At 44.2% G+C, this 264,887-nt stretch overlaps 26 protein-coding genes, 2 long non-coding RNA genes and 2 other non-coding genes across 41 annotated transcripts; 13 read left to right on the forward strand and 17 right to left on the reverse strand.

The window, feature by feature from the left end:
• Positions 1 to 1,103: 1,103 nt before the first annotated feature.
• Positions 1,104 to 25,356, reverse strand: zfyve26 (zinc finger, FYVE domain containing 26). 5 transcript variants are annotated; one of them, XM_069711541.1, is made up of 42 exons: positions 25,270 to 25,356; positions 23,851 to 24,138; positions 23,702 to 23,777; positions 23,450 to 23,536; positions 23,225 to 23,374; positions 22,336 to 22,699; positions 21,860 to 21,984; positions 21,578 to 21,742; positions 21,131 to 21,219; positions 20,851 to 21,002; positions 20,516 to 20,749; positions 19,575 to 20,141; positions 19,343 to 19,492; positions 18,396 to 18,794; positions 17,204 to 17,473; positions 16,944 to 17,063; positions 16,576 to 16,746; positions 15,603 to 15,836; positions 15,342 to 15,447; positions 14,055 to 14,887; positions 13,075 to 13,274; positions 12,722 to 12,826; positions 12,475 to 12,597; positions 10,444 to 10,620; positions 9,019 to 9,268; positions 8,644 to 8,742; positions 8,360 to 8,547; positions 8,135 to 8,271; positions 7,429 to 7,457; positions 7,201 to 7,340; positions 6,718 to 6,938; positions 5,086 to 5,233; positions 4,787 to 4,990; positions 4,480 to 4,695; positions 3,928 to 4,125; positions 3,729 to 3,809; positions 3,521 to 3,648; positions 3,248 to 3,416; positions 2,947 to 3,006; positions 2,569 to 2,751; positions 2,430 to 2,480; positions 1,104 to 2,341 (listed from the first exon to the last, which is right to left on the reverse strand). In XM_069711541.1, the coding sequence occupies exons 2-42, from the start codon at positions 24,129 to 24,131 to the stop codon at positions 2,129 to 2,131; spliced, it is 7,893 nt and encodes a 2,630-aa protein (XP_069567642.1). In that variant the 5' UTR covers positions 24,132 to 24,138; positions 25,270 to 25,356; the 3' UTR covers positions 1,104 to 2,128. The 5 variants fall into 5 exon arrangements, with proteins under 5 accessions (XP_069567642.1, XP_069567641.1, XP_069567640.1 ...); XM_069711540.1 differs by having other exon boundaries at positions 4,480 to 4,698; XM_069711539.1 differs by having other exon boundaries at positions 4,480 to 4,698; positions 16,576 to 16,743; positions 22,336 to 22,729.
• A 760-nt stretch (positions 25,357 to 26,116) lies between these two features.
• Positions 26,117 to 30,197, forward strand: LOC138628592 (galectin-related protein B). Its single transcript, XM_069711718.1, has 4 exons — positions 26,117 to 26,238; positions 26,549 to 26,634; positions 28,244 to 28,424; positions 29,437 to 30,197. Exons 1-4 carry the CDS (start codon positions 26,212 to 26,214, stop codon positions 29,578 to 29,580), a joined length of 438 nt encoding a protein of 145 aa, XP_069567819.1. The 5' UTR covers positions 26,117 to 26,211; the 3' UTR covers positions 29,581 to 30,197.
• Positions 30,198 to 30,717: 520 nt separating this feature from the next.
• On the reverse strand, positions 30,718 to 35,585 carry plek2 (pleckstrin 2). Its single transcript, XM_069711717.1, has 9 exons — positions 35,449 to 35,585; positions 35,140 to 35,304; positions 33,937 to 34,124; positions 33,762 to 33,853; positions 32,876 to 33,063; positions 32,694 to 32,795; positions 31,514 to 31,597; positions 31,353 to 31,431; positions 30,718 to 31,184 (listed from the first exon to the last, which is right to left on the reverse strand). Exons 1-9 carry the CDS (start codon positions 35,542 to 35,544, stop codon positions 31,057 to 31,059), a joined length of 1,122 nt encoding a protein of 373 aa, XP_069567818.1. The 5' UTR covers positions 35,545 to 35,585; the 3' UTR covers positions 30,718 to 31,056.
• Positions 35,586 to 37,800: 2,215 nt separating this feature from the next.
• LOC138628603 (tandem C2 domains nuclear protein) lies at positions 37,801 to 47,668 on the reverse strand. The gene is made up of 12 exons (XM_069711733.1): positions 47,443 to 47,668; positions 46,398 to 46,466; positions 46,123 to 46,311; positions 45,845 to 46,015; positions 45,456 to 45,535; positions 43,741 to 43,810; positions 42,286 to 42,383; positions 41,685 to 41,801; positions 41,298 to 41,489; positions 39,464 to 39,578; positions 39,178 to 39,377; positions 37,801 to 38,983 (listed from the first exon to the last, which is right to left on the reverse strand). Exons 1-12 carry the CDS (start codon positions 47,474 to 47,476, stop codon positions 38,873 to 38,875), a joined length of 1,446 nt encoding a protein of 481 aa, XP_069567834.1. The 5' UTR covers positions 47,477 to 47,668; the 3' UTR covers positions 37,801 to 38,872.
• A 965-nt stretch (positions 47,669 to 48,633) lies between these two features.
• On the reverse strand, positions 48,634 to 58,542 carry fbln5 (fibulin 5). The gene is made up of 11 exons (XM_069711731.1): positions 58,308 to 58,542; positions 58,125 to 58,179; positions 57,834 to 57,882; positions 57,393 to 57,674; positions 53,202 to 53,324; positions 52,591 to 52,707; positions 52,199 to 52,315; positions 51,159 to 51,281; positions 50,777 to 50,903; positions 50,497 to 50,692; positions 48,634 to 49,205 (listed from the first exon to the last, which is right to left on the reverse strand). The coding sequence occupies exons 1-11, from the start codon at positions 58,349 to 58,351 to the stop codon at positions 49,044 to 49,046; spliced, it is 1,395 nt and encodes a 464-aa protein (XP_069567832.1). The 5' UTR covers positions 58,352 to 58,542; the 3' UTR covers positions 48,634 to 49,043.
• A 317-nt stretch (positions 58,543 to 58,859) lies between these two features.
• Positions 58,860 to 75,043, reverse strand: trip11 (thyroid hormone receptor interactor 11). Its single transcript, XM_069711606.1, has 21 exons — positions 74,471 to 75,043; positions 72,826 to 72,902; positions 72,289 to 72,399; positions 71,859 to 72,167; positions 71,383 to 71,451; positions 71,119 to 71,284; positions 70,702 to 71,013; positions 70,556 to 70,591; positions 70,350 to 70,453; positions 70,037 to 70,240; positions 66,453 to 69,467; positions 66,195 to 66,335; positions 65,880 to 66,073; positions 65,061 to 65,224; positions 64,852 to 64,955; positions 64,620 to 64,719; positions 62,982 to 63,063; positions 62,419 to 62,533; positions 61,229 to 61,351; positions 60,171 to 60,315; positions 58,860 to 60,088 (listed from the first exon to the last, which is right to left on the reverse strand). Exons 1-21 carry the CDS (start codon positions 74,607 to 74,609, stop codon positions 59,874 to 59,876), a joined length of 5,925 nt encoding a protein of 1,974 aa, XP_069567707.1. The 5' UTR covers positions 74,610 to 75,043; the 3' UTR covers positions 58,860 to 59,873.
• Positions 75,044 to 76,391: 1,348 nt separating this feature from the next.
• On the reverse strand, positions 76,392 to 81,505 carry golga5 (golgin A5). Its single transcript, XM_069711615.1, has 13 exons — positions 81,339 to 81,505; positions 79,837 to 80,478; positions 79,010 to 79,210; positions 78,702 to 78,921; positions 78,498 to 78,621; positions 78,201 to 78,404; positions 77,933 to 78,103; positions 77,698 to 77,826; positions 77,515 to 77,613; positions 77,199 to 77,421; positions 77,020 to 77,119; positions 76,867 to 76,930; positions 76,392 to 76,789 (listed from the first exon to the last, which is right to left on the reverse strand). Exons 2-13 carry the CDS (start codon positions 80,468 to 80,470, stop codon positions 76,712 to 76,714), a joined length of 2,247 nt encoding a protein of 748 aa, XP_069567716.1. The 5' UTR covers positions 80,471 to 80,478; positions 81,339 to 81,505; the 3' UTR covers positions 76,392 to 76,711.
• A 681-nt stretch (positions 81,506 to 82,186) lies between these two features.
• Positions 82,187 to 90,456, reverse strand: rtf1 (RTF1 homolog, Paf1/RNA polymerase II complex component). The gene is made up of 18 exons (XM_069711557.1): positions 90,299 to 90,456; positions 88,945 to 89,055; positions 88,703 to 88,853; positions 87,158 to 87,359; positions 86,914 to 87,031; positions 86,622 to 86,733; positions 86,399 to 86,537; positions 86,136 to 86,313; positions 85,278 to 85,360; positions 85,086 to 85,173; positions 84,898 to 85,005; positions 84,729 to 84,806; positions 84,326 to 84,447; positions 84,129 to 84,186; positions 83,966 to 84,043; positions 83,769 to 83,870; positions 83,570 to 83,684; positions 82,187 to 83,286 (listed from the first exon to the last, which is right to left on the reverse strand). The coding sequence occupies exons 1-18, from the start codon at positions 90,380 to 90,382 to the stop codon at positions 83,180 to 83,182; spliced, it is 2,034 nt and encodes a 677-aa protein (XP_069567658.1). The 5' UTR covers positions 90,383 to 90,456; the 3' UTR covers positions 82,187 to 83,179.
• Positions 90,457 to 90,742: 286 nt separating this feature from the next.
• Positions 90,743 to 95,481, forward strand: ndufaf1 (NADH:ubiquinone oxidoreductase complex assembly factor 1). The gene is given in 6 exon segments (XM_069711559.1): positions 90,743 to 91,010; positions 93,387 to 93,479; positions 93,482 to 93,928; positions 94,581 to 94,766; positions 94,962 to 95,036; positions 95,128 to 95,481. Coding segments are annotated over 5 exon segments (915 nt in total). The 5' UTR covers positions 90,743 to 91,010; positions 93,387 to 93,413; the 3' UTR covers positions 95,269 to 95,481.
• A 92-nt stretch (positions 95,482 to 95,573) lies between these two features.
• Positions 95,574 to 98,929, reverse strand: nusap1 (nucleolar and spindle associated protein 1). The gene is made up of 11 exons (XM_069711558.1): positions 98,753 to 98,929; positions 98,535 to 98,621; positions 98,266 to 98,442; positions 97,911 to 98,082; positions 97,687 to 97,776; positions 97,482 to 97,594; positions 97,207 to 97,382; positions 96,461 to 96,582; positions 96,249 to 96,365; positions 96,027 to 96,144; positions 95,574 to 95,941 (listed from the first exon to the last, which is right to left on the reverse strand). Exons 1-11 carry the CDS (start codon positions 98,825 to 98,827, stop codon positions 95,854 to 95,856), a joined length of 1,335 nt encoding a protein of 444 aa, XP_069567659.1. The 5' UTR covers positions 98,828 to 98,929; the 3' UTR covers positions 95,574 to 95,853.
• Positions 98,930 to 99,810: 881 nt separating this feature from the next.
• On the forward strand, positions 99,811 to 101,745 carry oip5 (opa interacting protein 5). The gene is made up of 5 exons (XM_069711561.1): positions 99,811 to 100,039; positions 100,385 to 100,451; positions 100,615 to 100,737; positions 100,862 to 100,943; positions 101,113 to 101,745. The coding sequence occupies exons 1-5, from the start codon at positions 99,874 to 99,876 to the stop codon at positions 101,203 to 101,205; spliced, it is 531 nt and encodes a 176-aa protein (XP_069567662.1). The 5' UTR covers positions 99,811 to 99,873; the 3' UTR covers positions 101,206 to 101,745.
• A 298-nt stretch (positions 101,746 to 102,043) lies between these two features.
• LOC138628492 (uncharacterized) lies at positions 102,044 to 105,797 on the reverse strand. The gene is made up of 2 exons (XR_011311468.1): positions 105,472 to 105,797; positions 102,044 to 105,042 (listed from the first exon to the last, which is right to left on the reverse strand). It is a non-coding gene; the product is annotated as an uncharacterized lncRNA (long non-coding RNA).
• A 396-nt stretch (positions 105,798 to 106,193) lies between these two features.
• chp1 (calcineurin-like EF-hand protein 1) lies at positions 106,194 to 112,360 on the reverse strand. Its single transcript, XM_069711665.1, has 7 exons — positions 111,943 to 112,360; positions 111,460 to 111,532; positions 110,214 to 110,294; positions 109,649 to 109,776; positions 109,490 to 109,551; positions 108,751 to 108,873; positions 106,194 to 107,993 (listed from the first exon to the last, which is right to left on the reverse strand). The coding sequence occupies exons 1-7, from the start codon at positions 112,007 to 112,009 to the stop codon at positions 107,940 to 107,942; spliced, it is 588 nt and encodes a 195-aa protein (XP_069567766.1). The 5' UTR covers positions 112,010 to 112,360; the 3' UTR covers positions 106,194 to 107,939.
• A 1,329-nt stretch (positions 112,361 to 113,689) lies between these two features.
• Positions 113,690 to 121,536, reverse strand: lgmn (legumain). The gene is given in 15 exon segments (XM_069711666.1): positions 113,690 to 113,979; positions 114,831 to 114,898; positions 115,113 to 115,283; positions 115,361 to 115,492; positions 115,495 to 115,566; positions 115,714 to 115,803; positions 116,485 to 116,603; positions 117,149 to 117,215; positions 117,308 to 117,370; positions 117,878 to 117,953; positions 118,039 to 118,121; positions 118,219 to 118,300; positions 120,709 to 120,806; positions 120,988 to 121,150; positions 121,430 to 121,536. Coding segments are annotated over 14 exon segments (1,308 nt in total). The 5' UTR covers positions 121,132 to 121,150; positions 121,430 to 121,536; the 3' UTR covers positions 113,690 to 113,936.
• On the forward strand, positions 117,202 to 120,714 carry LOC138628557 (uncharacterized). 2 transcript variants are annotated; one of them, XR_011311475.1, is made up of 4 exons: positions 117,202 to 117,285; positions 117,858 to 118,147; positions 119,811 to 120,023; positions 120,596 to 120,714. It is a non-coding gene; the product is annotated as an uncharacterized lncRNA (long non-coding RNA). The 2 variants fall into 2 exon arrangements; XR_011311474.1 differs by lacking the exon at positions 120,596 to 120,714 and having other exon boundaries at positions 119,811 to 120,339.
• A 922-nt stretch (positions 121,537 to 122,458) lies between the features above and the next one.
• pcnx1 (pecanex 1) lies at positions 122,459 to 150,875 on the reverse strand. Of its 3 annotated transcripts, none has more exons than XM_069711552.1 (36): positions 150,526 to 150,874; positions 149,202 to 149,416; positions 146,919 to 147,024; positions 145,694 to 145,730; positions 144,879 to 144,944; positions 143,054 to 144,775; positions 141,421 to 141,550; positions 139,655 to 139,848; positions 137,965 to 138,058; positions 137,538 to 137,595; positions 136,747 to 136,958; positions 135,180 to 135,333; positions 134,972 to 135,004; positions 133,929 to 134,100; positions 133,248 to 133,358; positions 132,962 to 133,053; positions 132,633 to 132,742; positions 132,304 to 132,409; positions 132,078 to 132,170; positions 131,817 to 131,967; positions 131,552 to 131,693; positions 131,259 to 131,436; positions 130,994 to 131,102; positions 130,756 to 130,885; positions 129,943 to 130,001; positions 129,555 to 129,770; positions 127,710 to 127,963; positions 127,380 to 127,610; positions 126,200 to 126,300; positions 125,956 to 126,106; positions 125,645 to 125,875; positions 125,294 to 125,568; positions 125,011 to 125,189; positions 124,455 to 124,900; positions 124,111 to 124,251; positions 122,459 to 123,558 (listed from the first exon to the last, which is right to left on the reverse strand). In XM_069711552.1, the coding sequence occupies exons 1-36, from the start codon at positions 150,676 to 150,678 to the stop codon at positions 123,418 to 123,420; spliced, it is 6,993 nt and encodes a 2,330-aa protein (XP_069567653.1). In that variant the 5' UTR covers positions 150,679 to 150,874; the 3' UTR covers positions 122,459 to 123,417. The 3 variants fall into 3 exon arrangements, with proteins under 3 accessions (XP_069567653.1, XP_069567651.1, XP_069567654.1); XM_069711550.1 differs by having other exon boundaries at positions 136,747 to 136,973; XM_069711553.1 differs by lacking the exons at positions 122,459 to 123,558; positions 124,111 to 124,251; positions 124,455 to 124,900 and having other exon boundaries at positions 125,063 to 125,189; positions 125,311 to 125,568; positions 136,747 to 136,973; positions 150,526 to 150,875.
• An 892-nt stretch (positions 150,876 to 151,767) lies between these two features.
• Positions 151,768 to 155,221, reverse strand: med6 (mediator complex subunit 6). 2 transcript variants are annotated; one of them, XM_069711716.1, is made up of 8 exons: positions 155,058 to 155,221; positions 153,654 to 153,813; positions 153,452 to 153,543; positions 153,201 to 153,283; positions 153,017 to 153,125; positions 152,608 to 152,726; positions 152,472 to 152,499; positions 151,768 to 152,245 (listed from the first exon to the last, which is right to left on the reverse strand). In XM_069711716.1, the coding sequence occupies exons 1-8, from the start codon at positions 155,062 to 155,064 to the stop codon at positions 152,115 to 152,117; spliced, it is 729 nt and encodes a 242-aa protein (XP_069567817.1). In that variant the 5' UTR covers positions 155,065 to 155,221; the 3' UTR covers positions 151,768 to 152,114. The 2 variants fall into 2 exon arrangements, with proteins under 2 accessions (XP_069567817.1, XP_069567816.1); XM_069711715.1 differs by lacking the exon at positions 155,058 to 155,221 and adding an exon at positions 154,592 to 155,050.
• Positions 155,222 to 155,333: 112 nt separating this feature from the next.
• On the forward strand, positions 155,334 to 159,255 carry LOC138628562 (tetratricopeptide repeat protein 9A). Its single transcript, XM_069711670.1, has 4 exons — positions 155,334 to 155,413; positions 155,686 to 156,399; positions 156,771 to 156,953; positions 158,252 to 159,255. Exons 2-4 carry the CDS (start codon positions 155,922 to 155,924, stop codon positions 158,332 to 158,334), a joined length of 744 nt encoding a protein of 247 aa, XP_069567771.1. The 5' UTR covers positions 155,334 to 155,413; positions 155,686 to 155,921; the 3' UTR covers positions 158,335 to 159,255.
• Positions 159,256 to 161,500: 2,245 nt separating this feature from the next.
• dkc1 (dyskeratosis congenita 1, dyskerin) lies at positions 161,501 to 166,715 on the forward strand. 2 transcript variants are annotated; one of them, XM_069711645.1, is made up of 15 exons: positions 161,501 to 161,568; positions 162,617 to 162,672; positions 162,776 to 162,862; positions 163,310 to 163,401; positions 163,488 to 163,672; positions 163,862 to 163,926; positions 164,198 to 164,324; positions 164,433 to 164,563; positions 164,792 to 164,935; positions 165,048 to 165,168; positions 165,352 to 165,470; positions 165,559 to 165,662; positions 165,959 to 166,001; positions 166,183 to 166,341; positions 166,426 to 166,715. In XM_069711645.1, exons 1-15 carry the CDS (start codon positions 161,553 to 161,555, stop codon positions 166,489 to 166,491), a joined length of 1,515 nt encoding a protein of 504 aa, XP_069567746.1. In that variant the 5' UTR covers positions 161,501 to 161,552; the 3' UTR covers positions 166,492 to 166,715. The 2 variants fall into 2 exon arrangements, with proteins under 2 accessions (XP_069567746.1, XP_069567747.1); XM_069711646.1 differs by having other exon boundaries at positions 161,531 to 161,568; positions 162,620 to 162,672.
• LOC138628619 (small nucleolar RNA SNORD17) lies at positions 162,927 to 163,122 on the forward strand. The gene has a single exon (XR_011311478.1). It is a non-coding gene; the product is annotated as a small nucleolar RNA SNORD17 (small nucleolar RNA).
• LOC138628618 (small nucleolar RNA SNORD83) lies at positions 165,204 to 165,279 on the forward strand. The gene has a single exon (XR_011311477.1). It is a non-coding gene; the product is annotated as a small nucleolar RNA SNORD83 (small nucleolar RNA).
• A 578-nt stretch (positions 166,716 to 167,293) lies between the features above and the next one.
• On the reverse strand, positions 167,294 to 169,027 carry LOC138628546 (uncharacterized). Its single transcript, XM_069711649.1, has 4 exons — positions 168,256 to 169,027; positions 167,932 to 168,123; positions 167,643 to 167,853; positions 167,294 to 167,528 (listed from the first exon to the last, which is right to left on the reverse strand). Exons 1-4 carry the CDS (start codon positions 168,908 to 168,910, stop codon positions 167,294 to 167,296), a joined length of 1,293 nt encoding a protein of 430 aa, XP_069567750.1. The 5' UTR covers positions 168,911 to 169,027.
• A 1,287-nt stretch (positions 169,028 to 170,314) lies between these two features.
• On the forward strand, positions 170,315 to 172,578 carry cinp (cyclin dependent kinase 2 interacting protein). 2 transcript variants are annotated; one of them, XM_069711582.1, is made up of 5 exons: positions 170,315 to 170,414; positions 170,924 to 171,095; positions 171,303 to 171,438; positions 171,543 to 171,672; positions 171,907 to 172,578. In XM_069711582.1, exons 1-5 carry the CDS (start codon positions 170,408 to 170,410, stop codon positions 172,107 to 172,109), a joined length of 648 nt encoding a protein of 215 aa, XP_069567683.1. In that variant the 5' UTR covers positions 170,315 to 170,407; the 3' UTR covers positions 172,110 to 172,578. The 2 variants fall into 2 exon arrangements, with proteins under 2 accessions (XP_069567683.1, XP_069567684.1); XM_069711583.1 differs by having other exon boundaries at positions 170,408 to 170,487.
• A 481-nt stretch (positions 172,579 to 173,059) lies between these two features.
• znf839 (zinc finger protein 839) lies at positions 173,060 to 178,373 on the reverse strand. Its single transcript, XM_069711573.1, has 10 exons — positions 177,366 to 178,373; positions 175,946 to 177,010; positions 175,592 to 175,723; positions 175,398 to 175,511; positions 175,182 to 175,274; positions 174,871 to 175,017; positions 174,666 to 174,770; positions 174,426 to 174,519; positions 174,247 to 174,266; positions 173,060 to 173,721 (listed from the first exon to the last, which is right to left on the reverse strand). Exons 1-10 carry the CDS (start codon positions 178,128 to 178,130, stop codon positions 173,401 to 173,403), a joined length of 2,856 nt encoding a protein of 951 aa, XP_069567674.1. The 5' UTR covers positions 178,131 to 178,373; the 3' UTR covers positions 173,060 to 173,400.
• A 962-nt stretch (positions 178,374 to 179,335) lies between these two features.
• Positions 179,336 to 192,111, forward strand: tecpr2 (tectonin beta-propeller repeat containing 2). The gene is made up of 27 exons (XM_069711756.1): positions 179,336 to 179,720; positions 180,648 to 180,756; positions 181,064 to 181,204; positions 181,317 to 181,445; positions 181,523 to 181,654; positions 181,803 to 181,960; positions 183,049 to 183,202; positions 183,338 to 183,490; positions 183,600 to 183,732; positions 183,827 to 184,068; positions 184,227 to 184,446; positions 184,534 to 184,738; positions 184,827 to 185,076; positions 185,169 to 185,402; positions 185,499 to 185,566; positions 185,647 to 185,762; positions 185,857 to 186,030; positions 186,536 to 186,716; positions 186,967 to 187,108; positions 187,284 to 187,509; positions 187,595 to 187,684; positions 187,787 to 187,884; positions 187,976 to 188,111; positions 189,807 to 189,955; positions 190,146 to 190,287; positions 190,382 to 190,531; positions 190,657 to 192,111. The coding sequence occupies exons 2-27, from the start codon at positions 180,676 to 180,678 to the stop codon at positions 190,806 to 190,808; spliced, it is 4,056 nt and encodes a 1,351-aa protein (XP_069567857.1). The 5' UTR covers positions 179,336 to 179,720; positions 180,648 to 180,675; the 3' UTR covers positions 190,809 to 192,111.
• Positions 192,112 to 192,874: 763 nt separating this feature from the next.
• ankrd9 (ankyrin repeat domain 9) lies at positions 192,875 to 194,372 on the reverse strand. The gene has a single exon (XM_069711755.1). It carries the CDS (start codon positions 194,148 to 194,150, stop codon positions 193,320 to 193,322), a length of 831 nt encoding a protein of 276 aa, XP_069567856.1. The 5' UTR covers positions 194,151 to 194,372; the 3' UTR covers positions 192,875 to 193,319.
• A 2,741-nt stretch (positions 194,373 to 197,113) lies between these two features.
• On the forward strand, positions 197,114 to 204,189 carry rcor1 (REST corepressor 1). 2 transcript variants are annotated; one of them, XM_069711622.1, is made up of 13 exons: positions 197,114 to 197,737; positions 197,829 to 197,888; positions 200,002 to 200,082; positions 200,177 to 200,229; positions 200,993 to 201,154; positions 201,309 to 201,427; positions 201,521 to 201,599; positions 201,893 to 201,943; positions 202,376 to 202,522; positions 202,617 to 202,694; positions 202,815 to 202,872; positions 203,006 to 203,253; positions 203,406 to 204,189. In XM_069711622.1, exons 1-13 carry the CDS (start codon positions 197,545 to 197,547, stop codon positions 203,448 to 203,450), a joined length of 1,374 nt encoding a protein of 457 aa, XP_069567723.1. In that variant the 5' UTR covers positions 197,114 to 197,544; the 3' UTR covers positions 203,451 to 204,189. The 2 variants fall into 2 exon arrangements, with proteins under 2 accessions (XP_069567723.1, XP_069567722.1); XM_069711621.1 differs by lacking the exons at positions 197,114 to 197,737; positions 197,829 to 197,888; positions 200,002 to 200,082; positions 200,177 to 200,229 and having other exon boundaries at positions 200,396 to 201,154; positions 203,406 to 204,187.
• Positions 204,190 to 204,536: 347 nt separating this feature from the next.
• traf3 (TNF receptor-associated factor 3) lies at positions 204,537 to 211,975 on the forward strand. The gene is made up of 14 exons (XM_069711620.1): positions 204,537 to 204,854; positions 207,679 to 207,841; positions 207,928 to 208,093; positions 208,180 to 208,231; positions 208,312 to 208,416; positions 208,509 to 208,673; positions 209,121 to 209,201; positions 209,286 to 209,360; positions 209,468 to 209,560; positions 209,652 to 209,792; positions 209,894 to 210,071; positions 210,221 to 210,564; positions 210,694 to 210,885; positions 210,978 to 211,975. The coding sequence occupies exons 2-14, from the start codon at positions 207,682 to 207,684 to the stop codon at positions 211,011 to 211,013; spliced, it is 1,788 nt and encodes a 595-aa protein (XP_069567721.1). The 5' UTR covers positions 204,537 to 204,854; positions 207,679 to 207,681; the 3' UTR covers positions 211,014 to 211,975.
• A 324-nt stretch (positions 211,976 to 212,299) lies between these two features.
• mipol1 (mirror-image polydactyly 1) lies at positions 212,300 to 247,659 on the forward strand. The gene is made up of 14 exons (XM_069711625.1): positions 212,300 to 212,475; positions 217,212 to 217,303; positions 222,238 to 222,313; positions 222,557 to 222,600; positions 222,797 to 223,184; positions 224,469 to 224,574; positions 225,972 to 226,077; positions 227,473 to 227,599; positions 230,670 to 230,703; positions 230,790 to 230,960; positions 237,091 to 237,138; positions 241,550 to 241,644; positions 244,685 to 244,927; positions 247,176 to 247,659. Exons 2-14 carry the CDS (start codon positions 217,294 to 217,296, stop codon positions 247,240 to 247,242), a joined length of 1,515 nt encoding a protein of 504 aa, XP_069567726.1. The 5' UTR covers positions 212,300 to 212,475; positions 217,212 to 217,293; the 3' UTR covers positions 247,243 to 247,659.
• Positions 247,660 to 256,127: 8,468 nt separating this feature from the next.
• foxa1 (forkhead box A1) lies at positions 256,128 to 263,492 on the reverse strand. Its single transcript, XM_069711633.1, has 2 exons — positions 263,367 to 263,492; positions 256,128 to 260,954 (listed from the first exon to the last, which is right to left on the reverse strand). Exons 1-2 carry the CDS (start codon positions 263,430 to 263,432, stop codon positions 259,794 to 259,796), a joined length of 1,227 nt encoding a protein of 408 aa, XP_069567734.1. The 5' UTR covers positions 263,433 to 263,492; the 3' UTR covers positions 256,128 to 259,793.
• Positions 263,493 to 264,887: the final 1,395 nt, after the last annotated feature.

Below are 264,887 nucleotides of genomic sequence, written 5' to 3' on the forward strand. Positions count from 1 at the left end.
TCCCTTTTTAAAACATAATTTGACTCATTTTGACAAGTCAGTCATGATGGATTTATAAACTTCAGACAAACATCAGTCCCTCCAGGAATTCTGAGTTTTTTTTTTTTTTTTTACTGTTCCGATCAAAAATGTTCAATTTTGTGCAAAAATCGCAAATCGAGGAAAAAAGTTTCACTTTTAAAAATGTACTCCACGATAAACAGTCCATGTAATCACTTCCTGTGATGAAGCACACGCTGCTGTCATAACACAAGTGCAGTCTGTTACAGCTGAAAGTCTGTAGAAAACAAACTGAACTATGATGAGACCAAATTTCCCACAAATCCCGTCACTTCCTGTTGCTCCACTTAGCTAACAGCAGTTTGTTTTGATGGTGAGAGGAGAAGGAGGGCGGAGCCTTACTGGTTGTACAAGAAGTTATATTTGTCGATAAAGTCAGTTTTATTTTGAAATGTTTACTTTATGCCCTAACTTTCTTTCTGGAAAAATTGTGTGAATTTTGCCGTAAATATTGCAGATGTCATGATTTCCTGGAGGGACGAAAATGTGAGCCGGATTTTGAATTCTCACGAGACAAAAACATGAACTAGAGAGCTGAATTTCTGAGGAAAGAATTAAACATGGAGATGGTCCCTTTCTGTATCCGACCTTTAACTTTTATGTTTCCAGGAAAATTTCTCATCAACATCTTAAATGCCCCCAAAAATACTTGTTTGATATTTCCTTAATAAAAAGGGAATATTCAGGGACAGCTGGCCACTAAATGTGCTGGTAGACTACAAAAGCAGTCTGTTCTGTACCGGAGGACACTTCATTACAAGTACAAACACATTCCACACACACACAGACACACACAGTAAGGACATTAAAGGGGGAAACTACGTCAGTCTTTGAGGCCTTCCAGCCAGTGAGAGATATTTTCCCTTTAGGCTGAGGTTGGAAACAAATCTTCCACGGCGAGTAAAGGTAACGTTTCTATTGTGTAAGTCTGACTGCTGACTCTGCAGTTATGTAATCTCATCGCTCCGGTGCGTTTACATTGTTCCCTCTCAGAGACCGTGAGGGTGGGAAGAGGCAATTTCCTCGTTGGAAATAAAGGTGATTCGAAGGCAGGAAGAACGCTCGAACAAAAGAAAAAAGGGGACGAGCTCGTCGGCGTTTCAGCACATTTTTCAGACCTTTCCTGGTTTTCAAATGTCATCAGATTTCCTCCCAAAATCGCTCGTGTTGACTCCAGTGTCCTCACGTTAACTCTTTAGCACACACTGCTGAGAGACAATGCTTTATCTCGGACTAACTGGTGCTTTTGAGTGAAATATTTGTGAATTTTACAAGAAATATGATGAAAAAAAGTGGTAAAACGTATCACCTATACTGAAGTCAGAATAATTCTCTGTAGTCCAAATTATATAAAAATTGTACAACTGTTTTACTGAGAGCTTCCTCCACCTATATTAGACATGAAAGTCCCGTAAAGTAACACTGCAAATGGTAGAAACATATTTTACAGCTCTGGAGGGAGCTGAGTGAAGTCGGATACTCTCATTCCCACGGTGACAAACGCTTAAAGCCCTCCGGCTCAGAGATCAGGTGTCTTTTGGTGTCGGTATCATGACTACCTCATCAAAAGAAGACAGCCAAGAGAGCCCCCGGGGAGGGGGGGTGATAAATCACTTTAAGTGACGTCACTTCAGTTGGAGGTTAAACGATTCAAGTTTTAGCCTGCTTAAGCATCTGTAACTGCAACTTCTCATCTCTGCAGCTCAGCGCTAAATCAACTGCAGCACACTGGAATCTCGAAGCAGATCGCCGGCAGTCGGGTCGCATTGTGGGAAATGTAGGCGCCAAGGAATAAAAAAGACGCTCCGTTTCTTCTGCAGTGTAATACATCGATGGAGAATTTGTTTTTAATGCAGGACTATTCATGCTAGTTAAAAGGTGTATGCTAAAGTGTTAGCAGGACACACCGAGAGCCACAGATCTGACCGGAGGACGACGTATCTGTAATGATTTACCCGAACAGCCGACCTCTTGCTGTCAGGTCTGGAAGGTCTTACTGAAGAGTGTTGGATTGGGAGGTCGTGCGCACTTGAAGTCCAGACTCCCGTGTGCTCCGTTGTGGCGTCTTTTACCTGACGTTGGCTCGGCCCTGACGCTGCTGAGACGACCTGCCGCTGTGCTCCGTCAGCCACTGCCGGCAGATGTTCTGCATCACCGAGTCCTGCGCTGCCTCGGCGGCCTGCAGGACGTCCTGCACCAGCGGGCCGGCCCGGCTCGAGTCCAGCTTCACCGCCAGCAGGTACGCCGGCCGCAGCTTGCTGCACACCAGGTAGGCTCTGATCTGCAGAGGGGGAACGGAGGCGAGACGTTGACGGTGATGACATGCAGCTCAAACAGGTAAACAAACAAGAGGAGGAATGAAAGTCTACCTTGCTCTCCGTGCTCTTCATCTCCAGGATGAGACCTTCCAGCTCTTTGGCCTGCGTCAGATCGGAGACAACAACAGACCTCATCACCAACCAGACAGAGAGTCATCACAGTACACTCGGCGTCTCCTCCTCCACTCACCTCAGCCGGTCCTTTATCTGCGTCGGAGACGTAGGTGAGGATGAGGGCGTCGCAGTCGTTTCTGGTGGCCGTTCCCGATTCGCAGACGCACTTCAGAAGCTGCCGCACGGCTCCGTACTGCTTCAGTCGGACGAGACGGTGGCCGGCGCGCACGTAGACAGACTGGGCCTCCAGCTGGAAGTCCTGGAGGAGATCATTGACATCAAATATATTTGTTTTGTCCACTTACATTGCTTCTCATGTTTTTGCCCATCTAACAGAGCATTTTCTTTATTTTCAAAAGTTGACAAAAACTTTCTTTAATAAAGTGTTTGTTTAATAAAATAAAATTTAAAAAAAAACAAAAAAACGTATTTTCAGCCCTTTAAGGGTCCTCACCTGTATGACTCTGTAAGCGATGCCAAACCCTTCTTCGATGTTTTTCCCTCCGAGCATCACCTAAACAATTTTTTTTTTTAAATTAAAAAAAATAAAGGACGTATTATTGATTTTATAATAAAACCTTTTTTTTACTCCTTATTTAAACCATGTGACTTTAAGGCTTCAAAATAAATATAAATACGCGTTCCCTCCCACATCTCTTATCATGTTGATAAACTCAATCTGTCTGAGGTGGATTATATTTTCCAAGTTAAAGAATGTAAACTGTTGGGATGATAATAAAGAAGTGGCGCGTCACCTTGCAGGCGACCTCCACCTTCATTGGGCTCCCTCCGAACAGCGTGGGCGGAGCGCTGGCCGACTTGGAGGACGGCTCACTGGTCTGTGGGGCCTTGGAGGACGTCGCAGTCTCACAGCGGTGCAGGAAGCGGGTCACCTCCAGCTGCAGCTCGATGGTGTTCATGTGCCTAAAGGACACAAAGAAAGGACATGTCCATCCTTTTAAACAACGAGCACAAAGATAAAAGGAGCCAGGAATATACTACACTATATTACACATGTACTTAACAACCTGGACACGTCACTGGATGACATCATCTTCCTGAACGAGTTGACCTGTGACCTCCTCCTCCCGCTGCCGCGGCCCTGCTGCTCCTGCAGGTACGTCCTCAGGTGCTCTTTGGCTCGGACCAGCCAGCGCTGCGCAGAGTCAAGTTTCAGCTCAACTTGGTCACATGAGAGACAAACGAACTGTTAAACTGTGAGGGAAACCTAAATACCTGCTGCTCTCCCAGCTGCAGGTAGGAACCTGCTCCGTGTGTGAAGAAGCGGATGCATGTCATGGCAGCGCGCACGTGGTCCTGTCCGGGTGAACAACAGTCATTTAGAAAATGCAAATAAAACCTGTTCTGACCACAAAAACCACCAGGAAGAAGCTCAGGAACATTCATAAAAGGAAATAGAAAACAGGAGTCGGACCATCATGAACTTCTGCAGCTGGTAGAGAGAGTGAAAGTATCTGCGCCGCTGCAGGAACTGGCAGGAGGCGATGAGGTAGCGGCTGCAGGCCTCCAGGCCCGGGTCCAGTTTCTCCAGTATTCCCTGCAGCATGCAGAGACGGCCCCGTTCCAGACTGGGCTGCAGGACGCCCTCCAAGAACACGTCCTCCGGGCAGTCCTGAGCAACGACAGAGTACAAAAACACACACGTCAAAGATTAAAGCTGAAACCAGGGAACATGCGGTTTGTGTCTTCGGTACAAACAGGTCCAAAAATAATGACCTGGAGCTCACAAACCAAAGGATGGACAGAGTTTGACATCCTGTCTGTTTTGAGATCTTGGCAGCAGCAGAGCATCAAACCTCTGTGAATCCGGGTCAGATGATCCCCTGACTCCACACGAGAGCTTTCTATTTTCAGACTTATGAAACTAGCCGATTAAAATTCACTGAATAAATGAACAGCTTTAAATATGTTTCAAACTTCCCAGAAATCTTCCAGGAAGTAATAAATCCACCGCTCTGAGCCTCACCTTGTTGAGGACGTACGCCAGGGCGTCGGTCACGCAGTCCCGCCGCATGTAGAAGCTGATGAGCGCCAGGTGAGTGCCGTACGTGTTCAGGTAGTAGAGACACTCCTGGTGGAGGTTGCTGCTCAGCGTCCTTCCCTCCGGTCGATCCGCCGGACCGAGCTCGCACAGGGCGTCCTCCAGCTCCCGCAGGGACGCCAGGATGTCCTCACCGAGCGACTGCTGCACACAAACGGTCACACAGAAGTTAAAAGGTACACATAAAGAAGTAAATAACGAGTGCATCCGATGAGGCTCTGTGTCCTCCCACCGTGGACAGCTGGATGGTCGTCTCCAGGTGCTGGACCACCTGCTGCAGCAGCAGGGGTCCCAGGTTGAGCTGGTTCCGGTCCGACGGAGCCTTCAGGCAGCGGGAGAACTTCTCCCTCGCTCCCGAGAGGTTTCCCGCCTTCAGAGACGCCATTCCCCACGCCTGCCACACACCGACGGGGTCCAGGCCGCTCTTAGTGGACACCTGGCGGAGCAGCCAATCAGCCGATCAGAAGAGCAGAGTTTAAAAACCAAATCTGATGCATAAATAAATATAAATAAATAAACAAACAATCAAACCTCCACAGCTAGCCGGTAGTGTTCGGCCTCCAGCAGCTGGTTTCGGAGACGTGTGACAGCAGACGTCTCCAGGATGTCGTCCAGAGACGGAACATATTTGTAGTTGGCTGTCACCAGAATCTTCAGCACATCCACTTTACTGATGTAACTGAGGACAAAGACAATAAATAAGAGACTGAAATCTGTGTGTGAATCAAACAGACGGTCAGATAGCTACTTTCATAACAGCTGTAGTGAGTAAAGTTAGTGAATCAACTCAATGACAAGATATCAACAAAACAACAATTAAGTAAAAAAAAATACAGATTAAAGAAAATGCAAGATGAACAATTAAATAAACAAAACCGTGTTAAAAATCAAGAAATAAAACTCAAAAAATAAAAAATTAAAGACCTGGAATAAAATAACAAAAAAATTTAAACCAAGACAATAAACATTATTTCAAATTTAAAGCCAGATTAAAGAGACAGATCTTTACTTTCCTTTTAAAACTCAGAGACTGGTGACATCCAGTATCAGGTTTAGATCTATTGCAGGGTTTTATCTACCATTATAAAACTTATAGGTGCAGCACCAAAGCTGTTTTTGACACCACCTAATCCGATTAAATACAAAATAATCATCACTTTTACACAGATATTGTAATAATAATGGTCGGAAATGAAGTGAAGTTGTACACTTTTAATTGAAAAACATAATATTGTCTTGGGGGAGGACTCGTCTCTCCTAAATCTTCCACTAACATAATGAAAAGTAATCTGGGGAGACCTCGAGAGTCCTATTTGACCACTCTGAGTCACCTGGTGAGTAACAGCCTGCACTAGTCAGTGTTGTTTGGAAATACTGTAAGTAAGTTATATAACTTGCAGTATCTGTGTTTTAGGCAACCAACAGGAAAAGATCTACCTGTGCACCTCTGTAGTAAAGAGGATTTTTTTTCAGAGGATTTGTTGGCGACCAAACAAACATAAATATGTCACTCAGATTATGAAGACTGTTGTGTGATAATGACCCTTTTTATGGTGCTGCTCTGCGTCAGTGAAATAAAGCTGTAATAACTTTATCATCAGATTACTTTCGCATTAATGTGCCTCTGCTTCATGTGCTGTTATTCTGCCCCTTAGTGGCAACTAAACTGATGCTGATAAACACTTCCTGCAGCAGCTTGTCCACTTCAGAGCTCTTGAAGTTTTTCTTCCTCCACCGTCTATAGTTTTTTGTTTTTGTCTTATTTATTGTTTCTCTCCCAGTTTCTGTGACTCTGTGTGCACACGGCCCTGCAGTCTCAGGCCCTTATATGGACATCGGCAGGAAGGTTATGCTAATTAGGAATGACCTGCACACGTTTTTAATTTACGAGGACAATTTGATTCATCAGTATATAAATACGGGTGAGAAAAAACAACAACTGTGGTTTAAGAACACGTCATGAATTTGATACAGAATTCTCTTAAGAACAAATTTAAGAATAAACTTCAGAAGAAATCAGTGAATGAAGCTCAATTATCTTAGAAAATAGTCAATAATTGAACTTTCTTTTCTTCTTCCACATCCAAATATCTCACCATCCCAATACTCGCCCAGTGGCTCTGACGTCACAAACAGCCGTCCACATCACGACAAACGTCTCACCTGTCACACAGGGCGAGGTCCTGGCTGCGGCCCACTTTGACGAACATCAGCTTGGCGCTGAACAGCAGCTGCCTCATGATGTCAGTGAGGAGGCAGGCGTCCACCTCCGGGTTGGTCAGCTTCCAGGACAGAGAGCGGCAGTGTCGGATCAGCTGGTGGCCGCAGGCGGTTTGGTCGCTGTGCAGAGACAAGACGGCCACGCAGAGGTACACGCTGGGAGCCTGAGGGGTTCAGGGAAAGAGTGTCGGCCTCAATACGCTGCAGATAACTGAAGGTGTTACAAGATGAAAATACAAAACACTCGCCGGTAATTATTTTACGGGAAAACGACGACAAAAGCTCAGAAAAATCAGCTACATACAACAAATACAACATTTTAGCCACATCAAATTCATGGGAAGGAAAAAAAACAACACCGGTGTGTAAAGATCTCGACAGGCGTCACATGGGTCCAGATGTGACGCTACGTGTGCGTATCCCGACCTGTTCGTAGTAGAACTCGCTCCGCCGCGTATGGTTCTCTGCAGGACTTGTGCTGAGGTGGAACTGCCGCTGGACGACTTCAGGCAGGTGAAGCATCCCGTCGAGAGCTTCCTGTGTGACCACGGGGGTCCTGGGTACCGCTGACGGAGGAGAGGACCGACGTGTTATGACGTGACGACAGTCAGGATTGTAAGATTCAGTCAAATTTGTGACATCATTTTTATTTACCTTCAGTCGGTTCCAGCTCGTCATCAGAACTGCAAAAGAAAAAACACTGAAATTTCAAATAATTGCAAAAGCTTTTAATGTTTATCTACATCCTTCCTCTCTCAGGTTGACAATCCTTCTTTTTCTTCTTCTCCGATTTGTTCCAGTTTTCAATCATTCAGTATTTTCTGTTTATCTTGTAATAATTTAGGAATTCATATGTATAATACAATGTTTGGTATGAAAATCAGCCGGATGAAACCAACAGAAACGTTTCCATCTTTTTCGAGAGCGACAAAACGGAGCTCAAGAGGGATGAAGACGAGTGAGTGATTATCTGATTAAAGAATAAATAAACAAGACCTGTGTCCACTTGTTGTTTATTTATCTGCATTCAAAAGTTTAGATAATTTCACTCAGATTTTGTAAATTAAAAAAAAAAAAAAAAACATGAGAAGCTGCATATTTTTCATTAAAAAACAAAAGATTTTGGCGGTGGACTCTCAAAACTTCCACCACAGACGTGCACCTAAATCTTCCACAAACTCACAAAAAACTCTGCTAATAGTAGAAGGTCGGGTGGGTATTATAGTTGGATTTATTCTGGTGAAAATGTTTAAGACAAGTCATCAAATAAAACCTGCTGCATTACTTCAAATTCTTTCTGCTAGATTTGAACCAATCCAAACCCGATGATATTAGATAATCTGACTGCAGAGGTTCTTACTCTGGGTGAAAGAAGGTGTAACACTGGTCACAGACTCTGACTTCCTCTTCAGGACACCCGTCAACCGTCATCTTCCTCTCGGAACACGCGTGACAAACCAGACGGCCGCACCTCCGACAGTGGTGACGCCTGTTGAACTGCAAGAGGAATAAATAAATAAACATGTTTTACGTAAAACCTCATTTCTTTTTAATCTGTGTCATCCCCACTGTTATAACCGCTCACCATAGTGAACCTCTCCCTCTGGCAGACCATGCAGACGTGCTGCTGGGTGTCAGGGACCCAGTCTTTACGGGCCGGCGGTTGATCCGGAGGCTGGAACTCAGCGGGCGAGCGCTGCTTCCTCCCCGACGAGCCGCGATCCTTCTCCCTGTCGGCGCTATTCGTGGGGGAGGCGTGTGTCAGGGTGCTGCCTGGAAACAAAGTACAGTTAAGTAAGAACATCAATAATAAAGACAAGAAAGAAAAAAAAAGAAAAAATCTGTGATAACCACGTGCAGACGTCTCACTTGAGGAAGGTGTTGGAGATTCGATCCGGCTGGTGGACAGGGAGCTGCTGTCCTGAGCGGGACACTGGATCAGAGCATCCTGCAGGCTGATGATGGAGTCTGGAACAGAAAGAGTTCAAATATGTAAATATAACAGGTCAGAGCAACTAAACCGATGAAGACGGGCGACAAAACCAAGCTCGAGGGGGATGAAGACGGGCGACCGAGCTCGAATGGGTGACCGATTATCATTATCATATTAAGGAATAAATAAATAAGACTAAGAATCAGAGGGTATCCAGTGGCAGTTGAACCATCACTAAAACATTTGTCCAGGTGTCTACACCTGTCCACATCTGTCCTCATGTGTCCACAAGTGTGCTGCGTGCCACTGACCTGATCGAGACCTCTCTCGGGGGGCGCAGGAGAAGTCCAGGGCCTTGCAGGCGTAGTCCACCAGGAGCTTGTCGATGTCGTCGCTGCTGAATCCAGCCTCCTGACCCACCAGTAGGCTCCGCAGGGTTCTGACCGCCACGTCGGCCCAGTCCACCTTCAGGTTCATCAGCAGCTGCTCCAGCATCAGCAGAGGGTCCGATAGCAGCGGGAAGTAGTCGTGGCGGGCAGCCGGGGGCAGAGTCAGCAGCATCTGGAGAACACGCACACATTTACTCACCCTGAAGATGTGAAGCATGAATATGAATATGAATATGAATAATACTCCTTGATGGTGAAAATGGCATCCGTGTTACACAAGAACTGCTGAAACAGAAGTACTTTAAACAGCAATCAGGTGGAAGCATCATGTTGACCTTTACTGGAAGAATCCAGGTTTGAACTTCACTTTAGGTTTGTCTTTGTGTCAGAACAATACTCTCCACATTTTTTACATATTTTCCTGCAGATTAATTCACTGTTTTCCAATATTTTAGGATACAAAAAGTTGCAAAACTGTTTTCCACAAGCCAGAATTTCTAGAAGTGTGTAATGAGTGATGTCACTGAGTTGCAAGAAGGAAACTTTACTGACAACTGAAGGGAAATTACATCAAATGTTGCTGCAATTCTAGAAAACACAAGTTTGACCATTACATTACATTTCATTTAGCTGACGCTTTTATCCAAAGCGACTTACAATAAGTGCATTTCAACCATGAAGGTACAAAACCCAGAACAACAGGAATCAAGAAAATACAATTTCTTCAAGAAAGCCAAACTACAAAGTGCTATCAGTAAATGCCATTTTAAGCGCTACTAAAGTGCTACCTATAGGTAAAGTCAGAAGAGGTGTGTTTTTAGTTTGCAGCGGAAGATGTACAGAGTTTCTGCTGTCCTGATGTCATTGGGGAGCTCATTCCACCATTTAGGAGCCAGGACAGCAAACAGTCGTGATTTTGTAGAGTGTTTAGCTCGCAGTGAGGGAGCGACCAGCCGATTTGTAGCTGCAGAGCAGAGTGAACGGGGTGGGATGTAGGGTTTGACCATGTCCTGGATGTAGACTGGACCCGATCTGTTCGCAGCACGGTACGCAAGTACCAATGTTTTGAAACGGATGCGGGCGGCTACTGGTAACCAGTGAAGGGAGCGGAGGAGCGGAGTAGTGCGAGTGAATTTAGGGAGGTTAAAGACTAGTCGAGCTGCGGCATTCTGGATGAGCTGCAGAGGACGAATGGCGCTAACAGGTAGACCTGCCAGGAGGGAGTTACAATAGTCTAGGCGTGAGATTACCAGAGCCTGGATGAAATAAATCTCTAAAGAAAATATGGTGGATAGAGTACTCCTTAAAAACATCATATATATTGAAACCGTCTCCACACTCACAGACCTTGGAGCCCAGGTGAAGGGCGTGGATGTGCCGCTGACGTGCCGGAGACACCTGCCTCTGGAAGTGCAGGGTCAGATAGTCAGTCAGGAAGTGACACGTGGCCAATCCGGGGCGGCGGTCCAGAGCACGCTCACAAACATCCAGACCCACCGAGAAATCAGAGAGACCCTCGAGTAACTGAACAGACCAAGAGACGGATGGAGGAAATTAACAAGAGGAGGTGAAACAGCGACGCACGGAGCAAGAATTGATCAAAATCACAGTTAAACTCCTCTGACTTTTCTGGAACACATACAGTGGGTACGGAAAGTATTCAGACCCCTTTAAATTTTTCACTCTTTGTTTCATTGCAGCCATTTGCTAAAATCTAAAAAGTTCATTTTATTTCTCATTAATGTACACTCAGCACCCCATCTTGACAGAAAAAAACAGAAATGTAGAAATTTGTGCAAATTTAAAAAAGAAAAACTGAAATATCACATGGTCATAAGTATTCAGACCCTTTGCTGTGACACTCATATTTAAGTCACATGCTGTCCATTTCTTCTGATCCTCCTTGAGATGGTTCTACTCCTTCATTGGAGTCCAGCTGTGTTTAATTAAACTGATTGGACTTGGTTAGGAAAGGCACACACCTTACAGCTCACAGTGCATGTCAGAGCAAATGAGAATCATGAGGTCGAAGGAACTGTCCAAGGAGCTCAGAGACAGAATTGTGGCAAGGCACAGATCTGGCCAAGGTTACAAAATAATTTCTGCAGCACTCAAGGTTCCTAAGAGCACAGTGGCCTCCATAATCCTTAAATGGAAGAAGTTTGGGACGACCAGAACTCTTCCTAGACCTGGCCGTCCAGCCAAACTGAGCAATCGTGGGAGAAGAGCCTTGGTGAGAGAGGTAAAGAAGAACCCAAAGATCACTGTGGCTGAGCTCCAGAGATGCAGTAGGGAGATGGGAGAAAGTTCCACAAAGTCAACTATCACTGCAGCCCTCCACCAGTCGGGGCTTTATGGCAGAGTGGCCCGACGGAAGCCTCTCCTCAGTGCAAGACATATGAAAGCCCGCATAGAGTTTGCCAAAAAACACATGAAGGACTCCCAGACTATGAGAAATAAGATTCTCTGGTCTGATGAGACCAAGATTGAACTTTTTGGCGTTAATTCTAAGCGGTATGTGTGGAGAAAACCAGGCACTGCTCATCACCTGCCCAATACAATCCCAACAGTGAAACATGGTGGTGACAGCATCATGCTATGGTTTTTTTTTTCAGCTGCAGGGACAGGACGACTGGTTGCAATTGAAGGAAAGATGAATGCGGCCAAGTACAGAGATATCCTGGAAGAAAACCTCTTCCAGAGTGCTCTGGACCTCAGACTGGGCCGAAGGTTCACCTTCCAACAAGACAATGACCCTAAGCACACAGCTAAAATAACAAAGGAGTGGCTTCGGAACAACTCTGTGACCATTCTTGACTGGCCCAGCCAGAGCCCTGACCTAAACCCAATTGAGCATCTCTGGAGAGACCTGAAAATGGCTGTCCATCAACGTTCACCATCCAACCTGACGGAACTGGAGAGGATCTGCAAGGAAGAATGGCAGAGGATCCCCAAATCCAGGTGTGAAAAGTGTGTTGCATCATTCCCAAGAAGACTCATGGCTGTACTAGCTCAAAAGGGTGCTTCTACTCAATACTGAGCAAAGGGTCTGAATACTTATGACCATGTGATATTTCAGTTTTTCTTTTTTAATAAATTTGCACAAATTTCTACATTTCTGTTTTTTTTCTGTCAAGATGGGGTGCTGAGTGTACATTAATGAGAAATAAAATTAACTTTTTTGATTTTTAGCAAATGGCTGCAATGAAACAAAGAGTGAAAAATTTAAAGGGGTCTGAATACTTTCCGTACCCACTGTACATAAAAGAAAATTGAGTATTTTTGCACAAAAATGATGTCAGTTCTTTTGGTTACTGCTCGATATGTTAAACATCCTGAAATAGATTCAAATCTGAAGTCGGAGAAGTCGGTGCGGACCTGAAACGCCTCGTCCGACTGTCCTTTCTCCAGCAGATGCAGCAGATGTTCGGTCTGCAGCCGCAATCTCAGCTGCTCAGACACAGGATACAGCTCCACCCACTGCTCACACACTGCAAACTCCTGTTAAAAAAAGATACATTATATTATTTAGGATACATAAACAGCCATGTAGTCATGAGACCAGGGTGTGGCGTTGATTTTGTAAAAGACATGTATGTTTCTTTTAAACTGGTGCTGAACCTACTTTTGCCTCGAGGATCGTTGATAACACAGACTCGGAGTTCGTCTTGGACTCGGTCTTCAGCTCCTGCCAGGTTGCCCACGGCAACAGGGGCTGTAAGTTCAACATCTGTGACGAGGGGAAGAAAGCACAGAGACTTTTTCACAAAGGACATGGAGAGTCTGTTATACAAGACTCGGAGAACGTGTTCGGCATGCTGAACTCGAGACGTAAATTCTCTCAGCTGCAACACAAGAACTGAAAACATCCACTGAGCAGCCAGATAAAGATCCTGACATGTAAAGTTACACAAGCTTCATGTGATTTCATGGGTCATATCTGCTGCAGTGTGATATAGTAACTGAGCTCAGTGTTACCCTGCAGTAGATGTCCAGCTCTTTCTTTTTCAGCTCCAGCTCGGTTTTCAGCGTCGCCTCCGTGCCGACATCGTTCAAGCAGAACTCCAGCAGCTCCAGGCACGAAGAGAGAGGCCACTGCTCCAGAGCCTGGAGGCCGACACGGGCTCGCAGGTCAGAGTCCTGCACCCGGAACAGCTGACCGATACCTGCGTCTCCGTCTGAAAAACAACGGACGTCTCACTTACAGTTCAAACACCTGAGATGGTGAGGTGATGTCACTAATCACGCAAAACAGAGATGAAAAGAAATTCAAAGAAACTATTTGACTAAACTATTAAGAAATCTGTTTAATATGCAGCTTCTTTCAAAGTGACATCTTAAAATGTTTCATTTTGTCTGACAAACAGTTGGAAACTCAAAGATTTTCTCTTTGCAAAGATATTCAACAAAGAAAAGCAGCAAATTCTCATATTTGAGAAGCTGAAACTTGCAAATATTTTTGTATTTTTTCTTCCTAAATTACTACGAGTCTACAGAGGAGAGAGGAAATCTGCTCGAACCAGGCCATCCCCACACTCAAGGATTAATGTCAAACAAGCACAAACCAACATGCTGAAAAAAAAGCATTTTTCGCTGGGAGCTGTGAACAAACTGCTGAACCCAGAAATCTCTACACTCTGTGCCCTCAGGGAAAAATACAAATGACTACAGTGCTGCTGTAACTGTGCAACAATATTGACAATGTTATCTCTAGATTTCTATGTAAAAACATGCATTTAAAAAAAAATTATAATTATATATTTGACCTGGTATTTTATTCTATTTTATAAATGCTGAGACGACTGTTTTGTTGTGTTTATATAAGCAATAACAATAAAGTATCTTTCCATGTTTGTACAAAAGGTCATATCAGTATTTCTTAGAAGCCTCTACATGATCAAAAAAAAAAAAAAAGAAGTCATTACATAACAACTTTAATGAGAGTAGTTATTACTCACCTTCTAAAGCAGCACAGGCCAGGAGACGGTCTCTTAGCTCCCCCTCCTGGCTGCAGCCCTGTCCGTACAGCTCCAGCAGCCCGAGGGCTCTGTTCAGATCTCTGGTAGAGAGAGCCTTCTGGAAGGCCTCGGCGGCTGCAGCCTGAGCGGCTTCCTCCTGAGGTCCGCACAGCATCAGACTAATGAGAGGTTTCCCACAGACAGCGGAGCTCTCCCTGCTGTCGCTCAGCGGGGCGCCCAGCACCGGCTCAGCCATGGTGTGCAGGTACGCCCGCAGGATGGGGAACTCCTTCAGGAGGTTGTCCACCTCTCTGGAGATCTGCTCTCCGTCGAGGACGACTTCTTTACGGCCACTGCGGAAATATCCCGACCAACCAGAGGGCTGCGTCCGGGCAGCTTCTCCTCTACAGGCGCTCAGACACGCCAGTGTGGCCAGCAGAGGGGAGCGGGACTTCAGGAAGGCCAGGGCGGAGGGGGTGAGGAGGAAAGAAGAAGAGGAGGAGGAGGAGGAGGAGGAAGAGGACTGAGAGGGGGGAGACGTGGACAGGTTGGTGGGGGTGGTGGAGCGGTCGTCCACTGAGGACTCGGACTCGGAGCTCACATCCGACTGAGAGTCTGCGATTCCCAGAGAGGTCATGTGATCCGAAGCGAACTGCTGGAGCAGGTTGGACAAGGCGGTGACACCGAACGCTCCTTCGTCTCTCCTGTCCTGACCGGAGTCTTTGTCGTCACCGGGACAGGAGACCCACACGGGAAGAGCCTCGCAGCACCGCTGGACGATCACCTGCTGGACGCTGAGATGGAGACCTTCCTGCTGCAGCAGAGACAGCACTCTGGACACGAAACAGGACATGAGACACACAGTTTTATACTTTCTTTAAACAAAGTATTAAAACTGAAACTTTCTGAATTTCCCCAGCAACAAATACTCATCTCATTCCTGTCATAAACTAAACAAACACATCGATCAGAAACTTATTTCTTCTTTTACTGTCGACCCAATCAGCATTTCTGAGAATTCTAAAGTGTCTCTTACAATTTTAAACCATTTTTATGAATTATAATAAATATTTTCAATTTTAATTTCAGTTAATATAAAGTATATCGGTCAGATTTGACTCCGGTTTTCCATCATCCCTGTTAGAGGAGATTAAAATGAGCTGCTTTTCACTGGAACAAAACAACCTTTTGAATTTGAATAGTGGATTCTCTCATGAACAGAGTAGTTCCACCAACCACAGGCGTGTTGTGTGAATACTTGTTGGCACTGATGTGGCGTCGGCGTACCTGTCGGGAGACACCTGTCGGTCGAACAGCAGGTGGGTGAGGAGCTGAAACGGAGCCTGAAGCAGAACCAGCAGAGGATTCCCGAGCTTCACTTCACCACTTTGATCTGAGAGAAACAACGAGGGAGAAATCAGAAGAAAAACAAGGATGAGGAAGACAAAAGAAACTCCAGAGACACCTGGAAGAGCCCAAGATGAAAGGACCGAATGAATCTACAAACTGAAGCCTTTCGTTTCCAACCGAGTAAATAAATCCGTTTACCTTCTGAACTCAGGCTGCGCACCAACACGGATGCCAGCGTGTTGACGTAGTCGAGGAAACTTCGCACGTAATCCGGCCGGCTGACATCTCCGTCGGGCTCGAAGGGGCAGAGCTCGTCCAGGGAGCGCAGGAGCTGCTTCATGCTGGAGCGGACGGGATGAATGTCGAGCTCCGCCTGCTTCAGGCTGGCCTGATCGACCAGCAGAGACAGGAGAGAGCTGCCCGCACTGCCCTCTGATAGGAGACAGAATGTTGAAAACACTCTTTAACATACCAGAAAAAAAAGAGTGTCATGATGACTAAAGTTACTGTGTACAAATATGACATGCAGCGTCAAACTCTCTGACTTTCACTGATAAAAAGTTGAATTTAATGAGCATTTTTACATTATTTTATTTCCAGTCTTATCTCCTCGTTCACAGCGTTTTCAGGCATTTTTTTTTTAAGGTATTTTAAACAACAAAGTGATTTAAATATTTCTTGTTAAATGGACCAAAATGCCTGAATGTCCTAAAGCTCCTCCTCCATTGGGCTGCAGCAGAGCAGTGATGTTACTGTTGGCATGGTAACGAAGGTTAGCCTTCATTAGCAGCTGTAGGAAAAAGCTCATGTTGCCTGAAGTGATTGTTGATGAGCTGAAGGAGATAAAACTACTCGGGAAACAAGTTCAGTCACAGCAAATAGAAAAATACTGCAGGGAGAATATTACAGATCAAATTTAAAATAAACTCCAGGATGTTCCAGGAAAAAAAAGATCCAATCCTCTGACTTTAATGTCTGGAGGAGACTTTTATAACTCCAGGACCAACTTATTTAGTGAAAATTATCCTTTTAATTCTACTAAAATTGTCATATACTGCAGAGTTTTGAACACGATGGACTTTTAGCTCTAGGTTTACATACATTATCAGTATTTTTCTTTGTTTTGACACTTTCTGACATCTCTAACGCGTTGCATGTTAACCGTGCCGACCTGTGCCGTCCGTCGCCGTGCTCAGGTTGTGCAGCGTGTTCTCCAGACGCTGAGTCAGACTGAGCCGGGCGGAGATGCTCTCCTCGCTCAGAGTCGGGTAGCAGCAGAGCAAAACTTCCTGGATGCAGCAACCAAATGGGCTGGAAAACACCTGGTCGTCCCCGACAGCTTCTACGGAGAAGAGAGGATCCGGGACAAAGTAAACTTTCTCTACATTTTTGAGGATGAGTCACTGGCCAGCAGGTTTGAATTATAAAAAAAAGAAAAGAACATTTTGAATCAAACTTTGACGCTTCAGACTGAATATTTAAATGTAAAAAGTCTAGTTTTTATTCCCCAGATGAAAATGTTTGAGTGTTTGCGTTCACCTGTTTTGACGGAGCCTTTATGAGTCGCTGAATGATTCAGGATCTTATTGATCTGCTGTAAAACCATCGGAAACCCACAGATCCCCTCAGCATGAGGCACTTTAGGGTCGACTCCTACTCCTGGATAAACATAGAGGGATTGAAGATGATAAAAAATGTTTTTTTTAAAAACAGCACATATCACAAACAGTCGTATTTGGTCGTTTCCTTTATCTCAAAATAAATCCGTTTTTTTAGTCCCTTAAATCCAGGCTTCGTACCTCTCGCCTCCAGGCTGCTGCTGAGTCGGCGCTCCGCCGTGTCCAGCAGCTGCCGGGACGTCTTCCAGAGCTGACAGTGGCAGCAGGCCAGGTCGAAGGCGGCCATGGCTGCCGGGCTAAGCTCCTCCAGCAGCGTGGCGAGGAGGCCGGAGGAGTCGGCGGCGGCACAGTAGCGGCTCAGCCAGTAGCCCTCCTCCAGGGAGGGCAGCGGGTGGGCGGCGGTGCTGAGGAGACGGTCGGCGATGTCGGAGATGGAGTAGAAGGCCACTCCTGCAGGGAAACACACACATGTGGTTATTTAATTTTTTTTAATCCATAAAAGCCTTTCAAATGTAAAAATAAATAGTTTATCATAAATACAAGAATAAAATGATCTTAAACTGTGGGCACACAAACTTTAGCAACAGATTAAAGCAGTAAAGAACAAGTGAGCTGTAACAGGAGAAATCCCTGATAAAAAACCTGAACTCTGAATTTATGGACATATTTTGTTCATATTTTCTTTAAATAACTAGAACATTTTAACATTTAGTGCTCAGTGATATGGCCAAATTCAAACATCATTTTTGATATGATATTTTAGGGATGACTACTGATACTTTAAAAATATATTTACATAATGAGATTTTTGATAAATAATCATCAGTAATGTGGATTTAATGACAAAGTGGGTAAATATTAGAACAGTTTGGTAAATTGAGAAAATGAAAATGATGTCATATCAACATATTACGACATTAGAAAAAAAAAAATCGACAAAATGAAGTGTCATATTGCGATACGATAAAATATCGATATATTTCCAGCTCAGACACCTTTATTTTTGGTTAAACTTTTCTGCTGTTAAAACATAGTAAACTGCAGTTTTTAGAGGGAAGGAGGACAATCACTGTTGATGCATCACTTCGAACAAATGTAAAACAAATAGGAGGAAAATTGAAGGAAGGAAACATACTGAGATATTTAACATCTCTTCCACTGCAGCCTGAAGCAGCTTCATGTTTTTTCTCCGAGTATTTTTTAAAAATAAATTCTGCTATAAATACAATAAAACCACATTAAACGTGTGACGCAACGTGGAACGGAGATCACACTGAAAAGGCCAGAGTTAAAACAAATTTAAACAGGTGGGTTAATACGCAACTAAACCCGAGAGCAACAGGAGGCAGAACAAAGGAAGAACCTGTCGAACCTGCAGCAGCAGCACTCCCGATGGCCTGCAGCGTGGAGCGTCCGCTGCTGCCCAACCGACTCCTCCCAGATCCCGCTGCCGCTGGAGCCGCCGACCCCAGGCCCTCTGAGGAGGAAGACGAAGACATGGGCTGACTCTCCATCTTCTGCTCCACCCGGCCCAGCTCCACCAGGACCTCTCTGTAGCGCTCCATGAAGACCAGCTCGCCAGAGGAGGCGGACGCCTCCAGGTCGAACACCACCAACACCTGACGGGCCTCCATGAAGTTCCCCCGGCGGATGCAGGACATCAGCAGGGACTCCGGAGGGGACAGCATGGCGGGGACCAGCCAGCTGTGGGGCCCTCCACACGGGCAGAACTCAAGCTCTGCACCGCCTGCTGCCGGGCCTCCTCCACCGTCTGACAAATGATCAATAAATATCAACACAAATAATTAATGATTTATAAAATATGTTGAATTCTCCTGAAAGAAAAAAGCCCGGCATGGAGCCAAAAAATAAATAAATCAACATATTTTCTAGAGGAAGATAAGAGCACAAAAAAAAAAAAGGCTCAACATCGGCAGCCTCGGGGGAATGTTTGGCCTCTTGTTTCACTCAGTAATTCTGACACTAAGAATTTCTTGTTTCTCTCTTTTCAGACAGACATATTTGTGGCCACACACGAGCTGCATGCCCTGCAGGAACAGAGCAGGAACTGAAGGCTTCTCTGTGTGCAGCCATGAAGCTTTAGGGGACATCTGTAAATCATAGTTACAGAAAATAACCACACAATCCTAAAAATCCAACGTTTGAGAAACACCGAGTATACAAGGGTGGAACAAAAAGTTCAGAGACTGCTTCTGTTGCACGTGAACGCAGCAAGAGGAAGCGACAACCTTCATGAGGAAGTATTGAAAGTTGCGTCTCTCGATCATCATCAGCACCCGAGTTTCACACGTTTCTGACCTTGAGCGCTCGTGCTAACTTCTCCGTTCCGTTTCTCCACGGACGTTTGTCTCCCTGGTTTCCGCCTCCTCCTCAGGCTCGAGCTCCTGCTGCCTCCCAGGGACGTGACCGCACAGCTGGCTGCCAACATCTGGAAGGGACTCTCTGAACCTGCAGGTCAAATTGAAAAGTATTTAGTTTTCGTGCAGAGAGATGAATCCAGAAATCTGCAGAACCCCTCTGAGCTCGTCACCTGCGCTGCCCTGGTTGCTGGTGATGATCTGCAGCCTCCACTGAGCCTCTGCCGTGCGCTTGGACAGCCTCTGCAGGCGCGTCCCGAATGTGTCGGCAGTCACCGAGCAGCCCAGGCTGGCCACGGCCTCAGCCTCTCCGTGCAGCGCCCGCCCCGCCTCCTGCCCGTCCTGCTGACCCACCACACACATGCCCTCCAGCCCCTCCTTCAGCAGCTTCAGGAAACCCTCCATGCCCGCCACGTCCACCAGAAACCCCCTGCAGCCCCGGATGAAGTGACCCAGGTCCAGGTGACTGTGGTGGAGCGCCGCTGAACCTGAATGCAGCTTTTCCGCCTCCTCCGTCTGACCTCTGGGTTCTGCTTCTACAGGTCCGGTTCTGCCGTTTGGTTTTGACTGACAGTCGCTCCCCGTGTTCAGATTTGAGAGAACCTGCTGGGAGAAGTCAGCCGTAGACAGGAAGAGGAGGGAGAAGATGTTTTCCAGCAGCTCCAGGCGGAACATGGCGGGGACGGTCTCCAGGTAGAGCTGACACTCTGACAGGTAGTGATGGAATGCCAGATGGCAACCTGGGAAACAGGAAGTCAGAATATCATTCAGAACGACATAAAAAGACAAAAAGGTCGGTAAAGAGGGATGAACTTGTTGGCTTTACAACAATCAGAAGATTCTTGTTGTAGTATTAAAACAGTATTACAGAAGTAGAGGGAGTTTAAAAGATAAGAAACTGTGGAAATGTCATTAAAACTTCAAAATAAAAGCTCTCAGCTATCAAAAAAAGATTTTAATTGAATCCTAACAACACAATCTGGCTTTTTCAAGATATTTTACTTCTTTTTTAAGTCATGATATTACTGTCTAATTTTTTGCGAATGACCTAAAATTAGCAGAGAGGAAGCTTTTCTCTCATCCGTCATCCACCCAGAACTTCCCACTTTCGTACCTTGTGAGGAAGTCGAGCTTCTGTTTTTGTCCGTTTCTGCCTCTGAGGGCTGCTGCTGCTGCTGCTGCTGCTGCTGCGGCTGCGGCTGCGTGGACTCGCACTCGCTGCAGTTTGAGTATCTATGTGCGTTCACACAGAGAGCGTAGACGGCATACTTCATGGCACAGAAGCCCTGGAAGAGAACGACGTTCCTCTGCACGCCGGGGTTCAGAGAACTGACCGACTCAGCGTCATCTGCAGGAAGTCAAATAAAAGAACCACCGGCACCATCAGAGTCATTGTTCTTTCAGCAATATAAAAAGGACTAAAATAAGAAGACAGTGGATGATGTGAACCTGTTTCTGGTAAATTTGGCAGTTGCTGCAGGAGGTCTAATATCCTGCGCTCTTCAAACTGAGGCAGCGGAGTCAGAGAGTGGAGGATGTAGAGAGCTGAGTGATTGTCCAGAGTGTGCAGCTGAGCCAGCAGAGCCTCCGTGGAGATCCCTCTGCACACAGAGACACAAGAGGGACAAATTACAACTAAAAGATGATTAAACTGGAATTAAACCACAGTTAAATATTAAATATATATATATATATATATATATTAAAAAAAAGAAAACGAAAAGCTTACAAGTTGTTGTTTTTACACCACTCAAGTATTCCCAGCTGAGATGACAGAAGATCAGCGAACTCCTGCAGGACCGAGTCGTTGGCTGCAGCCTGGAGAGACGGAGGAAGAGCAGGTCAGCAACAAAGGTCAAAGGTCAGGTCTCTTGGTGCTGATTAGACCTCTGAACACTCAACTCTGTTCATTCTGAAACATATTAGGAAGGTTTTTACAAGAAACAAAGAGGCTTGGATTTTAACTCTGCTTCAGTACATGCAGATGTATGTATTCCTTCGCCGCTCGCATGCAGCTCAGTGATATGGAAAGCTGTTCGTTCCTTAGGTTTGCAACATATGAAACCCCGACTGTCTGAATACGTATTAATGCTTATTTCACTCCTGAAATGTTTTCTTGCAGTTTTAAAACAAAAAAAAACAAAAAACACCACATGGACGTTATTTCGGTTCTGACCTGCTCCTTGTGCAGCACGGTGAGCAGCGTCTGAGCCGAGCTCAGGCTGCAGCACTGCGTCCACCCGAGCAGCAGCAGCAGACGAGACAGCGGCTGGAACTCCACCTGCAGGATGTCCTTCAGCAGAGTGAACTCCTCCTGTTTGATCAGGTCCAGTGATGTCACCTGCAGGAAGCAGCCCGTCCCGTTACATCACTTCCTGACCATCAGCATCCAGCACCGAATCATAAAAACAAAAGATGCTGAAAGGAGACTGTCCTCTCTGTTACCATGGTTACTCACCAGGACCTGCTCCAGGAAGTGCTTCCCACTGCTAAGGCACTCAAAGTAGATGGTCCTCCAGACAGAAGGACGATCTTTGTGGCAACATAAACTGAGGACGAGCTTCTCTGCTTCAGGAAGGTCGGCTGAGGAGGAGACGTAAAAACAAACGGACAAGATGGATACAAGATGTGTTTTACAGATAATTAACACCTGTCATCCTGACAGGTTTTTCTAAATGTTCTCGTCTCTTCTTATATTCATTGACATCAGACACACTAACAGCACATGAGCAGCAGACGGACAGAAATAGGAAGAATGATTCTTTAGAGATGAGATGGAGGTCAATGGAGTTTAACAGGGAGGATTACCAGCACTGTGCTGTAAAACTTATATTTTGAACTTTTTAGCTGCACAAAATTAACAGATCATCCACATTGCTGTTTGGATTTTGACACCATAAACAGATGTAAACCCTCCTCAGTGGACCCGACTACCTTGTGTGTGCGGTGAGCTCCTCAGCAGCTGATCTCTCTGCAGCCTCAGAGTGGTGCGGCAGTAGGCGGAGACGAGCGCGTGGCCCCGCGGGCGGAGCAGGCAGCCGAGGACCCGCTCCTCCCTGAGAGGTCCGTCTCTGGCCGCCCACAGAGCTTCACACAGCGCCTCCAGTTGGCCACCACCGCCACCGCCGCCGCCTCCACCTTCTCCTCCTCCTCCTCTCCGAGAGCTCCACGGCATCACAGCCAGCACGGCATAGATTTCATCCACCCACTCGTCCACCTCCTCCGGCTTCCCCAGCTTCTTCAGCAGGTGTTGGATGAAGCTGTGCTGAAGAGGGAGGTCCTCGGAGCAGGACTCATCCTGGAGGAGGAAATCAAGGAAGTAGTGTTTCTAAAGCGAAATGAAATTTAAATACGCCACAGTCACACAATTTGTTGAGAAAAGATGAACCTTTTAGAAACACCAAAGGTCTTCAATATTTACAGATGTTATGGCATATGAAATTAACATAAGATATGATCTGATTTAAACATAAATGTATACTTAATTTTGAAGTTTTGTAAATCAATTTATTAGCTATACAAAAAGAAGAGATATAAGAGGGTGGATAAAAAAGTTCAGAGACTGTTCGAGCAGGAGGACGTTATAACTTTCGGGAGTTTGTTTATTCAAGTTTTCAACGCACTGTGAGTGGCATGTTCTCATAACTGTTGCCATGACGCCACAACTCAGGTGCTATTTTAAGTGATGAAACTTACTCGTGAAGGTCATAGCTTCTTCCTGCTCCGTGCACATCACAGTGCGACTGTTTGTCGCATGCAATCTGTGAAATTTTTGATCCAGCTTCATGTAGCTAAATTACATAAGTACATATTTGTAAAATACCTCTAAAAAATGTGCTAAAGTCTGAGCGAGTCTCGGCTTCTTCTTCTCCAACAGGGTTCTCAGGCAGGACTCTGCAGCAGCTGCTGCTGTTCTTGAACTTTCTGGTGTCTTTCGCTCCGACTGTGAGTCCATGAAAGTCTGCTGCAACTCCTGTTGAAAGATCATTTACAGATGAATATGCAATAACAAAGTGAAGTTATCAGATGTAGTCTCAACTCCATTAACCTTGAGGAGAGTGTCTGGTATTCCCTCGGAGCCCAGTTCCTCCAGGAGGAGCAGAAACTCCAGCTCTCTTCTGACGTGTGGAGGAACCTGAAGTGAAGGGCAGAACGAGTAAATGGGTGGTTTTTAAACAGCTTTTCACCTTATTAAACAGCACAATACAGTCCGCTGTTTGACTGATTTAAATAATGTTGCATAAAGATATTTTTTTTCATGTTTTCATCCATCGAAAAGAGAGACATTTTCCAGAATCACCTGCTCTTTTGTCCATTTCTCCAACACCTGCAGCCAAAACCAGGCCAGTCTGTGTGGACTGCCGACAGACTCCCATCTGTAAAACAATTCATTAAAGTCACAGAGGAAAAATAAACTGATATTCTTATGATAATTGATATCAGACTCACGCTAAACTGTACGGATGGCAGACAATCGCTTTGATTATGTCGTGCACGTTCTCTGAAAGTCCTCCCGCTGAGTTCACCAGCTGTGGCACGCAAGCGCTCGCCAGCTGCCACTCTCCGTGCTGCAGGCACCTCTTGAAATACTCGAACAGGTCCTGAAGGGAGGTCTCGGCTTCACGGCCGAAAGGATGCATGGTCGCTCTCACCGTGACGCTCCTCAGCTGAGCGGTCACGCGTGAACCGGCATCTTCACCACCGCGTAGCCGAGGAGCACGCGGGAGCATTCCTCACCTGAAACAAAATGTTTACAGCTGCAATGACGTGCATTTGTATCTTTTATTCTACAACTGAAAACACAAGAAATAATAATTACTTAACAGAATTATTTTTGGCACAATTAATGATGGGAAAATAACGAACTCATCATACTTGTCAAATGTTGGTCTATCTGTTGCACAACATGGTTCTATAGTCTTAGTTACAACGTCTCTGTACCTTTATCTTGTGACCTACGACCTCACTCAGTAGTATCTACAAAATCAGATATACAGAGGGAATGGGAGTCAACTGTTTGTCACACTGTATATAAGCTGAACTACAGAGGAGAGACTTTGAGCAATGCTGGACACCTTTCTTTGAGTGTACATGTATTTGCTCCTTCTTGCAAGAATAAATGTCCGATGTGTTTGATTTTGAATCCAGCCTCTGAGTAATTTTTCTAACAATTAGGTAGTAAATAGTTTTTGATTTTATACATGATTTGTGATATTTAAAAAAAACTTGAATAAAGAAAAAGTGCTCATTCTTCCACACAGTGAGTTATGTATAGCAGTATACAGTCAATTCATGCGATAAAGTGTATAATAAGGCTGGATTTGAGACTTTTATTCAGTATTGCAATCGATTATTTAGCATATTTTGATTCATTGTTTGCATTTTCTTCCAGGAAATTGATTTGTACGGACTATTTTAATGTAAATATCACTTATTACATGTTTGCTTTGTAAATCTGTTTCCCTTCACGCCCTTTTATCCACGGTTTATTCTTTACTGACATGAGAAGCACAATCCGCACCACCCATGCGAAACATTACGCATTTTAACGTCATCTGTGCCTTTAAATGTCTGTGCAAACAAACCCCGATGTTTGGGAAAGAGAGTGGCTGTCTGTGGTGCTGCTGTGTGCAAGTCCGAAACGTTACAGATCATTAATTACGCTTTTAAAACGCCTTTGTTTATAGTTTACATCCTCGTCTCTGGTTAGAATTGACAGTTATCTCTTCTGGTTAGCATTAGCTAACATGTTTCTGACAGGCTGCGGCTAAAACAAGTTAGCTAACTTTCGTAACAGCGAGCAAACGCACGTTCTCACACGCACAAAAAGCGTTTAGAGGTTTGTTAGTATAAAATAAAGTCACTTACTCATTTCTTTGTGCTGTTTGCCCCCCAAAACTGGGGATCAATTTCGCTCCGGCCACGGTTCTCTTGCAACCTGTTATGTTAGGTGTGTGACGGAGGTCATGTGACAAAATCAGCTGATTCCCGGATGCTGGTTGGCCAAAGGTTGGCACGTGGTGGGCGTTCGAGGGAGCCGGGTTCTGGTTTGTACTGCTGCTTTCAGGTGCAGTTGGAAATACATTAATTTGGAGAAAGGCTCCATAAATGAATATTTAAACGAATTACTGGGGCAATTATTGGATTGTTAATATATTTTTAGACCAACAATCATCTTTAACGTTTTTAAGTAGCATTCCACAATTTATTGATGACTTTTTCACCTTTAATGTGCTGATTAATCTGCTGATAGGGCGATATGACATTGTCATATTATCATGTAATATTTTTGCAGGGAAATTCTAAGTGGAAAATTTTATGTCGTCATTGTTCCCAGGTCCAGTCTTGTAGCGGGGTCAAATGAAGGGCGTGTCTGAATTGAATCCAGCCTTGTTGTCCAGTAACAATTAATTTTTTTACGTCACAATTATTACTTAAATTGCTTAAATATAGTTATGTGCACAAGAAGCAATAAAATAAGGTGTACAACCAGGTTAGTAATCCTGAGGAAAACCATGGCCAGTGAAGGCACCCTGTAGATAGAAACACACGGTGCACTTTAGTACTGAAAATGCTGCTAATGATATGCAGGGAAGCAGCAAGGGATCATCCCATTCATTAGTAGTGAGTCCTTTCAGTCTGCAGACCCCTCCTCTCCTCCCTCCCTCCCTCCATCATCACTGCCAAACTGGGAGCCAGTCTCTATGACAACGTGGTACAGGCGGGGTTTGCCAACAAGAGGCAGAGTCAATCAGTCCTCTGTTGGCATCACTGCCTAAATCCTCCACACCGCATCACGCCCTGAGTGGAATGGAAGAAAACGACAAGAAAGACAATGTATGTATCATCCTCTTTGTTTGTTTATCGCAACATGTGTTGTAACGTTTCTGCAGCATCATCCTGCACGCTGACCTGAAAAAAAAAAAAAGAAGTACAGTTTGTCTGTGCAGCTGATTGTTTAAAATCCCGATCAATGGAGCTATTGTTCCCCTGACCGGCGCTGCAGACCGCACCGCGCCGCAGGTGAACGCATCAGCAAGCTGCGTGATGAAGCACCTGCAGCTGCAGTCACATCCTCATCTTAAAATGTGTGCTGTCCCGTGCAGCGGTGCAGGCCTCATCCTCATCTGCACCCATTGTCTCACAGGGGGACTACACCGGAGAGATAAAAGGCGGGATGCGGCCTTCAATGAAGCTGGTGGTGATGGGAATTGTTAACCAAAAACCCAAGAGGTGAGTGCACACACCTGTTCCAATTTAAAGAGAGAAAAAAAAATGAGAATTGTTCAAGTGACAGCCAATAAAAGCTGGTGCTAAAGATGCTAAAGATGATCTAAAAGCTGCTGTTGTTTTGTGTTTGAGTGCACACTGACTGCCAACCAGCTGGTCCCTGTTTTTTGGGGAAAATATCTTTATAATGAGGGTGCGTTTCCCTAATTACTGGTCAGTCCGTGAACGCGTGGGAGAGTTGCAAATCCCATGAAATCTAATGGGTCACTGCATGAGTAGAAATCCATCGGTTGATAACATCAGCTGCATATTTAAGTTTACAAACGATCTGTGCAGAAATAAACAGTTTTTTTTTTTTTGTGTCAGAAAACTTATTTTTGGCTGCTGACACTTCAGCAGAGTTTTTAAGGACAAACCTCAAGAGACCTCCTCCACTGAATGTTTTGGTGATTTTATTTCTCAGTAGATTCTAAATTATCCTGATTGATGAAGATTTAGATTTACTTGTTAATTTAGATCCTCTTATTACTTATTACTTACCTCTACTTATTAAATGTAGAAAAATCACCAATACCAACACGAGGTCTATTTTATTGTATTTTTTTTAAGCACTGATGTTTTATATTTGTGATTCTACAACTAAAGCAAAACTAAAATGGTATTTCTCTTTCATTATAACTTGAGAATTATAAATAAACATGAAGAAAATAACGTTCTTTAAGTGTGAAACTCCACAGTAACCTCATTTAACCAGAGTAACACAACTATAGGCTGCAGTACGGTGAGAAAGAAGCAATGAAATGTGCATAATAATCCTAATAACAACTACAGATTTATGTTATCTGTAAAAAAAAAGAACCCTGGTTTGGTTCTCACAAATTGCTCAACTGAATTGAAAAAAGAAACTAATAATTTAAGACCAATACGTTACAAAATAATGCTTTAAAATTTAAATTTCTACTGATTTATATGCGGATTTAGATTTACTCCCATTTTGATTTAGGTCGTCTGAGTGCTAAATCTCCTCTTCAGTGATGCCCAACTGGGTAAATCTATTGTTTAAGTCTCAGAGGCTGTTTAAATGAATTTAAAAGGAGATTGTAATAATTCCAGGCCAACACCAGATTACAAAAACAACCCTGTAAAATGGAGGATTAGTTTATTTACCAAAAGATTAAATCAAATGACTGAGACGCTGGCAGCAATGGAGGAAACATTTCGATTATTTTATTAAGCAAAATCTCAATAAAAATAATTTGTGGCACCAAAAGTCTCCCAGAGGTTCAGAAATAAAAGTGTTTTTTTGCTGAATGACTCCTGTCAGCGCTCTATTATTTTATTAATGATCCTTTAACATGTAGCTCTTAAACGTAGCATCTGGTCGAAGTGGAGAAAGTTGTATATGATTCCAGATAGTTTAATGTGTAAAATGGTATTACGTTTCATTAGTTTTTTCTGTTAAATGATAAGAATATTACACATTCTCCTGCTTTCACACGTTTATTTCCACCTCAGTCTTTTTTAAATGCCTCCTGATTACATTATGATGAGCTGCAGAAGAGGTCACTGTTTAATAAAAGACAGAAAATCTCTCTCGTGTTGGTGTCTGCAGCCTCGAGGTGATTCTGTCCAGCTGTCCTCAGGAGGAGGACGCAGAGGGAGACGTGGGTCTGCAGCTGAAAGTCAGCTTCAAGGAAAAGGCGGTCCAACGGAACGCCCGCCTGGCCGGGAAGTGGGGTCCTTCTGAAAACACGCTGTCCTTCTTTCCTTTTGCAGCCGGAGAAGCCTTTAAGGTACTTTTACAATCTCTGACTTTCTGCATGGAGGCGACACACGAAGAAGAGTCATCAGTAAGGTTGAACTAAATGTTGGTAATGTGGGAGAATCCTCATGTCGTCCAGGTTCTTCAGTTTGGGTTACAGACATTTGTGCTGCACCTTAAAGGAGAATTACAAAAGTTTGTCCTTTGCGTGCTGCTTGTTGTTTTGTCATAGTTTCTCCAGTGCTAGAGAGGATATAACTGGTTGAGATTGTCTCTTATTCTTCTGTTCATCTTCTACCTCAGGACAGAGCGCTATCAAGCTGCTCGTCAGAAGATTATATACATTTTAAAAGCACCCAATGAAGTTTTCTTGTAAATAAAGCAAGTACTTTGTGCCTAACAGACACTTTGAAAGCATTTCCTGCCTCTTAAAAAGAAGGATATTTGCTAAAAAAAAAAAAAAAAAATGCTAAGACCTGTACTGTTTACGTTAAGAATGTATTAATTACTGAGAACTGGGTCTTGGACTCAAAAATGGTGTCGGGTTAACTTGAATAGAAACTTTAAAAAGTTTTGGAGCTGCTGGGTTTGCTGTTAAAGGGGATGTTTTGTTTTTTTAAATACCACCAGTGTCCACGGGAAAAACTGGCAAACATGGCACTGAATATCATGACTGTATTAATTCATGAGACCTGCGTATTGAACTCCAAGATGGCAGCCACTAACTTGAATAAAAATTGCTTAACGGGAGCCTGAAAAATGTTTTCTTGCTTTGAGGTATATTTGGGGGCGTGTCTGTTTGATTGACAGGCCCCTGGTGCAGTCAGGTTTCTGTTAGTTAGTGCAACAGCATATAGCATCAAAATGGAGAAAACTTCGCTCCACAGCACTACTAGTGGCCAATAACTCTTTAGGATGTCTTTAAGTTACTTGTAACCACTGTTGATATTGTTTTAATAGTAAATAAGGAACTTTTTGTTTTGCATTTTGTTTTGTCACACAGTTCTAAATACAAATCTTTTCCTTTTCCCTTTGACCCTCAGATGGAGATCGTTTGTGAGCACCAGCAGTTTCGTATCCTGGTGGACGGACAGCCTCTGTGCGGCTTCACCCACCGCCTCTCCCCGCTCGCCTCCCTCACTGCCTTACGAGTCTTCGGCGACCTGCAGCTCACCAAGGTGGCCTAACAGCAGCGTCTCCCCCCGCAGACTCCTAAACCTGAGGACGCCCTGGGACAGTGTAGGATTAGAGTAGAGTGAGTAAATTAACCCACGATGGGGATGTTGTGTTTCCACGTTCAAACAAAGTCACGCCTGCCTCGTAACCACGTGTTAAGACAAAGTGCCTCCACTAAGGTTACCTGTCCGGGGACTTGAAGACGATCGACTGAATGTCTTAAACCCAATGAGGAATGTGATTTGAACTACGAAGTGATCTGAGCTGTAATATTTTCCCGTCGGTCTTTAAGACGTTTGTCTTTGATTTCTTTGTATTTAACCTTTGAAAACACTTTTGTTTACGAGCGCCTGCATGAAGATGAATGTTCCTCAAATTGACTACATAACAAAGATTGTGACTCTGTGCCCGACTGAGGGCTGCAACAGGTGTAATCATGTAAAAACATTCGTGCATGCCAGTAAACACGCGCGGTACGTTTAGTTTCTCACACAGCTGGAAGGTTTAGAGGTAGTGTTGCACTTTCTGTTATTAACTTCACCAGTTTGTGTACTTTTTATTTTCCAACAGCACTTTTTCTGTGAATGTTTCGATTTTACTTCACCGCAATAAATCACTTTTATTGTTATTTTTGTTGTTGTTTTGTGGTGGAATAACTTTGATTTTCTCCGGCAGCGTCTGATCTCTGAGCGCCTACATCACTCCTGATTTGACTGGAAGCAATAAAACACCACCAGCTCACAGTGAGTCATTGTGATAAAGGCCTGACTCAGCTTGTTGGTGGGAGTGTTGGCCTGAACTGAGGTCTGATGATTGAGATAAATTCCTCCTGAAACTCTTCCAGTCTCTACATGTGCTGAACTTCATCACTGTGTCAGATGTTTTTACTTCATGAAAAGTACCTTCATATAAATACAAAACTTTTTTGAGCTCATGAAGTTGAATTTAAGATGTTTTAAGAGGTTTTTATCAGCAACTTGAATGTAATTTAATGCCAGTTTTATATTATTATGGGCCAAAGTAAGATGGAAATCCAGCAATCCAAAGTCCAAACAATTCAATTTATAGTTTAAAAGTGTGTAACGTCTCTCAACACCAAGCAACAGGATAAATAAACACTTTATAGTTCATCAAATTTAAGACTTTTTAATGCTTTTTATTGAATAAATTCAATGCATGTTAAAAATGGCTTCGAACTGATTATATTCTTATATAAACATTAATAGTATATTGTTACTGGTGCATCGGTGGGTGAGTTAGTTATATTTCTCTTTTGTATGATTGTGAACTACAATAATTAAGTAGCAGAAAATGGAAATTACAAACAAGCACTTTAAAAAAATGCCTTTTAAAACTCCAAATTACAATCAAACCTAAAGTAGCGGCGTCTGACAGGAAGTGGATCCAAACGTTCTGTAACCTCTGATGCTTTCCGTCACTTACATTCACAGAATGTGTAAATCCATTTGAAATAAAACCCAGCAGCTCTACGTCTGTAGCCTGATGGCGTCGATCCAGTCCATCTTCTCCTGCTGAGTCGGCGCCTGGATGAAGTAATGAGTGTCCAGCTGAGTGATGATTTTAAACAGATTGCCCTGAATGTTTCCCTTCACACCTGCATGGGAGGAGAAATCAGAGTCAGTGAAGTTTACCTGCATCAGGACGGAATAATCAAACGTGTTCAGGTGGACAGAAGGGGGACGGATTGGAAACCTGGTCCTTTTTTCTGATTATTTGGTTTAAAAATGTAAAGTTTGTGAGGAGTTGTTGGAGTTCGACTCACCTGAAGGAACTCCGTTATCATTCAGAGAAGACACCAGACAGCCTCGAAGGGAGAAGCCGCCAGCCGGGCTGATGTCATCCTGACATAAGACAGACAGGAAGTGAGTCAGACGTGAGTCAGAGCTGTTGATCAAACCTTTATTGCCTCGCCTGTTCACTCACCGTGGTGGGGTCATAATAGTGGAGGAACGCCGGCTCTGAACGCAGCACGAACAGGCGCACCTTCCAGTTTTTCCTTCTGTGTCCCTGTGTTCAAAGATGAGTTAGTTTGATTGAAGCCAGAACCTTTAACATGCAGTGAACAACTTTATCAATAAAATATTTAATAATACGTCACACAGCATTAATAGGGACAACTTTAGGGTTCCCAGGTTGTGGAAAACCTCTGAAAGATGCTGTTTATTGTTTATTCTTTGTGATATTAATGCAATGAAAGAGTTTTTTGTGATTGTTGTGATCAAAAATTCTTAATTTTGCAGCAACTTAGTCCAAAAATTGCGACATAATTTGCAGCTTTAAATGATTTTATTACAAGAATTAGTAAAAATTGCAAACTGAGTAACTCCTACCTGCTAAAGAGTAACATGTGCTGACTTTCTGTGATAATAATCCTGCTGCACATCACAGAAATGTCTGACCTGTACTCTGTTTTTCTTTCTGTTTTGGGGCTCAAAGTGATAAAAAGTGTCTAAAAATATCTTTCCACAACAGACAGTCTTTGACTAATATAGAACACAAAGGCTTCATCTGCTGTCAAAATAAGAGCTTTAACCCACATCCATTCAACACTAAATCCACGTTCAGTCTCTTATAGCTGGAAGTGTGAGAAAACTAATTTAACATATTCCTCATTCCCATCATAAGACCACAATTTCCCACAAACCCCGTCACTTCCTGTTGTTGCGGTGAGCTAGCAGCAGTTTGTTTTGATGGTGAGGAGAGGGGGCGGAACCTTGATGGTTGGAAATTAACGCTTACTTTTGGACTTCTATTTTGAAAGTCTGACTTTATGCTGTAATACTTCCACTGATTACTTTTTTTGTGAAAAAAAAATCACGTGAATGTTCCAAAATTTCAAGCTGCTACGAATAGTGCAGAGATTTCCTGAATTTACGTTAATTATTGCGATTGTTTAAGGGATTACTATACATTAATAATCCATTCAGCAACAGGTTGCTTTCATTGTTAGGTCATCAGATTGGATGTAAATACTTATCTGTTATAAACATTAATACATTATTTTCGCTCTGTCTGTTCTGCAAGTTCTTTCCAGAAAGTTCAACAAATGTTTTCAAAACCTGGCGATCGCAAAGTGTCTCATTTGAAATGGAATATTATTTACCTGTTTCATCAGAAATCCTCTCTTTATTACTTTCCCACTGAGCTCCACTGCGGACAGCGACGTCTCGGCCTTCACACTGCCTCTCTTCTTCAGACTGTCAGACTGTCAATCAGCAGAAACCCGTCAGAACCGGAGCAGAACTCCAAACCTGCCCCCAACCGGTCAGTCTGAGCAGTACTTACGAAGCTGTAGAGGGCGGTGGAGTCGTCCATGAGGTGCTCGCCGAAGCCGGCCGTGCGCAGCGCCTCCACGCTCCTCAGGCCGACGGTCTGCAGGAAGCCCTCCTCCAGCAGCGCCGAGGCCAGCGTCACGGCCTCCACCCGGGTCAGAACCAGCTGCATGAACACCAGCCAGTCTACCACCGCCGAGCCTGCAGGGACCGCCACACATAGACGGGTAGAAACATATTTAAAAAGATGAAAAAATACACAAAAAACCAAGAATCATTTCAACTTCACTATGAATTCAGAGACACTTATTTTAAATAATTGTGTTATGATATTATTAAGATTATTGTTTATATTATAATTATTATTGTTCTATATATATATATTTTTTTACATTTAATTTCTTATATTTGTCTCTTCATTCCCTTCATAAACATTGTTTTAATGCATTTTCTTGTTACTACATAAGCTGAAAAAAATTATACTTGGGACCAACTTAAAAAAAATTACTCTAATTTGTTACACTAAAAATTATTAGTTTTTCCTCAAATTGTATTTATGATTTGATTTGATATCAACCAAAAATATTTATTTTACCAAAGATAAAAATGTACTTTCATACAAAGTAAAAATATTATTTTGTATGACGACAGTAAACCATTTTTTCATTTTGTTACAACTAAACTAATATTTACTATTACATCTAAGTAAATTTAAGTTTTTACTTTAGAATAAACTAATTAGAAAACTCTAAATTCATGACCTGTACATTTATCTTTTAGAAGTTATTTTAATCCCAACCGGCTGTATGAGCATCAGCCGTGCAGGAAAGTAAACAGGAAGTAAACAGCAAGTAAAGAGACCTCAGATAACATGTTGTTGATGTTTTTTCGAGGCTGACCTGAGAAACAGTTGCTGTAGGTGTTGCCCTGCTCCACATGGTTGCTCATCTTGATGCCACTGTGGACGTCGTACATGGAGTCCAATACTTTGCTTTGACAGAGAGAAACAGACAGAAATATAAGTACCGCCTCCTCCTCTTCCTCTCCTCCTCATCTCCTTCTCCTCAGGTGTACCTCAGGTTGATGTTGTGTAACTGGGATCCATCTGGTTCTTCCTGGTCCGTGACCTTCGACCCTCCGTCGCCCTTCTGCAGCTTGTTGGCGGCGGCGGTGATGTCAGCGGCCCACTCGTCTCTCTCCTCTCTGGAACAGGCCTCCAGGAAGTGAGACGCGCCGTGTTTCGTCTGGAGTTTAAACACCAGCTGTTTAAAGGAACATTAATCTTCCTTTAGTGTCAGAAAATGTGTCAAATTCAACTTAGAACAAAACACAAAAGGTTCTTTGAAGTCGGGAGATGATGATGGTGGTGGAGATCAGGTCCGGACAGAACAGACAAACCTGAGGCGATGTTTTATTTAATGCAGTGAGGAGCGGCGCCTCAGCTGGTGGAGACACACCTTCTGTGGTTTCCACCAATAAAATCATAAACAAAGGAAAACACTGACTAGTGAATAAATTCACTTTGTATCAGACATATGATCACATGTGGAAAATATGTGGAAACTCGTGTGTTTTCATGTCTCCGTCCAGGTGATAGTCACCGCCGGAGGCATCATGTTTTTTAGGTTGTGAGTCTGTCCGTCCCGTCCTCGTGAAGAAGATATCTCAAGAACACCTGGAGGGAATTTCTTCAAACTTGGCAAAAACATTCACTTGATACCAAAGATGACCTGAATATATTTTAGGGGGGTAAAGGTCAAAGGTCACTGTGACCCCAATTCGACACATTCACGTGAACATGATATCTCAGGAACGACTCGATGGAATTTCCTTAAATGTCACACAATCATTCACTTTGACTCAGATTAACTGATTCAATTTTGGTGATCAAATGTCAAAGTACAAAATGAGAATGAAGACAATGAAAGGCATTAAAGAGATAAAAGCTAAGAAAGTAAGGAAACTAGGATAAAAGATTAGATTATAAAAATATGTTAAAGTAATTAGAAGAAAGATAGATTTAGATATCAAAATGTGAATAGAATAAATAAAAGGAAAATATGTCTGAGGCAATTAGAGGCAGGTTTTTCAGTTTAAACCAACATTTCTAGTAGTAAATTGTTATTTTCTCCTATTAAACAGGAACGTTTTATAATTTAGCCTGAGCTGTGATTTGTATTGTAACAATGAAAAACTTCAGTTCAGCTGTGACTACACGGATCATTTTTACTGTTTTTAAAAGAAAGGACGTCTCAGAAAGTTTCTGAAGTGACTCACCGGGCGGTTCTCGTACTCCAGGAACGGACATGTTATCACACAGTCCTTCAGTAGGATCTTTCCTCTCTGATTCGAGTCTCTTCTGCCTCCTTCGTATTTATAATACAGCAGCTTGTCTGGTGTCATTACGAACCAGCGCGCCTTCCAGTTGTGCACGACGTGACCCTGTTGTGATCAAAAATTTGTTTTAGAGAAAAAAGTTATCGGTAACGTCACCGTCGCACGTGGAAAGCGACGCAAAAAGTAGCGAACGATGGGAGAACAGATGAAAGAAAAATACACTCCCTATTTTACAGAAATGAAACTCACCCGTTTGACCAGGAATCCCTCTCTGATAGTGGAGCTTCTCTTCCCTGCCTCCATGTTACTCTCTCTGATCCTGACAACTGAGCTCTGTCTGTTCATTCCTGCTCAGGTCTTCAAAGAAGAATGCGTCACACACACACACCTTTGCTCAACACGGGAGGATAATAAAACACTGCAGTTTTCAACCAACACCACACGAGGGCGCCTCGACTCCTGCAGAAACCTGAGAGGATGTTTTCTGGCTCTCCTCCACAGATTCATCAGTTTTAGTATGTGAAGAATTCAGATTCTGAAAACGAAACCCGGGGGGGGGGGGGGGCGCGGGGGGGGGGGCGTGGGGGCTGGAGGTTCTTATCCCATTTTGATGAGAAGCAGCTCATCCAGTCTGCAGCAGCTGCAGCCAATCAGAGGACAGCTGGACTGGAGCCTCCTGCAGAGGTTTACTCCTGCAAAGTGCACAAATTAATGAGACCACTGGAAACAGGCATTGTTAGAGACCCCTGCATGCGCAGCCATCTGTGGCCCCGCTGAAGACCGTCCTCCTCGTGCTTCATCTCCATTTCCTGATTTTCAGAAGTAAAAAAGAAAAGGGTGGTTCTTATACTCCTGCTTCCTCTCAGAAATTAAAAATTCCAGAAATATTTTTCTGCAGGACTTGAGAGTTTTGTTCATATTTTTTCTCCAACCGTTTTTTTTTTTTTTTCATGTTATAATACATTTAAACAGCAGCATTTCATATAAAGTCATACACCTGTCATATAGCTGGTTTGACTTCATGGCAGATTTATTTTGAATACTTTATTTACATTTTTATTTTATTTTATTTAGATATATAGTTGTCTAATTTTACAATTCAGTTGGTTTTACCTCTTCATATATCCTTATACTCTGTTTTAGCATTTTATTTGACCATTAATTTATTTTAATTGATCACTTTGTCTTTTATTTATACATTTTATTTGGTTTTAGCAGTTGTTCAGTATTTTATTTAACTTTTAATTGAATTTCAATGTTTTATTCAACTATTTATATATTTTATTTCGTTTTCTAGTTTTTTGGTATTTTATTTAAATTTTAATTGAATTTCATTGATTTATTTGTCTATTTATTTATATATACATTTTATTTGATTTTACTAGTTTTTTGGTATTTTGACTTTTGATTGAATTTCATTGATTTATTTGTCTTTTTATACATACATTTATTTGGTTTTACTAGTTTTCATTGAATGTTATTGATTTATTTGAATATTTATTTAAACATTTTAGTTGGTTTTACTAGTTAACATAACCTTATACTTTATTTCAATATTTTATTTAACTCAATACAGATCTGTGTGAGTTTTTCTGCTCCTGTTTCTGAGTGTGTTATCTATCATCTTTTTTATTGGGAAGTACTTTTTGTTAGATGCCGTTTGTATGAAAAATTTAAATACCAATAAAGTCCAACTGATTGATTTATGAGGTTCGTTTAGATGAAAAACACCATGATGGTTTTTTTAAGAGCATCTTCCTGTAAATTCTCCACTGCGTCTCCCAGGTGAGGAAATCTGCTCACACAAGCATGCAGTCAGGAGACGACTGGACTGACCTCAGATCTGTTGATCACACAGAGGAAACAAAAATTCAAAGTCCTGCTTCTTCACAGCACATCTCCTGAGCGTTAATCACATCCACAGGTGGAGGTGTGTCTGGAATGTCTCCTGTGTAGCATTAACCAGAAATCAAACAGTAATTACAACAAAACAAAAATAGGGTGATGGTGCTTTGGAGCGCCACGATGTGAAGGGCTCTGACGCAGGTTGTCCTGGTCACACACACTTCAAACGCAAACACTGGCCACATTGTGTTTTCTCAGTCCACAGACTGATTGTTAGTTGGGTGTGTGTATGTGTGTCCCAATCCACAGCTAGTTACACACACAGGCATGTCGCTGCTCGACCTCAAGTGGAGACGGGATTCCTCTTTGGGACAATAAATCCGGATGTTTTCTTCGCAAATGCCCTAAATTCACATTTCAAAAACATTCAGAACTAATTATTTTCAGAGGAAAGATCATTTAAAAATACATTTTAAGTTCATTTTTTTTCTTTGAAAGTAATGATTTCTTGTGATCACTCCTATGTTTTGTTCCTTTTTGGAAACATTTAATCAAAGATAATAGACCACTGCGGTTCACAGGAACTCGTTCTGATTTTTCAAAGATCAAAACAACAACTTTTCAGCTGCTGAAGATGAGATTGAGTGTAAACAGAAAGAGAAGCGACATGAAATTGTCTCATAATAAACATTGAAATGGGATCAAATAAACACAATGTTCAAGGGTCAGGAGGAGAAACAGATGCAGACTCTCCAATAAAATGTGACAGTGACACGCTGCTTTATGGTTGTTGATCTGTTCTACAGGAGCTGTGTGTAACGTACATTCTGCAGGACCTTGGCCTGTTTTCTTTCCATGCAGCAAAAAGTCAGAAGCATCTGTTTTTAAATCTAAATTCTTGAGCTATCAGAGATCCTCTCATTGTTTTTAGATTGTACTGAAAACCAAAAAGTATCTACAGAGTCAACTATTATATCACTTTGCATTCGTTCCATAAACACCCGTCATATTTCCAAACGACGGCTACTTTTAATCACACTAAATTTTCAACATTAAATACATAAAAAAACAAACATAAAGTGCAATTTGATACATGAGCTGCTGTGTGGTCCAGTAACATGACATCCTGTGGATTTTTCTACATTATAAAGAACATAAAACATAAAAAAATGTGTTGAAATCCTCCTCTAAAAAATATATTTACTCCAGTTTCAGCCCAGTATCACGGCAAAGTGTGTAATACAGACGCCTGCCCACTACAGGGAAACTTTATTTTTAGACAGGATAAGGAAATTAATCTTAACAGAAGCAGGTCATGTGATAGAAGTTGAACGGGAGTCTATTACACGCTTTGCCTTGATGCCCCATCGCCTGTTTATGTCACGTTTGCTAAAAAACTACAATGCCCAGCTGTTTTTGTTGACAAAGATACAGAACATCACCACCTTAATCCTTAAAGATGAATCTTACTTACAGACTAAAAACAAACAAAGTTTCCATTGCATCAAATGTCTGGAAAAGGTTTTCACGAAAAAGCAGTGATAAAGGACGTAACTTACAGAATACAGCTTCATAATACAACAAATTAGTTAAAGAGACACTATTGTTTTTTAAGAAAAATGTTCCATTTAGTCTAAAAGCAAAAAGCCATTCCATCACCTACACTTTGTTCGAAACCCTCATTTACAACCGATCACTGACTGCCTGAACCGTCGGCTCTCTGGACCTTCAGAGCACGTTCAGCAGACCACAGTCCGGTCCATCTGAGCGGACAGCGTGCAGGAATGCAGCTGGACCTGCAGAGCATCACGTCCGACCGTGAAGAGGTTCAGGAAGAAGTCAGGCTGTGCCACGCCGGCACCACTTTTTCCGGGTGAGCCATGGTGTCCTTCCACTGCTCCACGACGTCGAGGACGGGGCTGTCGAATCCCAGATGGACCTGATGCACACACAGAAGAAGGTCATTCCTCAGTATACTGTAATCAAAACACCGTAAGAGACAACAAGCCTCTTGGGAAAGGATGAGTTCATCATTCAATACAAGTAAACTGTCATATCAGCAGTAATGAACATCTGCTAACAAAAGTACATACAAATAATAGAAGTAAGTAAAAGAAAAAGACCTGGACTCACCTGTCCGAGACACTGCTTCCTCCGGACTGAGCTACGACTGTAGAGTTTGACTGACAGTGAGCAGGCGTGGTCAAAGGCGGAGAGCAGGAAGTGAAAGGTCTCCGCCCACTGACACTGCCCCCCTGAAGCCTTCAGCACTCGAGTCTTCTTCTTCATCACCACCTGCCCCGACTGGTGCATCTCCACTTTGACAAAAAAGGCTTCAACGGAGAGACGGAGGAGACGTAAACAATGATGGCTGACAACACTAACAGTTTGTCGTTTAAACGTTTTAAAACACACCTACCTGGTGTGAGCGGTGACGAGGATGCTGGGAGGTTTTGGGCGGCGAGGACCTGCAGCTGGATTCGCCCGTTGACTGGCTGAAAGCAGGTGGTGAGATGCAGCTCAGAGTGGCACACCTGGAGGAGGATACGGAGTTATTTTTTATCGTAAATATAATCCCGTCATTAACTAGAAAAGAAGAATCAAAAAGCTGTGTTTTGGGGGGGGCGTGTCTGTTTGATTGACATGCCTGTGGTGCAGTCAGGTTTCCACTACTGGTGGGCAGGAACTAATTTTCGCAGGTTCTGAGTCAAATCGACCCAAGCGGCAACTAGCAGTGACATCACCCGTTGGTTTGAGAACTTTATGGAGCCTCGTATTCGGATTTTGTCCGTCACCATCTTTGGTAGTTCGGAGCGGTTTGGTGCAGGAAGTGACCATATTTGTACAAGCTGGGGGAGGAGCGAGCGGTGGATCTGACTGATCTGATTGGAAACCTGACGATACTACGTCACGCCCACCGATAGCTGTAACCTGACCGCACCACAGACCTGTCAATCAAACAGACACACCCCAAAAACTCGTCTTTTTGAAGCTTATTTTCTAATTAATGACGGATTATTTTCAAATGGCCCTCCAGAAAACTAATAAGAAGGAGTGACTTTAGCTATCAACACTGAGATAACTGGTGCAAAACATTTACTGACTTTGTATTTCATGTATGGATTTTTGGAGCCAACCTCTAGTGGCACTCGGTGGTATTGCAGCTTCAGGCACTTCTCCATCGGCCTCATTTTTCAAACCCGCAAGTTTGTTTTACTCACTCTTCAGCTGTCAAGACCAAGATGAAAACCTCTCTGTGAGAATATCTTGGACTTTTACTACTTATTCTCCACCACTTCCTCTGCTGGCTGCTATCTTTTATCAGCCTTTTGTATGAGTGCAGTAAATACAGACAAAGCCCTGAGTACACCTCATAAAACTGTCCCCATGATGTATTGTAACTCACTGGAATGTCCGGTACTAATATTGACGCTGTTGTTGCATAACCACATGAAAAAGTGAAATAGGTTTAATTTTTTTAAACAGAAGAAACCAGAGTGCTCATTCTGGAAATGGAAGACGTGGAAAATAGGTCAAACCTCAAACCATGTCACCAGCAGAGAGTGGTTGTGTTGATAAATGGATGGATGTCTGGCCACTGACAATAAAACGCTAACTGTTTCTGTACTTTGGTTGTTCAGTCTGTGTTTTTATCCATCTGCTGCACACAAAAGACCAAAATTGTACAAATCACTGCCACTCAGCCGAGGCTCTTAAAAGCAAAAGCAGCTGAGCTCAGAGAAACCTCGACAAGGAAAATATCAGCAGCTTCTTTGGAGAGAAAAAGGACAGAAAACAAAACAGAAAAGGGATCTACAGCAATGCTCACAGCTCGGTACGGAGTTCCACATCTTAGTTTAGCCCGATTGCTAATTAGCATTTAACATAAAAGTACAGCTGAGGCTGATGGGATGTCAGTTAGTTGTTTTGCTGGTATTTGGTAATAAGAACAGACTGTATATAAGACTGGATGTAGCTTCTGGGTCTGGAAAATGTTGAAGAAGTATAGCAAACAGTGACGTCACCCGTTGGTTTGTGAACGTTATGAAGCCTCCAGTTCAGAATTTGTCCGTCACCATCTTGCTAGTTCGGAGTGGTTTGAGTAGGAAGTAACCATAAGTTCACAAACCAACAGGTTTGCTGCTGGTTGGTATTTAGATACCGAGATGATAACCCTTTAATTCCTGGAAACCAGAACCACTCTAGCGCCACAGGTCTGATTCATGAGATTTAAACTGATCTTGAACTCTTACTGAGGATTTGGATGGAGGGTTGAGGTCGAGCCAGTGCTCCGTCTCCTGAGGGCCGAGCTGTCGCAGGGAGAGGACGCACTCTGCCACCGTACGTTTCCTGGGGTTGTGCATCTGCAGCCGCAGCACCAAGGCGCTGCAACGCAACTGCTGCAGACGCAGCGCGAACACGAAGGTCTCCATGAAGGATACATCCTGGAAGCAGAGGAGGAATCGAGTAAAAGTAACGTAGCTTTTCCAAGTTAACTTCATAGTATTTGTGTACAAAAGTCCAACTGTGATAATTCAAATAGTCAGATTTATGTAATTTTATCCTTCACACCACAATGTGGTAAAACCGTACCCTTATGTAAGATAGCATATGGAGGATGATTACAGCTTGTCAAATACCTGACAGTACTCTCTGATGGAGCTCTTGAAGTGGACGGGTTTGGGGAGGGTGATGATCGCTTTAAAACCGATCTTTTGTTGTTCCACTGCGTCCGGAGGAAGATTGAGGTCTGAACACTGGTTATAAAAAGAGGAAATAGGATTGAGTGCTGTTACGGTAAGCACATGTTTTTTTTTGACAAAGTGGTCTATTTAGAAAAAATAGCATAATCACAGAAATATCTTCAATTCATGGTCTACAAAATGACATAAAGTCTGACAGCAAGGGCATTTGTGCCACCGCACAACAACAACAAACAGAGCCAACACCACAACCCGATGAAGGTGGGAAACAAGTGCCCCCTTTTTCATTTTTGGCCCCCGAATTAATACTCATCTCTGCATAAAAGGCGAGCAGCTCCTCACATACACTGATCACTATTCCATCATCAATCAGGACACTTCGTTCCTTAGAAAACAACCTTTTCCCTCCAGAGCGTCCGAGCCAAACTTAATAGAGCTTTGAGCGCAGCGAACAGAGACCTGTGTTCTGGATACACAGAGGCTCCTTTCATTAAGCACAATGCTGCTTCTTGTCCCTCCACTCTGTAAGTAACCTTACCTGAACCAGGGTGATCCACACCTGCTCCAAAGCCTCCTGGTAGCTCAGCCGGACACAAACCTTCCCCGGCTCGCGCTCGTCCCTGGACGTGACGGAGTCTGTAAGAACGAGAGGCCAGAAGCATGAAGTCCTCTCAGCATGACGAGAAAGTATCACATGATGCTAATCAGGGATTAAAGAGGAGAAAGAGGAAAGTTTAAAAGTGCAAAATTGAACCTATAATCCAGGATTTAATTCCCTTTAATTTAAGTGTTTATCTAACGAACCTGAACGATGAAAAAGATCTTCTGTCTGAAAACAATCTCAATCAAGATTTATTTCCTGCTCTGTCCAATGAAAAGGTTTGTAGTCCCTAAATTAAAATGATTACATCTAATTCTGCAGATTATAGTTATATCATTCTGTAAATAATAGAGCCTGTTTGTCGTGTCATGACCTCCTAAAAGACAGATGAATTACAATCAATCAATCAATAAATCTCTTATAATAAAAATATGTTTTGAATAATAACACAATCTTTACAGTTTATCCCAGAAAGATTTTGGAGTTAATTTGTGTTTCTGTTGTTACACTATTTCACAATGCAAAGTGATCTTGATCAGACAATGCATTGTTTTTGTCATAAGCAGCGCAACGGTATGCTTTGTACTCAGTGCATGCCAGAATCAGACAAAACAATATGTTTGTTTGTAACTCTGTCAGATTAAATCAGAGTGCCTTAAATGATTTCCGTGTCTTTGTCAGAGAGAGAAAGTACGACCCGGAACAATCTGCGTACACGTTTGTGCGTGACTTTCTGTGTCGTCCGGTCAAGAAGCTGTCAATCATGGCTACAGAGGCACTTTGTGTGTGTGATGCACTCTGTCATCCTATAGGTCAAGGAACACGTCGGAAAATATGTCAAACTCGAAAGATAATAAAAAAAATTCAGACATGCTAGACTTTTTGTTGGAGTGGCGTGCGGTGTCCCAGTCACCTGTTTTTCAGTGATGTCCAGTACAAAGCTCATTTGTCGTTCCTGACACTCTGTATATTTGTTGATGACAACTAAACTGGGTCAAAATTGTGTTCAATTCGTGTGGTCCAAGTCATTTAAGTCATATTCATTTTGCTGCTTTTCTCCCGCACGGTAACGTCAATTACACTCGACTTGAATCGCTTTTAGTACCAGGTGCTTTTATTGATTTTGTTTCCACGGCAGATGGTCACCTGTTTCACTTCACCTTTAAGTATCAGCTCAGCTAAACTGGGACTTCAACCGAAGGGATACCAATCGCAGTATCAGCTACTTTCTACAAGTTTTGACCGATGGAAAATCAAAGTGGCGCAGAGTTGAATTGAGCCATGCCGTGAATCAGCTGCTTTGTTATTAATGTGTGAGCAGTGTAGGATTTTTCCTCATTACAACAGGAAGCTTGTAGACTTAAAAGAAGGTTTGATGTGTTTGATAGTTACCCAGACTGCTTTCCATGGAGTCCATCATGGAGGACGCGCTGCTGAAGGCGCTGGACGAAGAGTCTAAATGCTGCATGCGAAAACAAACACAGTCAGATCGGCATGAAACTTCAAACCTTCTTCATCTACAAAGACTGCAGCCATGACAGCAACTCTGTGAAGCTGCACGGTGGTACAGAGACGCTATGTGCTAAATGCTAACATGATGTTCAACATGTTAGTTTAGCGTGTTAGCATGCTAAACTGTGCTAACTGGTAAACACATGGGGAAAAAGTGTTCAATAGATTAACATTTTTACCTGATAACAGCGCTGAATAATAAAAAATTTAAAAAAAATCATCACCTGGGAGCCATTAATGGGTGCACCAAATTTCACACCAATACACTGAATATTCATCGATTTATAACAATAAAAAGCATCTACTAGTTGTTGAAATATTTCAGCCTATAACAAAGTGGTGAAACAACCAGATGACTGGTATTCCTCTGCACCTTTCCACTCTGGTTTATTTGTTTACCATCAATCTATTGTCAAAGTGCCATGACTTTCCTGCTTTCATTATTTACTACTGTTTGCTCTCGATGTTGCCAAACTAAACATTTTAACTAATTTAACCGAGATACGAGAAGGCGAACAGAAACGTACTTGTGTTAGTTCACACCAGTGTGTCTTTAAAACTGCTCATGTTTGGGCTCTGCATGAATGACACACGTCATGTTTAATATAGACTTTTGATTGATTTATTGTAAGACAGCCTCAAACAATAAGGAGCTGGTGACAGGCACAGTACACCACATCCTTTATTTAACCAAGAATAACACAGTGACCTAGGTTTACGTCACATGTGTGATTAGATGTCGCTTCGTCCAAGACAATCAGCAGGAATATCCAATCAGAAAAGCCGCAGCTGAATTACATGCGGCAAACAGATAGATTCACAGATAAACTGGAAGAAAACAAGCTGATCTGTGGGAAAATTTCATACAATAGTCAATAATGTATGTTAATTTATATCACTTTAATTTAATAAAGTCATCAATGCAATTATGCTATTTTCATCAGTTGTTTTGGAGTTAACGCTAACGGAAGCAGATCAAAGCGAGGCTTTGAGGTGCCATCGTGAATCAATCAACTCACTTTAAATGTCAATATAAAAACTTGGACCGCTCCCTGTGTTTTTAATTAACTCTCTGTGAACATTTTATTTCCACTCTCGGAGAAGCGGCAGAGAATCTCTCCGATTGTTGATAAAACATTTTATTTATTTAACATGAAAGCTTTGACACCCTTCTCACATCTGTATGGTAAATATGAAGTTACAGGTAGCAACCGTTCAGTTTACTTTAGCACAAAGACTGAAAAAAGAGGGAAAACACCTAGCTTGGCTCTGTGTGACTGTCACAAAACTAAATCTTTGCAATGTTTTAAATATTTTTTTCTTTTCTTTTTGGCACACTTGGGCTTCATTACATTTATGTTACTTTTATTTTTTTTTAAATGGCGCAAAGATAAGTAAAGTTACTTGTAAAATGTTTCAGCTCTTCCAGATGAAATGTCACTCAAATCTTCTTCTTTAAATCAAAATACCAGCTTTGTGAGGTTTGTTTGCACTCTGCTGCTGAGGACAGTGGAAACTGTAAAACTATATTTAGTCTTGGTTGACACAGAAAAAAGCCGCTGTGTGAACACAGATTAGATAGAGAGCGGTCTCACCTGCTTGCGGCTCTGAGGGCTGGACAGATCGAACATGGAGCTGCTGAGTCGCTCCTGACTGCCCAGCTTCAGAGTCCAAACTGCAGGAAAAACGTCAGTGTTTATCAAAACGTTTTTTCATCTAGTTTAGAGAGTCCAGATTATGGATTTATGTTCAGAAATCTGATATAAATTCACAAAATATTTAAAACAAATCCAACATTGTGAGATATTTAATGCATCTATAAACCCATTAGGCCAAAATACAAAAACTGTACCATTATTTTAGTCTAGTTTTTCACAAATATCTTTAATTCCGATTCCCCAAAATTAATTTCCAAGTCATTCCTGACCATGTATTGGTTTTGATTGTCCTTGTTTTGTTGCGATAATTTGGATCTCTGTGGTACCTGGGCTCTGAGGGCCGGAGGTTCTGCTCTTTAGGGTGTCTCGGCAGGTCGACCCGGGCGTGATGTGCTCTACCATCTCACCCCGATGGAAGCTGGACTCTGGGCTGTAGACGAGGTGACTGGTGCCCAGCAGCTCCGCCTTCCTCTCTGTGTACGTGCAGCGAGCTGAACCTGCAGACCGACAGCAGAGCCAAAAGTCGCCTCACATCCCACAGGTAATTATGATGCTTCAACCGAGTGACTCAGATGAACACCTCCTGACTGCTACAGGTACGTACTCTGCAGCCCGGGCTGGAGGTTGGGGTAACTGGGACCTCTGGGTTGGATGTAGGACGCCTTGAAGGTCGGCAGGACGAACGGCACCTCTCTGCCGTCCGGCGGAAGCTTGGACAGGAGGTAATCCTCGGTGACCCCCCTCTTCTGTCCTGAGGCTACTGCCTCGCTGGGAGGCATCTTCAGAGCGATCACTTTAAATCAGAAGAAATCTCTCAGTGAGGAAGACAGCAGAAGGTAAAAGCTGGCTGATACACAGGTGTGAAGGACGTCCGGTCACCTCGGGTCTCCTGCTCCTTCTCCTTCTTCTTCATCAGGTTCTTACAGCAGTTTTTTAAGAACTCCATGTCTGCAACGGCAAATATGTACTTAGTGAAATAGGACATGTTCACACAGATTACACCAAAAGAGCCAGAACAAACCTTTGGTACTTAATCAGGAGACGATAACACTCTAAAGCCTCCAGATTTGTTATACCAGTCTTAAAATTATAATTTTTTTAATGATTTTTTTATGGTACCCAATTTGGTGCGGTAACCTTAAATGTTGTAGCAAACACAATTTTTTTGTAAACTGCTGTACACTTTGTCGAGATTTGCTATATTCTCCAAAATGTTCTAGTTGCTGGTCTAATCTCAAAATTTAGCACAGGCTGTTTATTATAGTTAAAAATTTGCCAAATTTTTCATTTAACATCTCACATTTTTCTACCACGCCCTTAAATAAAATCTGCTCCTATCCCCAGAATTTATTACAATATGCACATACAGCACCACCAACATCTGTTTGTTGTTCCTTAGAGGTTTGGCAGAAAAATGACCCCAAATTGATTTAACTAATTCCCAAAACTTTTAGAAATAGCGCTTCAAAAAACGATTTTAAATCAAAAAATTTGGTTGAACACCTACAAAATTTGCACTAGATGAGCACCAAATTTGTTTTAGCTCCATTCAGATCCCCCAAAGTCGATGTATAGAGCCTGCAAACTGTGTTCACCGTTAGGCATAGATACCAAATTTTGCTTGCGTCTCCGAAAAAAGGCAAAACTTAGTTGACAAATTGTTTTTATAAAAATGTATAGACCTCTACCCCATAGTATGTCCGTAGTAGCCCTCATAACACATTTTCATAAAATCACTGTATTCTAAAATCCATGTTTAAAAAGCCACGTGGAGCTCAATACATATTAATGGAATTAATACAAGTTTAACAAACAGCCTCTGATCAGCGACTCTTAGCGCTGCAGGCACATTAATGAATTTGCATAATCGTAACATAACAAACCTCTAATTGAACTTCTAAAACCTTTTTAAGTGTAAACTCACCGCTCGATGATTCACTGAAGGTCCAACTGAACATCCAGCGGTGTGGTTCACTGACCGGGCCGACAGGAGGGGAATACCAACAAGCTCCGGTTTACGATTAGTTACAGGTCTCTTTCTCGCTCTCTTCTTCACTCCTCCTCCTTCTCCCTCCTCCCTCCCTCTCTCTCTGATTCCCGGACTGACACGGACTCTCACGCTTCCTTCCCCGAAGAGTTGTGAGTGCACCGCTCTCTGTTTGGGTTTTTGCGTTTGTCATTTTCTTTTCCTCCTGCGGTCGATCCTCAAACACCTCATTGGATCATCCAGGCAGAAACTCACACGACCTGTTTACGTTTACTGGGTGCTGATATAATCATAAAATGTTCCACTAATCCCAAACACTTACACTTTGCAAAACCAAAATGTGCCCCATCGGCGTAGTAGGTATTCAAAAAATAATCTTAATGATCCTAAAATGTGTGGTCAAGTGGCCAAATCCCTCAAATTTGGTGCATTACCCCAAAAAGTATGAATTATTTTGGTCCCTAAATGGTTCAGATTTTGGACATCTCCCAATTTTTGGGTTGCGGCCCTCAAATTTAATTGACTAATGTTGATATAATCCCCTAAATTTGTTACAGTGCACCCAAATATCGCACGTGTTATCGTGTCCATGCAATTTGTTACAGATATCATTATAATCCCAGAAATGTTGCTTTTAGAGTTCAGCAGCCTGCTTATACTGGGGACAGTTATTGTTGTTATTGCGCAGCCAAATCCTAAAAATGTAATGTTTTCCTTCTACATATTTTTTTTTTTTTTTTTTAATACATTTTGACACAAAGCCCCAAAAATGTGCTGGTATAATCCCACACTCATCCCAAATCCCCATGATTGTAAATAAATGTAATCCCGCATTTTTAGGGTTTCATAAACTGTTTCCAAAATTAGTTATTTGATATAATTAATTTGTCATTGTCCCTGAAATGTGTTCCTTTTATGTAATCCCAGATTTTCTTATAGTGCTCTCCATTGGACCAAATTATATACAGTTATTATAATGTGCTCATATAATCCCAACATGTGTTCAGTAAAGTTTTTATATGTGCACCCAGATTCCTCCACAGTGTCCCCAGACTTTGGGGATGTAAAATGCGATTATGATACTGTGACAATGTGTTACTGTTTCGGGAGTCCAGGAGCCGTCTCACGCCAGGGACAGTTGTGTGGGGAAGACATTTATTGGTCGAAAAAGAAAACTGTGATCAATAATTCAGTTAACGACTGGCTGTTATATCATCTCAAACATCGCGCAGTTACACTTCAGGATGAAGCCCACGTTCACATGTTACGTATGTGAAGGGATGAAGAAGATTCATGAGGAAGACAACTTTCTGAATAGAGGACGTCAGACCATAAATGTCCCTCTGTGTGTCCAAAGTCCACTTTACAGCCGTAAAAGCTGAGAGTCCATTAAAGCAGGGCGGGGGATCCGAGCACAGGAATCCTTCCCATCAGCTGATCTGAGTCCTGATCGGACGTGTCTCTACTGACGATGACATCATGATTTTTTTTTTTTTTTTTAAACAAACCAGCTGCGTGATGGAGTCTGAGTGGGACGCTCAGAACTGATGCTCCGACACGAATATCGTCAGGCGGATGATGGAGCTGCCTCGGAAGTTGATGACGTTGTTGACCGTGACCATCTCCAGGTCCAGCACCACCTCTTTTGGCCCTTTGATGGGTCGAGACAGGACCAGGGTGGCGCTCACGTTACTGGTTTGCTGTGAGATGAAGGAGACAGAGGAGGAATGTGAGGAATGACGAGCAGGAAACAGAGGAGTGATTCAGTGACTCTGTTTTCTTCTAAGCGAGGTCAGATCAGAGATAAATCTCAGGTTTTCACTCCACTGAGTCACAGAAAATCTTTACATTTAAATATCAATCTGATTTATTAGGATTTATAAAGTCAGAGGAACAAAATGAGCCTCTCAGCCTCATTACACACACCGACAGCTCCCTCTACTGGCTGAATGCAGCACTGAATGTTCAGCTGCTTCCTGGTTTCCATCCTCTTTGCGCTCATAAATATCTATTGTGTCATAGCAGGGAAATCACAGGTGTCACTAGAAGCCTGAGAGTATGTAAACAACTGAAACTGGAGCAGAATAATTTAAGTTTCTTTGGCATATTTTAAGAATCTGTCCAGAATCACATTTTCTGTCTCCATCCAGGTGAAAGTCACAGCCGGAGGTAGCATATTCCCGTTACCATGATTTCTCAAAAACACCTTGAGGGAATTTGGTCAAACTTGGCAAAAACATTCACTTGATAGTAAGGATGAACTGATTAGAGTTTATGGGGCAAAGGTCAAAGGTTAAGGTCACTATAACCCCAATTCAACTCATTGACGTGAACATGATATCTCAGGAACGCCAGGATGGAATTTCTTTAAATGAGGCACAATCGTTCACTCAGTCTCAAGCATGAACTGATGATAGTTTGGAGGTCAGAGATCAAAGGTCAAAGTTCAAAGTCACTGCGACCTCTCATCTGTCCGTCCTGTTCTTGTGAATGCGATATATCAAAAACGCTTTCAGGGAATTTGGTCAATTTGGCAAAAACATTCACTCAGTACCAATGATGACCTGATATGATTTTGGTGTTAAAAGGTCAAAGGTCAAGATCCCTATCACCTCACATTAACCCATGCCTGTGTACGCAATTTTTTTCTTAAGAACGCCTTAAGGGAATTTCTTCAGATTGGTCACAAATGTTCACTTTGGCTCAGCAATGAAATGTTAGGATTTTGGAGGTCAAAGGTTACTGTGAGCTCAGTATCTATATGGGTTTGGACAGATATACATGTAAACTCCAACTTGAGTGGTTAGCGGAGGCAGACAAATGCTCGGTGGTGATTCTAGTTGTCAGAAACATAAAACCCATCAGATTCAGGTTTTGTACGGCAGAAGACTTCCATTAAAAATCCACTTTACAGCACATAAAGTTTAGATAAAACACTCTTCTGCATCCTGTCCATCATGACTGCAGTTCATGGATCTATTCTTGACTCACCCTCATGTAAAACTCTCGGCCGTCGTTGCCCGACTTGATCTGGAAGATGTAGAAGGCGCCGGGGTAACGCGTGGTGGCCTGCATCTGGAAGATATCTGCAGGCACACTGCGCCCCGACGACAGGTCCATGTGTCGGTACAGAACGGTGAAGGGTTTTTCCCTGCATGCAGGGTTCTCGGCTGAGCACATGCACTGACTGCAAGAAATAAAACAAGTCATCAAACAGGTAAATACATGAAGAGGCACAAACAGCTGAGGAAGAGGAAGGAGGGGAACTCACTTGTCACTAACTTCAACATAAGGCAGGATACACTGTAACGGATCCAGGCATGTATAGCCTCCCTGGAAATTGAAACACACTTGTGCTGTTGTACACGTGTTGTTACCAGTGTCACATTCATTGACATCTTTAAAATCAAACACACAACAGTCAGAGTCAGTTAATGCATCCTCATCATCATCATCATCATCATCATCATCATCATCAGGTAAACAACAAGACAGCATCAACAACATTTCCCTTAAACACAAACATGATGCAGAAAGAAAGAAGTTCATCGAGAAACACATCGTCTGTCCTGATTTAACATCCAAGAAGTGAAATACAGACATTAAACTGAAAGATTCGAGACGAGGCATTCATCTCCTGTTGTGGACTTTACCTTCACAGCTCCGTCCGTCCTCGTAGACGTAATAACCCGGCGGACAGATGCAGGAGAACGAACCCGGCGTGTTCACACATCTGTGCTGACACAGAAACTCAGAGAAACTGCACTCATCCAAGTCTACACAAAAAAATAATAAAACATGATTAGTGCTCATCAGAGTGAGACATCCACACCAGCAGGACTCACCCAAGTCGGCTTTGGGCCGTCTCTGAGGACGTGTTTCCTCTCAGTTTAAAACATGCAGGTGAGATGAAGTAGAAGCTCTGAATAGTTTGTTAGTTCATTAGTAAAATTGTTATTTTTAAAATCACTATCAAACAGATCAAAGAGGAATGTTTGAATTACTCTGAAATTTGATTTTTCTAAAGACTGAGAATGTTATTTTCCAGTAAAATTATTAACAGCCGACCAGAACGCTGAACTCTCAGACTGCAGAACCAGAACCGTTCTCTCTCCTGCCCTGCAGCCATCGGTTACTTTTCCATGTTGTTTCAGCATTTCCTCTTATAAGTCTCTTTACTGTTCACTATTACATAGGATATTTTAATGAGGTTGTTTGCATCTTCATTTTAAAGTTTCCTTTATTTTATTGTCGTTATTTTTTGTTCATAAAGTGATTTTACTCAATAAATAAAACTGAGTTAAATTAAAATATAATGCACTTTTGATTAAATGTAATTTCACATCACATAAACATTTATTTCTGGACCTGGAGCCTGAATAATTTTTGGTACTTCATAGGAAAGTATTTGGGCCCCTTCTGGTTTATATTGTAACAATCACCTCTGCGATAAACAAGAATCTGCTGTTTGTCACACATTGTGATGCTGCAAACGATAAACAACTGTAACATAAAAAGTCTATGCAGTTATTACATGCTGGTTTTGAGAGCTTTTTTTTTTTTTTACTTGAGATGAGAAGTAATACAGAATATACGCTCTGAAACATCAAACTTTATTCCTACCTACTTCAAACAGAGTAAATTTTACTATTTAAAGCATTCAAATGTCAAATTCTTTCAGTGAGTTCCTCACCGATGCAGTTGGTGCCGTCGGCCGCCAGCTCGAAACCCTCGTCACAGTTGCACATGAAGGAGCCGTAGGTGTTGAAGCAGCCGTGACTGCAGGGTTCCTCTTCACACTCGTCCACATCTGGAGCAACGACGGAAGCGGGACGTCAACACAACGTGGGAGTGTGTGTTTACTCTGCCCTGTGTGTGTGTGTGTGTGTGTGTGTGTGTGTGTGTGTGTGTGTGTGTGTGTGTGTTTACTCTGCCCCTGTGTGTGTGTGTGTGTGTGTGTGTGTGTGTGTGTGTGTGTGTGTGTGTGTGTGTGTGTGTGTGTGTGTGTGTGTGTGTGTGTGTGTGTGTGTGTGTGTGTGTGTGTGTGTGTGTGTGTGTGTGTGTGTGTGTGTGTGTGTGTGTTACCCTGACAGGTCCTGCTGTCTGGGTTCAGGATGAAGCCGGGGTTGCATGAGCATGAGTACGAGCCGGGCACGTTGGCGCACAGCTGCTGGCAGTAACCATAGCGACATTCATCGATATCTGGTCCAAAAAAGATAAAAAGAAAGACAAGTGATGGACCGGCACATGCTGTGTTTTATTAATTAAATCTACAGTCAGTGGCTGCTTTACTGCACAGAACAGGAAGAGGGTGCTGTTCTTATAGAGGAGAGATGAAGCTTTCAGGGGTCCTGATGGCATTTTCAAAATATAAAAACAAGAATCAATGTCTTCTTTTCTGTATCATCAAACAGAGACAACAAGAAATGTGGTTTTTATTTTTTGGAAATATGAGCATTAATACCCTCATCTTCTTAATTAAGAATAAAAACACCACTTTTCATCACTAAATGTATAGGATCCATCTCACAATGTTTGCTCAACACTTGGATTTTCCACACAAAACACAAGCTTGAGTTTAAACTGTCTGGGCTTCCTTAAACGCACCACAAATCACAAGGTTTTCTTTAAATAAGCTAATTAGAACATAATTTCTGCCTGGTTTCATATCTACCATCTAAGAACATGCGACTCACCCTGACACTGTCCTCCGATGAGCCAGTAGCCCTCGTTGCAGGAGCAGGTGTAGCCCCCTGACGTGTTGATGCACACCTGGGTGGGGTTGCAGTGATGAGAGTTTCTCTCGCATTCATCGATGTCTGCAAGAGAGAGGAGGAGAAAACGGTCATGTTAGAGAGAAGAATGTTATCAGATGGACAAACAGACAAATAAATAAAAAAGACGAGCTAATAAAATGAAAAGGGAAACTCTGGAGGAAGAGATCAGCAATAAAAGCATGAAAACATAAATTCTTGCTGTTCTAGAAACTGAAGTCTAGAAACCAGGAACATACTCTAAATATAGACAGATTTTTTGATCAAAAATGTTTGATATTGCTGTGTTTTTCCTAAAAATTGTGACACAATTTAGGGATTTTTAAGTGATTTGTTTGCTGTTTAATTGCAGGAATTAACAAAAATTGCAAGTCCAGGAGAAGAAATTTGCGATTTACCTGCTAAAGAGTGAAATGTGCTGACTTCCTGTGATAATAATCGTGCTACACTTCACATAAATATTTGACTTGGGATCTTTTTTCTTTTTTACTCCTATTGTGAATTTAAAATAATTAAAAAACTATCTACAAGTGACGTAACTTTATAGAACAAACTGTTCTCACTCTATATTTTAGTTTAATCCTCCATCTCTGTTACTAACAGGAACACCGCTGCAGTAATCCAGGCTTCCTGCTCAAAACGTTCACTACACTCGAAATGTTTTCCTTCTGCAGTGACACCCTCCCATTCAACAGTTTCTGCTTTTCACCACCCTGAGTTAAAAAAACAGCAACATTTCAACACAGAACAATTGTTTTTCCATGAGATTAGAGATTTCTCAGATTACAGTCATGAACTCGCCATCATTTCCTTATGAGGATGTGACAGATCAGTATTTCCAGCCTCTGTTCGTGGTTCTCAGACCGTGAAGTCTCCAGCCTCTAGAAACCTGGCGGGGGAAATGGGTGGGAGGTGGGGTGTTTCTTTTTTTGTTGTTGTTTGGACAGACAGCTGTGATAAGGTCTGTCTGCGCTGCCCTGGGTGCCAGCTCGGACCCCTGGCCCTTCACGGGGGCCCCCGGAGTGCTCGGCCTCCAGCCAACAGCTACATGGCACCTGCTCGCAGTGAAAACGTCTCTGCAGCTCATGTGGAGCTGCGCTGCAGGAGCTTGTCCTTATATAGGCTGTTTCAGGAGCTGCTGACAATCAGCTGCATGGAGACATGAGAGACGAGCTGCAAGACCTGAAAAGACCTGAAACTTTGATGAAAACCTCAGCAGGAGGAAGATTTTCACACCAGATTTGAACACAAGTGGCTTTAAATGACATTAATCCATCTTTTCCTGCATACTGATGTTTGCTGTGCTCATTTATCTACAATCAAAACACAAGGTTTTGTGTTCTAATCCTGTATTTCTGAGTGTGTCCATTGGTTTCAAAAGCCCAAGCGGTTGGAAAGTTTTCCCAGGCCGCAAGAAGCATGTAATCCCCGGACTCAAGTAAAAATACGAAAATCCCCCCCAAGAACCGGAGATAGGAGAGGAAATGAGCGTTAGTGTCCCGAGAGGAATAAAAAACAACACGGTGCACTGCAGAAACTGGATCGAACTATACGTAAAGTATTCTTCTATTCAGATTTAGTGTCTAATTTTAGTTCAAATGGATCATTTAGTGCGTTTAGTGCTCAATCAAGTACATATTAATTCCCTTTGTTGTCTGTTTCAACATTTTATTTACATTTGAAAGCGCTTCACAACCTTTTTTTTTTTAATCAGGGTTGCGCGTCTTTTCTGTAATTTGGGTGAAGAGGTGCAGAGATGGCTCATACTGCGACTGTGACTGCATGAACACGGATAAACAAGCCCACAACTGCATGCAGGCATACCATAGACCGAATTAACCCAGTTGTTCTCCCAGACTGGTGCCGCTGGTGCCACTGATGGAGCATTTCACCGTTACTTTAAAAACAAAGCCGTGTTTGTTCCACGCTCAGACAGGAACTCCCAGTCTGTGTAGTTTCAGCATCAATCAGCGGCCCATTACATCACCGCACACACGCCAGCCTTCGGGGGCACTCGTTAGGAGAGGCCCCCACAGAGACTGGCCTGTTCCTCAGGACACAGATTTGGCAACACATGACCTCACTTTTGGCACCGGGACAGTGTAGTTTACCCAAACAAGGTTGTGAGCCGATTCTCCCCTCCGAGGAGAGACAGCCCATATTTGTGCATGAGCTTAGCTCTCTTTGGAGGCAGAGAACTGTACTGTATGTGTACATTTTCCCCTCATTACAGGGTCCCAGCTGATTTATCCAAAGTGACAGAAAAACACCCCAGATGGACTTGAGGGAGAACGCTCGGACACACTGGGGGGACTCTGTGTTTATCTGACAGCTGGGATTTCTCCAGGTTGTGAAATCCAACAGACTCAATTAAAGATGAGATGTATTTGGTGCGAGGCGTTCGGAGGTCCCTCCGCTCTGGCCGGGTGACAGCAGGCCGGTCAGCCGCCCAAAACACATCTGATCCTGTGATCTGATGGATTAATGATTTTCTCCCCGGAGTTCAAACACAATCTTTAACGACTGACACCACGTTTCTGTCCTTTATCTGATCTCCCCGTTGTCACCGCGTCATCTGATAAACAGCAGGAGGCGACAGATGTCTCGAAACATCCAACCCGAGTCGCTGCAGACTACAAACAGCTGCAGCAGACAACAGCACGGCTTCTACTACGGAGCAGAATGTGGTTTGGCATAGCTGAAAAAGATGTCTGGATGGCAGCATTTGTTGCTCCAAAACCAACAATGATTTTCGGAAGCGTTCCTGAGCCCATGCAATGATTTTCACTTCAGAATTGCGTCTGTTTTCAGCCTTGTGTACAGAGATTTCTCCACATTTTGTGAATCCAGACATCAGAAGATCGCTCACCCTTGCAAACGATGATTATTATAATTAATACATTACATTTAGCTGATGCTTTTATCTAAAGTAACTTACAACGGTGTGATGGTACACCATCAGGAGCTTTTTTTAGGGTTCAGTGTCTTGTTCAAGGACACTTAGGCATGTGGACAGGAGGAGCTGGGATCAAACCACCAACCTTGCGATTAGTGTGCAACACACTCTACCAACTGAGCTACAGCCTCCCTGATGCAGCAATAAGTTCCGAGAAGGTGATATGAAGGCTTGCTGCACCGACAGAGCAACAAGAAAGGAGGATCCAATGAAAACAACAACAGGAAAAGCACTCTGAACTTTAGAGGTCACAGTCTGAGGGGTCACAGGATGATACACACAGAGGGAAAGCAGAAAAATTTATTTCTGTTTCATGTTTTCCAATCTTTTAAATAATGCATAATTATAGATCTTCACTCCTCTGAAATGCAAAGTTAAACAATCTGTTAACAAACCTTCCCTCTGCTGAAAACAACTAAATGACGTCAGGCTCATTGTTTACATTCTCTAGCTGTGATGGAAGGGAGGAAACATCACGACCAACCGAAGACTTTCAAGGAATAAGACCAGAAAACATGGCTCAAAAACTTTCAACAGCAGTTTATGCATCTTCTTGTGTGACTGATAATTTATATGACAATGTGGAGCTAAATGAGCTGTCCTGAAGCAGTAACCCAGGTCCTGGGGGTTAAAGTTAGTGTTTCTATTTCTACATTTCAGTGAGAAATAATGTCATGAATTAATATAACAAAATATGATAAGCTTAAAAAATACAATATATTATTTTAAAAATAATAACTGACAACTGGGGTTAAAGATTTGACTAGAAAACACAGATTTTAAGTCATAAAATGTGATAAATTATTTAAAAAATAATCCAGTTTGTGAGCTTTTACAAAAAGTCCTTCATAATGATTCAGGGGTATCTGAGTTCTTTGCAGTTTCACAATAAGAGACGTTTTGCCTGACAATAGCTCAGATAATTTCACTTAAATAACTTAAAAAAAAAAAAAACTTTAAAAAAAAAACACCTCACAAAAGGCAAAGATTAGTGAAGAGCACAAAAACTTGTGAGATGTCTTAGAACGCGTCAGATTCATGTTGATACCCTTCGGAGGTGCCTCACCTCTCAGGTTGAGAACCATTGAACTAAACTTTTACTTGAGGAGATTCTTTAAATTAATGACTTGTTAGTTTCGGTGCGTTCACTGACTCACCATTACAGGTGCCATCCTCTGCGACAGTATATCCCAGCAGGCACTGCGCGGCGCCCCTCACTCTGGGGTAGCTGGGCTCCACGGACCGGGGAGGACCCGGGAGGAAGGTGTCCGGAAATCCCACAGAGGTGTCCGGGTAAGCCGGCTCCGGCGGGTTCGGCGACTGCGGTGCGTACGGCTGGTTGTAGAGAGTCCTCGGGATGCATAGGTAACCTCCGTTCTGGTTCACACAGCGCATGTCTCCGCGGCACGCATCTGGCAGTGTGCGGCATTCATCCACATCTGGAACACAGAGCCGCGCGCTGATAAGAACATTCCTGCGCCCAGAACATCTGGGAGGCCCCCAGCTGCGTCAGAGACTTCACGAGCTGCTTTTTTTTTTACTCCAGAATAAAACTTAACCTTTCGTAATAAAAGACTAAACGAGGTAATTTCACTTACCGATACACTGCCGGGCCCTGCGGTCATATGCAAACCCTTCTGTGCAGGTCTGAGGAGAGATCAGAGACGGTTTCCCCATGAATTATATTAATCTGGATTTATCATGAGACTTCTAATGCAAAAATAATATTTTAATCGATTACATTCTTTCAAATATGCATTTCCACCTTTCTAACCATTTAATCTCTGATTTCGGGTGTATATAAACCACTTTCAAATAAAATGGCACCAGAACATCTGCAGCCCGTGATGACCTCACTCTGAATGAATGAAGTAAATGTGTTGTGTTACCTGTCCGTGTCCCGGCTGGATGCACAGCAGAATAAATACCAGAGCTGCCAGCATCCTGCGAACACATTTGAGATTATTAAACTGCTGTAGGTGAAACAATAGGATGATGAGACGAACTCATTCAAATAGGAAACAAAACAAAACCGACAGAGTCCGGAATGCGATGAAGAAAACGGTACCGACCTGACAGAGGAGCAGAACCTGAAGCCACGTACTTCCAGCAGCATGGTTTCTGGTGAGCTCTCACAGGGAAGATCGAGACGACCCGTAAACTCAGATCCCCTCCAGTAGGGCTCTCGCCGCCCCCCCAACTATGCGCCGTTACGCGGAAGCCGACACCCGGTTTTCATGAAGCGCCGTCTGCTCGAGCTGGAGCTTCAGAACATGGACCGAGAGGGGCAGGAATTCAAAATGGACTGCTCCGTTTCTGCCCCGCTGTCGGCTGTACGGATTATTTAGCAATGCAAATTGACTGCCCCCCCCCCCAAAACCCCCTCCGAACTCCCTCACAACAGCTGGATTCAATCAGGAGAGCCAGCCCCCTCCAGGCGGCGCGCGCACAGACGCCGGCACTCAGTCCAGCTGCTGTTGGAGGTTCAGAGGCAGAAAATTTACACAGTGGGTGTCTGTTTTCCACAGATACAAACCTGGATGACACTGCACATCTGGCGCTGCAGTAGCCACATCTGGTTCACATGAATGCGCAAAAAAGACAACAACCACGCAGCAGTCAGGGGGGCGGCAGTGGTACCTTTATTTGATTTTCAAATTCCAGTTGATTTCCGGGTTCTAACATCAATTAAAGATCATCCGGGTTCCTCTGTAACGCCTCAGATCTACAAAAAGTCTCTTACAGGGAGGATTTACAGTTTATACATGTGATCAATACACCTGGAGAGACATTCCTGTTGCAGGCAGACTGACATCTGTACAAAAATGTAGAGCAGCTCAGTCACAGCTGCCTGCTCAGGTCAGGTTTTTACATTTTGTAAATATATATATATATGTATATATATATATATTTATATTAACCATTTACAATCCTGATTACTAATTATTAAAAAGGCAGGCACTTCACTTCCACAACCTCCTCAGTGCCCATAAATAGGAAAACACCACCCATTTACATATATATAATGATATAGTACTGTTATAGGAGCAGTCAGCAGCCATAATTACAACGCTTATTGCATATCACAGTCTGGCCATCTGGAAGAGACAAAAAAAAAAGAAAAAAAAAAGAGAAGTCTTTATGGTTTTAACAGATGTAGTGAGCCACATAAATCTGGAAGCTGCTGCCAGCAAGGTCTCAGGATCCCAAACAGCTCACTGCAACAAAAAAATACTGAAGAGACCAGAAAGTCAGAGGATGTTCAACACAATAGATAAAAAAAGTAAAGTTTCCTCCTGCAAACGGAGGCGCTGATCCGACCCACATGTACGGAGCTGCACACAGTGAATTCATAAAGGTCACTTGTGTTCAGGACTGCTGCGAAGAATGAAAATGTAAACTGATGGTGAGAATGAAACCGTTTCCTCCTGCATTCCCTCTGCACGTAGCGTCACTTTCTGTCTGAGCGGGAAACACTTAAAGGGAAAGTCTGCTGCATAGAACAGTTGTCAATAAAACTGAACCTACCCTAAAAAAAAACAACTTTGGTTTCATCCCCTCTCAGAGATGAACCCTCTTGATGGTTAATTTTTGCAGGAAATAAAAAAAAAAGAGCAGCGAGTGTTTTAGACATGTCATCACTGCTTCAGCAGGTCTTTGAGCACCGCTCCGCCGCTGTCCTCGGCTAACACCGGCACCGGCGTGAAGGTGGGCAGGGCGTTGGAGATGGGCTTCATCAGCAGGTGACCTCCGGAGCTGCCGGAGCCCGACCCGGCCAGCAGCGGCACAGCGGCTGAGCGAGGGGCCAGAAAGGGGTTGGACTCGCCGAGACGCTTGCCGGCTGCTGGAAGTCCTGAGAGTAGAAGTTAAAGTTTAAATGAAGCCTGATGTGTTAGAGGAAGTAAAGAACACCTCCGGTCTGACGGGTCGTTTACCTGCTGCGGAGCTGGAAGCTACCCCGCTGGTTCTTCTGGGAGGCGGGGCGCTCAGAGGCTTGATGTCGTGGACAGGAAGCCTCGGGGCGGGCAGCGAAGGGGTCGACTCCATCTCCAGGAACTTTACAAACATTTCTGAGAAGGACTGAGACAACAGGACAGGACAGAATATTTGATTTATAATGGAAACCCTGCGTAAACTCTGACTTCTACTGATAAAAAGTTGAATTTCAACAACCTATAATGAAGGAAACACAAAGTGCTTCACAGAGACAGAAAAACATTAAAAATAAAATATTTTGAAGAAATTAAAATTGCACTTAGAGGCAGAGAAGTACAGGACGATAAAATTGTCGCTACATATTTAATTTACTAGAAAGAATCTACAAACATTAACTTTAAAACACTGTGCTAGTCACTGTCACTTTTTACCCAGCTGTCCAATCACAGTGAAGGAGGGGCTGGAAGAACGCACTTAGCTACTAACACTGGTCGCTGATTGGTCCGCCCTTTGGAGTGGCTGAGCTAACACTAATCCAGACTATAATCTGTGAGTAATAGTCTGGTGGAGTAAATCTATGCCCCACCCACCTATATCAGAAACTTGGCTGCACCACAGACCTGTCAATCAAACAACCACGCCCCTTCAAACATATCTGTGTTTGATGACCAATATATAATGAATGCTGGAATGCTTTCAGGAGAGAAATTGATGCTTTTTGAATGGAAGTCTATTGAAGACAGCCCTTAGTGGCCCTCAGTGGTATTACACTCATCAGACCCGGAAACTACGTCCATTATCATATACAGTCTGTGAGGTGTGAGGTTTATTTATGCCATTTATTTGGTAAATGTGAATATTTTGCCCTCTTCTTCTCACACTGAACTTTTTCTAGAGACCTCGTCAGGGTTATTGACACTGATGTCACACCTGGTGTCGGACAGTTGTAGGAGGTGTGGAGGAGTCAGACCACCACATGCATCGTCCTCCTCTGTGTTGTTACCTTTCAGACTGCAGTCTATCCAACATGAGCCGTGAGTCTCTGTGTGTTTCTTACCGAGTTAAGTCCCTGACCGCTGGTGGGTCTCTGCGGGGTGTTCGGGACGCTCTGCGCTCCTCTGCTTCCCAACCAGGTCGACACCCAGCCAGTGACGCCGTGACGACCATCGTCCTCCAGCATCTACAGGTGGGAGGTAGGGAGGGAGGGAAGGAAGAGTAGATAAATACACTCAATACTGTCTGAACACACACGCGCACATAGGAGCCGTCGGTTTAACTGGTCCAGTTAGAGGAGACCTCCTCCTGTTCTTTAATTGCTCCTGGTTTCCTCTTAGACGGCCGGCGCTCTCTGGAAAACTCCTCCGGGGAGTTAAACGGATACACAGTCACACTGCCTGATCATTAGCATCACTTCGCTGGCAAGGACTCAAGCTGCACAAACCCTGTATAAAGAGGCCGGTTCTGAAGACCCGGCGGGTTTTGTGGGACGCTTGGCTGCCGTAAACACGAGTTGAGTGGAAAATTTAAATGGCATTAACAGGCGATGAGGGAGGGATGAAAAAAAAAAAAAAAAAGAAGAAGCAGAATGACCTCCAAACACAGTAAAACCGGCTCTTCAGAGGAGTTGTAAATGCATTTGTCCCTCAGCCTGGATCTGGTTCCCTTTAAGAGTGTTGGGTAACAGAGTTTGGACGGCGTCCTGCAGAACTCCTGCCAGAAGATCTGGATCAGGACCTGCTTTCTGTTTCAGATGGACTCAAACAAAACCTCAGCGAGCAGCCTGACCCTGCAGTTCAGGATGTAGGTCACAACTTCCTCTTCAAACTGTCACCGCAGCAATTATTAAAGTATTTTAAAGTCTGATTATACATTTTCTGTTCTCCATGAGGATTTATCGTGGACTCAGGACTTCATCTAATCTAATAAATAAGATATAAAGTGATATTTATTCAGTCAGATTTAGAGGTCCTGGTTTTGTTATAATTAGAAGAAGTCAGGTTTAAGTCTGGGAGGTAAAATCCTTGTTTTCTTTTCCTGGTTTTAAAGCTGCATCACAGTAAAGTGACGTAATGTTCAGAACTTATCAGACCGTTGTGGTATTTGTCTTCACCCACTGAGTTATTATGTTCATATTGCTGATTATTCTTTACGTCGAACAGTCATTCATGCAGTATTGACAGTTGTATTTAGTCTGAAATATTCCGATTTTTATCACTCAGCCTGAAAACACAAATCAAATTGTGTCACCTTGTCGACGTCCTCTCGGCTCAGTCCCAGGACACTTCCCATGAGCCTCAGCACGTCGCCGCGCTTGGTTTTATGAGTGTGGAAGTAGCCGAGGAACAGGTTTCTCATCAGGACCCTGCACACATGAACCATGATGGGAGAAAAGGTTTAAACGACCCGTTTTTATGCAGCTGCATGAATCAAAACTAGATGAACTGTGCTATTTGTTTACTTTTACAGATACACAAACTCTAATTAAAACAATTCCAACAGTGTACGAGATGGAAGGGTGCATTTCTCTTCCATAACTTCAAAACATGTGATGTTCTGGTCATTTAGTAGATTTAAAAAGCTAAAGATGGAGGGACATTTTCACAACACGAATAATCTCTTAATACTTTAGTTTATCTAAAATTGAAGACTTTCAAGCTTTAAAAAAAAAAAGACCTCATCCCGTAGTTATACTGAAGTATGAGTTCCTTAAGAAACTGTGGAGGTTTAAATGAGAAAAAAACCCATGAGAGGACTGAATTATGATCTAATTAAACAGAATTAAAATAAAACGCAGACAGAGCTGAACTCACTTGTCTATCTTCCCCTCTGTGCTGTTCAGGAGGGTCATCAGTTTCCTCTGAGCCTCCTCCAACATCTCCTGCCTCAACTCCACTGCAACAAACAAACAAACAGTAATGAGAACATCTTCCATCTTGTTCAACACGGTCCCAGTTTCTTCCTCTCCTCTTTTAATATCAGTGAACACTTTTCACCCTCCACATGCTCCCCTCAGGACAATTGTCGGGAAACACTGCAGGGACTTTAACTTCTATGCTGATGACACTCACTTATATTATATATTATTATATATATCTGTCTGTTTGACAAAGCAGACACAGGCTCAAAGGATGTTGTTCCTCTTTTACCTGTTTTGATTGCACTTTTCTACAAGAAATGTTCTTCACACTGATATTTCAATGTGCTTGTTTTTTTTGTGCTAGTACAGTGAATCAGGACCTGCACTGTGATTTTACACTCAAATTTAAACTAAATTAAATTAAACATTTAAAACACAGCGCTAAAAAAGCACTTTTACCAAAAGTAATGACGCAGAGATCCTTTGAAAAATGCAGAAGGTTGTTTAGCAGCACGTACTGACTCCTTTAACCATGTAGAGGAAATAAAAACAAGATTCTTTTAAATCAGTTTCTCTGGTTTCGATTCTTGTTTTCTTAAAAAGATGGAAGCCAGAAATGTCTGAGCTGTTTTTATAAAACATAGATAAAATATCACCATGTTATGTGTTGTGAACAAAAACTTCACATTGTGCAAATTAAGCAAAAAGATGGAATTTCTGGCTTTTTTTTTTTTTTCAACCCCATCCACCATTTTTTTATTTTTTTTATTTCACATAATGCATCAAAATCTTTCTACGGTATCACAAAAATAAACATTTCTGGGATCTGGAACCGAGTCGCAGCTCGGGTAAACAGACAGAATCATTTTTCATCTGCAGTGAGTGTTATGAAACTGAATATTTACTCTGATCCGGAGCTATGGCCGCTCGGCCTCTCACTGCTGTAACTCTGCTTCAGCACATTCCCACAGATGACCTGCTATTTATAAACATTATACACATTCGCCATATCTGAGCGGTTCATAGAGCAGATATGAAGCCTTGTATCAGGGCTGAAAAAACATCGAGTATGAGAGTCAGAGAGCGAGGAGAGAAGAAACAGTGCGAGACTCTGCCGTGACGTGATGTCGGGTCTGATAAGAGGGAAACCTGCTGAGTGTGACAAAGAAACAGGACAGGAGGCATTACAGGTCACAGGGTGAGTATATCAATGTAGAGGTATTATATTACAACCTTTATTGTGCTGGAAAGCCGGAAAGTTTTAAACAGTCCAACATTTATAGTGGGAAAAAAAAAAAAACTTCAGAGGATGTGTGACCAATATATATTCAGGGACTCGGAGTTTAGCGGTGAGGGGGGGGGGTCAATGACCTCATTTGTTTCCAGCTCAGTGTGAGCGTCTCTGCTGTGTTTCTGTCCTCTGATCTCTGTGTGTTTGATGGAGGGCGGAGCTTAAATCTCATCATTACCCGGACACGGTGTGGAGAAGACACAGGAGAAGAACAACGGTCTCAAACAGATTGAAAAATAGCGAAGTAAAAAATGCTGAAATGCGTCAGCCCACCCGGCAGCTTAACGTGTGACACCTCACCTTGTCTCTTCAGCTCCTCCAGCTGCTCCTCCTTCAGATCGAGCTGATCGGTGAGACGAGACGCTGAGTCCAGAGCAGCGGTGGCCTCGTCCAGGTTCAACTGATCGAGGGGAGGGGGAAAAAAAAAAAAAAAATCAACGTTCATTTGTCTGGTTTATATTCAAACGCAGGAAAAACTTCACTGTTGAGTATACATAAAGTGAAGCTAGTTTTGGATATTTGGATATATCACCTGCAGAGCAGATGCCTGGTCCTCCAGCTTCACGGCTTTCCTCCGCCACTCCTCCTTCTCCTTCTTGTGCCTCTCAAGTTCTGCTGAGTACGTGGCTTTCTCCTCTGACGGGGAGAGACGCAACAAGAAAACATTTGACTACAAGAAAACAGACGCAAACTTCAAACACAGCTGCTGGAGTCTCCACTGAAGGTTTCCTGCCGACTTGCCTTGCTGGAACTGCTCTAGCACCATCTGCAGGTTGGACAGCGACACCGCATACTGGTTGACCTGCTCCTGAGAGGTTCGGAGCTGGATGAGAGCGTCGTCCCTCTGTTTCACCACCCCGCTCAGCTGCTCCTGCAGAGACTCCACCTGCAGGCTGGCCTGTTGGCTGCACAGGAAAAGACAGGTGAACACGCAATGAAAGGTGACCCAGAATAATACCGCCTGCAGGTGGGAGGGAAAGGTAGATAGATAGCTAGATAGATAGTTGCTTTATTAATCCCACAAGGGATTTTTTTTCCCCCGCTACAGCAGCATTATAGGTACAGGAAAGCAATGAAACAACAGTAAAATGTTAAATATAAAAATGCACAGTATATACAATAAATAAAATAAAATAAAAAAATAATTAAATAATTAAATTAAAACTAACTAAACAATAGTGCAAAGATTTAAACAAACAAGAAAACAGACAACCAACGGTGTTATTGTTGTGTGATGGATTTTGCCAGAGGTGAGTTATTGTACAGTCTTATTGCAGTAGGTAGACAATTAGGAAATCATTTGTAGTAATTTAAAAGGGAAAAGAGGTTTGAAACGTGGTGAAAACAGAAGAGAAGATTGACTTTTTACGTCTGAAATCTTCAAACGAGGCACCCATCACCTTCAGGGTACATAATATATCTGTGCATTTCTAGAAGGAGGATATGATGTCACAGTCAGCTTTGGAAACTGGCAGGAAAATCTTAAAATCAACTCCAAAATTACAACAATGACAGTAAAGTGTCTTTGTTCAACACACGCCAGTTTTAGCATTTTCTAACCTGGCGTTCTCCACCGCACTCGAGGATGTGGCCAGCCTCTCGTCCAGCAGCTTCACCCTCCGCCGCAGGTCGGTCTCGCGGTCCTCGGCGGCGAGCGCTTCTCTCGTGTACGAATCCTCGATCTCCAGCAGATGATTACGCAACCTCTCCAGCTCCAAGTTGAGGCGCTGCTCTTTGTCTCTCACGTGCTGCAGCTGTGAACAAATGTAGAATAAAACTTCATTCTTGGCAATAACTTCATACTTTCTGCAGATTTAAACTGGGTTGACTGTACGGTTCAGATGTGTTGTAGGTCAGTGAACGTTCCCTTCTCACCTCCGCCTGCACCGCTGTGGTCTCCATCTGTTTCTGCTTCAGCGCCATCATCACCTGATCCCTCTCCTGCTGGAACACCACCGCCTTATCTTGCATGGACTTCAGCTCGTTCAGCAGCTGCTTCAGCTCTCCTGATTTACCCTGCAGCACAACAGCAGCAGCAGCAACAACAACAACAACAAAGTAAACAAACCTAAACAGACGAGGAATATGTTTCCAGTCGGAGATGACCACGTTGATGGATGCGTTTAAACCGACCTGCTCCGTGTCGGTAAGCATCTTCTCCACGGTCGCAGCCTTCTCGCTCATGGCGCTCAGCTGGAACTCCTTCTCCCGGAGCAGAAGAGAAACCTGCATGTTGGTCTCCTGCAGCGCTCTGAACTCGGACTCCTTCTCTCGGGAGCGAGCGGCAACCAGCTCGTTCTCCTCCTTCAGCTTCCTCCCATCCAGCTCCAGGATCAGAGCGCGCTCCTTCAGGTTGGTCACGGCCTGCTTCAGCACCTCGTTGTCGTTCTCGCGGTTCCGCAGAGCCTCGCTGACATGGATCAGCTGGTCTCCTTTGGTTTTGATGAGTAAGTCCTTCTCCCTCACCGCCCTCTGCAGGGCCTCCAGCCGCTCCCGGACCTGCCGCGCCTCCTCCACCTGACTCCTCTGCTCGCTCTCGGAGGCGGAGGCGGAGTTGGAGAGTCGGTGGTTGTTCTCCTGAAGGGTCCTGATCGCGTTTTCCCTCTCAGCTAACCGAGCCTGCAGCCGTGTGAACTCTTCCTGCAGCTGGTCACCGTCTCCAGCTGAAGCTGTCAGGTGAGTCGGAGTGTCAGCTGTGAGAGAGGAACCGCCGGACGAAGCGGCTTCAGGAGTCGGAGCCACGCTGTCCAGTTTCCCCAGCAGGACGTCCTTGGTGCTGCTGAGCTGGGTGATGGTCTGCTGCACCTGAGCCAGCTCCACACTCAGACTCCCCAGCCTCCTCTCCTTCTGCTCATAGCTCTGGATGAGGCGGGCATAGTCCACGAACAGCTTGGAGCTGCAGTCGCTGTCGGCGGAGACCTGCCCCTGCAGCTTGAGCAGTTCCTCCTGCAGCTGTGCCGACTCGTGCTGCATGTTCTTCACCGTGGTGATCACCTGCTGCTTCCACTCCTCCATCTTCTTCACCTGCTGCTTCAGCGTGTCCCTCTCCTGCAGCAGCTCCTCGAACTGGTTGCTGCTGACGCCCCCGGAGCCGGGGCCGGACTCTCCTCCGGAGGACTGCAGCACCGTCACCAGAGTCTGGCACTTCTGGGTCAGCGCGTCGATCTCGATGTCCTTCTCCCGGATGATCCGCGACAGGTTCTGGATGGTCTCCTTGAACATCTCCTGGCTCCCTGAGGGGTCGCTCATGTTGGAGAGCCGCTGGTTCTCCTGCTGCAGCTTCAGCAGGGCGGCTTCCTTCCCTGCCATGATGTCCATGAGCCGGTGGTAGTCGGAGCGCAGCTGGCTGTTCTCTCGGGTCTTCTCGTTGAGCACGGCGAGCACCTGCTCTCTCTCCACGGCGTACGCCTGCAGCTGCTGCTGGAGGAACAGGACGTCCTGGTTGTGTCCACCGCCCATCGACACTCTGGCATGCAGCGCCTGGATCTCCAGGTCCTTCTGCAGGATCATCTGGGACAGTTTGCCCACCTCGTCCCGGGAGACCACCAGCTGGTCCAGCTGCTTGGTGAGCGACAGGTTTTTCTCGTTGAGCTGGCTGATCTCCGTCTCCTTCTCCTTGATGCCCCGAACCAGCTTCTCTATTTCCACCTTGGACAGGTCGTGCTTCTCGTTGCCATTCTCCTGGTTCAGAGTCTGGGTCTTGTCCTCCTGCAGGATGACGTCTCCCTGCGTGGGCGGAGAGACGGCGCGGCTCTCGCTGATCCGATCCGACGTCTGCTGCAGACGGGAGATCTCCTCGTCTCTGGCGTGGATGAGTCGGTCGTAGTTGAGCGCCGTTTGCTGGTGGCGGGCGTGGGCCTGCTCCAGCTCGCCCTGCTTCGCCTGCAGAGACTGCTGAGTCAGCAGGAGGGACGCCTGCTGCTCCTCCACGCTCCTCCTCAGAGCCTGCACCTCCTCCTCCAGGCTGCTCCTGGAGGACTTGAGCTGCGTGATCTCCGTCTCCAGCTCGGTGATGATGTCCAGAGTCCTCGGCTCGGCCAGCGGCGCCGGTCTGCTCTGCTGGTCCCTGAGCCGGTCGATCTCCTCCTTCAGGTGGCTGTTGTCCTCCTTCATGCCTCCCAGCTGTCTCTCCTTCTCCTCCAGCGCCTGTTTCAGACTTTCGGCCTCCTTGGTGACGGCTGCGATGCTGTTCTCCATCTCCGTCTGTAAATCTGCAGCGTTTTGCTTCACGGTCTCCATGAACACGTCTTTCTCCTGCAGCAGATCCGTCAGCTGCTTCTGTCCTGCGACGGTGATGGACAGCATCTCGTTGGTGTCTCTGTGGTCGGACGCCAGCTGCTCCACGTCCCTCCTCAGCTTGCCGATCTCCAGGTCCTTGTCCTGGTTCAGCCTGATGGCCTTTTCGTGCTCGGTCTGCAGAGCGGAGGCGTCCATGGAACGGGCTCGGCTCAGCTCCTCGATGGTGTGCTGGTACTGCTTCACCTGCTGCGTCAGCGTCCTCTCCGCCTGCGTCAGCTCCCCCTCCAGCTGACTCTTCTCCAGCTTTAAGGCCTCGATGCGAGTGTCCTTCTCCCTCACAGCTCTGCTCAGAGCAGCCTGGCTGTCCTTCAGCTGCTTCGTCAGTTCCTCCACTCTAACCTGCGTGTGCTCACCGTCCGTCTTCAACCTGCTGTTCTCCACCTTCAGCTCGAAGTCCTCGGACATCACCTTGTCTTTAGAGCTCCTCACCTCCTCAAACGCCTTCCTGAGGTCCGACAGCTCCCTCTCCATCTCTGCTGCGTCTCCCTCCGCTCCTCTCTGCTCTCCCTGTTGCAGCTCCGCCTCGGCAGCAGACAGCCGCTCGTCCTCCCTGTGCTGCAGGCTCTTCTTCAGCTCCGCCACCTCCCTGCGAGCGTCCCGGCTCTGCTCCTGCGCGAGTCCCAGCTTCTCCTTCATCTCCTTCACGGCGCGCTCCAGCTGCTGCTTGCCCATGTGCAGTTCGTTGAGGGTGAAGGCGCTCTGGCTCGTCTTCTCCTTCTGTGTCTGCAGCTCGAGTTCCAGTGTCCTTCTCTCCTCCTGGTTGGTGTCGAGCTCCTCGGTGACTTTCCTCAGCTCGGCCTCGGCCTCCTTCAGCTGCCCGGAGAGCTGCTCCTTCACTGAGATCAGATGCTGGAGAGAAGAAACACAAGTCAGATAATAGTTCACATTTCCCCCCCTGCTGCACTGTGCAGCATTTACATTTTTTTTTTTTTTTCAAAACCTGAAATCTTGCTGTAAATAGCTGTTGCCCATTTAAATATGTCAATAAATAATACAACAATGCGAGAGATCACGTTACGTACACAGCAGGATATTTCCCTCTCCTTCAAGGTTTTACACATCAGAGGAGTGGAGAATAAACAACGCAAAAAAAAAGGTTAAAATAGATTCAAAATGTCAAAAATCTCTTTTTAAAAATCACCACAGCTGGTGCTAAAGTATTCAGATATTCCACGAACATTCACAACTTTTTCTTTAAACGGACTCAGAGATGCTTTCACAAAGAAAAACGTGTTGCAAACATAACTCCAGATGTTCCAGATGTCAGTCTCCGAGAGAAGTTTTGTGTTTTCAATTTTAAAGCTGGAAAAATGTGACCAGCTATCTGGAGACGAGACGATCTGTCACTCCGGAACATGAAACTGAACTGAAATCATACAGCATTATAATCATAAAGGAAGCAGTGTGGTTGCTCAGACCTGCGTGGCTTCCTGGTTCTGCCGGTCCAGTTCCTCCAGCTCTGACATCAGCGTGTCCCGCTCCTCCTCCGTCGCTCTCAGCACCGTCTCTCTCCTCTGCAGCTCCATCTGCAGCTCCTCCAGAATCTCCGCCTCCTCTGACTCAGGCGTGTTTCTGACCACCAGCTGCTCCTCTGCAGCGGCCAGTCTCTGCTGCAGCTCAGACTGAACAGAAAACACACATAAATGTTGTTAGAGAACCTATACAGATGAATAAAACTGTATTTACAGACACTGAGGTTCAAATAATCTTAAATCTGCATTCTAAACAAACCTTTTCTTGTTCTACGACCTCCTTCTCTTGTCTCAACGTCCCGATAATGGTATTCAGCTCCAAGATGTCTGCGTGCTCCACTTCTTCCTTCGGTTCAGCCTGAAGTTAAACAGTTAAACACTCATTAACTAGAATTAAAAAGGTAATAAATACGCATACATGTGACGGGATGCACGGCTTGTTGTTGATGTCCATACTTGCCTCAGACGGACTCTTCAGTCGTTCTATTTCCTCTTCTGAAGCTGGAAAATAGAAATTTGGATTAAGATTTAAGATACATCTCTATAATGTGAGATTATTCCAATAATACAGGATATATAGAGCTTTAACGGCTTCAAGGAACAGCCCCTACCCGTGAGGCTGTTTGTCAACATCTGGATCTCGTGCTCCAGCTGGGCCTTCTGCAGAGCTTTCCCCTCCTGCTCCTGCACTCGCGTCTGCAGCTCGGTGACGGAGGCCTGCAGCCGCGTGTAGTTCTGCAGCAGCCCGGCGTTCTCCTCCTGGGCCTCGTCCCGCTCCAGCTGCAGCTCGGCCTGCCTCCTCTGCGCCTCCTGCAGGCTGGACGACAGCTCGGACAGCTGCTCGTCCCGTTGCTCGGCCACTTCCTGCAGGGAGCGGACGGTCCGCTGCAGCTCGGGCAGTGTGGAGGCATCTGGAGCGGCACCTGGAGGAAGAAGGCTGAATCTGATGAGACTATCCCTCTCATTCTTTTGATATCTAAATTCCTGTCACATGTTTTGATGTCTGAGGTGTCCAAAGTTAAGCTGACCACTCTGCATCTGATCCTCCAGCTCCTCTATCCTCTCCTCATACTCCGCCAGCTCCTCTCGGTGCCGCCGGGTAACGTCAGCCATCTTCTGCCTCTGAGCGTCCTGCAGAGCCGTCAGTTCGTGTTGATGTTCGTCCACCTCGCGGCTCATCTCGTCCCGGAGCTCCTGTTTATAAAACGTCGAGGTATCAGTGTTATTACAGTTGGCGTATTTAACCTATATTCTAGTTTATACTCGTCACAATAAGAAGCGCTGTCAGTTACCTTGATAGTCCTCTGCAGTTTGAGAAGCTCTCCCTGGTCTCCGTTAGTAGCTGCGGATGCTGTCGATGCCTGGAATAAAAAAAAATTTAAAACAAGGAGATAAACTTAAGCTCCTCCTCCAGTGGGCTGCAGCAGAGCAGTGATGGAGGCAGCATGCTGCTACCTGTTGGCATGGTAACGAAGGGCTTTGGACTGGTTTTGGGACTGATTTTTAGGACTTATAAGAGACTGGTTTCAGACTGGTTTTAGGAGTTGTTTTACACTGGTTTTGGATTGAATGTAGGACTTGTTTTGCACCGGTTTAAGACTACAATTTTAACTAAACTCCATGATGTTTCAGGACTCGGCCCAGAAAATGATCCAATCCCCTGATTTTAATGACTGGAAGAGACTTCTTATAATTCCAGGATTTTCCAGGACCAGTGTGAACCCCTGATTATATACTCTGCTGCATCACTACAGCCTCCCTCTGTCACCTGAGACATTCTCCTCCAGTGCGACACCTCCCCCTCCAGTCGCATCACTTCGGTCGACAGCCGGTTAATCTCCTGCTGCGACCAGATGACATCGCTGAGATCGACCTCATCGCCGTGGAAACCCTGGTGAGACCCTGAGGGGCGGGACAGGTAGGAGGAGGCGGATGAGGAAGTGGTGGTGGAGGAAGAGGCGGTGGTGACGGGCAGCACGGCGGCACCGACGACGGACGACGACTGGGCCGACTGCTGCAGCTTGTGGACATCTTCTTGGAGTCCGCTCTGCCGGGCTTTCAGGTGGCTGATCTCCACCTGGAGGAGACGAATACACCCGACGTTAACAGGAGCTTCATGTTTGATCTGCTGCATGCGAACACAACTGGACTTCTTGCGCTCATAGTTTGAAGTTACAGCCGTCTAAATGTTTCCGTACGTCTTTCTGCTGCAGGAGGTTTCTGTACTCTGCAGACTGACGTTTGATCTGGATCTCGGAGGCCTCCAGCTTCTCCTCCAGCTCCGCGTGCAGCTTCCTTAGTCGGTCATGCTACAACAAACAGAGAGGAGGAGATGAGAGGTTAATACGACGGAAACATGCAGGAAATGAGCGTTTTATAGTGACCTTCACAGGAAGGACAGAGTTCACGGTGAAGTAAAAACACAGTGGAGCTCAGAGAGACACTGGAGGGACCTCAGCTGGAAGGATGCTTATCAACACAACGATCAAAACCAAATCCTCAGGACTGCAGCTTTCATGCATAAAATTCAAACTAAACTTCATGATCTTCCCTAAAAATGATCAAATCCCCTGACTTTCCATAATTGCAGGACCAGTAGGAAACATGTGTTAAATTATATTAATACCAGCAGCTGCAGTTTATTCATTTTTAGGGCCTCACTACTGCAACAGAAGAAATCCAGAGCTGTCTGTCTCTTGCTGAGTTTCCTCTCTGACAAACAGTTTAACTCTCACCTCCGATTTCTGAGAAGTAAATGCCGTCTCCACTTCAGCAAGCTTCGAATTAGACACCTGCAGTTCTGTGGCAGCATCTGGAGTCACAAGCAGAAAAATAACATGAAACGGTTTTATTGTGATTGAAATGCTGTGATTTAATTTGCGGAGTTTTTTTGTGGTTAAGTTGCAGAAAGTTTATGGAGATCGCTTGAATTTGCATTAATCATTGCGGCTTCCCTGGACGGAATTTATCAACACAAATGTGGATATTTTTTCACGTGAGAATTATTCTCAAGTAAAAACCTCCAAGGGGCAGGAAATTAAAGACGTCTGTTTTTCTGAGCCATAAACAAAGTACATTTCTACTCAGATTTATGTCAGCAATACATTTTTAAAATGTGAAACTTGCCACATAGAAGTTCTTCCCTATCAGTGACACACAGACCTGTTGAACCCGACTCGCATCATAAACAAACCCATCCGACCGAGCAGGTCGACATATCTGCTCATGTTGTTACGGCGATGCGATCTAACAGCTGGACGCGGCCTCAGCCAACACATAACACCATCAGCTGCACACACTGCACAGACTACAGCTCATGTCTTCAAAGTCTCCACATTGATCGGAGGTCTGATTGAGTCGCGAGTTGGAGATCTGCGACCAAAGTTCTCTCTGCGTCGATGTTTTATCTCTCGCTGTCTGTTTGTTTCAGACCGACGACACTTTCAGGTTTAATTTGGGCAGACGTGGGGGAGCTCTCCTTCTGTGAGCTCTGCGATCGCTGCATGTTGACTTCGTAACAAACTCATGAACTCAAACTACAGTTTAGACAACAACAATCGAAGAGTTTAATTGCACAACTTTTAAAGACATCAAGATTAGAAAATTCTGGGAAAAATATCTGGCAAAACAAACAAACAAAGCCTCTAAACTGAGCTGCTGTCATGCTGTTTCCTAAAACGCTGACTGCACTGGAAATCTAAATTTACAATCTTTTGGAGTGTTATCAACACAATATTTAATTTAAAAGAACACATTCAGAAATCAATAAACGTAGGTCAAACATGGGTGCTTGTGAAAAGATTTCAACTTCAATTTTCTCATCCTCCCACAGTCAGCACTCAAATTCTGTTCATTTGTCTGAGGTGCTGTGAAAATACACTAAATAAATGTTAAATAATGGTGAAAAATGTGCTTCCCGAAGCCCAAATTGTAGCTTTAAATGTCTTGTTTTTTGGGGGGATTTTATACACTTTATTAATCCCCGAGGGGAAATTTCTTCACTACAGCAGGGGGGGCTCTCAACATAAAATATATTCAGCTTATCATCATGGAGGACTGAAGGAAGCAGAAAATAACAGAAAATGTAGGCATCCTTTTATGAAATAAACTGTTTCAAAACCATTAGTTAATGATCAAACTAGTTGTGTTTTAATTTTCTGATTAATCGACTAATCGTTGTAGGTCTGCAGCTCAGTGTCTCTCAGTCTTCCTACAGATAAACATTGTTTGCAAGTTGAATTTGGGTGATTTTTAGGGCTTTTATTAAGTGTTTTATTAAAGGCAACTATTAACCAGTCAAAGCACAGAATATATTTGAGTTTATAAAGTCGTTGTTGTTTCAAGGTGATGAGTTCAAAGACCCGGACCCCGGAAACTCACCTCCGACCTCTTCTACCCCTTCCAGTAACATGTCTTTGGTAAAGTTTGATATCTGCCCGGTGAAGGACGACAGGCTCCCGCCAACCTGCCCCAGAGACTGTCCGAGGCCGGAGCCGAGCCCACCGAGCCACGATGACATCTTCACTGGGGGATAAAATATAAACAAACAAACAAAAACAAAGAAGGCCGAGGAGAAGGGCAGCGGAAGAGTTAGCCTAGCTTCAACTCGACCGAAGGTAACGTCAACTCGCTCATGAAGATCAGAACCAGACTCGGAACCACCGGGACAACTTTACAATCCGCTTCCGTCACAGAGTCACTTCTTTTCGGGCTCACTTAGCACAGAGCCGGCTAACAACAGCTGATCGTCCGCTTCGGAGGAATTCACCGAGACAAGCGGCTTTATCGACATTACCCGGCAGCCCAGCAGCTCAGACCTGGGGTTAGGGCTCCGTGCCGGGGTCCGGGTCCTCTCCGGTCCTTGCGAGTCCCGTTTCCAGCCCGTTTTAAACGTCTCAGCGCCCTGAAAGTGCCACCTCAACTGCAGCCATTATCAGCTCAGCGGTGGCGTTGGCGATGGTTGTCAGGTTTGACGTGGACACGGAGCGCGGCCGCGGTGCATTGTGGGATACTGGAGGACCAACACATTACAAAGGTGCGTTCATGACAATCGGACACTCAACTTAAAGTACAATCAATGTAGAAATACTTTATAATTATGAATGCTGTCTAATCCCTCTTATTGGGAGAAGCTTCTGGAAGGTTACCGGAACATTTTACACGAGTTAAACTAAATAAAGGCGAATAAAAGTACTTGAACAAACGGAATACATTTACTCAAGTACTGCACTTAAGTACAAATTTGAGGTATTTGTACAGTTTATGTAAATTTTTTCTTTTTTACTCCACTACATTTGTCTCACAACTTTTTTGTCATCCTCTGCCTGTCATGTGAAAATCTCAAAATGTATTGATTTATAATTACATTTTTTGGATCAACTTTAGGATTAAATGATCCTTTAGCGGCTGAGAAAGTTCTTCTGCTTTTTAATGTAAAAAAGAACTCTTCAAAAACCTTCTTTTTTTTATTCACTGTCCCGGAGCTCCTGTATATAAAACCTCAAGGTATCAGTGTTATTACAGTTGGCGTATTTAACCTATATTCTAGTTTATACTCGTCACAATGAGAAGCGCTATCAGTTACCTTGATAGTCCTCTGCAGTTTGAGAAGCTCTCCCTGGTCTCTGTTAGTAGCTGCGGATGCTGTCGATGCCGGGAATAAAAAGAATAAAAAAAAAAAAAAAAGGCGATAAACTTAAGCTTCTCCTCCAGTGGGCTGCAGCAGAGCACTGATGGAGGCAGCATGCTGCTACCTGTTGGCATGGTAACAAAGGGCTTTGGACTGGTTTTGGGACTGATTTTTAGGACTTATAAGAGACTGGTTTCAGAAGTTGTTTTACACTGGTTTTGGATTGAATGTAGGACTTGTTTTGCACCGGTTTAAGAGTACAATTTTAACTAAACTCCATGTTTCAGGACTCGGCCCAAAAATGAACCAAAGCTGAAACCAGAAGTGGTTACTCTTGTAGGTCAACTAACAAATAAACCAAAGGTGATCAATACAGCCCTTTTAGCTGTGGAACAACCTGCTGGAGAAGATCAGGGAAGTTAACACAGTCAGCCTTAAAAACACAGTATTTTGGACCTCCTTTTCATTTATTTAGTTTTTGTTTAATTATCTTTTGCTACATTTTATCCAAATATTTCCTTAAATGTTGATTATTATTTTTTTAAATGCATGTAAAGAGCTCTAACCTATTTTTGAACAGCGCTATATGAATAAAAGATATTATCAATAATATTATTATCTTTTCAGCCCCACAGTTTTGCAGCACAAGCTTAAAAAAACTTGAGTTGAAACTTGTGTTGTTTCTCCTAACCAGTTTATTAAAAGATTCTTTTTTTACATAGTGTTAAATACAATCAGGAGAACAAAGAACAGATGGATTTCGATGAGCCACGACCGACACAATATATATATTTCACTCCGTAATCATTTTAAAACTCAGCTGTCGGCTGTCAATCATCTCCAGGTGAAAGAATAAATCAGAGGAAATGTCTTTTAATTCGTAGCAGATCTGTGCAAAACAGGGCGAGTCCAGTCCCAGAGCTTCGTATTCCAGCAGCTTCCTCAAACCAAAACAAACAACGTCAAACACCGAAGTGGAAAATCGAAGCCTCCTATCTTCCATCGGGGTGACCGTGCATCTCCGGCGTGTACGTCAGGAGGACAATCATCACCCACAAGTGCAGCACAGCCTGGATAACAAACAGATAGTGAATTAAAGGTTTTTATCTGACCCAAACTGCAAACTGTTTCTGAGATAAACACTCACCATGTAGATGATGACAAAGACTCTGGCTATCGGGTAGCGCCTCAGGAAGATTCCCAGTCGTATGCTGTGAGGAAAAAAAAAACATCTTCTTCGTCACGGTGGACGGAATTTCACAGGAGAAAAACAGAGTGAATGAAAACCGCGGCGGCTCACCTGAAGCGGTCGATCGTGCTGGCTGCTTTGCGTACTCTGCCGTACACTCCGGGGCTGTCGTGGTCGCTGAAGAGCACCGGGGTGTTTCTCTGTCGAGGCCCTGACAGTCCAACACACGGTCAATGAACAATGAGCCTCATTTCACCTGCTGGAAGCATCACTACTCGAGCTCCTCCTACCTGCTGCCTCCAGGCCGCTCATGTTGATGGTCGGCCCTCCGCTCGCGCCCCCCTGAGCGCTCTTCAGCTGCTGCTCCAGATGCTCCAGCTGGAAGACCAGCGAGCTCTTCTCTGTGCCCAGAGCCTCCAGCATCGTCTGCTTCTGGATCAGCGTCTCCGTCAGCTGGTGGAGGCGGTTCTCCAGCTCCGTCTGGCTGCTGCTGCTGAGGGTCTTGTTGGTCAGCTGCGAGGGAGAAAACACACACCTTCATCTTTTGTGTCACAGAGCGGGACGTCGCCGAGGACTGAGGTTCTCCGCTTGCTCCGTACGACTCACCTGGTTCCTGAGTTTCTGGATTTCATCCTCTCGGTCTTTGATCCGGCTCTGCAGCGAGGTTTTGGCTCGATGTTGCTCATCCTCCAGGTACTGCAGCTCCTAAAAAAAAAAAAAAAAAACACATCTTATCTAACACAATAATTCTTCTAAACAATATCTCCCCACATTAAATCTGTCTCTCACCTGCTTGTAGCGCTCCACCTCAGCATCCAACTCCTGCTTGGCTCGGTTCTGTAAGGCCTGCTGCTCCTGAACCTGCACCTGCTGCTCCCGCCACGTCTCCGCCTCCGCCATAGCCTGATTCTCCAAATCCTGGAGGTAAAAATCAAACCACTGAGACAACTCGAGACGGAAAACCTCCGGATTTGTTGCGGCAGAGGGAATAAAACGCCTCACGTCACAGATATAATCACCTCACCTGTATTTCTGTCCGCAGCGTGCTCACTTGTCCCTGCAGTTTTTGGTTCTCCTCCCTCTGCAGCTCCTTTTCGTATCGCAGCTCCTCCACCTCCAGAGCAAAGGCCCCGCTGCCGTCCAAAGCGTCCAGACCCGATCCCTCCTTCAGACTGCTGATCAGCTTCTCTTTGGACTGAAGACAGAAATCAGAAACATTCATGAAGTATGTATAAAAAAAATTTTTTTTTTTTTAAAAATTCACTTTATCCCAGAGCCTGAGCGAATCGTACCTGGAGGATGCGTGATGCTTTGTGCTTGTAGTCCTGCAGCTCCTGCTTGGCGGACTCCGCTGCAGCTTTGGCGCTCTTCATCTGCTGCTGGATATCGTCGATTCGGAGCTTCTCCTCCGCCGCTCGCCGCTCGGCTGCGGTCACCGTCTCTGCGAGCGTCTGCCTCTCGGCCTCCAGTTTGGAGAGGCGGCTGGAGCACTCGCTCTGCAGGGGAACACACAGTGAACACGTCTCACACTTCCCGTGTGTGTTCGCTCTACACTCAGCTGGCGGAGATGAAGACAGACGGATGTTCACCTGCATCTGCCGGTAGCTGTCCTGCTCCCTCCGGAGAGACAGCTCCGCCTCTCGCAGCCTCTCCTGAATCGTTTCCAGAGCTTGAGACTGCATGCTGCTGCCCTCCGTGTGGTCCTGCATCATCCTAAAAACAAGAAGGGCTCGCATCTGAGCCAACTCATAAGAATCGGATTCCTCCTCCGAAAGATGTTCACCGCATCGTACCTGGATGTCTCGTTCTGCGCCTCCTCCAACGCAACGTTGCGGGACTTCAGGAGCTGATCAGCTTCGTCCAGTCGGATTTTCAGTACCGCGAGTTGACCGTCTTTGGCGGAGAGGGCTTCTGTGAGGTCATCAACCTGCGACCGGAGCTGTCGTAGCGTGCGGTCGGTGTGAGACTGCTCCGAGTTCCACCTGTCTGCGCGCAGCCGGACCTGGTTCAGTTCTACCGGAGCAGAAAGAGACAGGAGGGGAGGTGTGGAGCTGCTCTGTGTGTTCTGTTCTGTTCTGCTCCGTCGGGTCGGTTCACTTACCGTCCTGCAGGTCTTTAGCTCTCCGGATCACTGAGGCCATCTCCTGGTTGAGGGAGACCACCTCGCTGCGCAGCAGCTGGTTCTCCAGACGCAGGCTGGACAGGATGTGGCTCTGGGGCTCCTCCGCGGGGGGTGGGGGGCCCTCCTGCCTGCTGGGTTCCTGAGGGACCGCCAGGCCCGAGTCCGAGCTCTCAGGTGTGTCTGTGGTGGCCAGGTAGACATTTACATCAATAAAACAAGAGGAACACAGCTGCTGCTGGTCAAATACAGCAGGAACACCCGGCTGAACATTCAGACATTAAAGTTCCTCTGTGGACGTTTTGACCTCCTGTTGAACTACGGAGACATTTTTCCAGTTTGTTTATCTCGTGCACACACATGACGACACATATGGCTGAAAACAAAAACATAACAACGATGTCACACTGATCTCTAGCTGTGGATAACATCCCAAATATGCAGCTGAGTGCCAATAAAAAGGCAGAGAAGAAGAAGATGTGTAAACAGTGGTGGGCTTAAAGTGTCTTTTACAAATAGAAAGAAGGAAGGAAATACATGCAACATGTTTGTTTGGATACCAGAGACCCTCTAAGAGAGGATTTCTACTTATCATTTAGTCCTTTAAGGAAATCGCAGTCTTACAGTTGCAATAATTAAAGCAGAGTCTTGTGATTCATTTTGAAAATTGGTTCTTTAAGTTTAGAAAATTCGGAAACACTAGAACTTGGATGCTTCCTGACTTTGTGCTCCTGTGTTGGTCCTGAGCTCTGTGAGTGTTATTGATCAGTTATTGATCAGATGAGCAGAAACCTGCTGACTCAGCTCACCTTGACTTTGTTCCTTAGCAGAGCTCTCCTCTGATGTCTTGACGCTGTGAGCTGACAGGGAGCTCATGCTCGAGGCCCTGGACACGCCACGGGTGGAGGGGGGTGTGGACGGGGCCGAGGGGGTCATATGAGGGGTGGCGGGGGAGGGAGGTGGCGGGTTTTGGGCCTCCGTGACGGGAACTTTGACGAGTTCCCTCCACGAGTCCCTCCTGCTGCTGACCGGAGGGTCCGAGCTGTTCAGGAAATCGAAGAGCATGTCGTCGTCCACGTCCTGCTCGCTCTTTCTCGGCCTCACGAAGCTGGACGAGGTCTTGGCAGAGCTGGCAGCGCTGCTGCCGCCTGTAGCGGTGGCGGCGGCCACGTTGGCCGTCCCGGCCAGCAGGGTGGCGTTGGACCTCTTGATGTTGCTGGCGGAAGCAGAGATGAAGCTCGGGGCATCATGAGAGGATGTGTAGGCGCGATGTGGCTCGGCCGGGTCGGTCTGGAACCCCGCAGTGTTCACAGAGTCTCCGTCGTACGATGAAGAAAAGGAGGAGGACCTCGTCTGGCTGGTGCTCAGAGCAGTGGCAGCTCCTTGGTCCACTTTATTCAGGAAGTTTTCAGCTTTTCCAGCAAAGTCAGAAAACCAGGACATTTTGTACCCTGATGGAAGGAACAACAGCAGGACATGAGAATGAAGCGGGCTGTTAGAGAAGTCCCCGAGGTTTAACTGACAGATTATATATTTAATTTGGGTTTACAGATATTAAACTTCAACACATTCGACTTCTAAAAGGGTAAAAAGCAGAATATAACTCTAAAATGAATCTAAAGTATGACTTTTAAAACGTTACATGTTCAAGGTGGTCCGTTAAATGTCTGAGGATAAATCTGGGTCGACAACTTCACCCTCTTTCATTGCCACTGCTGAGATGCCCTTGAGCAATGGCCCTAATCCCCAATTGTCAATCAAAGGAGCTGCTTCCAGTTGGTAGCATGTGTGCAGGTGTGTGAATGTGTGCAGGTGTGTGAGTGTGTGCTGCTGTGAGTGTGTGTGAGTGTGTGTGAGTGTGTGAGTCAGGGCGTTCCTGAACAAGACAACTCAAATCCAAACAAAGGAAGTCCGTCCTGTCTGTGTTTGTTCAACCTGATGATCTCTGAACCAAAACAGGCAGTAAACACTACTATGACGATAAACTTGCTGACTGTTGTAACAAGCTTCTTATAAAATGCCTTCAGTTTGAATTGTTCCCTTAACAGATGCCAGCAGATTAAAGTTGAAGCTACGTGAGGGCCACAGCTGACGTTCAGGACCCTCCAGTCTGTGCAGGCAGCCTGACAGACTCGACTCGGGGTAAAAAGCTCCCGAATTCTCATCTCATCGTTAGTGTTAGAAATGTAGTCGTCTGCAGCGGTCATCCGCAGTTGTCAACGTAAAAACAAGTGTAAACACAGTTGATCCAGGATCCCCTCCATCCCTGCTAAAGCTAACAGGCTAGCAGACAGAAAACCTTCAAACGTACCGTTTGAAAAAATCCCGCGAACCTCAGAGTGTCTCAGGTCACCGGGCTACCGCCGAGGTTTCATGAAAGACAAAAAACTTTTGGATAAACACGGTATAAATGGCATTATCTGTCAAAGAGGATATCAGTGAGCTTCTCCATACGTGGACCAGGAAGTGCCGCACGCAAGGACCCCACAACAGAGCGTCCTCGGAAACGCCTGATCAAAAATTAACCAATGAGGTTTTCGGAAAGCCGAGGCTTCCTCCTGCTTGTTTACTCCTATCAATATAAACACAAACAATGGTAAACAGAACCGATTACGCATTTAATGCTTCTGCATATATCTACAAAACTAACTTATTCTTTCAAAGCTCATCAGTTAGCCAATTTAAGTTTAATTAAGATTTTTTTTTTTTTTTTTTTTTAATTAGTATGTTTCCCCCTGCCTCCCAAGTATTATCGTTTCAAAACATTTGTTTGAGAATGAAAAATACACCTCATTAAGAAAATTAGTCCCTTTAAAAAGTTAATGTTGTTTTCAAAATAAAAGACAAAGTATATAACAAAAAAGAGAGCACTTCCGTTTCCTCAATTCCAAACCTTTATTTTAGAATAAAAATACACCTCATTATAATAATTAAAAAAAAATTTTTTTTAAAAAAGCTAATGAAAACTGTAGTTATGGATTCAGTCTTAACTGCAGCCTAATAAAATTTAATTTGAGCAGAAGTGACACTAACAAGGAAAAAAAATATATATTTTAGTCGGGTTCGTTAAGTCACATCCATATATCTTAGACAGATAAAACAACACAGCTGGTCTTGTGTCTCATCTGTACCTTAAAAAAACAGACACCGACACAGAAGTTATGAAACAGTGCCTCTTTATTTTTTCCGCACTCACTCAAAAATGCATATTTACATGGCATGCCACACCAATACAGGAACTGACTATGGACACAATCGAGAACACGAAGAATCTGCTCTGGGAGTTTACGGAAGGGGGAGTTTATCCCCTCAACGACCAACCGAGAGAAAACAGAAATGAAGCAACACTTTATTTTTAATTTTCAAGCCGGCCAGCCATAGAAAAGAGTTCCTCTTAAATCAGGTCGTTTCAAAGACTTAAAAAGTGATAAATGTCCAGCTGGCTGAACTTTTCACGTTCAAGGTCATCTACGCTCTGCGAAAAGAAACACGAGTCTGCTCGAATACAGGGCAGACTGCGCGGGGCAGATGATCACACATTTAGGGCAGGAAAAAGATTTACAACATCAATTAATTGCTGACGAGGACAAACTGGCCAACTCCGTTAGAAGTCCGGTAATTTCAAAATGCCTCAACAGACTAAATCTTCTAAGATAGTGTCCTTGTTCAAGGTGATAATCCAATGAGTCTTTTACAAAAAAAAAAAAAAAATAACCCAAACAGGAGTGGAACCCAGAAGATCCAGAAGAGGGAAGAGAAGTTAAATACATTAAAAAAAAAAACACAAAAAAAAACATAACTCTGTATACGAGTTTGTCTGTGATAATGCAAAAAAAACCAAAAAAAACCAGCGGACTTCTGGACTAGTCGCTTCCAAGAGAGATCCTGGGAGAGAGTCTTCGTTCAATCAGTATTTCCTCTGTTTGGATGAACAGTCTGTAGTAGGAACATTCAAACACATGTCCTCCGGGAGCCATTCACACACACACACCCTTTCTCTCAAACACGCACGCACGCGCGCACGCACACACACACACACACACACACACACACACACACACACACACACACACACACTCTCTCTCGCTCTCTCTCTCTCCTGCACAACCGATTTCACATGCAACATGGTTTCTGAATGAGGGACCTGCTGCATCAGATCAGGCCCCTCCTCTTCTTGTAGTCCTCCAGGTTGAGGGACCTGCGGGGGGCGCCGTCCTTCACCGGCAGTGCGTTGGAGCTCACGGACAGAGACTTGGCCTCTGCAGAGGAGGAGAGCAAAATCACACATTAGAGTTGCAGCGCTGCATTTTTTTTTTGTGACAGTTGCGATCAGAGAAGTTTGATTTAGTGTTTTTCCCTCAAAAAATGGTGATGTCATTTGTGGAGTTTTAAGTGATTTTGTTGTCATAAACAATTTTTTTAAACAAAAAAAGAGTAATATGTAATCACTTCCTGTGATAATAATCCTGCTGCAGTGACCAAGCAGAACATCCTTCCATGTGAAGTGCATCATAAAAACACGCAGCGGTCGAACCGTCTCACCTGCGTTGGGAACCTGGAGGTCAATTTTCACGTCGAAATCATGAACTTTGAAGAGGTCTTCTGAGAGGTCAGTGTTTGGCCTGCTGACATCTTTGTCTTTCGGGTTTAATGGATCCTACGACACACAGGACAAAAAAAAAGCTAGAAGAACTGCTTGAGGGTAAAAACCGTCAGGCTGGACAGGGAGCTTCCCGCTTACCAGTTTGTTCTTGTCTGCACTCGACTGATCGGCGGCAGACCCGGAGCCATACTTCTGGTTCAGGTGAGCGAGGATGGCTGCGTGGACCGACGGGTCTCTGGCCTGCAGGACGAGGAGCAGAGGGACGGATCAGATCACGTATATCTGACCTTTAAGGGAATAAAAGCATCTGGCAGATACCTAAAACAACAACTTACATTGGACACCATGGTGGGTTTACACTGTCTTCTAGTGAACGGGTCCATTTGTTGGTTTTTGGCGTTTTGTCCTTCAGCCTATTAGAATATAAAAGCATATTTCCCTTTAACAGGTGAGGAGGATCACAGGTGTCCAAGCAGATGTGCGAAGGAGGACACTCACCACCAGAGCTTTCTCAGACTCAACGATGTTCCAGCTTCTGTTCCTCTGATTAATGTAGCTGTAGTAGTGAAACAGACATTTACATTACGATTTTAAAAACAACTTCTTCTCTGATTCCAGTACACCCCCTCCCCCCCCCACCACCACCACCACCCCTTCCTCCTCCTCCTCCTGAGGGGTTTCCACATGTCGTGTACCTGATGGCAGAGATGTTTTTGGTCCTCTGTCGGTCCAGTGCTTCAGCTCTTTCCTCCAGTTCGTTCAGCTCATCCTGGATCACCTTCACTTTGTCCCCATCTCCGCTCTCTTCTGCCATGGCCTTCAATCACACAGAGAAAACGCAAATTTAGAGGGACTACACATTCAAGTACAAATCTGTGCCAGCTGCTGTCAGAGTGTGTGTTCAGGATGTTTGTAGGACAGTCATTAGAATACATAAAAATAAAAATAAATAAAAAAATCCCCCTTTATTTCCCATATTTCTGCTAGCACCTGGTTGCAATGTGTTACTCCCGTCACAAGGTGGCAGTAATACACTTAAAAAACATTTTCTGAGTTGGAACAGAAGCAGTGATTTAAAAAAAAAAAAAAATTGTTTACCTTGTCTTTGAGTAACTGTGTTTTCTTCATGGCGTAGTTTGGAGGTGCTTTTCGGAACCGGTCCTTCTCCTTCACAATCTGCAGAGAGTTCAGAGAAAAGAGGATGAGCTGCCGTTGGTGAAACACGAGGACAGAGAGATCAGTGAACGTCCAGCGGGGACAGACGTACGTCTTCGATGTCTTTGTCGTTGAATTTGTAGTTCAGAGCCTCTTTGATGGACTGCTCCTTCTTAGTGATCTCGTCCAGAGTTGGTACCTGCATTGTGGCAACTATCATCTGCACCACAGGAAGCCAACACGTGAAACTCAAAAACACACATCTAACTGAACGTTTCAACTCGTTTTAAATCCACTTACCGCCTCCTTCCACTTCATGAATTCACTTTCAGTGAACTCTTGATTTGATACAAACTCCAGCCTGAAAACCCGAGTGTCGCCTCCATGCCTGAAGAATATTCACAACATATTGTGGATCAGGAATAATCAATGAAAACTAATTCTTCATGAGCTATATTAATATGTTTATTACATCTGCGATAGAACACCTACCTTAACTGTAATCCCTTGTTTGTTCGCGTTGATCCAAGCTGGTAAACCTTCGCCGTCTCGACTACATCCACGATTTCAGCAACCTTCAACAAGAAGGAAGGAATAAAGTTAAATTAAATATTTACTTTATTAAATCTACTTCTTCAATATCACCATCATATCAGGAAATCACAGTCTTGTGATCACAATAATGAACAAAAATTCAAGCAATCTGCAATATTTGCTTTTCCTCAAAACCTGTCGTCAACAGAAGCTCTGCTGAAAGTATTACATCATAAATTATCCTTTCAAAATAAAACAGACTTTATTAACAAAACTAAGTGTTTGTTTCCAACCACCGAGGCTCCGCCCCCTCTCCTCTCACCATCAAAACAAACTGCTGCTAGCTGACCTGACGACAGGAAGTGACAGGGTTTGTGGGAAATGTGGTCTTATGATGGGAATGCGGAATATGTTAAATAAGTTTTCTCACTTCCAGCTGTAAGAGACTGAACTTTGTTTTAGTGTTGAATGGATGTGATGTAAAGCTCCTATTTTGACAGCAGATGAAGTCTTTGTGTTCTATATTTGGCACAGACTGTCTGTTGTGGAAAGATACTTTTAGACACTTTTTAACGCTTTGAGCCCCAAAACAGAAAGAAAAACAGAGTACAGGTCAGATATTTCTGTGATGTGCAGCAGAATTATTATCACAGGAAGTCAGTAGATGTTACTCTTTAGCAGGTAGTTAATAAAAAGAAAGCCTTTAAAAAAAAAAAAAAAAAATTTAACGCAAAAAAAAAAATCAATCAAAACTCCAGAAATTACATTTTTGATCAAAACGTGTCTGACATAAAGAAACCCAGAAGCTTCTCTCACCCTGTAAACTGGTTTGCTGCTGCTGTTTCCGATCCCTATCCTCACAAAGCAGCCGGTCACCGTCTTAGCGAAGAAGGGCATGTGGCACCAGCGCTCCAGCTTGTGTCTGGACAGGCGGACCCGGTTCAGCTCATCTGGAAGTGACACTGGCTGCGACTTGGGCGGAGTCTCCTCTTTCCTGTGGGTGGCACCAAATCCAGACATTTAGTTGAAGTCAGGAGAAAAAAAAGAGTCTCACCGCGGTGAACGCTTCAGATACTCACTCGTCGTCATCGTAGGACGATGAACGTGAACTCCGGTCGCTTTTGACCGATGACTTGTCGTCGTCCTCTTCCTCCTCCTCCTCGTCGTCGGAGTAAACCTCGCTGGTCTTCAGGGGCTGACGTTTGGCCAGCAGTTCGGCTGCGGAGAGGCGAAAACGTCAGCGTTCAGAGTCGACCGAACTGTCGCAACGACCTCGCAGTGAAATCAGTGAAATCCACCGACCTGTTTTGTTCTTCTTCTTCTCGCGCTCGGCCTTCAGCTCCTCCATCGCCTGAGACTTCTTATCCAGCTTCTCGTCACGTTTGGATCGTCTCTCCTTGTTGTGTGACATGACCTGGAGACGGATGGAGATCACAACGACACATGAAGACAAACGCAGGATGAGGAAGAGGAGTGATGATGTCAACTCGTTTAATCTCCAACACGACTCTCAGGATCGAAGCACGCCGACCCACATCATCATCACACCATATCTGTCTGATATTCTTTCTGAAGCCTCTGAAACGGAACTCACCACTTGTGTGTCTTGAACCTGAGATAGTTTCCTCTTTTCTTGCTCTTCCTCCTGCTTCTTCTTCTTCTCCTCTTTCTCTTTCTTCTTTGCCGTCTTCAGCTTCTTCTTGATTTCAAACCTTGAGAAACAAACATCCTCATTTGTCTTTGTTCGATCTGTCCATCTCTAAAATCTTTCTTATTTGGTAAAAACAAACTATAAAAGCAAAATTTAAAAAAAAGTGTCATCTTTCGTTGGACCTCACCGTCTCTTGAGCACCTCTCTCTTCTCAATCCTGTTGAAGAGCTCCTGCTCCCTCTCCTTCTCCGTCATCTGCTCCAGACGAGCTCTGTCCTCGGCGTCGCCCATCAGGTCGTCGTCGTAGCCGTCCCTGAACACCTCGTCCTCGGAGGAGTCCGAGTCGGAGCTGGAGGATGAGCTGTTGCTCTCCGAATCGGACACCTCGCCTGAAATGTTTTTTTTAAAGAATAATTAATCAGATTTCAAACCCGATCATCCCGAGACCTTCAGAAAGTCTGTTGCAGGATTTAAAATTACGTTTGAAGTGATGCAAGCTGAGGAATCCAGTGTTTCTGTTTATAACTTTATGTCATTAATAACAACCTCCTGCAGCTGTTTCACAATAAAAGTGCTCAGGTAACACAATGCATTCATCAAAGAGGTCAGCGCTGGCCGAGATAACAGCTTCCAGGATAACTCTCAGTTTGGGCATCTTTTTAATGCTCTAAATATAGCAGGCCGTCCTGGAAGGTAAACGGACTTTACTGCATTCTGCTGTTTTGTTTCACTGAGGAGGAAATCAGGTCGCGGCAGCTCATATCACAAAGCAAAAATGTTGATTATGCGGGCAGACTTCTGCATTAAAGCAACATTATTTGGCTTTTGTTATATTTCTGACTGAACAGCTGCGCAGTCTTTTTCTGTGTGTAGAACGTAGGAGGATCTATTAGCAACAATGGAATATAATATCCATAGTTGTTTTAATTGGTGTAAAATCACCTGAAATTAAAAACTGTTTTGTTTTCTGTGCCTGACAATGAGCCCTTATCATCGACGTCCTGACGTGTTTCTACAAAGAGCCCCGAAGGGACAAACCAAGCACGCAAAACATGCAGCTATAGTCGACTCTCCTGCACGCACCGACGGGGAGAGCGAGGCGCCTGCAATCTGCAGCGTCTCCACTAGATGCCACTAAATCCTACACGCTCCTCGTGACTTAAACTATGTGCAAAATCTGCTCCATAATTAATCCCCCTTTGTTTTGTTTGCACAATATGTCTAATTAAAAGATTGTATGTGGGTGCATTTAAAAAAAGTTAACAAGCCGGGGAATAAAAGCAGCTTTAACCATGTGGCAGCTACAGCCTCTTTAAACACGACTGATATTATTAGGACCCAAAATAAAAAGTGTAAATTAAAAGGCAATTCAATTATTTATGAGGCAGTGAGTCAACATTGTTCCCTGAAGTGTTTCCTATGTGTAAGAACATGTTATTTTTTTTTTTAACACTTTATTTAAAATAATAAAAAGGGTTGTTGTCTGAGGGCTCTTTTAAAAAAAAATCATGGCTGGATTAGATTCCAGGTTTTCTATAAAGGTGCAGTAAACAGCAGATTAGGCACCACGCTGTGTGCCAACTGGGATAACAGCGGATGAGTGAGTGAGTCATGTAATCCAGACACCTGATGTGTGACCTACAGTTCATCGCATGTCTGCACCTTCTGCTTTGCAATTTATGAATCTGAGGTCATCTGAACTTTTGTCATGCATGGCTGAGAGGACACGTACCCTCCTCCGGTGCAGAGCTCTCAGCTGAGCTGTCTCCATCTGAGCTGCCGGACGCTGTCGCTTTGTTCACCTTCTTCTTCGCTGCGTTCTTCTTCTCCGACCCTTTCCCCGGCTTCACCTTCTTTTTGCCTTTGGTGCCGCCCACAGTCCACTAAACAGAGGAGGGAAAAGTTCACTTCTGGTCATACAGCAGCGGAGGCTTCTCTTGTGCCAGATGTGTCCTGAAGTGAAATAAGTCGTACCTCATCATCGCTGTCGGACGTCTCAGAGTCGGTCGATGCTGCTGGTTTGTTAACAGGTTCTTCCTGCTCACCTGAATCCACCCGCTTCCTCTTTGCCAGAGACAACAACTCCTGAAAGCAACAGCACATCAACACGATTCAGAAGGAGCACCCAGAGAAACCAGAAATACAAACATGAGCGGAGGTCTCTCAGTATAGGTGTGAATGAGCTTAAAATGTGTGGAAGATGTACTGCGACACAGCTTTTCAAGCCACTTACAGAGGTGGATTCAGATTTACAGTAAAATCATCTTCTATTAGAAATAAAGTAGGAACAGCAACACGTGTTTAAACAGCTTCTAAATTACCTCTACTGTCACTGACTAACAACAGCAGTTGTGCATTTCTGTTTAGCAGCCGGCCGTTTTTCACCAGTAAAATTAATTGTGACCAGTACTAATGATGGACCAGCGATATGAGAAGCTTTTTAACTTTCACATTCATACAGTCTGTAATTGTTTGCCAGCTGTACTTTCTGTATGTATCAACTGTGCAGCTTTCAACTTTGTTCATGTGTTTAATTTCTGTGTAATTGTCTATTATTATAGTACGTACAATATGCCGCTCTGCTGCCAGTACACCTGAACGTGTTTGTGATTGGTCAGGTGATGCAAACCCCGCCCCCTTTTAAAAGAACGTACCTGGATTAAAAAAAACTCGGGGTCGAAAACCAGCTTCGTGTGAAGCGATTATGTTTATTAGTTTTAATTAAACAAGAGAACAGAAAGATGAACCCGTGTGTGTTGAAGCTGCAGGCTTCAGGTCAGCCGAGCTGCACGAACCAGCTCTTGTTTGACAACAACACCGTAAACAGGGCTTCAGGTCTCTGCGCCCATGACGTCATTCAGGAGATAGAGTTTAAGCTGAACGATGTAGCCCGACAACAACTACGGCCTCAGTTTTCACCAAAATACGTCCCATTCACCATTGGCCTGACCGCTAACAAACAAAACCCCCATCAGGACACGACCGTAGCCGAGCAGCTCACTACTCGGAACCAGCCGGAGGCCCGTGGCGCGGCAATATAATACTGCATGAAGCCAGTACACCTCGTAATGTAACCTTAACGGTTAGCTTCACTTGGCTAACTGATTCTGTCCAACCTCACACCCTCCACTGAGTTGGATACCCAACAGAAACACTTGAGACATACACTTACATTATGTTCTCGTAGGAACGGTGTGTTTAGTCGATAAGGAAATGAGTGTAAATAAAACAGGCCCACTCTCAACCAGTTAGCATACATTAGCTTCACCTTAAAACGGCTGACAACTTAAGTGCACTCCTGTTGGAAATCAGAAAAACGCACACCTACCTGGTCTAAATTATCGTCGCTAGCACTGTCCTCAGAGTCGGAGTCAATCACGACTCGACCTTTCCGCTTCTTGACGTTCACCATGATTAGCTGCACGGCTAACCTACTAGCTGCCCCTGTGTCGTCTAAATGTTCTAGGCTAGCCGCTGCTGCTACCTAGCCACACAAAGGCAGAACTGAGCATGCGCGTTCACGTTTGATACCATAGTTACCGCAAGGAGTTTACATCCTTTTTCTTAGCTTAAAAAAAACAAACAAAAAACACAATTGTGTGTGTGCGCTTCTTATATAGATAATTCGTAAAATAATATTAGAATCAAATAAATCAATAGACATACAATTGAATTAACAGACATGTGAAAACTGATAGTTAGCAGAGGGGAACTGCATATCTACAGAAAGTGCGTCAGTCAGAACAGCAATCATTGGTGCACCAAAGCTGCGTTCAAGATCCACGATGATTGACGCGGTCACTGTTCTATGCCCGTGTTGTTCTATCTGAATGTATGCTGGACACAGCTCGAACACTTCCGCTGTGTGGACCTGAACAACCTTGGATCCGTACAAGCGAGGTCGCGAGCAGTTTATAAGCTGTTTTTACTTCTATAACAGAGCTTCATCTTGATATTTTAATGACGTATGTAAGATCGTTGCAAACTCCCGCGGTCCGCTGAAGCACCCAGCAGGTTTCAACTGCTGCAGCGCGGTCACAGTAAGTGGAAACGCATTGTGCTTCCTGTGCTGCCTTTTTCACCGTATTATGGTTTCAGAACAATTTTGTAAATATTTTTTACCAGTGTCGTGAGAAATTCATTTTCTTAATAGAAGTGTATAAATTAATGATAAATGCCATTCAAAAGCTAGAGTGACAAAAACCGCTATAACTGTTGTTTAAGACTGGAACATGTTTTTCTGATGTCAGATAACGTGTGACATGCTGTCACCATTACATAAACAAAAAAACATTTGTGTAACCACTAATAATGATTATGATATACTTTATTTGGATCACACTTTTCATTCCAGATATGCAGCTCAAAGTGCTTTATTGCAGGAAACAGGAAAACATGTTCAAATGTAGTTTAAAAATAAAATAAAATATATAACAGATCAAATTAAACACAAGACATCACATTAATAAAAAGTAGTTAAAATATGTATTTAATTCAGTTTAATTTAATATGATTCTATTTTTATATTTATATATTGTGCATATCTATCTATCTATCTATCTATCTATCTATCTATCTATCTATCTATCTATCTATCTACAGTGGGTACGGAAAGTATTCAGACCCCTTTAAATTTTTCACTCTTTGTTTCATTGCAGCCATTTGCTAAAATCAAAAAAGTTCATTTTATTTCTCATTAATGTACACTCAGCACCCCATCTTGACAGAAAAAAAAACAAATGTAGAAATTTGTGCAAATTTATTAAAAAAGAAAAACTGAAATATCACATGGTCATAAGTATTCAGACCCTTTGCTCAGTATTGAGTAGAAGCACCCTTTTGAGCTCGTACAGCCATGAGTCTTCTTGGGAATGATGCAACAAGCTTTTCACACCTGGATTTGGGGATCCTCTGCCATTCTTCCTTGCAGATCCTCTCCAGTTCCGTCAGGTTGGATGGTGAACGTTGGTGGACAGCCATTTTCAGGTCTCTCCAGAGATGCTCAATTGGGTTTAGGTCAGGGCTCTGGCTGGGCCAGTCAAGAATGGTCACAGAGTTGTTCCGAAGCCACTCCTTTGTTATTTTAGCTGTGTGCTCAGGGTCATTGTCTTGTTGGAAGGTGAACCTTCGGCCCAGTCTGAGGTCCAGAGCACTCTGGAAGAGGTTTTCTTCCAGGATATCTCTGTACTTGGCCGCATTCATCTTTCCTTCAATTGCAACCAGTCGTCCTGTCCCGGCAGCTGAAAAACACCCCCATAGCATGATGCTGCCACCACCATGTTTCACTGTTGGGATTGTATTGGGCAGGTGATGAGCAGTGCCTGGTTTTCTCCACACATACCGCTTAGAATTAACGCCAAAAAGTTCAATCTTGGTCTCATCAGACCAGAGAATCTTATTTCTCATAGTCTGGGAGTCCTTCATGTGTTTTTTGGCAAACTCTATGCGGGCTTTCATATGTCTTGCACTGAGGAGAGGCTTCCGTCGGGCCACTCTGCCATAAAGCCCCGACTGGTGGAGGGCTGCAGTGATAGTTGACTTTGTGGAACTTTCTCCCATCTCCCTACTGCATCTCTGGAGCTCAGCCACAGTGATCTTTGGGTTCTTCTTTACCTCTCTCACCAAGGCTCTTCTCCCACAATTGCTCAGTTTGGCTGGACGGCCAGGTCTAGGAAGAGTTCTGGTCGTCCCAAACTTCTTCCATTTAAGGATTATGGAGGCCACTGTGCTCTTAGGAACCTTGAGTGCTGCAGAAATTATTTTGTAACCTTGGCCAGATCTGTGCCTTGCCACAATTCTGTCTCTGAGCTCCTTGGACACTTTCTTCGACCTCATGATTCTCATTTGCTCTGACATGCACTGTGAGCTGTAAGGTCTTATATAGACAGGTGTGTGCCTTTCCTAATCAAGTCCAATCAGTTTAATTAAACACAGCTGGACACCAATGAAGGAGTAGAACCATCTCAAGGAGGATCAGAAGAAATGGACAGCATGTGAGTTAAATATGAGTGTCACAGCAAAGGGTCTGAATACTTATGACCATGTGATATTTCAGTTTTTCTTTTTTAATAAATTTGCACAAATTTCTACATTTCTGTTTTTTTCTGTCAAGATGGGGTGCTGAGTGTACATTAATGAGAAATAAAATGAACTTTTTTGATTTTAGCAAATGGCTGCAATGAAACAAAGAGTGAAAAATGTAAAGGGGTCTGAATACTTTCCTGTATTTAGAATGAATCAGAACAGGCACAGTAGTGCAAAAAATTCAACTCCAATCATAAGAGATTCCTCTAAAAACAAAACATATGTTGCAGCAGTGTGAATTGTGGTATCTTCTACCAAATAATTATACAAAGAATATTAAAGGAAATTATTAAATAACTCACCCTCTAACCTCACCATGTGATGTATCCCAGCAGTAAATCCTCTGGATCGTCGCTGACATGTCGCTGCCGAAGATCACACGATTCCCTCCGCTGAGGCTGCTGAGCTCCATCCACCATCATCATCATCCTCCTCCTTCCTTCCCTCCACCACTCCTCTCACGGTGCCGAGGAGAGCTGTGATCCAGGGCGAGTACCGGCGGCCCGGTCAGCCCAACGACGACAACAAGATTAAGATTAACTTTGACTTCTGGAAGGGTGTGACGGGGATAAAGAGGCACTTCGCTCTGCTGAAGAAGGAGTTCAGTGACCGCTGGGTCGGTCCAGAGGGGAAACCCATCCTGGAGCACATGCTGGAGCAGAACCGGGTCATGTGGGAGTTCAGGGGCCCCGAGAGCCTGGAGGAGTGGACGGTGTCCTCCGATCACGAGATAGGAGGCCAAAGTAAAGTGTACCTGAAGCTGGGCAAGAACAATAACACCTGTTTCCTGTACGGGACTCTGAGCTCGACTCCCCCACGAGACGGAGAAACGCGATACAGCGGATACTGCAGCATGCGCTCCAAGCAGCCGCTGGTGAGGGACCTCATAAACCTCCTTTTCTTTTAGTTTGTGGACTCGTATGTTCTCTTCTCATCAGGTTGGAGGGTTAAGTGGATCCAGGGTACTAAATTTAAAGCATATCTACACCCGAATTTTATTCTTTGGCACTTTAAATTCCATTAAAACAGGCTCACATGGTCATTTCAGATTTAGTACCAGACATGTGTTGCTGCATCTGCATGGAGCGTTTTTTTCCACTCCAGCATAAAAATCCAGAAACTATAGATTAAGACTTTATTAATCCCACAGTGGGGAAATTTAGTCACAGCAGCAGAGAAAAAAAAAAAAAAAGTGCACACAATATGAGAAAAATGTACAAATACGTATAAGAAACAAGATGGATACAAAATTATTATTTCAGTCTTTTTGTCTTCTTGTGGTTAAAGTTCCCTGTTGAGAGATTTCTGAGACACAAGACAATTTAAAGTATAATTTTCTACAAAAACAACAACAGATGTTTAGATGCATTCATTTCATGCTGCACAGCCCAAACATCAGGAACATCTGTACGAGCTGAATTCACTCCTCACACACAATACACCATCTGAATCTACAGACCTGCTCCTCGTCCTCCACTCTCTACTTTGTTTATTGGTACAAGTATGTAAATTCTTTTATCTCTCAGGTTTCATTTGACAGAAAAAAGCACCACGACTGGTCCAGTTTTAACACCCTGCAGCTGCGCGTGCGAGGAGATGGCCGGCCGTGGATGATCAACATCGCCGCGGAGACGTACTTCTCCCACCAGAAAGACGACATCTACAACTACTTCCTGTACACCAGGGGGGGACCCTACTGGCAGGACGTTAAGGTGAGATAAAACGGCAAAATAAACTCTTTTTAGAAATAATTTCCAGGTGTGATTGGAAGGTTCTGCCGAGAGATGCTATAAAACGTGTCCAGAGAACTTTTAAAAAGCTCCACGTGAAGTGTAAATCTGTGAATTTACTTTACTCCGACTTTAAGGAATAGAACACTGATGAACTCGTGTGTCCCTCATCTGCAGATTCCTTTCTCCAAGTTCTTCCTCACACATCGAGGGAGGATACAGGACGACCAGCACCCCCTGTGGCTGGACAAGGTAGTGCAAAGAGTCACACGAGTTCCACCTGTCAGCAGACCTGCATCATCACCCGGAGATGGTTACTAACATGTTTACTGGATGTTTACAGATAAACAGCATCGGGTTCACCTTGGGAGACAAAGCAGACGGTCCGTTCCAGCTCGAGATCGACTTCATCGGTGTCTGCAAGGATTACGCACACACTGAGGAGTTTGCCTACGAGGTCTACAAGAGGAATCCCGAAGTTTAAACGGCCGCAAAACTTTGTGGTTTCTCGTGGACGTACTGTGAACACTTAAAAACAAACACATGTTCTCAATTTCACGGCTGAAGGAGACAAACACAATATTTCAGTTCCAGGAGGATATTTAAGATGATTGTGCTGCTCTTTCACAACAAAATCAAGTCAGTCCTGCATTTACCGTCATCACAACATCATCAACAATACAAATACTTTCAACGTGCAAGTCTCTTTTTTTTTTTTTAAAATCTATTAAAAAAAAAAAAAACTACAACAGACAGGGAATCCATTCAGGTCAGTGTCTCTTTTATATCAGTTTCCCCTCCCAAAAACATGTAAAAACAAAGCATTTCAATTTTATATAAAGAACAAAATCATAAATTTCAAATGCAGCTAAGCAGGAAAGACTTTCTAAACATTGAAACAACAAATGAAAGCATCATTCGGAGCTAAAAGGCAGTTAAACAAAGTCAAACCTAAAACTTGGGAACAGAGAGGAGACGTACGACTCGTCTTCTTTCCTACGACAGTCGAGCTGCAGACGGTGAAATATTTACACTGAACAACAAGCTGTACAAAACAAGCAGAAGGTGTTTACATCATGGCGAGGCCTCGTCGAGCTCCGAGCAGGTTTTCTTTCTTCTGCTTCCGGTTCTCCTTTTGTTTGGTTCTCCTCTCGTCCCTGAAGGAGGAACGAGACATTCATGAGGGACACTGCAAAGAAGAAACTGGAACTGAAGATTTATTGATATCAGCGCGAGACTCACCTCGACTGGACTTTGTGCTGTTTGTAGTTTTCCTGGTGCGCGTTTGTTTGTTTGTCGTTTGTTTGTTTGTCGTTTGCAGCAGTGTTATCTTTACTCTCTACAAATGGCTTCAGTTTCCCTATTTAAAAAAAACACAATTTAAAAAAAACTAAACACATCAGTTCTCCGTCCGGCCTTCTGACACCGTCTCATGTAAACAGGAAGTGGCGACGAGTTTCGTACCTTTATGGGGCTTGTAGGTGAGAGGTCGCGATAGACTGGCCTTCAGGTCAAAGTTGGGGGTCTTCTGTGCTCCGGGGGTTTGCAAGGTGCTTGTGTTGCCGGTGAAAACAAACGGTCCTTTCAGAGGGAAACGACGAGTCATCCTCACAGTGTGCACGCATATGAATAAATCAATCCAGACGTGATTCCTGGGGTTGAAAGGTCATAAGTACCTGCAGTTTTTGTAGCAGTGGTCTGTCTCCGAGGCGTGCTGGAGGTCACGCAGGGCGACATGCGGGCCGGAGTCTTTATCAAGGACTTCTTGTGCTCGTTGTCACGAGTAGCTGCTGAGAAGCTGCACACAAACACGTCGGGTTAATTTACCGTCACATTAAATACACGCAGCGGCGGTCTTTCCGTGTGGAAGTTTGCATGTTCCGCCTGTTCGGGTTTTCTGCAGCTGCTCCGGCTTCCAACAGACATCCAAAGACATGCATGTTCAGTAAACTGGTCTGTAGATGTGAGTGTGAATGGTAGTCTGTCTTTCTGTGATGGACTGGTGAGCTGTCCATGTGCACCCTGCCTCCACCCAAAATCACCTGGATTAGATCCCCCCACCCCCACCCCGTCGTGACCTTGTTCAGGTACAAATATCAGGGTTTTCTCTGGTTTCTGGAGGTCTTAGTCGCCGTGGTAGCAGTGCGGGGAATTATGTCTCTAAAAACCGCATAGTCACATAATTTATTATGACTATACTTATTTTAAAATGCACCGTCTGCCATGAAAATAAGACGTTTTTAACGGTATTGAAACAATGGATGATGGATGGATGGACATTAAATAGACTTTATTTCCATTTTATGTGCCTCCCTGTGTCACCACCACTTCACCAACAAATGACTGGTTTTATGGCGAAGTTAGAGGTTAAAAAGAAATAATTTCTTCTCCTCACAAAGGCCCGAAGAAGACAGAGACTCACCGAACGTTGATCCTGCGCGTGGAGAGGACAGACGGTCTGAAGGGAACGTCTTCCTTCCCGGCTGGTTTGTTCGGAGGAGCTTTACTCGCCGAGAGTAACGTTTGTCTGCGTTTTTCCTCGGCCGCTTTCTTATTCACCGGGACGGGGCTGAACACGGTGGCACGGGTCGGATTCATCTTTTGTGGGATACATGGACACATGCAGGTTATCTCCAATGTAATCAATATTTAACGGACTAAATTAAAGTTCACTTAAAGATAGTTCAGCAGGAGCACTTTCTGTTCTTTGACTGGATTCTTGTAGGTCTCCATCTGCTTCGTCTTGCGCTGGACATACGAATCGATGGACTCCATCTTGTTAAAATGCGCCTCGTGGAGTTTTTTGAAGTCTACACAAGAGATATATTTTACAAATATTACTTTAAAAAAAGGACACAGGAAGGAAGGGGGAGAGGAAAAAAAGAAAAGACAGAAAACGTACTCGGAGTGATGGGCTTCAACGGCTTCTTCTTCTGCAGGAGACCGTTGTAACGAGGGATTTTACCAGCTTTGGCCACTTTTGGTTCTTTTTCTGGACACAGACATTTAAAATATATGTAAAAACAAGCCTATATTTCATCATAACTTAATGTCAGAGTGCAGCGCATCTTAAAGATAGCAGCGACACAGAGGCATCAGAAGAAATCCAGTTTCATCATCACTGACCTGCATCACCGTTCATGAGTGCTTCATCCTTCACATCAGACTGCTGCTGCTCACCGACAGACGTCTTCAGAGGCTCGGCTGCAGGTTTGTCAGAATCCTTGGAGGACACCTTTCTCTTCTTAGCACCTCGAGGATTGCAGGGGGCCCTCGATGCATCCACTTCGGTGTCACCCTTAGGAGGAACAACAGCAGTTTAAGTCTTTAAACCTAATTAATACTAAGAAGAATGCAACACAAATGACCCTGTGCAGAAGGACTAAGGTACATACTGAAGTATGCACAGAAAATAAACGTGTATTTCTTCCTAATGGAAGCTGCATTAGATGGTATTTAGTTGTAGTTCTGCTTGTGTTACCTCTGCAGCCTCCGAGGGCTTCTCGCCATCACACTCAGTCCCTGCTGCAGCATCAGAGAGCTTCCTTTTGGCACCGTTTCCTTTGCCCCGACGCGTGTTCACAAACACAGCGGTGCTGGAAACCTCCTGAGAGGCGTCTCCATCCTTGGTAGCAGCAGTGCCATCACTGGCGTGTCCCTGGAGCAGCAGTACGACACGCACACATCAGATACCGACATAAATGCTATTGATTGGCATTAATACAGCAGTACGGATGAAGAGTAGGTTACCTGCTGCCCTTCCTCCTCCTTGTCCCCCTCCATGTTGTTGTTTTCTTGCTGATAATGCTGCTTTATGGCTTTCAGGAGTTTGTCGGCCTGTTATTGAAAAATAAAAGTCAGTTTTTGAATGTGTGCTAACGTTAGCAACCACTGAGCTACTGTTAGCGAAGAAGAAGCCTCAACACTGTCTGAATAGTATCACTTGTTTTAAAGCGAGAAGCTCCTACCTTCACGTTTGCTTTCAGTCCGAGCTCTTTAGCGAGGCGTCGTAGTTCTGGATATTTCATAGAGTCAAGATCCATGTTATTGTGATAGTTTGTCCCGTTTTTTGGTTAAAACTATATCCGTTCACACGCGTCCGTTTCACTTTCAGCGCGAGCTTCTGCGACCGACGGTTAAAACTCCCTCTGATTCAAAACACAGCAGCGGGAGCCGTATGATTGGCTATTGGATTTGACCGGAAATGCTTTGCAGCCAATCAGAGACACGTGTGTTAACAGTCATTCTTAATTTCTTTTTTTTTGTTTTGTTGCTTAAACTGAATTTGAACAACGTATTTATTTTTTACATTATGGTTGTTTTTTTTTCAATTAAAAACTTACCAAAAATATTATTTGAATAAATAGACACTTTACACCACATAATGTCAGTTTTACAAACATAAAGGTTTTGAAGATTTATTCAAAAACACACAAATGAAAAACACAGATTTTGCTTTGATAAAAACAAAAACGTTAAAATGTTCGTTTAAAAGTAGAAAATAAAATAATCTGTCTTTAGCCTGTTTACATCTGAGATGAAAGCATTACAATGGATAAAAAGAAACTGCAGTTAAAAATGGAAAAGGTTATTCTTTGTACAGATTTGTGTATAATTAATTTCATTGCAGCAATTTACACCTCAATGAAGATAAGATATAGTTCATGAAATATATGAAGTTCTGTAAAGATTAAAAATATCAATATTTTTGATAAGATTTATGTATTGCTGGAAACAAGTGCTGTACTTAGTTAAGTCAAATTTTAACTTTATTTGAGTGATTAAATTATTTTAAATGAGGTTTTTTTTTCTGAAAAACTAAATGATTAAATGTTCTTTGAGAAAACAATCGAGAAAGTATATAACCATGTTTGATAATGAAACGAGTTTAGATCATATAATTTTGTTTATTTGTTTCCCTACCAATCTCCTGCTCCACACTCCAGTCCGGTAGGGGCGGTAACGCACCTTGAAGTTGCCAACCACCAAAAAAAGGAAGAAGAATACTGGAGGCGAAGAAGAAAACCTCCTCCCCTCTGTCGGTTCAAACTCTGGAGCGGGAGAGTTAGCATTAAAACCTGATTAAAAGATGGAGTTTAACGAGAGCACCTTAATGAATCGCACCGACGACGTGAAGCCGGCGGCAGCGCGCGGACAGCACGTGACCCTCCACTGTCAGGAGTGTAACACGGTGCTGGCGGACTCCTTCGTTATCTGTGGGGAGGTTAGAAGTCTGGACTCCATCATGTGCACAGGTAACAATCCCTCCAAAACATTAGAGTTTACTTTAAAGATTATTTAAAGACGTTTCAGATACAAAGAAACGTTATGGCATCTTAATGTGACAGGCTATTTCCGGAGCTTTCAGCAACAGCTCATGTTCTTCACAAGGCTGATGGAGTTTGTTTTGTTTCATCCATGAGTTGACATCACGTGACCTGAACTCTGTCTAAAAAACAAACAAAAAAAGCCAGTTTTTGTCTGTTCTGAATTTCTCTTCTGCGTTTACATTTGATCAGATATTCTCTTTAATGTGTGTTTTGAAGGGTTTCTAGAAAAACCTGATATTAATCGATACTTTTCTGCGTGCCTCCCCTCAGGAGTCACCAACGATGTGGTTGTCAATGATAAAATGGAGACAGGACATAAAGGACAAATGAATAACTGGTGAGTAAACACAACTTATTGTTTATTCAAGGATTTATGCTCCTGTAAAGGCAGTTTGTTTATGAAGCACTGAACGTCATCCTGAGCAGAAACCTGGACTGTGTCCTCCTCCCACAGGTCATTTTCATCCTCGTGTTCGTCACTTCTCTCGTTTTACTTTCAGCATCTTCAGCTCTCTGAAGTGTCGAAGCTGCCGCTGCGCCGTGGGGAAACTCATTCACTCGGCTCCGTCCCGGTTGGCCGCGGTTCGCTCCATCTTTCTCCTCCACAAAGCAAACATCAGCTGGTGAGCATATTGACTTCTTGTGTTCTTGTTTACTTCTGCTTGAAGGGGCTCGAATAAACAGGTAGGTTATGAGGGGGATTTTACTCGACCGTTCACATCTCTTTCTCTTTTTCTTACTTTGCAGTTACATCCTCAACAGCCGCTCGATGGTGAAAGCCTCCACCTTCACATTTGACCTGAAGCCCCTCAGTGAATGCATCGCCGAGGTGACGATTAAGTCTTAAATATTTATACTCTGCTACAAACAAATGAAACAACTGTGGATGAAACTGATGTGTTTAAACGGGTGATGAGTGTACAGTTGAGCCTGCGGGTGACACCATCGACCCAGGCAGTAATTAATGATACTGTAATAAATACACGTTTCCTTTGCAGGTGAGACAGCAGTTTGAAGAGAGACTGGAAATGATGTCGCGCCTGAAGAGCCGACTGGTCGACGGGAGCATGAGCAGTGAACTGAATGAGTAGCGAGCGTCCTCTCCCACCTGCTGCACACTCGTCGTAGTTTCCTGCTGACTGACGTCTCTGCAGCTGCCTCTTTCATTTCACTCAGACTTTACACACTCATTCGGTTTGTCATCTTTCAAACCTCTCAGAGCTTTAAATTTGGCTCAGTGACACATCTCACCCACTGTTTGATGCATTAATAATATTTTTTACATAACAACAATTAACTGTTCATTCTTGGCCATCTCAGCTGTGCTCTCTTTTTACTGTTTTATTGTTCTGCATGAAACAGAGTCCGTCCGGTTTCTTGTGTCTTTATGGTAAATTCTGTTTTGTCAATAAAGTAAAAATAAATAAAAAAAAAAAAAATTTGCAGCCCAATAACTCCAATTAAAAAACAAATAGTTTTACGTTAAATCCTGGCAGGACTGATTCAAACCTTCTCTTGGATGACGTCAGACATCTTTGCTGTCAGAAATCAAATCAACTGAATGTATTTAAGTCAATGTGGAACTCAAGAGTCCGTCAATTTAGTCCACACTGTTTTTTTTGTCACACAAAAGAAGCACATGGATGCTTTATGTTTTTCATGTTATATTTTAAAGAGTTTTTTTTTTTTTTTTCAAATTATTAGTCTTATATTTTATACAAAAAAAATGTATGTATTAAATGGAATTTCACATAAAATAAACGTACATTTTTGGAACCTACATCCAGATATAGGTCCTTCGTAGGACAGAATTTGAGCTCCTCTTGTCAAATTTCCCTTCAATAATATTCTATTTTCTAAATGCAAACTTTTCATTGCTGCACGACGTCGTTTTCTCAAACTCTGAAAGCACACAGCGACACGCAGCCGTCCAGTTGGCACCATGCTGCATTTTATTGCTGAATTTCTGATACAGATTTATCATCATCATCTTTTTTTTTTTTTAAGTTAATACAAAACCAGACAAGAGGCTCACACATAATAAGCATGCCCACTTCCTCCCTCTGGAGTGCATAGTTTCTACACAGCCCGCCTCCTCAGCGGATCAACAGAGTCATTAATGTGACTGAAGCTTCTCTATGATCTGTGGCTGAACGGCCACCTCGCGTTCGACACAACAGAAGCTTCTTTCTGTTCTTTTTTTACTTTTTCTTTTTCTACGTTCGTGTCCATAAAACTGCTTCAGAACATCCGACACGAACACTTCAACATCCTAATTACACTCGTTCACATTACAAAGTTGGATTATTGCATGCAATACATTCTTTATTCTGCTAAGTCATGCATATTTTTTTTTAAACCCATATATTCGTGTTGGTAGACGCCTACTTCTTGCTTATAAATGGTGATTATAAATCCCAGAAGGAGCATCGCAAGCTCGTTAAGACACAGCATTCAAAGACGGGACGGTGACGGTGCAAGTCAGTACATCGAGAGAAAGTGCTTTTCAAACGAGCTCGCAGAGTCCTTTCTGCAGCCACAGAGCCACTGAGAAAGTGTGTGTGTGTGTGTGTGTGTGTCAGGGAAGGGGGGGGGGGTTTCTGGATGTAAAAATGCTACAAGTGAAATTTAAAGCATCTCATGCACCGCTCGGCTCGGAAAGAAGGTCAGTTTGTTGTGATGCTACGGCAGTCCTCACCTCTACGCTGTTCTGCAGGACGAGTCTTCAACCTGCACACCTGATACTCCGTTTTAAAGCCAAATATATATATCTATATATATAGATATATATATCTATATAAAAAAAAGTCTAATACATAGAGAGGGGGAATCGTTACCTTTAAACACGTACACCCTGGCACTAAACTCATGCATTATTGTAAGTTATTGCTTCTAAAACTCTAATCAAATACAATTTTATGGATTAAAATATAACGCTCTGAATCCCGAAATTATGAGGTAATATGTACAAAGCGATGTCGCGGTGAGATCTTAATTCTAGGCATTAAAAAAAAAAAAACATCATCCAGGATTTCAAAAGTTCCTCTCAAAGGTTTCTATCGTCGTCGCAGCCGAGTCTCATTTTAACGAGATTTTTAGCCGTCGTACGAAAGCTGCACCGTTTTTTTCTTAGAATTTAAATCAAAGATTCTCTCACAATTTTATTTTCAATTTAAATGTTTCATGCATCATTTACTTATTAATACAGAAGAAAACCAATCTCACGGTGCCTGGCACCGGGCCGGTGTTCTGCCAACCCGCTGAGAATTACATGCACCTCGTGCGACGTTTCTAATATTTTGGGTCCATTTTTTTGTCGAGTGTAAATTTCACACATTTTATACGGTTGTTGTTTTGATGCAGCTGATGCGGTGGATTCGTTAGAGGCATGAATCACAATTTGAATCCGATTAATTGTGCAACCCTCGTCATACATTAAGTTTTCAGCGTGCTCACTAGGACGTGAGTCAATACTGTATTTTATATACCCTGATTGCGTCATACTTTACTTAAATTTTCATTACCTAGACGTGAAATAAAAAGATCTCACTGGATTTTAGGGCAAAGCTGTAACTAAATATTTAAAGGTGTAGTACATCAATTTTTTTTTTAATTGGACTGAAATTTGAGCTCCAGCTTAGTCTAGAAGTCAATTTCACTATTCTCCATGAAGCAAGCATCACTACTGGTCATGCATGGCTACAATAATGTTGTGGCACCACATTCCCGTTAAAGAAGCTAATGCACATGAGTCTATACATATCTTAATGGAAGACATTGGTGATTTTGTTGCTTTCAAACAACTTGTCACTTGTTTTATACAATATACAGTTTGGTCAACAACATGACAGTTAAGATCAAATATTGCACAAATCCCGGTTAAAAGGTGATTATTTTTTATAAAATGATCACAAAAAAACAACAACTAAGAAATGAGACCAGGGTTTCTTTCAGGTTAGGATCAAAGCTGAGGGCAATTTGGGATATTTTTCTGTCTCTACATGCAGCAGGTTACAGATCATGGACAAATGAGAGCTCATGAAGAGGGAAAAAGACTAAACTAAAGTGAGTTTAGGTCGGAGTGGAGAGTAAAAACTGGACCACAATGTGGAAATAGATCCAAGTACGAACTAAAAGTTGCCTAATTTCAATTAACAAGACTGAAAATGTGGGAAAACTTCCAATTTCACCTCTACATTCAACCTGCAGACTTGACGTAGGATAAAAGACAGATGACAGCGTGCATCACTTGCGCTGCTCGCTCCTCTCCTATTCACCCTCCCAAACTAAAATGCATCTAGGATCAACACAGAAAACTGCTGTGGCGCTTCACAACCATTAAGCTACAGATCACGCTCCTTCTTCGGTCCTGTTGGACGTGCTATGGCGATGAGGTAGTGCAAAAAAACAAAACAAAAATAAAACACCCAAATGAGTCTAATCTGAATCACAGGCCTTGATCTTTGCTACAGTATCGTGTGTCGCTTCCTCCCAGAAACTGAGAGCAGATAGTTTGTTCATTATCAAACTGTTTTGATCTAAAATGTGGGGATTTATCTGTATGTTTACATGAAGACTTTGTGCCAATTTCTGCAGAGCTGGTGTTAGGCTACACGTAGACATAACCAGAGTGTGCACAATGCAGGTTCAGACGGCCCAAAAGTCTCTGTAGACGTCCTCGTTGGTGATCAGGCTGCAGAAACAGGCCAGGACAAGAGGGGATGCTGCGGAGCAGAGACGTCCCAGCAGAAGGACAAACAGGAAGGAGGACACGCGTGTCCCAGAAACCCCAAAAGCAGGTCATCCTGACAGAGACTCTTTACCTCTGCAGGTCTCGGCGGCGGTGGAAGTGATGCATTGGTGGTGCAGGGTCCAATCTGAAGGAGACAACCTTCGTCCCTCCAGTCTGGGCTTCAGCTGGTGTCGTCCTAGAATAATGATTAATATTCTTTATTTTCTTCACTTAATGACCTGATTAAACCTGATTCGGAGAATTGTTTGGTTTATAAAGAAGTCTGATAAGAGAGAAGAAAAAGAGCAAATCCTCACACTGCATTGGGAAAACTACTTATGTGATTAATTGATGATCAAATGTATTCATTTTTTTGATAATTAAATTCCTAATTATTTTAGCTCTAGCCTTAAAAAAAAAATCGTGGACCTGCTCCATAGACATTTATTACTACAGAAACTCATCATGATTTGACAAGAACATATTAATGTAAAGATTTTGCAGACGAAACAAAATAATTGAAACAGCACAATATATTTTCCAGATCAACATACTCTTTTAAACGAGGCAGAAAATGTCCAAAATGAGTCACAGGTGTAAAGCTGGAGCTGGTTAGAGGACTGACCTTGGTGCAGTGATATTTCCGCTGTGGTTTGAGCTGCAGCTGCACACAGTGGTAAACAAAAGCCGGGGGGGTTTCTTCCTCTACGGTGACACATAAAGCTCTCCCAAACTGGACGACTTGCCGGGTTTTTTAAGCCGAGACGGTCGGTGAGGACACGTCTGAAGAAAGATAAACGCAAAACCTCCGGACCCCCTTCTCCCCCCGCGGACACGCCGTCGAGGAGAGAAGAAGGTCCAGCCGTCTCCTTCTCCTCTGGACACCCTCCGCTCTACGCCATTTTCGCTCTGCTACTACGGACTAAGGGAGGAATGCGACGACTGGGCAGGACAACTGTCAATCAAAGCTCAGGCCCGCCCCGGAAATGCTTCTTCTTCGTTGTTTCTCCCTACAGTTTAATCAGCCTTGTAGCGCCACCCGAGTATCAGCCGCTTCCTCATGTAAAACGATAAACAGCACTTAGAAAATTGCAGAGGACATGTTTAATGTGACAGTGCAGATGCTGAAGTTTGATATTGAAATGATAAATTGATCAAAACGTTATAAATTGCCCCATCAGTGCCGCCATTATGGAAATCTGAGAGAGGCCTTTAGCCAGCTGCTGAATCACTGGTTGCTATGATGATTCTCGCCCTGAGGAGAGGCGACAGAGCCTCTGAGAATTATCTCAAAAAACAAAAACTACAAGTCCTATCACAAAAATAATTTCACCGTAAGCAGCAGGATCTTGTTAGGAATACATTTATTAATTCTCATGTACCTACTGTGTATTTTACAGGCGTGGTCACAGGTTAAAGACATGACATCCAATACACACCCATTATAAACTGAGAAATGGGTCAAAAAGTTCATAAACCTTAAAAGTATGATTTCTTAAAAACCAAAACCGATATCAAGACACCGCTTTAGTGAGGTAAAGTTCACAGGCTCATGGCCACTTTGAAATTTGAATGACACTTGTAGTGTAAAGGATGCCAGAGTTATAGGGCTCTAAAGTTGGCTGGATTTTGGTACACTTTCATGTCATCATGTCAACTATACCCAATTGTTTTGATGTACTCCAATTAATTCACATTTTACAATTGATCAACTAGAATAAACCCAGCTACCAACAATAAAAAACAAACAGGGCAATCACCGTCTCAATAAATGACACAAATAAAGCATGGCACTTATTTTATTCAAATCAAATTCATGAATCACTTTGATAATACCTCGACTGACATCACATAACACAGGGAGCAACTCTGACTGATCATTACGTAATGATTAACAAAATGGTTGAGCTGTATTTCTTGCCCTCAGCTGTTCTTGTAATGAGTCAACAAAACTCACATTAAAGATTAAAAGGGTCTCCAGATCACCAGAAAATTCATATTTCTAATGCATTTGATTCTCTTTAGCTTCTGGAGATCTTCAATGGGGAAAAATATTGTAACACAAATGTTGAGTTGTGCATAAATTAACAAACCTTTTTTTTTTTTTTCTTAGCCACAAGAAGACAAATAGAAGCACAGCATGTTATCTTTACCGGATCTAAATCTACAAACTAGCTAGTCCACGGCCCGGTTACCACCCTAGGACCCGACACTGAGACAGGAGTTTATTAAAAGGGGGTAAAACCTTCAAAAGTGGGCAGCTAAAATCCTGATAAATATCCTTTTGTTACATGCAAGAACAGCAGCTGTGGAAGACTCAAACACTGAAGAGATATTCTGTCCACCACCCGTTTTAGTTGTAAATAAATAAACCGTTCCTTTGAACACCACGTGGAACCAGCAGTGGATCCTGGTGGGTCCAAACTCCCTGTTGCTGAAGTTTGACGATTGAACCATGAAATGACGATTTTATTGGCAGTAGTTCGGTTAAATCCACGGGAAAAGAAAATGGACAAACGTGGCTAAAGGTGCCTGCTGCCTGCCGAGACAATAACTCACAAAGAGGAACTAAGGCTATGGCACTTGAGGGAGTCAAACACCTGTGTGTGGAGCAGGTCCTGCTCGGCTTCGAGGGACAAACTCAGGTCGGACTTGTTCTGCCACAAGTCAGCGAACTCAGAAGATCCTGTTAGCATTAAAAACTCGTTTACAGGTTTTTACTTTGAACCATTGCATATTCATACAGACAATGAACTAAATATCAATGAGTAAACTTACTCACTGCATTGGAAACAAGCCGTATGGTACCGGAGCAGTGGTGGCACTAACTACGACCCTCTAAAAGTCTGCTAATAAATAATGTTCCATTACTGGGGAAAAAAAATAATAATAATACATCGTGACATTGCATAAAACAAACCAAGGCACGCAACATGTCCCTTTTGTTTACAGAGCAGTGCAGAGGCAGAAATTCAAGATCTATGACGTCATCTACCAAATGCGCGGTGGGGCAGCGTGAACTCGGAGTGTGGACTGCAGCCCGCCGGGAAGCTGGATGAGGTGGAGTCCTGACGCGTTCGAGGGAAACCGAGCTTAGTGCAGAAAGCGGATGCTCATTTTCTGTTCCACGTCCACCTTTTCCAAAACCTGAGGAAACAAAGCAGAGCAAGTTTACAATCAAAGAAATCTGAACGGAGGTCCTGCGGTCTTTAAAAGGCATCACTGAAATCAGGAAAGACTCTCAGACAGAAGTTTGTTCAAAGAAGGGATTTAAAAGACGTCACTAACTGCTGAGCGGATCTTCTCAGGCAGCTCCTTTAATAACTTTTAGTTTTCAGTCGCGTTTGGGAATAGATGAAAATACGTCTTTTTGAGGATCTCGGGTCCGTTTCATTTTCCCGATACTTCAACTTGGGTAAGAGTTTAAAGGTCGTGAGTTGCTAACTGTGTTTTATAATCATCTATACATGGTTTTGAAAACCGTTCTGAAAATGTGCTCTGCATGTCTGACCAATAAAAACTAAATCCTGAAGTTTCTGTTCATTATAAAATCCTCTCCCTGTGTGTTCTTGGAGACTGTAAAGAAGAAACACCTGCGATGACACCAGGAGTTTTACATTTTGCTTTAAGCTTCAAGAGTTAAGCAGCTTTTCCACGACGGTACGCACCAAAAACCCTTCAGCAGTGTGTAGAATATGTCTCTGCAATATATATTTCTTCTCCGAGGTCACTGCTGGACTGCAGTCAGTTTGAGTCCTACTGGGGCCTCCAGAGCTAAAAGTGAACGTGGTCTTCGTCTGCGCTTTAATTAAAAAGAACCCTTCAAGTAACAAGTCCGGTAGGAATGCTCCTGTGGTGACCAAACAGCTGTGTAAATAAAACGAGTATTGAGCACAGAACTGGCCTTGATAAACTCATTGAAGGAGATGGAGTTGTCTCCGTTGGTGTCAGCCTCCTGGATGGTCCGATCGGCGATGCTGCCGAGCTGCTCATCAGAGATGTTCACGCCGACCATCATCCGCAGGACCTGCGGAGGAGGAACACCACGGCCGGTTTAATACCAAATACGGTCAGACGGTCTGAAAATAACCTGAGCGGTCGGTGTGTCTTAGCATCACGCGAGATCATTCGTAGGAATTGCACGGTTATAAATAACAGTGCACACGTATTTAGTAGAATTAAGAAGACATGCGGTCCTCTGAGCTGCTACTTCCAGCCCCGCAGGCTCCGGCAGGTGACGCAGAAATGTTTTGCACATAAACAGCAGCTCCGCCTGAGTTATTTGACTCGGAGCTTACAGCGATTACAGGCACTGAAACCGAGAAATAACACGGACAGAGCCAAAACACAGGAGTTCAGACCGTCCGGGAGAAATGAGCCTGTACTTAAGGGGAGAGATCACATCATTATCAGCCGTAGGGCAAAGTCTCGTCCTCGGCGAGGAAATCCTTCTTTAAAATAGATGTTACACAACACAGTTTGTTGCTGTAAATATTTTCAGAGGAGATAATAAAGGATTTCCTCAAAGGACAGAAAGAAACACCGTGTTTGAAATGTTATTATTCTCCACCTGCCTGGTTCACTGTGTGTGTCAACCACAAACTGAGCGCTGACTCGGTGTCTTATTTACATGACACACTCACCTGCAGCAGCTCGTCCCGGGAGATCTTGTCGTCTCTGTCCAGGTCATACAGGCGGAAAGCAACTGGAAGAATAAAGAAACGTACAGAAGTCGTGAGTCCGCGCGAAGAAACCCGGTCAGCGGTCGTGATGCGGGTCAGCGGCGCCGCCCGGACACTCACACAGCAGCTTGTTTGTCCGGCTGTTGAGCGGCTCGCTGGGGGCGGCGTTCTTGTGCTTCTCGTTGTCCTCAATGGGTCTGAAGTGGGCCAGCGTCCGCATGAAGCCCCGGAAGTTCACCTGGTCCTCCCTGAAAAACAGAATCGAGTCTGAAACAAGGTTCCTGAGGTCTCTGTGGAGGATCAGGTTACCGTTGAACGCTCAGCCTGGTCGTAACTCAACACCACAGTGTGCACACTTGAATGCATTCCACCTTTTTTCTAAAGCAAACCAGAGAAACGAGAAACCATCTGAAACCATTAAACCCATAGCTGCAATTCAAACGCCTACACGTCAGACTTTTTGGGAGTTTAATGATACATTGAAAAACATCTGGGTTTGGACTGCTGTAATGATTAAAAAAAAAAAAAAAAGCCAAAACTGCAGTCAAATATTTTCTCTAAACCTCACTGAGATTTATTACCACACAGACTTGGCAGAAAAAGACAGAGCGTCTGGAGTGAAAAGCATCCGGCTCTGTTTCAGCTGAGCTGGTGACTCAAAGAAGACTGAACGGGGAGAACTCACCCCTCAGGAAAGAACGCGTTGATGATTCGGTCTCCCAGAGGGTTGATGGCCAACTCGGGGATCCTCTGGAAATCCTCTCGACTGCAGACGTCGGGAGAGGAGAAGGAATTTTAAACACAAAAAGGGACACTTCATTTTAAACAGCTCTTCTCTTCCTGCACTTCATTTAGAGCCTCTCACAGGAGTCAGACTGAGATTTGATGAACTTCTGATGAATAATTTGATTTGTTTTCATGATTAATTTTGGTATTTCGTGTCAGATGTTTCTGTTATTGTGGCAACGACCGAACAATCAGAATGTCACGATAGGAAAAATGTGTCCCGAAGCAGCGGAGCGGGAACAGATGGAGGAAAGAACTGTTGTGTGTAAACATCCTTCACGAGTCTTTGTCCTTCAGAGGCTCAGAATAATCCTCCTCCACCGAACCACCTCGAGGTCAAACTTAACTTTCAGTTGCTTAATGATTACTGACTTCACCAATCACTGAACCAGAAAAATGTGTCTCTGTGTTCAGGACTGACTTCATTAACTCAGAGCTTTTTCTGACCCAACTTTTATCTGCAGCCTGTTTTTGTTTTTTTTAAATCTCCACAGTGAACAAACACAGTTTACCAAACCGACAAAACACTAAATCAAGAAAACCTTGTTCATCAATCAATCTTATCAAACTCATTTAAATACATTTTAAACTACGTCCAGTCTTTGTCTCTGTTTTTGAACCCTCACCACTTGATATTGATTTTAAATTTGAAGTTATTTTTACAGTTTAGTTTTTAAGTCATTTTTATCCGTTTTAAGACAACTGGTTTTTATTTGCGACTTCTTTTAATGACAGTATTATCTTATTTTTGCTTTTTGTTTTAATTTTCTCCTGTAAAAACATTTGAACTGCATTTTATGTATGAAAGGTCTCTTATAAATAAAGTTTATTAGTATTATTATCATTATTATACGATGACAGCTTTCCTAAAATTGCAACACACTGAAACATAACTCCTGTATCATGACACGTGTTGCATCGTCAAATTCTTATAAACGCAAGTCACGGCCCGACTCACTACACTGTGACATAAAGTCCTGCACCTGAGGTTACTGCACCCTCTATAGCAATTTGCAAAGCTGTGAGAGGATCTATTTATTAAAAATCAACCACTGCATGACACCAAACTTCCAAACTGGTCTGCTAAAGAAACCAAACTAATGTTCAGTGTGTGTATTGTCACGCTGCTGGTGGTCTCTGCTCACCTGAGGGTGCCGTTCTCTCCTTTATCCAGGCTGGTGAAGCGGCTGTACAGGCGGGTGATCTGACTGTGGGAGACTGCAGGGAGGACACACAGGAGGACACACCTTTTACTACCAGAGGACCAGAAGACAGCGGACAGAGGTGGAGGAAGTATTCTCATACTTTACAGAAGAAAAGGTACTGAAAGTAAAAGTCCTGTTTTGGACCCTCCGACTGATATCTGATTATATACGACATCGTCAGATTATTGATAGTGAAGCATCACTGTGTCAGCAGCATGTTACTTTCACCTCATTTCAGCACAAGTCCATATATACAAAGCGAATGTATCAAACTTCTCACTCTCTTAGCAGATAAAATGCTGAACTCCCCCTCTGAGTGTGTGATTTGGAGATTTTACTGAAAGATCTATTAAGTGTCTAAGTGCAGAGAACGACACCTCAGATGTGTCTGTTCATCCCAGGAATTAGTCTGTTCCTACTTACAGCCAGTCTCCTTTTTTATTTCCTCGATTTCCTCTTCTCGGAGTAACGTGGACGCTCTGGACCCCATGTTGAGATCTTTAATACAGTTCACTGGTCGAGATGTTTAAAGGGCGTTAAAAAAAAAAAAAACTAAAAAAAATCGAGCCGGCTTGCGCAATCCGAGAGAGACGTTAGCAAACACGCTAACTCCGCGAGCTCAAACAAACGGCTCGGGTTTGCAGCGGGAAACTAAAAACAACCGTCGGAGAGGGAGAGACGTTAGTCCGAACGAACAGCCGTTTTCTGTCCTCCTGTCGGTGCCGCTCGGCCGGGAGTCGGTTTGTTGTCACAGCTCTTCTCCGGTTCGTCGCGTTTGCATGTTAGAAGACGGGCTTCAGTCAGGTTATCTTCCTGTTTGATGACGTAGGTGGGGTTTACGAGGCCGGCCTCCTGCCGGGGAGGCGGCCTCGTAAACCCCACCTCGCGGGTTTAGATGGCAGAGGAGTGTGCCTGATTAAAATGTTCAAAGACACCTCGTATAAGATGATATTCCGATTGAAAATCAAATTTTTATTGCGTCTGTTAAAGAAACAAAGAAAATAATTACAAACTGAGAGAAAATTAAACAAATCCATTGAAAAGTTTACAAATTATTTTCAGTCATATTAAAGAAATACTATTTTTGGAACGGTAGGTAGTTTAGGGTCCGGTCTCAACTGTAGCAGTCACGCAGACTTGTGTTCAAAAGCCGTGAGAAATATACAAATTTAAAAAGCCATTTTTTGTGACATGAATTCATTTCTATTTTTTGCCAAATTAACATATTCACGGATTTATTTTTTTCCTGTAACAAAACCTCTATTTTCTGGCATTTAAACAGTTTCAACAAAACAACTAGGTATGGATTTTATTTTGTTTATCTAATGATTCCCTTGTCATCGATTTTATAAAAGTTTCTTCATTAATGTTTTTGCAATTGTAATGAATTATTATTATTATTAATAATAATAATTTTGATACCACATTGGTTCATTGACACTGTAAAACATTGCGATTTCACTTCAGAGTCTAAGAATTAATTGTCATATATAATGACAAAAACTCTTCACATTTCAGATAACCCGATCTACAAGATACAAGATGTCTTATTTATGAAAAACTACAGTAGGAAAAGACATTTTTGAAAGGAGAGGGGCTTTAATGCTTGTGCTCATCTTCAAATAATAGGACGGCTCAGGACAGATTGGTGTTAGGTGGAAATGGTTTAAAAGTCGTGGACGATGAGGACTCACAGGCCTTCCTAAGTAAGTTTCTTTTCATTTCGTCTCATATAATAAAGGTCAAACATTTCTCCTCACCAATGATGACACTTTTACTCCACCAGTCTTGTTTATTCTGTTTTTGCAAGAAAGAGAAAGAGAATTCCTCCTGTCCTAAGATATAACGGGTGAAATCCCCTTCAAGGACCCCTGTCGGTTTATGTGCACACTTCAAGGCTCAAGCAAGAATTATTTAGACACAACACAAGTCCTCCTCTGAAGACCAGCTACGATTCAAACACTTGACAGAAAACAGTTTTGTCCTTCAAATTTGATTTATTTTTCATTTTATTTATATGATCCCTGCATCACCACAAAGTCTCCACAGGCTCGACGAATAAAGCTGAGGGCAAAACACATTTACATCATTTCCACGTCATTATTGTTGTCATTAATGTTGTATATTAATCCCCTCGGGGATTAATAAAGTATATACCTACCTACCTACCTATTCTTAAAAAAACACACAACAACAAAAAAAAAAATCAGAGCAAGTGTTCACAGTGATAGGACAATTCATCATAAAACAGGCTACACAATTCTCAGTAAAATCAAAACAGGTTAAAAAAAGAAAAGAAAAAGAAAAATGTTATAGTGTGTTCATAAAACAGCAACTCCACGTCACATCGATTGCTGCACGGTGCAAAGAGAAGCTCGATGTCTCTGCTCTTCTCGAGGAAGAAGCTTTAATGGTTTTTAGTATCTGAAGTGACACACTGAGTCCATGGCCAGCTGGATGCTGCAGAGCAAACAAAAACATCAGAGGTAAATAACAGAAACTCAAACCTGCCAGCAGGGGGCAGCGTCTCTGTTACAGAAAAAACTGGCAGGAGGAATGTTTATGACAATAAATTCTGCAAAATAAAATAATTACCACATTAAAAGAGTCATGTTTTGAATTATTTGGACATTTTATTTTGGATTTAAATCTCAATTTTCTGTAAAATATATCATATTTGAATTAAATGTAATTTCCCAGAACCAACCAACACGTTAGCATCATGTCTGCACGGTTAGCCTCATGAAATGATTGTCATTTTAAAGTATAATTTTAAGTGTCATATTTTTATGTCACTTTAATGTGTTCATGTAATAACTATTCAAATGAAATAAAATCAGTTTGTTTTGTTTTTTTAATGGACTTGGGCGAGTTAAAGTCAGGCTGTTGAGTGAGGCTGCTGTAGCCCACCGGTGGGACACGTACCACAGCTTGGGAATCACTGCAATTATTATGTTTCTAATGGCAAAAGTTTTGCATCACACAGTAGATTAATACAATGATCTATGAATGAAATGATTAAAACTGAAGTTTGTTCCTTTAAATGAACAATAACTGATGATTTTTTTTTTTAAATCATTAAAATTTAATAATAAAAACAATAATAATATTGACCAAAAATATCAGGAAGGCATTTTTTAAGTCTAAATTCAGATTAATGATAAATGTTTTCTATTATTGGGGACTATTTTCCGCTGCGGATTAATGTGACACTGAGGATACAGAGAATTAAAAAAAAATCTCACAGACAACAGAAATAAAAGAAGTGTTTAGTCACAGAAACCAGCTGGTTAAAGAAGTGTGCAGCGTACCTGTCTGCGGAGTATCCCCTCTCACACAGGTTCACCAGAGCGTACAGATGTCTCAGGGCATATTCGTACTGAAACACAGCAGAGCGTCACGTCAGAAATGTCACACAACGATCTGGGACTCTTCAAATGTCACAAAAGTTCCAGAGAGAAGCGAACGTTTTCTGAATAAAACCACGCAGCTGCATGAAAAGTAACCCACAAAATAATCGGTATCATTTCCCATCTTACAGTCGATATCTGACTAAAATAAAACCCGTAGCCACATCGTTTGCATCTTCCCACCTCAGTTTTGTGCCAGTTGAAGCAGCTGTATTTGTAGTGGTCCACTGCAGCCCTGTAGCACTGATGCTGAGTCAGCTCGGCCTGCTCGTTCAGAACCTCCTCGGCCTTCAGCTTGTCGCCCGTCACCTTCTCGACCACCTGCCGCGTCGTCTCCGCCAGCATCTGCCTGACCTGAGGGGACACACAAACTCTGTTAAGAGTCTGTAACGCAGCAGGTGCTCCACCGGGGGGGCGCCGTCTCCGTTTACCTTGAGGTGGGCGTCGATCTCCACCAGCAGGCTGCGAGCGGCTCTGATGTCGTTGGAGGCCATCATCTTCCTCTTGAGGATGGCGAGGGGGACGTCGGGGCTTGGGGTCAGGTCCGGCTCAGTGACAGGGGGAGGGTCATCAGAGGAGGGGTCACGCCAGCGGAGGGGTTTCCCTGAAAGGCCACGACCTTCATGTGGGCCATAGTCTGCAGAGAGAGAGAAAAATAAAAGCAGGAACATGTCTTCTGCATCGGCACTGCTGTTAAAACAGGAATTCCCCTCAGATTATTTTAGTGTGCAGTGAAATGTTTGATGGTATTTCTCTCCTCATCAGCATCAGCAGTGTCTCTCACCTTGTTCCCGAACTGCTGGACGTGGCTCGTGTTCGTGTGGCTCCTCACGATCTTAAATTGCCTCAGCAAAGTCTCTTTTTTCAGGTCCTCCTGGAGGCACAAAAAAACAACATGAGCAACACAATATTTCCCCAAAAATAAAAAATAAACTTCTACTTTCAGGTAACGACAGACGTGTTCTTGATAAAGAACTACCAAAGTTCCAGCAGACATTTGATTTGTGCATCTGTCTCAAGTATCAACCAGCAGTGAGGTCACCTGTTGGTTTGTGAATGTTATGAAGTCTCCAGTTCAGATTCTGTCCGTCACCATCTTGCTAGTTTGGAGCAGTTTGGAGCAGGAAGTGACCATATTTGGACAAGTTGAGGGAGGAGCGGGCAGTGGATCTGACTGACGATACTTCGTCCCGCCCACCGATAGCTGTAACCTGACTGCACCACAGGCCTGTCAATCAAACACGTCTTTTTGAAGCTTATTTTCTAATTAATGATGGATTATTTTTAGATGGACCGCCAGAAAACTAATAAGAAGGAGCAACTTTAGCTAACAACACCGAGATAACTGGTGGAAAAGAATTATTGATTTATGTATTTGATGAGAGAAGTTGAATGGGAGTCTATGGAGCCGGAGGCTTTTTCGAGCCGACCTCTAGTGGCACTTGGTGGTACTGTAGCTTTAAGGCACTTCTGCATCGGCCTCATTTTTCAGACCAGGAAGCTATGAACACTTTTGTATACAGTCTGTGAACACGGTAGCAGAAAGCCCACCCACCACGTCAGAGTCCTCCATCCAGTTGACGCTGTACCAGTCTCCCAGGTAGGTTTCCCTCTTGTCGTCGTAGTAGCAGGCGTAAGACGACTCGTGAGAGTTGGCAGCGGTGGTGGCATACACTGATGAAAAAAAACAAAACACATTCTTCATGTCATGCTGATTTAAAATTTTCCAGATTCACATGTCAGCTTCAAACGTTTGTGTGTGTGTGTGTGTGTGTGTGTGTGTGTGTGTGTGTGTGTGTGTGTGTGTGTGTGTGTGTGTGTGTGTGTGTGTAGCTCTGAAGTCAAAAATGTTCCAGAAAAAACAAAGTTCAGACACCTCGACTGTCAATCAGGGTGCAGATGAAGGGAGTTAGAGTGGGGATTAAAAGCAGCCTTTTGATTAAAATCAGGACTTTGATCTGTGTCCTGTGGAGGTCTCGCATGATGCCACACACATGACAGAGAGGACACCACCAGCTGGAAGGCTGAGGTCGGCGTTTCAGTCTAGAACTAAAGTCCACATCGCTGACCTCAGTCCGGTCTGGACACGAGGAAGGATGCAAAACAAGTTAACGTCGGTCACGAGGAAAAGTTAATGTCGGTCAGCTTTTTATTGACCCGCTCCGACTCCATTATCTCTTTATCCTTCTGGACCATGTGGAGCTTAAAGGTCAACTCACCGTCGATGTCGGCAGGCAGGTGGTTCATCATTGACCCGGACTCACAGGCCTCGATGTACAACACCATCTGTGCGGAGGTGGAGGACAAAAACAAGCGTTCGTATCAGATGTTATTGGATTTTTGTGCGTCTACACAAGTAAGAACCAGACGACGTGTACCTTTTTGTATTTCTTATTTTCGTGCATGTATTTAATGGCGGCCTGGAGGTCTTCGGCGTGTAGCTGAAGACACGGAGAGAGAGTTATTCAAACAAACACAGACTACATTTTACTGAATCAAGAAGTGTGTGAGCCCTAAAATACAAATGAACATGCGAGAACTGGTGCCGGATATAAATCTGGAGCGCTCTCTAAAGTTATTACAAATTATTCTGAAAGAAGATGTGAAATTTCATCACCACCCATCCAATAAACAACTCATTAAAGAGTTTATGTTTCACTGAGTAGCACCGTACTGCTGCTGAACAGAAGAATCCGTGTGTTAAACAGAGAACACATTGAATTCTGGGGAAAAAAAAAAAAAATACTTCAACCTGCAGGTGTGTTGGCAGCTGATGCGTTCAAATGTTACAGTTATTTCTGGTAAGTGCAGAGTTTGCTGTTTTTAGACAACACTACACTGTAGAAACTCAAGTACTACACGTGTGTGTGTGTGTGTGTGTGTGTGTGTGTGTGTGTGTGTGTGTGTGTGTGTGTGTGTGTGTGGCAGGAAGTAAAAATCATCCTCACCTCATCATTGGGGAAGGCCACGATACCAGGGGCCCCGTGATCGGTGAAGTACACGAACACGTGATCGTTGGGGCCGCTGCAGACAGAATCAGACGGAAGTAAGAAAAAAATAAACTTGATAAACCAGATGCCGTTCAGTCCTCCGATGCGTCAGCACTTGCCTCTTCAACACTTTTCCGGAGCCACCTTCCACCTTCGAGGAGTCGCCCTTCAGCACCGCCAAGAAGTTGTCAGGGGTCACGTCCTGCAGCGACGGGAGGAATGTGACGGGTCATCACAAACGCCCTCTCCAAACTTTTTATCATTTTATTCTATAGAAACGTGTTTTCTGAAGCACTCACATCTCCGGTGTAGTCTTTAGGAACTCCCTTGTACACGTCTGAGCCGTTGGGCCTGTTGATGATCATCCCAGGGGTGGGGTTCCTTGCAAACAAACATAGGGTTCATGATGATGATGACGATGATGATTATTATTATTATTATTATTTTATATCCAGCACTCATCTCCTTTGCTCTCTGTTATTCTTGTTGTCGTTATTAGACATGTGACAACATTATTATAATTTATCAAAATATTCACCTGTCATATGCACAAGATCCACATAATGTAAAGAAAGTACAAAGAAATGGTGGATTTCATCATCTACGGTTCATAATATCATTAAAAAAATTTTAGAGAATCCGGAGAAATCTCTGCACACAAGGGACAAAGCTGACAACCAAATATTGGATGGTCGTGATCTTCACTGTGTGCAAGTGTGCGTGTTGTGTTGTCTGTGTGTTGGGGTATTTTTTTTGTGTTTTCCGTTTCCCCCCCTGCCCTTTAATACTATAATACTAATGATAGAGATTCACAGGAGGAAGTGAAACTGGTTGACAAAACACTTTGACAGGGAAACACACGAATGATTCACTGATCAGGGGACCAAGCCACAAACAGGCTGTTGAAAAAAACAACTTTTCTCCTGCTTTGACTGCAGGATCACTTCTTGTAACAATAATGACGTACTTCACGTGATGAACTGCACTGTTACAGCAGCTCACGAACAATCTCATCAAACTGGAAGGAAAATTAATGATATTTAACATAAAAAGCGGAAAATCTTCAGTGCAAATGCTACAATAAAAGTTATTTATTAACCACAAACGCAATCAATATAAAACAATCAATGTTGCATAACTAAAACTTGGACCCAGTTTACGAGACACATCGTGATTGTCAGCCAACGCAGGTAATATAGCCACATTCCTCCATTATAAATTGACCAGCAGCCCTCATTCGCACACAAAACAAACACATTTCTTTGACTTGTGATTCACCTGAAAGGAGAAGAAAAGCATTTAATGTGTCAACTGACATCTGATATCTATGATTTGATGCAGAAAAACACCCAACATAATCTGCAGTAACGAGAAGGGGCGGGAAAACATTAACATGCAGACTTCTCTTTCTATTTCTGTCTCTCGCACCACACACGCTCACACCACACACACACACACACGCTCACACCACACACACACACACACACGCTCACACCACACGCTCACACACACACACACACACACACACACACACACACACACACGCTCACACACCACACACACGCTCACACCACACACACACGCTCACACCACACCACACGCTCATACGCTCACACACACGCTCGTATATCGCTGTCAACACATCAAACAGATTTGACTGTTAATCAATCAAAAAATACATCGATTAATCAGGGATTAAATCTGGTGGAAGTGCAGCCACAGATGAAGAAGTGTGCAGTCCAGAAGCATGAAGAGTTTCTGTTTTTTATCCAATACAAGTAAATTTTTCAAAGATTTGATCAGGATTTTATGATTAATTCAAATGTAAGTGATGTATACTAAAACCTAAGAGCCGACTCTGTCAGCTGTCTGTGTTTTATCTAAATTCCAGGAGGAACAAAGCTTCTAGTCAGAGAAATGACTTCCTTGTGACTCCTACTTGACTCAACGCCAAGCGACACAAAGCGACCTGGGAAATGTGAACAGGACTCAAGTGAAACAGCTGCAACCAACAACCACTGGAAACCCTGAAATACGTTCATCACCGGCTCAGAGAGGAGACGGACGTTCATTCGAGCGTCACAGAGCAGTTGCTGACTGTCGAGTAAATCTCTGAGTATCTTAAAAAAACACTTCAAAAGATTAATCAGTGAATAAACTGTCACTTCATCTCTTATGTTTTAATACATATACACTAAATTCTGATCAATATTCTCCTTATTTATCAGTTTAGGAGTTAAAGTCTGGAGATGAAACAAGCTGTCAAATAATCAATTAATCTGAAGACGGACAGTAAATCAGACAATATTTTAATTGATTATATTATAAAATAATTTTTTTAAAGAAAAAGTGCCAAATTTTTAATAGCTGAAGCTTTTCAAAGTGAGAATCTATGTTTTATACTCATAATAAACTGAAGATGTCAGGTTTCTAATGTGATTTTATTTTATTTATTTTACTATTTACAAAATGCTTGAAAAATTATTTGATGATTAAATACTTACATTCAGTTATATTTCTATAAAAATTCCCATTAAGGAAACATGTAAATAATGAACAATTATTTAATTTGGTTTCAATCTTTAATCTGTCTGTTAAATTAAATGTAATATAACCTGTGAAAAAGTCATTCCTAAATTTCAATTTGAAGATTTGTTTGTGCTGTATCTTCTCTAGAAAGAAGGACAAATATGACTGATGTATTTTGTGAACACTTCAGGGGGAAGAAGAAGAAGAAGAAAAAGAAGAAGAAACAGCTGCAGAGAACCTTTAAAAAAGTGCCAACTCACTCCTCGTTTTGAGCCAAGTCATCATACATCATGACCACAATCTGCTCATCTGGGATTCCGTTCTTGTGGACGATCTGGTAGGCATGGCAAGCATCGGCCTGGGAGGGAGAGACACATGATCACAGTCAGTCCGAGTGTTTTAAAAGCTGGAAGAACAGAAGGAAAAATCATACACGCTGGAGAGGAAGGAGCTTATTTGCAGCGAAAGGGGATCTTATCACAAACTTCTTGAGTCATGCAGTTTGCACAGTGGCCTCATTACAGCTTCCCCCGTCCCACCTGATGCCTGTAGTTGTACCAGCCGTTGGAGCCTGCCACGATCAACACCCAGTTTTTCCCACCGTCAGTCTCCTGGGTGGGAAATCCGAGAACAAGCCCGACGCCGAGGCCGAGCAGAGCGAAGAGGACGTAGCGGCTCATCATCTCACCTCCTGTGGGAGTCCTGGAGGGATGACAGCGGGGTTAAAAAGGTTTAGGTTCACCCCAAAGAGTAAAGGTATCTGCTGGAGATGGCGAGGTGGAAAAAGTTCGACACAAGATAACATCTGACGGCTGTATGTCACATGATGATGGTATCCATTCTGGGAAGCTAGCCGCTGCTAGAATAACAAGCTAACAGAAACCTCGACTTTTTAGAAGATTAAAGTGCTTTAAAGCTAATAAAACACACTCCGGGTGAATTAAAGCGGATAAAAACACACACGCAGACTTGTTTTATTACCTTTTCTTTGCTGTGTTGTTGGTGGAAGTGAAGCAGCTACGAGAACATCTTCCGTCGAGTCGGCAGCACGTTTACATATTATGTCGGGAAAAACAGTCGGCGTATACTCGAGCGCAGTAGCCAATCAGAGAGCGAGGAGGGCGGGGCCTTACCGTAAACAGTCATGTGCAGTCATGTGCTTTAAAAAAATTGATTTTTACTCATGAGAGTACAAAATCTAGATGACATCAGGGTTTGGTAATCCAGATGCTCACATGACATTTCACAGGGAATAATAAAGAGACTGTACAAACAAATTTATTTTTATTTTACTCTAATAGAGATGAGACACTTTTAGCACAACATCCCTGCAGCCAAAATAAATGTAACTGTGATCAGTCATAATTACTGACAAAAATTGAATTAAATTGCAGTTACTATTCAAAATGCTGAATATGTTCTTTTTGTAGAATTGAATATTCTTTCTGCTGCTTTGAATCTTTCCGCTGTGCAGGATGGTATCTTAAGACCAGTGTCATTAACCTGTAAACTAGACCTGAATGTAGACCTGGTTTGAGGTTATTCAATGCAGTCAGCTGTGATCTGCAGACTTGTGATTTGTTAATCATTTTCCAAACGGAATTGAAGTTCTTTTGACCAGTTTAGCATTTTTTTTTGTTTTTTAGGCCATTTCAGTTTAAAACATTTGATAGAAAAGTAATCATATGTATAAAGTTACATTACTTTGAAGTAATTAAAATAGTTAGATTTACTAATTACATGTTTAACAGGGTAACTAGTAACCTGTAACATTTCAAAAGTTATGATCTCAACACCAATTATGACACAAAGGACCTCGTTCCTTTCTGGCAGAAAAACCTCTGGACCTAAAGAGACTCTTTAAGGTGAGTTTGTGTTTTTGGACTAAGTTTGATTGAGTTTGATTGTCTTCGTAGGTTGTTTCCCCAAAAGCTCTATTGGCCTCACGGATGTCACATTCGACCTGTCGGATCAATAACAGGAAGCATTGAGAGGAGGCGCATTAAAGACTGCAATAAATCAAACTTTTATTTCTCCATATAGAAAAGAATTAAGTTAAATAGTGAAACAGTCCATCAAAAATGCGTTTCTCGTTTTCAACCGATGGTCCTTAACACGTTAACCTTTGTCCCAAAATGAAGAAGAAAGATGTAACAAAGTGTAAATACCATGTTCACAGTAATAAATATCCAAAACAAAATCTTTTATACATTGACATTATATATATATTTGTGTAAATATATATATATATATATATAGATATAATCATATACAGTAAAAAGTTATTTTCAAGTTTATCAAACATAAAATATTCAAATAAAAATGGCTGAAAACAGAATGACGATTGCATTTTTTTTTCATTCCCAAGGCATCGGTAACCATGGCCATTCAGAGTCTGTAATAAATAAGATGTGATATTAGCTAAAGATTGTAGTGCATCGCTGTAAATTAAAAAACAAAAATTATAGTGCAACTTTCTCTTTTTCTTTGCGCAAAATTTCAAATTAGTCCAAAGAGGAATGACAACGTTGGAACAGAGAGTCGAGGTCGGCGCCGTTGGCTCGCAGCTCGACGTCTCTGCAGTCTTGGCAGAAAAAAAAAAAAAAAAAAAAAAATTTCACATGAATGAAACCATGGCAAACGTTCAATAGACTTATTTGGCAAATGATTTAAGGAGAAAGGAAACGCGCTGCGTACACTCAGCTCTGTCACGGTCGATGAAATGCATAGAAATTAATCACCAGTAGCGAGTAGGAACTTAACTGAAGGGTCGTTTACTGTCATGCAGCATTTCTGAGACACGAAGCAAGGCAGATACTGTGGAGGTGTTGGCGCGGTAAAGCATGTTGGATAGATGTATACTCTGCCTGTGCTTGCACTTTTCCCTGGCTTCCGGTCCTCCTCAGTGATAAGGAGCAGGATTTGGGGCGCTCCCCAGGCTTGGCGCGATGTATGTGTGCTTCCTCGTCTCACACCTCTGCTCCCAACTCAATGACCCCCGTATCGACGACGGGCACGAGTTTATCTTCCACCTGTACCAGCAGGATGGTCTTGTCGATGTGGGAGCGGTTGGTTGGGTCTCGGCTACAAGGCACCCACCGGTGAATCACCTGCAGGGGGTGACAGGGGAGGCGGCGTCCAATCAGATTCATGACGGGGGTCAGGCAGGAAGTTAACAGGCCGGAAAAAAAACAAGAGGACACACAAGATCATCACAAAGAAATCACAGTAATAGTGTCAGAGGTCAGAGTGTGCGAGACATATATCTTCACTTTTTTTTTTTTTAACTGTTTCAACAACATGCTGATGAAAATATTTCTTCTTAAATGGAGCAGAATGAGTGAATGTGGTCGGCCTGCCTAAAGCTTCTCCTCAACTGGGCTGCAGCAGAGCAGTGATTTTTACTGTTGTCATGGTAACGAAGGGCTCCCTCTCCCACAGTTTAATACATCAATAGTATTTTTTACAAACTTTACATCTGGCTTTTGTTTCAAGTTGTAGTTTTTGGAGCCGAAGCTCTTGAAATGTTGATTTTTCTGCGTGTTAGCCTTCGTTTGCAGCAGCAGGAAAAATCTCATGTTGACTGAAGTGATTGTTGATGAGCAGGAAGGAGATAAAAACCCTGATTACAGATGTGTTCACAGCTGTCGGAGAACACTTACATGCCCTTCCATGCCCTCTAAAGGGCTCCAGTCCCTCCAGCAGGTCCGTCCTGCTCTCAGTCTCACGGTCTCGTCAGGCCACTGCAGCTCCTTCCTCTTCGACAGGTTGATGTTCTCCAGCACCTGACTCACATCCACGATCTGAGAGACAGCACACAAGCACAGCAGAGATGATGTCATCACACTGGGACGAGATGATTGACATGCAAACACACACACACACACACACACACACACACACACACACACACACACACACACACACACACACACACACACACACACACACACACACACACACAGGTTGCAGAGGTTGAATTTCGTGGTGGAACTGGTTTCCAGACCTGCACCCGGTAGGAGATGTCGTCTCTCCGTATGGTGGAGATGGTGGGGTTGTGCTGCTGCGGGTGGTGGTGGTGATGATGATGATGATGATGATGATGCTGGCTCAGAGGATCCGTCACGGTGCTGCACAGGCCGTCGTTGCCCAGGAGGCCCACCAGAGTGTGGCGCTTGCAGGGCGGGATGCTGTGGCTGGAGAGGGAGGCCGAGGGGCCGGCGGGGTCCGAGGTGGAGCCCAGACGCAGCTGCAGGGAGGTGGGCAGCGTGCGCAGGGACAGCTGGCTGGTGGAGGAGCGCCGGCAGGGCTCCAGGCCCGTGGTAGAGGTCCGCAGCGACGAGTGGCGGCTGCTGCTGTAGCGGTACGACGACGACTGGCTCGCCACGGAGGCTCGGGCCGGAGAGTGACGGACCAGACCTGACTGAACAGACTGAGAACTCTGACTGGTGCCTGAACACGGAGAGGAGAGCAGGAAGGTTGAGTCAAGCCGAACAGATTAATGTGTTAAAGTGTCATTGTGATGTCGCTACTGGACTGAGATCCAGCTATGTTGTTCTCACCCAGAGGATGAGGCTGGTATGAGTGGGGGGGGGTGGGTCCAGAGGGGCCCCCTTGTGACACCGAGCTCTGCTGAGATTCTCCTCCGGTCCCGTTCCCGCTGCCGCACGACAAACCGCCGCCGTCCGAGTCCTCGATGTTCCCGCCGCTGTTACAGCCGGCGCCGCAGCCCTTCCGTAACCTGACACACACAAAAATCATCTTCGTCAATCTCAGTGTAAACAAAATTAAACAAAAGAACAACCTGAACATTTCCTGCATTCATAAAACATGTTGATGACAGACCGGTGCCAGGTGCTGACCACGAAGTTGCGGATGTTGCCGATGCTGATGGGACCTCCCAGGATGTGTCCGAGCTGCGGGTGGGAGTTGCAGTAGGAGGTTGTCAGCGGCGACACGTAGATGGGATATCCGATCGGCTGGTCGCAGGATGAGTTGATCATGTTCCTCAGAGCCTGCTTGGCGTTCTGGATGCTGCCGCGCTCCGGGTTCCTGTTCCTGAGGAACACCAGCTCCTGCTGCTGCCCAGCCCACAGGCCTCGCACACATTCTTTATTCACCTGCAGTGGAGGAAGTTCTTGTTAAATATTCTGCCTCAGAACCAGCGACGGTCTCTCTATCATCTCTCCAGCCTACCTTGATGACCCGGAAGCTAAGGTACCGGCGATTGAGCATGATGATTTTGTACTCGTTGGTCCCTTCGTCCAGGACGTGGCGCAGGGCGAGCAGCGACGGGGCGTTGGACAGCACAGCACTCCTCCACGCCGGGTCGCCCTCGTGAGCGATAACCAGGTTCTGCTGGTGGGAGGAGATGGCCTCAAACAGCACTGCCGGCTCGTCGTACTCGTCGGGGGACGTGAAGTGGTCCTGACAGAGAGAACAGCTGGGTGAATTCGACCCTGAGAGCGACGCTGAAGGCTGCTTCCTGTCGACCTGCTGAGTCTCACCTGGTGGAGTTTGAGAGACATTCGGATTCCAGGAACCACGACCTTCCTGAGCAGCTCCATGTCGGCGAAGATCCACTCGTCTCGCACCGAAGAGATGCGGAAGTCTCCTTTAAATAACGCGTGAAGTCCGTAAAGGAAGGACTCTAGGTTACTGTGGTAGAGCAGAGAAAGAAAAGACAGGTGAGGATGAGTCACTCCTCTTCATCAGGAGCACAGACAGAGATGATGAAGATCAGGGCGTGACCTGGACATGTGATGGGCAGCCGTCCCCAGAGCTCTCCTCCCCAGCACACACAGGCCGAAGCAGAGCAGCACCAGAGCCGAGTCCCTCTCACTGTCCAGAGGCTGCAGACAAACCAGCGGAGACAAACTCAGATATGATCTCAAACTTTTCACACAGACTCACTACTTTCTTCTCTTTTTAAAAATCATCTGACAACAAGTGACGCAGATAAAACGCTGCTCGGGGAGAAACGGGAAGAAACATCCCTTAAAATTGGAAAAAAAAAAATCAAACGGCTGGGAGGCATTAACGATCTTTAAAGGTCTTTTGATGTTGACTGTGAAGCGTCACTGTCCGGACTTTAGTGGATTCTTTTAAGTAACAAAGAAAAATAATCCTCCCAGTTATCATCCAAACTGTTTGTGTCGTCATGCAAGACAACATATTCTGACACATTTCAATTATAACATCCACATTAATTAAGACAGTCTGACTTCACACACCAACATCCTGCTGCACAACAGCTGAAGGTGGTTTTGTGTCTTTTTTATGAAAAATAAGAGTTTCGAGAGCAAGTTTCTCCCACTGCAATAAAAAGTAAAAATATTTCAACTGAGAACATCCTCTTTGTATTGCTGCAGGTGCAACAATGGATACCGTCAAATCTGTCCATTTCCAGATATTTCAGTCTCTGAAACTTATTACCAAACTGTTTATGAGCTAAAAGAGACAGAATTTACTTTTTTACTCAAACTGATTCATCAAAATGACATCTTGTAGAGTCAGAAGCACAAAGAAAGTTTGATCTATTTTCAAAAATTTAATTCTAATTTTGAAATGTAATTTTTTTCTGGAAATATTATTTTAACTTTTTTCTGAGGCAAAACTGTAAAAAAAAAAAATACTCTTCTTATTTTTTTTCTTTAATGTGGTCCTGATACTTCATCGTAGATTAAAAATCAAAACTTCTTGTGACACAATATAGTAAAAATTCTGAAGTCTGCGACCAAAGCCAACAAACCTGTGAAATAGAATCTGTTTGCGATCCAAATAATTGTTTTTATCCTGGATTTTTTTTTTTAACGCAGTGCCAGAAATGTCTTCTTTTAAACTTCAATGGAAGTTCCAGTTCATAAACAGCGCCCCCTGTGGTCACTCGGTAAACAACTCGCTGACCCACAAACAGAAACCTGAAGTGTACCTTGGCCCTCCGAGAGTTGCAGTACTGGATCCAACCCAGGTAGACGCTGCAGAAGCTGTCCCTGGAGACGCCCGCCAGCCGGTGGTCGTAGTCCTCGTCGATGTTGGGGTTGAAGGTGGGGTCCAGGTCCACGTAGTTCCTCTCTCCGCACCCCCGCAGCCCATCTCTCATTGTCTCGTTGGCCAGCCACTCCTCCAGCTTCGCCGAGGCGATGACATAGTAGATGATGCCCTGAGATCAGAGAAGCAGGATGCTCTCAGATCATTTGGGAATCAAATGGATGGAGGGGTGGGTCATAGGTCATAGCTCCTCCGGCGAGATGACACCAACCTTGACGTAGTAGGTGGTGAGGATGCGGCGCAGGTCGAACACCTGCAGCATGGAGGCGGCGCTGTTGTCCGTGATGCTGTAGCCCTCCAGGACGTACTTGGTGACCAGAACCTCCCAGGCCAGCCAGCGCTGCCCGAAGGCGGCGTTGAAGGACAGGATGTGAGGAAGGTGGCCCGGCTCGCAGCAGCAGCAGCCCTCGTCTTCCTCCACCCCTTCGGTGATGGCTTCCACCTCCCGCTGCTGGCAGTACGTTCCTGAGGAGGGAAAAACAGCAGCTCAATGACGGAAGAACTTCTTATAAAGAGGATCGATTCATCTGTTGATTTCTGCATTCAACTGACAAAATAGATGATGGAAAAATAATGAACTCATCATACTGTATATACTGTGCATTTTATATTTTATTATCTTATTGCTTCTGTATGCTGCTGTAGCGAAAAAATTTCCCCTCTGGGATTAATAAAGTAACTACCTAACCTAACCTAATCTAGTTGTCAAATGTTTGTCTGTCTGTTACAACATGTTCCTATTGTCTCAGAAAAGATGTACTCATTTATCCGTTGCACAACATGGTTCTATAGTCTCAGTTGCAACGTCTCTGTACCTTTATCTTGTGACCTACGACCTCACTCAGTACTATCTACAAAATCAGATATACAGAGGGAATGGGATGACTGTCAACTGTTTGTCACACTGTATATAAGCTGAACTACGGAGGAGAGACTTTGAGCAATGCTGGACACCTTTCTTTGAGTGTACATGTATTTGCTCCTTCTTGCAAGAATAAATGTCCGATATGTTTGATTTTGAATACAGCCTCTGAGTAATTTTTCGAACAATAGATCAATAATTTGGTTCATAAAATCTGTGAAGAACATCCAAACTGAGCCGTTCTGCTTGATGATTTAATGACTTCTCTGCAGATCGATGGACTCATCGTTGGAGCTGACAGACAGAAGAACCATAAAAACATTTACAGAAGAAGTTGCTGAGTGGTGCGATGGGCTGGTGATGCTGATATTACTAACGGCTGTCTGAGCTGTGCAGCTACATACGAGTCACACGCTGCCTGTTTGGTGTGGAGACTGAAACCGGATGGGAAAAGGTCGACCTGTTTGTTAGAAGGACGTAATCGGTCCCTCCAGGTTGTTTCTGCGACTGTTGCGATCAAACACGTTTGATTTTGTGGCAGATTTTCTCAAAAACTGTGATTAAGACAGACGGAAACAAAGACCATTCAGGCTCTTATTCACACCTAAGGGGAATTTCTAGAACCACCAATTAACCTGAGGTGCATGTTTTTGGACGGTGGGAGGAAGCCGGAGTACCGGGAGAGAACCCACACAGGCACAGGGAGAACATGCAAACTCCGCACAGAAAGGCCCAGGTCCGGATTCGAACCCAGAACCTTTTCGCTGTGAGGCAACAATGCTAAACAATGCCCACTTCTTGAATTGCTGATAATAAATAAGGAGCTAGTTTCGTTAATAAAGTGAGTTTTATTTTGAAAGATTTTCAGCAGAGTTTTTACTGAGAAACTTTTTTGCAGAAAAAAAAGTTTGGGAATTCTGCAAAATTGCAAGCTGCCGCAAATATTGTGGATATTATTTGAATTTAAGTTAATAATTGCAATGACAGGATCCTAATTTTAGGAATAAACAAACCTTGTTTCTTTCTAAAACTTCTAATATTTGGAAATATTTAATGACAATGATCATATTAACATGATCATTTCCCTAAAACTCCTGGACCACTTCGTGAATACTTCCACCTCCATATCTTGCACTACTTTACGTTTATTGAAGTAAATAAATCTTGAATCGTGTCACACATGGACCTGCTGACCTCTGAACTCCAGCCCCCGCAGCTGGAAGGTGATGAGGCCATTTCCGATCTCGATGAGGTGCACCAGAGCGTTCAGGTAGTCGGAGGCCAGGATGAAGCAGTCTCCGGTGCTGAAGTTCCCCCAGCGGCCCAGCAGGAGGTCCCCGCACAGGCTGTGCTGCAGGGAGCGGGTGAGGTGCTCGTAGAAGATGGAGTTCAGGTTATTGTCGTCAGAGCCTGAGGAGGGACGGACGGAAGACGAACAGGAGACGGAGAGACAATCAGTGAAACGTACGTTACTGCGTTTTATATTCAGTGGAACAGACTTGAGGACTGAAAGCTGCCTGTAGTTGGAAATAAGCTTCAATCAAACAGGAGAGTCTGTTTGCTGCTAACGTCACGTCCTCACCTGGGTTTCTGTCCAGCTGAGAGGCCAGCCGGGTGTTGGAGTGATCCACTCTCTTGGTGCTGCACAGAAAAAAAACATTTCACAACATAGAACGGACTACGTGAGCTGAGTGGGGAGGATGCAACCTCTGGAAAAGTTGTTCTGCTGTTTCCTGGAGAGAATTTGGGTGGAAGAATCTAGAAAGGTTTTCCTAAAGCAGAGTTTCCTAAATAAAAAACATTTCAAGTTGGAGGTCCTGTGGAGAACAAAAGGTGAATCACTACCACGTGTTCTGCAGCTCGCTCCTCCAATACTCTGAAAAAAATACAAAACCATTGTGGAAAAGGTATTAAAAGCCAGACGCTGTCCAGGGTCCTGAAAACAGATATATGTTTAATATTTTGCTGATAAAACAGGATGACAACAGAAACTCCCACCGTTGAGGAACGGGTTCATGTGATGCACCATATGATGGAGAAACAAACTTTTGAGTTAAGAGTTGAACAAGAAAAGTTTGAAAGCTGTTGCAAATCTTCCGTCATCCAAAATGGTTCATTTAGCTGCTCCTCTGTTCAATGTTCATATTTTCTTCTTTTTTTTTGTTATTTACGTATTTTTTTACATGTATTATTCACACAGTTTATACTTTTAAGTTATTTTACTTTATTATTTTCCCTTTTCACTCTTGTTAAAATGGGAGCATCATGTAAACACTATTTTACAAAGTTTAAGTTTTTTTCCAAATAAAAATTAGAATGAAAAAGGAAATCAAATATTTCAGAAACAGAGTCACAGAAACATGAGTCTGACATGAGAATATGAAATGTTTCCTACTTGTAGTCTCTCTCCCAGAACTTGACGGGGCGGACGTACGAGGTGATGAAGATGGCGCTGCCCAGGAAAGGGTTGAGGGGGGTGGAGAAGATGGCTGACACCACCGTCTGGACGAACAGCATGGCAGAGTCTGCAGGCCCTCGGGTCAAGGACACATCGTACTCACAGAGCATTTAAAGAGGAATCACAGGTGGGTTTTACAGCAGCAACTCAGTGTGTGATGTGATAAAAAGGATACGAGGCACGGCGAAGGGCTGAGCGAAGGCGTGGAAGGCGGAGCCCCACGTGATCTGCCATGGGGCGATGTAGGTGTAAACAAAGTGCAGCTTGTAGAAGAGCTCCCACAACTGGAAAGAAACAAAACAAACTTCAGTGTCGATAACAGCAGAGACACAGAGAGCTGCATAGAAACTAAATCCAACATTGTGACTGTAATAAAATATTAAATTATGGTATTAATGTGTCTCCTGCAGGCGGTCGATCTCGTCCCGTCTTCCTCTCACCTTGCTGAAGACGATGGACATGAGGAAGAGGTCGAGCAGCAGCGTCTCGGACAGGTGGCGGTAGTCGAAGGTGAAGAAGAGGACGGTGAAGAGGATGGTGATGTACTGGTAGGTGGGGCTGCTGTAGGAGGAGCGCAGCAGCTTCAGGCCAGCTACCGTGATCATCAGAGCGCCGACCCTGCAGCAGGAACCAAAACACGGGGAGGGAGATCAACAGAGTGTCTTCTATAAATCCAGCAGAGAAGCAGACAGAAAATCGAAGGACACGAAGGAAGCTGGGAGAGAGTCCTCACTCTGTGTCGAGCCTCTTCGGGCTGGCGAGCTCGCGGGCGCTGCCGCTCAGCTCGTTGAGGATGACGAGCGGGTAGAGGACGTTCTTCTCCACGAACAGCAGCCACACGTGAAGCTTTTCGAACCACATCACGTGAGCTGCATCTGACGAGACACAAGAGAGACGGACGGGAGGACAGTTCAGAGACACAGAGGGACTCCTGATGGAGACAGTCAGGCAGAAATATAAAAGCACAAATACATGGATGATCTCTCGCTGTGACTCACCCCTAACTTCGAACTGGTAGTACTCCTTGGTTTTGAGCAGCGGGTGGGAGAAGCAGTACCAGGGCAGCTGCTTGCGGACCTGAGGCAGCAGGTAGTGGGTCAACAAGCCCACCGTCCCCAGCAGGGCGTACAGGACGTAGCTGAGGAAAGGCTGAAGGGCACAAGGAGGTTTTTATTTATCTTTCTGTCTGATGGTTTATAGATGGATCCAAACATGTTTATTTTTTTCCCACGAGTGTCGCTCATGACATCTGATTGTACCTGCAGGGCGATGAACACGGTGCTGACGTGGATGGCGAAGTAGAGGACGGCGATGACGACGCAGACGATCAGGTCCGACTGCAGACGCTCGTTCTGCACATTCAAAAACAAACATCAAGGACGGGATCCGACTTCAGGTTGAAATATGAACATCTGAAACTGTATTTTATCCCGATATTATGATATTATGTCATGTCTTTGATCAGTGCCAGCAGTATGAACTCACCACCGAGGCCCTGAGCTTGTCCGGCAGCGGGTCCTGCACCTCCGACAGCGGGTCCTCCGGGTTCTTGTCCTTTAAATTGGGTAAAACCTTCGTCTGTATCAGCGAGCTGTAAAACAAGAAGCACAAATATGACAGTTTTAAGCTTTTTAGAAACACTGATTTAATCCACAGCATCTCAATGAGGAGAAAAGTCTCAGTTTATTCTTGAATTTCTCTCCTGCAGACCCGGCAGAGCAGTTTAAAGAAAAGTTAAACGTCTTTTCTTAAACGTTTCTTCCTTCATAAAATGAGTGACAGTAAAAGTCTGTGATTGAGGTGTGTGAACTCACACGAGGACCGAGGGGTCACCGCTCTGTCTGCTCAGGTGGTACGAGACAGCCACCAGGAGGCCGCAGAACACAGAGAACAACACGGGGATGTGATGAGGCTCCCAGGTCTCCTGATGCACACAGAGAGAGGGACACGGATTTATTTCATCATTTGAGTGTGTTACCGACAGTCGTAAAGGTGCGGGGCAAAAATAAATGTTTGTGTTATGTAAAATTACATTTCATTAAAATGGGATTTTATTTTACATTAAATTAAAATCCTGAATCTAAAATAAAACGACAGAATAATTAAAGAAAAACCTTCTCTTCAACGTTGGTTCGTGTCTCACCTTCAGAGCTCCGTAGCAGAATCCGTAGAGCAGAGCGACGGTGACGACACTGCGCAGGACGCTGTAGAGCGCCGACAGGAGGCTGGTGGAGGCTGCAGAGACACGAAGAGGACAGAGGCAGTGAGACGTCTCACAGGGACAGGCAGTAGCATCAGCACTGTTCATGTTTAACATCGTGAACGAGTGTCTTCTGTCTTGTCTCGTCTTGTTCGGATCACAGTCTCAGTCCCAGTCTGTCGTCGTTGTCGTCCCCCCCTCCCCCGAGGAGACGTTGCGCGTTACTCACCGTTGCCCCCGAACACGTGTATGTCCAGCTGCTCGAAGAGGTACATGACGAACGTGTTGACTTGTGGCAGCAGACCCACGAAGAAGATGATGGGAAAACACAGGGTGAAGACTGCAGAGAGACACAAGCAGAGACACAAGTAGGGGGACACAACCAGAGAGACACAAGCAGGGGGACAGACAGTCAGAGAGACACAAGCAGGGAGACAGACAGTCAGAGAGACACAAGCCGGGGGACACAAGCAGAGAGACACAAGCAGGGGGACAGGCAGTTATAGAGACACACAAGCAGGGGGACACAAGCAGAGAGACACAAGCAGAGAGACGCAAGCAGAGAGACAGATAGTTAGAGAGACCCAAGCAGGGGGACAGACAGTCAGAGAGTCAATATTCATATTTTTAAACATTTCTCCTAAATTTCAGCAGATCTTTCAGATGAGAAAGTGTTTACTGCACATATTACTGTTTCATACTGGTTTACAGTGACGAGTCACCACGGCAACTGCAGCGATTATTGACCATTTACTGATGACAGGCAGTTTTAAGTATTTACTGACCTAAAACCACTAGTATTAGTAGTTTACAGTGGGTTTCTCTGTGTAACATTGTGTGGAAAAGTGTGAATAAAAGAAGCTTATTATGATTATTATTGTAGAGAAAAACCAGCAGGAGGAGCACCGACCGATGACGAGGTCCCTGGCCGAGGTGAGAACCAGGGAGCTGGTGAGCGCGACTCCATAGAGGGTGAAGCGGGACGACGTGGTCCTCAGGCTGCTGTAGTGGAGCAGCCAGATGAGGCCGCAGCACAGGCAGAAGTAGACGGGCCGGCTGTACGCGATGATGCGGTTGTGGCCCTGCAGCAAGGAAGGAGGACGTGATGGACGGAGGAGCTCAGAAATACATACATACTGTACATACTATATTGATATAAGCAAAAAGCAAAATATAAGCAAAAAGAGGACCATAAAACCAGAGAGTGTGATGGTAAATAACAGGAACTCTTCTGTACAATCCAGTGATGATTCCAACAACAAACATCCCCACAGAAAATATTATCTCGGCGGTGTGTGTCAGAGGAGCCCTGGGGACAGGGACACAGGTAGGAACAGAAATAGCATGCGGTGTCGGGTTTCACAGGAGAGGAAGGCTGCATGTCTGCAGCTGCAGGGTTCAAACCAGGAGGCCACGAGCCGGCCTGCTTCATTACAGAAGGAAGCTCCGACTGTTCATGCACCAAAAATCACAGCAGATAGAGCAATTTGTCTTTTTTTAAATGTCATGAAGAGGGAAGGGATAAAAATCATCCCTAAGAGGTCCTTAGGGTGAAGAGGAGGGGACGGACGGAGAGGGAGGAGGAAGAGGAAGAGGGGGGGGGGTGAGACAAAGAGGGAGAGAGAGAGAGCCTGGTCTAAACTCTGACCGGCTATTTAAAGCTTCTGCCTGCAGTTGAGTAAGAGCTGCATTAATAAAAGACAGCACTTCAGAGCAGCCTACTGAAGCAAGGGAAGAAGGAACACACACACACACACACACACACACACACACACACACACACACACACACACACACACACACACACAGAGGGGAAAAGCAACATCATTTTCCAGAGCCGTTGCAAAGACCTGCAGGTCAGACTGTGTAAAGGAAAACTGACTGTTTATTTATCATGTTTGACTGTGACGTCCCCAAACAGAGAAACATGATCCATTAATGATGAAGACTTACATGTCGGGGGGAGGAGGAATCTGGTTGGACACTCTGTCGATACAGGAAAAAGGAAGAGATGAAATCACAGATGACGTAGAAGGACTTTATTCCAAACAGTTGAGGAGGTCGAGTATTAAATCGTTCATTTAGGAGTCCCTTCGAGGCACGCTGAGCTGAGACACATGACAGCAGCTTGGTGAAACAGAGCTGCACTGTGTCAGCTCACCTTCAGTAAGGAATACTGGCAGCTGGCGATGACCAGGCAGAACTGGAAGACCCAGATGTCGGTGAAGAAGCCGTGGACCAGCAGCACGGAGCCCAGGAAGGCCACGAGGACGGCTAGGACCACGGCCAGCACGTTCTCCAGGACCTCACGGTTCCTGGAAAACACCCAGGAGACAACGTCAAGCTCACTTTACTATCCGAGCCAGGCTGGAAAATTCATACACATATATACAACTAGAACTACAGCCTAGTAGTTTACATGCAGGTCGTGTTCATGCATGTTTGTGCCACATGTGTACAGGTTTTCTGGAAATCTATTCCATTCAAAATGGATGTAAACTCAAAGGTCAAAGTGACTTTGACCACTAAAATATTATCAGCTCATCCTCGACTTAAATTAAACATTTGTGACAAGTTTGAAGAAATTCTCTCCAGACATATAATGTTCACAAGCATATGCTAATGTGATGGGACAGTGACCTTGACTTTTGAACTTTCACCAACAAAATCTTATTTGTTCATGGTTGGTACCCGGTGAAACTTTTTGCGAAGTTTAAAGAAATTCCCTCGAAGCGTTCTTGAGATATTGCGTTCACAAGCATGGAACAGACGGATGAGAGGGACATGAGGTCACAGTGACCTTGAACTTTGACCTTTGGCCACCAAACTGAAATCAGTTCATCCTTGAGGCCGACTGAACGATTGACTCACATTTGAATAAATTCAATCCAGGTGTTCCTGAGATATCATGTTCACCTGAATGTGTCTAATTGGGGTCACGGTGACATCAACCTTTGATCTTTGACCCACAAAGTCAAATCAGTTCATCCTTGATATCAAGTGGGTGTTTTTGCCAAGTTTGAAGAAATTCCCTCCAGGTGTTCTTGAGATATCGGGTTCACGAGAACTGGACAGACAGACGGACAACCTGAAAACATAATGTCTATAACTCATAGTCATAACTGTGACTATCACCTGGACGGAGACAGAAAAACACAAAATAATGTCGATGAGGAAGAAAACCTTCCAAAAGACTCTGCGTCAGCTCTGAAAAACAGAATCTAATAAAGTCAATGGACAGAGAAGATTTAATAGAGAAGAACAAACTGTTCCAGAGTCAACAATGAAAAATCAATGACTGATGTTAACTGGCAGCCAAGTGACGGTTCAGAAAAGTGGATCGACCGGAGGGGAGCGGAGGGACCGAAGAGGGACGGCAAGGGTTTCTGAATCTGAACCAGACGGAGGTTTAAGGGACAAATAAAGTGGCCCGCTGCCATCGACATGATAATACAGAGAAGCGATCGCTCATGCTCCGACACAAACACACACACACCTTCCCTCTTTACTTTTGGGTTCTTCTTCTAAGTTGCACCTTTGTTTTACGTCGAGCATTAATAAGTTAAGACGGAGTGAAGTTTGGTTTTATTTTTATTGTATTTTATTGAATTCTCTATAAACCCAAAAAATACAGCTTAAAAAAATTATAGAAAAACAGTTGGAAAAATTGTGAATATGATTGTTAAGGTTGCTAAAACTGAAAAAAAAAAATTAAAAACAGAACGTACCTGTCGAACAGCGCCAACAGGGTGAGCCGGTCGAAGTGCAGGCCGACCCACAGGTAGGGGAGGAGCCACAGGCGGTAATACTGCTTGGCTTTGCCGGCGGCGGTGGCGGCGTCCTCCTGTCCCAGCGGGGCGTCCTGGAGCTCCGGGCTCAGGTCTCCATCCTGCTGCTCCAGCAGCTCCGGGTCCATCGTCAGCAGCCGGTTCAGACGGATCTGAGGGAGGGAGATCTGTCCCACGGTCAGTCTAACAAATTCACACCGCAGGTTGAACTTTATTAATGTGATTTTAAATAAAAATACAGTGAGTATAAATGTTAGATTATAACATGAGAGCGATAAAAACAGTAGAAGTCATGAAATATTAGTTTTTTTTGGTTGTTCCATCCTCATCTCAGTCTGCTCTCAGCCATCTTTATTCTCAGGACAGAAATAGTTCAATAGAAAACATCAGATGATTGAAGGCATCTTTGTTGCTGATGCAGCAAAAGCAGATCAGATAAGATCAGATGAAACCAGATAAAACCAGTTCAAATTGGTTCAGGAGCCGACTGGTGGCCGAAGGAGTTATTTTAAGGTGCTGTGATCTGATTGGTTTTCAATTTAAGGAAACGAGAAGGGGTGGAAAAACATGAGCATGCAGTCTTCTCTTTCCATCTCTGTGTCTCACACACACACACACACACACACACACACACACACACACACACACACACACACACACACACACACACACACACACACACACACACACACACACACACACACACACACACACACACACAGGGCACTCACCAGGTCGTGAGGGTAGAAGCGGACTGAGGTAGAACTGGAGAGGTGGGAGTCGGTGTCCCTGCAGTAATCAAACAGAACCACATGAGAGATAAGCTTCTGCTGCTCTTACTGTATTAAAATCACTCCCTGGTGACCTCAGCCAATAGGATGCTTGCTTTGCTTTTTTGTACAGTACGTTTGTGTTTTTTTAAAGAAGATGCATTTATGTCAAATCATTTTTATTGGAAAACGTATTTGCTTTCTTGCCCAAAGTTTGATAATGAGGTAAAAAGCAACTCCCACTGGCTGTATGTTAAATATTACAGCGCTAACAGAAGTTCAATATCTCTACAACTGACATGGATTTTATATGATTAGAAACATAAGAAGCTCATTAGAGCAGCCAGAGGTTGAATGTCATCGTCTTTAATCCCAGTGTGAAACTCACCATATGTTATTGGAGGCCCGTCTAGTTGCAGGTTCGAAGTTGACCAGCGACATGTCACATCCTGCGGCCTCGTACAGGGAGGGCGTGAGCTTTCCTGCAGACACACAGCAGCAGAGGGAGGGGAGGCTGAGTCAGTGCGAGGAGTCACGAGCAGAGCGTGACTCCATCGTTTCCTTAAACTCCATGTTTACATGCAGAGAATTAGATGGCTGTGGCAATAATGCCGTGTTCATCTGAGCTAATGAGATTATTGAGTGAGCGATCCCCCTCTTCCTCCTCCCAGAGAGGCTGCAGACGCTCAGTGAGAAGCTGACGGGTCGCTCTCACCATACGTCTGCTGCATCGGAGGACCTTTAGTCCGCTTTATCCTGCAACAAGCTACAGGAGCAGGATGGAAGTAGAAGAGCTCAACAGCTACTGTTCAGCAAAAAGAAAAAAAACACTCGTGTCCATAAAACTTATAAACACGAGAGGCATCGTTTAACAACCTAAATCCTCTTTTTAAACTACTTCCTGGTGTTACAGGAGCCATTTTAAATAGAAACCTAAAATTCCTCGGAGTCCAGGTGGGACACAGAATGTTGCCATGGTTACGCGGTTCTTGTTAATGAAGCCTTGATTGCGATCCGAATGTTGATTGTAAATATGATAACTTGGTTATTGAAATTGTTGGGAAACATGGAGAAGATGAAGCTGGCTGAGCTGGACTCCAGGGAGGGGTGTGTGTGTGTGTGTGTGTGTGTGTGTGTGTGTGTGTGTGTGTGTGTGTGTGTGTGTGTGTGTGTGTGTGTGTGTGTGTGTGTGTGTGTGTGTGTGTGTGTGTGTGTGTGTGTGTTGTTCAATGCATATATAACCCAGAAGAAAACATGTTGTCTAGGAAGTGTCGTCTGAATTATAAATATGGAGGGAGAACTACGGACAGATGTTTGTTTGTCCTGGTTTATTGGCTTGTGCAAAAGAAAATGGACTTTCAGGAATTAGTCAGAGCCCTGAGATGCACCTCTATTTATTTACAGACGTTTGATCAGGACGTCCCGCTGTGCGATGCATATGTTTACTAGTCTGCTGCAGCATCATCAGCGGTGCATAAAAACCTGCATGAAGCCTCAGACACTGTTAACTAATATGCAGATAAAACGAGATGTGTTACGCAAGCTCTCTCTCTCTCTCTCTCTCTCTCTCTCTCACTCACACTCACACAAATCTGCATCTGGTCAAATTATGAGCACGAGTAGTTTATCCATTCATCAGCAGTTCAGAGTTCAAAACAAAAGAAAAACCTGCAGAGATATCAGTCAAATACTCTGAAACAGCCTGAAACATAAACAACCATTGACTAGTGAAACACTCAGAAACGCCCTGAAATGCTCTGAAAAACACTCTGAAACACGAACAACCATCGACGGTCCTCAGTGAAACAAGCTGCTGTCAGCAGCGGGGGCAGAAAGGCACCCGCTGTGATCGAAGGGGAATATCAACGTCTCAGTGAGGTCAAGTATCGGCTACAGACACATTATCAGAGAGAAATGGAGCGTGGGTAATGGTGCTCATCCATGACAGTCATATCTGACCGCCGCTCCTCCAAACCATCTTTCTGATCAGAGCTTCTAAAACAACACATTCAGACCCGTCACCTCTAAAAGAAATGCATGCTCTTAAAACAGCTGATCTCTCTGTGGGAGCTTCCTACCGAAGTCATCCTGCAGGCTGGTGGCGCCCACCGTGGAGGCCTTGTCCTGAGAACCCTCCAGGTTCGTGCTTCCGTTCCTGGCCAGCAGGGAGGCGCTCGCGCTCAGCACGGTCACCTGGGACGGGGTTCTGGATGGCTGACTTTTCACCTGGGAAGTAGAAGGCTGGGAGGCCTGGCTGAGGGCCTCCTGAAGACTGTGGGGGGACAGGGGGGCGGGGGGAGGAGAAGGGGGCGGGGTTACTGATGTACAACAACACAGGTCAGGGGGAAGAAGCAGGGTCACTCTACAGGAGGAGGAGTGGAGATGATGTGATGCATGATGGAGGTATGACGTTGGGAGCAGGAAAGAAAAGTTTACAGACTTCACAGCGGCTTTTTTGACTTTAATTAAATACTTGAATGATGTCAGTGTCGTCCAATCATCAACGAGTAGTTTTCACATTTTCAGATGGACCTCCACGACGGAGCCAGACATGCAAGAGGTTCGTGACGAGAGTGTAGAAGTTATAAAGCAACCGTGAAGCCGCAAAGACAAAATTGAACTCTCCATCCTTTTTGATCAAATCTTTTTCTTTGAAGAATCGACCGTACGGTAACACACGGGTCCTTTTACCCTTCAAACATGATCGATAAAGTTTACTGTAAGAAATTAAAAGCAGAAGCACAAGGCGTCCGGTAAGATGGTGAAATAAAGTGCAGGAAGATGGAGGATGGAGGGATTGTAGGAGGAGGGAACCGTTTTGCATTTTGTCCGTTTCTCGCCTCCTGGCTGCAAGTTGCACTCTTGTTTTTTCGTTACTTAACATTTCTCTCGGCTCAGCGTTTAGAAATGTGACCTTGTTCGACGGAGAGCTTCGGCAAGAGGTGAAGAGCTGCTGGCAGCAACACCGGAGGAGTTATACCGACTTCAGAGGAACCAGAAACATATTAAAAAGCATTGCTGCTTTATCAGCAGTAATTAAGCTGATTTTTTTTATTTTTATAAAAGCTGTTTCAGGACAGAACCTGTGATCTCCCAGTTCTAACCAGGCCTCTTTAATCACCCTCAGGAGTGGCAGCTCGTTGGGAGGACTCTGCAGGGCAGCAGTCAATCATGTCAGGACGGCGAGGATTAAAACATCCGTCTGTCCAACCAAGACTCAGAGTTTCAAGGTTAGGTCCCGTATGAAGACCGATGAGGGGCTGATAAGGATGACACGCCTGGTTGAACACAAAATAAACTGGCGGAGCGAGATGGGGTGTTTCGGATAGATTTACAGGATATAACATTTATTTATCAGGATGAATGACTTAAAATGTTCCTAAAAGAAAAAACACAGGCAGAAACAAACTATCCTCCGCCAGTGAATTATTGTGAAGAAATTAAATCTAAGAAATCTAAGATGATCACGTGAGGAAAGACTGCAGATATTTAAATGATCAGTTTAATGTTTATCTGTCTCCTCAGATCAGTGTGATGCAGCAGGACGTGTGTTACTGAAGAGGAGACGGAGTGTCGGATCAGTGAAACCTCTGAGTACTCAGTTCTCTGATTCGTGTTCAAAATGTGGAATTTAAAAGATGAGATTGATAGCAGGATGAAGAGAGGAGGAGGAGGAGGAGGAGGAGGAGGAGGAGGAGGAGGAGGAGGAAGAGGAAGAGGAGGAGGAGACAGCACATGCAGCGAGGAGGCAACAGGAAGTCCTGGTTCAGGTCATGCACGTGTTGGTAGGGGATCTGTGGTCACATGATCACAGCGGGCAACACATGCTCCGTGCACGGCGTACCTGAGAGGAGATCCAATGAGGGAGGAGGGTGGGGTGGGGTTACTCCCTGCGTTGTGCCGCCGCCGCACCGCCTGCCGACGGAACGTGCTACGCTCACGGCGGAATATGACGGTCTCCTCACTTCCTGGTGCTGTCATGGTGAGAGACATCAGCGGCCGGTTAGACTGGACGTGTGTCCCTCCTCGGACACTGCGTGGACACTAGAGGACCACGTCTCCTCGTTTCAGCTACATTTTCACGACAGGTGACAAAATCTGACGAAGAGTTCCACTTTAAAAAGGAGAGCAACCCTTTCAAAATGAGACTATAACATGTCTACTGGACTGTATTGATGGCCTCACTGTCTCCTTTCCAGCTGGTCGTTATATAATTTCCTGTTCATTTACTGTCACAATCACATCATCTCGGAACAACACTGAAATACAGCTCTGCAACTTTTAAATGGATTTTCCACACTGTGGTCACAAGCTGAATTTAAACGGACTCAAAAACAGCCTTTGAACAAAGATGTGACACATTCGTCCTCTCACACATAACAAGTTAAATTCAGAAGCTTTGAAACAATAAAACGCAGCTCTGCTCCTTTCATTGCACAGAAGGAGGTTTTGCTGCTGCGTTACTTAAGGTCGGGGTGGCTAATGTTAGCATGTCTGTGATACTTCCTATTTCGTTCTTCGGATTTAAACTGGAGCAGCACAAATAGAGACGGCTATTAAAGGGCAGAAAAATGAATCATCAAGTTCAAGTTAGAAAACAGATTGCTAAATCAGGTAGCATTAGCCTCTGGGTGTGTGTCAACTACTGACACTGGAGAGGGGAAATACAAGTGTCAGATAAAGTGCTTTATAAATGTGACTTTTTTTGTTTGTGTGATGAAAACGGACTCGGAAACAGAAGCAGATGACTTCATAGACATCTTCCCACCAACAACCATCACTGACAACCTTCCAGTCCAGTCAGAGAGCGTCTTTAACCAACACTGTCATACATTCAATCATCACCCTGACTGTGACCCGGCTGGCTCATAAAACTCCAGCAGGAGTCTAACGAAGATACTAATTATGACGTGTTTCTGACTCTGCAAGGAGAGAGAAGTGCTGACATCGGGAAAAACATCCAGAGCACAGAGACAGAAAAGAGCTTCGAGACATGAAGAATGTGTGTGTGTGTGTGTGTGTGTGTGTGTGTGTGTGTGGGGGGGGACTAATGCACTCAGTGTGTGTGACACTAATGAGAGAGCTGCTGTTTGTCTAACCTCAGCACAAACCACACACTGTGCCGTCATACAAACAGAGATCCACACAAGGAGCAGAGCCGGGGTCACGACTGTCACTGCAAGGAAACTCACCATGGTCACACTGAGGCGGCAGGACAGACCGCATGTCATACACAGTCACACACACACACACACACACACACAAGGCATCCTTCAGTTTCACCTAAACAATCTGAAGTAAAAACACCAAAATCAGACTGATAATCTGACCTAGTTCCTGTTTGAGATCCCGTCAGTCTCATAGTTACAGTACAGTCAGAGGACAGTCAGAGGACAGTCTCAATCAGTAAGTGCAGTCTGTGGTGTCTCTCTCTGTGAGGTCTGTGGTCTCTGTGCTCTCTGTGGGGGGCTACATACCCCTCAGCGAAGCAGCTGTGGCGTCCTGAGGCTCGCTGAAAGCTGCCTGGTTGGGCAGACTGTTCCTGGATCGGGTCACTGACTCCAGCTGGGAGGCCCGGCCCAGCAGGGACGCCGCGTCCAGGACTTCCCCTTCTTTGGCTTCCAAGTCCGACTTTGAGGTGGTGAGGGGCCGCGGCCCGGCCGGCGCTCCGAGGCAGCCGGGGTCATTAAGGCAGGCGGCCGTGCCGCTGTCCAAACTCAACACTCTGGCGTGCGTCTTGGCACTGCCGGTGCTGGGGGTCCGGCGGGAGGTGCGCCGCTTCCCTCCGGATCGGGCTCCCGCCTCAGATCCCCCCACAGCCTTCACCGTAGAGGAGGAGGAGGAGGAGGGAGCGGCTGCGGCGTGTTTGGCCTTTAGGGCCCGGTAGTGGTCCGGTGAGTGGCAGGAGCGGGAGGTGGTGCTGGAGGAGCTGTCGGTGCTGAGGTGGTGGGCGGAGTGGAGACTGGAGGCACAGCTGAGTTCACTCTGGTCGCTGGAGTCGTCCCCTCCGCCGCCGGTGAACACGGCGCTGCAGGGCTTGGCCAGACCGCGCAGAGACACGTACTCCCGGTGGCGGCTGGCGTCGAAGCTGCTCGCTCTTTTCTTGCCGGTCCGCCGGCGCCCGCTGCGCCCGGCCGACAGAGAGGAAGTCCTCTGAACAACGCTGACTGACTGTGGTCGCGAGTCGTCCTTCACCTGCTCCGGGTCTGCAGCAGCTCCACCTGTGGATCCGTCAGCGCTGGTTCTGATGCCGGGCTCCTCCGTGCACCTTCCCGCCTCCGCCTGCTCCTGGGCGGCGGCGGACGGCATGTCGGAGGTCTGTTTCGCCGTCAGCTCGTTGGCGTGCGGGTTTTTATTGGCCTCCCTGGAGGGAAGGTTGCTGAGGCCTCGAGAGCTGATGCTGCCGAGGCTGGACGTCCTGCCGTCTCCTCGAGCAGAGACGGGCTCTCCTCGGTCCCGTGCTCGCTCGTCCCCTGAGAGCGACAGCAGGCTCTCCACGTGGGTGGAGCTGGTCTGCTCGCTGTGGAAACTGCTGATGGTGCTGTTGGTGTCCCGGTCGGTGCCGCTGCAGTAGCTCTCGGTGGAGCCGCTGCTACGGGTGCTTAGGCTCCTCAGGCTGTCGGCACTCCGCTCCCCTCCCTGGGACTTCCCTCCGCCACTACAGCCCTTCCCTCCACCCCCCACTTCTACCTGGTAGAGTCCTGAGCTCCCTTCCCCCGCCTCCCTGGAGGCGGACCGGGCCACTCTGCAAGGTTCTTTGTGCCTGTAACACTCCACTCCGGAGGTGGAGGGCACAGCGATGTCCTGCTGGTACAGACGCTCCGCCCCCTCCCGCTCGCACCCCCCCGGCCTGTGGATTCGGGCGGTCTCCAGCTCACACACGGGATCCAGGCCGCCCCTCCTGGGGGGAGGGTACAGAGCAAAGTCTGGGAGACAGGGGTCGGGGAAAGCAGAACCCGCTGAGCTGGAGGTCCGAGGCAGACCTCTGGACCGCAGCTCCTTCCTGAAGGTCTGAGATGCGTGAGCGGCCATCTCGGCATCACCGGAGGAGAGCGACAGGCTGAAGTGATAAGCAGCAGAGTTACAGAGATCCGCCGGCTCCCTAGACAGCTCCGAAGGACACAGCGAGGTGGATGGCTGCAGGGAGGCAAAGGAGTCGTTGGGAACAAGGCAGTACATCTTGGTGTCTGACAGCAGATCTGAGGGGACACAGAGAGATAACAGAGACATGAAGGACGGGGTGGAGACGTTCAAAAAAAAAAAAAAAAAAAACTGTTACATGTAAACGTCCCGCGGGGTTACCGTGATCATGACTGCAGCTCTCTACGAGAGTCAGACTGATGTCGTCTGAGGTCTTCCCCATGTCGCCTTGCAAGGAGAGGAAGAAAGCAGTTAACAGATGACAGGTTTCATTAATTATGAATACATTTAGCACCCGACAACCTACACACAACTGTCCTCTACGGAGACATAGATCCTCCCGTCTTTTACCCAAAAACCTTCTCAGTGTATGAAGCTGCTCTGAAAAGACTCCTCGATGGCTGCAGGAGATGACTTCAGAACAAAGACTGAACTGTTCAGATTAGCGTCTCTCAGATCATCTCTGACTTCCTGTGAGTTTCTGATAAGCAGTCTAAGTGAACGGGGTGAAGATTTAAAAAAAATTAAACCCCTGCAGAACCCCTCGTCCCACTTCACACCGCTTCCTGTCATCACAAACTGCTGGATAATTAGAATGGCATCGAACAGATGGTCTGAATTATTCAGCCGACACTCAAAGCAGAGCTACAAGTTCATTTACTGTCTTCATCTTCTGTGTTTTGATAAAGAGCTCCTAGAGGACGACTCCCAGGCCGCGTCCTACAGAGTCCTCTTTTTTTTTCTTCTAACTCAGCAGAGCCTGTCGAGAGCTGCCTCGTCCTGCTGTGACTGCTGAGGTCACAGTAGTGCTGAGCCCGACTCATCATGAACGAGGATGCAGCACAGAGAGACAACTGTAGACTGTAGAAAACTGAACTGTAGACTGTAGAAAACTGAACCTCTAACAGACCACTTCTTACCTTTAAAATGTATAAATCTAAAGAAGACATAAAAGATATTATAGTGGTCATAATTACCTTTGGCATCTGTTGCTCGTCCATGTGTGGCTCCATTCTGAAATGAAAAAGACAAGCAGGGTCAACCTTTTTTATCAGGATATCAGAGGCAGAACGTTCATAAAGGAGAACAGACAGGAAGTGATGGTTAAATATATCTCAGAATAAAACATATGAAGATCTGTGGATATATTTAAAAGGAAAGATCTGCTAACAGCGAGCGATGTGACGAATCTTCCTAATGGAGACACACGGCCCGGCAGCTGCTTCCTCTGATCCCGCAACAATAAAAGTTAAGTCATTTAAACTGGACTTCAATCTACTTCATGAGTCTCAGTTGTGAGAGTGCAGCTTTAAACAGGTTACAGGAAGCAAACAGAGAAAAAGATTATGTCAAAATCAAGAAAGGAGGTTTAATATTTATGTCAGATTCAATCATATCTAATAAGGCAATAATACAAAATAAAATCCCATCATATTTTTACACAATTTTCTTTATAAATGATGAATTGACTCTTTACAGCATGTGTTTTGTTTGAAACAATATTTTTAAATAATTTTTATTCATGTGTCCTTTTGTATTTAATTTGATCTGTTTGTAAGCATTTTTTTTATTATTTATAAATATATATATATCGCTCGCTGTTAGCAGATCTTTCCTATATATATATATATATATCATTATTTTTAAATGGCATTTTAACATGTTTTGTGTTCCTTTATATCTGGTTTTAAGTGAAGCACTTTGAGCTGCATTTCCTGTATGAGAGGTTTTATACAAATAAAGTCTATTATTATCATTACGAGGCTGCTTTCATTTTGTCTTCAGCAGCTTATTATTTGTTTTACATGCATGTGATTATGAACATACATGTGCATGCTGGTAACAGGTGTCGGTGATGAAGAGGAGCCTCTTTATAGGGAGGTCATGTACCCCCCCAATACTGAGAAAATACCAATCTGCCCCGCCCCCAATGCACAGTAGGAAATATATGAAATATGTTCTCATTGTTGGAACCCTGTCAACAGATCAGTTTCCTCTTATTTCCGATTGTTATGGAAACCATAAGTGTGTAACTTCCCCCCATTTAATCCAGAATCGTGCAGCCTTAGTTGCACCCAGAGACGTTTGAAATGCTTCACTTTTATTTATGTTTTACTTGTATTTTGTATTTCCTGAGAAGACCGAGTTTCTCCTCCTCTCTTCAGCCCGTCCCAGCATGCAGCAGACCGGCGCCCTGCCTACCTGCTGGTTGGACTCCATCCCGATGTACGAGTTCCTGGAGCTGCAGTCCACCGGTGGAGTCTCCTGTCGGATGAAGTCCGACATCTCGATCCCCCCTCCAGGATCCCTGAACACACACACACACACACCTGCATTAAAGCTATTGTTTGCACTTCCTGCTTCATGTCATTAATCTCCTTCTCTTCAATTCAAAGAAACACACATCATGTGAAATATTAATCAGGACTCTTCTGTCTGAACTGAGGGTCCAGAACCAGCTGAAAGCCTACATGTAGATTCTCTGGGTCTATATTTAGCCCCTGACAAGCTCCTTTCTCCAGCTGGTATGTAGAAACAAATAACCTGCTGAGGATATAAATCACTTCCATACGCCAGAAATGTTTCGCAGTGGGTCAGACCACAACATAAAGTCAGCGTGTGGCGCTGACAGACGGAGACGGAGGAGGAGATGAGCACAAACACCTTCAACAGCTCCAGCAGACGAGTCGCTGTTCCTCTGTGAACTCTGACAACCTGGACTGCTGCTCCAGATGTGTTGGACAGAGCTGCAAACGATTCTGTCTCTGTGGTCGAGAGCCTCTCAGCTCTCCCTCTGGAATGTAGACATGAGTCACTTCTTCGTGTCTCGGGCAAGAAAAAGGCTGAAACCTCTCAGCTTCTGTTCCGAATGAATGAGAGCTAAAACCTTTTTATAAAAAACACAGGGACAGAAACCTGAAGGATGGAAACCTCCAGTCAGACATCAACTGCTGCATTATATTATAAGTATCATGTATTTTGTATTTAAGCTGTTTAATTCATTGTTACTGTTGTTATCATTTGACTCCTGGAGACACCTGAACAGCCCACTAATGAGGTCATTATTTATTCTAATTAAAGCCTTAATTAGCACATATTTCACTGTCAACACACCTGTCTGTAGTAATAAACGGGACTGCAGATTAAACTCCTAATAAAAACCAAAACAAAGAAGTGTTTTATAAAAACAGGATAGATTTTTTTTTTTAAACAACGTACTCTTGTTTTTTAATGAAACAAATGATAATAAGTGTTACTGCAACGAGAATGAGCACATTTAAAGCTGATTTATGAGCTTTTCCCCTGAAAATAAATAAATTGTTTTGTTCCAGATTCTCTACAGATCATCTGCTGAAATAAGGAAACCTACAGTAGAAACAACAAGTTGTGTCATGAAGTTTTTTTAGGAGTCACGTGTCGACGCATGCAGCGAGACGGACGACTCACAAACAGAATAACGACATCGGACTCTGCACAACTTCTGCAGCACGTTAAAGCATGAAGAAAAGAGTCAAACTTAAAGGCACCCTGCTGAGTTTTTTTATCAGCGGGCTTCAGTTTTGTGTCTTCTTTAGCACACGCATGTGGAAGACGTGATGCATGTTCCTGCAAATGGTTTCATATTATTTCAGAGCCGATAACAGGACAAGAAACAGAAAAAACTAAAACAACAGCTAGCATGTAAACATGGATGTAAACAAAGCAGGATTTAGAATTTTCGAATGAAATCAGCTTCATAAATGTTCCATGAAACAGGAAGTGACATCACAGACCTTCGGTAGGCCTCAAACACAACAACAAAGTGTTACAGTTTGAAGGTAAACAGAACTTCTGTGCCCACAGGGCACCTTTAGGTCAGCGGTATGCTAATGAGAGCAACTTTCATCATCAAAACAAAACATCGATCCTCAGCGACTTTATCTGAGCACAAGACACACGGAGGACGGATTCAATGTCACTTAACAAGGAAACAACTCCTTCATTTAAAAGTTCTCTCCCGCAGAGGCTGTCTTGTTTTTATGTTTATTTTGGATGATCTGTCAGTCAAAAACATCTTCTGCATCTCATAAATCTGTCTGCTGCTTCGAATAAAAGTGAAAATTCTCTAAAACACAAATGTAGCTGAAGTTACGTCCCTCCTTCCTGCTTCTGAAACAGCTGACCTTTAAGAGGTGACACAGAGATTGTCAGCCTGTCTTTTCTCACATCACCACCTGACTTTTCAACTTTCAACTTTATTTATATAGCGCCAAATCACAACATAGGTTATTTCATGGCACTTAACACATTAAAGTCCTTACAGCAAGACTTTACAATATTATACAGAGAAACCCAACAATTCAACAATTCCCACACCTTTGACCCCAGCCCCATCAGACAACAGATTGCATCACCTTTAAACAGCATGATTCTCCTCCATCATTGATCTGGAAGCTCTGTGTCTTCTTATGCAGCCTTTTACAGATATTAAAGACCTGAACTCACCCCGGGCCGTTGCTGTCCTCCCGACGGGTGACACCTCCGTCATTCGCTCCCTCCGTGCCCCCTCTGCAGCTCTGATTCTCCTTGGCCTGGTGCTCCACCACCTCCCCCTCATCTAGGGCATGGTGGAGGCGGTAGTTCACCGTCTTCAGCAGCAGGAACATGGCAGTGATCACACCGCAGTAGATTCCCACGATCACCATGGTTGGCGGCAGGGCCTGGTGTCACAACGGGAAGCAAAGATTCATGTGTAAAGTACATCTTGATGTGACATGATGACACATCATTTTCTGACCTGCTAAAGCACTGTGCTGGTTATTTATGGCACGTATCTGCAGTATTTTAAAAAAGTGCTGTGACTCTGAGCTCCTTGTTGTCCTTGAGGTTATCCCTCCTGCATCTGTCTGCAGTTATCATCAACTCTTAACTTGTGTGCTCAATATAAACCAGCGAGCTGACAACCGTGTTTCCACTCCAGGAATAGATCGGAAACCACAACCCTGTCTGAAACATCAGCTTCTCCATAGGCTTTTCCAACAGCCTGGGTGCAGTTAAGAGATGTGTATCAGCAGCATGATTCAGCTTTTATAAAATCCATCTGGAGTATAAAGTCTGATCTAATTATTAATTAACAGGTCAGAATTAAGTAAAAGTGGTGTGTGAAACTCCTTCTGGACAGCCGGTGTCACTTTCAGAAGGTAAACACAGAAATGCGTCCAGAAAACAAACACAGGCAGCTCTGAGCAAACAGCCGCCCGTCATTAAGCGTCTGGTTGTCGGACTTTAAACCTTGCCAGAACCGTCACCGGTCCATCCCCGTCAGCTGTGCTCCTCCGTTCACAGCTGGTAGCTCCTGAGAACCGGTGACACTGCAAATCACTACCGACAAGCAGGAAAACAAGTAGATAAAACGGGGGGGGGGGGGGGTAAATTCACTGATTACAGCCTGACATCGACTGTTAATGTCCAAACGGATCTTAACAGAATTTAAACAAAAGAGCATAATCTGGTCCTGTGTAGTTAGTGGACCGTTCACTGAAAGGGAGGAAATTAAACATGATTTAGTCCATTTCTGCTACTGAATACGGTTTATTTTTTATAAAACATAAATGTCCCAATATGACGCGTTTGTGTAAATAGTGGTTTAATGATGGCTTACTTTGTCTTCGCTCCAGATAATAGACCGAGACCAACCGTTAGTATCCTGTTGGCAGCTAACCTAACGGACACTCCGGCTCGTTAACTTCTCAACGGTCGCAACAACAACAAAAACCCGAAATAAAAAGAGGCTGAAAAGGGGTTAAAAAAAAATTGAAAAGAAGCTCACCATGTACAGCGTGAAGGGGAAACATAGCAGAAAGAGCCAGATGTAGAGATGTAGAGCGTTGACGAATGTGTTTTGATCGGGGTCGTAATACCATCCGCCTGTGACCGAAGCCCAGACCCCCTGCCTCAGGATCTGGAGAGTCTGCGACCCCATGTCGGTTTATCCCCTTCCCGAAGACTCCGACGGAACAACCGGGGCGACACGCTGACTTTAGTCGTTGTTCAACATGACGAGCGGCGCTCTGTTTTCAGACGGTGGCCTGAAAATCCCCTCTGCAGCCATCTTCTTCTGCAGCTAGCCAGCCAGCTGGGGCACTGTTTCAGTCCTCCACGGAGGAGACTCCTATCCCACCACGCCCTGCGAGAAACTTCTTCTTCGTGGCATCGCTGCTGCTCGGTAGCCAGGGAAGCAGCTACACCGACACATGTCCAGCAAATAGACGACGCCGCTTTCTGCTTTTTTTTTATTTTTTTTTTTACGCTTTATATTATCCACTTCCTCCACTTAAAAATGTATTTGTTTTTTAAATGATGTTTGAACATGACTCAACACAGAAATAAAAATGAAATACAATTTTATATCAGGCAATTAGGAACGCTGATAAATATGACCCACTGGCGACCCCTGCCGGTTAAACTAGCTCATTTATCAGTAATGCTAAAAGAAAGACTCCGTTTTTACCTGTTTTGTAAGCTTATAAAAATTTTTTTTTAAAACATCCAGTTTGTCTCTTTGTTCCCTAAAACGCATACAGCACATATATTTCATTATTAGACTGAAGTTATTTACATAAAATTTGTCACAGTTTGTTGGTTAATTTCAGCCCTCGTTGTGATCACACAATAAATCTGGAGGTTACTGAGACAATTCATTAAAACGTTTTCCTTCCCTTCTTCCTCCAGTCTGTACTCTTGCTGTAAATTGTCAGATAGTTGTACTTCCTTGGAGTACAACTGAAACAATTCTGAGAAAGAGAAATGTAGAATCAAAGCTTTGAAGTTTCAAGCTGAAGGAAATATGAAGTTCCTTTCATTAAGATCATTATTTTTGTGATGTGATTTTGTGCAGGGAATAAACATACCAACATCCAATGGATCAAAGAAAACTATTTGGTTTTTGATTTGAGACTAAATATAAACCAAAAGGTGAAATATCTGTGAATGTAGTTTTAATGAAAATACCACAATATGTATAATTAATGTTTTGGGGTCAATTTTTGAATAAATTCACTCAGTCTTTTTTTATCACAAATTACACATTTTAATAGAAAAAAAAAACCCCACAAAGTCAAAGTATTTCTTTCAAAACAGATGAAAGTGTTTTGTAATTAAAGGGAGGTTAAGGAGACTGTTCAGATGAGACGACTTTTCTTCCTGTAAAGCAGATGAGGAATTAAACTGAAGTCACTACAACACCAACACTGTGCTGATGTCAACAGTAAGCCGACACCGATGCTGATGTCAGCTTAAAAAAAAAACAACACCTGCAACTCCTGCAGCCACCTGAAACGTCCACGAGAGTAAAAGTCATTCCGGATCATTTCCTCCGTTGCCAGCTGTTCCTCCACTTCTCGCTGCTCCACCTTCCCGTCACTGTAGTCTCGCTCTCTTCTCAGGAGGCGGTTTACTCGGAGGAGCCGGGGCTGAGGTCTTGGTGGCCGGCTCCCTCTCCTCCTGTTTCACAGGTTCTGAGGGCGGTTCGGGCTCCTTCTTCACCTCAACTGCAACAAGAGAGCACAAAGTCAGAGGAAGAAAACTCAAGATTTCCTCTTCCACATTCAAATTTATACTTCTTTAAATTCTGAAAGTAAAGGAAATATTCCAGCAGTGAAACCCACAACCAAATCTATATATACTTTAAACTGCGTTTAACAAGAAAGCAACAATTCTACTGACAGACACTTCTGTAACTTTACAGCCTGTAAATATTCCACTATAAGATCGTACCTGGAATGGGCTTCTCACCGGGCTTCGGCTGAAAGTGCAGAAAGTTAAAAAAAAAGTACATTAGGATCATTTTATTTGAGTTAAATTCAAATGAAAAGGCAGAGTGATTTCTGTGTAGCATCAGTGTGCAACGTACCTGGTAGAAAGTTGGTGGAAATTTTGACCTAAGGTCCAGAAGGAGCGTGTCAACACGGTACCTCTGAAACAAGGAGCTGGCCTCTTCCTTCTTCTTCTTCGACTTAGGTTTGTTTTTTTCTGTAAAAAAAAAAAAAAAAAAAAAAAAAGAGTTTTGTTCATCTTCGTATGACACATATGGCTTCTGAAATTGTTGTATGTAAATGAAGGTAGCCCAAAGGGACTGCAGTGTAGGGGGCGTTACCGGGCTATCTTACCACAACGGTGAGTTTCCTGGCACTAGAAATCCCTCAAAATTACGTTATTAGAAGAAAAAGAAGAAGAAGAAGAAGGAGGAGGAGGAGGAGGAAAAGAATAAGTGAGAACACCAGCTAAATGTCTAAACTGTAAATGTAAATAAAAAGTCTAACCTCTCTCCTCCTGGTCCTTAAAGTGCCACCAGTACCCCTTGGACGGGTGATATCTGCAGTAGGACATGGCCTCATCAAAAGCAGACTGGATTCCATGAACCGCCGACAGCTTAAACAGAGATGACCCACATTAATATCAGTAAATCCACCTCTTTTTGGACAGAGGTTTTGAGGACGTTCATACCGCTCTGGAGCTGATAACTGTTCCCAGGTCCGGGGCCTGGTACACCACTCCTGCTATAATGTAGTAGTCAGCCAGAGGAATCACTAGAGAGCAAACACACATTCAAACAGAGCTTTAAACATAAAATAAAATCTGATTACTGGCATTTATGATCAAATAAACCGCTGCAGAATGAAGTAGTTAGAGTGTTACTGTGTTTAAAGCAGCTGAATAATGAAGCTGACAGTCTAAAGGGACGTGCTGGTATTCACCTTGTGTCGGTGACTGCCTCTGCTGTTTACGGATGATGTAAAGAATGGGCTCCTGAGCGTGAAGCAGGATGTACTCCACTCCCACCATCTGACTGAAAAAACACGACAGAAAGGAAAATGTTTTAGGCCTCTAAAGCAGAGCGAACGCTGCTAACGGTATCTGGGTGGTTTGTTTGGGAACACAGTTGAAGATTGAACATACTTCAGATGCTCCAGAGAAAGCCGCTGCATCTTCACCACCTCGTTGTTACAGGTTCGGTCGTAGAAAGGGTTGCTCCTCTCTGAGAAGTAGTCCAGGACATTTCCAGGGTTAAGAATCGGCACCCAGCCACTGTCCACCCACGAGATCCCGAGAAGGTTGTCTGAAAATTTAACGAGCAGTCAGCAAGTTTAATGACAACATGAAGTGATGAGATATGGCCAACAAAGAGACATCTCGACCACAGTTCTTAAACCACTTCATTTAGACAAGTCAAACCTGGACCAGATTATGCTAGAGCGGCTAAAGATTCTATAAAACACAGTTTCTGATTTGTAAAGCCTTTTTGTATTTGTGAAAATGAAAAAGGGACATGCTTTTTTTTACTTCCAGACCACATTAGACCTAGTCCAGATCTAAAAACACAATAATCAGACAAGTCACACCTGGATTCAATTATCCTAGAAAGGATAAATAGTTTTTATAACACAGTTTCTGATTTGTGAATCCTTTATTAAGAGAATCAGTCGCTCAGAGCTGGAAGTCCGTTTTCCCTTCACTTTCCCCTTAAATGACGAACCGGAAGCTAACGGAAACCGAATCAGATGTTTGTAAATCCGGATTTAAATCCTCCTCAACCAACGATTAATGTAACGATCCTGAACAATACTGCGATTAATATATGACCTGTAATTGATTTTTGTATTAATGGATACGATAAATGAACACTCTATCAGCTAGCCGGCGTTAGCAAAGTTAGCAGACATGCTAATCAAAGCGCAGAAGAGGGTAATCGTTGCTAACGCTAATTTAGCTCCTGCCAAGAGCAAATCTACAGCGCATTTCAAGGTTTCAAATAAAATACGACAAGTTTTGACTCATTAAATATCACCACATGTGAAATAACTTTCTATAAAATAATAAAACGCAGATTTAGCTACCTCTGAAATCCACCGCCGCCATGATGTAAACAAATTGTCTCACAGAAATGACGTCTTTGCGAGCCTTCAGGTCGTAGTTTGATGACGTTAGCTGAATCGTTTTAATTAGTTAAATTGGTATAAAACGCATATTCAAAGTGGAAAAAATACGGTTAAATAAGAGAGAAAACATGTGTTGTAATGTAGTTACTTAACGCTTTAATTCTTTATTGTATTTTTATGATTTAATTTTTTTCTCTTGTATTTCAATGGGCAAAAAAAAACTACACGTAATTCCAAGGGCACACCGATTCAAAATATCATTCGGCTATTGAAAATTATAGGTTATTTTTTTTAGTAAATTTGGCCATTTCCTCTCCCCACTTTCATTTCATACAAACCATTAAGACTATAAGAATGTAACTGGATTCCAGTTGATGACATGCAATGATAATGATAATGCAAAACAAGCATCAGTTATAGCAACCAGTCATATTTTATCGCTCCCTCTTCATTTGTGATCCAGCAGCATTTGTTCCGGAGAGCAGAGATTCCAGAGACACACCCAGACAGCTGAGTCCACCGCCCTGCGGGGGGTGGGGTGGGGGTGGGGGGCAGGACAGATGGGTGTTAGCATGGTGGAAAGACAGCATGAAACATGTCCAGTCACAGTGAGACGAGCCCCCCCACCTCCCCTCCTCCCACCCGCCGCCACCGCCCCCTTCATAACACCATCACCCCCTGCATAAACCCCAGGTTGAATGACATCACAGCCTGTCAGTACGGACCGGGGTCTGTCATCTGAATCATCCGAGTAGAGATGACTGTGACTGGCAGGAATAGGTAAGATATTCATGAAATGCTCCTCTCAGTGTGACGCAGTTTAAGAGGGATGAAATAGCCTCATTTCCAGTGAAAAAATAATACAAGACATACAAGATACAGTTTGGCTTAATGATGTCTGTTCAGGCAACCATTTACAGGAAATAAGAATAACTCGGTTTTCATCTTAATTCAAATAAATGTTCGAGCTCCTTTCGTTTGATAATTATATTACCTCCAGATAAACTGCTAATGAAATCAAACCTCCTCTTCCTGCTGGTGGACCCCAGCAGGACCACTGCTCCTGTATTTATCGACCAATCGGCTCGTCTGAGGGGGAAAATTACGAGAAGAGGTTTCAGCGTTGGAGCGCACGCCGCGCAGAGGGTTGCGCACAGAGAAGACGTAGTTGCGACAACAGCGAGGCGAAGACGCGTCTGCGGCCGAGAGGATGCAGTGAAAAAGCGTCAGTTTTTCCAGCTAATTCCGCGCCGGGCGTTCAGGCAGCTATAATCAAACACCGTCGAAGATGAGCGTGATCCCGGCCGGGAAGGATGGCAGGGCGGACGGCGGCAAGGGCAGCCTCACCGACAACAGCGGGGGCTCCCCGAGGCTCCAGCAGTGCGCGCAGCCTCCCAACAGCAGCAGCAGCAGCAGCAGCAGCGGCCGGACCAAAGACAGCAGATATCAGCAGCAGAGGCATCATGGTGGGTCGATGCTCAAACAGCCATCCCACAACGAGCCGGCCGACGTCGTGAGGCGCGCGCTGGACTTCAAGAGCCAAGGCACGCAGTGCTACAAGGATAAGAAGTACCGGGAGGCGATCGGCAAGTACCACCGTGCTCTCCTGGAGATCAAGGGGCTGTGCAGGGTGCTGGGGGACCCGGACACCAGCTCCAAGTCCCCATCCTCCCTCCTGTCCACCCTCAGCAAGTCCACCACGCTGACGGATGAGCAGAAGGGGGCCATGGAAAACGCAGAGCTGGAGTGTTACAACAGCTTGGCCGGTGAGACACACACACACACACACACACACACACACACACGCACGCACACACACACACACACACACACACACACACACACACACACACACACACACACACACACACACACACACACACTACACCTATCAGGTGTGTTTTCACCACAGGAAGATTGTGGGAATACTCCAGAGCTCATGAATGATTCATACACTGAGTCATTCTCAGGATTACCCCACAGTTCACCTCATCTCCTCTGATTTTCCTGTTATTTATTCATCTCCTGTCAAATCAATCTCTGTTTACTTTGAGTTAACTGTGTTTCTATGCTCCTGATGAATAATAAAACCCATTCATTGGCTCATCGGTCGCTTCTTCGTCTCTCTATATTCCAGCTTGCCTTTTGCAAATGGAGCTGGTGAACTACGAGCGAGTGAAGGAGTACTGTCTGAAGGTGCTTCACAAAGAGGGGAAGAACTTCAAGGCTCTGTACAGGTCCGGCGTGGCCTACTACCACCTGGGAGACTTCCAGAAGGCCCTGTACTACCTGAAGGAGTCGCACAAACAGGAGCCATCAGGTCAGGATGCACACTGAGCTATACTTTATTTTAATTATGGTAAAACTGCACAAAAAAGTCAGGGGGTCTGGACTTGTTTTGTCAAGAACCCCTGAATAATATCTGGATCAGACGACTGTGCAGCTTCTTTGGTCTAAAGATATTTCAGTCTGGAGCTTGAATTGTCTTTCATGTGAGCACTTGAAGGCCTCACGTTGGGTTCAGGGACAGGTAGCAGGGCTTTTTTTTTACCACTCGTTCTTCCATGAACAAGGTGCAGCAGGGACACGAGATAAAGAGGCAGATATGCATGCTAGGAGCTCATTAGTAGCTGCACAGGTAGCTTTAGAATTCAGGTAACGACTGCAGGTGATAAACATTCAGAACGACTGCAGAACAGGAAGAACAGGCGTGATGCAAAAATATCAAGAGTTGGCTGCAGACATTAGTGATACCGTTGATTAAGAAGATGGAGACTGGACTACACAAGGTCATAGTGACCTTTGACCACCAAAATCATATCAGTTCATCCTTTCGGCAAAGTGAATGTCTGTGTCAAATATTAATAAATTCCCTCCAGGTGTTCTTGAGATGTTGAAAAATGGGAAAGATGTGAGGTGACAGTGACCTTTTGCCACAAGACTCTTATCAGTTCATCGTTGGTACCAAGTGAATGTTTTTGCCAAGTTTGAAAACATTCCATCAAGGCGTTCTGGAGATATCACATTTTACGAAAATGGGATGTACGAGACGTCACAGTGTGACATTGAACTTTGACCTTTGGCCACCAAACTCTAATCACTTCATCCTTGAGGCCGAGTGAATGTCATGCCAAATTTTAAGAAATTTCCTCAAGGTTTTCCCAAGATATCGCGTTTACAGGTATTAGAAAGACATGAGGTTACAGTGACCTTGACCTTTGATGTTTGACTACCAAACTCGAATCAGTTTTTCATTGGTACCAAGTGAATGTTTTTGCCACGTTTGAAGAAATTTCCTCCTGGCATTCCGTGGATGTAATGTTAACATGAATGTGTGGAATTGGGGTCACTGTGACCTTTGATCCCTAAAATCGAATCAGTTCATCGTTGGTACCAAGTGAATGTTTCTGCCAAGTTTGAAACCCATCCGTCGAGGCGTTCCTCAGATATCGCGTTCACGAGAACGGGACTGAAAATCAGCTAAAACGACTTGTTGCTGCTCTTCTTTGTTCAAGGCGTCACAGTTTAGTTGAAGTGGAAGATTTATGACCCTCTTGATGAGCCGTTTCCTGTCCGAGCCGGAAATCGATCCCCTCTTTCCTGTCTCTGTTTTCCCAGACACCAATGTGATCCGCTACATCCAGCTGACAGAGATGAAGATTCGCCGAAACGCCCAGAGGGAAAAGAAAGAGGCAACATAAAAGCACCCGCCGCCCGATGGCTGCTGCCCCCGTGGTGAATTTGAAACCCGACTGTGTGACCTCAAACACCACGGGTCCGAGGTGCGGGCGTGAAAAACGCTGTTTGTTTGCTTTTTGCCTTGCACAGCATCCGGTTGCCAGTTTTTTTTTTGTGATTGAACTTCACTGTTGTGTGCTTGAAGTGTTTTATTTTTCCCTTTTTAACAACAACAACAAAAAGAAGAATTGTACCAGATATTGAGTTTCTGTTTCCAAACTTCTCTACTAGGAGTACGTTTTATCGAACTGATGCACTGCCAGTCCAAACATTGCACATACAGGCCAACACTTGTGATAGAGACAGGAGCAACGAGGTCCCCGCAGGGAGTCCAGCATGTCTGCAGGCGAGTGGAACTGAAAATTAGCACCTGCCCTCGCACAACATGTCTTCTGAACGCCGTGGTGTAAGTGAGTAACAGCCACCTACACTTCTGTCACCACACTCTGATTTTGGAAGTACTGTTAAAAAAAAAAAAAAAAAATTTAAAGTAAAAAAAAATTTTTACACTCTTGATTCTATCTGAAGTAAATAAAAGGTGCTTTCGGTTTCAAAATGCAGAGGCACGGACGTCAAGAGCACACGGTTGCTAATTGCAGTATGAATTTAAAGAGACATATCACAAATTGTAAATAGGCAACTTTATAAAAGTCAATATAATGGAGCTAATTGTGTTTACTGATGCCAAAACAAAGCACTTCATTCACAGCATTTACTGTATCTATTTCCTGTAAAGGTTTGCGTGTAATAAACGTGTCTATTGATTAAAATATTTCGTGGTTCTGCAGCAGTGGATTTCCCATCTTTATTTTCCTCATCCACTAAAGAAAATCAATGGAGACAAACTGACTGAAGCACATGTGTAAATAAACAAATGAAGCAAACTCGACTGAAATGATTTCATACCTTTTCATCTGGTAGCCACGGAGGTGATTCTCCAGAAACACAATCATCCTGATGACTTGTGTAACTTAAAAGTGGAGGATTTATGATATCACTACATTAGCATTCAGCTGGGTTACGGAAAAACTACTGGCATGATTTTCATCAAATTTGGTGGAATGGTGGAGCATCGACCAAGAAAGATCCTATCAAATTCTGGAGTGGATGCACCAGTTATTTTCTACTTTTTTTAACATTATAAAATAAAGAATTTGGTCTACTAAATGCAATAAATCTTACTTTAAAAACTCTAGTAAACCAATTGCCTCAAAAAAGGGAAGTAAATATAATTGTTGGTCTTAAGTTAAATTTTCCATCCACTTAATTTGATTTAAAATGTAGTTGTATTTACTTAATTTTGTTAAGTTGTTCCTAATGATACACACCCAGCCACTGTAGTCAGTTTTGTCCTTGACACACCTGACATTGTCTCGGCGTGAGAATTACACGTATGCAAACAGAGGCATGTAACACGACGGGCATTTTTGAGGAAACAGCAAACCTGGAAACTTCAGTATTCAGAGAGGCTACCTGTTGAGTCCCACATTTATTTTGTAATCTGTATAATTTTCCTGTCCGATGAACATAGTGACCTATTTTATATCTATTCTGCTCCCCCTAACATCAACAAATAGCATTGAATAAAATATAAATTATATATATGTATATATATATACATTTGTTTTTAGAGAAGGTACATTTAGATTCCTGAGCCACACTCCTCTCCAGACAGTGATGAACCATCTGTTGTTTGCCGCCATTAAAACTCAAGAGGAAGACGAAGGAGGAGGAGCTTTTAGAACAAGTCCTGTGTCTGCTCTTCAGGTGGAGGTGGGTGAGATGCCGCTGCATTTGAGACGCAAGCTCTTAACTTTGAACTATTGGGCCAATCTGCAAGGACATTCTGGAGACAAGCATCCAACCACAAAGGTGCTTCTGCCATGTTGGGAAAGTGAAAGGGCTAAACAGGACTGCTTTGCAAGGAGCAGTGAAAAATTTGCAAGAGATATGACGTTAAATCAGATAACATTCACTTCTACAGTACCGCTATCAGCAACACCACTTTGGCTATTTCCCTCAGTGTCAGTTGATGCAAAAATTTTGGACAAAACCTAAGCACTTAAAGATATTGATAATATTGCAGGAGTGGTTGAGGATAGACTACAGACAACATATCAATCATTTACCCCAGCATACACAGATGGGTCTAAAGATCCTAATACAGGTGGAACTGGTTTTGCGGTCACCATACCAACCTTGCAATATGAAGTCAAAAGGAGAACATTTGTCTGTTTATACAGTTGAGACGTTGGCCATTTTAACAGCACCGCAGTGGGTAGAGGAGTTTCAGATCAAAAAGGTCATCATCTGTTCAGATTCCAGTTCAGCATTATTGTCATTACAATCATTCACATTCCATAGCAGGCAGGATTTAATCAATGAAATATACGAAACACTGTTCCGACTTAAACATTTGGGTATTTTGGTATCATTCATGTTGGGGGGATAGAGGGATAAAAGGAAACGAAACAGCAGATAAATTAGCAAAGCAAGCCTTGGAATGTCAGCACAAGACATACATTTTATTCAGCAACACAGAAGCTAAATCAATAATCAAAAGAAACGTTATTAAGGAATGGCAGCACAGTTGGGACGCAGGAGACACAGGAAGACATCTTTACGCTATTCAGAAAGAAGTTGGCAGAGGGAGGACATCCAGAGGAAGCACCACAGAAGAAAACATATTAACCAGACTGAGGATTTGGACATACAAGGCTGAACAAAACAATGCAACTAATAAATAAACACCCAACAGGACTATGTGAGTACTGCAAAATAGCAGAAACTGTAGAGCATATCATTTGTCATTGCCAGAAATTCACACTCGACTGAGACAGGTTGAAGATGAAGCTGGCAGTAGAGGAAGTAAATTTAAAAGATGCATTAACCTTGGGTGCAGGAAAGGTACTACAATACCTGAAAGAAACAGGATTGAGTAAACGTATTTAGCGCACCTAATTGATACAACTATTTTTTTTTGGCATTTATTTTTATTTTATCTTGTAAAGGGATAGGTAATTCTGGTCCACACTCCAATACAGTAGGTGGCGGTAATGCACCTTTCGTTGGATGCCATCCGCCATAAAACTTAAAAGAAGAAGAAAAAGGAGGCGGAGGAGGAGGAGTTACAAGAAGAAGAAGAAGGTCGCGATCTGTGCTTCCAGTCTCTCTGTTCAACATGGCGGACACGGAGGGTAAGTGTGCAGCACGCTTTACAAAAAACATTTTTTATTTATCAGTTAGTCAAACGTGAACCGATATAAGACGCACAAACAGGATCTGTAACCGTGCAGACTCTAACCCCAAATACACGCGCTGTTTTACGCCTTTACCGCCAAACTTCTCATAGGAAAAAGTCACTTTAAGGATTGTTTGATGACACAAGTGTTGTTTAGGATTTTAATTCTGTTGACCGTTGTTGTTTCCTCTGATGACCCTCTGGTAGTTAGTTCGGCGTGTGTTTTACGCTGCAATCCGGTGCCGTTTGGTGGTGGTTGAGGTTTGTGCAGCCGGTGGGCCTTAACCAGGACCAGATCACGTCCCACGTGTGCAGGCTCACATTTAAAAAAAAAAACTTTCGGGCAGTTTGTGAGTCACTGAAACGGAACAAAGCGGATAAAACTGCTCAAATGAGACGTTTCAGGAGGGTTAAAGTCTCCCGAGTAGAACCGCGTGATTTTAAATTTGACGCGCGCGCGCGCGCTACAGCTCAGTCAAACTGTTATTGATCCTTTTATTGGTGATCAAAACCTGTTCAGTTTCCTGCGTCGAGCTCAGGTGGCCCACGTGCGTGTTCAGCAGTCTGATCGATTATCAGATGCTGGATGTTCAATTTCTGTACGAGATCTGAAGGCCTGTTAGCTCCTCGTGTTAGCTGTTAGCTCTGCAGGTTAGCCGCCTTGCACTGAAAACCACGTGTTGTAGGAAAGGCCACGTGGTCGACTTCTGTTCCTCCATACACATTTTTAAAATCAAGTTTTCCAATGCAGAAAACCACAAGAAACGGCTGCGTTTCGGTTTGTGTAGAAAATGAATTTTAAACGGACAATTTTAGGCATATCCATATAAATGTTTAATCTGGAAAATTTCATTTGATTAAAATCACCATGCATACCATACACTAAGTCAGGTTTTGATTTATTTATATTTGTAAAGTTTTTTTTTTTCTTGGGTATATTTAGTTTTTACTGGGTACCTTTTGATTTAAACGTTTTTTTTTTTTTTTTTTCCCTTTGATTTCAGCAGCATCAGTGAAGAAGAAGAAGAAGATGAAGAAAGTCAGTGAAGAAGAAGTTGGGGTGAGTTTGACGTTTTCACGGTGACAAATGGTTCAACAGCAGCTAATAATTTACTGTGTATGTTTTAGATCAGCAGCTAAAGCGGTTTGTTTTTGTTACACAGGAGATCCAACAAAGCGGAGACTTCTTCATCCAGCCAGAATCTAAAGTCCCCTCTCTGGACACTTCACAGTGGCCCCTCCTACTAAAGGTTGGTTCACAATATTATCTCATGAATGTGAATATAAACCTGCCCTTGTAGCAGTCTTGGTCATGTGACGTGATGAATTGGTTTATCCATTCTCTGAGTGCAGCTGTCGTGTCATAGTCTCCTGCTTCTGCTCCTGTTCTGGGGGCGGGGCCTCTCCACCGTGGTGACTGTCGTCCCGGCGTTCTGCCGGACGACCCGAAGCCTCGTGGAGAGAACGACTCAACTCGACAGCTGCCAAGACGATTTAACGTTCTGATCACATGCGCTAAAGACTTGAAAGAAAGCAGGATGATTTCCATTCATAAAACATAGGTATAGAGCTCATCAAACTTGTGGACGTAACATCACAGCATGCTGCTACTTCTTGTCAGTCCTCCTCATACAGCAAGCGCAGAAACGGCAGACTGAAGCCAACAAAGAAGTCTTAACGTCTTTCGTTTTTTGCAGAATTTTGATAAGCTGAACATTCGGACGGCTCATTACACTCCTCTACCGAACGGCAGCAACCCTCTGAAGAGGAACATCCAGGACTATGTCAGGTACCTTTTCAGGTCAAAGCTAAGCTAACACTCTAACATCACCTCTGAACACACACTGACGATCGCGTTTCCTGCTTCACCGGCAGGACGGGCTTCATCAACCTGGACAAACCAGCCAACCCGTCGTCCCACGAGGTAGTGGCGTGGATCCGCAGGATTCTACGGGTGGATAAGACGGGTCACAGCGGGACGCTCGACCCGAAGGTCACTGGCTGCCTGATCGTCTGCGTGGATCGAGCCACGCGATTGGTCAAGTCCCAACAAAGTGCCGGTACGACCACTTACTGTTTGTTTGGCTTAGGTGATGGCGTATAGATGTTAAAAATCTTAGGAGATGCCGGCGACAATGCTTTAGCTCCCGTAGTCTTACTCTGTTGTACGTTGTCTCCACCCGGCTGACAGGTGTGTCGGCACAGTAAAACCCAGCAGCCCCCCTCACTACTCTCTGTGTGTGTTGCAGGTAAAGAGTATGTGGGGATCGTTCGGCTGCACAATGCGATAGAAAGTGAACACACTCTGGCCCGGGTAAGTCTGACTGCGTCCGGCGCAGCTGATTGATCGATCTATTTCTGCATTAAAAAATATAAATGGTTTGAATTTAGGAGACTTATTAACACGCAGTGTTCGGTTGTAATCTGCATCTTCACCACTAGATGGCACTAGATGCTCCTTAAAGTTTAAGCTCAAGCTCCGCTGTTGAATATTTTTCAAGGCCTCTAGATGTGTTCTGATTGGCCCGCCGTGTGTGTGTCATGTGACCCTCCCCCCCCTCGGCTCACTCTTGTTGTGTCTGCAGGCGTTGGAGACGCTGACCGGTGCCCTGTTCCAGCGGCCACCGCTCATCGCCGCCGTCAAACGACAGCTGAGAGTCCGAACGATCTACGAGAGCAAGCTGATCGAGTACGACCCTGAGAGGAGGCTGGGTGAGCAGACTGACTGCATGTTTACCTTACAATATTTTTTGGATTTGTTTTTATGATGGGGTTAGAGGTCGCCGTGATGTCATAGCTCACCTGCCTCTGTGGTCGCAGGTATCTTCTGGGTGAGCTGTGAGGCGGGAACCTACATTCGGACTCTGTGCGTCCACATGGGGCTGCTGCTCGGGGTTGGAGGTCAGATGCAGGAGCTGAGGCGGGTCCGGTCCGGAGTCCTGGGCGAGAAGGTCAGCATCACTTCCTGTTTTGTCACGGAGGTCGGGGTTCAAAGTGTTGAGTCCAGTCCTGCTGCTCTGTGCAGGTCTGTCAATTAGACTTTGGAACAGAAATGGCAGCAGAGACGACGTCTCGCCCATTACCCTGTTCGAGACCGAACGCTCACCGTTGCTGACATCACACTGCTGACATCGTCATGTGTGACGTGTTTTTTTTTAAGTGTGTCTCTGCGGTTTCAGGACCATATGGTCACGATGCACGACGTGCTGGATGCTCAGTGGCAGTACGATCACAACAAAGACGAGACGTACCTGAGGAGAGTCATCTTCCCTCTGGAGAAGCTGCTGGTGTCTCACCGGCGGCTAGTGATGAAGGACAGCGCGGTGAGTCTTCCTCCTGAGGAACGAGCACCTGGCGGGCGCTGCTGCAGGTGTATTTTTTGTTGTGGTTGTTATTTTTTTATGAAGGAAACTCACCTTGGTGACTCGTCTGCAGGTGAACGCCATCTGTTACGGGGCCAAGATCATGCTGCCTGGTGTGCTCCGGTACGAGGACGGCATCGAGATGAACCAGGACATTGTCGTAATAACAACAAAGGGCGAGGCCATCTGTACAGGTAAGAAGCAGGTGGACCGTGTGTGTGTGTTAAAAGCCACATGATGAGTTAATAGATACAGCAGCTCTCGGGCCGTGATGACCTGTTATCTATCACCCTTTTCTGATGGCTTCAAGATTCATTGATCACCTTATCAGAGCCGATAAATGAGATTGTTGACGAGCGTGTTCTCGTGTTGTTCAGGGGTCGCGCTGATGACCACGGCGGTGATCTCCACCTGCGATCACGGCGTCGTGGCGAAGATCAAGAGGGTCATCATGGAGAGGGACACGTATCCTCGGAAGTGGGGTCTTGGACCGAAGGTACAGTTATTGATCACCACTGATTAGTTAAAAAAAAAAAAAAAAAAAAAAAACTGATCATGTTTAATCAATACTTCTTTTTTTGCAGGCGAGTCAGAAGAAGATGATGATTCAGAAAGGACTCCTTGACAAACACGGGAAACCAAACGGCAGCACGCCGCAAGACTGGAAGTCCCAATACGTCGATTACAGGTATGTCTCGGTCTGTGGAGGGGGCGTGGCCATTGCACAGGTGTGTTCAGGTGTATGAACTGCAGAAAGTTATCCCTCCCTGAGCTGACGTGCTCTTCGAGGGAGTCACTCTGCGACAGAAACTCTAAGGGTTCGAGCTTCTTCGCTCTGCCGGCGGCTCGGCGGCAGCTCACCTGAGAACAGTGAAGTCGTTGCGCTCAGCTGAACGCTGTGATGTCAGGCAGGAAGCGTTCAGTTTAAATATCACCAAACGTATAAAAAAAAAACTCGTTCAAACTATTTTTTTGTTTTAACAGCATCTCTAAAGTGAAGGAGGAATCTGATGATACTCCAGCCAAGGTAAACACACCTTTATCCAATTAACTAATCATCCGAGGACAGTTTAAATATCTATTGAGTCCTTCATACTGTTAGAATTGGGTTTTAATGTCATCCCAAGTTGTTTCATTGATCCAAAATGACTGTATAGACTATATGATTGTTGTGATCAGTGCGGTGACCTTTGACCTCTGACCTGCAGAGAAAGAGGGAGGCGACAGAGAGCGACGCTGACTCGCCGCCAACTGAGACATTGTCAGCAGATGAGATTAAAAAAGAGAAAAGGAAGAAGAAGAAAGAGAAGCGGGCGAAAATGGACGAGGCTGAGCCGGAGGAGGCGGCGGCGGAGCCTGACACAGAAGTAAGTTAGGGGGTCGTCGTGTACAAAATTTCTTTATAAAGTCAGTTACAATGCAAAATATTAATCGACTTGTTTGTCCTGCAGGTCACAGAAAGTGCCAAAAAGAAGAAAAAGAAGAAGAAACCGAAGGAAGACGAGACGTCGGAATGATTATGGACCAACATGTGAACAGAGAACTGAGACTCCGCCCACATCACATCTGTTTGGACACAAAGCATTCTGGGAGTTTAATAATGGACTGCATGAAAGCAGAAAGAAGAGGAGCGTTGTTTTTTTTTTTTTTATAAATCTTTAGTTTTTTTTTTTTTTTCCAGCTGTAAATAACTGAACAGGAATCCTGTTTGTAATTTCAAAATAAAAGTGTTTTCTGTATGCGTCATCTCGAAACGTTTCAGTTTGTGCAGATAAAAGATGTCAATCAGAAGTTTTCTGCTGGAAAAGTTTCTTAAAACACCTTTAAAAAATCTAAACTTGAGCTCAGTGTTCATCTGATTTACAAACCGCCTCTAAGGATATTTATTCTGAAATATTGACATGAATGACAAATATTGAGGTAACATAATTTGTGACCTTGTAATCTTCACATCAGCTCGGTTTGACTTGAACAGGCTGGGGTTGGACACAAACGGGGGTCGGAGAGGATGTTTTATTTTGAAATTCCACCCCCATCGAAAACTTGGATCTTATAAAATTCAGCTGCATGATAAAGTGACAGTATAAAATGCAGCAGATGATTGGTGTTCTATAAAACTAAACAACATTCAGTTGTATTTTGTGTAATTTCTACTTTTCAAACACTTGATATTTTACCTGTAAATATCTCATTTTACCCATCATGCAGCAGTAATCAGTTCCTCCAGAAAGGCACTCTGTGAAATATGATATATCTTCTATGTTTAATCATTGCCCACCTGCTGACCTGTTAATAAAACCATGTGATTTGTTGTTTTGGTCAGACACAGTGACAGGTGAGTGGGTCTCCATGCGTGCCTGTGATCACCCGGACTCTATGATTGGTCAGTTTCTGCAGGTCGGCGATCAGCTGCAGCAGGCGAGGACTCGGTTCATAGACGACCCAGCTGGGGTCGGCCGGGTCGGGTCTGTAGTACGAGTCCAGAACCTCCAAGGTGTCTAGGTGCTGCAGCTGCCGCAGACACAGGAAGTCCTCGTCCGACACGTGGTTATGTCTGTAACGCGAGGTGACGGAAAGCAGGTCACTATGGAAATCAGCTATTCAATCTTAAAATGAGTTATTGAAATAATTCCAGATTTTAAACGAAGCCCAGGTGTGAGCGGCTCACCTGATCCGCAGTGTCCTGAGGTGAGGGAACAGCTGTGGGAGGAGTCTGACCAGTTTGGAGGAGGAGCCCCATGGCTCCAGGTGCAGGTGCTCCAGGTGAGGCACTCTGCCTGAGACCACCTGCAGGTCTTCAGGCTGCAGGTCCACGCAGAGTGTCAGGTCGACAAGGGACGACGGGAGGAAGTCCGCGTACGCCGGCAGAGGATGGCCTCCTATTGGTCAGAGACGGAGGTCGTATGACATCGTATCAGGTCCGACAGGTAGGAACACTAGAGTCACAGCAGACTCACCGTGCACGCTGAGGCTGCGGAGGTGTGGCAGTGATGTCAGCCATGTCTGCAGGTGACAGATGGGTCCAGGTACGGAGTAAAGGTGGAAGATTGACAGGTTGCGGAGGCGGGACAAAGGCTGCAGAACTTCTTGCGTCACCATGGCGTCATAATTCAACAGCTGCAGGTCAGACAGCTGCAGAGCGGCGCCACCTAGTGGAGGCCAAACACAACACACCTGTGTTTCTACCTGTCGTCAGAACTCACCTGTCACCCAGGATCACTCCATCTGCTGGTTCTGGTTCTAATTCTAATGCTACCTCTGTATCATCCAGTTCTGTTTACCTTGGAGGTGGGTGGGACTGAAGAAGTCATGTGACAGCGTTCTGTAGGTGATCATGGTCCAGGACAGGTGTCTGAGCTCTGTCAGGTGAGTGAGGACACCGCTGAGCTTCGGGACTCTCAGGCTGCCATCATGATGCAGCAGCAGAGAGGTGAGACGGGTCAGCTGACTGACCGCAGCCAGCAGGTGAGAGGCGGGACAGATGAGCTGCACGTTGCACAGGCTGAGCTGCGTCAGCTGGTGACTCAAAGGCATCAGGAAGTCCAGGCTCTTCAGCGGTGTGGAGCAGGAAGTGATGGAGAGACGCTGCAGCTGGAGGAACCCTTTTAGCTCGCCGATTCCCGCCTCTTTCCAGTCGTCCAATCGCAGCGCACCGAGAGCCGGAAGCCAGGTGAGCAGCTGCTTCAGGTCCTTCCGCTTACCCGACCGCACCGATACGCTGCCCACGTACCGCTGAGCCAGGCTGCGCCAGAACGGACGGTTGTAGCGCGAGAGGTGCCGCAGCACGACGCTGAAGCCCAGCCAAAGGGGGCGGGACTTATCCAGCAGGTGTTTGAAGTACAAACAAGTGCAGCGGACACTCAGTTTATCCCTCCAGGACAGGAAGCTGAACACCTGCAGCCACAGTTCGGCAGGAAGCTCCAGCGCTGACGCCATCAATGAGGTCACACTTATTGATTATCAATGACGTCTGACCACTGAATGAATCGATTTTTGATGAGCCCCTCTGTCTGATCGACAATCTCCGTATCTGCGAGTCTTCTTCTGCTACTTCCTGCATCCGGGAGCAGAGAGTGTGTGTGAGGAGGAGATGTCTCACTCTAACTGTTTCTGCTCAGCTCAGGTTTCTTATTAAAGATGATGCCACTCAAAGGCACCTTATTCATTAATATTTACATTTCAATTTATATTATCATCATGATCAATTTCTAAACTTGTATTCGTCCTTACAGAATATTTAAAGTTACGATCTCAAAAGATTGTTTGGTCTTTGGCGGCTCCTGTTGTGATCAGCTGTAACTGCAGCTATGTTTTTTTTTTTTTTTTATCTTTGCCTGTCAATCAAACAGACGCTGAAGCTTATTTTCTAATTAATGATGGGATTATTTTCAGATGTACCACCAGAAAACTAATAAGAAGGAGTGACTTTAGCTGACAACACCGAAATAACGAGTGGAAAAAATTTATAGACTTTGTGTTTAATGAGTTGAATGGGAGTCTATGGAGCCGACCTCTAGTGGCACTCTGTGGTATTGCAGTTTAAGGCACTTCTGCATCAGCCTCATTTTTCAGATCCGCAGGCTTCGTCCACTTTTATATAAAGTTCAGGGTGGGAACTGACCCGCTTTTTGGGCCAGCCTCAAGGGACCATTTAAGGAACTGCAGTATCTCCTGCAGTTACTGCTTGACATTTGTTTATTTAAATTCAAACCTTCACACAATTGTAAAAAACTCGACTTTAAAAATAAGTAAAAAAAAATCCGAATTATATTTATTTTATTATCATAAAAATGTTGACATCTTTTTTTGTAATTATAATTAAACTCAATCGGACAAAGATTTGACATGTTTGACAGGAGGTCTCGCTGTTTTTTGTTTGTGGTCTGAATAATAAAATGTTAAATTTTTAATAAACTGGTGTGACTACAGTCAGAGTGTATCATCAAACTGTTTCTGCTCTCCAACACCAGACAGAGTGAGACCTCTTCACTATACAACCTCCTCAGTGTTTGAACGTCACTGACAGTAAATTACGTGAAGTCGCTCCGCCTGTCAGACAATAAAGATAACAGTATCTTAAGTGTTAAAAGTAGTTTTATTATTATTAATTCCTACAAAAACAACAAATAAATTTGATTTAAAAATCTGTCTACATTGGAATGTCAATAAAGATTCACCTTCAAATTAAAAGAACATATTTACACGTTAAAAACTAAAAAATAACAACAGGACATTGAATTAACGATCAATAAAAATAACTGAAATAGGTGATGAATTACTGGAAGAATTTAGACAATTGATGAAGTTATTGATCAACAGGAGGCGCCACCGCGCCGATGAGGAGAATCACCACAGAAGAAGAACAGGAAGCGGAAGAAGAAATGGAAGCATGAATTTAGCCCGCCGCGTGGGCTTTGAGTCGTTATTGATCAGATGGAAGGTGAGTGAACATCTGCAGACTGATCAGATGATCGATTATTGATCCACATCACAGCTGGACGTCACTGAAACGGGTTAACTGCTCAATTTATTTCATTTTAATTAATCTGAAACCTACACGAGGCTCCACATGGGAGCCAACTCGCTGATCAGCTGACATATTGATCTGAGCGCTGATTGGCTCAATTATTCCTCATTGAACAGATTACAATAGAATCTTTTTTTAAATTATTATTATCAATCATTTGTTCTGCAGACGGATCAGCTTTTAACTTGCAGATATTTTCATCTACTCTTTTATTGATCTGTAAAATATCAGTTACCTACAAATATTAAGATATAGTCCACGTGACGTCACTGACGAACAGTGACGAACTGAAAAAACCCATCCCTAACTGACTTGCAGGTTGAGGGTCACCTGTCATTCTTTCCCTGTTTGTTTTTTCTGCATGAAATGTTTTGTTCTTGTTTTTCAAATAAATAACTCCCAACAAAAAACTCTGTTCTCAGGTGAGTCAGGTGACATCACAGTGACCTCAGCAAACAGGAAGTGCTCTGCGGTCACTGGAAGTGCCAGAAAGATCAAAGACAATGCGGCCGACTGGCACAACCTCATGGTGAGGTGGGACAAACTGAGCGAGGACGGTTTTAACCTAGCGTCCAACATCGTCAACATGAGACGGTGAGTTTAGTGTCGTTATTTACATCCTATCCTTTTTAGATTTATGTGTTTAGGTTTGTTTGTTTGTTGTGTGGCTGTCTGCTCGGTGCTGATGGTAAATGTCGTCAGTCAGGGCTGCTGTATTGACAGAAAAAGAAGAGTTTTTATGAGTTGTCCCAGGATGCACTGTTTCTGACACCGAACCCCCGGCTCTTCTCTCTTCTTCAGTTCTCAGAGCGACCGGCTACTGGTGGACGATTATTCAACACCTCCATCAGCTCTATCAGCTGCGTCGCAGCAGACGGACGGCACTGAAGAACTGCAAGAGGAATGCGGCAAACTGCAGAACATCGTCGACAGAATGGTGAAACATCGTTTACCTTCATTTAACAGTCATTGTCACACTAAGCCCCTCAGCCCCTGGTGTTTATCGTCTTCACGTTGTCGTCGTCTTCTTCTTCCCTACAGGTCGCCGTGGTGACGAAGATGGAGCGTCTGATGACATCACAGCGAGGCGTTCAGGACCTGGAGGAGTTTCAGTTCGGACCTGACGGAAGAAAATGTCCTCTGTTTCACAGCTGGACCACCAAACAGTTCGGTGGGTCCACTTGCAGCACACCTGAGTGATGTCATCACACACACCTGTTGCAGAGGACTCGTCTCGTGTCTGATGTTTGTTTGTTTGTTTCAGGGGACTTGTCCCATGTATGATGTTTGTTTGTTTGCCTATCTGTCTTGTCTCAGAGGACTCATCTCGTGTCTGATGTTTGTTTGTTTGTTTCAGAGGACTTGTCCCATGTATGATGTTTGTTTGTTTGTCTGTCTCTCTCAGAGGACTCATCCCGTGTCCTGTTGGACGCCTTCAGTCAAGAGCTGCGGTTGAAGCAGACCATCCTGCAGGAAATCGCCCACACGGTGACCTCTGACCTCTGCATGGTCTACCTGTCCTGCTGGCTCCACCAGCCCTTTGTCCCCTCCCAGACCAGACTGATGCTGGAGGCTCTGCTGCTGGAGACCGGGCACCGCCCTCTGTGAGGTCATCTGATATCCAGTCATGTGATCAGGGTTATTGCTGCAGCTGTTCGAGCTAAGATAGGCTAACCAGGAAGTTTCTGCAGCCTGAATCTTATTGTGAATATTTACTGAAGTTTATTTATTGATTTCTGACCTGAAATAAATGTTTGACAATGTTTTTCAGAGTTTGTCGGAGCTCAAACGTTTTAGTTGTTTCCCTTCTGGTCCGTTATGACGTCATGTCACCAAAGTGAACTGACTTCCTGCTTCGTAAGAAGAGGAAGTGGCTGTAATCATCAGGCCAAGTTTGTCACATGAGTTTATTGGAGGAACATGAAACATGTTTGTTGAGTTCTGCACTCGAACAATCACATGACAAATTAATTGAGTCTGATCTCCTCCAAACTGTTTTCAGTCCGTCCTCACGTCGGCTCTCCAAACATTCGTTTAGTGTGAAGTTTTATAAAAAGTAATAAAATAGTGCAACTTTTTTAAGCTTTGTTTTTCATATTTATCTACATATAAACATTCAACTAATCGGCTTCTACTTTTAAATGAACAAAGTCCAAATATGGAAACACTGAAAATAATAATAATAATAATAATAATAATTACAAAAAAAAGTTTACAAATTTACAACCACTCCAGATTCCTTAAAAACCAGCAGCAGGAGCCGCTGATGACATCATCACAGGTGAGAGCTGAACGCACCAATCAGTCGAGGAGCCGAGACGAGACACGACACAACACGACGGCGCTTCACTGGTCACAAACTGATTGTCTGGTCTGCAGAACAGAACGAGTTAACCGGAGATCAATACTGATCGATCAGCTTATTTATAGGAACCAGACGGTTTACTGCTGATAAGGAGAAACAACACCTGATGGACAGGAAACAGTCTGATGGAACAGCCTTTAAACGGTGAATATGAGGAGTCTGAAAGAATGTGAAGTCCGGTCTCTGAACGCAGCTCTGACGTGTGATGAAGATCTGTAACGCGTGTTTAAACGGGAACTTCAGACTGAACGAGAAAGAACTCGGCGACACGTCAACGAGGCGACGGTCGTCAGGTGTTCATCAGAAACATTTTGAACAAGTCAGAGTTGGATCACCAGCTGGCGCCCCCTGCAGGCTGTTGTTGTCATGGTACCCACAATTATAATGTCCAGGTTGTTAATGACTGACAGCTGCTCTCCAAGATCATTGCGGGTCCGGTTGTTTCAAGTTCGAGTGTCGCTCATAGCGTCCTATAAATACCACCTTAAAACTCTCTCTGTTGTGGTCCAGATCTGTCTGGGTTGTATTAAAGGTTTATTGAGGAGCTTTAGCTCCATCCGATGCCTCGATGCCCAGCAGGGCCTGGACCGCCTCCAGGGGGACCCCCTCTGGGGTCTGGATGTGCATGGTGGTTCCGTCCGGTCCGTTGACGATGACGATCCCGTCCGAGCCAGGCTCTGCCAGCTGGACCGTCAGCCCCTCGGTCTGGATGTAGATCTCCTGGCCCTCCTGCAGCTCTTTAGACTCGGATGGGTCCGCGGTGCCGGATTCAGACTGGGAGCAGTCCGTCTGCTGAGACGGGAACGTGGTGGACCCAGGTGTGTCGGTGGACTCAGACGACTGGACAGATCCAGACTCAGACGACTGGACAGATCCAGACTCAGTCTTTGTGTCTGTGGTTCTGTCTGGACCAGAACCCAGAGCTTTCTCCAGCTCCGTCATCTGAGCTGCGATGTCAGCGGTGCTCAGGACCTGGTCCGGCTGTGATGACAGAGACCCCTCCTTCTGGTCCTCACTTGGGGTCACCTCCATGGGCGTAGCAGGAGGCGGAGCCTGGGTGGAGGTGGTCTTAGCAGGGGTGGAGCCTGAAGAACTGTGGGGACGGTGAGAAAAACATTCAGACCTCAGGAGACCAGATCAGCCCTCTACACCTGGTCCAGGTGTGATAGATGCACAACACACTAAATGTTGGGGAAACAGCTTCACACCTCTGGGGTCACCTGAGCCACCTGCACTCAGAGGACAGAGGGTGAGATCAGCTCACCTGGAAGCGGAGTCAGCAGAGGTGGTCAGCGGTTTGGATCCAACTAGAGTCCCCAGAGGGGACACAGAGACCGAGTAGGACTTCGGAGAGGAGGTCACCGGGGTCACAGAGGTCACCAGGGTCACTGTTGTCCCACCTTGGAAAAAAAGACGTGAGGATGTGAAGCAGGTTCGATTCAACATGTTGAACTTCAGCAACAGTAAGAAGTGTTTAGTGTGGAGCAGTAATGAAGTACACATGCAGTACAGGACAGATACAGTGCAGTACAGATACAGTACAGGTGTAGTAGTTGTACCTGTTCTGGGCGTCTCGATGCCATTCTGGTGAACAGGAACAGGAACGCTGTTCTCCATCTTGAATCTCTTGGACGGCGGCAGCATCTTGGAGTTCTGAAGAGAGAATCAGACTGAGCCGGGTTTTTATCAGACTACAACAGATCCGGGTTCTGGTGTGCGGGTAGTTGTAATGGAACCAGATCCAAATAAAAAAAGGATCAACGTGGAACCAGGACTCTGCTCTCTAACTGTGGCTTTACCTCCATGTACCGGACGTTCTTGTGGGTCAGACTGGAGCTGGGAGACGCTCCAGGAACCACCTTCATCCGGTTCACTTCGTCCAGGATCCCCAGAGATCTGGCAACCTGAAACAGTCCAGGACCAAACAAAGACCTGGTCACTTGACCCCCGCTGCGTACGACCTGCAGTAGGAGGTTTGTGAAGACACATGGCGGACTCTCTCACCTCGATGTTCCTGACCTCCAGCGGCGAGGCTCCGCCCTGCGGGCTGCTGATATACTCCTGGGCTGCCTGTCTCACTTGAGCCTGCAGGGACTCAAACTCACGGTAGATGTCAGGGAAGCGGGTCCGAGCCAGACCACCGCGCTCCACCTGAAACAGGCCGGAGGACACAAGACAGTTTCTCTGAAACAACTGAGACGAGAACATGTCCACTGGAACCTGGAGGGAGGTGATTGGTGGAACAGCCGGATCTGAACCTCAGCTGTTCTGTGATTAAACATGTGTTCGTGATTTACTGATTGATCGATGCGTACCTTCGCCAGGAGCAGCTCCCACAGACTCAACACTTTGGTCAAACGAGGAAGAACAATGTCCATCAGCTCCTCATCCTCGCATTGCCCCACCAGCTGTGAACGATGCACGGTCGTCATGGAAACACCAAACACGCATTTGGAAATCAGGTCATTACATCACATCTTTAAAGAAGACCTTTACTTTGAAAATCCATTTGATGGCTTCCTTTTTCTTACCTCCTGCAGCCGGTCTCGCCTCCTCTCTGCCTGCTGCTCTGCGGTTACTGTGGCGACGCCAAGCTTCGGAGGTCGACCACGACGACCTCGTCTGCTCACGAGGCCCACTGCCACCTAAGAGAGTCAGCCAGTCAGATTCACCGGTCAGATACCTAAATGCTGGTCACCAGTGGATGTTTTCTGTGTCATCTCACCTTAGGAGGCGGTCCCAGTGGTCGGCCCCGCCCCCGGCCCCGCCCCCTTCCTCTCCCTCGTCCCCGAGGCCGGCCGGGGCCGCGGTGATGGAGGCCCCTGAGTCCGACAGATGCTGCTGGACCCCCCTCTACCTGCAGACAGACAGAAATGTAACTAGTTAAATCAACTAGTAACTCAGATTAACCAATCAGCAGTAACCAACTACCTACTAACTAATTAATTAATAAATAGCAAGCCAAATGAGACATTAACTCTTTAAATATTAAATAACCAATAACTAGTAACTGATAATTAACCGATTACCACCAGTCAGTTAACAGCACAGTAAATAACTAATGAAATTTGTGTCTCACTCGGTTTGTTGCCATGGCAGCAGGTTTGTCCTCCTTGCTCTTTTCCTCCTCCTCCTTTCTGACAGCTCCTGTGTTTGTCTCTTCTGATTGGCTGTCATCTCTGAGGGGGCGTGGCATGCTGCTGGGCGTGTCGATGGACAGGTCGGGCTCTCCGTGGGTCGGGTTCAGTTTATAGTGTCGATTCAGGCCTCCGGGACCGATGTAGGCCTTATCGCAGGTCTGGCAGCGGTGGGACCGGGACTTGTGGCTGTAGGTGAGGGACGTGGAGCTGCCGGGGGTGGGACCGTCCTTCCTCCCACCATCCTCCTCCTCGCTCATGTCGGAGTAGTCGTCAGAGTCGGACTGGTGGCTGTCGGCCAGGTCCTCAGTCTTTATGAATTTGTAGTCTTTGGCTTTGTACTTGGGGGGTCGGGAGACCCGGCCGGATCTGGTTTGGACCTTCACCACCTTCTTGTCCCTCTTCTTCACCTTCTTCTCCTTTACTGCAGGGGGCGCGGCCATTGTGACGGGGCGGGCAGCAGCAAGTGTGGCGGTCTTTGCCGGGGCCGCTGCAGGTGGTATGACGGGACTTTTAGAGGCGGCAGTGGTCAGGCAGTTAGCGGGACTTTTAATTCGCGGAATGCAGATGGTTTTAGTTGCGGTGGTAGGCGGGGTCTTAATCATTGCAGGTGGCGGGGCCTTAATGAATGTAGGGGGCAGTGTCTTAACAGTGGAGGTCATCTGGGCTCTGATAGAGGGCGTTGCAGGTTTCTGTCCCAGACAGGAAGTAGCTCCTGCTGATGTTGTCTGGCCCGTCAGTTTGTGGACCAATGGTAGCAGAGATCCGACGACGGGGGCGGGGCTCTGCAGCAGCAACTGGATGGGCGGGTCCCCTGGATTCTGCTGCAGGAAGAACTGCTGACCCTGCTGACCAACCACAGGCTGGATGTGGATGATCTGAGTGCTGCCATTGGCTGACAGCTTCACCTGCGGTTGAGTGACAGCTACAGTTTTCTGTTGGGGGGCGGCGCCAGACTTCACTTCCTGTTTGGGAGGCACCTGGATCTGGATCCTGACAGGCTCCGACTGCAGGGACAGAAACATGAAACATTGTCCTTGTCATTATGATGACTTCATGATAATGATGAAAGCTCAAAAATGTAATTCTGAAACAGGAAATCAAAAGTATTAAGTTACAGAAAATAGTAACATCAGTTATTACTTTTGAACTAGTAGTCCTTAACCTATTACATTTCAACCTTCCCAAATCTGCCTGCGATGCCTCAGTTTGAGACCCACTATCAGGTTGTTGTGGTGATGCTGGAGCAGAAAAACAAACAGCAGCAGAGAGGAGGGTCTGTCTGGACCACCTGGACCAGGTGATGCCGTTTCAGTCCAGGCTAAACCGGACAGACCTGGAACCCCTCTGTGTTTGACCCACCTTCTTCTGGACCACCTGGACCGAGCTGCCCGTCTGCAGGGCGACCTGTTGAGCGACGCTCTTCAGCTGCTGGGAGGCGTTGTTTGGGGTGGTGGTCTTTACGGCCTGCTGGGCGACCTGGACCTGCTGGACCTGGAGCTGGACCTGCTGCTTCTGGATCTGCTGGGGGACGTGAACCTGCTGCTGGGACTTGGTGACCTGGTTGATGACCTGCTGCAGCTGGCTCGGGTCCAGAGCCGTGTTGTGGACCGGCACGGTTTTGAGCAGCTGGCTCTGCTGCAGTAGCTGGACGGCCTCGGTGTCGGAGACCTGGACGATCTGCTGCTTGCTGAGCTGGTCCAGCAGAGCCTGCTGCTCCTCGGCCGTCAGTCCGGAGCCCTCCACTAGGCTGCCGTCTGGCTGAACGTAGATGATGGTAGTGTTGCTCAGGTCTGTGAACTCTGTATCCAGCAGGTTGCTCTGTTCCTCCGAGCAGGTCTGTAATAAGTCCGCCAGCTGAGCTCCAGACGTGGCCGATACGCTCTCCCCGGGCTGACAGCCCTCAGCACCGGACACGGGAGGTGAATTCTCTCCAGTCTGACCGCTCTGTTCGCCAGCGGCTGTCAATACCTTCTCCTCGGGCTTGGTGATCTGGGCGGGGGGCGGTGACGGTAAACTGTCCAAGGGTTGGGCGCACAGGTCGGCGGGGGGCTCAGCCGCGGCCCCCGGCGGTTCCGTGGCTGTTATTGTTCTGGTTGCACTGCTGTCATCCTCGCTGTCCGCCATTTTGGCTGTGAGGTTAGCAGTTAGCTCCGACTGGGGGCCGGTCGATAGATCAAATCCACCGAATCGTCGATCGATTTCACCGAATAAACACTTATTTTTAATACCTGTGTGTGCAGGAGAACAAAACGCTCCGCGGGGATGACGGACAACATTAACGGGAGCGGGTATAACGGGAGCAGGTAACGGTTAGCGGGGGGGAATTTTAAACTAGCCTTGCTTAGCCCTCAGCGGGAGCGGGAGCAGGCACTTCCTGGACCGGATCTTCCACCGGACCGGATTCACTATTTTCATTTTAACATTTAACGTTAAATTATTTTATTAAAATGTATTTCATATTGGAACTATTTAGATAATACAAAGAAAATATTTGTGCTGAAATTTTCTATAAAATAAAATTCACATTTAAATAAAAAACATTTCTTCAAAGCTTTTCAAAATAAAATGTACTATATAAATATTATGAACAATATATTCATATCGTTCATATATTATGAACAATATATTCAGGTTTTTTTTTTCAATTCACAGAGAGTAGCCCAAAAATTCAACAGTTTAACATGAGCCATGGCTTGACGGAAGAACTCTCTTTAACAGGAAGAAACCTCCGAGATAACCAGACTCAGAGGTGGAGAGCATCTGCATGGAGAGGTGGGAGTGAGGGGAGAGCAGAGAGAAAAGAACAGCATAAACAAAACAACAGGAGAGAGAAGCCAGTCATTAATGTGATGCAACAATGTCATATAAATTTTAACGTTGAAAATGACAGGTCATCCAGGCCTTTATGTCTTTTAGACATTCTTCCAGTTTCACTAATTTTGTCTCCTCTGGTTTCATAGGAAGATATAACTGGGTTTCATCTGCATAACACTGCAAGTTTATGCAGAGTAAAGGTTTGAGTAAAGGTTTAATTACAGCAACCTGAAAAGCCTGTCCATAAATGTAGATTAAAATAATCTAATATGGATTTTTTTAATTAGCGGTAAAACATCAAAATTTCAGGTGGTTAAACAACTGGAGTGTTGTTGTTTTTTTGTCGGTTATATTTATTTATTTTTTTACTTTACTTTTCTGTGTTTGTATAAAATTTAAGCTATCTGCAGATATTTATTTAATAATCAATACTAGGCTAATAATTGTCACATTTACGCAGAAATCCTTACAATAAGTCGAATTTGTAGAGGAAGTATTCCACATACTCATATTAACTCAGCTGTTTTTAAATGATTTTGAAGGTGGGATCCAGTTTCCGGGTTTTCTTGGCAGCAGTCACTGAGGTTCCACTTCCTGTCATTCATTTTTTTTATGTTTGTATGAATTAATTCCTGTGGATGCAGATGGAGTTCAAACTCGCAAGTGAGACAGCGCAGTCTGTTTTTAGCGGTTGGAGGCTGGAGGAGTACAAAATAACACAAAACAAAGCAGAGTCTCGGGGTACAGCACTGTGACGCCAGCAGGTGGCGCAGTTTGAGGACAGCCTCAGTGTGTAAGCTGTCAAGACAGAGGGCGATGTCACCTGTCCGCTCTTTAACATCCTGCTACAACAAAAACATCTGGACAACCGTCTGACCGACCCTTTGCTGTCAGCTCTCAGTAAGTGCCTCACGGTCTTCTTCCCGTTGCTAACGTTAGCCCGCTGCTAACTGATGCTAGCCAGCCCGGACTCTGTCTTTGAAAAGCCTATTCACAAACAACGCGGTGTGTGTTTGCTATTGTTGACAGGCTGTTGTTTTGGGGGATGTTTACTGTCAGCTGTCATCTTCTAAAACACGCTGTCGAGCTAACGTTAGCCGTGTTGTCAGACGGCGTCACACCAAACTCCGTTAAACGAATGCTCAATTTAATATTTCTCTCAGTTTTGTCAGCTCTACATTTACCGCCAGCCATAATGATGAATTCCTAATACGTCAGTACACTATTTTGCTTCATTCGGGTTATGTCACCAGACAGCGTTTGAATCATGTTACATCGGTTAATCTAAATAATTATGTTACGTTTTTATCTGGCTGTTCGTTACCGCCCTCCGTGTCTCTGGTAAGGGGATAATAGTGGACACGCCGCAGATGAATCCTAAAACATGAATTTATATAGTCGTAATGCCGAGTCATGTTATTTCAAGTGAATCCCAATGACTCTCAAATTATTGTCCTTACAGTGTTGTATATTGTCAGATAATTACCAAAGGATTCGTAAACAGTTGCTATTTCTAAGCGAGTTTGGCGCAAAGGAGCATACACCTGATCAGGAAGCAAAACGCTCATGGCGTTCGCCACACCAAACTTCATTAAACAAACTGTCAGTTTAGTTTCTCTCTTCATTGAAGCTAAAATACGTTCATTGCAATACAGAACATGATATGTGTTAGAGTTTGGAGAATGTCTATTTAATTCGGTTCATATTTGGTCCACCAAAGTGCTTTTAAATTTTATAAAAAATCTCAGCTGTTTACGTTGGTTCATGTTGTTCGGTGTCGCCCTTCTTTTGAAGTGTTTTTGATTGGAGATCTGAACTGGCTTGTAGGTTGAGCTGAGTCCACTTAAGGAGCACCATGGCAACACAACCGAGCCCGCAGTCGGTCCTGAGGGAGTTCTGTCCGCTCTACTACCTGCTGAATGCCATTCCTGCCAAGGTACTGACCCGTTCCAAACCTGGCCAAAACTCAAACCAAGGTACTGACCCGCCCCAAACCAGGCCAAAACCCAGGTTAAAGTACTGACCCCTCCCAAACCAGGCCAAAACCCAGGCAGAGGTACTGACCTGTTCAAAAGCAGGTCAAAGCACAAACCGGGGTAGTGACCCCTTCCCAATCGGACCAAAACACACGTCAACGCACTGACCCATTCTAAACCAAGCCAGGCTTCCAGGCGTTGCCGAGGTGATGATATTCTCGTTTTAAGTATAGAAGATGAAGATGAAGACTGTGTGTGTCCCTGCAGGTCCAGCGGGGGTTCAGGTCCGTCCTGGTCTACCTGACGGCTCTGGACAGCAGCAACGACTTCCTGGCGGTGGGCAGCAGCATCGGCATGCTCTACCTGTACTGTCGTCGCCTCGCACACATGAACAAGTACAGCCTGGAGGTCAGAGCTCTTCTTCTGTGGTGCTCATCAGTGACAGCCCCCAGTTCTCAGTATCCCAGAATGCATTGTGCTGCAGTGGTGTGTTGAGGTTCTTTTTGTTTGTGTGTAACAGGGAAAGTCTGACGCCATCACAGCTGTGAAGCTGCTCAGCTGTTTTGATGACCTGGTTGCCGCGGGAACAGCTTCAGGTCGGGTGTCAGTTTTCCAGCTGGTGTCTCCACTTCCTGGTCGCAACAAGCAGGTAAGAAGGTCAACAGGTGTCACTGCAGGAATTCACCTGTCTGTCTCTCTCTAACTCACCTGGCTGTCTCTCTGCAGCTGAGGCGTTTCGATGTGGTTGGCCTCCACAAAGGCTCCGTCACGTCTCTGGCCTGGAGCGCCAACGGGATGAAGCTCTTCTCTGGAGACGATAAGGGACGAGTGGTGTTCTCTGCTCTGGACCTGGACCAGGTGAGCATACCAACAATACAGCACGGTTCCTACGGTGATAAGACACGGCAGCTGACTGTGTGTGTGTGTGTGTGTGTGTGTGTGTGTGTGTGTGTGTGTGTGTGTGTGTGTGTGTGTGTGTGTGTGTGTGTGTGTGTGTGTGGTCCAGGGGGTGTGTAAACCTGTGTTGCTGCTGGAGGAGTTCTCAGGTGTGGTCCAGATGGAGTACAGTCACCAGGTGCTGCTGGTCTCAACGCAGCAGAGATCTCTGCTGTTCTGCACACAGAGACAGGAAGTCCTGCAGTTAGGCTCCAAGCCCCGCAAGAGGTGTGCTATATAACATGTATCATACAGCACCCAGGTAACACACAGGTAACACGCAGCACACAGGTATAGTAACAATCAACACACCCCAAACGTGTGCAATACAACATACAATCCACAGTACATGTTCGAGTAGTTGGCAGACAGCACTTGACAGTTGTTAGTACTGATACTCGTTGACAGTATTTCAGTACTTGTTGATGGTATTTCTCTTCTCGCTGACAGTAGTGAGTACAGTTACTGGTTCACAGTATTTATCAGTACTGATACTTGCTGACAGTATTTCTGTGCTTGTTGACAGTAGTTCTGTACTTGTTGATAGTACTCCTCAGTACTGATACTATCTGACGGTAATCCTCAGTACTGATACTATCTGACAGTACTTCAGAGTACTGATACTCGCTGACAGTACTCCCGAGTACTGATACTCGCTGATAGTGCTCCCGAGTACTGATACTCGCTGACAGTACTCCCGAGTACTGATTCTCGCTGACAGTACTCCTCAGTACTGATACTATCTGACAGTACTCCTGAGTACTGATACTATCTGACAGTACTTCTCAGTACTGATACTATCTAACAGTACTCCTCAGTACTGATACTATCGACAGTACTCCTGAGTACTGATACTATCTGACAGTACTCATCCGTGCTGATACTCTCTGACAGTACTCATCAGTGCTGATACTCGCTGATGGTACTCCTGAGTACTGATACTTGCTGATAGTACTCCTCAGTACTGATACTGATACTTGCTGACAGTACTCCTGAGTACTGATACTGTCTGACAGTACTCCTCAGTACTGATACTCGCTGACAGTACTCCTGAGTACTGATACTATCTGACAGTACTCCTCTGACAGTACTCCTCAGTGCTAATGCTCGCTGACAGTACTCCTGAGTGCTGATACTGTCTGGCAGTACTCCTCAGTATTCATACTCTCTGACAGTACTCCTCCTCCTCAGTACTGATACTCACTGACAGTACTCCTGAGTACTGATACTATCTGACAGTACTCCTCAGTAATGATACTATCTGACAGTACTCCTAAGTAATGATACTATCTGACAGCACTCCTGTGTTCCTACAGCAGCGGCAGGTTCGGCGCCTGCTTCCTGCCGGCTCTCTGTAAGCAGAGTGATCTTCAGGTGTTTGCTGCTCGACCTGGACTCAGACTGTGGAGGTCTGACGTCAGAGGACAGGTGGAGGACACCCGGCTGCTCAAACCACTCTTCAACACACAGGTACACTGGGAACATCCCCTACTGATACGACTGATATGACAGCTGTATTCTGTTCTTCCATGACTATTCACTTCTTCTCTGTCTATTAATACCTACAAAATCTGTCTTATCTGTCCGTCCACCTGTCGGACTCAGATACCTCAGTTTGAGTTATTTCCTCGTCCCGGTCCAATTGGAGCATACCGTCCGGCAGACCGACAGCTTGGCTTGCTCAGCTGTTTCCTCAGAGAGGGCTGGATCCTGAGCTGGAATGAGTACAGCCTCTATGTCCTCGACTGTCTCAACGAGGTACTGCAGCTACTTGGCGGATGTTAAAGTCTGGTCTTGTAGTACCACTTTGTACTTTAGGAGTTAAAACACGCGACACACTAACGGGGCGACATGTGTTTGTTTAAAGGTAGCGATCGGAACTTTGGAGAGCAGCGGAGACATCGTATCTGTGTCGTGTTGTGACAACGAGATCTTCGTCCTGAAAGGAGACAGAGACATCATCCGTCTCTCAAACAGTCCCGAGGGACTGGCCTCCAACTGTGAGTACTACAAGTACTACTACTAATACTAGTACTAGTACTAATACCAGTACTACTGCTACTGCTAACCCTCCTGCCCGATTCTCTCCTTCAGTGTCGGAGCTCTCAGTCCGCCTCGCCTCACCTCTGACCACGCCCACCATCCTCCAACCAAACGGATCAGTGGAAACGGCTCAGCCAATCAGAACCATGGCCATCATTATAGAGGGAGGGGGGAGAGAGGAGGGAGGAGGAGAGGTGAGACTCTGTGATGAAGGACCAGAACAGGAAGAGGAGGCTGGAGTGGAGGAGGTGGAGGAGGTGGAGGAAGCAGAGGAGCAGGAGGAGCAGCTGGAGGTGACTGACATCCCATATTTCTACCAAACTGGTTACCTGGGTGACCTGTAGACTGGTTACCTGGTTGAGTTGCAGATTGGTTATTTTACTATAGTGAATCTTACTTGTTGTTAATACAGCAGGTGTCCATCTGTCCCTGTTTGTCCATGTCTGTCCAGGTGATTGAGTTCTGCCAGCGGTCCGGTTTGTTCACCAGCGACTCTCGCAGTCGCAGCAGCTCTGTCACTTCCTGGGACAGTCTCCATGGAAACGTCCCGGTTACCGCGTCCAACGAGCAGAGCTCCAGGCGCTACAGCGCCCCCCTGGGTCAAGAGGAGATGCAGCAGGAGCTGGTGGTCAAAGCCATTAGAGTGAAGAAGAAAAGGAGGAGGCGGCAAGGCAAGTAGAGAGAAAGACAAAAATGGACAGACAGAAAGACAGACAGACAGGTATTACTGACTGTCTCGTGTCTCCATCTGTCTTCAGACAGCAGCAGTGGAAACCGTCTCTCCGAGAGCAGCTGTTCAGACTCCATGTTTGTAGCCCAGGACGGCAGCTGTAGTGACGGAGGAAGTGGAACTCCTCTGAGTGACCGAGCCTCCCTCATCGGTCTGAACCTACAGAACCAGGACCAGGACTCCCAGGAGGGAGGGAGTGTGAAGGATGGAGAGTCTTCCTCCAACCAGTCTGGGTGAGTAGCTGATTACCTGTAGACTGACATGATCATTATGTCTCATCCTTGTCTCCTGCTGACTCAGCTGTCTCCCCCTTGTCTACAGCTCCTTCCTCCCTCCTTCCTCCCTGCTCCTCCAGGGCCTGGGGAATCAGCTGAACCTAGGAAAGGGTTCTGGTCCTGGTCCAGAGGCAGAAGTCGTGCCCCCGACCCCAGATGTAGATCTGCTGCTGGAGTGCACCTTCTCCTACATGCACAACTCAGAAGAGGATGATAGGCTGGAGCCGCAGCCAATGGAGGAGCAGGAGGACGAGTTTCTGAGCCCTCTGATTGGACCAGAGGAGGAGGATGAGGAAGTGTGTTGCAGCTTGTCTCCAGACAGGTTTTGGACATAATCATTTCCCAAGTCCATGTATTTTAATGTAATGTGTCTTCTGTGTGTCTTCAGGAGGACGACCTGGCTCCCCCTGCTGGTCTGACAGACCAGATGTTTTACTCCACTGTGTCCAATTTGGGCAGGAGGCCCAGTATGTCCAGTGATGAAGAGGGAGACATCTACTGTCACAATCCGACCCCTGCTGGCAACAAAGAGGACACCCACACTTCCAATCAGGCGGAGAAGACGACAGACAAGCAGACGGACCAGGACACACAGGACAGAGACAGACACAAACCTGACCAGGTGAGACTTAAACAAACCTGACCAGGTGAGACTGAAATGAAACCTGACCAGGTGAGCCTGTCTGCAGTATTTAATATATATCTTTTTTTTTTTCAGTTGGCAGAAAGCTGGATGGGATACTCAGGACCAGGATGTGGGATACTGAGCCTGCAGGTGACTGACAGGTAGGTCAGCAGGTGTGCGGTCAGGTGTCTGCCAGGTGTGTGGTCAGTTGTGTGTGACAGGTGACGTGTGTGTGTTTCAGGTTTGTGTGGTGTCTGGATTTTAAAGGAGGACTGTTCTGCAGCGCTCTCCCTGAAACAGGACTCAGCTGGCAGCGCTTTGAGGACAACGTCCACCAGATGGCATTATCACCTTCAGGTGAGCTGCTGAAAGGTTATACCTTCCTCCTGCTCCACCTCCTCCTCCTCGTCTGTAGCATGAGGTGGATGCTAACGGTTGCTAACTCCAACAGGTAACCTGCTGTGGAAGGTGGAGCAGAAGAGCATGACAGCGTTTGCTTGTGCAAAAGTTTCGGTGAAAGGAAAACGTCACTGGTATAAAGCTGTGGAGCAGACGGCCTTCGTCGCCCTGAGCGACGACTCTGCCTGGATCATCAGGACCAATGGAGATTTGTACTTACAGACAGGTGACTACCTACCTCTGACAAGTCAACACCCACAAATCCACTATGTAACCATAGAAACAATTGATCCTGCCTCTTGAGTTTCCCCTGTGCATCAACAGCAGTACAGGGGTTGTTGCCTGTTGCCATGGTTACAGTATAAATAGGGACTGCCAGAGCTTAATTAGACTTTTAACTCAACAAAATATTATCACTTAATTAATCTATACAAGCACTGTCACACTGTCTGATGTTTCTCCTGTAGCTGTAGTGTCTCTGCCTGACCAGCAGGGGGCATTGTGCTGCTGCGTGCCTCCTGTTTAGATGTCAGCATTATGTTTTGTGTTAATGTTTCTGTCTCAACAAGAAATCAGACAAACACCAAATAATACAACGATATTGATACATTAAAATGAAACAACACATGATACAGGATTCATGATGAATATTTTGTGTGTTTGGGTCACAAAGGATGGAGGTGGAGGTGAGGAAGGATTCATTTTCCGCTGCCGTCTGCATGTATTTTCAGGTCTCAGCATGGACCGTCCCTGCGCTCGCTCGGTGAAGGTGGACTCTCCCTGCATGTTCGTCCAGGTGTGTGTGAGAGCAGGTGTGGTCTGGGCTCTGAGTGAACACAAGGCCTTATTCTACCGAGAGGGACTGAACAGCTACTGCAGCGAGGGAGACGGATGGAAGTACGACACTGTCAGGTAATCCTACCACCGCAGTTCTACTACTGTAATTGTGCAAAAATACTACTGTAATCCTGCAGTAATACTACTGTAATCCTACTACTGTATTCCTGCAGTAATCCTGCTGTAATACTACTGTAATCCTACTACTGTAATCCTGCAGTAACACGTGTGTGTGTGTGTGTGTGTGTGTGTGTGTGTGTGTGTGTGTGTGTGTGTGTGTGTGTGTGTGTGTGTGTGTGTGTGTGTGTGTGTGTGTGTTTTGCAGTGAGGCTCAGGGTCTGGAGCTGATGTGTGTTGCCCTGGGAGACGGCGGGACGGCCTGGGCGCTGGATGCCAGCGGCAGCCTCTGGTTTCGAACGGGCATTTGTTCCTCCAAACCGCAGGGAGATGATGACCACTGGTGGCAGGTAGAGTCTGAACACCTGTCGGGACCAATTTTGTGTGTTGGACCGTAGTCGTGAGTACGTCTATGTTTGAGGTTCACTTTTAGTCGTCAGGTTGGAATAAGGTTGATGTTCAGGTGAGCAGGCAGACGTGCAGGTGTTTCACAGATGTGTTCAGCAGCCGCTTTCTCTCCCTCAGATCAGTATCTCGGACTACGTGGTCTTCGATCAGGGCAGTCTGTTCCAGACGCTGCTGCAGGCCACGCAGAGTGTTGCCACAGTAACCAGGGCGCCGGTGGAGCGGGTGGTGGCCTTCCTGTCGCAGTATTCGCAGTGCCAGCCGAGCCTGGTCAGCGCCAACGCCAGCGGAGTCTGGGTGGCCTCGGGACGGAACCAGCTGCACCTGGCCCGGGGCAGCCTCGTGGGTCAGTAGAGTCCAGTAGAACAGCAGAATATAATTTGTAGATGAGGTCAGTTTTAGTTACTGTTTGTTCTTGTGGTTTTTTTCAGGAACTTTCTGGCAGAACGTCGTCCCGAGAGGAACGGTTTCAACCACCAGGTGGACCTTCATCACGTCGTCGGCTGTGCCTCACAGAGAAGGTAACACACCTGCTCACACCTAAATAAAATAAACACCTTTATGACACACCTGAATATGAAACACACCTGTGCAACAGTCTTTCTCTGTGTAACCTGTCTCAGGTACATTCCTGTGGTTGGCTCAGAGCAGGAAGGATTTGTTCTGTGTTTGGGATCAGGATGGAGAGCTCCGCCCTTCCTCCGTCCCTCTGCCACCTGAGGTAAAAACACCTGTCACCTGCCTCTGATTTACTCCGATGGTCTACCTGTTTGCCCTCCTGACGTCCTGCTGGGTTCTACCTGTGATCTCAGGTGGAGCTGACCCACCTGTCCTCTTGCCGGGACGCTCTGTGGGGTTTGGACACTCACGGCCGAATCAGCATTCGAACGCTGTCTCCGTCCTGTCCCTCCGGTCTGCACTGGACCCTGTTGGACCTCAGCCAGCTCGGTACGTACCTGAATCCTCCAGGTGAACTCTGGGAGGACTTTTGTTTTAGAAAACACTGTGCATTGGCCCTTTAATGTGATTTGATATTAGAGGGAGTGTCGGATTTGTTTTCTCTTATTGGTGGAACTGTGCGTATGTGTGTGTGTGTGTGTGTGTGTGTGTGTGTGTGTGTGTGTGTGTGTGTGTGTGTGTGTGTGTGTGTGTTGGGGGGAGGAGGGGGTAATTTCTGGTCAAATTACAATGTTACGTGCACACACACACACATGTGTCTTTCTAACTTTGATTGGACCCTCGTTGACACAAACCACTTCAAAGTCCTCTAAACTTAAAACTGGTTCCAACCTGAACCTAGAAACCAAGTCTGGACCAAAGCAGACCAAAACATCCTCACAGTGTCGAAGCATCCTCATCGAAGGTTTCAAAATGTGTCACACGATCAGAGGAACACATGTACACTCACTCAGCTGTGTTTTTCTGTCACCCTGACGGGTGGACATTGTGTAACAGGGTTGTAATTCAGAGGCCAGTGTGTGTGTGTGTGTGTGTGTGTGTGTGCGTGCGCGCGCGCGTCATAATGTAACTTGACTGATAGGTCAGGTCTGTTTTTAGTTCCCCTACCCTTCTCACTATCAGAGACCACATGACTGTCTGGCTCGTCAACTCCACCGTGTTTATAGACACAGACTGAGAAAGTAACACCCAGTCGTCCAGTCAATCAGTGCTGCATCAACTGACAACAACCGGTGTGTCTGATCTTCAGACCCAAAATCAGTCCTAAACCAAGTCTAAAATCAGTCCCAAACTAAGTCTAAAATCAGTCCGAAATCATGTCCAAAGTCAGTCTTAAAACATGTCCAAAGTCAGTCTAAAACCAAGTCAAAAATCAGTCCTAAACCATGTCCAAAATTAGTTCTAAACCATGTCCAAAATCAGTCCTAAACCATGTCCAAAATTAGTCCTAAACCTAGTCCAAAATCTGTCCTAAACCGAATTCAAAATCAGTCCTAAACCATGTCCAAAATCAGTCTTAAACCAAGTCCAAAATCAGTCTTAATCCAAGTCTGAAATCCGTCCTAAACCAAATCCAAAATCAGTCCTAAACCAAGTCTGAAACCAGTCCTAATCCAAGTCTGAAACCAGTCCTAATCCAAGTCTGAAACCAGTCCTAATCCAAGTCTGAAACCAGTCCTAAACAGAGTTCAAAATCAGTCCTAAATCATGTCCAAAATAAGCCCTAAACCAAGTCTAAAACAAGTCTTAGATCTTGTGTCCAGCAGTGAGACGTCCTCTCTGATAAACCATCAGCTGACTTCGAGTCAGTTTAACTTTAATTCATTACAAATCAGTAATGTAAACTGGACCTTTAAAACGTGTGCTGATCACATTATCAATATAAAAATGACACGTGACTCTGACGCCGTTGACAAACAGAAAAATAATTGAAACAACTGCAGTTTGGGAAGTCAGAAGGACAGTTTGTCAGTCTGCTGTGAAAAATTAGGCTGTCTCTCTAAAACAGACTGACTTGGAATCTGTTCCGATCACATGACTCTGCTCGTGTTCCTCCTGTACCAGACTGTGCTGCATGTGACCAGATAAATACCAAATAAACATTCACCAGAAATCTCAAACCTTGTCATATTTAACTCTAATTGCTCAGGTGTGTTCAGGTAAAAGGTCACCTGTGTGTTACAGGAAGTGTTCGTCTGGTCAGTGTAAGCTGTGGCAGTCAAAACGTCTGGGCCGTGGACAGTCGAGGAGTCGTTTACTTCAGAGTCGGAACGCAGCCGATGAACCCGAGCATGATGATGCCGGCCTGGATCCACATAGAACCACCTGTACAGGTAACACACTCTGGATCCACATAGAACCACCTGCACAGGTAACGCACTCTGGATCCACAAATAACCACCTGTACAGGTAACACACTCTGGATCCACAAATAACCACCTGCACAGGTAACACACTGGACCCACATAAATCCGCTGTGTGTGTGTTACCTGTCCATGTAACTGTAATGTCATGTGTCTGCAGCCAATAGGAGTGCAGCTGGTCAGTATTCAGACGAGTCCTAACGATCGTCTCCTCTGGGCGTTGGACAACAGAGGAAGTGTCTTTGTGAGGACCGGACTCAGTGACGAGATGCCTGTTGGGACGGACTGGGAGCTGGTGCCAGGTACTCGCCTGTCCGATGTCACCACCCGTCTGTCCTCAGCTCTGTCCTCAGACAGACTGGTTTCACTGGTGTGTGTATATGTGTGTCCCTGCAGGTCTGGCTGTCAGTCAGCTGGTCCTCAGCTGTCGGACCGTGTGGGTTCGATGTGTCAACGGAGATTTGGCTCGACGTTACGGCGTCTCGGAACGAAACCCTGCAGGAGATTACTGGAAGAAGATCCCTGGAAACGCCAACTGGTTTACAGGTAAGACCAGGTGTCTTCTGACCTTAAGATTAGATTGATTCAGCACAGGTGTTTCTCAGGTGTTTCCTAGGTGTTTCTCAGGTGTGTCTCAGCTGTTTCTCAGGTGCGTCTCACTCTCTTTACAGTTACTCCAGAAGACGAGTTGTGGGCAGTGACTCTAATTGGTGGATTGTCCCGTCGGCTGACGAAGCTCCTTCCACAGACGCCCAGTAGACCTGCTCCCATAGGCCCCGCCCTCGGAGGGGACGATGTTGACGATGAATGGGAGCTCATCTGACCTGTGACATCACTGTCATCTATTTTTGGTATTGATTGGTCTCATCTGGATTCACCTGGCTGGACGCTGTGATGTCACGTTACAACACCTGTTTACGAACTTTCCTTTCGGGCAGACAGGAAGTGGGCTTTGTGATGTCACAGCTTGACAGACACGAAGTGGGCAGGTGACAGCCAACGTACAGGGAACTCAAGTGGCTGCTGGGAAATATAGTTAACTTGTATTTTTGTTGTAACAGGAAGCACTTTAATCCATAAAGGGAGGGGGACCACACCCTCACTGACAGTTGTTTTACTGGATCAGAACCAGTTATAAACCAGTAATAAACCCATTCCTGGGTACCGGTTCCTACTGGTTCTCACTGGGTCTGACTTGTTAAAAGTGGGTTCTTAATCTCTTAATAGTTATTCCAGTTCATTTCAGACTGGTTTTAGAATTTGTAGTTTAGTTCAGTGCGGTCATACTGGTCCTGACTGACTCTAACTGCTTCTAACTAGTTCTAAAAGGCAAGTTTTCAGTTCAGTTCGGTCTGGGCTGGTTCTCTATGTGGACTTTAAAGGGACTCTAGGAACAATAACACTCCAGATCAATAAGGCTCTTTTTGTCATTTTATTGATTGTGTTTTAGAGTTAGCTTTAAGCTAAGTGGGATACTAAAGGGACATTTCACAGTGTTGAAACTGAACGAGTCTTTCATTCCAGTTTCTTCTGTAGTGTTTCTTCTTCATTGACTTTAATTAATTGTAGTCTGAAAGACCAGGCTTTGGACTTTCTGGGTTCCCAGCGTGGACGTGTATCATCTGGAACCCAACTGGACCGAACCAGACCAGACTGATTCATCAGACTGACAATGTGTTGAAGTAACCAGTTGACTGATATTTCTTTGGTCTGGTTGGTGTTGCTGGTTTTTCTCCTGTGGGCAACCCTGACTCAGGCCCCCTGTCTGTGTCTAAGTTACCATGGTAACAGACAGGAGCCCCGCCTACTGGGTCCGACTCACGAAAAAAGTGTAAATATTAATATTTAAATAACTTTAGTTTGCTGGTTGAAGAAATGAGAAAACACTAAGATCTCCCTAAAATAGATTTAAAACTAAACCTAGTAGCTGATGGACCCTGATAGACCCTGTTGGACTGTGGAGGACCCCGATGGACTGTGGTGGACCCTGATAGACCCTGTCGGACTGTGGAGGACCCCGATGGACTGTGGTGGACCCTGTCGGACTGTGGAGGACCCTGATGGACCCTGTTGGAATTTGGTGGGCTCTAATGGACTGTGGTGGACCCTGATGGATCTTGACAAACCCTGATAGACTGTGGTGGACCCTGATGGGCTCTGATGGACTGTGGTGGACGCTGATGGAACCTGTCAGACTGTGGCAGACCCTGATGGGCTGTGGAGGACCCTGATGGACTGTGGTGGACCCTGTTGGACTGTGGTGAACCCTGATTGTCCCTGTTGGACTATGGAGGACCCTGATGGACCCTGTTGGAATTTGGTGGGCTCTGATGGACTGTGGTGGACCCTGATGGACCTCGACAAACCCTGATAGACTGTGGTGGACCCTGATGGGCTCTGATGGACTGTAGTGGACCCTGATAAACCTGCTGTGAGGTTCGGGTTTGAGGTCTAAACTGGGTTTATACTTAATGGATTAAAATGATAAAACACAGAATGATCCTTTGAATGTCTCCGAGTCATCTCTGGCAGCGTTGGCATGGAAACCTGAGTAGGTGGGACTCTGTGGTGACGTCATCAACTCACCTCCTGTATTCCATTCATTAACTTAATAAACATGTTTAAACACTAAAGCAGCTTCAGGTTATTGATCTGGTTATTAATCAGGATATTGATCTGGTTATTGATCAGCACTGATGATTATTTGGTTCTGTACACTGTACAGTATATATAAACACACTGCAGCTGCATATTTAACCCCAGTTTGTGTCAGCTTGTATCCGACTGGTTTAACTGGGCTGTTGCTGGACCGTCTCTCAGTAACAAAGAGATCAGCTGCTTTACAAACACAGCTGCATGTGTGGAAGGAACAAAACAAACTGAATCATATTTTATCATAACTGTTTTATTTCATCACAGCATGTTGATAAAATATTTTCTGAGCAGGACTCCGAGGTAGAAACACGCCAACTCATGTTTTCAGCCGACCAATGCGTATGCAGGAACTTCAGCATCAACAGTCTGTTTTGTATCAGGGTTCCTCTAAAGGTCATGTGTTCCCTTATCGGCTGCAGAACAGACAAACTTCAGCTGATCAACAAAATTGATTGTCTGATATCCAACTGTTTCCTCTCGAACTTGTATCTTAGACTTACATGTTTTCTAGCACCAGCTGCCCTGTCAGTCCCCTCAGGATCCTAAACCCTGCCAAGTTTCAGTTTGATACTGATCAGTGATCAGATCTCTTTATAGTCTATTTACATTTTATTTACATCCTCAGCAAACTGTCCAATCATGGCAGTCCTTTACAGAGTTGTTTCCATGGTTACAGATATTATTGCCAGCTGTGCGGTTGCAGGAAGTCCGGGAGAGTGCTGATCCGATCCGGTCCAGATCGGGCCAAACATCGGAGTGCCTGCAGCAACAGAGGGGGCGGGGCCAGACCGCACAGCCAGCTAAACACTTCATTTCCCAGCAGGCTTTGCCAGCGTTGCGGTTCGTCCTGCAGGTGGTGCAACGGCGGCGGTTTGGGCAGGAAGAGCAGCAGGAAGTCGAAGCAGCGCTGCGCGTGGCGTCGCTCCGACGCGTCGCAGGAGACGAGTCTCTGCAGCGCGACTTCGAGCCCGTCGGGTCGCGCTCCTTGAACCAGCAGCAGCAGCAGACAGTCCGAATGCGACAGCTCCACCGCCAGCTGCACCGCAGTCTTTCCTGCGTCTGCAACATGTGCGCAGCCGCCGCAGCTATCCAGGTATTCCAGCGGCTTGCTCTGCGCATCGCAGTCCTTCAGAGCCTCCACCACCATGCCGAGGATCGATACGCGGTTGTAGCGCACTGCCAGGTTGAGGTGCGGCGCCCCGCTGCCCCGACAGCAGCAGAAGCTGCAGCGCGGCGCTTTCAGCGCGCTCACTGAGTACCTGTTGAGCAGGTAGCGTGCGTAGTCCTGGTGGTTGTGCACGAGCGCATACAGCAGCGCTTCAGACGGCATGAAGGCGCGCGGGTGTCCGTCCTCCCAGCAGAAGACTTCCATGGTGCGCATGTCCTCCAGCAGCCAGACCGGCAGCCGCTCACGCACCGCGCAGTAGAGGGAGAACGCCGTCCGCTCACACTCCCGCTGAGACGAAGACGAAGACATGCAGTCCAGCTGAGAGGACAGCAGCCACGGCATCACCCTGGACACCTGAGCGACACCTTAGGAGACTGGAAAACCCCTGAGGGACACCTAAAGACCCCTGAGGAACACCTGAAGACCCCTGAGGATACCTGAGCACACCTGGACCGACACACCTGTTCTGAAAGAGACAGAATCTCTGAAACTAAACTGTGAAGCAGCAGAATGATCTGATGGCGGTGTAGAAGACGGACTCTAGGTCAAACCTCCGTCCTCAGCACCTCCACCCTTTAATAGCTCCTCTCCCTCTTCCCCCACCTCCTCCCTCACACCTCCCTCACACGTCCGGCCATGTGCTCCTCCCGCCTTCAGCTCTGTGTGGATGTTTGTGGGGATCAAGTGTCTCGCATAGTGAACATAGTGGACTTCGAACTGTTGCAGGTTGTAACGAGGACAGTAAAACTCAGTAGAAACACGTCCAGCTCTGATTCAGCTGACAGGAGATCAGTTTATCAATAAGAATATTAGTTATTGATGAGAGCCTCATTATTATTATTATTATTATTATTATTATTAGATGTGATCAGACAGAGCAAGGAGGGTGTGTGTGTGTGTGTGTGTGTGGGGGGGGGGCTGATAAATACGTCACGGAAGTTTGTTTACCATCAGAACACAAATACAAACAGACCATCTGATAATTTTGTTACTTTTTTTATTTTGTTAGTTATTTTTTTTACTTTCTTATTTTTCTTACTGTCTGGAATTTATTTGTTTATTTTGATTTGTTTACTTGTACAAAAAGTTTTCTTTCAGTTTAACAAACAACAAAACAGAAATAATTGAAGTTAATGAATAAAAAAGTTTAAAACAACCAGAAACAGTAATATGAATATTAGCAGCAGTGTAAAAAGTAACTGCTGTTTTTAATTACAAAAATAAAGTGCTTCTTCACTGCTGCTATGCAACTCTGTTGCTGTTGAGGAGCGCCCCCTGCTGGTGACTCGTAGTCATCACAGGAAGTTTTGTCGTGTTGATGCAAAATAATCAAAAACTAAGGAGAAAAAATAAGGAAATTTAAAAAGAGAAAAATATAACCTACACAACAAGGAGGGGGTATATTAATACAATTTCACTATAAAGTACATGAATGTGAAATGTCCACAGTGTAGCATAATACAGTAGTATAAAAAGTGTAATAATACACAGAGTACTAGCTACATTAATGTATTTAGGGTAGAGGTGTGAGGAACTCGTGCAAACATAAAGGTGTCCTGAAATCTTCTACTTCTAAAGTCAGACAAACTGAACTTTTTGTATTTGGTTCTAAAACTTCAGAAACTCTCCAACCATAGAGTTCCTATGACATTATCTCAGCCTCCAGCACTGAGGAACCGTGGAGTCTCTTTGATTGATTGACAGAGCGATAGATAGATAGATAGATAGATAGATAGATAGATAGATAGATAGATAGATAGATAGATAGATAGATACTTTATTAATCCCCAAGGAGAAATTATTTCACTACAGCAGCATTTATAGATACAGGAAAGAAATAAAATAACAGTAAAAAATATTAAATATAAAAATGCACAGTATATACAATAAAATAAACTAGAATAATTATATTAAAACTAACAAAACAATAGTGTAAAGTTTTATTGTTTATTTTTTATCATTAAACAACCAAGAAAAACAGACAACGTGTTATTTTTGTGTGATGGATTTTGCCAGAGGTGAGTTATTGTAAAGTCTTATTGCAGTGGGCAGCAATGATCTCCTGTATCTGTCCTTGTGACAGCGGAGCTGGAGGAGTCTTTTGGAGAAAGTGCTCCGCTGTCCCTGCAGCAGGTGGTGGAGAGGGTGGTCAGGATTATCCAATATGGATAATAGTTTCCTCAGCGTCCTCCTCTCCATCACCTTTTCCAGGCTGTTAGGGTTAGGGTTTGATGACGATTTATCCTTTAACCCACACATAGAGCAAGTCTCTCTTCCACCAACATAACATTAAGATCCTGCCTCAAGATTATGCTGTCAGAGGTTTCTTCTAGTTTGAAGTTTTTCCTTCCAGCTGTTACTCGTGTTGAATTGTAGAATTGTTGGGTTCCTCTCTATATGGTTCGAAGATTCTTTTGGACATTTTTTGACACATGTTGTGATTTGGGGGAATGTCAATATAATTAAAATTAATTCAAATGTTTATAATAATATTTCCAAATAGTTTTTTTTAAAATATAAATGTTTATTGTTATTTACAGATCTTTGTTTTTATGTTTACAGATGTTTATTGTGTTTACAAATGTTTATGTTTACAGATATTTGTTATGTTTACAGTTGTTTATGTTTACAGATATTTGTTATGTTTACAGATGTTTATGGTTTTATGTTTACAGATGTTTATTATGTTTACAGATGTTTATGGTTTTGTTTAAACATGTTTATTATGTTTACAGATGTTTGTGTTTCCAGGTATTTATGTTTACAGATTTTTGTTTCAAGATATTTGTTATGTATACATATGCTTATTTTTTACAGATATTTGTTATGTTTACAGATGTTTATTATATTTCCAGATGTTTGTTATTATGTTTACACATGTTTATGTTCAGATTTTTATGTTTACAGATATTTGTTATGTTCACAGATGTTTGTATTGACAGATTTTATTCTATAGGCTAGTTGAAACCTGTAAATCTGTTTCATGTTTATTGATAATGTTTGTTTGTTGTGTTCAGTTAAACTCTCCATTTACTCTAATTTGTTTACAGATCAATATTATTGATCACCATTAAAGTATCTGCAGAATCTTTTTCTGTTGATGCTCAAACTGAATTTGGTCAGCTGAGTTATTGCAGATGTCAAACTGAATTATTGTAATATTTCTTATTGAATAATATGTCTTTATATGCTGTGGAGTGTTTATAAATCAATATAATTGATTATTAATATGCCATCAGTAGGTACAGTAGATGACCTGTGATGGCAGCAGAGATCACACACACACACACAAACAATCACACACACACACACACACACGGATCCTCCTCTGAGATCGATCAGGCTCACACGGTTCGCCCTCTGATCACTTGTATTGACCGTGTATCGATAGTTGGGGCTGGGTTCGGGTCTGAGGTGGTCTCCCAGTGCCGCTCTGGTTTTATCTGGTTTGTTCTGGTTCCGGCTGTTTGTTCCGGAACTTTTCGGGACTCCGCGGAGCTTCAGTTAGCAGTTAGCTGGTAGCATCTTCTAGTCGAATTGGATTCGGGTCGTCACTCTAAACTTTGGACCTCGGAGTCTCTGTTTTACACCGAGACGTCCCGCTGCTGTCCGGCCCGAACTCTTAGCGTGGCTCCGAGGTTACTTGGCCGGTTCGGGTAAGTAAGCAGGGCAGCTAAGCTAACAGGCTAACTGAGTTAGCGGCTAGCGGTTAGCCCGAGCTTCCTCCGGTCTCCTGATGCCGGCGATGCTGGAGAGAAACCCGGAGGCTCCGGGGAAAAGGAGAGGCCGAGCCCCGGGGGCAAGCGGCAGCAGCGGCGGACCCGCAGCGACAGCGAACCCCGCCGGGAAGAGCCTGTCCGGTAATGGAACCAGTACCAACAGCTGCTGGGAAGAAGGAAGTTCAGGCTCCAGTAGCGACGAAGAGCATGGTGGGTAGCCTCGGTCACTGTAGTCCTGATGTGCGCTGTATGTTCGTGTGACAACTGTACTGAGTACTGCCGTGTGTCTGTGTGTGTGCAGGTGGAGGAGGGATGCGGGTCGGACCGCAATACCAGGCCGTGGTTCCGGACTTTGACCCGGGTAAGACTTGAAACGCAGCTTGGTAGCCTCGAGGTTTGGTGGTAGCCTTGAACAACCCGAGCACCAAAGTTCATCATAATGGTCCGAGTCCTGTCTCTGTTCTGAGTCCTGTCTCTCTGTTCCGAGTCCTGTCTCTCTGTTCTCTGTTCCGAGTCCTGTCTCTCTGTTCCGAGTCCTGTCTCTCTGGTCAATGTCCTGTCTCTCTGGTCCGAGTCCTGTCTCTTTGTTCCAAGTCCTCTCTCTCTCGTCCGAGTCCTGTCTCTCTGGTCAATGTCCTGTCTCTCTGGTCCGAGTCCTGTCTCTTTGTTCCAAGTCCTCTCTCTCTCGTCCGAGTCCTGTCTCTCTGGTCAATGTCCTGTCTCTTTGTTCCAAGTCCTGTCACACTGGTCCGAGTCCTGTCTCACTGGTCAATGTCCTGTCTCTTTGGTCCGAGTCCTATCTCACTGGTCAATGTCCTGTCTCTTTGTTCTGAGTCCCGTCTCTCTGGTCAATGTCCTGTCTCTCGGTTCCGAGTCCTGTCTCACTGGTCCGAGTCCTGTCTCACTAGTCCGAGTCCTCTCTCAATGGTCCGAGTCCTCTCTCAATGGTCAATGTCCTGTCTCTCTGGTCCGAGTCCTGTCTTACTGGTCCGAGTCCTATCTTTCTGGTCCGAGTCCTGTCTCTCTGGTCCGAGTCCTGTCTCTTTGTTCCAAGTCCTCTCTCTCTCGTCCGAGTCCTGTCTCTCTGGTCAATGTCCTGTCTCTCTGGTCCGAGTCCTGTCTCTTTGTTCCAAGTCCTCTCTCTCTCGTCCGAGTCCTGTCTCTCTGGTCAATGTCCTGTCTCTTTGTTCCAAGTCCTGTCACACTGGTCCGAGTCCTGTCTCACTGGTCAATGTCCTGTCTCTTTGGTCCGAGTCCTATCTCACTGGTCAATGTCCTGTCTCTTTGTTCTGAGTCCCGTCTCTCTGGTCAATGTCCTGTCTCTCGGTTCCGAGTCCTGTCTCACTGGTCCGAGTCCTGTCTCACTAGTCCGAGTCCTCTCTCAATGGTCCGAGTCCTCTCTCAATGGTCAATGTCCTGTCTCTCTGGTCCGAGTCCTGTCTTACTGGTCCGAGTCCTGTCTCACTGGTCCGAGTCCTATCTCTGGTCAATGTCCTGTCTCTCTGGTCCGAGTCCTGTCTCTCTGGTCAATGTCCTGTCTCTTTGGTCCGAGTCCTGTCTCACTGGTCCGAGTCCTATCTCTGGTCAATGTCCTGTCTCTTTGTTTCGAGTCTCGTCTCTCTGGTCAATGTCCTGTCTCTCTGTTCCGAGTCCTGTCTCTCTGGTCCGAGTCCTGTCTCTTTGTTCCGTGTCTTGTCTCACTACTCCGAGTCCTGTCTCTCTGGCCAATGTCCTGTCTCTCTGTTTGAAGTCCTGTCTCACTGGTCCGAGTCTTGTATCTGGTTCGAATACTGTCTCTCTAGTCAATGTCCTGTCTCTTTGTTCCGAGTCCTGTCTTATTGGTCCGAGTCCTAACTCTCTGGTTCAAGTACTTTCTCTCTGGTCAATGTCCTGTCTCTTTGTTCCGAGTCCTGTCTCACTGAGCTGAATCCTGTCTCTTTGTTCCGAGTCCTGTCTCTGGTCAGACTCCTGTCTCTCGGTTCCGAGTCCTGTCTCTCGGTTTGGAGTCCTTTCTGACTGGTCCGAGTCTTGTCTCTGTTCCGAGTCCTGTCTTACTGGTCCGAGTCCTGTCTCTCTGTTCCGAGTCCTGTCCCTCTGGTCAATGTCCTGTCTCTTTGTTCCGAGTCTTGTCTCTCTGAGCCGAATCCTGTCTCTCTGGTCCGCGTCCTGTCTCTTTGTTCTGCGTCCTGTCTCAATGGTCTGAATCCTGTCTCTGTGGTCAATGTCCTGTCTCTCTGTTCCGAGTCCTCTCTCACTGGTCAATTTCCTGTCTCTCTGGTCCAACTCCTGTCTCTTTGATCTGAGTCACGCAAACACATGTTTCTTGGTGTGTGTTTTTGTACACTTTTCCATGCATGTTTCTGTGCGTGTGCTTGTGTCCATGTTGGTGTGCATGTTTTTCTGTGAATGTGTTTCTGTTTACATGTTTCTTTGCGTGTGTTTCCATTCACGTGTTTCTGTTGATATATTCTCAGATGTGGCCCAGGCAGCTCAGCTCAGAGAGAACCTGGGGATGTTGGTTTGGATCCCCAGCAGCTGCCTCAACCAGACTCAGTGTAAGAAACGGTCGATTCTTCTGTGAACACGTTAACATGTGAACTCTGCCGCGGTTTGATGTTCCAGAAACTGACGCCGTGTTTTCTGTTGCAGTGGACGAGTACATCGCCATCGCCAAAGAGAAACACGGCTACAACATGGAGCAGGTAGACGTTCACACTGAGAACACATGAAGCTCAGATAAACCAGCCAGTCCTGAACGCATCGTATTAACCTCTTTAAGGGCGCCAGAGCTCATGAACAAATGTGATGTTTGCAGCTGCTGCCGTCAACACGAGGAAGACCAGCGATTCTAGCTGAAAGCGCAGGAGGCTGATTGTCGACCTCATGGTCGAAAATGTTCAGGGGTTTAAAAAAAAATCTGTCAGACCTGATGGTCACATGACCTCCATCACAGCTGGTTTATGTGAAATGTGTGCGGGGAAACCGTTTCACCTGTCATACGTCCACTTATCTCACCCGTCTGTATCTCACCGGTCTCCCCTGTATTTTACCTATCTCACCTACCTGTATCTCACCTGTCTCACCTGTCCGTATCTCACCTGTCTCCTGTATCTCACCTGTCTGTATCTCACTTATCTCCCCTGTATTTTACCTATCTCACCTACCTGTATCTCCCCTGTCTCACCTGTCTCTCCTGTATCTCATCTGTCTCTCCTGTCTCACCTGTATTTCACCTATTTCACCTGCTTGTATCTCACCTGTTTCACATGTCTGTATCTCACCTGTCTCACCTGTCTGTATCTCACTTGTTTGTGTCTCACCTGTCTGTGTCTCACCTGTCTATATCTTTCACCTGTCTGTATCTTTCATCTGTCTCACCTGTCTGTATCTCACCTGACTGTGTCTCGCCTGTCTGTATCTTACTTGTCCCACCTGCCTGTATCTCACCTGTCTCACCTGTTTCAGGCTCTAGGCATGCTCTTCTGGCACAAACACAACATAGAGAAATCTCTGGCCGACCTTCCGAACTTCACTCCGTTTCCTGACGAGTGGACGGTGGAGGACCGTGTCCTGTTCGAACAGGCCTTCAGTTTCCATGGGAAGAGCTTCCACCGCATTCAGCAGATGGTACCAGCATGACCAGTTTATACCAGTAGAACCAGCATTACCAGTAGAAACAGTTTATACTAGTAAAAACTGTTTTTTATCAGCATGTTCAGTAGAACCAGTTTATACCATAGAACCAATGTCCAGTTGCTCATCAGAACCTGTGTCTCTGTAGTTACCTGATAAGTCGATGGCCAGTCTGGTTCGGTTTTACTACTCCTGGAAGAAAAGTCGCAGTAAAACCAGTCTGATGGACCGACAGACCCGAAAACACAAGAGGGAGAGAGACGACAGGTGAGCTACGATCTGTCCATGTGTGAACCCTCCCTGATGAATTCTGTGCTGTTATTGGTTGATTAGACTGAAGGTAAACTGTTTGTGTTTCAGTGACGATGAAGTTGAGGAAGGAAACGTAAATCCTCCCAGCGACACAGAGTTCATCCCAAATAAAGAAGAAAAGAAGGAGGTAAACAGCTGTTTACTGACAGTTTGTTTACTGTTTATTATCAGTTTGTTTACTTTTTACTGAGAGTAAGTTTACTGTATGTATAGTTTGTTTACTGAATGTTTGTTTACTGTTTATGGACTGTTTGTTTACTGACTGTTTCCTGTTTAGTGACAGCTTGTTTACTGTTTATTGACAGGGTTTTTTTCCCTACAGTTTTTCTACTGTTTATTGACAGTTTGTTTACCAACAGTTTGTTTGCTGACAGTTTGTTTATTGTTTACTGACTTGTTCATCTGTCTACCTGTTGTCAGATGAGTTCTGGACCAGAGAGGTCAGAGGTTAAACCTGCTACTGGGATGAAGGTAAGAACACCTGAACATCACCTAACATTTTAGTACCTGCAGACAGGTGATAGTAACCTGTCTCTCTCTCTGTACCTGTAGACAGGTGGTAGTAACCTGTCTCTCTCTCTGTACCTGCAGACAGGTGGTAGTAACCTGTCTCTCTCTCTGTACCTGTAGACAGGTGGTAGTAACCTGTCTCTCTCTCTGTACCTGCAGACAGGTGATAGTAACCTGTCTCTCTTTCTGTACCTGCAGACAGGTGGTAGTAACCTGTCTCTCTCTCTGTACCTGCAGACAACTGGTAGAATCCTGTCTCTCTCTCTCTTTCTCTATACCTGCAGACAGGTGGTAGAAACCTGTCTCTCTCTGTACCTGCAGACAGGTGGTAGAAACGTGTCTCTCTCTGTACCTGCAGGCAGGTGGTAGAAACCTGTCTCTATGTACCTGCAGACTGGTGGTAAGGCATCTCAGCGGATGAAGAAACGTCCTCCCAGAGGAATGTTTTTGAATCAGCAGGACGTCGTCTCTCTGTCGTCTTCGTCTGCACAGGGACTCATCAGGAACCTGGACGGTCAGCTGGTGTCCATCAAGAGACAGGTGTGTGTACCTGTCTGTCTACCTGTCTGTCGGCTGGTGTCCACCAAGAGACTGGGTGTGTCCACCAGCCTGCTCATCTGTCTCTCTGTTTCAGATTCAGACCATCAAACAGGCAAACAGCGTTCTGAAGGATAAGCTCAGCTCAGGAGTTGAGGAGTTCAGGCAAGCTGAGGTAACCGTGGTAACAGCAGCAACACAGCAGTAATCATCCTCTGTTGGGGAACGTGGCTCTCTGTCAGGGCTGGTTGATGTTTCTGATCTTTGTGTCTTTGTTTTGCTGTTTTTGTTTCAGATGAATCAGAAGTTCAACAATCGTTGGACAACAGAGGAGCAGCTGCTCGCTGTACAAGGTAACACCTGAACTACCTGTAACCAGGTGACCTGACACACCTGGAGGAGTTAAACATTCATTACTTTTAATAGAACATCTCAGTCAGTGATTGGTCGTCAGTGACGCTCTCCCTCTTGTCCAAACCCATGTAGCCATCAGGAAGTATGGGCGGGACTTCCAGGCCATATCAGATGTGATTGGTAACAAGTCGGTGGTGCAGGTGAAGAACTTCCTGGTGAACTACAGACGGAGGTTTAACCTGGACGAGGTTCTTCAGGAGTGGGAGGCCGAGCACGGGATGGAAGGGGGAGATGGAGGAGGGGAGGAGGACAAGATGGAGGACAAGATGGAAGTTTGTCCTGGTGAGGAGGACGAGGTCACTGCCAAGCAGACCAAGGAGGTGAGGTTCAATTCGAATCCCAGAATTCTCAGTATCTGCAGGTTGTGTAGAGGTTAAACTAACTTACCTTCACTAAGTAACTGACTGACTCACTAGTTAAGCCTGGCCAGGAAGTGTTGATTGATCATTTGACTGTTTTTATTCTACTGCAGGACTCGTCTTCGCCAGCGGACTCCGAGAAACCTCTGGCCTCCTGAGGCCCTCAGACTCCACCCCCTGAAATGTGGCCCTTTCACTCACATCAGACTCCGCCCCTCTGGGTTGATGTCATTTGTTTATTATTATATTTGTTTTTATTTTATTTTATCGGTTTATCAATTTTATTGATCAGGTATCAGTTTTTGTGTCATCGCTGCTTTGTACGGACCAATCAGGAGTCAGACCTGACCTGTCAAACAAAGGGGGAGGAGCCTTTTTTTTTTTGTTTTTTTGGTCAACTTATTTTCAGCTTTTAATCTTTATTTGTTTTGGATTTATTTTTGTTTTACTTCCTGTCTAGTTGTGTTTGGACAGGGGAGGGTGGTGGTGGTGTTGAACTGAAGCAGCCATGGATGATGCTGCTCAGGTAGGGGGCGTGTCCTTAACTGATGACATCATCCTGTTTCTTGGATTTTAGGACCTTTTAGACGAAACACAATAAACCAAAGTTCACTGATGAAATGTGTCATTTCTGTTTCTTCAGCTTCAGGTGGTTCAACCATCTGGTTTCCATGGTTACAGAAGTCCTATATATTTATCAAATAATAGACAGAAGTTTGAAACCCTGAATTCTGTGTGTTTTTCAGGTGATTTTATTAATAATAATCAATATTATGAAGGTCTGCTCCACCACCACCATCAGACTCCATGAGAGGTCGATCCTGCTCATTACATCACTGCCACATTAAAATGATTATGTCACATATTTCTTCTAGCTTTTCCTCTGTTATTCTCACCATGCAACTTAAATTATTCAATCTTAAAGTCTTTATCTCACTTGTGTCTCCTGATTGAAAGGTCACATTCAAGTCTGATGTGATACTTTATTAATCACAAAAGACATTTTACTTTTAATTCTCACATTTTACTCAGAATAATTAATAACAATAGTTTTCAGATTTGAATTCGTTTCACTTGTAATGGAGTAGTTTTATACTTGAAATACTTCCTCCAATTTCCAATTTTCTGTCAATTTAAATGTTTGTTTATTGTGGATAAAACTGCGCCCCCCAAGTGTTGCCGTTTTGTCCCTGAAGTCTTTCGTAAAACCGGGTTCTGTCCCTGCAGCCTCAGGTTAAACAGCGCCCCCTAGTGGTGCGGTTCTCTCCGGACAGCTGGGGGATTTCCTGGGCGGAAGCAGCGGAGGGGGTTTCCAGTGTGATCAGCCCAGTCCTCCCCGTTGGATCTCTTTACTGGATCCCTGTGACTTCTCCCTCACGGACTGACAGAACCGACGGAACCTGGAGAAACCTGCACCGGAATCCGAACCATGAGGAGTCCACCTGAGGCCCGGAGGCTCCGAGGCAGCGGCAGCGGCAGGTCGACGGTTTGAATCCCGGAGAGAGTCCGCCGAGCCGAGGAGCCGCCGAGCTGCCGAGCTGTGGCCTGCGGACGAGATTCATGTGAGTCCCGACAGAGTAGAGACACAATGGAAACACAGAAGAGGGACATGTTGGCTTTCTGTTAATGGAGGGACACACAGAAGATGCTACAGCTAGCGGTGTGTGTGTGTGTGTTCGCGCGTGTGTGTGTGTTTAAAATCAAAAAATCTTTATTGAAACAAACAACACAGAAAAACAACGACGCTAACGAAGCTAACGGTCCGTTAACGTTAGCTGTCGGTGTGTTTACATCCGCTCCCCGATTCAAACCGACAAAAATATCAATAGTGTGATTAATGATGCGACAGGGACGATGTGTGAAACAGAAACAGAATTAAAAAAAAAAAAAAAAAAAAAAAAAATACAGTCAGACCTGAAGAATCAAACTCAGAGTGGAAACGGGAAAAAAATAAAATCGATTTAATCTTTAAATAATAGTAAGATCCTCTTTCTTATTGAGTATTATTACGATTAATTATTATTATTATTATTATTATTATTATTATGCGTGTCAGCCTAAAGATAAGAAATACTACAGTTGAAACTCATCATTTACTGCAGTAAAAGTACAATACTGTGACTCATTGAATTTTAAATGTTACTGCAGTATAAGTATAGAAGTACTGTCAGTAAAAAGTACTTCAGGTATAAAAAGTCCAAACAGAAACATGTTATTTTGCATGCCTTTGTATTTTACTCGGAATTTCCTAAAAAAAAAATTCAGCTGCGGTTTCCTGTAAATTACAACAAAGTTCTGCTCAGTTTAATGCTGGTTAGAACTGAAGAAGAGTTTCACTTATTTAGATCAGACTATTGTTTTTTCCGTCTGTGGAAATCAGGTAGAAATCTGTCAGTTTAAGTTTCACAACATGGAGTCAGTTTGATTTAATGATCATCAGTTTCAGAAAACATTGAAAAGTAAAAAAAAATACTCCAAAGTGTTGCGTGAAGTATCACCAGCAGAACGGAGTTAAAGTCTGAAAGTAAAAGTCCTGTCTGGTCTGACTGATCTGATCTGAATACATATGACATCATCAGATTATTGATAGTGCAGCATCAGCAGCATGTTTCTGTTGGAGCTGCTGCAGTTGGAGCTGGTGAACATTTGTGATGTCACCACATACCTGAAACTGGATCAGAGAAAACATCAGATTTTTGTTTGAAGCTCTGTAAATGGTCAACAGAGACCCTTGAAATGCTTCAGAAAGTCTATGGCGATGAAGCGACGAGCCGGGCGAGGTGTTCTGAGTGACATTCGGGTTTCAAGACGGGCGTCAGGTCAGGAGTCACTTGGTGTGTTTTCTTTGACGTTGGCGGGGTTGTGTCACTGTGAATTGGCCCCCCAGGGTCAGACTGTCAACACCGAGTTCCTCCATTACCGCAGCAGCGAGAGCAGTAACATAATTTAAACAACACAAAAAGATTAGTAATGAAAGGAAAAATAAGATTAAAATACACATTAGCAACAAAATTACTCTGTGGACAGTGTGTGTTTCTGCGTGTGTTTGTATGTGATGATGTCGCTGAAGTGTCGTTTAACTTTTAATTCACTCAGTTTGTTTAAAGATGAACGATGTTGGTGGTTTTATTGAGACCGGACAGGTGTATCAGATCTGTCGGAGGGACGATGAGAGTTTTCAGTCGATCTGAGCGTTATTCGAAGGCAGCTGGACTCGTTTGAGGTTCTTGAGGACGTTTCTCCTCTAAAACTCGGGCTTTTAATACCGTGTTAGAAATGTTAGAAGTATCTCCAGAATCGTCATCATTCCGATGAATCATTCAGGTTTTTTATTTTGAAGTTTTTCCAGTTTGATGATGTCACACCTGACAGGCAGACCTGGACATCTGTCTTTTATGAGGACCAGTGTGAGACAGACCGAGGGTCCTCACAGAGATAGAAGGACAAACCTGTGTGTGTGTGTGTGTGTGTGTGTGTGTGTGTGTGTGTGTGTGTGTGTGTGTGTGTGTGTGTGTGTGTGTGTGTGTGTGTGTGTGTGTGTGTGTGCGTCCATCCGTCCGTCCGTGTGTGTTAATGATGGAAAAGCCCCGAGCGTCCCCACAGCTGAGCCCTGATAGGAAGTGATGTGTTTCTGTTTGTGTGTGCATCTCAGCGTAGAGGTCAAAGGTCACATCTGTTTGCGTGTTTGAGGTTATACGTTTTCACTTCAGTTTTATTTGAACAAACATCATTTAATCTTTAAAATGCTCTGACTGTTTTCTGAAGGACTTCAATTATTTAAAAATCCTTCATCTTTCATTTTTGTTTTTTGTTTTTCTGTATTTATGAGACGTCTGAACGTCAACATTTTCAGCTCCTTTCAGCTCGTCTGACTTCAGTGAAGCTTCGGATGTCGAGTGTGTTCGGATCTTTTGTGTTTGCCTGGTGATGTTTAAGAAATGAAGGTTTTAATTTCTCAGTTATAGAAACTGAGAGCTGACATGTCGGGAGCTTCCACTGCTTTCAACACTTTGACTGTCAGGGTTCATGTTTTGACTCATTTGTTTTTAAATTTTAAATGTTTCACTTTACTTTTCAACAGAAATATTATTCAATTACAGTTTAACAGGGAGATTAAGGGACTAGTTGCAGAGTTTTGGGGACTAGTTGCAGGGATTTGAGGACTAGTTGCAGTGATATGAGGACTAGTTGCAGGGATTTGAGGACTAGTTGCAGTGATATGAGGACTAGTTGCAGAGATTTGAGGACTAGTTGCAGAGATTTGGAGACTAGTTGCAGAGGTAAGATGACTAGTTGCTCGTTGACTCAACTGAGTGTGTGCTGACGTTTTGGTTTGAACATTTAAAGGAACATTCAGTGAGCGTTTATCTCGTTAACCCTCCTCAGGTCATGTCAGCGGGGAGGAGTTCTGACGGGAGGGAGGTGCAGATTCCCCTCCAGCAGGTGGCACCCTCCCTTGTTCCGCCCCTCTCGGCAGCCCCTCCCATCACTCCACCTTCTCACCGCCCAGCCAACACGTGGCCTCCGAGTGAGCCCGCCACCCAGCAAGGTAAACTCCTCAAACATCAGAGTGTTTCAGACTGAAGGTTGTATTCAACATTCACGACTGACAGCAGGTGTGCCCTACCTGTTCAGGTGTCCCTGCAGGTTTCCCGCCTCTTCGTGGAGGATTCAGAGACCACTTTGTAGAAATTCCAGAAGCGAAATACTGCTGTGAGGCCTGCAGGCTGGTCCTGTGTCAGCCCCGTCAGACCGAGTGTGGACACCGCTTCTGTCAGAGCTGCATTAGCGACATCCTCAGGTGAGTCTCAGACGGGTAGACGGGTAGACACAAACAGATTGTTGCTGTTTTGAATCAGTAACTTTACAGCGTCTCTCCTCCTGCAGTCATCAGAACCCAATGTGTCCGGCTGACATGGAGCCTCTGTTCAAAGACAAGGTGGGCAGGAAGTGACATCACACCAGAAGTCATGGTGTCATTATTGATACATCATTGATTGGTTGTGGATTCTGTTTCAGATCTTCAGAGATGTTTGCTGCCATCGGGAGATCATGGCACTGAAAGTTTACTGTCGCAGCGAAGCGAACGGCTGTCAGGAGCAGATGAGTCTTCAGCAGATACCTGTGAGCACCAGCACCATCTTCATACACTGTAACCCTGGCAACAGGTTCAGATTGGCAGTTCGGTACCGTCTGTCTCACCTGTGTGTCTGCAGGACCACCTGAACGTGTGCCCGTTTTATGAGGTTCCCTGTCCGCTGGGGAAGTGCAAAGAACGGATGATGAGGAAGGAGATTCCCGACCACCTGAGCTGGAAGTGTAAACACAGAGAGACGACCTGCGACTTCTGCACGACCAAGATGCCTCTGACTGACCTGCAGGTAACCTGTGACATCACCACTGGCTGATGGACAGGTAGAACAGCTTCAAAAGGGATTACAGAGGTCTGAGGACTAGTTACAGTATCTCAGGACTAGTGACAGAGGTCTGAGGACTAGTTGCAGTGGTCTAAGGACTAGTTGCAGTGGTTTAAGGACTAGTTACAGTATCTGAGGACTAGTTACAATGGTTTTAGGACTAGTTAAAATGTCTGATGATGAGTTACAGTGGTTTTAGGACTAGTTACAGTGGTCTGGTAACTAGTTACAGAGATATGGGTCTAATTTCAGAGGCTATTTGCTAAGACTAAGTTGACTGCCACAGCGTTGTCATGGACAGATCTTCTCGAATTTTAGGGGTCTTATTTATGTCTACCTCTGATTACTTCTGGTTTGTGTTTGTTTGTGACAGGAACCGTATAAATAAAGTTTTTTTGAATGTGTCCTCAGAAACACAAAGAGACGGTGTGCCCTGCGTTCCCAGTGACGTGTCCCAACCACTGTTCCCCGTCCTCCCTGCCCCGGAGTGAGGTACTGACCCTGTTCTGCCCCTCCTGTCTGCTGCACACACCATCATTGTTAATGACAATGACTGATTAATTGATATTGTTTCAGCTGTCCAGCCACCAGCACGACTGTCCCAAAGCTCAGGTCAGCTGTCAGTTCCACCGCTATGGCTGCACGTTCAAGGTAACTCATCTTCCTCATCCTCCTCCTTATACTGTTTACTACTGTATTTACTTCACACTGTGTACTACCTGCACTGTGTGTACTACCTGTCTTGTACCGTATTTCAGGGTTTGAATCAGGACCTGAGGCAGCACGAGTCGACCTTCGCCTCTGAACACTTGAGAATGATGGCCAGCAGGAACTGCTCGTTAGAGAACAAGGTAACCATAGCAACATATTAAAGCGGTACGGTTACCGTTGGCTGCAGGTCCAGCGTGAGTTCACCTGAGCGCTCTCTGTGTGTGCCTCCAGGTGGAGGACGTGAAAGGTGAGCTGATGGAGAGGTACAAAGTGCTTCCCGCTCTCAGCAGCCGACTGTCGGAGCTGGAGAACCAGAACGACGAGCTGAGGGAGAAGAACCGGCAGGTGGAACAGAAACTGGCCACTATGCAGGTACGACTGCTGCATCACGGCTTCCTTCTGTTGCACTGACGGAGCTCCTTATGTTTCCCATGTTGTTTTTCTTCGACTCCTGAACCTCCCTCTCCCCACAGAAACTAATGAGCTCCCACTCAGAGAAGCTTCTGGAGGTGGAGCTGGAGCTCCGTCAGCTCCGTCAGCTCCGAGACGAGGTGGAGAACGTACGAGGAACGCTGGAGACCGTCCGCACAAGGCTCAGCGCTCTGGAACAAGGGGGACGCAGTGGAACCGGGTCCACAACACACACTCTGGGTCAGCACACACACTGGGGTCTGTTAGTAGTTACAGAGGTCTGGGGACTAGTTGCTGTGTTTAAGGACTAGTTGCAAAGGTCTAAGAGATCTAAAGTAACAGTTAATCAATAATTAGTAATTCACTGTTGAAAATTCACCTCTCCGCAGCATCCCTAGAGACGCAGCTGAATCGCCACGACGAAATGCTGAGTGTACACGAGATCCGATTGGCGGACATGGATCTGCGGTTCCAGGTGCTGGAGACGGCAAGCTACAACGGGACTCTCATCTGGAAGATCCGCGAGTACAAGAGACGGAAACAGGACGCCGTGGCGGCAAAGACGCTGTCGCTGTACTCACAGCCGTTTTACACCGGATACTTCGGGTACAAGATGTGCGCTCGGGTTTACCTGAACGGAGATGGCATGGGGAAGGGGACGCACCTGTCGTTGTTCTTTGTGGTGATGAGGGGCGAGTACGACGCTCTGCTGCCCTGGCCTTTCAAACAGAAGGTACTTCCTGTGTGGTCCATGACTTTAACCGTGTCTTTAAAGCTGCATGGAGTTATCTCTATAGAAACACGGATCTTTTAGATGTCTGAACCAATCGTTTTCTGTCTGTCCGTGTGTCCGTGTTGTCAGGTGACTCTAATGCTGATGGACCAGAGTCCCTCCAGGAAACACCTGGGTGACGCCTTCAAACCAGATCCGAACAGCAGCAGCTTCAGACGTCCTGTGGCGGAGATGAACATCGCTTCTGGCTGTCCTCTGTTCGTGTCTCAGAGCGTCCTGGAGACGGGCAGCTACATCAAGGATGACACCATCTTCATCAAGGTGGGTGGGATGAGCGTCTCCTGCACTGAGAGCTCGAGGCAGTACGTAATGATCGATTAACCTTAACCTGTGTTGATTGGTTTGATTGGCAGGTTACCGTGGATACATCTGACCTACCGGACCCGTGAAGTCAAGATCCCGCTGACCTTTGACCTCGCTGGTCTCAGATGAGCTCACCAGTTCACTCCCGGCAGAGCAGAACATGATGGGAAGGATCAGTGATGATGGAGGCTCGTCCCGCGACGGCAGCATAACAGAAGAAGAAGAGGCAGACAGGAAGCGGCCAATCAGAGTGAACTTTACAGAGACGGGAGGGTGCGCCCTCTTCTGATTGGCTTGTGGACTACAGAACTGTGTGTGTGTGTGTGTGTGTGTGTGTGTGTGTGTGTGTGTGTGTGTGTGTGTGTGTGTGTGTGTGTGTGTGTGTGTGTGTGTGTGTGTGTGTGTGTGTGTGTGTGTGAGTGAGAATGGATCAGTGTTGCCATGACGTCACCATGGTGACGTCACTCGGAGCCAACATGGCCGCCATAGTGAGGACGTTGTTGCTGCTCATTACTGATGCTGTGCATCTAGCTTTACTTCCTGTTTATTACCCGTTTACCGAGGCATGCTGGGAAATCCACCACAGCCACAGAGAAGCTCAGAAAACCAGTGTAGACCCTGACTGATCAGTCAGACCCAGTTTAAACATTACAGACCATTAAAAACCTTTTACTGTTAAAACAAGGCTCAGAGCAAAGTAGAAATCAGTTAAATAAGGTGACACTTGAAATAAACGTTAATCAGGAGGATTATTGATTATGTTTTTAATGTTTTTATATCAGGAAAACTATCTTCTGTCCCACTAACTGATTCCTGTCAACCTGAAAGCCTGAATGAACCCAAAGTAATTAAATTAAATTGAATTCGAAGAGACACAATCCAGAAGGGACCAGGACCGACTATGACAGGAGAGTCCCAGTAGAGTCTTGGCGCTCCCAGCTGGAGCTCCTCTGTGGCCTCAGTGAGTTTTTCAGCTTCGACAGAATTCATCCGACTCGTTCAATTCATTTGCACAGTTTGAGTGTTTGTTGAAGTGTGAAATAAAAAAAACAAAAACTGAATGAAACAAAGGAATGCTAATTTTTATTTATTTTCAGGGGTTTTAACACCTCGTGTCACAGAATTCTTCCATGAAGTTTAAATGGCCTCCAGCACTTCAAAGTCAGTCAAAATTCTAAATATATGAAAAATCTGGATGGACGGACATTTGAACAGGCTTATAGATACAGATTACCCCGTTAAAATTTTTATGAGTAATGTAATTATTTTGATATCTTCATTAATGTAACATTACACCCTCCGTCCGGCAGGTGGCGGAAGTCAAACGAAGTGGCGCTTTATCAGCGTATTTTAAACCGAAGAAGAAGAACGGAAGCAGCCCCAGTAGAAGAAGACGAAGAAGAAAAGAAAAAGAGCAGTAGCTGTGTTGTTACTTACGGATCAAAACTTCTTTCAAACTTGGACACGAACTAAAACTTTACAACACCCGAACCGGCGGGCCGAACCGGGAAAGACAGGGACGGAACCGGGACGGCACAGCGGTACTCGGTGAGTTTAGTGGCAAGTTTAGCGGTAGAGGTGTTGTAGACGTGGGTAAGCTAACAGGCTAACAGCTGGATGAAGTAAAACCGCTTCACTCAGTTTACATGTCGTTTACAGGAGAGGAGCTCTTATTGTGAAAGTTTGAGGAAGGGCCCCGTTTCCTGTTTAGTGATGTGAAATAAATTATCTGTAAAGTTATTAAATTCAAACATTTGATAGTTAAACATTCACGTTTTTTGATCACAAACGGATTGGTTATTGAAAGTTTAGTTGAAGGGCAGAAAACTAGTCACTTGTTCTGATCATTGATTAATAATGATAACTAATGATCATTTTTGCACCAATATCAAATATTTGTAGTTTGGAGATTCACAAACATGAAGAATTAATGTTTTTCTTCATCACACTTCACAGTAAACTGAAATAGAGTTGAAATGATAAATCGGTTAATCGATTAGTTAATTGACAGATGAACAATCTGCAGTTCTGATGATCGTTTCAGTTTTCCGCAAAAGTCCTGAGAAAACGAAAGAATCTGCACATTTCAGCATCATTTTAAAAATGTCATTGTAAACTACATATTTGTTTTATAAAACGAGTCGAATGATTTGATCAACGACATCATCTTCAGCCCAGCAAAACTTTATTTCGATTCACAGAAATTTATACAAAAAGTAATCAGCAGATCAATTGCAGCTTAATGGCTGTTAGGTGGGGTTCCAGTTGGGGTTCCAGTTGTGGTCCAGCTGTGGACCTGGTCCAGCTGTGGGTCCTAATCCAGCTGTGGGCCTTGATCCATTGTCCAGTTGTCATCCCAGTGCATCTTCAGAGGAGGATCTGAAGGAAATGAAAGACTTACCAGCAAACATCATATTCTTTATTGAAACCCCGCCTCCTTGCATGTGATTGGCCAGCTGTCTGTGAGGATGTCCTGTCCTGCTCTGTGATTGGCAGGCTGCTGCAGGTCAGTAACTGTTTCTTTGTGTTTGTGTTCTCAGATTAAATGTTTTCTCTGAAGACTTTGTGTCGACCTTCAGCTCTGCAGCTCCTCCGACTGTTTTCTACCAACTCTTTACCCAATCCTCTCAGAACCTCGTATCTACCCACTCTCACTCTGTTCACCAAGGTAACATCCTCTCAGAACCTCATTTCTACCAACTCTTTACTCACTGTGTTCTCTGAGAAAAACTCTTATCTCACAGCACATACTAGGATTTCATGTGACAGTGACACCACAGACTGCTGATCAGGATCAGTAAAGTGAATCCAACAGATTCTGTTGGTCATTGTCCTGTAAAAAAACATGTATCTCCAGACCTGATTTACTTTTACATGAATTTAGTTGTTAGTACGGTAAAATAGTTTTCGTATTAATATGAGTATTATTACTATTATTTGTATTAGTAGTAATCCTCTGCAGACTCTTCTGTCTTAAATACTTTTATTTTATGTCGCTATACTGCCTTTATACTTTTATTTTAATAAAATAATTTTTATATAATCAAATTACATTCTGTGTACAGTACCAGTCAAAAGTTTGGACACACCTTCTCATTCAATGGTTTTTCTTTATTTTAATTTTTTTCTACATTGTAGATTAATATTAAAGAAATCCAAACTATGAATATGGAATTATGTGGTAAACCAAAAAATGCTCAACAAGCCAGAATATGTTTTATATTTTAGATTCTTCAAAGTAGCCACCTTTTGCTTTGATGACAGCTTTGCATACTCTTGGCATTCTTTCAATCAGCTTCATGAGGTCGTCACCTGGAATGGTTTTCAATTGACAGGTGAGCCTTGTCAAGAGTTAATTTGTGGAATTTCTTGCCTTCTTAATGTGTTTGAGACCATCAGTTGTGTTGTGCAGAGGCAGGGTTGGTGCACAGTTCTATACAGTGAATAGGCCTATTTGACTACAGTTCTAATCCATATTATGGCAAGAACCACTCAACTAAGTAAAGAGAAATGACAGTCCATCATTACTTTAAAACAGGAAGGTCAGTCAATCCGGAACATTTCAAGAACTTTGAATGTATCCTCAAGTGCAGTCGCGAAAACAATCAAACGCTATGATGAAACTGGCTCTCATGAGGACCGCCCAGGACAGGAAGACCAAGAGTTATCTCTGCTGCCGAGGATAAGTTCATTAGAGTTACCAGCCTCAGAAACCACAAATGAACAGCACCTCAGATTAGAGCCCACATAAATGCTTCGCAGAGTTCGAGTAGCAGACACATCTCAACATCAACTGTTCAGAGAAGACTGCGTGAATCAGGCCTTTATGGTCAAATTGCTGCAAAGAAGCCACTACTGAGGAAGAACAACAACAAGAAGAGACTTGCTTGGGCCAAGAAACACAAGGAATGGACATTAAGCCAGTGGAACTCTGTACTTTGGTCTGATGAGTCCAAATTTCAGATTTTTGGTTCCACCCGCCGTGTGTTTGTAAGAAGCAGAAAAGGTGATTGGATGGTTTCTACATGTGTGGTTCCCACCGTGAAGCATGGAGGAGTGATGGTGTGGGGGTGCTTTGCTGTTGACACTGTTGGGGATTTATTCAAAATTCAAGGCATACTTAACCAGCACGGCTACCACAGCATTCTGCAGCAACATGCCATCCCATCTGGTTTGCACTTAGTGGAACCAGCGTTTGGATTTCGACAGGACAATGACCCCAAACACACCTCAGGCTATGTAAGGGCTATTTGACCAAGAAGTAGAGTGATGGAGTGCTGCGTCAGATCACCTGGCCTCAACAATCACCCGACCTAAACCCAATTGAGATGGTCTGGGATGAGTTGGACCGCAGAGTGAAGGCAAAGCAGCCAACAAGTGCTCAGCACCTCTGGGAACTCCTTCAAGACTGTTGGGAAACCATTCCAGGTGACGACCTCATGAAGCTGATTGAACGAATGCCAAGAGTGTGCAAAGCTGTCATCAAAGCAAAAGGTGGCTACTTTGAAGAATCTAAAATATAAAACATATTCTGGCTTGTTGAGCATTTTTTTGTTTACCACATAATTCCATATGTGTTCCTTCATAGTTTGGATTTTTTCAATATTAATCTACAATGTAGAAAAAAATAAAATAAAGAAAAACCATTGAATGAGAAGGTGTGTCCAAACTTTTGACTGGTACTCTATAATCAGATCACAGCCTTTGTATATAATCATATTACACCCTGTATATAATCAGATTACTGCCTTTGTATATAATCATATTACACCCTGTATATAATCAGATTGTGTTTGTCTTCAGGATCCGTGTCCTCTTTGTGATGAAGCCAAAGAAGTGCTGCAGCCACTCAGACACAGGGTGAGACTGAAACTATTAAACATCTCATACATTCACACTCTAGATTTTAGGTAGATTCTTTATTGTGTATTTTGTCACGGTGCCTGCAGTAGTAACACGTGTCTCTGTCCGTCCTCCAGTTTGTCCTGCAGCAGGTGGACATCAGCCTTCCGGAGAACAAACTGTGGTGGGACAGGTACAAGCGGGACATACCTGTGTTCCACCTGAACGGACAGTTTGTGATGAAACATCGAGTGGACGTCGTACTGCTGGACAAACTGCTGCAGGACGCTGAGACACAGACACCATGACGACCAGCAGTTTACTGACTAATTTATTCAGTGATCAATAAACAGAGTTGATCAATTAATCTGTCCTCGCTGTGTTTTCTTTGAGGTTCACGTTCAAACCGGCCAATCAGAGCAGCCCCTTGGTGTGATGTCACAGCAGGAGAACAATCCCTCAGTTCATTCAGGTTAAAAACACTAGTGACATCAGACAGAAAATAAACAGGGTGCTGGGTATGACCCGACACCTGAGTCACATGACTCCCCATGAGTCACCCAATCCTGTCGGCTCATCAATATTTTACCTGCTGATGATGCAGAGTCTGTGGCTTCCAGCCAATCGCAGCTCCGCTCTGTGTGACCTGGAAGCGCTGGGAGGTGGTGTACAGTGTAGGGGTTGCCAAGGAGACATCAGGGGTGCGTTCAGGGAGGTAAAGGTGTGTCGATGGCGTCGGGCAACTTCAGCAGTAGCCGAGCGTTGGATGTTCAGTTTGCACTGCAGAGAGCAAAGAGGAAGATCACTGGGCTGCAGCAGCAACTGGAGTAAGAAATCAATAATCTACAGGTTCTGGTTCTGGTTCTGTTTGAGAATAGAATAGGTGCCAGATAGTAGTGTGTGCTGATCCTGGGGGGGGTTCTGGGTCTCAGTGTGGTCCAAAGTAAACAGCCAATAAGATGCACAGGTCATGTGACCTGAGGTCATGTGATCACATGTATAGACCAGCTGGAGACCGCTCAGTGGAACTGATTCTACTGAGTCTACTGGTCTCCAGCAGGTAATTCCCAGTTTAACTGGTCCTACTGGCAGTTGAACCAGTTCGACCAGTGTGTGTGTGCGTGCGTGTGTGTGTGTGTGTGTGTCTGTGTCTGTGTGTGTGTGTCTGTGTGTCTGTGTCTGTCTGTCTGTCTGTGTGTGTGTGTGTGTGGGGTAAATGCTGCCTGTTTCTTTAAGAACACAGGACCTGTTGGTCTGCTGCAGGAGAGTCTTCACAACGTTTCCTGAATGTGACTGACTGGAAGTCGCATGACGTACTGATGTGTTAGTTGTGCGTGTTTGTGTTGTTGTTCATTAATCAGGCCTGTGTGTCTAACAGCAGGTAAACGTCACAAGTGTGCTCGGCAGAGATCTGATGTGAACGTATGTTTTATGTTTTCCAGAGAAACCAGTTCAGAGACTCCAGAGGAGAGCAGTCAGTCCACATGGACCCCCAGCAAGGAGCTCAGGGACTCCCTGGTGGACATGTACAAAGGTAAATACTTCTACTAGTACACATGTATGAAGGTATATTACTACTAGTACCAGTAGAAATCAGCTAAATGGTCCTTTAAAGGGCAGTAACATGTCAAAGTATAAATCTGATCAGCATCAAACAGAACAGGTGCAGGTGTAATGAGTCAGTTCGTCCACTGGTGGGAGCTGTGCTTCTTCACACAGCTCAAAATAAAAGCACAATTATTAAAATCAATGACTTTTTGATTTTTAAAAGTGATAAAAAAAAAAAACGTTTTAATTTCGACACAAATTATTTTACAAACATAAAGTCAAAGAAGAAAAAAAAAATCCAGATTAAAACTTTTCCTCAGGTCTGATTTTAGTTGAACGCGTCTCCGTCCTCCGACAGTAATCTGAGGACAATCCTCCAACATGGCGGAGTGCGTCCTTGGTAATCTGCTGTGTAAATCCGTCTCGAGGACGTCAGTATATTTGGACTTTGACTTTGTGCTTCGTCAAACATGTTTGCCGTGAGGTGTCGGGCTGAGAGGCTGGATGTTAACACAGCGGATGAAGCCTGCTGGAGATCACTGGCAGCCATGATCATTCATTCTAATGCCATGACAGGAAGCAGCTGAACTCCACTGCTCATTTCAGAAATTCATCCACCTGCACCATCACCATCCATTCACACACACACACACACACACACACACACACACACACACACACACACACACACACACACACACACACACACACACACACACACACACACACACACACACACACACACACACAGACACAGCAGTGGTGCCCCTGAACATGAGCTTGTGTTTATCCGGAGGCTTTAAATCAAAACCCAGCTGTGTTAACACATTGGTCAGACTCTTCAGTTTTATTTTGAAAAAACCTCAGGACCCTGCTGAATTAATACAGAGGTCGGACTTGGTTTTATTTTGAAGGAGTCTATGTAACTTGCTGTGTTAAGAGGTCAGATTTGGTTTTATTTTGAAGTAGCCTCAGGATCTTGCTGGGTTAAGAGGTCAGACTGAGTTTTATTTTGAAGGAGCCTTATAATCCTGCTGAGTTAAGAGGTCAAATGTGGTTTTATTTTTGAAGGAGCCTCAGGATCCTGCTGGGTATTGATAGTATTGATACGTTTCTTCACCTCTTGAGATTAAAACTGGAGCTCCTGGCAGAAGAAGAAATTTCAGTAACAATATTTTTAATTAATTTATCAGAGAACCCCCCCTCCGCCCCTAGCCCTCTCCTCTCCCCTCCCCTTCCCCCAGAGTGAGCCTCGGTGATAATCCATCATCTGTCTGCATCTCTCGCCCAGATCAATCACACCATATGAAACAGTTGTGGAGGAAACACAGTATTCAGTTGTGCAGTCAGCAGCCAGACTCACATCGCACCCATATGTGTGTTTGTTTATTCAATTCTTCTTCTGTGGTGGCAGTGCTCGGCCCTCTGTTTACTGTTTATCTGCTCCAGAAGAGGCTCTGCTGTCCTACAGTCAGATACTGCTGATGGTACTGTTACTGCAGTCAGATACTGCTGATGGTAATATTACTACACTCAGATAGTACTGATGGTACTATTACTGCAGTCAGATACTGCTGATGGTATTATTACTGCAGTCAGATACTGCTGATGGTTCTATTACTGCAGTCAGATGCTGCTGATGGTAATATTACTACACTCAGATAGTACTGATGGTACTGCAGTACTATTACTGCAGTCAGATACAACTAATGGTACTATTACTGCAGTCAGATACTGCTGATGATACTGCAGTACAATTACATCAGATAATACTGATAGTACTGCAATAGTATAACATCACTCAGATGTACTTGGTAGTACTGCAGTAGTGAAGTAAACGGTGTAAAAGTGGGCGGGACTATAGGAGCCAGCAGGTGGCAGCAGCGAGCTGATCTAACAAGGCAGGTGGCGATCAATGAGCCTGAATTCTCTGATTTTGCTGCATGAGCAGAACATGTGGAGGTGAGGACACACATGAAACATGTATGTTCACATTCAGTGTGACTTCTACTTCCTGTTGATATCATTATCTCTGATGTCCTTCTGATTAAAACTCCAGAAATCTACTGAGAAACCAGAGACAGCCAGTTCAGAAGCTGCTGAGAATCTGTCTAATTTTAAGTTTCCCTTCAGTTTTGCAGTGATTCAGTGATGTTTGTAAAAACACTCCCATGATGCACTGCATACAGGAACTGCTCACACACACAGATCTACTGCTGTTAATGTGGACTAATTCCAAAATAAAACACATACTCTGGTACGATTGATCCGTTTTTTCTCGTGTTATCTGTTGTTGTTTTTTTTTTGTTTTCTTGTTTTGCTGTTTACCTCTTCATGTTGGGGGTTGGACGGTGTTTCCAGTGTTTTGGAGCTCATTGACCTTAATGAAGGGGTTGCTGACTCCTCTGATTACTGGGATTTTACTGGTAACATGCAGACAGCCTTTTAAAGGTTGCTGTTGTTGTTGTTGTTTACGTGTAGCCATTTGTGTGTCCGAAGACCAAAGTGTCACGTTGGAGTCTGTTCTTTCTTCTAGACTTTATCTCCTGACCTGAGGCATGTTTGGGCGCCACCTGCAGACAGGAAGTGTTATTACAGACAGAAATGATTCATCACACCACCAAAATAAGAGCGAAGCTTTTAACATGGGAATAAATAAACTTTATTGACAAAATGTCACCAATCAAAGTGTCATCTCTTTGATTGTACACACACACACACACACACACACACACACACACACACACACACACACACACACACACACACACACACACACACACACACACACACTGTGGTCAGTAGATTAGTTTAATGACTGAAGAGAGAGTGAATGAGGAGAGAAAGGGAGGAGGCAGTCGTGTGAACAGTGTTTAATCTGCAGAGTGGGTGGTCTCGACACACACACACACACACACACACACACACACACACACACACACACACACACACACACACACACACACTATTGTTACATGAGGGTGGGCTGCAGACTTTGGGTTGTTTGAACAGACTGAAGTAGCTGCTGTTCTGTGTGCAGGAATGTGTGTGTGTGTGTGTGTGTGTGTGTGTGTGTGTGTGTTTGTGTGTGTCTGTTGTTGGCTGATATGGTTCAACGTTGCAGATTGAGCTAACGTCTATCATCTGATTTATTCATGTTTAAACTGGTGAATATAAAAATTGTTCAGATTCAGTGTGACTTCCACTTCCTGTTTATATCATTATCTCTGATGTCTTTTCAGAATAAAACTCCAGAAAGCCACCGAGAAACCAGAGAAACGGTCAGTTTAGTATCTGCTTGAGAATCTGTCTGATTTAAAGTTTCCTTCAGTATCACAGTGATCAGTGATGTTTGTCTGAACTCTCATGATGCACTGCAGACGGGAGGTGTTCACACACAGCTCTGCTGCTGTTAAAGGGACACTTCCACTAAATGTGGACAGATACAGGCTGTGCAAAAATATTTTCTCTGTACTTAAATCAACTCCAAATATTCCGATTTTGTCGCTGCACATTTTCACAAGTTCATGTCACTTGACTAAATTTCCTGTAGTCACATTTAAATATTTATTATCACATGTAAAAAAGAAAAGCACATTTTTTTTAAATTGGAAAATGACTGTGATGATTGATCTATTATTGAAAGAGCAGCTTAGTTGTCAGTTGGTCGACTGATTGATTGATCTCAAATTATTGATGCGCAAGTTGCACATCATATTTACTGTATATCTTGTGTGTGCGTGCGTGTGTGCGTCCTCTGCACGTCGTGCCTCTCCTCGGCTTAATGTCCGTATCTAAATTCATGTGCGGCGCGGTGGCGGCGTGGTGTCGGCGGGGCGGATCACAGGCGGATTGTGTTGGATTTGAGCTGAAGCCTCTTTAATCATCGTAACACCGTCATTAATATTCATGCAGTCAGCTGGAACACCCGACACTCAGCGCTCCAAACTTTCTGCACAAAATGTATTAAATACAGCTTAAAAAATTAATGGACTTCGGTTTATATTACATGAAGGAGAAGGGGGAAGGAGGGGAGGGCACGGCTCCCCCCGCCGCACCCCTCCTCTCCTCATTGGTTCATGTAGATTGGGCCTCTGATTGGCCCCTGTGTTTACCCTTTTTTCTGCAGATTTTTCCATCTTTGACGAGACTTCAAAGCGAGCGCGAGGCATGAACGGTCATTTAGGAGGATTTAAGCACATTATCACATCTGTAATTGTACATGAATAATAAGGAGAGCCGCCGCGCTCAATTAGCTCTGAGTCCACAAGAAGATCAGAAGGGGGGGGGGGGGCAGAGGACGACAGGAAATGAGAAAAGTTTCAAAGTGAAGAAAAGGAAATGATTCTAATAATGAATGTAATTCAGCTCTTTTATGACCTGGACCGGTACAGATCTGCACCTAGATCTGGACCGGTACAGAACAGTACAGGAACAGGACAGATCTAAAACAGGACCAGGATCAGGGTCAGGACAGTACAGGTCCATTACTTGGACAAAACAGGATCAGGATCTGCAACCGGCCAGGACAGATCTGAACTAGGACAAGGAATGGGACAGAAAAGTACAGCTCTATTAACAGGGACAGCACCAGGATCCAGATCAGGTCTCGACAGCACAGGTGTTTGAATACGATATAATCATGACGATCATCTGTGTTTCTTTGCCTACTTTTGTGTTAGCGAGGGTTTTAAATTAGACCTGAGAAGCTCCGCTCTGATTGGTGGCTTCGTTAACAGGAGACATTAACCTTCCTTAACGAGGCCTTGAAGCTCTGTTTGTTCTCCTGATGAGAGACAAGTATTTAGAAAGCTGAACGGGGTTAATACAGACACAAACAGGCGGGACACAGACAGGTGAGAGACAGACAGGTGGGTATGTGGTGTGTAAAATTGAGATGGTTTCTGTTTTTTTTTTCAGCTAATCCCAACGTGAATGAGGAACTGAAGCAGCGTCTCCCTTCACCTGCCAGACAGCAACTGAGCAGCCCAGACAGGTGAGTGCAACACCTGCAGCTCTGTTGGGGGGTAGATGGGTCAGTGTGAGCTGCAGCTCAACGTCAGGTTTAACCAACAAAAAACAGTTAGCTGTTTAAAAAATTGGTGTCCCTGATGGCTGTCAATAATCTATAATGTATACAAATGTATTGGTCTGTGTTTCTGTAAATCTATTGATCCTCTAAGGATCGTTTCGATCAGCTGAGAATCACTTCATTTTTTTTTTTTCGTGTGGTTTTTAGATCGGGGCCCAGCCAGAACCCGGAGCACAACAACTGGCCTCAGGGTAGGAAGAGCCATTCATTCATTCATTAACAAAGCAGTTATATTTCCAGAACAAATCTTCATTGAAATCTTCATCAAATGTATCTGATGTTAGAACCTGTCTGTCTCTATACCTCTGTCTGTTTCTCTATGTTGTCTGTCTGTCTTTATACCTGTCTATCTATGTCTATGTCTGTCTGTCTCTATACTTGTCTCAGCTCCTCAGCACCTCCAGGAGCTTCCCACCTCCTGCTCCCCCTCCCCTGTGTCCCAGCAGAGGTCTGTCTCTCCTGTCTCCCCCTTCCTCCAGAGGAGTTCTGTCTCTCCTGTCTCCCCCCTCCTCCAGAGGAGTTCCGTCTCTCCTGTCTCCCCCCTCCTCCAGAGGAGTTCCGTCTCTCCTGTCTCACCTCCGTCCTACAGGAGGTCTGTGTCTCCATTGTCCTCCAGGCTCCAGAGAGGGGCAGGGGAGATGGAGGTCGACCTCTCCCCCAACAGGGGACCCTCTCCTCGGGCAGAGAGCTGCGTAGAGGCCCCAGATGAAGCTGCAGTATCTCAAAGTCCTGGTAGTCCGTTCCTCCGAAGACACCTGGTAACTACGGGCAACAGGTAAGTGGGTGGATACTTCCACTACTACTGGTATTATTACTGTTAATATCATTATTGATGAGAAAAAGAGGTCTCAGCTTCGAAGTTTTGTGGTTCAGACTTTCTCCGAGACACATCAGATCTATAGACTGTTTCACATTTAAATAATAATATTTTGGATTTTTGAAATTCCATAGTGTTTTTAGGATTCATTTGATATGTTTAGAGCCTCTCCACAGTGACATTTATTAAAAAGTTGCTTTTCATTAAACTTCCCCAGCTTTCTTTAGATTCTGTAATCCATGTGGTGTTTTTTTTTTGTTGTTGCTTCCTTTGTCTTCTTTTGATGCATTTGAAATAAATTTTTTGGAAGAGGTTGCATCACTATGAAATGCGAGCTATTAAATTTAGATTTGATTTGATTAGTCGAAGTGTTTCAGTGGCGCGACAGAAATAGAAAAGTAGTAAAAAAGCAATCGTTGCGGCAGGAGAGCGAAGTTGATTAGAAGCAGCTGATATTATGAAGTCAGAAACAGTCAATTACAGAAGACAGTGTCAGCCATATTCCAGTCTTATTTACTCGCTTTATTACGCTAAGAAGCAGCCCGACCTTTAAGGTAATATGAGAGAATTACAGGCGAACATCAGTCGATGCTTATTAAACCTGCCGCCTGCAGCGCCGCACCTCATATCTGATAATGTGAGGCCGCGACCTCACGTTAAAACATCTGACCTGACTACACACAGGTGAAACACTAATGAAACACAGAGGAGGATGATGATGTCACAGAGGAACTGACCAATCGCAGCCTCGCTGACCGGCAGCTGCTCCTCGGTCCTCATCAGAGGAGCTGATTTGCTGTTTTCTACCAGACTGCATCATCCGCAGATCAGTTCTCAGTCAGGGAGCTGCGTTTAAGTCCTAAAATGGCTTTATTTATTTGGACAATTTAAAAAAGGTTTAGTTAATTCAATTTAATTTATAAAGCACCAAATCACAACACACATTATTTCTGGGAACGTAACACATTAAAGTCCTCAGAAACTTATATAAAGGAGCCTCTAAAAGTCTTTAGTTGGTCCAGAATCAGAACAAAAATCTGTCTGTCCACACTCGACTGCAGAACCAATCAATCAACTTCTGACCCAGAGATATTATTTACTGCTCACCGATCACGAGCTGCAGTGTCTATTCAATAGTTAAAACACTACCGAAGTTATTTTCTGTGAACGTTGTTGTTGGACTGAACACCGGCCGGCTTTAATTCTGCTTTTTAACCGGATGTTTTTTTTGTCTCCCGCTAGTACTCCTCGGATATCCGAGCTGACGCGACTTCAGGGTTTCGAACGAGACCAAAACATCTCGTTCTTACTGAAGGAGCTTGACGCTCTGAGGGAGATCAATAACAAGGTGAATACACACGCTTAGAAACATGTGTAGAGCTGAAGAGTTACGAGGTGGCAGCGTTATATATACACTGCTCAAAAAAAATAAAGGGAACACTTAAACAACACATCCTAGATCTCAATGAATGAAATATTGCAGTTGGAAATCTTTATTCATTACATAGTGGAATGTGTTGAGAACAAAATAACATAAGAATGATCAATGGAAATCAAAATCATTATCCCATGGAGGTCTGGATTCAGAATCATACTCAAAATAAAAGTGAAAAAATCAGATCACAGGCTGATCCAACTTCTGTGGAAATTCCTCAAGACAAGTCAAAATGAGGCTCAGTAGTGTGTGTGGCCTCCACGTGCCTGTATGCACTCCCTACAACGCCTGAGCATGCTCCTGATGAGACGACGGATGTTCTCCTGAGGGATCTCCTCCCAGACCTGGATCAAAGCATCAGTCAACTTCTGGACAGTCTGTGGTGCGATGTGGATGAGCTGCACTACCTGAGCAGCTTCTGTGGGTTGTAGACGCCGCCTCATGCTACCTCTAGTGGTGAGGGCACTGGCAAAATGCAAAAGTGACCAAAGATCATCCAGAAAGGATGAGGACAGAGAAATGGTCTGTGGTCACCACCTGCAGAACCATTCCTTTATAGGGGTTGTCTTGCTAATTGCCTCATTTCCACCTGTTGTCTGTCCTGTTCTGCACAACAGCAGGTGAAATTGATTCACAATCAGTGTTGCTTCCTAACTGGACAGGTTGATTTCCCAGAAGTGTGATTGACTTGGAGTTACATTGTGTTGTTTAAGTGTTCCCTTTATTTTTTTGAGCAGTGTATATATGAATCGTACCAGAAAACAAGAGGCCTAATACAATTAGTAAACATCTTAAAGTTTCTGATATTTACTAGTGAAGTATCAGAAGTATTTTTTTTATATTAAATTTACTCAAATGCTCGGAATTTAGAGACTTATTAAGTTTATTCTGTTCATCATCACACTGTCCAATTTTATTTTGACAGAGTAACGAAGAAGGGGAAATGTTTTGTAGAAAAGTCAAAGGTGACATAAATATAGAAGTATACAGATTCTCTGTACTGGACTAAAACATGACTGAAAGCAGCTTTTTTAACTGAAACTCTAAAGGACCTACAGTAGAGCCCTGCGGAACGCCTGAGACTGCACGGGGAAATTCAAACTCAGGCTTTGTCCATCATTTTGGTGCTCAAGTCCAAATACAGCAATACCCAAGAACCTCCACTGCTGTTGCTACGAAGAAGGTGTGAGTTGACAGACAAAAACCCTCCACAGCTGCTGAGCTCGCTGAGTTTAAACTGATTCGAACTGCAGGTTATTTTTTTATCGAAGATATTCTGACGATTGAGTCGGAGAGTTTCTGTGTTTCAGCTGCAGGATCAGCTGGTTCAGAAAGAGAAGGAGCTGCAGAAGAGGGAGGTGGAGGAGGAGCTGAAGGAGGAGCAGAGGGAAGCCCGAGACTGGGAGAGACCTGCAGGTGAGGAGGAGGAGGAGGAAGAGGAGCAGGGAGGAGGAGGGTGGTGGTGTATGTTACAGTTTACTCTCCTCTTAATCAGATCTGATCCAACCTCGACTTCTTAAATATTTGAATATTTTTCATGCACACTGTTTAATACCAATACACACACACACACACACACACACACACACACACACACACACACACACACACACACACACACACACACACACACACACACACATAGAGTAATTAAAATAACAGCAGTGGTAACGAGGTGACAGTTAACGAGGCAGCTGTTAGTTTAACAGAACAGTGTGTGTTTGTGTGTGTTTAACCAGCAATCACACTCGGATGTAATGTTGATTTAACTGAGCTGTGTGTGTGTGTGTGTGTGTGTGTGTGTGTGTGTGTGTGTGTGTGTGTGTGTGTGTGTGTGTGTGTGTGTGTGTGTGTGTGTGTGTTTGCGCATGCGCGCGCGCGCGCGTAATCCAGCAGGATTATCACAGAAACAGAAAGTCTTCCTCCAACACATTTATTTTATATTCACTTTGTTTCTGGAAAAGTCCGTAAAAGAAATGAAAGAGAAAAAAAAATCTTTGATGTATGAGGGACATGCAACGGAGAGATGATGCTAGAAGCATCAGGTGGGAACGCAAAACTGTCCGCATCGATTAGCTGTTTTCTAGCAAAATTAGCTGTTTCTTAGCTTTGTTATCTGGTTGTTAGCATCCTCCCTGATCGCTACAGACCCTCTGATCCTGATAAGTGTTGGTAAAATCATTTGCAGTTGGTCAAATCTGGCGAAGCACCAGCGACCTTTGACCATCAAGTTGTCAGGTCACGAAGGTGCGGCGGACCTGTTTACACCTGGTGCAGGACTTTGTCAAAGCAGGAGGTGCAGGTGGAAGTGAGCACCTTAAAACTGATCTGCAGACTGAGTTCAGATCAAAGGAGCAAACCAGGGAGGACTCTGGATCCGATGGGGGTCCAGTGTAAAAGACTGGATTCACCTGAGACCTCTGTGAAGGTGTCGGATTACGAGGAACGTTCCTGCCTGAGGCCCAGACGGCACTCGGAGAACCGCGGCGCTTTAATAACCAACAGAGTCTCTGCGGTGGTTTTATTTTCTCTTCACTGGGTCTCAGATGAGCTGTGGTCATTTCTGTCTTATTACACCTGGACACACACACACACACACACACACACACACACACACACACACACACACACACACACACACACACACACACACACACACACACACACACACACACACACACACACGGGCAATAATGGTCTGTCCTCTGATTGGTCGGCCAGTCTGAGGCGAAAGAGAAACACATCGATGTTTAGTTTCTCCTGGATTCATCCTTCGAATTGTCTCCTCGTTTCCTCTCCTCATCTCCTCAGCCATGTTGGAGGAGGTGCTGGCGGCTCAGAAGGACAGAGATCAGGCTCTGATGTCACGACTCCTGCTGGCCAATGAGGAAAGAGACGAGGCTTTGCTGCGAGCCTGCCGACTACAGCAGGCGGCTGAGTACGACTTTATTTTTCCTTTTCTGTTTTGAAAAATATTAATTTTGTAATTTTTTGATACACCTGATCATGTGACCCACCTCGAGATGACGTCAGCTGACTGTTTCCTGTCAGACAGTTGATTATTAAACATTAAGAAGTTTTATTTTAAACTTGCAGTTTATAATAATCGATCGATTATAGCCATCACCGATCAATAACAGTTGATAAATGGATGTTATAAGAAGGTGGGAGTCTGTGTTCAGCAGCGACACACTGTTTGTTTGTTTGTTTGTTTGTTGTTGACTCAGAGTTGTTTCCTCTGAGAAGGAACTGTTTATTCATTTATTTACATGTAAAATATGTTGAAGGAGAAACACAACTGACTGCTGTTCTCCTTCTTCATCCTCCTCTTTATTCCTCCTCTTCATTATCCTTCTCTTTTCTCTTCCTCCTCATCTTCATCCTCCTTTTCATCCTTGTCCTCTTCATCCTCCTCCTCTTCTTCATTATCCTCTCCTTCATTCTCCTCTTCTTCCTCCTCTCCTCCTGTTCATCCTCTCCCTTATTCTCCTCCTGTTTTCTCTTCCTCCTCCTCTTCATCTTTCTTTTCCATCCTTCTCTTCTTCTTCCTCTCCTCTCCTCTCCTCTCCTCTCCTCTCCTCTCCTCTCCTCTCCTCTCCTCTCCTCTCCTCTCCTCTCCTCTCCTCTCCTCTCCTCTCCTCTCCTCTCCTCTCCTCTCCTCTTCCTCTTCCTCTTCATTATGCACCTCCTCAATCTTTTTAAGGAGTGTGAAATGAGCTCTCGTCCTCTTCGAGGAGCCAAATAGACCAGAAAATCTAATTAGAGATAATACCCCCCCCTCCTCTTCCTCCTCCTCCCTTTGCCCCCCGTCCCCTCCCCCTCCCCCCAGATGAGAGGGTAATTGATATTGGAGGCCACAATCCTTTTTATGAGGGACAGAATATGGAGGAACATGTTCCATCTGTCAGGACTCAGAGTGTGTGTCGGTGTGTGTTGATGTCTGTGTGTGTTTGTGTGTGTTTTGCGTGTTAATGCGTGTGTGTTTTCCTGATGGAGGAGGCAGCCTGTAATACCTCAGTAAATGTGTGTGTGTGTGTGTGTGTGTGTGTGTGTGTGTGTGTGTGTGTGTGTGTGTGTGTGTGTTAATGTGTGTGTTTTCCTGATGGAGGAGGCGGCCTTGGTAAGTGTGTGTGTGTGCGCGTGTGTGTGTGTCCGTGAGGTGTGTGTGCCCGTGAAGTGTGTGTATGAATAATGTGAAGCTGCTGTTTGTTTTATTCTCATTTTATTCATCAAACAGTCCGTTTTCTTCCTAATCAATGAGCCGGCTGATTATTTCAGGATTAATCAACTGATTGGTTCAGAAAAAGGTGAAAAATGTTCAGGACAGAAAATCAGACGTTTACTGAAACAGAAGATGGATAAAGGTGTTGATTAAAAAATGTCTGAAATAATTACATACTACAATAATTACAGATGAATTTCTGTCAATCGGTAGTTGATGCAGTTTTAGATGTAAAGTTTTGCAGAACTTTTAACATGATGAAAACGGACATAATGTGCTGTTCAGTCGTCAGATTTGTTTATGATCGTGTCTTTGATCGCCTCGTTTCTTTTGTCGTGACCTGACTTTGGATTCAAACACACTCGATAGTTTTCATGTTGTTCTTCAGCGTCTTCATGAAATCTGTCAAACTGATCTTATCCAATTCTGATGTGAGATGTTGAACCTCCTCCTTCCAACATGAAGGAGCAGCCGCTCCTCCCCGAGCTCCTCTGAGGTGTCTTGAGTCCAGACTCTCTTCAGAGGAAACTCTTCTCAGACACTTAGATTCAGGATGTTATTCTTTCTGTCACTTCCCAAAGAAATCACACAGATAAAAAAATAAAACATTTTTGCTTTTGTGATTGGGTCCTGACTCTCAGGTTGGCGGTCATTACTTTAAAGGAACTTTTTTTTTACTATTTTGACTTGGGTTTTATTTGTTAAATTAAAGGTGGTTTAAAACACTTGTATCATGATTTAAAGAAGTGGAAAGACTCGGAGCTGAAGGACGTCCCTCATGTCGCCATATCTCCATGTCTCCATGTCTTCATGTCTCCATGTCTCTCGTCATGTTGTTCAGACGTTGTCGGCCGCAGGTCTGAAATATTCAGTGAAACTTTCCTGAAATGATGAATGATTTTATTTTCACTTGGATCATCTGATCCCACTAATGGCTGCCGCTGGCGTGTTTCTGTTGAGGTGAGGTGTGTGGGAGTGTTAATGACGGCGGTGCAGCGAGCAGAGCCGAGCCGGGCTGAGCCGGGCTGGATGGGCTGTAAGCAGGGTGTTAGAGGAGCTTTATTGGAGGCGGCCGGTCTTTCATTACCTGCTGTTCCCTGCAGAGCGGAGCCGCCTCGGCCACCTTATTACAGTTTATTACAGCAAAACAGCAGCAAGCTAAATGAAAAGAGCTTCCCAGGAGGAGAGGCAGGAGATCAACTAGTTACCAGCTGCACGTCCACCATCATGACTGCTGTCAGAGGGAGGAAGAGGCTCCTCAATAGCCGACGATTTCGCTCAGCCCTCGCAGCTTCGCAATGAATTTAAAATGACGGAGAGTTTCGGGTAGACTTCAGGGAGCGCGGGACGAAATTACTGCACAGCTGCTGCTGCCGCGGCGCTCAGGTCATCTAACAGGCTGCTGCGGAGGTCCAGCTTTAATTTGGTCAGCGGCGGAAACATGGAGGGCTGGGAGCCTTAGCAGGGGCCGACTGAACGAATACAGGGCCCTGATTCAGCCCTTCATCTGTTCCTCAACTCATACATTGTTTTAGAATATGCAGCACAGAAAGGAAATGGAGCTTTTACACAGCGTAAAGTGTAAGATGAACCTACAGTCAGTGTTTGTTCGTGAAGTGCTACTCATCCTCCAAAACCTTCATCTATTTGATTAAAAATAAAAATGTTCGAAACAAAAATTTCAGACATAAAAAAATATGCAGGTATAAACGTAGAAGGCAGAATCAGGTTGTAGGTTGTTAGTTATCAGTGAAAATGCTTAAACTTTTCTTCTGTCCGTTGTCAGATTGGACAATATTCACCTGGAGGACACCGACAAGGTAACAACACTAACCGTATTCATAAGCCACAAAGTTTTGTAGTTTTATTGGTGATGTCAACAGTCACGTGTGTTTCTGACTTCCAGGATGTGGACGAGCTCCTTAGGTGCGTCTGTGACGCCGAGTCCGTCCCGGAAGTCGAGCGGTTCGGTTCGGTGTTGGTTGAGCGGCTGCGGTTGGCGCGGCAACGACGCAGTGACATCACAGCTCAGGAGATGAAGGCCGTGATGGAGGAGAGAGATGGATGCGTCACCAAGGTGAGTTTCATCAATTAGTGTCGTCAGTGTGATGCGTTCAGGTGAGATGTGATGTTGTGCTGTGATCACTAAAGAAATTACAAGTTTTTGTTTGAATCTTCTTGATGTTCAGTCTGCACTTGTTTTTTCTTGCTGCTGCAGACGGGAACTTTAGACTTGAATTTATTCTTTTGGAGTTTTGTCGGCTGCTTGTTACTCATCTATAAACTAACTCAGACGGTGCTACAGTTTGATGTGGAGTTATATATTATTATTGATTACTATCGATGGTGCAGAGCTGGGATCTGAAGGTCAGTCAGTTGATGTACTTCCTGGATAACTGTTCTTCCAGCTGTTTTTCAGTTGTCGTCTGATCCACCTGACTGTGTAAAAGAGTTTAAATTTTCTTCTCTGTGGTATTAAAAGGTCATTTATTTAATTTGGTGAACACGCGGTGGTTTCAGGGTTCGATGAATCGTCTGCAGTGACTCAGATCTCCGTCGTTTTCTCTCCTCTCACATCGAGCACGGCGGGTTCGTTTGCCTTCAGTCTGACAGCAGCAACAGCGTCTCTAAGTGCTCTGTTTAACCCAGTCGGTGCGGCGCGGCACTCGACGTGGCGCGGAGCGGCGGCCGGGTTACGGCGGCTCGGCGGCCCAAACCTCAAATATTTGCGGTTTGAATCTGAACATGAATATTATGAATGGTGTGAAAACAAAGCGGCGCAGAGACAAATATTGACACCCAGATTGAGTCGACCTGACGAGCTGACATGATGTTTGCGGAACACCTGCTGTTTACTCACCTGTTTGTCTGCTCTGTGTGTGTGTGTGTGTGTGTGTGTGTGTGTGTGTGTGTGTGTGTGTGTGTGTGTGTGTGTGTGTGTGTGTGTGTGTGTGTGCGTAATGTGCATGTGTATGCAGCACACACTCAGGCTGCCGGTTTGTGTACTATTTGAATGTAATGTCTCTGCTGATGATTTGCGTATTGGAGCCGGAGGAGCAGCTTATGGACACACAGATATTTAAATCAGACAGAAAGGTAGACTCTCTGCAGGTGTGTTGCCCAACCAGACACAGGCCTCCTTTGTTTCACCTGGATGACATCACCTGAGGGTGCAACAGATGCTTCCGTGGAAAACAGATGTATGAAAAAGAGGAGAAAGAATATGATTCAGCAGCTGGGGATCAGACTGGTGAAGAACTGGTTTAGGTGCAATATGTAAAAATGAAATCTTGTAATAGCTCTTCATACCTTAAGAGTTGATAGTGAGTTGCAGCAGTGTCCATTCTGAAGTCCAGCTCTAAAGAGTTTTGGCACCGCTACTACTGAACACTTATTTAAACTTATTTGAAAAGGTTGAAAAAAAACACTTGCCAACATCATCTGACATTTTTTTTTTTTTTTTTTTAATATACAGTGAACCCTCGTTTTTCGCGGGGGTTACGTTCCAAATAGAAACCGTGATAGGCGAAATCCGTGAAGTAGTAACCTTTATTTTACAATTGAAATAGATAGAACTGGACATTAAATATATCTACGTTACATATAGTCGTAATGTGATTTCAATGCACGATGCAAATCCGTGAAGCAGCGAGACCGTGAAAGGTGAACCGCGTTATAGCGAGGGTTCACTGTATATATGAAACTAAGATCTCTGGTCAGTGATGGTTGTGATAGCCAGGTAGACAGATAGCTCCAAGATGTTAAAAGCATATGGAGGCAACGGTTTTATTCTCTGAGAGCGAGTAGTCACTCATTTGCATCTTTACACTCCACCGTGTCAGAACTGATATATACATCTGAACTTTTCAGTCAGTTTCCTTCAGATTTGAATGTTCAGTAAAAATCTGAACCCGGATAAAGTGTCCATAAATAATCGAATGCAGCAGATTCACATCTGATTAAAAAGTTTGGACTCAGAGTTGGAAGAAGAAAATCCAGATTTTCCTTTCTTCCCATCTCTCCTCTGGAGGCTGATTATTATCGAAGTTCAGTTCACAGAGTTTATTACCAAAACCTGCAGAGTGCTGGATTTATTACCCACAATTCATCTGGATTCATATACTGCTCTCTGTGGGAAGATCGGGTGGGGCGGGGTGGGGGAGTAAAACGAGTAGAAATGAAAAGAGATGAGAAGTCTGACTGATGGAGGGATGACAGAGAGAGAGAGCAGGGCAATCGAAGGGTGAGATGGTGGGGGGGCTCCCAGCATGCCTTGTGGCAGGTGGCGAGCTCAGAAGCTCCGCCTCCTCCTGATATGTCTCACAGATAAAAAAAATAAAAAAAGAAGGAATCAGATCAGAAACCTTCATCTGTTCTCTCGCTGTGACTGACAGACCACTGTCACCAAGGTAATGGACCCACAGCAGCATGGCTGAACACTGGTAACCACGGCAATCATTGTCAAGGGAAGGCAGGAGGGACAGGAGAGTAAGGTGATGGAAGTCGTTCTTCAAAAGTACAAAAACTGGGCACATGTAAAAATGAAGTGTTTATACCTGTAGTGATTACAGGTGAAGTGGTACTTTTACAGATGAAGTGGTATTTCTTCAGATGAAGGTGTACTTCTACAGATGAAGTGGTACTAGTACAGATGAAGTGGTACTTGTACAGATGAAGTGGTACTTGTACAGATGAAGCCCTTTAGAAAGTATTACTTCTAGAAATTCAATTCAACTTTATTTATATGGCGCCAAATCACAACATAGGTTATTTCATGGCACTTAACACATTAAAGTCCTTACAGCAAGACGTTACAATATTATACAGAGAAACCCAACAATTCAACAATTCCCACATAAGCTAGGAGGGGAAAAAAAAAAACCCCTCCTCTTTAAGGGAGAAAAACCTCCAACAGAGGGAAGGAAAAACTCCCTCTTAACAGGAAGAAACCTCCGACAGAACCAAATGAAGTGTTACTTAAAGTTTTGATGCTGTTCATATTGACATTAGGCAGTAATTGTTTTCATTGTAGTTTTTTGTGTACTACACTTTGCACCCTGCTGCAGTAACACCTCGTAAGATCCTGTAACACTGTGCTGCTGTAACACACTGTAACACTCTGCTGCTGTAACGCACTGTAACACCCTCTAAAACCCTGTAACACCCTACTGCAGTAATACACTGTAACGCCCTCTAACACCCTACTGCCGTGATACACTGTAACACCCTGTAGCACCCTACTGCCGTGATACACTGTAACACCCTCTAACACCCTGTAACACCCGACTGCAGTAATACACTGTAACACCCTGTAACACTCTGCTGCTGTAACACCCTGTAACACTCTGCTGCTGTAACACCCTGTGACACACTGTAGCACCCTGTAACACCTTGTAACACCCTGTAACACTCTGCTGCTGTAACACCCTGTAACACCCTACTGCACCCTGCTTCTTTAACACCCAGAAACAGTTGCAGTGATGCAGCTGTACTTGTATCGACGAGCTTGTTTTTAGAGCTGATGCTGTAGTCGCTCCACCAGGTTGTCCTCACACCTCAACACCCCAGCCTCCCCCATAACCGCCACCGCTGTAACCCCCCAGCCCCGCTTCCATTAACCCCACAAAACTCACCGCCTTATCGGCATCACTTCAGCGTCACCCAGCCTACCACCGCTAGCCCCTACCAATAACACCACTTCGCCATATTTTAACACCCCGCCCCCCTGCATTAACACCACCCCTCCATGGTAACACCTTAATCCCGCCCTCGCTCTGCCGCCGCGCCACGCTGAAATATGTTTCAAATGCTGCCGTAATCCTCGAAGGAGAAGAAGAAGAGAGAGAGCACTCCACACTGGAGGATTCCTCTCCTCCCCCCCGCCGCTCGCCGATCCCTCGCTCCCTCTCCTCATCTCTCAGGGATTATCTCCCCCTGCAGCCGGGGCTTCTGGGAAATATTAGAAAAGAGGGGGAGGGTTGTCCCCAAGCAAGCTCAGTCGCTGCCTACCTCTCTCGCCCGCTCTCGCTCTCCAGCCGGCTCATATGGCAGCTGCAGCTTTCTGCTTCTTATTGAGTTAATATCAGGTAATTACAGGTTATTACAGCTTATTAAAACTCACCTGGACCCGCCGATCGCAGGAAGGTTGGCAGTTTGATTCCTGCAGGACTGTGCTGGTGTAGACACATTTACTGACAGGACATAAACAGCTGGAGCCACCTGTCACTGAGCGGATTAGACTGCAGAGCACTAAAGTTATGTTTAATAACTTTTACTGGCTGCTTTTTATTTTGCTGAAGTTTAATAAAAACTGAAAACACCTAAAAACTTTGAATTAAAGTGAAAAAGGCGAGACCTTAGACATTTATACTTTCTATTAAACCCATATTGTTATTTATATAATTTGTCATAATTATTAGAGAAACGTGTTTAAATACATTAATAAATCCAAACCTGCTGCGTGTTGGTGTGAAATGTTGACTGACATGCAGTTTCATAGTCAGCTCTGTGTTATTAGCAGTGGATTGGTCTAATTACTGGAGTGTGATGCTGCCTTATTGGCACCTGCAGACGGCGCCCTGGGCTGAACAGCTCCAGTTTTTAGTTTTATTTTAGCGCATTAACACTGCAGAGGTTCTTCTACTGGGTCCACAGTCATGTTCGACTCCTTCTCTGTGACACTCAGCAGGAAGTTGAGAATTTGGACTCTTATTTATCCCTTATTGCATCACTGTCAGCTGCTGTTCTTCTAGAATACAGAGCGTTGCATTGTGGGATTGTTAGCAGCCTGTAGAGCACATTTTGCACTAGTTTCATTCCACTGTGGATCTTCTGACATCCAGCAGATAGATGCAGCCGCTCTGCACTGCTGCATATCACTGAGAATCAGGGTGTGAAAGCAAGACTTTGTTGATTTTATTGTTTAAACTGCCAAATTCTTGCCGGATCAATAATCATCTCTGATCAGAGAACAAACTTCCTCCACCAGGAAGGTAATCAACATGTGGGTCAATAATATAGATCAGACTCACAGATGATTAATATTCAAGAGCTTGGATCATGACCGGGCCTTAAAGCTCAATCAGGACTGCTGAGTTTGTGAGTTTGGACTCAGAACAGTTCCTCCATCGTGTTGTGATGTCATTGTTCCTGCTGCTCATTGCACGCGCCAATCACTCGGCTCCACGCGGCGTTCATCTGTCTCGTTAAAGTTGATCAGCGTTTCCTCCGTCTGGACTGAAGCGCTTTCGTTTACCTGCTGGAGTGCAGACAGGAAACCAGTCATATGATCTGAGCTGCCAAAAAAAAATCAATCAAACAAACCAACAAAAAGAAAAAAGTCTGAGTTCAGTGTGAACACACACACACACACACACACACACACACACACACACACACACACACACACACACACACACACACACACACACACACACACACACACACACACACACACACACACACACACACACACACACACACTCACAGAGTGCAGAGAAACAGTATGTGATCCAGATCAAACAGACTGAGACGCTCCAGATGGTGAGATGTGTGTGTGCGTTTTTAACCATCACAGTGAGGACGATTCGCTCGGTCCTCGTCTGAGGGGGTTCTGTCGACATGTGTGGGTTTGTTTTGTTTGACCTTCTGGTATTGTGTGATTGGCTAAGCAGGCTGCAGTGGGCGGAGTTTGATTCAATAATATCGATAATCGTGACGATCATATGTTATGATGAGTCCACATCAGACCAGAATCCAGATGGGAACAATTGTTTGTCCTTCAGAAAAATCTCAAATGTTTCGACTTATTATTAAAGTTTTTTAATTTCAATTGATCAAAAGGACATGCACTGAAGATCTTTCAGAGTCAAATTTAATGTAATTAACAGTCCTTAGATAGATATTTTACTATGTAATAGATATTAACATTAATTAAAATTATTTAATACAGTAATAAGTATTATTTACAACTAATACAATAATAAGTAATAATTACTGACATTATTCTATTAATTAACTGTTAATTAAGGCTTATTATGGTATTTATTCATGTTAATTAATGTTTTGTTATTGTAAAGTGTTTCCAATATGATCAATATGAACCCACGTTAGGAACATTAAAACACATCGTGATGACAGCAGGATGTCTGTCTGTCAGATCTTTGTTGTTGACTGCTGATCAATAACTTCTGATTGTGTGTCTGCAGTGTAAACAGCTGGAGCAGCTTCAGGAGAGAGAGCAGCGGGCGGGCGAGGTAAACACACACTCTCTTTTTTTGCATATTTACTGATGATGATGGGATGTCTGCTGTCGTCATGACGACCCTCCGGAGACACCGCAGAGTCTGTTTGTCGACAACGTGTTGTTCAGATGTGTTGTTTGTGTGTGTATGTGTGTCTTTGTATGTATTGTTTTTTTATGTGTTTTCTTATGCAAAGTAACGAGTACATTTTTTGCAGCTAAAAGTATAATTAGTTTCCTGTTATTTATGCAGCCCCTTTCAAAATAAAAGATACAGTTTTCTATATTAAAAGCATGAAACAAACTACAAACATCAGTTTATAAAATGTGTTGAAATTTACTCAGCTAATTGTCAATTATTAATGAATAATTTCAGTCATTTTTCAAGCAATACGTATTTTTATGTTGTCAATCAATCAGAAAAATATTCATCAAATGAATTTACAATCAATGGAAGCCCCAACACACAATGGAAATACTCGAGTACTAATACCTGCACTTTTACTTACTTTTTTCTCATTGTTCAACCCTCGTCAGTCGATTATTATTTTATTCATTGACAACTGATATTGTTTCACTGACCAATAACTGCATTTGCTCTGTGTTAATAATGAAATAAGTGTCGTAGGTTTCCCTCCCAGCAGACCAGACCAGGCAGCAGTAGAATCAGTAAAAGCTCCAGTAGAATCTGTTGTTTCTGAAGCTCCGCCCGCTGAAATAAATTAAATTTTGTTATTAATGTAGCGCTGCTCCGTTTTTCCTCCTGAAGCCTGTTAATTAGGCCGGAGGGCTCCGCGGGGATTAGAGCCTGGAGAGCTTTTTAATTTCACACAGAAACACCAGCAGCTGCCGGCAAATAACCGCCAGACAGACGGGGAACCGCCGCAAACATAGTATGGAGACCTCAAACCAGGCCTTCAGTCAGCCCTCTAGACCAGACCCTCAAACCAGACCTCTAGACCAGACCCTCAAACCAGGCCTTTAGACCAGCACCTCAAACCAGGCCTTTAGACCAGAACCTCAAACCAGACCTCTAGACCAGAACCTCAAACCAGACATCTAGAACAGACCCTCAAACCAGACCTCTAGACCAGAACCTCAACCCAGACCTCTAGACCAGACCCTCAAACCAGACCTCTCGACCAGACCCTCAAACCAGGCCTTCAGTCAGCCCTCCAGACCAGAACCTCAAACCAGTCCTTCAGACCAGAACCTCAAACCAGACCTCTAGACCAGACCCTCAAACCAGACCTTTAGACCAGACCCTCAAACCAGACCCTCAAACCAGACCTTTAGACCAGACCCTCAAAGCCGACCCTCAAACCAGAACTTTAGACCAGTAACTTTCCCACAAACGCCTGCAGCTACAGGCAAATAACTGCTGGACAGCCAGAGACCCGCTGGAAACCTTGTACGGAGACCACAAACCAGGTTTCCTGTAAGATCGTGAGACCAGACTTTTCTACCAGAACCAGACTTTTCACACAAATCTGCAGCTCCCGGCAAATAACCACCAGTCAGTCAGACAACTGCCAAAAACACATAATAAAGCCATAACCATAACTTGAGACCCTAACTATAAAGTAAACATTTTGATGAAAACTTTAGCCTAGAACTTAAAATCAGAACTTTACACCAGAACTTCAAAGAGAACTTAAGTGCCTTTGGACTAGAATATTAGACCAGATTGTCAAACAAAATCCTTAGACTGGACGAAAGACGTGGAACCTTTGAAGTGGACTAAAGATGTTGGTCAGCAGTTAGAGGAACTCTGAGACATCCAGACCAGATTCCATCACTGAGATTATTGATGTTTGATGAGAATTTAGCTGTTAAATCATTCTTAGGTGAAATGTCAGGACTTTGTAGAGTAAATGTGGAGCAGAAGTATGAAGTATAAGTACCTTTAAATGGTACTGTAGTAAAAATACAGTCAGTACTGTTACCACTAAAACACCACAGAGATAATCTGTGAACTTCTCCTTTAACTCCTCGTGTTAAAGGTCAGTGGAGCTGCCTTTCATTTACTCCTCCTCTTCCTCCTCCTCCTCTTCCTGATCATCCTGTTCTTCTGTGGTAATCAAAGGTTCCCCTCATTCTCTCCTCACCTCCACATCCTGAACGAACCCTTCTCCTCCTCCTTCTCCCCCTCCTCTATCCCCCCCTATTTTATTGACCTTAACTCCTCATGTTAAAGGTCAGAGTACGCTCTTTTCATTTACTCCCCCCCTCCTCTTCCTCCTCACCCTCTCTCCTCTTTCTCCCTCACCTCCTCGTCCACATCCTGTCCTGCTCCTCCTCTTCTGTAATTAAAGAATCCTCTCATTTTCTCCTCCTCCTCCTTCTCTTCCCCTTGTTGATCTCCTCACGTTAAAGGTCCGGGCAGGCTGGTTTTATTACCTCCTCCCCTCGTCCTCCCCTCTTTCATTGACCTTAACTCCTCATGTTAAAGGTCAGCTTGGCGTCGCTCCTGCCTGCTGATCACCTCATTTGGAAATTATTCTGATTAATAAATCGGGCGGCTCTTTTGAAGCGTCTCCTCTGGCCCGGCTGGAGAAGACACATATTGACTCTCTGGGTTTGGTTTCTCGTTTGATGTCTCTTTTTAAACTCTCAGACCTTGAGGGCTTTAATCAGCATAGAAGAGGAGGAGGAGGAGGAGGAGGAGGAGGTCATGATCAGGCCTATAATTCCTGCTGGAGTCAATCTCCACACCTCACAGCGTCCCGTTACTGTTGGTTCGCAGGTTCAATCCTGCAGCAGAATCAGACGATGCCAGGAGGACCTGCAGGAGTCCAACATGGACAGTTCAGTTGAACTCGGACATTTTCAGGCATTTTATTGGTCAGCTTGGACGCTTCCTCCCTCACACGTGTTTCAGGAAGGATCAAACAGATAACACGGCGTGTCAACAGGCTCGTTGTTTGCAGTTTGAAAAGCAGTTGATGATATTAGTAAGCTTTATTTATTAAGCAACTTAACAGACAAGAAATGACTTAAAATAATAAAATTAGAATAAAATCAGAAATCAGAATGCATCATTAGAAGCAAAGAAAACACAAATTACAGGAATAAGATCAGAGGAAGACCAGTCTGCAGAAATGTAATTCAAAGGTGTTTCATCTCATTTGTTTTTCGGCCAAACTCGGGAGTTGCATGTGTGCAGCTCAGGGTCTGTACGGGGGTTAAATTCAAACTGAAAACTAACTAAAACCTGTGCAAAGAGGCCACAATGTTGAAACACTGGTGGTTGCATTTTTTTTTCGAATCATAGTATAGCAAGTTTTTCTCCAGAAAATTTAGATTTCTTCATCAAAAACCAACTTTTTCTGTGACTTTCAGTTCATCAACACAGATTTAAAAGATGTTTGGTTTCATTGTAAAAAATAAAATTAACCGTCATACATTCAGATGTTCTGAAGGGCAAGAATCTCATTAAATTGTCAGATGAATATTAGCCTATCGTCTGCATAAAGGTGGATGTGCACGCTGAAAAGATGCCTGATAAACGTCATTCACAGCACTGTCTTCATCATTTTTATCACAGAACACCAATTGGCTGAGACACATTCCACATTCCTCAGTCTGATTGGTTTATGCCTTTCCTCTGAACGCTAAGAAAAATCCTTCTGTAAAAAAAAAAAAAGCCGCTCTTTCACCGTGTAATTTCCTCAGTTTGTGTAAAAATACTCAACAAAAAAAATCTGCAAAAAAATTCTATTGACATGTGAATTAATTGCACGAAAAAAAAAACCTGAGTTGAAATGAAGTAGCTATTGATTAGTTTGTCTGAAGGTAAAACTTTTTGGGCTCCTTCAATGTACAAATACAGTCCAATAAAATACAACTCTGAACAGCGGCAGTGGAGTTGATGACGATGGATGTCGACCGGCCAATCGTCTCAGGAGTGCGTCGGTCTTTGACCTGCTGCCCTGTTTTCATCTCAACATGTTTAGTAATCCACATCATCATCGTTAAATCGCAGAAATCCCTCCACTGAACTCTCTTATTCCCAGAATGCACCTGGAGTTCCAGCGTAATGATCTGCTGCCTTAATAAAGCAGCAGATAAACACGCGCTGATAAAAATCAAATCCTCATTAAGAGGTGTGTTGACTCTCATGTTGGTTAATTAGTCAGTTAGTTTTTTAATCCTTTATTTAAATAGAGCTTGATCTCTTCTTCGGTGGTGCACCGTTAAAGCACAAACACAGTCAGTTCAACACTGAAGAAGTCTGTGAAGTGCTGCTGAGAGTTTCACATCTTTTAAAAACCTTCAGAGTGAACCTGGGATTTCAGTGTGACTGACAGGGTTTACAGCCAATCAGAGTCTGAGAATCACGGATCAGTTCTACCGTCTGCTGCCGATCAATCAGTTGACTATCAGAAATTTAACCAAGACTGATGTGTGTTTCATCCAATCAGGAGGTGCTGCTGAGGCTGCAGAAGGAGAGAGACAGAGCTGTGGAGGACAGACGCCGGCTGGAGGCGGAGATTCAGGCGCTGCGAGCCAATCACAGGTCAGATGATCGAACCTCATCCTCTGCAGCTCAGAGATCCTTCACATTGTGTTTAAGCCAGAAACGAGGTCAAATCAGTGTTCGGCAGTCCAAATAGTGGTCTGAGGTTCAAATAGAACAGGATATCGTCTGCATAGAGGTAGATGTTCACCCTGAATTGAACCTTAAAGATAGCATGTAGATTAAAAACAGAACCAGGTCCAGCACCGAACCCTGAGAAACCTCACACAGCAGCAACATACAGTCCGGTGCAGACCAGAATCTGCTGTATCAGATACATAGATATACCTGTAGACAGATGCTATACAGATACACAGATGCTTCATCTTACCTGTTATCTTTGTCTCTGACGCATAAAGTCGTATCTTTGATTTGAAATTATATCAGACTTTTGTTAAACAGGATTAAAACCCGAAAAACTTCGTAAACCTGTTTTATCTTCAGATCTGAAAGATGTGTTAAATATTCTGACACTTTAAGACTAAGCCACGAAGAGGTTATTCTCGATCATTTTAAGATTATTTTTGGTGCATTTTTGCCTTCATTAGACAGTGACTGTGGAGACAGAAAAGTGAGAAGAGAGCAGGAGAATGATGTGCTGTAAAGATGACAGTAAACTCTGCAGCTGAACCATTCGGCTGTTGAGTTGCCTTCCTTTAATGATCAGAACATTTTACAGAGTAATCATCAATAGTTGCAGAATGAGCGCCACCTGCTGTTTATTTGACCAACCAGTGAACTCGTATTCACGGGGCTGCAGAGAAGGAAACATTAACTTGTGTTTCTGTGCTGTAAGATGAGTTCCTCACATGTAAGTAAGGACAGGAAAAGTGTGTGTGTGTGTGTGTGTGTGTGTGTGTGTGTGTGTGTGTGTGTGTGTGTGTGTGTGTGTGTGTGTGTGTGTGTGTGTGTGTGTGTGTGTGTGTGTGTGTGTGTGTGTGTGTGTGTTTGCTCAGCGGAGTCCTTTGTGTTCAGTTTGGACCAATCAGCTGAGAGAGTGAGGTGTACAAACAGCACCGTGTGTTGACCTTCGACCTCGTGTTGTCTTTGTTTTATCTCTGATCGGGTCGCGATCACCGGCATCAGACGGGGAGACGCCTGTCCTGAGAGAGGAATATTAAAAAACCTGCACGAAACAAACGAAGAAACACAAAACAACAAACAATACGTTAAGAGACAGATTTAAAACATCCCCGAGGTGAATCTGAGTCCACAATGAAACCGCTGCTGCAGAGTGAGGCAGAATAATGATGAAGAGCGAGTCCATCCACGCTGACCAAACTGTGAGTCTCCATAAATCATGAGGATTGATGCTGGACGCCTGCAGAGACACCGGATGGGGGGAGGAGAGGGGAGGGAAAGGGGAAGATTTGGTTTGATTTCAGTCTTTTTTAGGAGGAAACAAAAACTCATATCTCCTGAGTTTCAGCGCATTTGGTGCTTGATGCTGATTGGTTGAAGCCACTCCAATAGTTTCAATATGCACCCGTTTCTCCTTATTTAAAACCACAGTCTGATTGTTAAATGTCTGATTCTGCAGCTGGTCAGTGAAGGCATCATCAGATCAAACCGTCATCACTGATCAGCTAATAAAATCATCATTGATCATTAATTTGATTATTTCTCAGTGACCACAGAACAGATCTTTTAAAAACCACAAAAATCTGGCAGGACTTCGGTACGGTGGGACTGACTCTTGTGTTCTGGTCCCGGCCCGGCTCCTGGTGTCTGGATCTGGTCTCAGCTGTGTTTGCAGGTGGATCAGACAACCTCGGTTGACCCTGGCAGGTTGACAGCTGAGGATCAGATGATTCTTGGTGTCAAACATCTGTTTCTGTGTTTGTGAGTTGCTGCAGGTCAAGAGCTGGTTGACCTCCGACCCTTGACTTCTGACTTGCTGGTCTCTGGACTCCACCTCAATTGTTTTCTGCATCTCACTTTTTAAATTTTTGTCATTTTGTTAGTTTTCACTATTTTGTTACATTTTTTAAAGAACAGCTCTCATTAATAGATTTCTTTTATTAGTTTTTATTAACTTTGCTTTTGAAGATTCTTTATTTGGTTTTAAACTGTCATTCTTCATCTCTTCAGTAGAGCCGAAGGTTTCGGTTTTTGATGCACAAATTGAAAAAGGCGAATACTTTTTCATGCTCAGACACTCAGGATGTAAAACTGGTCAGGACACGGTGCTCATGGTAAATGTAGGCGACCAGGTAGATTTTGATATCTGACTCAGCTCATTTCAAACCTTCGTGATATTCATGGATCAGTAAACAAACTTATTACTATTTTAAACTTCAGGAATGGAAACTGAATGAACATTGACGATCAATCAATCTGTCCATCAGTTCTGAGATGTTAAAAGTAGAAAACAGAAAAGGGCGAGTGACAGAGCAACAGCTGATGACAGGAGACGGGCTGAACTTTGTCCTTTGTCCCGTCCTCTGTCATTCGTCCACTCTGTTTACCTTTAATTAATGTGAATCCCCCTCAGTGCCTATCAATATCTCAGCTGATTGATTAACTATCAGCTGCTTCACAGTGAGCAGTAGCTCCGATCAGGTTGCAGGTTTCTGCAGGAATTCATCCTCAACAACAAAAAAAACAAGTCAGAAGGTTTTAAAAAGTGTTAAGTTTAATTTGTAAAAGTCAAAAACAAAAAGTCGCAAACAAAAAGTTACTAAAATGATTTTGTCTTATTAATGTTGTTAATTTGTGTCATTCTATTTATTAGACATTTGTTGTTTCTTATATATTTAAACTTTTTATTGTGTTCCTTTGGATTATTTGTATTTTGAATCAATTTATTTTTTCATTTATTACATTTTGTTATTAATTTATTTTACAGTCAATTTACTTTTTTTCATTTCGTCACACAACAAATACATATATATATTTTGAAATTGAATGTCACCAGTGCTCGTGTTTTATGTCAGAGTGAGTCATCTATCAGTCTCAGACTCTCCCTCAGAGATAAAAACCAGTTTGACCAAAAAGACAAATTGATAAGCATACCTTCCTCCTCCTCTTCCTCTCTCAGGTCTCCAGACCTCACCCCTCCCTCCCAGCACCCATTGCCTGGTGATTTAATCTCTCCTGCAGTGTTTGTGGCGGCAGTTCATCAGTCTCCGCCTCCACAGGGCCAGCTGCAGGAGGCCCCGCCTCCTCATACCCAACCCCTGGTGATGCAGCTGCAGCAGCTGTCGGAGGAGAAGAAGAGTGTCGAGGCGGAGCTTCAACGCTGCCAGGAGGCGGAGCGAGAGGCCAGCGAGAGAGTGCGCAGGTCAGATTCTCACAAACGGCAATCTCGATTATTTTCCGTTTTGCTGCTCTTCAGCTCTGTTTCTGTGTTGTTAATGTCGTTCACAGAATAAAAATGTTCACATTATTACACTAGAAATTTAATGATTTCAAAAACCCTGTGAGTCTCATCCAAACAGCAGCTCCAGGAAGATTTTAGCAACATTTATTCTTTGAAAAATCTTTGATATGTTTAAATTCCATTTTATTTATTTATTTTTTTTTTTTTTTAATCAAAGCAGTAACATGAGTTTACTGATCATGACAAAGAAATCTGATGGACCAGCAGCGTCCTGACCAATCAGAGATCTGCAGTTTGCTGTAAAGAGGCAGACAGGAAGTTGCTTCAACGGACAAATAGTTGCCAAATTTGAGTTAGGCCTTGGGCAACTGTTGCAGACAGAGTTCATTGATAATGAAAATATGAATGAAAAATGCTGTAGTGATGTTTGTTTCCTGCCGGACGGTTTGAAACGTCACTCTGTGGTTAAACGAGCTGAGGAGGTCATGAAGCAAGCGTTTTCCCGCCATCAGAAACATGTTGCAGCGTCTAGCAGCAGCCGTCACAGACTCTGGGAGGCGTTCAAAGACTGGTTAAGCGTGTGGGACTAAGGAGATTTGGTCGTGATGATTCATATTCAGTGGACATCGGTGAGTGTCTCTGCTGCCGAGTTGATCAGGAAGAATTAATCCTTCAGATTTCGACTCACGCAGGATGACGGTCTGATGCTGAATAACGTGACTTCTTCTGCTGCTGCTTCTCATCTCATCAGCCTGAAGATGAAGGGATGAGATTCATGATGAAAACAGCTTAAGTCGTCCGTCTGCGTCCCACGCCGTCCTCCTGGGCTCAAACCCGCGGCTTTCTGTTCTAATTTGGCTGCCAGCGGGGGGGCGGCCGGCTCTGAAGAGTCTCCCAAGTTTCTGAATAGTGGGGGGAAGAATATTTGCTCTCTGAGGGAAGGCGCTGATAAAAATCTGCTGGTTATTAGAGAAAGAAGTTTAATTTGATTTGGAGAGAGAGACAGAGCGGCAGAGAGAGCCTCGCCGAATGTTAGAAAGTCATCCAGGGTCAGTTTTCGTACTCCCCCTTTTGTTTCAGCTTCCTCTCTCTTCACTTTTTCTCTTCCTGCCCCCACAAATGCTTCCTGTTAGTCTGACAACATTTTCAACCAGCGTGCAATCCGCAGTGCATGCAACCGTGCATGTCAAAACCTGCAGGAAAACAGCAGGGACAGACATGATGCTGCAGCTGGAAACAAAAAAACTGCAGCTGGAAGCATGAGGCTGCAGCTGGAAACGTGACAATGCAGCTGGAAACAAAAAACTGCAGCTGGAAACAAAAAACTGCAGCTGGAAACAAAAAGAATGCAGCTGGAAACACGACAGTGCAGCTGGAAACATTTCACTGCAGCTGGAAACTAAAAACTGCAGCTGAAAACATGACATTGCAGCTGGAAACAAAAAAATGCAGCTGGAAACATGTCACTGCAGCTGGAAACATTTCACTGCAGCTGGAAACAAAAAAAATGCAGCTGGGAACAAAAAGAATGCAGCTGGAAACATGACACTGCAGCTGGAAACATGACACTGAAGCTGAGAACAAAAAAAAATGCAGCTGGAAACATAAGATTGCAGCTGGAAACATGTCACTGCAGCTGGAAACATTTCACTGCAGCTGGAAACTAAAAAAATGCAGCTGGAAACATAAAAATGAAGCTGGAAACATTTCACTGCAGCTGGAAACTAAAAACTGCAGCTGAAAACATGACATTGCAGCTGGAAACAAAACAAAATGCAGCTGGAAACTTCACTGCAGCTGGGAACATGACACTGAAGCTGGGAACAAAAAAATGCAGCTGGAAACATGAGACTGCAGCTGGAAACATGTCACTGCAGCTGGAAACAAAACAAAAATCCAGCTGGAAACATGACGCTGCAGCTGGAAACATGAGACTGCAGCTGGAAACATGTCACTGCAGCTGGAAACATGTCACTGCAGCTGGAAACAAAAAAATGGAGCTGGAAACATGACACTGCAGCTGGAAACATGAGACTGCAGCTGGAAACATGGGACTGCAGCTGGAAACAAAAACAAAAAAATGCAGCAGGAAACATAAGACTGCAGCTAGAAACATGTCACAATAAATCAGCCTTTCTAACAGTGAAATCTTCTACTCCTCCCTTGTGTTCTTCCGCCTCCTCTTCCTCCTCCTCTATATCTTCCTCAGGTTGGAGCGTCTGGTCGAGGTGTTGAGGAAGAAAGTTGGAACGGGAAGCCTCCGCGCCGTCATCTGATTCAGTTTTATTAATACGTTTCTATATTGATCGCAGTGATCGCTGATTATTTGATCTGGTTTCATTTTATTTCAACCTTTATCTTTGGTAAAAACATCTGCAACTGTTGTCATTATTGTTATTATTATTATTATTATTAGGGAAATTACTGCTTTGTTTTTTCATTTCTTCTCAGTATTTAATTATTTTTTTCTTTTTTAGGATCTTTAACCACAAAAAACTTTTCAGTTACGTCATTCATCTTCAGTTAATTGTTGTTGTAACCACGAGTGCCTTTTAATCCGATAATTGCTCTGTACAATCAGCTGTTTCTTTTGAATCAATCTATTTTTTTACATTATCAGTGTTCTTGTCAAAGTCTTGAATATGAACAAGTGTGCTTCTTTTCCTTTGCTTGGTCCTAAAATGAAATAAAATAGTAATAATACTCATTTTTAATTAATTTACCTGTTAAGTCTCAGAATTTATATTTTAATGAACAGATTTTACTGTGTTGAACATTTTGACTCTTTTTAGGTCCAGTTTTCATCTCATTTCAGCGTCTCTGCGGTGAAGGATTCCTCCTCATTCTCCTCCTCCTCGTTGTCTCTAATTGAAGATCAGTCGGCCTTTTAGTTCTTCTGTTGATTTAAGGTTTGTCTCTTAAACTCTCCTTTTTTAAACAGAAACGCTGCTCAGTTTAATTTCAGAGGATCGCTGTGACAAATGTGAGGAAGCCACTCTGACTTCATACTCCCCGAAAACTTCAAATTAAAATTTAACTTTACCAACTTTCTAACTCTCGGGTTAAAAGAAACTGGAATGACATCCCAACAGCTTTTCTGTCCGATAAAATAAAACGTTCGCGATTGATCTGGTTGAAATCCATTTACATTTTTTACCTTTTTTTAAGCAGGTCAAAGTTGTCAGATCAACATTTAAAGTGTATTTACTAATTCGTGACGTCAACTCAAAGTCTCTATTTGATCCACTGCTGTTTGCCCTGTTAAAGTTACTGCATTACGCTGTTAAACTCAACACTTCCTGTAGTGTTTCAAATTAAAAGCCCACTACAATTTCATTTGACAGACATCCTACAAGTCGTAACAAAGCTTTTATTGTGAAATATTTGCAGGAAGGTGTGACTGAAATCGAACAGTGCAACAACGCAGTAAAAGTACACAATGGAAATACTCAGGTAAAGTAGAAGTACCTTGAACAGTACTACAGGGCAGTAAAAGTACACGATGGACGTACTTGAGTAATGTATAAGTACCTTAAATTGTACTATAGTGCAGTAAAAGTACACAATGAAAGTACTCAAGTAAAGTACAAGTACCTTAAAAAGCACTACAACGCAGTAAAAGTCTGGCTGTGTTTGTGTTTGATTGAACAAACTGCTGAAGCTGCTGTTTCCTGAAGGTTTTTACACAAAACACCACTTTACATTCAAACACACACACACACACACACACACACACACACACACACACACACACACACACACACACACATACACAGGACACATATCACAAAATAAAACACACACTCTCTGCTCTGCATACTAACACTGTCCAAACAGGATGAGGACCAACCTGATTGGTCGACCTCTGCTGCAGTTCCCCCCCCACACACACACACACACACACACACACACACACACACACACACACACACACACACACACACACACACACACACAGATATGTCTGTGTATCTTTGTGGGGACCCTTATTAACATCCTGCATTGCCAGGACACTGACCTGTTTTTGACTAAATGTCTTCACAGGGCAGATATGTTTTTACTCCCAGAGTGTAAAACTGTAAGGAGTCCTCACAATGATAGATACACACAACATAATTTTTTCACTCAACAAGGAATTCTGATCCTCCTTTTGTTTTTGCTGTTTGAATTTTCATTTCATTTTACTCCTTTTTTCATGATGTCTGCTTCAATGTCAGATGATGAGCAGCTAATTGATCAGAAAGGAAAAAATAGATCATAATAAAGTTACAAAAACCTGTAGAAAAATCGATGTCAGATAACATTATACACACAACAGCACACAGGAGCACTCCATTTACAGGTTAACACAATAATCTATTTACAGACAAATTTCAGAATTTATTTACAGATAAATATTATAATCTATTTACATTTATATAGAGGCATAGACATTTTAATAAATTGAATCCTTGAAGGTTTTACTGTCCGAGGATGAGCCTGTTAGAGAAACCTGAGGGGCTGAAATACCTAAATACAAATCAGAATTTCTTAAAGGACGAATCTATGGTTTTTTTTAGACTCATAAATTACCAAAATATTTAGTTACAAATGAAAAATCTTACATCTGTGTATTCAATGGATTGCTGTTTGAAAAGCGTTTAAACTGACAAAGATAGATAATGTTTATGTCCACAAAAAAGAAAAGAGATAAAGTTTAAGGCAGTGGTTCCCAATCAGTGGGTCAGGACCCCCATCGGGGGTCACGACATAAATCTGAGGGGTCGTGAGAAAAAAGAACAGTGACATCATATTTTATTTTTTAAATCCCTGTAATTTAGAAAACGTTTAATGGAATTATTTTGGTGTAAACTACAGAGAAAACTGAAGCTTTCAGCTTCGAACACTTAAAAGTTACAAACAACAAACAGTTCAACCTCGACTAAATAAATAAGTAAATAAAATAAATCAGTTCAAATAAAATAATGATTGAGTTTAGAATTGAAGTTTTGTTTTGTTTTCTTATTACAGTCATTGGTGTAACTCTGTTTATTTTCTTTGCTTGTTTTGTTTACAGTGGAACAGTAGACAGTTTGACCAACAGTTAAACCCAGAATGTGACCAATAACAAAAAACAACAAAACAAAGAATAAAACCTTTAATGTGGAATTTAACGTAGACGTTGTGGAGATGCGGGGATTCCACCTGACAGCAGTGATATGTAGTTTGTGCAGAGGAGGTGGTGGTTGCCCCCCCTCCCTTCTCCAACTGGTGGTTACCATGGTGACGGCAGACCACTCGTGGTCGACTTGGGTGTCCTGGTTTTAATCCTGCTGCCGTTAATCTGCTTGTTCTGAAGAAAGACTCAGTTTGTTGGAGCTCCAACTTCTGACGCCACCTGGGTGTGTGTGTGTGTGTGTGTGTGTGTGTGTGTGTGTGTGTGTGTGTGTGTGTGTGTGTGTGTGTGTGTGTGTGTGTGTGTGAGGGTGTGGGGGTGTGGGGTATTGATCTCTCTGATCTCTTGTTAACTCTAAAATCACGTTCAGACTCTCTACATGAGAAACTGAAGTCCGCCACCACGGGGAATCCTGCTCTCTGATTGGCTGCCGGCTCTCTAAAACTTTACTTCCTGTTTCTTAGTTCCAACTCGGCCTCCTCGTAACCAGCTGAGGATGAAGTACTCATCCTTCACTCCAGTAAAGTACTGCGATCTGAAGTCTGTCATTCAGAGTCCCGCTGCAGTAAAAGATTGTTGAATATTGTGTTGGCTGCAGGTCGCTCGTCGGTTTCAGTCATGATTAATGATGGTTCCATGTTGTGTTTTATAATAACAGATGCCAGATGATCTGGGACCAGAAACACTAGGTTAAAAGTGTTCCCGTTTGTCCTGAGTCAGCAGGTAGAGTTTTGATAGTTAGACTGTGAAGTTGTAAATGTTGTTGACTGTCAGGAAGAAATATTTCTGAGTCAATTAGGACACCAGAACTGTTTATTAGGAACTGTATGAGAACCAAGAGACTCAAACCCACCACAAAGACACGCAAAACCATCGTAGATAAAAAAAATTAAAAAACGGCGTAATGACAAAAACACAACAAAGAGACACAAAACCAAAATGTCGAGAAAACATCAAAATGTCAAGAAAAAAGTCAAAATGTCAAGAATAAAATTAGAATATCAAAAATAAAGTAAAAATGTCAGGAATGAAGTTGAAATATCGAAAATACAGTAAAAATTTAAACAATAAAGTCAAAAATGGCCAAAATATAGTCAGAATGTCGTGAATATAGTCGAAATGTCAAAAAGGAAATCTCAATGTTGAGAATAAAGTTGCGAAATCGAGAATAACGTAGAAATGTCGTGACATTTTTTTTTAACTAACTTTTGAGGATGAATCTAACGAGTAGCTTCAGCACATAATACTACAGAATCAGTTTTAGAAAACTATACATATCACTAAAAACTAATTAACACAGTGTGGTGATAAATAATAAGTGTTTGAGGAGATTGTGCTGAAAACTTTGTAACTGTTAATAAACCTGCATGAATGTGACCACAGTTTCCACGTTTGTGTGCTTTTTTTCATGCAGTTTCTGGCACGATCACTTGTTACCACAAAGAGAAATAATATCTGTTTGATTTCAACTTTGTTTTCAACATTTTGTCAAGATTCAAAATCAAAGCAATCTGATTTTTTTTCTCCTTAATGTGAAGCAAATACAAATATTTTCACTTCTCTGAAGACAGAAAACAGAAACATTAAACGATAAACAGCCATGAACATGAACATGAAGATTCAATCGATAACTGATCAATGGGTCGCTGCAGCTTTAATAAATCACTGAAACTTTTCACAGTCTGACCGAAACAACCATGAAATCTCTGCCAATTACCCCCGTCCCCATTTACCGCCCCCCCCTCCATGGTTTGTAATGACCACCCCCCCTCTCCTCCTCTCCAGGACCACCAACCTCCTGGCTGAGCCATATTACCACCTCACAAAGCTCTAATAAACTTCCTCCGTATAATTTTTAATGGAAAAGCAGCTGCTCACCCCCCTGTCCCCGCACCCCCTCCCTCTCTCTCTCTGTGCCCCGGTGTCTCTTGCCCCTCTCTCTCCCCTTTGATCGCCCTCTTTTCTTCTTCTTCTCCTCTCTCTGATTCTGGAGGGGGATTTCTTTGCTCTTTTCGTTGGTCGAGCACAATTGTGTTATTGGAGATAATTAATTCCAATCCCCATCAAAAGGCATTAGTGGCCCCGGGGCCCCCGTTCGTGGCTTTCTAGTGGGGGGAATGAAAGGCGAGGGGAAGAAAGGGGCCGAGGGCCGGCGTATTGTGGCTGACATTTTCCTCCATAAGGCGCGAGCGGAGAGAAAAGGGGCCGAGGGCTTTGCTGAAATGATGCTGGGGGTCCCGGGGCCGCCGCCAGCGCCGCCGCCGCCGGAGGAGCCCAAGCGGCTCTGCTCCACCCCGCCGGGAACATATGGCTCGTATTACAGCAGCAGTCTGGGTGGCAGAGCATCAGTTAGGGCAGATTTCATATTTATCACGAACTGAAATGTTTTTGTTTTCCGGTGAAATCAGAGACGAAATATAGTAAAATTACAAAATATCTAAATCCTTCAGGAAACTCAACGGCTTCAGGGTCCAGAAGAAAAAAAAGACCAAAAACAGCAGAATAAAAACAAAAAGGAGCTCTCAGGATGTTTTCAGGTGAATTTTGTTAATCTGATTGGTTCAGGTCCAACAGAAACTCAGATCAACTTGTACCACGCTGTAAAAAAGAAGACGTCACCTGTAAAAGTAATGTTACTGTGAAGTGAAGAAAATTACTCAACAGAAGTATTTTCACTCTACTAAATTATTTCTACTGTCAAAGCATTGTTTTCAGATTAATCTGTAATAGAGCCTTGTCTTTTACCAGTTCATTGTGTTTTATAAAATAAAATAATGATAACAGTAATTGTTCTACAACCTGTTCAATACTTTAAACAATCTGCCAGTTTAGATGATGTAGTAATACACATATAATACAAAACTGTATTTATTCAAAACATAAAAATCGGAAATGCTGAAACCAAGTTAATTATCAATATCAACACATTATCAATAGTTGATATCATATCAATCAGCTAATCATTTCAGCAGATACAAAAACCCACTGACAGAACAGCTGAGCAGTTATTCGGGCCTGCCGACAGAATTCACTAATAAATAATAAATTAAAGGAGTAAAGACAAAACACTGAGTCATTAGTCATTATTAATACTGACAGAGTCATTGATAATAATATTGATAATCATTGTGTCAGAGCTTTAAATGTTGGATTCTTCAAGAAAATATGACAGAGCCTCAGTTCATCAATGAAACATTAAAATATTGTTAATTAATTTTAAACTCTAACTGAAACATTAAAAACAACATTTTCTTCAAATATCACGAATCAGTGACGTCCTAATTATTCCATTCACTCTTAAATTATTAATCAATAATGTTGTATTATTCTGTAAATATTACAACAGATCAGTAGTAACGGCTTTACATTCGCCTCCATTAGATATAACTGATAACTAATAACTGTTGTTACTGTGGAGACTGATTTTAAACTAAAATTAAGTCAAATTTATGAAGTTCATAATCATTTGTGTCGATTATTAAAGTCTGAAATAAGACAATAAATCAATAAAAAATATAATCAATAACTTCAATATGAGAATCTTAAAGTGTCTGTTATCATGTTCACAGACATAATTTTTTTTTATTAGCTTTGTATGAATTTTTTTTCATAGATATTATTACTTTTTTGCAGATGCTATTACTTTCTTTTTGGATGTTATACTTTTTTTGCAAGTTATTACTGTGTTTATGATATATTTATATCTTGCTCCCACATGTTTCTTGTTGTTTGTGCAACAGTTATATTTTGTCTCGCAGGTTATCGTGTTGCGAAATGTTTGTATAATGTTGGCATGAATTATTATTTTATCTTTTATTCTTCATCAGTTGTTGTTTGAGAGAAATTCACATCTTTTTTGAACAAGATACATTTTGATTTCTTTGTATTTCTGTTATTCATTAAAATTATGATCATGTTTGAGGAAGATTTCGATCTTGTTGCAGAGTCTTAATCTCGTTCACATGAGATTTACATCTCGTTTATGTCAGTTATCTCTTTATTCACACACAAAGTTTGTTTTGTTTTTATTTCACCTGTAATATTTCTATTGAACTTGTGTTTTTGAACAAACTGATGTGCAGTCAGTTGAGAAAAGGGTTGACAGCTGTGACCCTCCACAATAAAATCCTGTCTGTGTTAAATAATGAAGGTCACCGTCAGTAAAACGGCAATAAGCAGCAGACAAATCAAATGTCATCTCACACACATATTACATTTACTGCACATTATTTATTATTCTCAAATGTCAGTGAACGCATCACAGTGAAATAAAACCTGCTGCTTTAAGTCACCTGAAGCATTTGATCACTAATAATCAATCAATCAAAAATAAAACTGTTTATTTCACAAACAGCAGAATAAAGTGAGATTTTATTATTTTATTTTTTTGTTATCTGCTAATTTGATCATAAACAAACCAATGTTTGTGTTTGTGAACTTCAGGAAAACAAAAAACAACAAACAGATATATTTGAGTTTTTTACATTTACAATTAAGCAATATATGTAAACGTTTTCTTTGATCAAATAATTACTGTTTCGAAGCTGCAGATTTTAACATCTTTTATGTGGAGTTTATTTTCACTGCTAGTTTTTATAGAGCTCTTTGTGTTTTTATTTCTGTTTTAATATACTTTCATTTGTTTCTAGTTTGTGCAGAAGCGGCTCCGCTCGGCTCCTCTCGGCTCCATCCGTGTCTCGGTCTGTTGCCGCTTCGGGGGATCATGTCTGCGGATAATTAGCAGATAATTACGGGATCATTAGAGACATTTCGCGGCTCTGCGGCCAAAATGCGTGAAAAAGCTGCAGATCAAAGTGAAATCTGTCGGTACGTGTTCGGGTTCACGGAGCGGCGGCAGAGGTTACGGCCCCACAAAGACCCGCAAAATCCGGCGACAGCGGCGGCGCTTTGAGGCGCTTTGAGGCCGCAGGAGGTTCACCGTGTTCGGCTTGTTCACCGGCTCGTCTCGCCGGTGAACAAGCCGGAGGACACGGAGGAAGACCGGAAGGACAGGAAGAAAAGAAAAACTCAAAAAGAAAAACAAACAAACAAAACAAAAACCAGATGAACACAAAGAAATCAACACAAAGATCATTAGAAATAAGGACAAAAACAATAAAACGTGATCAAAACACACACAAAAATAAGAGCCTGAAGAACACTAAAATTACCTTCCGGTTGCAGAGGCCTATTTATTAATAAACAAACAAATGATGAAATCCGTTTATGTTTGATTGAACCTCGTGCCTCTTCACGGTCACGGAGAAAACTGTTTGAATGGTTTATTGTTGTCTTTTTTTTTTCGATGTTTACAAGCAAAAAAAAAAGACCATCGTGAAACTGGCAGATAAATAATAATTGTCTAATAATAACTCATTATTATTAATAATAATAATAATAATGGTGATATGATTCAGGTGAATTAATTTTATTTTCTGGTTTCAGAAAATAATTAAAGTAAATTAAATTAAATTAAAATCCAAATAACAAAATAGATATTTTAAAGCAAAGCCCTGATATTTTGTGACATCGAATAAAAATGTTTGACCTTCATCGGTTTATTGATGATCAGTGTTTTAATTTATTGATACTTTATTTTTAAAGATGAATGTTTGATTTCTGACGAACTTTTGGATCAGACCTTAGCAATAGGCTACTATTAATATAGGCCTATTATTAGGCTGATAAACAAGTATTTATATATATATATATATATATATATATATTGGTCACTGATCAAACTTGTGATTCCAAAACCAAGTGTTAATAGGACAACAGGGATGATTTATTGATAATTCACGGGTTAAAGAGGGTTTTCACTCAACAAGCTGATCAGTAAAGTGAACGATTATTGATCAACTATTTATAAAATAATTTTATAAAGTAAAAAAAAAATGACTATCCAACTAAATTAATGAAAATATGAAATTTTAATTGAATTAAATCACATAATTACGTTTGTCTCATTAACATTTTCTAATCGATCTGATTATAGCCTATATTATGGATTACTAATAAACATCAGGCCCGAAAATGTTGGAATCAACCTTTAAAAAAAAAAAAAAATCTTGAACCGAGAAATTCCCACCGAAAAATCCAAATCTTTAAATTATCCGATCAATCATTCGGTCAATCAACCATCAGCGTTTCCTTCTTTTATTTGAAAATGACAGAATAAGTTAAGAACATGCATCAGAGTCGAAAACCAACGAAGAACAAACACACGACGAGGATGAAGAGGAGGAGGAGGAGGGTCCGCGTGTCTGCCGGTGAAGAAGACCTCCCACTTCATTCATGCACATGGTAATAATCAATAATCAGTGATGGAGAGGAGAGCTGAATTCAAATACACAGACGCATCAACAGACAGGAAGTGATTCTGCTTTTACACACAGAGTGAGAGTTCCCGAACAAACATCCTAAAAACCATCGACTCAGGATCAGTGAGCTGATCGATCACAGATAATCGATCGATCAGAGGATATCTGATCCAATAATATGTTCTTCAGAGCTGTCAGGCTAAAAGGTTAGCCGCTGCTAGCGCCGGTTCCGTAACCCGGACCTGTGTTTCCATGGTGACGCTCAGAGACACCTGCTGACCGGAAGTGGAAACGATCAGTCTATGACCGGAAGTAAAACATCTGCAGCTCTTCCTTTGGACAGTATGACGCTGAGGTTGGCTTCAGATTTAACACCTGAGGGGACGTTCAAGTTTTGCTTAACTTTCCTTAAAGTACCGAACGGAAGTTGTGAATGTGAAGCTGACTGAAGCGAAGGAGCCGGAATATGAGCCGCAGGTGCTCAGAGAGAAGAGCTACCGACTGATGAAGGTCGCCACCTGTTGTGACGTGAGGATGACGTCATGAAAGCTGTTCGGAAACACACAGAACCAACTTCAGGACGGTTTAAGTTCACGGAAGACGGTGGAAACAGACGATTCCCAGCATGCTTTGCTTCTCCAGGTGAGGTCTGCTCTTCAGGTTTATTTATCAGAAGCTTCTTGAACCAGAAAAAAACTCTGTAAATAAACTCAGCTGTTCAGAATCAATTAAAGTCATCGAGTCAGCTGGAAGTAAAATCAGCTCCTTCAGAGAGAAGCTGCAGGTTCTGTTTCTTAAAAGTTCTGTTTCTGCAAGGTTCTGTTTCTGAAAGGTTCTCTGATGTTCTCCTCCTGTTTTTTCTTCAACTGTCGCTGTGATTTAGGAACCGAGTGTTGTTGAACTAGTTCTGCTTCTGTACTCAGAACCGTTTAAAGAACTTTTACTTCTATATGAATTAAGATCCAGTATCCGGTGTTTTTTAGATCACGTCCACGGCCCTCCTGTCCAGTGAAAACCACATATCTCCAAAGGTTTCAAATTAAAGGATGAAATGTTAAAACTTTGAACTTAATTTTCTAATAAATTCATTTTTATACAAAAAGAACCAAAACATCCGTCATCACAAGGCCCCGAACAGAGTAAAGTTCCTCCAACAGAACCTTAGAACATCACAGAGGAACCCAACAGTTCCACAAGAGTCACAGCTGTAAGGAAAAACTTCCTGTTTTAAAATTCTGCTGCTTTATTTAAAAAACCTTCTTGAAGCTGGAGAATGTTTCACAAGGTTCTCACAGGACCGAGACGTTAAATTTCACGAAGTTACTGCAGACTGAAATGACCAACAGTAAAATCAGGAATAAATTCAGCAGCGATATGAGGAGGCCTCTTCCTCCTCCTCCTCCTGCTGCATCAAGTTTAAACAGCTTCAGTCTCTGATTTTAATCTAAAAGATGATCCTGAATTTAATAAAACATTCAAACCTCCAGTTTCTGTTCAGCGGCTTTAATCTGAAATGGTGGTTCTATCGTCTCGTTCCAGTCCAGCTCTGTTGTCTGATCACCGATCGATATTTAAAGTTTTTCCATCAGGAACAAACTCTGTTTTTTATTCCAGATGTTTGAATAAATGTCAGACAGATTTGATTCTGTATGCGGAAGCAGCCTCAGTCTGAAATTTACAGTTTTTTCCATCTGATTTCTCCCTGAGGTTCGTCTGTCAGGCGTCCTAATTTACACTTTTTCAGTCGAGTTCTGGGGAACAAATTAAAGGTTCTTGTGCTTTACTCGAGTAACATTTTGTCAGATGAAAAACTGATCAAATCAAACTCACTAATGACAGAAAATAACTTTTATAATCTCTCCAAATTATTTTCATTTGAAAAAAATATATATTTTCTTCTTTTCCTTGAAATTAAATTAAACTAATTTATTTTGGACTTTAGTTTGTACAAAATAAAAATCCCAAACGTGGCTTTGGGACAGGAGCAGATAAATAAATCAGCACGTTGATCCATCAGTAGAAATATTCCACCAGTGACTGTCCTGATTTTAATTATAATACTCAGGGTACATTTTCCTAATTCTGAGTAATTCACCTGTCAGAGACCAAAGCTGATCTTCACCGATCGATCGTCAAAAATTTTCCCCCAAAAACAAACTCGACCGCTGACACAGAAAAGATCAAACGTTGGGAAACTGATCAGAAATCCGGATGCAGACGACAACAAACAGCGAGGCGGGAGCAGCCCACTCATTTGGGTGAGCTGACCCTTTACATAAAAAAAGGCTTTTTTTAATCTGCGGCGGGGTTTCTCAAACTGAGGGTCGCGACCCCTCCTGAGGTCAGGGGAAAGGCAGACGAGGTCGTGGGAGAAATAAATCCCAATCAGAAAAATTAATTCCGATCATTAATCGACAGCCGTTTATGTAAACAGTCTGCACCATTGCCGTGACGACCGCAGTCGACGTCGTCCGGCGACCTCTGACCCGAGGCTGCTGCGGGAAAAAAAAAAACTTTTAAATTACTGCTTCTCAACTTGTGGGTCGCGGCCCTCTGATGGGTCCTTCAGATCTGAAGTGATGAAGTTTCTGTTTGATGGACCTCAATCTTTGATCTGTTTTTAAATATGATTTAATGAAGTTGATTTACAGTAAATTGAATATCTGAGACGTGTCTTAGCTGATATTTGAATGGAGTTTGGTTTACAATCAGCTGCTCTTATTCAAGAAAACATCAAGCTTTAACAACATGAAACGGATGTTAAATCGGCAGATATTTGAATGGAGTTTAGTCCTTGAGAAGTGGATTTGTTTCAGTCTACCTCATATCCCCAATATGAACAGAACCAGGATCAGACTCAGAACCAAGACTTTCATGGTTCCTCTACCCTCCAACCAGCAGGTTAAAGTGAATCATTGTGTATTGATGAATCCCGATCAGTTCGATGAGGTTCTTTTACTTTTAGAGGTCGAAGGGGTTGAAACTGCAAACTGGAACCTGGAGACGGTTCTTGACTCTCAGGTCTAGAACCACGGACATAAATGACACAAACTGCACAATGGTCAGCAGATCCTTAAAGAACTGGATCTGCCGGATTCTGGTCTGACCTGTGGGATCCTGCGTGGATGTTTTCGTACCTTAAAGCCGCTACCTGTAGTGACTCGGTGTGTAAAAGCAGACCACGGACCTGGGATCAGTTTAATCGGCTGAGTTTGTGTGTCTGTGTGCGTCCTGGTTTCGGTCACAGTGCAGGAGTCCAGTGCAGAACCCGTCTAGCTCAGCATCGTCACGGTCAGACAGGAAGTCCAGGACGGCTGCATGCAGAGAGTCCAGACAGGAAGTGCAGCTGCTACTACGAGGTGTTGAGGAGCGGTCTGGGGTAGACCCCTTGGTAGTAGGAGGCCTCCAGAGGCTCCATGGTCCGCCCGCCGAGGCCGGATGACCCCCCGGCGTTGTAGGAGGAGTACTGCAGCGCCTCGTAGGCCTTCAGGTCCAGTTTGTGCTGCTGCTCCGAGGACGACATCAGGTTGTTGATGGAGAACGGGTGGTTGAAGGAGTAGTGCGGGTCTCCTTTCATGTGCAGCTGGGACTCGTGGGCCATGGAGTGGGGGGGCAGTGACAGGGAGGACAGGAGCTGGGATCCGGACACCTTCAGGTCCGACGCCCCGCCAACGACTCCCCGCAGGTCCAGCCCGGGGGGCGAGGCCGCCTGGCTGGAGGAGGGCAGCGAGGAGTCCAGGAGTCCCGGCGGTTTGATGGAGTCCCCCGTGGGAGACGCCCTCCCACCCCCGCCCTGCTCCTTCCTGCCGTCAGACTTGCCCGGCATCTTCTTGTCGCACTTGAACCTCTTCTGGCGGCGCAAGTAGCAGCCGTTCTCAAACATGTTCCCGGAGTCCGGGTGCAGGGTCCAGTACGAGCCCTTCCCCGGTTTGTCCGGCGAGCGCGACACCTTGACAAAGCAGTCGTTGAAGGACAGCGAGTGCCGGATGGAGTTCTGCCAGCGCTGCTGGTTCTGCCGGTAGTACGGGAACAGGTCCATGATCCACTGGTAGATCTCGCTCAGCGTCAGCATCTTACTGGGTGCCTGCTGGATTGCCATGGTGATGAGCGAGATGTAGGAGTAGGGAGGTTTGGCGTGCGGGTAGCTCCGTCTGAACGCCTTGTTGTCGCGGGCCCGGTTCAGCCCGCCGCCGCCATACGCCATGCTCGGACTCATGGTGGGACTCATGCTGCCGTACGGGTTCAGGCCCATGGAGGCCTGCTGGGCCGACACCGAGCTCATATTGGACGGGCTCAGGGCCCCGCCCATTGAGGCCACGCCCCCACCCAGGCCCGACATGGCCGCCGCCGAAGCCGAGCTGCCTACCCCTCCGACCGGGGCGGGACTCAGACCGGTACCGCTGTATGACATGTTGAAGGACCCCGACGTCGTCCCGCTGCTGGACATGTAGCCGGACATGGAACCCATCCCGAGACCAGAACCCATCCCACCGCCTGTCATCGGAGAGTAAACCTGCAGAGAGACCAGAACCAGTTAGACCAGAGGCAGAATTTGAACTAGATCAGAACTACCTAGGATCAGGTAGAACCAATGTGATGGGAGGCGTAATTTGATCAGAACCAGTTAGAGCAACATTAGAACCTCTTCAGAACTAGATTACCAGATCAGACACAGTTGAAGACCATAGACCAGACCAGTTAGAACCAGTTAGAACCAGTTTACTAGTCACACTAGATCAGAGATTAGAGCAGGTCGCAGTTAGTTGAGCTAGAACCAGTTGGACCTGGTCCGGTCCGGTGTTCTGGACCGTGTTTCGGTTCTGGAACCGCTTGAACCAGGACCAGATTTTAGACCGGTGGTGTTTCGTGTCTGATTGGTGATGAGCAAGATGTGGTGTGTCGATTCTTATGTGTTTTTGATCTTTTATCAGCTTGGGGAAGAAAAACTTCCCCAATAAACTGATCAACTATCTGATCACGGATCAATATCAGATTCCTGCAAACTCCCCGTCACATCCCTCAACATCTGATCAATCAGTTTGTCCCCTGATGACCCCCCTCAGTGCAGCAGCACCCCCTGCTGGGTGAAACAGAACGAAAGTCGGTGTCCAACAAATAGGGCTTTTAGAATTATGCAACTGATCAGCTTTTTTTTACGAGATCAATAAAAGTCCGTTTCTCCTCCAGCTGGGACGTTGTGAAGTTAAGGGACATTTAGAAACAGAAATCCTTTCATATCAGAATAAAAAGAAAACCGGTTTTCAATAATCACGTATGTTATATGCTCTTTATTTCCAGCAGATAATTACTTGTTTATTTTTATTATTTAATTAATTGTTTTTCATTTTATTATTAAATGTAATAAATGATAATACAGTGATTTATGATTTTAATTGGATTTAATGGTGCCATTCAGTTAAAGACAATAACAACCTGTGATGTTTAATAGTTAAAAAGGTTTAAATTGAAGAATTTAAAATCAAATCTGCTGTAGAGTCGAGTTAATTTACAGACTTTTATTTTAATTCATATATTTCATTAGATGTAGTAATTATCAATTTAAACTTTTTAAAACAACTGAAAACTAAACTTAATGAAGGAAAATCTACATTTTACCATCTACGGCGTTGTGTTTGTTCACTGATGCTGAAGAAACCAAACAGTCTGCCTTTAATAAAAAATAAAAATAAATCAGTTTGACTTAAAATCAAACATCATTCAGCTGTATGAGAGGAACATGAATCCACATTTAATCTGTTATTGAAGGCTTTAGTTTAACACACTTTTATACTTCTATAATCTACTTTAAAATCAATTCATTACTTCATTATGTTGTCGCAAAATCACAGATTTTAATGCATAATAATGATTTCATGCACTGGACAAACAGGTGGAACATCACCTTAATTTACTTTATCTTTTCTGCTGAACTTCAGAACCAAAATTTTTAAAACTCTTTAAACACACAAACTATTTCTATATTTAATTCTTCATTAAATGAAAATTGTCTTTAACATCTTTATTATTTTAATGCCTGAGTCCAGCAGCATTTATAGCAAATATACCTCAGTTTCATAGATTAATGATGGGCTATTAAATATCACTAACAGCAGCAGAATCACATTTTGTAAAGAACATTTTTTTAATATCAAAGACCTGAACAGATTTTATGGTAAATATAAAAATTAGTAAAAGTAAGTCAATCTTTTTGTGATAAGTTAATAATAATAATAAATCAATAAAATAATAACTCTTAACTCTGGCCGGTTGTCTCTTATTTTCTGTTTTTACGGCGATCTAATCAATAACCTCCGGAACAGATCAGATTTTCATCAAGAGTCCGTCTAAAAAACACAATTTTAGAGTTAAATTGAATATAAAACGTGACAAAATAATAGTTGTATTATTGTTATTTCTTTAAAATAAAAATAGGCTAACTTTAAATAAATTGTTTACATTTTGTTCATGTCAGATTGTATCATTAAATTGATCCTGTTAACACGTTCGTCCTCTCTTTGGGTAAATTTCCACTGATTTACAACCAATATAAAAATCAGTTTTTCATCACTAAAAGCTGCTGATCAGAATAAATGTGAGGATTTAATTTGTTCCGCCTGACTCCGCATTTAACTCTTTTACTTTTATTTTTACACATTAAAAGCTTGTTTCATGAATCTAAAAATGAAGACTTTATTTGCGTGATTATTTAATTTTATTTAGTCTGAGCCGAAGAAAAGTCAACTTATCTTCTTCACATTGTTTTAAATGTTCATTCCACTGTTCTAAAGATCTTTAACCGGACGGACTGAAGTTTTACTGGAAAACGTCCGTCAAATCTAGAACGGATCCAGACCAGGCGGACCCGGGTCTTACACCGGGTCCTACACCGGGAAAAGCAGCGGTAAACGGGCGCGCAGTGACCGACCTCCTCGCTGTAGTATCCGCTCCAGTCCGGAGCTTCATGTCCTTCCATCTTCACCGTGCCCAGCATGACGGGAGCCCGCAGCCGGAACACGGATCCTGCAGGTCCCGCTCCGGGTCTCCGGGTCTCCTGGTCCTGTGTCCTGCTCTGTGTGCGTCCCTGGCTCGGGTGGAAGCGTGCCGAGCCGAGCCGAGCGCAGAGAGGCAGAGTGTTAGTGAGGAGGAGGAGGAGGAGGAGGTGATGGTGACCTGCGGACTAATGTGGCCTTCCTCCTCCTCCTCCTCCTGCAGGTCCAGCCCCCCTCCTCCATCACTCCCCATTCCTCCACTCAGCCTCCACCCGCCGCTCCTTCCCTTCAATTCACCGGATTTAAGTCACGTTCATTTCTCCTCTTGATCAAAAGATATATTAATTTTATTTCGTAAACTTTTGGTTTGGTTTTTAAATCAGTCATACAAAAGTCCCATTAAAAAAGACAAAAGCTTTCCTAAATTTTGTAGCTCTGATTTAAAAAAAAAAAAAAAGGACAAATTCAGTGAAACTAATTAATTTCCATCTTTAAAGAAAACCACCTAAAAATATAAAAATGATCTAAAACAGCAGAAAGGAAGCAGAAACGGACAGATTATAACATGAACATGTATTTCTTTCAATTTAAGGATTTTCAAAGCCCTTTCAACTGTGGAGAACGTCCTTTAAAATTAACATTCATCCCACAAAACTGAAAAACATGAAGAACCTCAGTGATTGAACATTACATTTTGGGTTTATTGAATGTGCCCAACCTTCCATACAAGATTCCTTTTAAAAAAAAAAGACACAATTTTAGCATTCCTTAGCTCCAGCTCAGTGACTCACCTAGAAACACGGTTTAAAGGACATTTTGGGAACGTTTGGATCATTTAGTCACATGCTGTTGAATTTAAAGTGATGAAACGACACAAACCTGAAACCTGTCTGAATTTAAAAGTTAAAATTTTGCAGCTCAGGTAGAAATTAAAGGATCTTTTTAAGGGGTTTCAAAGCTCCTTAAAGTGTGGGACGTTGCAATGGACTTCTGAATGAACCTGAAAAAGATCAATAACATCGGTGATTGATCAGATTTTTGGCTTGTTTTAGATGCATTGGAACAAAAGGTGCTTAAAATTTTTTAAAGCATCAGTCTGCGACCTGTTTGAAGGGTCCAGGCCTGGTTCCCTTCCTGAAGGGGCCCTGGGGCCCGCTGGTAGCTTCTGAAATGTTTTCTTGTAATTCTGAGAATTATTGATGGACTTTTTATTTTTTAATCTTCTGACATTTTGCACACGAAACAATCAGCAGATCAAAAATGAAGATATATCGATAAAGAACTGTTAGTGATCGACTCCAAGTTCCCCTACTGGATCGGTTTCTTAATGGAGTCCAAGACCGAGAGTCTTCGGACCGGCCAGTTCCAGTCCGGCGGGCAGTTTTAAATCTGTTAATGAGCAAAGCGACCGAGCAGAACAACCGATCACTGCTCACCATTATGTGACTGGATTAACT

Source organism: Brachyistius frenatus, unplaced genomic scaffold (assembly GCF_029030835.1).
Source record: "Brachyistius frenatus isolate BFR_SWC_R1_liver_20210118 unplaced genomic scaffold, ASM2903083v1 Contig_102, whole genome shotgun sequence".
In the NCBI taxonomy this organism is placed as follows: Eukaryota; Metazoa; Chordata; class Actinopteri; family Embiotocidae; genus Brachyistius; species Brachyistius frenatus.

What these genes read in the sequence shown, in the direction of transcription:
- zfyve26 (XM_069711536.1), bottom strand. Translation starts at nt 24,131, where the DNA reads ATGCTCCCGCGTGCTCCTCGGCTACGCGGTGGTGAAGATGCCGGTTCA. An exon ending in GCCAAATTTACCAGAAACAG is followed by an intron (nt 20,750 to 20,850) that starts GTTCACATCATC and finishes GACTTCCTGCAG; the next exon opens with ATGACGCTGAGTCGGTCAGT. An exon ending in GCGCAGCCTGAGTTCAGAAG is followed by an intron (nt 15,448 to 15,602) that starts GTAAACGGATTT and finishes TGTTTCTCTCAG; the next exon opens with ATCAAAGTGGTGAAGTGAAG.
- LOC138628592 (XM_069711718.1), top strand. Translation starts at nt 26,212, where the DNA reads ATGGAAGAAAACGACAAGAAAGACAAT. An exon ending in GTTAACCAAAAACCCAAGAG is followed by an intron (nt 26,635 to 28,243) that starts GTGAGTGCACAC and finishes TGGTGTCTGCAG; the next exon opens with CCTCGAGGTGATTCTGTCCA. An exon ending in CAGCCGGAGAAGCCTTTAAG is followed by an intron (nt 28,425 to 29,436) that starts GTACTTTTACAA and finishes TTTGACCCTCAG; the next exon opens with ATGGAGATCGTTTGTGAGCA.
- plek2 (XM_069711717.1), bottom strand. Translation starts at nt 35,544, where the DNA reads ATGAACAGACAGAGCTCAGTTGTCAGGATCAGAGAGAGTAACATGGAG. An exon ending in CTACAGCAACTGTTTCTCAG is followed by an intron (nt 33,064 to 33,761) that starts GTCAGCCTCGAA and finishes CGGTCCCTGCAG; the next exon opens with GCTCGGCGGTGGTAGACTGG. An exon ending in GAGGATTTCTGATGAAACAG is followed by an intron (nt 31,598 to 32,693) that starts GTAAATAATATT and finishes CTTTGAACACAG; the next exon opens with GGACACAGAAGGAAAAACTG.
- LOC138628603 (XM_069711733.1), bottom strand. Translation starts at nt 47,476, where the DNA reads ATGTTCAGTTGGACCTTCAGTGAATCATCGAGCG. An exon ending in GCCCTCAGAGCCGCAAGCAG is followed by an intron (nt 43,811 to 45,455) that starts GTGAGACCGCTC and finishes TTTCGCATGCAG; the next exon opens with CATTTAGACTCTTCGTCCAG. An exon ending in CCATCAGAGAGTACTGTCAG is followed by an intron (nt 41,490 to 41,684) that starts GTATTTGACAAG and finishes CTCTGCTTCCAG; the next exon opens with GATGTATCCTTCATGGAGAC.
- fbln5 (XM_069711731.1), bottom strand. Translation starts at nt 58,351, where the DNA reads ATGCTGCTGGAAGTACGTGGCTTCAGGTTCTGCTCCTCTGTCAG. An exon ending in AGACAGCAGGACCTGTCAGG is followed by an intron (nt 52,316 to 52,590) that starts GTAACACACACA and finishes TCGTTGCTCCAG; the next exon opens with ATGTGGACGAGTGTGAAGAG. An exon ending in TATGTTGAAGTTAGTGACAA is followed by an intron (nt 50,693 to 50,776) that starts GTGAGTTCCCCT and finishes TATTTCTTGCAG; the next exon opens with TCAGTGCATGTGCTCAGCCG.
- trip11 (XM_069711606.1), bottom strand. Translation starts at nt 74,609, where the DNA reads ATGTCATCGTGGCTCGGTGGGCTCGGCTCCGGCCTCGGACAGTCTCTG. An exon ending in TTACTTCTCAGAAATCGGAG is followed by an intron (nt 72,400 to 72,825) that starts GTGAGAGTTAAA and finishes TGTTTGTTGTAG; the next exon opens with CATGACCGACTAAGGAAGCT. An exon ending in ACCTCCTGCAGCAGAAAGAC is followed by an intron (nt 72,168 to 72,288) that starts GTACGGAAACAT and finishes CGTCTCCTCCAG; the next exon opens with GTGGAGATCAGCCACCTGAA.
- golga5 (XM_069711615.1), bottom strand. Translation starts at nt 80,470, where the DNA reads ATGTCCTGGTTTTCTGACTTTGCTGGAAAAGCTGAAAACTTCCTGAAT. An exon ending in TCCAGAAACTCAGGAACCAG is followed by an intron (nt 77,422 to 77,514) that starts GTGAGTCGTACG and finishes TCTCCCTCGCAG; the next exon opens with CTGACCAACAAGACCCTCAG. An exon ending in GAGCGGCCTGGAGGCAGCAG is followed by an intron (nt 77,120 to 77,198) that starts GTAGGAGGAGCT and finishes TTGGACTGTCAG; the next exon opens with GGCCTCGACAGAGAAACACC.
- rtf1 (XM_069711557.1), bottom strand. Translation starts at nt 90,382, where the DNA reads ATGGTGAACGTCAAGAAGCGGAAAGGTCGAGTCGTGATTGACTCCGAC. An exon ending in GAGCTCTGCACCGGAGGAGG is followed by an intron (nt 87,360 to 88,702) that starts GTACGTGTCCTC and finishes AAAACATTTCAG; the next exon opens with GCGAGGTGTCCGATTCGGAG. An exon ending in CACAGTTACTCAAAGACAAG is followed by an intron (nt 84,448 to 84,728) that starts GTAAACAATTTT and finishes GTGTGATTGAAG; the next exon opens with GCCATGGCAGAAGAGAGCGG.
- nusap1 (XM_069711558.1), bottom strand. Translation starts at nt 98,827, where the DNA reads ATGGATCTTGACTCTATGAAATATCCAGAACTACGACGCCTCGCTAAA. An exon ending in ACTCATGAACGGTGATGCAG is followed by an intron (nt 97,777 to 97,910) that starts GTCAGTGATGAT and finishes GTCTGTGTCCAG; the next exon opens with AAAAAGAACCAAAAGTGGCC. An exon ending in ATCCAGTCAAAGAACAGAAA is followed by an intron (nt 97,383 to 97,481) that starts GTGCTCCTGCTG and finishes ATCCCACAAAAG; the next exon opens with ATGAATCCGACCCGTGCCAC.
- oip5 (XM_069711561.1), top strand. Translation starts at nt 99,874, where the DNA reads ATGGAGTTTAACGAGAGCACCTTAATGAATCGCACCGACGACGTGAAG. An exon ending in GGACTCCATCATGTGCACAG is followed by an intron (nt 100,040 to 100,384) that starts GTAACAATCCCT and finishes GCCTCCCCTCAG; the next exon opens with GAGTCACCAACGATGTGGTT. An exon ending in AAAGGACAAATGAATAACTG is followed by an intron (nt 100,452 to 100,614) that starts GTGAGTAAACAC and finishes TTTTACTTTCAG; the next exon opens with CATCTTCAGCTCTCTGAAGT.
- chp1 (XM_069711665.1), bottom strand. Translation starts at nt 112,009, where the DNA reads ATGGGGTCCAGAGCGTCCACGTTACTCCGAGAAGAGGAAATCGAGGAA. An exon ending in AATAAAAAAGGAGACTGGCT is followed by an intron (nt 111,533 to 111,942) that starts GTAAGTAGGAAC and finishes TCCTCCCTGCAG; the next exon opens with TCTCCCACAGTCAGATCACC. An exon ending in AACGCGTTCTTTCCTGAGGG is followed by an intron (nt 109,777 to 110,213) that starts GTGAGTTCTCCC and finishes TCTGTTTTTCAG; the next exon opens with GGAGGACCAGGTGAACTTCC.
- pcnx1 (XM_069711550.1), bottom strand. Translation starts at nt 150,678, where the DNA reads ATGGGGTCGCAGACTCTCCAGATCCTGAGGCAGGGGGTCTGGGCTTCG. An exon ending in GCTGCCCATCACATGTCCAG is followed by an intron (nt 126,107 to 126,199) that starts GTCACGCCCTGA and finishes GCTCTACCACAG; the next exon opens with TAACCTAGAGTCCTTCCTTT. An exon ending in GTGGTCAGCACCTGGCACCG is followed by an intron (nt 125,190 to 125,293) that starts GTCTGTCATCAA and finishes TGTGTGTGTCAG; the next exon opens with GTTACGGAAGGGCTGCGGCG.
- med6 (XM_069711715.1), bottom strand. Translation starts at nt 154,613, where the DNA reads ATGGCGGCGGTGGATTTCAGAG. An exon ending in GAGGCAGTCACCGACACAAG is followed by an intron (nt 153,284 to 153,451) that starts GTGAATACCAGC and finishes TTTGCTCTCTAG; the next exon opens with TGATTCCTCTGGCTGACTAC. An exon ending in TAAGGACCAGGAGGAGAGAG is followed by an intron (nt 152,727 to 153,016) that starts GTTAGACTTTTT and finishes TTTTTTTTACAG; the next exon opens with AAAAAAACAAACCTAAGTCG.
- LOC138628562 (XM_069711670.1), top strand. Translation starts at nt 155,922, where the DNA reads ATGAGCGTGATCCCGGCCGGGAAGGATGGCAGGGCGGACGGCGGCAAG. An exon ending in GTGTTACAACAGCTTGGCCG is followed by an intron (nt 156,400 to 156,770) that starts GTGAGACACACA and finishes TCTATATTCCAG; the next exon opens with CTTGCCTTTTGCAAATGGAG. An exon ending in GCACAAACAGGAGCCATCAG is followed by an intron (nt 156,954 to 158,251) that starts GTCAGGATGCAC and finishes CTGTTTTCCCAG; the next exon opens with ACACCAATGTGATCCGCTAC.
- dkc1 (XM_069711645.1), top strand. An exon ending in AGTGGGGTCTTGGACCGAAG is followed by an intron (nt 165,471 to 165,558) that starts GTACAGTTATTG and finishes CTTTTTTTGCAG; the next exon opens with GCGAGTCAGAAGAAGATGAT. An exon ending in CTGATGATACTCCAGCCAAG is followed by an intron (nt 166,002 to 166,182) that starts GTAAACACACCT and finishes TCTGACCTGCAG; the next exon opens with AGAAAGAGGGAGGCGACAGA.
- LOC138628546 (XM_069711649.1), bottom strand. Translation starts at nt 168,910, where the DNA reads ATGGCGTCAGCGCTGGAGCTTCCTGCCGAACTGTGGCTGCAGGTGTTC. An exon ending in CAGTCCCACCCACCTCCAAG is followed by an intron (nt 168,124 to 168,255) that starts GTAAACAGAACT and finishes GGCCTCCACTAG; the next exon opens with GTGGCGCCGCTCTGCAGCTG. An exon ending in CCGCAGCCTCAGCGTGCACG is followed by an intron (nt 167,854 to 167,931) that starts GTGAGTCTGCTG and finishes TCTGACCAATAG; the next exon opens with GAGGCCATCCTCTGCCGGCG.
- cinp (XM_069711582.1), top strand. An exon ending in AACATCGTCAACATGAGACG is followed by an intron (nt 171,096 to 171,302) that starts GTGAGTTTAGTG and finishes TCTCTTCTTCAG; the next exon opens with TTCTCAGAGCGACCGGCTAC. An exon ending in CTGGACCACCAAACAGTTCG is followed by an intron (nt 171,673 to 171,906) that starts GTGGGTCCACTT and finishes TGTCTCTCTCAG; the next exon opens with AGGACTCATCCCGTGTCCTG.
- znf839 (XM_069711573.1), bottom strand. Translation starts at nt 178,130, where the DNA reads ATGGCGGACAGCGAGGATGACAGCAGTGCAACCAGAACAATAACAGCC. An exon ending in CACTGGGACCGCCTCCTAAG is followed by an intron (nt 175,512 to 175,591) that starts GTGAGATGACAC and finishes TGACTCTCTTAG; the next exon opens with GTGGCAGTGGGCCTCGTGAG. An exon ending in CATCGAGACGCCCAGAACAG is followed by an intron (nt 174,267 to 174,425) that starts GTACAACTACTA and finishes TTTTTTTCCAAG; the next exon opens with GTGGGACAACAGTGACCCTG.
- tecpr2 (XM_069711756.1), top strand. Translation starts at nt 180,676, where the DNA reads ATGGCAACACAACCGAGCCCGCAGTCGGTCCTGAGGGAGTTCTGTCCG. An exon ending in ATGATGACCACTGGTGGCAG is followed by an intron (nt 187,109 to 187,283) that starts GTAGAGTCTGAA and finishes TCTCTCCCTCAG; the next exon opens with ATCAGTATCTCGGACTACGT. An exon ending in ACATAGAACCACCTGTACAG is followed by an intron (nt 189,956 to 190,145) that starts GTAACACACTCT and finishes ATGTGTCTGCAG; the next exon opens with CCAATAGGAGTGCAGCTGGT.
- ankrd9 (XM_069711755.1), bottom strand. Translation starts at nt 194,150, where the DNA reads ATGCCGTGGCTGCTGTCCTCTCAGCTGGACTGCATGTCTTCGTCTTCG.
- rcor1 (XM_069711621.1), top strand. Translation starts at nt 200,411, where the DNA reads ATGGTCGAAAATGTTCAGGGGTTTAAAAAAAAATCTGTCAGACCTGAT. An exon ending in TGGTGTCCATCAAGAGACAG is followed by an intron (nt 202,523 to 202,616) that starts GTGTGTGTACCT and finishes TCTCTGTTTCAG; the next exon opens with ATTCAGACCATCAAACAGGC. An exon ending in AGGAGTTCAGGCAAGCTGAG is followed by an intron (nt 202,695 to 202,814) that starts GTAACCGTGGTA and finishes TTTTTGTTTCAG; the next exon opens with ATGAATCAGAAGTTCAACAA.
- traf3 (XM_069711620.1), top strand. Translation starts at nt 207,682, where the DNA reads ATGTCAGCGGGGAGGAGTTCTGACGGGAGGGAGGTGCAGATTCCCCTC. An exon ending in TGAGTCTTCAGCAGATACCT is followed by an intron (nt 208,417 to 208,508) that starts GTGAGCACCAGC and finishes GTGTGTCTGCAG; the next exon opens with GACCACCTGAACGTGTGCCC. An exon ending in AGAAACTGGCCACTATGCAG is followed by an intron (nt 209,793 to 209,893) that starts GTACGACTGCTG and finishes CTCTCCCCACAG; the next exon opens with AAACTAATGAGCTCCCACTC.
- mipol1 (XM_069711625.1), top strand. An exon ending in GCACAACAACTGGCCTCAGG is followed by an intron (nt 222,601 to 222,796) that starts GTAGGAAGAGCC and finishes TACTTGTCTCAG; the next exon opens with CTCCTCAGCACCTCCAGGAG. An exon ending in CTGGTAACTACGGGCAACAG is followed by an intron (nt 223,185 to 224,468) that starts GTAAGTGGGTGG and finishes GTCTCCCGCTAG; the next exon opens with TACTCCTCGGATATCCGAGC.
- foxa1 (XM_069711633.1), bottom strand. Translation starts at nt 263,432, where the DNA reads ATGCTGGGCACGGTGAAGATGGAAGGACATGAAGCTCCGGACTGGAGC. An exon ending in GCGGATACTACAGCGAGGAG is followed by an intron (nt 260,955 to 263,366) that starts GTCGGTCACTGC and finishes GTCTCTCTGCAG; the next exon opens with GTTTACTCTCCGATGACAGG.